We start from the raw sequence: 273,924 nt of genomic DNA on the forward strand, positions 1-273,924 counted from the left end.
GTGAGCTCAGCTGATGGAGCTGGGATTTGGGCACAGCCATGCAGGGGTGGCTGCGGGCCGGGTTCCTGCTTCTCCTGGGCTTTCCCTCACCGGAGCACGAGGCTGGGCAGGAGAGCCTGCCGAGCTGTGGGCTCCTGCCGGTGCTTCCTCCGTGGGCTGTGCACCCGGAGCAGGATCAGGAGCCCCCAACTCCAAGGCAGATGCAGCCAAACCGGCTCTAGCTGCCGGCAGAAACACAAAGCTGAGATCGCAGCAGGATGTGACTCCACGGTGCCGGCAGCGGCGTTTCCTCGCCTCCGTACAGGGAGCCCCAAATCTCCCGGCAGCCACGAGATGGAGGGATTGTCACACAAAACCAGTTACTCCCTGCAGCCGGGCTGCTCGGCTGGCCCCAGGAAGGTGCTGCCTGGGCTGGACCCCGTCCTGGGCCGACAGTGAGCCGAGGTTGGGCCCCGGAACGTGGGAAGACTGGTGTCTTGCCCTGGTTGCTCCTGGCAGATGCAAGAGGACTGCTCCCTGTCACCCCGCTACCTCCCAGGCTCCCACAAGAGGGTTTTTGATGTGTTCTAGTATTTTTCCAGAGGCTGAACACACTTAACACCATAATTCCCTGGTTTTTCCTATCCCCCTTTCCAAATAAAGGGGAAACATTTGCTCTTTTCCAGCCCTGTGACGTCTGCCATCCTCAGCAGGTTCCCTGGGACATCACCACTGCACTGAGGTCCCCTCCGGGGGCCCAGGTCCCAGCTGCCCCGGGGTGCACAGGGTGGCCCATGCTGTGCTTGTCCTTTCCCTGTCCTCTCTACTTTCCCACCACCGGGCAAGGGGTTTTGAGGTGTCCTGGCCCCCCCTCCCAGTCCCCTCTGGGCTCCCATTGCCTCCCTGTGCGGTGCAGACCCTCCTCCACCTCCCCAGCCCGTACCAGCACATCACTATTCAAGTCACGCAACGTCCATCGCATGTCCCGGGTGTGCCAATTAAGTCACAGCTCTAATTACGCACTTAGGCTCGCCAGTCATTCCTCTTCCCTCTCACATCACCAGACGGACACCTGGGACCCCGCCAGTCATCCACCTCCTCGCACCCAGTCCCTGTCCTGTCCCACCTCACCTTGACTATGCTGGGCCGGGCTCTGGCAGGAGCCGAGCATTGAGACCACGTCACCATGACACGGAAAACTGTCCCTAAATCAGCGCTGTGGGGTAGGGCCATTGCCAGGGACCCTTTTTGGCCCGGGCTGCCTCCCGTGCAGCCCATGAGGGAAATGGATGCGGTGTGCGGAGATGCTCTGGGTGTCCCCCAAGAGGGACTGTCCCAGCCCTGGAGTCCCCAGGGGATGACGGTGGGACAGACCGATGTCGGCAGATCCGGGGGACCCTGTCCTGCTGCTCCCCAGGAGACCCTGGCCCCCAGAGCCGCGGTCATGCCCCGGGAGCAGCTTGGTCACCCCCAACCATCACCTGCACCTCCCTGCGGCACCCCAAGCCCTTGGGGTGAAGGTGCCCTGCACCCCATCGCAGAGTTCAACCCGCAGTGCATCACCTGCATGGCCACTCATCGGGAACCGCTCTGGGGGCCTCTGCCCGCCCCCCCCCCCAGACCCCAGGAGCTCCTGCCTGGCTGTGGATACCCACGGGGGGATGCTGGGTGTCAGGGGGACACTGTGCTCTGGGGTGATTCTGCGTGTTGGAGGGGACACTGCAGGGGTCACGCACGAAAGGGAGCAGGGCTGCAGGGGGGGCTGGGGGAGAGCTACACAGGGTGCTGCATGGGGAGCCGGGTGCCGGGGGGTGCCAGGGTGCAGTGCTGGGCAGAGATGGGTGCTGCAGGGTGCAGTGGGTGGTGTCGGGGTGCTGTCGGGGTGCAGGGTGCCAGGTCCCCAGGGTGCTGCGGGGTGCAGGGGCTGCTGGGTGCCAGGCTGGCAGGGTGCTGTGGGGTGCAGGGGGTGATGTTGGGGTGCTGGGTGCCAGGCTGGCAGGGTGCTGTGCGGTGCAGGGGATGGTGTTGGGGTGCAAGGTGCCAGTCCCCCAGGGTGCCGTGGGGTACAGTGGGTGCCGTTGGGGTGCTGTCGGGGTGCGCGGTGCTGTCGGGGTGCAGGGTGCCAGGCTGGCAGGGTGCAGGGGGTGCAGTGGGTGGTGTTGGGGTGCAGGGGGTGCTGGGTGTCAGGCTGGCAGGGTACAGGGGGTGCAGTGGGTGCTGTCGGGGTGCAGGGTGCCGGTCCCCCAGGGTGCAGGGGGTGCAGGGGGGGCTGTCGGGGTGCTGTCGGGGTGCAGGGTGCCGGTCCCCCAGGGTGCAGGGGGTGCAGTGGGTGCTGTCGGGGTGCAGGGTGCCGGTCCCCCAGGGTGCAGGCGGTGCAGTGGGTGCTGTCGGGGTGCAGGGTGCCAGTCCCCCAGGGTGCAGGCGGTGCAGTGGGTGCTGTCGGGGTGCTGTCGGGGTGCTGTCGGGGTGCAGGGTGCCGGTCCCCCAGGGTGCAGGGGTGCAGTGGGTGCTGTCGGGGTGCAGGGTGCCGGTCCCCCAGGGTGCAGGGGGGGCAGTGGGTGCTGTCAGGGTGCAGGGTGCTGGTCCCCCAGGGTGCAGGGGGTGCAGTGGGTGCTGTTGGGGTGCAGGGTGCCGGTCCCCCAGGGTGCAGGGGGTGCAGTGGGGGCTGTCGGGGTGCTGTCGGGGTGCAGGGTGCCGGTCCCCCAGGGTGCAGGGGGTGCAGTGGGTGCTGTCGGGGTGCTGTCGGGGTGCAGGGTGCCGGTCCCTCGGGGTGCAGGGTGCCGGTCCCCCAGGGTGCAGGGGGGTGCAGTGGGTGCTGTCGGGGTGCAGGGTGCCGGTCCCCCAGGGTGCAGGGGTGCAGTGGGTGCTGTCGGGGTGCAGGGTGCCGGTCCCCCAGGGTGCAGGGGGTGCAGTGGGTGCTGTCGGGGTGCAGGGTGCCGGTCCCCCAGGGTGCAGGGGATGCAGTGGGTGCTGTCGGGGTGCAGGGTGCCGGTCCCCCAGGGTGCAGGGGGTGCAGTGGGTGCTGTCGGGGTGCTGTCGGGGTGCTGTTGGGGTGCAGGGTGCCGGTCCCCCAGGGTGCAGGGGGTGCAGTCAGGGTGTTGTCGGGGTGCAAGGTGCCGGTCCCCCAGGGTGCAGGGGATGCAGTGGGTGCTGTCGGGGTGCAGGGTGCCGGTCCCCCAGGGTGCAGGGGGTGCAGTGGGTGCTGTCGGGGTGCAGGGTGCCGGTCCCCCAGGGTGCAGGGGGTGCAGTGGGTGCTGTCGGGGTGCAGGGTGCCGGTCCCCCAGGGTGCAGGGGGTGCCGTCGGGGTGCAGGGTGCCGGTCCCCCAGGGTGCAGGAGGTGCCGCCCGCAGACCGGCGCTGCCGAAGGTCGCTGCTGCCACCTGCCGACACCCCGCGGCGGGCCCGGCCCGGCGCAGACCGGGGGGGGGGGACCGCAGCCGGGACCTCCCCCATCCCCATCTCTCCGTGCCCCCCCGCGAGGGGACCCCCTCCCCACCCCGGCCCCACGCCCAGACGCGTCCCGCGGGGTCCTGCCGCAAGGGGCTGGGGGCCCGGCGGGGATGTCCCCCCCCCAGCTCGGAGCACCCCCCCGGCTCGGTGCCCCCAGCCAGCCCCCTCCCGGGCCCGCTGTCCTGGCTGTTGCTGCCCCCCCGCCGCCCCACCGGGTCCCCGTGGCTCCTCGGTCACCCCACGAGACGGGGGAGATGCCACGAGAGGGAGCCCGGGACCCGCGTGTGGCGATGGCACTGGTGGCACTGGTGACAGTGGCGGTGGCGTTTAACCCCTCCGGCCCGGGGTGACAAAGGGTCAAGGCTGGGTCCGGACCCCTCTGGGCACCCTCCCCCTCGCCCCAGTGCCAGACACCCCCCCCCCAGTCTCACCCATGCCCACCTCAACGAGGCGGTGACCTCCCTGGGACGGCGGTGTCACCTCCGCAGCCCTCGAGGCCCATGGTGGGACACAGCCGGGATGAGCTGCAGCCCCCCCAGCCAGCCCTGGGCACATCCAGCAGCCCCCAAACCCGGGACGAGCTGGGGCAGACCCCGGCCGTGGGTTGTCCCCGCCACGGCTCGCAGAGCTCCGCAACCCTCCGGACACGGTGACAAACTGTGTCCGTGGCGGGGAAGTCCCTCGGGGTTTTGTACTTCTGCCAGGGAAGGTGGCACAGAAAATTGGGCACCAAGATGCCCACAGCACGCTGTCCTCCCCTCAACTCTGCTGCAGCCCCCCCCCCGTGGCCATTTATAGAGCTGGGGACCCGCTTGTGCCCAAACTGCCCCAAAACGCATCCCAGCTCCGTGTCACGGCACTGCTGACCACACGTGTCCAGGTGCCAACACGCGTGTGCCCCACGGGGACCGGGCTACGTGTCCCCAGGAGCCCCGACCTTGGCTGTCTGGACAAGGCGAGCTGTACGTGCTTCGGGGAGGCAGCGTGGGCATCACAGGGACGTGGGGACGCAGGATGGAGCCACTCCGTTATGAAACGTGCCTGCAGCCCCGCGGTGCTCAGTCAAGATTTAGCGAGCGAGCGGCTCCTGATCCAGATGAGATCGGGCATCACAAAGGGTTTTGTATTCCAGGAAGCCTATTAGAGATTTAAATTATACAAATGGGCTTTTTACCAAAGATCCTTATTATCTGGGCATTTGCTTTTAATCCCCAGCTAGTCCCGCAGCCCCTGCCCCGCGCCCCCACCGCAGCTCCGCTTACCTTCACCGTGTCCTCCGTGGGGCCGTGCATGCCGTGGGGCTGGGGACAAGCTCTGGGGTCAGTGTGGGCCCATGGGGAGGGGGTCTGCAGGGTGTTGGGGAGACCCTGGTTGGGTTTGTTGGTGCAGCCGGGGGCTGAGCCCCTCTTGCTTTGCCCTCTCCCCTCCCAGCTCGTCCCAGTACCCCAGCAGGGATGGTGCCTGTTTGTCTGCACTAACCTTCCTTAGGGCACAGTCCCAGGGCACCCACAGCCGCCCTGGCCATGCCTGGGCTCCTCCTGTGCCCCCCCCAGCTGCATGGGTGCACATAAGGATGCTCCCATGGGCACTTGGGGCCAGTGAGGCTGAGGGGGGGGGGGGGCGATGCTGGAACCCAAATCACCAAAACCCCCGAGTGTGCCGCCGTGGTGTGCCGAGCCCTGGGCACCATCGAGCCCCGTTGGCTTTGGGGATGGCAGCCGGGGCAACGGCAGAGCTGACACCAACACACGCTGCCCTGCGTGCACACGTGTGTGTGCAGAGCCATACGCCCCTGTGCTGGGACACAGGGACACGGTGATGTCCCCCCCCCCGGGGTGTGTGTGTGTGGGGTCTCCCCTGCAACCCCATCCCACCCTGCCCTGCTGCAGCGAAGCCGGAGGCGGCGGGGGGGGGGGGGGGGCAGGAGTTTCACGGCTGCTATGACAACGCAGGAAATTCCCACAGAAATCCCTGCGAGGAGGAGAAGAAGGAGAAGAAGGAGGAGGTGGAAGAGGAAGGGGAATCTCCCAGCGAGGGCATCGCCAACACCCCACATCTCTCCTCGCCGGCGGTGGGGAAGGCATCACAGCGGCACCCGCGGCCATTTCAGCATCCTCCTGGCAGCACCTCTGCTGCGGGCTCGGCTCGGCCACAAGGCTGGGGCCAGTGGAAGCCAGCCCCGAGCCAGCCCTGCTCCCTGCCCTGGCTGTTCTTGGACCCCGGCACCCCCAGGACATGGTCCTGCTTCCCATGGTGTGGCTGACTCCCCCAAATCAGTGGGTGGGAGCATGGAGCTGGTGTGGCCGGTGCCGCTGCAAGGAGCAAGGGGTGATGGAGGGGGCTGCGAGCTGACAAAACACAAGGCTTTGGGGTGGAGGGTGAGGGACCCCGAGGGGGTGGGCTGGGGGTCATTTGCCCCAAGCCCAGGGACCCTGTAAATCACTTAGTGTTTGATGGCAGAGTGTGGCCCTGCCTGTGCCCCCCACACCCCGTATTATCCTCTCGCTCCCTCCTGCAATCCATTCCAGCGCGGGGGATTAGGTGGGTTTAGGGCCGGGTTTGAGTCAGAAATGGGATGCTTTCAAATCAGCCTGCGTCAGTTGTGCCCTCTGTCACTCATGCGGAGGGGGATTAAAATAGATATGAAGATTATCGGAGGGGAAATGGCACCCCCACCTTGAGGGCCCGACTTTCCCCCCCCAGCCTCAGCACTGCTGCATGTGGGGGCATCACCCAGCGCAGGGGCTGCCTGGCTCAGACCCCCCCGGGATACCTTCAGCCCCAAGGGCACAAATTTCTCCTTTTTCCTTGCCTTTCTGCTCACACCGAGGCCCCAGTTCCAATCCCCATCCCATACAGCTCTCCAAACATCTTTCTTACATGGGATGGGGGGGAGACATCACCTCAGCAGCTCTCATCACCAGCTCCCTTGTTTCCAGCCCAATCCCATTCCCAAAACACCCCTCAGGCTCAATGCCGGTCCTGCATGAGATCCTTGCCCGGATCCCACGGAGGGCTCCCGGCCCCAGAGAGCCACCGGCCCCTCGGCAGGGCTGGGGTGCGGACATGGCTGCTGCAACGTGGAGGGTGAGAAGGAATTGATGGGGAGACGGCAGCACCGAGGAGATGGCTCAGCACCGAAATGTGCAGGTGAAGGGCAGGAAGGAGCTTGTGCTGGTCTTTGGTCCTCCAGAGTCCTCCAGCAACAGGCAGGGACATGGTACCATCGCGAGGCTATTAAAAAGGGGGAAAAAAAACACAATGAGACCAATATTGCCTTTATTATTAATAACTGCTTGTTCCTGCAGGTCCTCACGGGCCAGCACTGCTGCCTGGGCTGGGTCTCCTCGCCGGCCCAGCAGTGGTTCAGGCAAGCGCTGCTCATCGGTGTTTCAAAACATGCCTGTGGATTTCGGCCGCTTTATCAGGGCTGGTCCCCGTCTCTTGCCCCGCTTCAGGTTGGTGTTTTAGGCCTGGAGGTGCCAGGTCTCTCTCGATGGGCCCCTGCAGCCCCTCAGCCTCGCTGATCTCAGTGCCCAGCAGATTTTGGGGTGAATTAGCCCCAGCCTGGGTCTCTCCTTCCCCCCAGCTCCCTGTTCCGCAGCAGCCACCCCAGCCCCTTCCCCGTTCCCCCCAGACCAGGGATGGGGCTGTGGGTTTAATCACTTTATGCATGTTTATTTGTGTGATTTGGAGGAGAGTGCGTGCCTCTTCCTCCCATCTGCCCCTGCCATCTGCTCCCCACGGTATTGCTGAACAATCCCGGGCTTTGCAAATGGATGGAGCTGGTGCAGGAATGCAGGAAAACCTGCCGGGAAAAGCACCTCCTTATAGCGAGCATCTGTCTCCACTGGAGCCTTTTCCCGGTGCTCAGAGCGGCTACTGAAAGCTGCTTTGCTCCAGCCCCTGGAATGACCAAGGATGCTGTGATGCTACACTGCATCAGCCCCCGGCTGCGTGCTGGGGACGCTCAAACCCAAAATGTCCCCCTTCTAGCCCCAAAACACCTGGCTTGGCACCTTCTTGGGCCAGCGGGAAGGTGATGGCTAAGCCTGTGCCCGGGAGCTGGGGGTGCCCATGGGGTGGCAAATGGGGTGGAGAGACTGGTCCCCGGTTTGGTGCATGCACAGGGAGGGGACCTTGTGGTTCCCCATCCCACCCACCCTCCCAGCAGCCTGGGGCAGGATGGCACCCTAAGGAAGGGACAAGTGACATTTTTAGCAGAGCCCTTGAAGACACGACCAGGGGACACGTCGCAGCGTGGGGTGTCTGCCTGGGTCTGCAGGCAGCTCGGGACCCCAGCTTCTGTGTCTGGTGTGCCAATGCAGTAATGCTGGCATGCTCCCAGTGCCCCCACTGCTCCCAGTGCCCCAAAACCTCCCAGTGCTCCCAGTGCCCCAAAACCTCCCAGTGCCCCAAAACCTCCCAGTGCTCCCAATGCCCCAAAACCTCCCAGTGCCCCAAAACCTCCCAGAGCTCCCAGTGCCCCAAAACCTCCCAGTGCTCCCTGTGCCCCAAAACCTCCCAGAGCTCCCAGTGCCCCAAAACCTCCCAGTGCTCCCAATGCCCCAAAACCTCCCAGTGCCCCAAAACCTCCCAGTGCTCCCAGTGCTCCAAAACCTCCCAGTGCTCCCAGTGCCCCAAAACCTCCCAGTGCTCCCAGTGCCCCAAAACCTCCCAGAGCTCCCAGTGCCCCAAAACCTCCCAGTGCTCCCAATGCCCCAAAACCTCCCAGTGCCCCAAAACCTCCCAGTGCTCCCAGTGCTCCAAAACCTCCCAGTGCTCCCAGTGCCCCAAAACCTCCCAGTGCTCCCAGTGCCCCAAAACCTCCCAGAGCTCCCAGTGCCCCAAAACCTCCCAGTGCTCCCAATGCCCCAAAACCTCCCAGTGCCCCAAAACCTCCCAGTGCTCCCAGTGCCCCAAAACCTCCCAGTGCTCCCAGTGCCCCAAAACCTCCCAGTGCCCCAAAACCTCCCAGTGCTCCCAGTGCCCCAAAACCTCCCAGTGCCCCCACTGCCCCAAAACCTCCCAGTGCTCCCAGTGCCCCAAAACCTCCCAGTGCCCCAAAACCTCCCAGTGCTCCCAGTGCCCCAAAACCTCCCAGTGCTCCCAATGCCCCAAAACCTCCCAGTGCCCCAAAACCTCCCAGTGCCCCAAAACCTCCCAGTGCTCCCAGTGCCCCAAAACCTCCCAGTGCTCCCAGTGCCCCAAAACCTCCCAGTGCTCCCAATGCCCCAAAACCTCCCAGTGCCCCAAAACCTCCCAGTGCTCCCAGTGCCCCAAAACCTCCCAGTGCTCCCAGTGCCCCAAAACCTCCCAGTGCCCCAAAACCTCCCAGTGCTCCCAGTGCCCCAAAACCTCCCAGTGCCCCCACTGCCCCAAAACCTCCCAGTGCTCCCAGTGCCCCAAAACCTCCCAGTGCCCCCCAAACCTCCCAGTGCTCCCAGACCTGCCCCAACCCTTGCCAGTACAACAGGGGTCTCCCCCCTCGCCCCAGCCCCCGGCTGTGGGGGGGACCGGGGGCTGCACCCCGGGGGGGGTGTGGGGTGGGCGTGCGTGGGGCCCCGGGACGAGCAGGAGATCCCGGTGGGGGCTGCTGTCAGTGCACCCGGTGCCGGTGCCCACCCCCCGGTGCCGGTGCCCCCCCCCCCCCCCCGCAGCCCTCCGCTGCGGCGGGCACGACCGGCGGCCGCTCCCGGGCTGCGTTGGCTGCACAGCGGCGGCGGCTCGTCCCCGGGCAGGTAGGAGGCGACGGGGATGGGAGGACCTGGGGGGGGGGGGGGGGGCACACTGGGAGGCACTGGGGAACCGAGGATACCAGGGCACACGTCCCTCCCCGCCGGCGGCTGCAGAGGTTCCCCCCGCCCCGGCCCCGCCGCGTCTTGCCGGGGGTGTCTTGTTGCCCCCCTTCTGCCCCACAGTATCTTGCTGGGGGGGGGGGGGGTGTTGGTAAACCAACCCCCCCGGAGAGACCTTTGCTTGGGGTGTAGGTCTGGCAAACCCCCTCTCTCTGGGGGTGCCCGGTTTGGGGGGAATCCCCTGTAGCCCCCCCCCTCACCCCGGGAGCATCTTCCCTGGGGGTGTCCAACCACCCTTCTGGAGGTGTCCGCTTTGGGGGGATCCTTGCAAACTCTTCTCGGGGTGCTGAGCCCCCCCCGTGGGCTCCTCTCCCAGCAGCGGGAGCTGCCCCGGGCAGTGGAGAGGGGGCACAGCCCCCCCCCAGGCAGTGGGGCTGGGGGTCATACCAGCCCCGGGGGGTCCCGGCTGGGGACACCTGAGTCGGGGGGAGCATGCAGATCCTCCCCCGGGGCTGCCAGAGTGGGGATGGAGGCGTGGGGAGGGGTGATGGAGAGAGATTGGGGGGGTCCCAGCCCCCCTTGACTGGGGGTTCCAGCTCTACCGGGCTGCTCCTCTTGGGGAGTCCTGTTTGTCCTGCGACCTCAAGGTATAGGGGGGTTGGGGGGTGCTGGGCCCCCTCCCTACTTTGGGTAAGACAGCGGGTGCTCCAGGCACTGAAGCCCCCCATGCACCCGTGAAGCCCCCCCCCCCCCCCCCGACTCCATTCTCTCCTCACGCAGAGCCCATGAGGCAGCCTGGGGTGGGGGCAGTGGGTCAAGGTCCCCCCAGAGCCCCCAGTGTGGGGACCTGGGGTGGGAGGCCAGATTCTGGGCACCCACCCTGACCTCCTCCCGGCCCCTCTGTGCTCCTTGGGCTGACCCCAGCGGGATGTCCTGGGTCCCCCAGGGATGTGGACACCCTGAAGCGAGGAGGGGGCTCCGAGCCGAGACCTGTGGCCCCCAGCTCTCCCCAGGGCTCCAGTACCAGCCAGAACATCAAATATTAACGGAGGCGGTGGAGGAGCTGAAAATAACCCTCCCTCCAAGGGAGCTGACCCAGATCCGGCCAGCCCCAAAGCTGGGCTGGACCCAGACCCCCAGCCAGCACGTTGCGGGGGCCGAATCCAGCCCCTTCTCCTCCTCCAGGCTGCTCTGCCCTCCTGACGCCAGCTAGATATCGCCTATATATTATGCAAATGAACTATAAGGGCTTATTACGCAAACGCAAGGGGGCTGGCGCTGCCTGGCGCTGGGTGGTCCCCGGGGCTGGCCCCGACGGCTCAGAGAAGACAGCGGGGATGGAGGGGGCCGTGTCGGCGTCCACCCGGGTGTCCGGGGGCTGCCAGGGAGCGCTGCCCTGTCCCTCTCCCCTCCTGTAGCCCAGACGGACCCCCCCCCCCCCCGAGCCAGGCCAGCCGCCTGCCCCCCTGCAGCGCTCATCCCCCGGGGGACGGCCAGCAACGTCCCAGCGGCATGGGGAAGCAGAACAGCAAACTGCGCCCTGAGATGCTCCAAGACCTGCGGGAAAACACCGAGTTCTCCGACCTGGAGCTGCAGGGCTGGTACAAGGGTTTCCTGAAGGACTGTCCCTCGGGCATCCTCAACGTGGAGGAGTTCAAGAAGATCTACGCCAACTTCTTCCCCTACGGCGATGCCTCCAAGTTCGCCGAGCACGTCTTCCGCACCTTCGACACCAACGGCGACGGCACCATCGACTTCCGAGAGTTCATCATCGCCCTGAGCGTCACCTCCCGCGGGAAGCTGGAGCAGAAGCTCATGTGGGCCTTCAGCATGTACGACTTGGACGGCAACGGCTACATCAGTCGGGAGGAGATGCTGGAAATTGTGCAGGTACTGGGTTCCCTCGCCCCGCCGTGGCTCCTAGCGTGTGGTCCTGCCTGTCACCCGGGCGTGATGGTGGCCATCCCCTCCCAGAATGCGGACGGGTTGGGGACATGCACCCTGCGTTACCCCCGGTACGGGGTTGACAGTGCCTGGGACGGAGCCTGTTGCTGTCTGCAGAGAGCTGCCCGCTGAGCTCTGCGGCTGCAGGGATCAGTCTACCCTGGGGCATCCCCCGGTCCTTCCCTGTCCTGGGGACATCCCTTTGTCACCCCCCTCCCGGGGCTTTTCCCACTGGCCCCACTCACAGTGCACGCAGCCATCCCCGAGCACCCCGGGGCAGAGGGACGTGTGGTCGGCACACTGACAGGAGATGCTCTCCTCGCCCAGACCCCAGCCCGGTGGATTCGGCATCGGAAGGTGACTCGTGAGGCCGTTGTGGTGGCATCTCGGTGGGCATCTCGTCCCTGCAGGAGCCGTTCCCATCTGCCTCCCGCAGCCGGAATGTTTCCTTGGGGCTGCTGCTTGCACCCACCCCGGCTGTGCTGGGAGCTAAAGCTCCCCATAGCCTGATCGCACGGGGAGGGCGTTAAACGCCAGCCCCATTCTCAGGGCAGCGAAGCCCAAAGCTCTGTCCCCCGTCTCGGGTGGGTGACGGCAGGCACCCACCTTGCACCCACCCTCACCCCCGTCTCCCTCTCCCAGGCCATCTACAAAATGGTTTCCTCTGTGATGAACATGCCTGAAGATGAATCGACTCCAGAGAAAAGAACGGAAAAAATCTTCCGACAGATGGATACTAATAACGACGGTAAATGAGAGGAGATGGAAGGGATTAAGGGAAAGGTCTCATGGCTAAATCCAGGGGTCTTAGAAGGAGCCGCACGCACGCTGATTAAATGGCTCATGTCCGCCGGGGTGGCCGGGGGGAGCCCCGGCAGCCGGAGGGGCTCAGCGTGCTCCCAAAACCCGGGGAGCGGACCCCAAGGGTGTTCATCCCGAGCGGGTGGGTGCCGGGAGGTCTCCGGTCCTGCGTGTGCACCCGGGATGGGGTGCTGGCCGCCGGGCTGAGCCGTGTCCCCCTCCCGCAGGCAAGCTCTCGCTGGAGGAGTTCATCAAAGGTGCCAAGAGCGACCCGTCCATCGTGCGCCTGCTGCAGTGTGACCCCAGCGGCGCCGCTCAGCTCTGAGCCCCACGGACCCCCACAGCCCCCCCCCACAGTCCCCGTGGCCCCACGTCACCCCTTCACCCTGCAGCTGGTCACTGCCTCTATCCCCTGCCCGGCCCCCGCGGTCCCCAGCGCCCGTGCCCCCACGGCCCCTCGTGGGGAGAGAGCTGGAGCCTGGCTGAGGCGCGGGGGGACGGTCCCCATCACTGCGGGGGGGGGTCCTGCACTGGCTCGACTTGGGGAAGGATGGAGGCAGGGTCTGCCCCGAGCGAGGACGGTCCCCCCCCAGCACCGGGGGCTCAGAGCAGGGGGACAACCCAGCCCGGTGGGAAAGGCTGGCGGTGAAGCCACCGCTGCATCTCCAGCAGGCGCGGGGACACGGCCCAGGGGACAAAGACCCGGTGGCTCGGGGGCTCCCCAGCACCCCCCACGCATGCACACACTGCCACGGCCGTGGGGGCCAGGCCAGCCCCTTCCCCACAGCCCCACGGCCGGCGCACGGGTGGTGGGGGGCCGTGGGGAGGGGGATGCGGTTCTGGTCTTTTAATACCTGCAGAATAAAGTTTGTGTCAGTGCAGTCAGTGGTGGGAAAGGGGCCATCGACGCCGAGGGGAAAGTTCCTCCCCGCAGGGTCCGGATCCAGCCCAGTCGCCTTCCTCGCTGCAGCCCCAGGCGACCTGAGGCCATGGGGATGGGCTCACGTGTCTTGGCTGGTGGCGTCCAGGGGACGTGTCTGCCCCATAGCCGGGCTGGGGAGCAGCCAGGTGCCAACGTGGGGCTGTGCGGGTGCTGGGATGGGGCAGGGCTGGCCCGGGCACATCCACGGCATCAGCCCTTGGGTCCTGCTCAGAGCCGGGCAGTTTCCACGCTGTCCAGCCTCAGCAAGCCCAGGCACTGCCCGGGGTCGGGGTTCTCCGCAGGGTCTGCCCGCAAGGAGACCTGCAAGCCAGAGAGACTGCTGAGAGCGGGGCCGGGGGGGCCGAGAGCTTTGGGTCAGCAAGTCCTACCCTTGTCCCAGAGTCCCCAAGCCCAGACGGGTCCATCCCAGTCCTGAATGGGTCAGTGCTGAGCCCAGGGACCAGGCGTCACCTTTCTCCGGTGCGCCCTGCCGCAGCAGCAGCGGAGGCGAAGGAGGTCGAGGGTGAGCAGGAGGCAGCGGATGCCAAAGATGATCTCCATCAAGTCGAGCAGGAGGGAGATAGCCCAGAGGGACAGTGTGGAGCTCTGCGGGGACACAAGCCGTCAGGTCCCCACACATCCTCCCCATCCCCGGTGCAGGCATCCACAGCCCACAACCCACTGGGGACTCACGTAGACACGGGTGGGATCGAAGGGGCACTCGCGTGAGACCGGGGCAAGGGCGACGTCGGCGATGGTGCAGGGGGCCAGCAGTGCCCGGCCCTGGCTGCCCAGCGTCAGCCCGATGGAGACGGCCAGCCCCAGCAGGCAGGACAGGCAGCCCAGGCTGCTGCTGGCACTCAGGGCAAAAACCGCCCATTTCTGCAGGAGGGGAGAGAAAAGACAGCGCGGTGAGCCAGAGAGAGGGGACGTGGCGGCTGTGCGCGCTCTGGAGGATGGCTGCATCCTGCTGGGTGCTGGGCGAGGGGCTGCGGGTGCTTACGAGGGTGGCGGGGGCGAGGCAGCGGGACAGCACGAGGGCAGCTATTCCGCAGGAGATGGTCTGCGAGGAAGCGTGGGGAGGTCAGCGATGCACGGTGCCCGCCCGCCCCGGGGACGTTGGTCCCCCTTCCCTGTTGACATTGCTCCTGAAAGCTCATCCGGCTAATTCAGCATTGCGGTGGGCACTGCTTCGTCTTCCCCAGCCTCCACCCAGTAACAAGTCCCTGTGCATTTAATCCCCCCTGGTTTTGTGCTGGAAAGGCATATTTAGAGCAGGGAAGAGAAGACAGAGCAGCGTCCATCCTGCATCCCACCTCCTGCCTGCTCCGGATCCACACCACATCCATCCCACCCCCTCCTGCATCCCACCTCCTGCATCCCCCCCAGATGCCCCCCACACCCACCGATGTCCCCCCCCGTACCCTCCCACCCTGCACCCCACGGTACCAGCAGCGCGGAGATGACGGAGGCGGCGTTGGCGACGGCGTACTGCAGGGAGATGGCGTCCCGGGGGTCGACCACGAAGCGGAGGACGGTGCCGTGGACGAGGGCGCCGGTGATGAAGTTGAGGTGCCCGATGATGAGGAGGATGAGGCCCGTTTTCATGAGGACCCTTTGGTGGCTGCTGGGATCGAGGTGGCCTGAGACAGAGGGGAGAGGAGGGCTGGGCGAGGAGGCTGCACGCTGCGGGGTGGCCGGCACCGAGCCGTCCCTCCTGCCCTTGCACCACGCTCAGCACAGGCGGGGACATTTGGGGACAGCCCCAGAGGACGAGCCCCGTGCTGCTGGGCGGACAAGGCGGGAGGTGATGTGGTCGCAGCCGCTGGCAGCCCCAGTATGCAAACCACCGCTCCGACCGGCTCTCCTGAGACTGGGACAGTGGTGTGGGACCAGCAGCCATAAGGACAGGAGTTCTTGACGGGGCTGGGAAGGGCTGGGGCTCCCCGGAGGAATGAAGAAGCTCCGGGGAGAGCAGCTGCCCGAAACGACAGCTCCGGCGCTGGCTCTCGGCACCCGGCTCTTCGAGGACTGACGGCGGCAGGGCTGTTCCCCCGTCGGGACCACTCTCCTCACACACTCGCCGTCACCCGGGTGCTCAGCCCAGCTCTGTCCTTGACCCCGTCCGAGCCCCTTGGCTCCCCTCCCTCCCTGCCTCAGTCTCCCCTGCAGGAGGGCAGCGCTGGAGCCGCAGGCAGGGCTGCGGCACCCTCCCATCACAATCACCGCGCCGGACCCGGACTCACCCACTTGACACATCTTCACCGGGCCAGGATCAGACCATCAGATCCCCTCGATGCCCCCCGCCCAGCCCTGCCCTCGGCCCCAAGGTTGGCAGCCGGATCCATCAGGGTCCCCACATGAGCGGGCAGGACCGGGACCGGGACCGGGACCGGGACCAGGCCACCGGAGCCGCTTGCCTGCTGCACCCCACTGCTACTCCAATTCCTGTCTGACCAGCTCTCCAGGACGAACAAAGGGATAACTCCACCTTCGCCTGCCTCCACCAAGGGGAAACACAGCCCTGTCCCCACCCCTGCGCTCCCCTTGCTGCCAAGCCAGCGGCCATGCCGTGGCACGCCGTGCCGTGCCATGCCGTGCCGTGCCATGCCGTGCCGATACGCCACGCCACGCCGCCTCGTCTTCTTCCCCATCCGTCCCCGCCATCTCCGCCTCCCTGACACGCTCGGGTCGCTCCACTCTAAAGCGATGGTGGCAGGTTGGGATCCAGCCAGACGGGTCCGTGGCCACGGGCTGAGGGTCTGGGAAGGAGCAGCCCTTCGGGGTGGGATGCTGCCAGACCACAGGGCAGAGACGAGCACCATCAGGTAATGGGGATCGACCTGCAGAGAGAAGGAAAAGCAGAGGGGTCAGGGCTGGTGCCGACTTCCCAGAAGGTGACTCAGAGAAGCCCGTTTGGTGGCAATCACCCTAAAAAAGTTTCCAGGGAAGTTACTGATAGCAAGAGACTGAGTGAGAGGGGCCGAGGACAAGAGCTTGCCAGGGTGGCTGCAGAAAAAGCAACCCAGCTTTGCTTGTACCAGGGGTGCTTTGGGGAGCCCTCCCTTGCTCACGGGAGATCCTTGCTAAGTGATGCTCTCTGCAAAGCTCGTCGCAGACATAAGGCATCGACAATTTAATTACAGGGACAGCAATGCAGCCCTGGCTCCTGGGACTGGTCTGGGGAAGGGCTTGGTCCAGGCAGAGGCTCAAAGACACTTGTCCCTAATATCCCACCTGAGCCGCCAGCCCAGCCCTCAGCCTCCTCAGAACCCTTAGACCCAGCAGCGCTGGGAATTTGGCTCAGCACAGCGTTAGTCCCCATCCTTCCCCCCTTTTAACCTGTACACAGCCCTGCTACACAGGGAGCAGGGAGAAGAGAGACCTCTCCTTACTACAGCTTCAAGACAAAGCAGGTCCAGCCACTGCAGCCACACATGGCCCATGCACCGGCCCCATGGCTGACACAGACAGAACAAAGCTGTCACACCCCACTTTCTAGAGGCAGAAGAGGAGACGTCCCCATTTTCCCCATGCCTTGGGCTAGGGAAGTGTCTACAAACGCTTGAGCAAAGGGCAAAGGAGCCAGAGGATTTCACAGTACATCTTTGCAAAGGACGAGCTGGATGCGAGTCGAATGACAACCAGAGTCTTTATTCAAATAGTCCCTTAGGATGTTTGCAGACATACAGACACACGTACATATTTACACTCTTACACACCTCACAGAGCTTGAACCAATAAATTAAAACAAAAAGAGGGCGGGGGATTTTTTTTTTTTTTCCTTTTTCTTTTTAGTCACGTAAGAAACAGGAACTCCCAAGGCGAGGCTGGGGAGCCAGCTGGAGAATCACAAACAGAAGCCAACACGGACACAACCCTGCCCCAAAAGATGCAATGACAGCGAGTGTGCTTTTCAGCAGGAGGCCACTTCATACTCTGGCTTCGATGCACTCCAGTTTGACTATTTCATCGAGCCTGCAGCCCTCGGCTTGGGCACAGTGGCTCAGGTGGGCACTTGGGCTCTCGGCACCTCTAGCTTTGGGGGTCTGTGGGCAGGCTGCTGCAGTCTGAGAGTGGGGGGAGTCACATTCGTCCGAGGTAATGTCTGGCACGTCATCCGACTGACTGTCGGAGCTCTCCAGGTCACTCCGTATGCTCTCAGGCTGGGCCAGGGTGATGTCCCAGGTTTTGCTGGCAATGCAGTCCTTTTGCTCACAGCTTTGGTGTTTGCACGTCTGGTCCTGCTCACCATCCTCTTCCTCTTCCTCCTCCTCTTCCTCATTCTCTGCCATTTGGGTGTGGACATGCAGAGAGTCCTCTGTACTGCTGCCGCTGGCCAGCTGGTAGTGACTTGGTTTGGCTTCAATGTCCACCTGGATCTCCATGTTATTGCACTCCCTGCAGAAACAAGCACCCTTGCGTTACTGGGTACAGTTACTGGGTTCGACTGGGTCGACACTGGGCACTGCATCGCTGTACCGAGAGGATCTCATTTCCCAAACATGAGCAAGATGCTGCTCATCACCCCACGGCATCTGGGAAACAACAGCACTCGCTGCTCTCCTTGAGTCCTCCAAACAGCAGCCAAGATGATCCCCAGGCTGTAAGCCATGAACTGAACTGGGAAGGCACCAGAGTCCCTGCAAGCTGCCAGGAACAGACCTTGAGGGTCCTGGGCTGCAGATCCCCTCCTCAGCCTCTACACTACACACGGAGGCTGCTCCCAAATTGTGGCCAGTCCTCTGTCTGTGCCAGTAAAAGGATCAATCCACTTGCCAGCTACAGAAGAGCTGACTGGTGCCACTACAGTCATCTCGCCACCCACAGCAGCACCTCGCAGAGCACGGATTTTTGCAGGACACCCACTACCAACACTCTTCTCACCACTGCACGTCTTCCTACCTGTCCTGGGGGTTGTAGGAGCTGATGATGGAACCAGCCATGGCTCGAGTGCTAGCGTTGTCACTGATAGCCCCCAAGCTGACCGAATCTTTGGGGAAAATCTCCTTCTGGACATCTGCCTGAACTTCCAGCCTGCAGGAAAGAAGAGGATTCCTCAGAAATGCCTTAGATGGTCCCCGAGGGGCACCAAACAATTGCTGTTCATCATGGGAAAGAAAAAGCCCCTCTGTGCTGGTGCGTCTCGGCATGACAGAGTTTAAGCCCAACGGTTCATTTAGTCTCACTTTTGGCTCCATTTAGGTAAACCCATTCTGTTTTCCGTGACGAAGGTAAAGTTGTGTTTGTATCAATGACTCACACAATTCCTGTGAAGAACCGATTTCCACAGATCTAGTACACAGTCACAATTATATCCTGGCTGCTGTATCAACACATGTCTCCAATTACCCAGCAAACTGATTCACAGGCAAGTTTAGAGGAAAACTGTGGTGTAACCTCCTGACTTGGAAAGCGGTGACCCTGCTTGCTATAGGCCAGTGGAGAATAGGAAGCATCAAAGCCTCTAGGCTGGGATAAGAGGACTGGAAGATCTTTAAACAGGCCAGGCACGCATCTCTGCGCTGTCCCCAATTAACCTGAAGCATCAGCTCTGCAGTTTCAAGGAGCTCAGCAGGGACAAAAAACTTATCTTTTGTCCTCCTTGCAAGAACTAGCCTAGCACTGACTCCAGAAGTAGCCTGGTCTGCTGGGACGGGTTATTCTACAATAGACCAAGAAGTAAAAATACTAGGACACGGCTCCCAGGTTAAAAGAAGGACCACCCACAGTCCTGGAGAACTCCCCAAAAGAAGCCTACTCAACCAACACGGGCCTTGGGAGCCTCTACCCTTTTCCTGCTGTGCCCATCAGTTCAGTTACCTGCTGTACTTCCCCTTGCCTCCCGAGAGGACACCTCCACTCAGGGTGCCGCCTGAGAGGGCGGCGAAGCTGGCCGTCTCGCTGTAGTTGCCCTGCATCACGCTGAGCCCATCGGTGGGGCTGCCGCTGGTGCTCAGCACACTGGTCAACCCCTCAATGCTGCTTTCGCCAATGCTGGGGTTCTTCAGGGCTCGCCAGGCATCAGCCACTGCGGGGAAGAAGAGCACAGGAATCGGAATCAGCAAGGGAAGCGTTTGGCTGCGACGGTGCTGGCAGAGCCGGGGGTCAGACAGCAGGCAGCATGCGTCTCATCTCAGACTGCCTCCCTGCCTTGTCCAGGGCAAGGAAGAGCTGAGATTCTTCTTCGAGAGCTACACAGCTGACCACCAGAAGACTGAAGCAAATAACTGCTTCTAGCCAAACCCAGGTAAAGACTGATACTCAGATTCGGGAAATGCTAAGACCCCCTACCATTTCATTACAAGAGGCGATGACAGGGTCCTGCTTCACCCCCTTCCCTTCACCAGTTATCACCGTACCTGTGATTGGTCCATCATCTTCATCAAACTCAATTTTCACACCCTTTCCATTGGCGGTGCTAACTCCACAGCCACCGCCTCGGCACAGCGAGATCGGCACAACACCATAGACGTAAGCCAGCATGATAGGGACGCCAATACCTGGAGGGCAGGATGCGCTGAGTTAAGAGGAGTTTAAGACTGAGCTGCGTTGGGCAGACAGAAAGGACTCTTTGGGGTAGGGACTCTTTCAGTTGTGTTTACGCTGCTTTTAAAGGTCCTAGTTCGCAACTTTGCAGATAAGACAGTGGAGGAGCCCTTCGTTTGTGCTGCTGCAGTGCAGAGTGAGGGAACCCCAAGAGCACAGACGGCCTCGGCTGAACCCCCAAAACATCAGCCACCAAACCAGTCTATGGGTAAGAGACAGCTCTGCGTGTCGAGGGGCTCCACTATGGGCTGTGGCACAGGCAACTGGTGCCCCAGACAAGCCCCATGCTGGCTCCAGGCCGACTCAAGCACATGAGGACATGCAGCCTGGATGCAAAACAGAGGGATGTGCCCAGAAGAGCACGCAGAGCGGTCCGCAGACTGCCCTTTGGCCACCCCCATCTCACAGGGCTGGGCTACCCACTTGTCTCGGTGACTACCGGCCCACCAGGAGGGAGAGGGACTGTGCCCGCTTACCAACACTGACAGCAGCGATGACTGGAGAGGCAATGACAGACAAGGTGACCCCACCAGTAATGGCCAAGTTCCTCTTGTGCTTAGAGGTTTTCTTTCCCTCATACCTGCTGTGGATCTGACGGAAAGAGAAGAACCAGGTGAGAACAGAGCCTGGCCATGAGCAAATACCAGCAAAAGACATTAATAAACTTGTGATTTTACAGCCTTGTCAGCTGCATTGGTCCTTAAAGAACCTCATCTTGACCACAGATCTCCTCACAGATCAGATCTAGCAGGTGGGTCTGTGTTTAAGAAAAAGCAGCAGCTACAAGTACGGTGCTGACATGCCTTTTCTTCCCTCTCAACACCTCTTTATCAGCACAGACACACAACAGTATCACACAGTTTGGGGCAGCAGGTCAGCATCAAAACACACGAGTGACTTATGCAAGCCAAAGTGTGATGCTCAGGGTCCAGCCACTGTCCCATAGAGCCCATCATCACAGGATGTGTTAAAAAGGGACCAGGTTTTTCCTTGGGTGCTCCTGATTCAAGGCAGAGGCACAAGAGCAATGCAAAATGCATCTGAGAGGACTTCAGCCTGAAGGGCTATCAGCCACCACCCTCCCTCTCCCCACATGAAGCCCAAAAGATAAGACAAGGTTTAGAAAAGACAACTAAATTTTGGTTCTATGAAAAGATCCACCCTTCATATCAACACTAAATTTCTGGTCAGATGCCTTAAGTACAGAGAATGGCCCAAAAGCCCCAGATCCCTCAGCTCCAACCTTGTACTCTCCACACTTACCTTCCTCCCGACATACACAGGGATGCCAATGACCATAGCAGGAATGGCAATGCCAGCAATGAGGGAAATGCCTACAGGAGCACCGATCAATGTGCCCAGCTGCCAGAGAATCTTCTTTTTACGACTCCATGGCTTTTTGCCCCAGAATGTACAGCCAGAGGGGCTTAATGGAAGGAAAAAAAAAAAAAATTACATTAACACCACAGCAATTCCTATGTGTTCCTGAGAAGCCCAAGTTCAACTTCTGCACGAACCCAAAACCCAAAACTTAGGAAGCGGATAGACAACACAAAAAAGGTTTCCCTCTTTCTCCCCATCAAGATTAATTTGCTCATCGAGGTGATTATCACACTACCGGGACTATGTTTAAGATCCAGTATGCTAAGAGCTCTCAAATGCAACTGTATCAGGAGGAGCTTTTCTTGGTGGGGATGAGCATCCTCCTGCTGTAACGTAGGGAGAAAGTTCAGATCTTTGGGTCAGAAAGAAGAAAATTTTACTGACTGATTGGAGAGGCAGGAGGATGAAAGGCCAACACGCGGTACGAATTCCTCCAACCAGCCTCAGAGAGGCACGTGCTACCCCACCGGCAGGAACCCAGGCGTGCTGCTCCCCTTTCTCACCTGAGGTAATGCAGATCCGAGATCTCCTTCATACACAGCCAGCAGAACTCGCAGCCACACACGGCACAGGTCATATGGTTACAGCTCCCATCATTCATCTTGATGATGTAAGCGCTGCAACGTGGACATGGCTTGATGTCATCAGCTACGGGGAGGAAGCACGGGATTGAGTTGGACACTCTGTGCTGCAAGTATGAAGAATCAACGAGGGGGTTCTCGTTATGGATTGAAACCCTTGTTTTCTGTGCGGGCAGAACACCTTTGCTAATCACAGATAAAGCGGGGATGGTTGTGTCTTTAGTTTATCTTCAGAGTGAGAAGATAATATCGGTGAGACAGATCCCACCAAAGCCATTTGCCTGGACAGCAGGGACTGCAAACAACAGTCGCTTCAAAAGCTTATTCTAGCCTTGAACAGGATGTATTCCAGAACATGCTTAAACGCTGGGAACAAGTCATACCTGCCCTGCGCTAGCCAAGGCAACAGCGTAAGAACAAACCATTACTAAATTGCTCCACTGAGGTGACTCATGGGCCAAGAACGACAGTACAATTGGGAGAACAAGGCATCAGAGAAACTCCAAACCTGGCCTTCAAAAGTAGCCAGAAGGGGGAATGGGGTCTGCAGCTGCACACGGGAGTCCGGTGCAGAGGCTGTCCAGTCCCCAGTTTGTTGCTGGCAGAGCAGGATAAGGGTCCTTCATCTCTTCCTTAATTCAAGTGTCATCTGATCGCAGTTATGCAATGGCTGCGCAGTGGTTCAGGGCTTTGCTGGCAGCCTCCGCAACGCTCGACAATATGAAATCCAGCTGCTGAGACCAGCTCGCACCTTATTAATCACTGTATTGAATTCAGCAAGAACAGGGTGGGGAAAAACCACTGTCTCAAGAACCTCCCTTTCAGTGGCTGAGTGCTAAGCTCTTCCTGGCAGGGATCTCCTTTAAAAGGAAGAAAAAAACTCAGAAACTATTTTTTGCTTGCTGGCTTGTACCACAGGCTGTGGTAGTATCTATGCTGTCCATTATCAGGGCCCTCTAACTGGGGCATGTTGAACCTTGACATACCACTAAGCCACCTCTGAACCACCCACGGCAGCTCCATTCTAAGTAAGCGTATTAACATTTAAACTCCTGACATAGAAGGAAAAGCAGGGTGTTTTGTTTGGGGGTAGGGTGAGACTTTATGAAATGGCTTTACTGCCCACTTCCAGAGTCAATGCAGTTATTTTTAATGAACACTAACTCAGGAGACACAGCAGCTCCTACCAGGCAGCATAGGAGTCTGTGGGTTGGCATTTTTTTTTCTGTACCCAACATTACTAACACCTAACAGTGCATGGAGCAAGGCTCCCCACACTCAACTAGGCACGAACGCTACGCTTTACTACCGCAGCGGGCAAATTTGAAGCTGCAAGGGTAAAAAGTGCGTATTTGTTCAGGGTTTAGATCAGCAAGAAGCGAGAACATCCAAGATCAAAAGAGCCACAAGCCTAGCTGGGGTGGATGAGGGGAGCTGCCGTGACGCGGAAGGACCAAAAGCACATCGTCACCTACTGCTCTGTTTTGCATTCTTGGAGGAGCCCACCAGACTTGTTCTAACACGCATGAGAAGGGGAAATGACTCGGAGTTTCACAGCGGTTCTCACCCGCGGCTGCCGGAGACCCTCAGCTGTGCCACGCAGCAGCGTTCCCCGCAGGGCACTAACACCCCCCCGCTTTGCCGGGAAGGGGGTTTTTGCGCACAGGTGGCTCTTTCTCAGCTTCACAGGCATAACTGCAGCACCGAGTAACCAAAAAACATGTGAATCCATACCCGGCCCGGATTCCTGTCCGTAACTGAGGCCTGACGTGTGCTTGGTCCGTACTCGGAGCGTCTGTGCCCTTTGCTGGCGGGCCATGTCGCAGGTTTGGTTGGGATGCCATATCTGTTTGCAGTGATAGCAGAACTCCGTCTGGCAGCCGTCCCTCTCGCAGGTCAGCTTGGGGCAGCTGGCACAGCCGTAGGCAATAACCGCGTAACTGGAGAACGAAGACACCGGGTGAATTAGTAAAAGACAAAGTTATCAAGCGACAGTCCAGCGATCCTTTTAATTCAGCCTGCCCAGGGCGGCACAGAAGGCTGTCGCTGCCTGAGCTGCTCTGCTCGAAGCAGCTGGTTGAGGAGCTGCTGCAGCGAGCTCGCAGGCTACGCCGAGCGACGCGTGCTTTTACCCCCGCAGCCTGCAGCAGCGTCGCCCTGCGGGGCGGGTCAGCCGGCGCAGACAGTCAGCCCACCTCTCCCATCTCATTTCTTTCATCTTATTTCTGACCACTGTCCGTACAGCAGCCTGCACGCTAGACAAATTCCTGCTTTCTCCAGTCCTGTGAATTGCGCTGCAGGGCCTGAAATTACCTAGTGCTAATTGGGTTACTTGGGGCAGATACCTTTTATATAGACAGCTTACAGTATTGAATTCTCTGCTCAATAACTGCGGGCAGCTCTCACTGTCAATTCACACAGACCAGATTTGTCTTGCCCAGTGTGCCTGGCTAACAGCTTGCTGTTTCTGCCGATTCAGGCTCCTACGACAGGCTCACGCTGCTCTTTCCAGGCACCTGTGGCTAAACTCACATACCCCAGTTCCTTAGCACAGGCATACGGTGGATGCTATAGGGCCCGGAGCAGTCTAGGAAAGCTGAGGTTGGCCTGGGCACTTCTATCAACTGGATGATTCTAAAAAAGTGGAACAACAGGGGTTTGCACGTATAGCTATCTCAAGAAGCAAGCTCTTGTCGATCTCCACAGAATTTCCTTTTTTAAAGAGCAGTGAAGTACAACGCTCTGCCTCCGGAATAAGCCAACACTTGAGTAAAACCAACTGAATGTGCGAGAGAGGGAGGCCAGGTTCAAGCAGCTCACTTCTTCTGATAGTAGTGTGACGCTTCCAGAAGGAAGCGTGCTGTCTACACAAAAGCCTAAGCGGCATCACCAAACACCGCCATAGGAAAGCTGACTTACAGTCGTCTAGGATGAGGCAGTTTCCACTGGCAGAGGCTGAACTGAGCAATTCCAGAAGCGCCTTCCAGTTCTGCGACACCAGTGTGGCAAAGGGTATTTTTTGTGGTTCATCCTCAGTATTTTTGTTAGCGGTCAGAGGAAAATAACTCCTATTTAAGGTTTTATATTTAGAGCTTGTGTAGCTCAAGTTGTATTGCCTCTTCTCAGAAGCAGCAGCGTGAGAACCACTGAATGTGTCACACCACAATGATTCATATCCCGTGGGAGTTTGAGCAACTTCATCCTGCCAGGCTACGACATAATCACCAAAGAAACAACATCTCTGCGCCGAATGCAGGGCCGGGAGGCACGACTACAGGGTCTCCACGTGCATCAACAGCTGAGCACTTCTGCACGTGAAGCCAATATTCGAGGAGAGACAGGATACAGATGGCCTGGGGGTTTGGGAGGGACAAACTTGACCCACATCGACTCCTACGCATCTTGTCTAGGGAAGATCCCGCTAAGCATCCTTACCCTGCCACTACGATACAGCCAAAGACCTACCCCCAGCAAAAAAAAAAAAAAAAACAAAACCCAAAAAACTTCATCTGACCAGCTGTGTTATGACACACTGCTATACCAAATCATAACAGTGGGCTAGGAAAGCTCAGTGTCATATATTAAGCAACCCCATGCTCCAAATTAACCCCTCATTCAAAATGTAGGGTTTTTCGAAACACTCAAGCAAATCCTATGAGAAATTAAAGTCGCCACCATTTATATTTTATTCTTAAAGCTGAAATGACAAATATCGTGAACACGCCCACAGCTGCGGGGAAACAAACTACATGGCTGTCTATTAGGGAAAGAAATAACACATCTCTGAATTCAAGGTCAACTAGAAAAAGGCAGTTGAAGCGATGTGCCTAGGATTAGCCACAGCAGGAGCTGGACGGCCAATACATGCCCCCTCTTCACCTGACCTCATACATATCGCTGCGTTAAACAGCTGCTTCCAGGCTCAACCCTAGCAGATGAAAAGGGGAAATCTGACTTTTCCCCATGCAGCAACAACAGCGAGTGTCTTCCTGAGACCCCAGGAACCGCACATCTCCGCTTCCACCCCACTCCTTGGATGGCCACGAGTTGCCTCCATCCCTCCTCCTGCTGTTCCACGGGAGTCAGAGCCTCACCAGTTGCCTCCAGCCTCATTCACGGAGCTCAGCCTACACAGCTCCATTTCTTTAAAGGTTCTGTTATTCTCCCAAGCTTCTATGAGAGATGCAGTGTGACGAACACTAGACAGCGATGCCACCTGATTGTAGCAAGGGGGAAAAGAAAAAAAAAAGAAAAAGCTGCAAACATAGAAAATGATTTGTATTGCGATTGATGGCGCATCAATTGACCAGCGTTTCCATGGCAACATGCACCGGTGTTGTGTTGGTCCTCCTCCTCCTCCTCCTTCCTGGCAGCACAGCCAGGCTCTTTCATTTACGAAAGACTGCGGTACGCGTGGAAGGCAGAGGATGCTGCGTGCCACACGCCCAGCGTTTTGTCCGCCATCGCGCAGCAGCCCCTCGCTGCCGTCACCTTGGCGGCGGGTGACACCCAGTGCGGAGCATCGCCGTGCCCCCAGCCCGACGCTCCCGCTCTGGCTCGGTACACCGGCACTACTACGGTGGGAAAGCCCGCTGTAAATAATTCATACCCTGGCTTTACATAAGCACAGCGACACAAGCTCGCTGGGAAGAATGAATAGGGTGATTAATTCCCCTCCCTGCCGGAGGGCTGATTCCAACAGCCTTTGTTCGAGTGCTACTCTGAGACACACTAGCAGCACCGGTCCACGAGAGCCGCCTGGTCTCCAACAGCCCCCCGGGTCGCTTCTCGTTTCTGCTGGGCAGCTCAGAGGAGGATGCCCATGCACGTCGCCTGGCTCGCTCTGCTCACTGGCTAACCAGGGAGGAGGCTTTCGCTCACACGGAGAGCTGTGCGTAACACCAGTCTGCCCAAACCTCCCCAAAGCAACGGTCGGATCAGACTCACGCTGGGTTACTGTCAAAGAGGCAACGCCCTCCAGGCCGTGCTGGGGCCCGCTCCTTCCAACCAGACAGCCTGGGTGACTTACGTTGCATTTACACCTTATCCTGAGCACGGATAAATATCACAGCAGCCAAAGAGCCGAGATTTGGTAAGCAGGAACTGGATTTTCTCTGGCTGGTTAACTAACAGCAGGGGCATTCCCTCTGGTACCGCTCTGTGGGCAGCATAACCTGCTCCATCTCCCTATTCTTATCCCCAGCGCTACTGAAATATCAAGATCTAGCACTCGATTTTGCTTCAGAAAGGAGCAAAGTTGTTGTTCGCTATTAACGTCACCCTCTGAAGAAACAAGCCCTTATATACAGATGCTCAGAGGCTGTGAAATAGGTAACCTGAACCAGGTTAACCGATTTGCATAGGAAGGCTATTACAATGCTCTGATTAAATCTTCACAACCCTCCCACCACACTTTCCATTCTACTAGGTCAGACTTTCCTTTCATGTTCTTCCTACCCAGAACTGCAATCCAAGCTGAGTTCTAGGTAAACTTCGCAACACTTCTCTAAGTTTCCTGAACAAAGCTCTTTTCCAGGCAGCTTTGGCTAACGTTCAAATAGAAACCTAACAGAGTTCATTTAAAGGAAAGGAGAACAGAAAATGAAAGCAACACGCAGATAACTACAAAGTCATCAAGCCTGGCTGCGCTGACTTCTGGACAGACAGACATTTCCTCACTTAGGCAATGGACAGTGAGTCAACATCACTCCTCTGTGCCATGCATTTGCATCCTCACCGGGAAAAAGTGACCATTTACGGTTCCTTCTTCCCCACCGTGGAAGCTGCCGAGTGTCCCCATGCACCGTCCCCACAGCTCGCAGTGATACACACGCCCGGGAAACTCCACGCTTCCCATTTGTGCGGAAAAAAGCTTTCTTTTGAATTAGGGAAACAATGGCTCAGCTAAAACCCCCTTCAAGTCCTATCACTCGTACCCGATTTGTCTGTATTTCCACAATCCCCAAGGTCAAATCCTGGTGCTCTAGCGAGGCAGCAGGGACAGCTGGAGCAGCATTTTGGTACCCAAGGCCCACCAACTCTCCTGAAGGGACTGCTGACAAGCAAGCAAAGAACACCTGCAACGAGGGCTCTTCATGGGGCTCGGTAGGACCAGAAGCGTGTATCAGCAGCAGCACCCCACTGGGGGTGAGCCCCCCCTCCCTGTGCTGTCCTGGGACCCAGGTGAGGACAGACAGCACCCCAGCAGGACAGCGGCTGGGATACCATCCCCAGGACCTGCTGTGGATGAGGACCATCCCACTGGGACAGTGGATCCAGGACCACCCCAGGAGGGATGCCATCCCCAGCTGTCCCAGGATCTGCTGGGGACAAGCAGCACCCTGCAGGAACAGTGGGTCCCACCTCACCCAGCTGTCCCAGGACCAGCTGGGGACAAGCAGCACCCTATGGGAACAGTGGGACCCAGCTGTCCCAGGACCAGCTGGGGATGAGCAGCACCCCAGCAGAGTGGGGGTCTCCCTTCCCTGAGCCAGCCAGGACGGACGGATGGGGCAGCACCCTATGGGGACGGGGGGGGGGTCCCGCCTCCCCTGAGCTATCCCAGGACAGACAGATGGGGCAGCACCCTATGGGGACAGGCGGTACCCCCCCTTCCCTGAGCTGTCCCAGGACGGACAGATGGGGCAGCACCCTATGGGGACAGGCAGTACCCCCCCTTCCCTGAGCTGTCCCAGGACGGACAGATGGGGCAGCACCCTATGGGGACAGCACCCTATGGGGACAGGCGGTACCCCCCCTTCCCTGAGCTGTCCCAGGACGGACGGATGGGGCAGCACCCTACAGGGACAGTGGGTCCCCCCCCCCTCCCCAGGCTGTCCCAGGACGGACAGGGCAGCACCGCACCGGTTCACCGCGTGTCCCCCCCCCCCGCCCCCGGCACTCACCCGCAGTCGGGGGCCGGGCACCAGCGGCAGTCGGGGTCGGCGGCGAGGCAGCGTCGCAGCATGAACTCCTCGTACTTGGCGACGAGGTGCGGGGAGTCGCGGAGGAGGCGGCGGATGTCGGCGGGGTTGAGGCGCTCGCTGCATTCGGGGCAGCAGATGTTGACGCGGGACTCGGTGATCTCGATGCGCAGGTATTGCCGCAGGCAGGCCCCGCACGACCGGTGCGGGCACGACAGCAACCGCGGGGCGTTCTCCGCCGGCTGCCGCACCAGGCACAGCGGGCACTCCAACTCTTCTTCGCCGCCGCTCTCCGGGACCGCCGGCGCTTCCTCGGGGGGCGGCGGCGGGGGAGGAGGCGGCGGCGGGGGCGGCGGCGGCGGGGGGGGGCGGCGGGGCGGCGGGAGGCGGCGGCGGGGCGGCGGGAGGCGGTTCGGCCTTGGCGCGGCGGCGGCCGCCCGCGGCGGAGGCGGCGGCGGCGGAGAAGACGCTCTGGAAGGAAAGACGGCGGCGGCGACCGGGCTTCGGGCACTTGGCGGCGGCCGAGTGGATAGAGGAAGAACGCGGCGACTCGGAATCCCGCTCGGAGCCCATGGCTACCGGGGCGGTAGTTGCCAATCGACGGTGTCCGTCCGGGCGAGGGTCGGTTGCAAGGGGACGAAGGGGGCTCCGGGTACCGCGTCCCTCACCGGGCGCTGCCTCCGCCGGGCTGCAACGATCGGCGGCCCCGGAGCCGAGTGAGTGCGGCACCGCGCCCGCCCCGCCCCGCCCACTGCGCACGCGCCCCGCCCCGCCCCGCCCCGCCCCTCTCGTCAGCGGGCGCTGGCGCCGCCATTTTGGTTGCGGGCAGAGCCCCCTCAGGGCAGCAGTGCCCCGGGTGGTTTCAGGCTTTTCCTCCCCGCCTCCCCTCAGAATCCCGCCCTCGGCGATGACAGGGCCGCGGGGCTTGCCTGGAGCATCGCTGCCCGCCCCGGGGTGGGCCACCGCGGGCCTCACCCAGCCGGGGGCTTCCCCCCTCCCGTCCCAGGCCTGGGGCTAACGGTGGGTTGTGAAGGAGCCTGGGGGCGAGTGGCAGGCTGTCACCCCCGAGGCAGTTTGCTTTTTAACGTGTCTCTTGTTGGAGGGGAGGGTCTGTAACCGCAGGAGTCCCCTCTAAATGAATTCATCCCGCTGGGGCATCTCGCCCCTGGCTGCGTGGCCCCCCTTTGTAATATTTGTGAAGAGTCGTGTGGAGATTTACTCACCCGGGAACTCTTCCCCGAGTGCAGGGTTTAGCCTCGTTCATACGGAGGCATTGAAACTACAACCCACGTTCTTAACTGCAGTCATGCAGAAATTTAAAAGCCTCCCGTTTCCTTCTAGGGTTCCCCCGTGCCCACGGGGGTCTGCCAACCCCGTCTCCCGTTCAAAGGCAGATAAGCTAATGGGAAGGACGCTGTCTCTTATTATGCAGGGGAGGCGAAGCAGAAAGATCTGCTGTGTATGTGAAGTGCACCTTAAATCGGCAACAGGAGGGGCTGCTTTCCCGGTCGACTGTCAGCTTCTGACTGGACAGACTGTAGTTATACATGTGACAAGACAAGTGTGGCTTCATCACTGAATTCCAGCTATCACCATTCCTGAAATAATTTCTCTCAGCAAAGCCTATTTGCAGAGTTATTACCAGGCTCCTTCCCAGCTACGGAGGGCCCCGTTCGGTGCCTCCAGAATGGAGAACACGGTTTAGCAAACTGAACGCAGGCTGACAGTCGAAAGCACCTGGGTTTCGGTGCTCACGCTGCCTGACTTGCTGTAGGCAAAGACCCTGTGCCTGTCTGTACAGCAGAGATAATGATGACGCTTCCCCATTTGATGGACGGATGAATGAAGGCACAGAGGGAGTAAATCATCTGTCTAAGAGCACACAAATGAAGCTTCCTCCTCCCCTAATACCCTTCAGCTCTCCTGTTACCTTCCCTATGCTTTTCTTCATTAATTCTGTGCCTGCCATACACCCTCACTTAGTGCTTTTATCCCAAGATGCCTGCTGCACCCAAGTCCTTCCCTAGAGCTTATGATCCCCAGACATTTGTCAGCTCTCCCTCACCTCTGCTGCGCTCCTGCATTCCAGCCACAATACACATGGCTTTGGCCCAGCTGGAAGTTTTGGACCACACTTAGGATTGGCCTTGAGAGTATTAAATTCCCGCCTGGGATCAAGAACCCTGTTATTAGCAAGCTAGTTTAGCAAGGGAGCCAAACAGTTCTGCTCCAAGAGAGGCAGGGATGCTACAAGGGCGTCTGTGGAGCTCGTTGCCCCCGAGCAGTGCGAGTTGCTGCGCTCCAGTCCCTGGCAGGTCATGGGCAGGCATGAAGGTGCTTAGCATATCTCTGACACTTGTGATGTGGAGCTCCTGGAGTGAAAGGATCCCCTCCCCATTTCACTGACAGGAAAGGAAGGCCAGAGAAAGAAAGGAGAGGTGTTGTACTGGTGTAAAACAAGATTATATTGAAATTAGCTATTCCTGTCTGAGACGAGCCAGGTATGAGGCATCTTTAAATGGCTGTCGCTACCCATCTGCAGCAGAGACTGTCTTGGTTTGATGATTTCACTAGAAAAATCACACTCCTGACTGAAATAGAGAAACCTGAGCAGGGCTTGTGTGTGGGACGGATCTCCCAGACAGCGCTCTGACAGCTCAGCCCTACGTCCTTTGCAGCGCAAGAGCACAGACTGTAACTAATTGTGGGAAGGTTTCATCTCAAAAGCTAATGTGAGACAGGCCTGAATTACCAGTAGTGCAGACACAAACAGAGAGACAGAGAGCAAAACCATCTGGAGTCCCTGGGAAAGGCATCAGCTCACAATGTGCTGATGGGGCAGAAATGACTCTTCATTCCCTTATATGAGGAATCATGATACAAACAGGGCTGGGGGAGGCCAGGGTAAATCCGAGGGGCTCATGCTGACTTCAGAGCCATCTTGCCTGCTCCCCAGCTGTGCAGTCTTTCTATGTTTGAGGGAATTCAGTGCTTTTATGGAGCTCAGAGATACAGGCTCCTAACTGTCCTGATCCTGCCATGTTCCAGACATACCATCTACTTGAAAACAAGTTCTCCATGGCTGAGGTGTTTCTCAGTGGCGAGTTTCCATAGCCCTTGCCAGGAGCAGAGGCTCCTGCTCAGCATGTTCCTGACTAGTGAGCAGTTTGAACTCAGTAGTTTGTTTTGATTCAAACTGAAAAAAAAACACCCAACCAGGCTGGGGCTAGGAAGGAGAGGGCACGGAAGCTGGCTGCCACGCAGGGGAGGAAAGAGGCTGATTGGAAAGTCACCGGATTGGGAGTGAGATCAGATCAGCCACTCCCTGGGGCTGCAGGGAAACCATCACCAGTCTGACCGTTTAACTGAGGGATATTTGAAAAGATAAACAAAAACAAACAAAAAAAAAAGAAAGGGGGGAATTCAAACACTTCAGTGAACCACTCCGCAAATCCCAGCTCTGATAGGCAAATTCGCTCTTGCTTACGCTGGCAGAAAGCTGGAAGACTGCTGACTTCCGACCCCGCTGCTTAAATCAGGGCAGGATTTGGCACAGGCAACTTTTAAAGCCGCCTGAAAATGCTGTATCTCTGAGGAAGGCTTCCAGCAGCAGTGTGGGGCATGCTTTGTCCAGGCACCAGTTGGAGCCAACCCGCGCTACCCAGTGCCGTTCCCAGCCTGGACGGAGCAGCTGGGGAGGCCAGGCTGGGCTGAATTTGCTTTTGGGAGGCACATGGCACATGGCCACTTTCCAGAGAAATACCCCGGCCACCCACACCCCAAAAACCCCCTGCAAAGCAGAGTGACAGCTCTGTCACTGTCTTCAAGAAGGAAGAGCCTCTGGTGATGTAATGAAAACTCCCCTTTGTAATTCAGAGAGTGAAAGCAGAGGCTGGCTGCCGGGAAGGGATTGCGAAACTCTGTGCTCAGACTGGGAGTATTTGCATGGAGGGACTGGGGTGCGCCATGCACGGGGATATTGCTGCGGTGGGGTGCTGGCAGGCAGGCACACCAGCTTTGGTTTGCCACCAATAAAATAGAAACTCCAGCTCCTACCACGTTCTCTTTGCCTGCCCCCCCTTTCCTGGTTACCCAGATATCACAGCTATGGTAAATAACTGCCTGTTGCTCTCCTCCCTGGCCCACAGGACACAGGGGATGTTGAAACAGCTATTTCGGGACATACAAAAATTCAATCAGCCTGAAACCTCCAGGTTATTCTGGCACCGAGGTGTGAACCCCTCCCTGGAACAGTCTGTTTTCTCTAGAAGTACATAGGTCTCCTCAGGGTTTCTCCCTCTTTACCCAGGCAGGGATGGGCAGTTATTCATGGGTCACAGGCTGTGTTTCAGAGCAGATGGAGTCTAGAGGAAATCCAGCTCATGTTGCTGCTTTCTGAAATAGCCACAGACACAATGAAATGGGGGAAGGAGGCGAACAGCTTTAGACCAGGAATTCTTCCTTGTTGCCAGACAGGGGCACTCTGGAATGACTCAGCTCCGGTCTTGCTGGGCCGGTTGAGACCTCTGGACCTGCCCGGGTGGGACAGCCAGGGCTGTTAAAGGGATCCAGGTGCATCAGGATTCACCAGTGCCAAAATGCAGATGACAATTTCAAGGGTCTGTCTCCTGAGGACCCACCACAGAGCACAGCCAGGTATGTGCTGTGACACCTTGCAGACAAACCCGAGAGGTTGCTGTAGTCACAGCATCTAGATGAAGGTGAGAGGGACAGACAGACCCGAGTAGCACAAAGGTAGTTTTAAACATCTCAGAGGTGCAGTGGGGGGTCTCGTCCCAGCTCCCTGTCCTGAAGAGTCATGCCAGGAGCATGTGGAGCTTCCTTAATTCCTCCTCTCAGGGCCTCAGCTCCCCTGTGTGCAGAGAAGGGATGGCAGTCTTGGTCTGTCAGAGGGGTTCAGTGAAGCTTAACCCTGAGAGCTTTGAGATCTGTGGTGAGGAATGCTTTGCATTCACAAGGTAACAGCTGTGATTTCAAGAACTGAAGCTCATTGGGGTCATTTTCTGCCAGGGCCCTGGGGAAACACTGGTTTGTAATGACATGCACTCTGATGGTTTCTCAGATGGAGATGTTATTAACGGCTGTTTATGTCTCTCCAGAGAAGACACCAATGGCTGGGGAGGACCCTCCCCAGTGTGCAAATCTGCACACACTTTCTGGGTTGATCTAGTTAGTTCATGTTCTGTTTGTCTCTCGTGGTCCCCTGAGATGTGTTCAGCGAAGGAGGAGATGATTCTGCTTGACTCCCTTTTTCTCTGATGGACTTAACAAGAATTGACATTCTTTTAAATGAAGAACAAAAGGCAGGAGATGGGACCCCTGGGATCAGAAATTCAAGGCTCTTCCAAGAAGATTGTTCTGGTTTACTCTGCGGTTGCACCTCCTTTCCCCTCCATCTCCCCATCCCACTCTGCTCCCTCCTAACACCCACGTGCACAGCAGAGCAATCTTCCACTCCCTGCTGTGACTTTCTGGGGAAGATGCTGTCATGTGAAATCCTGGAAGAGAGTTACCACATGGAGCTCTCTGAAAGCATTGCGTGTCCCTTGCAGAACAGGCCTGCAGACAGAGGAACGCTGCGCTCCCCTCCTCGAAATCCTGAATGCGCTTATGGATGGAGGTGGGGGGAGTGGGGAATCATCTTGTAAGCTTGGGAGCTGCCCACACACATGGCAAGTCTTGTCAGCAGCTGATAAAAGAGGTGGGAGGTGGGGAGATTTTGAGGGGGAAGAACTTGGAGGCTCGCGTGCCCACACAGCTCACCATCCTGTCTTCTCCAGGGCTCAGCCATGGGCTTGGCCCCGTTGCTGACACACGTGCATTGAAAGGAGACCCCGAACAGGGACGTGGAGATCACTACCGTCTACTTCAGCAATGACGTAAAGGTAGGGAGTGTTAAGCAATTACTTCTAATAGTAATCTGACATGCTTTCCCCTCTACAAAAGAAGCATTTCCTTTTGTAATAAAAGCACAGGCTGTTCTGATTTCTTTATACACCTGCTGTCCTGCACACTCACTGTACAGCTTTGGGGATAGAAGTAACAATGATCCCCACTCTCGATTCACTCTTACTGGTGACCTGCTATCCTTAATGATAGGGGATTTGTAACTGAGAAGGTTTAGCACAGTAGGGTGCTGCCATCAGGAAAGTGCTGGTCTGATCCCTACAGTACAAGGAAGCAGCCAGACTTCCCTCCTCACCCAAGTTGTTAAACAGACAATTATGTGTTTGGTGTTGGCATAAACACAGGCAAATTAGTCACTGGAGAAAACCCCAGTGCCTGTGGCAGCTGGTTATGGCTAGAAAAAGGTGGGGGGTGACAAACACCTCTGATAGCAGCAGGCAGCTGCCTGTCTGGGGCACACTGTACCGGGGTGGCAGTGGCTGGGCACTCAGTGGGGAGAGCAAGGTGCCACCAGCAAGAGGCACGGAGATGGCATGACATGGCAGGAACCTAGCACTGACTCTGGAGGCTCTCCTCTCTCCTTACTCCCTGATGGCAGCTTTTTTTCAGGGTGCTCAGCATCTTGCAGGATGTGAGCAAACCTGGCCGCAGCAGAGGCAGCAAGGATCAAGGTGAAATCTTCAGGAGGATCATTCACAGAGGACTGAGGAAGGGTTTGTTCTGCCCTCAAGAGAGCAGATGCAGAGAAGTTAGAGCACTGGCACGGGGCTTGATTTCTGCAAGGAGAACAGAGTGAGGCACTGGCCTGGTTTCCGGGAAAGGAGAACAGTGTGTCACAGAGAAGGCATTGAAAAGACCTGAGGCTTCTGCCTCAGCTTTCTCTCTCACTCCTGCAGACACGTGTGTGCTTGGGAGTTCAAAAGGTTGAACTGGAGGCTGTCCTGCAGCTGGTGCAGGACAGGAAGCTGTGGGCTTCTCCTGCAGAGACGTTGTTGGTGCATAGACCACAAATGGTGTCCCTGTCTCTGCTGGAGATCCCTGCATGGCTCAGCATCTTTCTCCCTACAGCGCTGACTTTTGCAGTGGGACTGTGGAAACCGGAGCTGGAGGGGAAGGCTTTGTAGAAGGCACTAGAGCCTAGACACCCAAAGAGACACTGGCAGCCCTTCAGCAGCATCTCAAAACCTCACAGCATCTCTGACATCCTTTCCAGCTGGTGCATCCTACAAACACAGGTAGGGCTGGGCACACCACACGTTTCCTCCACCCAACCCACCCATTTCCTATTTTCTGCAGACATGAAAACTAGTGAGTTAATCCTACAGGCCATAAACTAAGCTGTATTAGCAGACACCATCTGTCCTTTTTCATTTGCTGATGCACGACCTATTTTGCTGTGTAGTGGAGCAGGCACTGCAGTTTCGGGGCTTGCATGTTGCAGTGTCCCTGTTGCCAGGGTATAATCCACTGCTCACAGTGACCTGCTAATGGGAGAAGGCTCCAGTGAACTGAGCACCAGGGGGACCTGCTGTCATGGGCAGGTGGTGACTGAAGCCTGTCCCTACGGCTGCTTGGCCTCAAAGGAGGTTTGAGCCCCAGTCCCACAAAGCACCACTTAATACCTGGGAAGAGAAAGGTCTCCGCAGAACTTCCAAAGACAAGAGCATGACTGCCCTCAGCAGGGCCTCTCCTTATCTGGAGCCCCTTCAGCAATGGCCATGGGAAGGTCACTGTGCAATAACACCCTCTTAGAGCCGCCACCCAACCTTCACAGCCCTTCATTGGAGCTGGGGACAGTAAAAGCAAAATAAGAAAAGTGAAAGGGACTGTGTTCGTCTTGGCAGGGGAAGAGACACATCCACACTCCCTCACTTGCCAGGAGGTCACAGAGAGACCTGAACATCTCAGGTCTCTTCAGCACCATCTGGGAGAATATTAGCATGGGGCTCAAACCCTGCCGTCTGCTCCTGAGGACACAGATGTGGTACTTCTTTCTGCTGAGTAACAACTCTGCACTTCTTTGTCTTGGAAGCAAAGTTTCCAAAACACATACCACCTTGGCACCTCCAGAAGTGCCATAACATAACACAGAGATCATTCTCATACTGAAGTGGGGTTCATGGGAACAGGCCATGTGGTGTGCTCAGCACTCTGGCCATGCTGCTCTGGCCTGGGGTAATTCCTGTGCTTTACAGAAACTGAGCAACGGCAATCACAACAGGACAAGGAAAGACGGGAAGAGAATTCTTTCTCTATCCCTCTAAGGGGATCTGGTCATGTCTTGGAGCAGTCTGGTGACCCTTGTCTGGGTACAGAAGTACAGACGTTATTAAAGGTCATAAAACCATCAGGATATTTCCAAGCCAGTTATCATATTTGACTTAACCAACTCTCAAAGCAATTCCAAAGGTTAGCACCTTGCTGCATGAAGCCGCATTTCCTCCTGAATTTACCAACTTTTTATTTAACTCAGTGCTGGTGGCAGAAATTTTCCCTGACCTCTGAGATAAAGAGCAAGGAAATTCTGTCGTTGTGTGCTGTTAGGAGTCAGGGAGGGAACTGAGCGCAGGGGGGTTGGTGCTAACACACTCATCTGTTACTCAGAACCAGGGTGGTCACTGACCTCTGTCTGGGGTCCCAAAATCAGCCAGGGAGTTTTCAGATTCCTGCCTCACCGCACAATGAAAGTGGAAGAGAGAGTGGAAGGAGTTATTCAGACTGACCTTGGCATTAGCCAGACAACTTCTTTCTGAATTAGCTCAGTTGCACCATTTGGGCTTTCTGAGGAACTCTCAACCTGCTGGGTAGGATGTGGCCTGAATCCACCCACCTCTGTGCCATCAGTGTCCTCTGGGTAGCCAACGCTGGCTGCTACAAGGACAGTGCAAGTAAGCTGGCCTGGAGTCATTTCCCTTTCCTGCTAGTTCTGCTCTTTTCTCTTAGAAACTGGCTTAAGCTCGGAAATCCGGGTTTTCTTACCCTGCTGCAACTGTAATCGGTGGTAACTTCTGCACAGTCTCGTTGCCTACAGAGATGCTTGACCCCTCCGCAAATCTTGCTAAGCTTTGGATAACCACAGCTTCCAGTAGCAATAAGCCCTGCTGTTTCCTTCCTGTCTTTGCTAAGCTTTGCCCAGTGTTCCCTTGTCCATGCTGTGGACACTCACTTGGCCTCTGCCTCAGATTTGACAAGAAATTATGACTTTCCTGCAAGATGCCGTGATGTCCCTACCGCTCTCCTGCAAGGTGTGATCTCCATCCTGCACTGTGGGGAGAGGGGACGGTAGCTGGTGTCAGGATCTCTGTGCTAGGAACGAGGTTTACTTGCAGACTGACAGCTTGGGGTATAAATCCCTATGGCAGGACTGGGCCCAGCGTTTCTTATTTCTTTCATTGTGCTTTGGGGAAGAGAAATGGCTCAAGAATTTTATTGATCTGAGGCCAAGGAACAAACATCCCCCCTTCACAGGCCACAGCCACGGGCCTCTCCTGTGCGCCATGTGAGGAACCGGAGCAGGGAAGGGCAGTGCTTTGCCAAGACTAGAACGTACCCAAATCTGCGACTACTGTCAGGAGGTGGGAAGAGGAAGAAACAGCCCATGCGGTCAGCCCTGGAAAGGGCAGTTCCTGCCGAGAACTGGCTGGGGGACATTCCCATTTTCATAACCAGCAACAGCTGTCAAAAGGGGAAAGAAGAGTGATTCTGGATCCTGCCAGCAGCACCTCCCGTCTGCAGCCAGGACAGGACAGCAGCAGAGTGCTCCCAGCACAGCCCTCTGGCCCCGCAGCAAGGAAAACGTGTGTCATTTTCCAGAGGGCTGAGCCAGCACTAACCAGGTGGGAAACGTATGAGTCTCTCACTTTGAAAATCAGCTTGATCAGGGTTCCCTTGTCTCAGATGAGATCTTTCCCCAGCCTGACGCTTGGTTGCCAAGCCCCTGCCTTCAGCCTGGTTCAGTCTAGGGCTGCTCCCCCAGTGCTCTGTTCTCTCTGCAGCAGAACAAGGTGGGCAAGGGGAGAGGGGAGCTGTGCGTCCTTCATTCCTGGGCCAGCATGGAAAGGTAAACAGGGTTTGTTCTGCCAGGGTTTGCCGCTGACCCACCCCTGCCTTCCCCCAGTTTGCTGCCATGACCATAAGCCCATTCTCTCTAACTTCTCCTCAAGCAGAGCCCACCTTTACCGCAGCCAGGAAATTCCTCTTCTTCCTCCCTCCTCTCCCTCACCTCTTCACCACCATGAGAAACCCCCTTCCCTCTCTGGGGCTGATGCCATCTGTGGGTTGCCTTAGCCAGTGTTTGAGCAAATGAGCCCCTGTGCTGTCTGAGGAGGCTGGACTGTGCGCAGCAGAAAAGTGAGTAGGAGGTTTCTGGGATGATCAGCGTGCACTGAGACCTCAAATGCTTCTCTGAAATCAGGCCCTGCTGTTGCTCCATAGCATCCTTCTAACAGGGAGGCAGCAATGACCGTCTCTCATCTGCCCAGCCCTGCCCTGTCTGATCCAGGCTGCCATCCCAGTTCCCCTGAGCACCAGGAAAAGTCCAGTGCCTGCCACTGAAACAGCAGTAGCTGCCAAGTGCCTCCCAGCTGTCTCCGAGTTATAGGCTCCCTCCCCAGCGTAAGCCCTGCAGTGTCTCAGGGGGCAACTGTTGGCAATAACAGCCCTATTTAAACAAAGCAGAGACGGCCTGACTTCACATGGCCTCCCTCTGCCTTTCCCTGCCCCCCTGCCGTCATGGATATTTGGGGAAAAGCCTCTCAAGGCAGCGCTGACTCCTGCACCTCCCACTGTACGTGCAGCTCAGCCACAGCAACATGCTGGGGTTCACGTAGCTCTGGGTCCTGCTCCAGCTATTCCCACCCACTTTCTGTGGATCTCCTGCAGGATTCACAGCCCAGCACCCAGGGGTGCTGCCCATCCCCGAACACGTAAGAACAGTGCTCTCAGCATGGGACGAGCACCAAAATTGCAGCTGGAGAACCTGGCAGCAGACATGGAGCAGAGCCCTGTCCCTGGGCTGAGGACCAAGAATGCCTCTTTCCCATCCGACAAGCCAAGGCTTTGAGCCCTGCCAAACCCCAGTGTTTGTTCCTGCATTTGGCAAGCAAGAGATGGCAACAAAAGCATGTGCGAGGCAGAAAGAGGAGTTCCAGTGAAGGAGGGAAGTGGGTTTCTCTTGGGTCTCTGTGACCTTTTCTGGTTTGGAAATACCAGAGATGTGCAGAGATGCTAACAATGCACAGCGAGGGTGTTTCAACTGCCCCAGCAGCAGAACAAACCCTGTGGCCTCCTTCAGTCAGAGGAAACTGGAGCCCAGAGCCACAGCCCAGCCTTTGGCTGCTGGGATGGAACCAGTGGAAATCCAGCTCCAGGGAGTCGGTGCCTTCGCCTGTTTGCAAGGAAGATTTATTTGCAGCTATGGAGCCTTACTATGGGCACCTTGTCTTCCAGCCCTGGTTCTCTGGGATACAGGTCCTGCTGTGCGATGGGAACAGTTTTTCTTCTACTGACAGCAGCTGAGCCAAGTTCTCCTGGAGCCCGTGGACTGGGAGTTGTATCAGCAATGCCCTTGGCCATGAGGATCCCATTGATTCTGTCCTCACCACTGTCCTTAGAGAAGCAAGCACAGAGGATGAGCTGTTGGGGCAGAGCCAAGAGAGGGGCTGAGACCGAAGAGAGTCAAACGGCTCCAGCAATTCCTCCATGTGCTTCCAGACCTTCTTGCTTAACCTCAGAGAGAAAAAGCAACGCTGGCAGGAGGAAAGAAAAGGAGCGGGGTTCTGCACAGGTAGGTCAGGAATGCACCTCGATCCCCTCAGAGCTGAGAGTTAAGACCAGGTTTATAGCTAAGATGGAAATGCTGATTTGGCCAAAGGGTTAATACTTCCGTTGGGAACCAGAGAACTATTGATTACTCAAGTAACCTCAGCTATTAAACAAATGGCTACTTCAGCAGAAGGGAATTTCAGCCTGGGTTTAGGGAGAGGATAGAGAGGACTCCAGGCAGTAGTGGGAACACACCAACCCGCTCTCCTTGACTCAGCTGCTGTGCTGCCTGCCCTGCCTGCTCTCAAGGGTACCAGATAAGGAGTGAAAACAAACACAAAGTAGGCGCCTGTGAGTGCTCCTGCAAAAGGAACTGGAAAACATTCACTGCAGTGGACTCATGGCCAAGACAGACTGTGGAATAGGAAGGACTAAAATGTCTCAGAGGAGCTGGCTCAGCTCCCAGGGCCCTCTCTGGATGCTGGCACAAGGGCAGCTCCTCCCAGTGCCCCAAGGCTCTGCAGAGGCTTGCAGGTCCACAAGCCCTCTTTTCCTGGGAGGGTGTGTGTGGCAGCCTGGGTACCAACACCCAGCAGAGCACAAGTTCCCATTTATTGTATTTGTATATTATTGTATATCTAGCAGTGATTGCCTATGGCAGGGACCAAACGCACAGGTAATATAGCACGGCAGTGGAACAGGATTGCATGAAGGCACTAGGAGCATGTCAGAGACTCAGCTGATGTGCAGATGCCAGGCTGTGTAATATTCACATGATCATCCCTTTTGCAGTGTAGGCAAGCTGTAGGGGGCATAGCAAGGAGAGCCAGCTGAGCGGTGGAGAAGGTCAAGGACTAGGAGGGTTGACTTGACCTTTCTGCTTGTGGGAGGTCCTGGTGCCATTCCCCCACTAAAGTTTGAATCACCTTGAAAAAATCAAGTTGAAACATGACTTAGAAGCAGTCATAGCTGCGTTAGCTGCTGGACATGCAGAACTGCAACCTCAGGGACTGAAACTGCAGAAAAGCAGCATTAACTCCTCCCTGCACCCTTCCCAAACTGCTCCTGGGAGCCTGATTCAGGCCGTACCCAGCAAGGTCTCATTTGGGAGCACCTGGCCCCATCCAGAACTGGCTCCCTCCCACCACAGCTGCCCTGTGCAGCACTGAGGGCTGGCACAGGGAGCTGCTAGCAGGTCCTCTCCTCCCCTGCCCACCCACATCAGAGGCCTGAAACGCAGCTGGCCACACAGCCACCTGGGTGACAACACCACAGCTTGCTCCTAAAAGCCTCCAAGCGTGGAGCCTCCGACCCATTGCTCCCACAGAAGTCCCACACAGCAGCACAAGCTGTTGCTGTTCGCAGAGTTACCATGAAATAAGCAGCAGTATGGCCACCCTGGGCCACTCCCAAATGCTCCCTATAGACCCAGCATCTGTGCCTTCATAGGGGAGGATCGTGCATCTCACAGCAATAGCCTTCCCTAATTAAAGCATATTTATGCTCCTTATTGCAGTTCTGCTTTCTCATGTACTCTCAAGCGTTCCTGGCTGCATCTCTCCCTGGCCCCACTGCTGCCCCCAGCCCTTTAAATGACGTGTGAAACATGGGAAACGGGTGAACGTTATTTCAACAAAATGGTTGTGACAGGAGCATTGGCCTCTCCCTGTTCTTGGATTTCAGACAAGGTTTCTTCAGCCCTACTGAGTTTCTGCTTTGTGCCTCTTCCATCTCCACCCCAGTACTGGTTTCTGACACCCACAGGGGTGACCAGCAATGGACTTCTGACCCCAGATGTACTTTTCTCAGTCAGATACACATTGAGGATCCTGACAGGCAAAAGTCAAGTTAGCACAGATTGAGCAGGGGCTAATGAATTCACTTTATAGTTTGCTAACATGCTGCAGGGCACTGCTGCCCAGCCTGCACGTAGGTGTAGAGTCCATACGCTCCCCTGCCGTGGAATTGGAGCTGTAAAGCCACCAGCTTTTTCAAGCGTTAGAGAATGAGCCCAGCTTTTGGATTAGGAAGAGATGAGGTTCACCCCAAGGCCATGGGCCAGCACAGTGCATAGGTACTGCTGGGATGCCGCAGGGCACAGAGGTGACCGTCACCCCTTGTTCTCTCCGCTAGCAGATCAGATCCCGTTATGCAACTGTTATGCTAAAAGACCATACGACATCCAGAGCAGTTTCAAGGACTTTGTTATTTTGCCTTCCAGGTCTGCAGATCCCCAGGATCCACATCCAGAGAGCTCCCGGCAATAATTGTGCACCTGGCTGCCTTCCCCAGAACTATTGCTTTCTGCACAGGCAGGGTAAGCATTGAGGCTGCTGGAGATGTGCAGTTTAGGATTCCCACCCCAAACGCATGCTGCTGGGCTCAGTCCCAGTGCACCAGCTCTGCTTACAGCCTCCTATTAGCTAGATGCAACTTAGGGGACTGGGTCTCCAAACTTCTGATTCATTTCATCAATGATTCGTGCTCTAATCCCAAGAGAGAACTCTGGTCCCCATCTCCAGAGAGGGACCAGGGCTGGTCCCCAGTCCCTTTAGCCCATCCTGGAGGTGCAGGTACTCCTGGCTCTTCCCAGCACAGTGTCAGTAACACACTGGTATCCTGGGGGGATGCATTTGCAGCTTCTGCACCAGCCAGCCAGGCTCTGACCCAGTGTCGCTGTCCAAGAACCAAGCCCTGCTGTGTGCCAGGCTCTTAGGGCATTGTATAATATTACTGCTGCCCAAGAGCCATCCCACATCAGCACGTTAGCCAGAAAGATGCCAAGGCACGCTGTGATCCCGCAGTCGCTCCTGGAGCCCACCCTGACCCGCTGCCCCCCCACACACACCCCGAGCATCTCTTACCTCTCCCCGGAGCCCACTCCCGATGCAGCTCTCTTCCCTCCGCAGTCTCCCTGGCTCTCCCTTTCCCACTCCCCTTCCCTCTGCGCCACCTCCCCGGCGTGATGTCAGCGCAGCCCTGCCTCCGCAGCCTCCCCATCACACCCCTCCACGGCCACGCACAGCCGCCCATCGCACCCCATCGCTGCTTCCCTTCCCAACGGTTGCCACAGCGACAGGAGGGGGAATCCCATCCTCTGGTCCTCCGCCTCCCAGGCCCTCGCTTGGTATCACCCACTGCAGCTCATCCTAAAGAGCCTGGAGACCACGGGAAGGACAAGGTGACAACAGGGAACGGCGGCAGGCAAAGGCCAGCGATGGCCTTGGGGGAAGCCGTGGCTCAACATACCTGGAAGGGAAGGGAGAGCAGAGGCAGTCACGGGAAGCAGGCTCAGACAAACCAGGCACTCACCTTCTCCGCAGCAGTTACCACCCCTGTCCCCAGCGCTCTTCCCACCTTTCCACCCCCTCCATTCATTGCTCTCAGCCAGTTCTTTGTTCCTCAGCCCCACGTGCTCTTTCTGTTTCAGGGCTGCGCCCATGTGTACCCTGAATTGTACGAGCTCTCTACAGACGAGGGATTTGTGTTACTCGCCCACAGCAGGCAATCTTTGCAGTGACTTCTCCTCACTCCCAGGTCAAGGTCAGAGATCAGGTGTCGATCAGAAACTTAAGACCAGCTCCAAACCAGACCATCAGGAGTCGGTGGACTCATTATTACTAACCGCAAATCCACAGTGAAAGGTTTCTCTGCAATCTCTTTCGCAGATGGTTTCATCAGGAAGGGAGAAGGGCAGATCCTGTATTTTTAGGACTGCAGCACATTTTTAATGGAAAGAGATGGCCCAGGGCTTTTCAGCCCTCCCCCCGCATCCAAGATGCTATTTCTTTTCAGCAGAAATACTGCTGCATTAGAGAACAGGTCACTTCCTCTATCAGTGAGAATTCAGTGTCCTATTTGATGCTGGTCCTTGTGCTATAAATAGGAATTTTCCCCTTTTATAGTTGCTGAATAATTGTGTGTATGAAATATGAACACAGTTTTCAGAAGAGTGCCTGATAAGCAGCTTGCTGGAGTGAAATCGTTGAACAGAAGGAATTTACAGCACCTGCAGAGCATCGCATGCTGTGGAAAACATTCAAGGTCAATATGACAGAGACAGGTCACAGAACAGATCCAACTACTGAGGATACAGGCTTGAGCTAAACAGCCTCCCCACAGCAGCCTTTCCCACAGCACCCCAACAATTCATTTCACGCTCCACACTTAAGTAAGGATCAAACGGAAGAAGCCCAGCTCAGAGGAGCCAAGGCTTCTCCATCCCACGTACTAGAAAGCCAGGAGGAGCAAGCAGAACAAGTTTTTAAAACAACAGCAGGCAAGTAGTACAGGACACAATCCTAAACAACGAGGAAGAGCATAGTTTAACATCCATCATCAAAAGAAAGAAGGGAAGAACACCGCAAATGCCAGAGCGGCACAAGCTTGCCTTCAAAAGAACGAGAATGCTCATCGGAGGTACAGAGAGGTAATAAAAACACCAGAGCACAGAGAGACTGAATGGCAGAGGAGCAAGAAAGCCCAATTATGCTGAAGAAACCAATAATTTCTGGAGGAAATGGGCGTATGCAGCCTGACCCTTTCTGATGCTGGTCCAAAGTGCCTAAACCAAAGCCCTGACCACAAGCAGGGCTGCAAGGGTGGTACCAAAGGCATTGCGGAAAAACAATGACCCTCCATCAGTACATCTAGAACAGCCTTCCTCTGAGGCACCTCAGAGCACCAGGGTCAGGGTCCCTGTGGAGGCAGGATAAAGGGAGGCCAGGAAACGCTCTCATTCCCTGTGTTAGAGCAGATTTTGCCCTCTGTATTTAGGGAGAGGCACTGGCAGAGGGGGAGGGAGGGATGCAACAAGGTATGAAAGGCAAAAAGCAAATGAGCAGAAACAGAAGACACAGTATGTGGCTTCCAGTTGCTGCAGGAGGAGAAAAGGAAATAACATCATCTCCTCCACATACTGGTGATGCAAAGGGAGGAAAAAGGCTAAGAATTACATCAGTTAAAAATACCTGAAAGGAACTCTGGCCAGAAAGGGTCAGGATACGCAAGGGCTCAGTGCTTTCAGCGTCACGCATGAAGAAACAGGAGAAAACCAGCAAAAGACACCATTGCTATGGTGATATAAAGCATTGGAACACACTCAGTAAGGAAGAGAGATAAAAAGAATTACAAGCCACATTTTCAACTGCACAGAACATCATCCTTGAGATAGGATCAGGCCCGAGGATCCACCCAGCTCAATTGTTAGTCGGCTATGCTGTCATCTGCCTCCTCATCTTCCACGCTGTCTGCAGGTCAAAGAGGACACAGCAACAGATATAAAATGTAAAGGGGTTATTTTATTATTGATTCAGAGGTTAGACAAGGCACCATTTGGTCTAAAAAGAAATGCAAAAAAACCAATTAAGTGTTATTTTTGCAGTCAATTAAGAAAGTCTTTTTTGCATTTCTTCAGCATTGTGTGAATTCCAGCTTGGTCAAGATCACAGAAAAGCCACCCCATTGCCAAGTAAGGCAGGCTTGGACTAGAGCCGCAGCCCCTTTGTTCAGCAGCAGAGAAACCTTGAGAAGTCTCTATGCCGGGGTTTAGGAATGCAGCAGAACAAGAAAAACAAAACTTCCAGGAAAAGACCATGGTATCTTTTTTTCCTTTCCATTTCAGAAATGATGAGTCATTTGTTCATTTTGGTCCTCGCTGACAGGAAGCAACTTTAGAAAAATCACAGCAAACCTTGCAGTGGCCTCAGAGCACTAACAGCCCATGAGACAAGCCCTGAAAGTCCTAGAGAAGCCTGCAATGACATCTAGCCCTACCCTCCTAACAGGTCAAGGACCTGCATCTGATCACTGGCAGAGATGTTTCACTCTGTACAATTGTTTTGCCTCCCCAAACAGTGATTTCTAAGGAGAAGGCCATCTCCTCTTCACAATGATTCTGCTGAATAAGAAATCCAAACAAAACCCAACCAAATCAGCACCCAAGCCCCTTGTCTACCACCTCCTTTTTCCCCCTCCCATCAGTCATAACCCCCTCCCAGCAGCCCTCCCTGCCTCCCCTGCGCCCAGGGGAGGGCTGCAATGGGTGATGTAGCAGAGTGTGCAGCGTTTGGTGGTGTCTCATCTGGTTCACGGAGTCACTCAGCTGGAATAAATGGGAACAAAAAAAAAAAATAGGTTTAGGGAAAAAAACCCAGAATTAATCATGGTTTATGGCAGAAAAAGGCTGGCAAGCTGGATGCAAAGTGAGCACAAAGGGGAAAAGGAACGGAGAGTGGAAGAACACATTGTTCTTGCTGTGGAGTAAAATCTTGACCAAATCCAGGAGCACCAGCTGGCCGGGAACCCTTCCTGCCATTATGACAGTGTGTAGGGGGCTAGAGCTCTCTCTCTGACTCTCTCAAGATGCCAAGATAAAAGCTGCTTCCACTCAGAATTTCTTTACAGTCACTGAGATGCTGGGGCAGCTCTAACACACACTTTCCTCTCCACTACCCCGGAGTGCGGCAGTCCTATGCTAAATGCTATCCTGACCTCCCAGCATGCCGATGCCACGCGCCAGGGCTGCCCTTTCACAGGAAAGCCAGAAACGATCGACAAGGCAACAGCCATCTGGGGGATCTCAGGGGACTGCAGGCTGCTGACGAAACCAGCACCGTTTACTTTCAAAACCTCTGTCCCTGCAGTCACATGCTTTCAAGAGCAACAAGTCAACTGCTTTCAGTTCCTGGTGTTGTTTCCAGTTTGCTGGAAGGGAAGAGGCTGTTTCCCTGGAAAAGATGTATGAGGACAGAAAGCAATTTTCAGACAAAAGAAAAATTAAGAAAAAGAGCAAGGGATTCCTAAGGATTAGGCATCTGCTCTGGACACACAGCCCACAGCAGCTCAGTGCACAGGAGAGAGAGGCCATCTCCTTGAAAGAGGAGGGTACTCAGTAACACTGAATCAGTAAACATACATGGAAGGCCAAAGGACAAAGTTTAATCTGGGCCAATCTGCATTTACAGCGGGGTCCTCTAGGAAGGGCTGGAATCCCACATGGGCAAAGGTCATTACCAGCCTTGCAGGGCCACCATATACCAGCGTGATGGCCCCGAGAAGCTGGGTCACTAACCACACCACACATGGTGTCCTCAAATGGACAGCCTGATGGAGCTGTTTGATTTGCTCAAGAAACGAGTACATTTCCATGATCTCATAACGAAGGTCATTGGCTCAAGGGCACATGAAGCCAGTGCTTAATAACACTGTCTCTCAGGCCTTGAAAAATCACTTGATTTGCAGTAAGGCTTTATTTAGACTTTGGGATCAGGAGCTCAACACATCTTCAACTCCTTGGCCAAAGCCAAGGCAAGAGTGAAGAGATGAAACCCAAGTCCTTTTCTTGTCCTCAAGACATCCCAACTTGCTATGCACAGCGCCTGTCAGACTCTGACCAGAGACTTCATGTTGTCAAAAAAAAAAAAAACCAAACCAAAAAACCAACACAAAAAGTATCTCACTAATATATTTGCTATATTGGGGCCCACAAATGAGGAGAGGCTGAAAACCCCCAGCTCTCACCCACCCTCTTTCTGCCCCACAAGCATCATCAGAATGGGAGGAAGACAGGTCGTGCTCTCAGGTAACCTGCCATCCCACAGAGAATAAAACACATACAATGAGAACAAGTTCTCACCCAGCCCCGAGCAGCAGCAGGCTGCACTCATGCGCACAGCCAAGCTGTCCCTCCCATGGCTGCTCCCCCAGCTGACACACAGCCCTTCACATGCTTCCCATGAGGAACCCCGCATTTCATGTCCTGCAGCGGATAGACAGCATCACCTATGGCACCCTGTGAAGGTCCTTCCCCCCTGATCTCTAACCTTCTGCTAGTCCCCTGTGGAGCAGCCAGGAGGAGCTGAAAGTACAGCTCCTTCCAAAGAGCTACAGCTCTAGAATGAAACAAAAGCCTTTTGACTCAAAGGGATGCAAACCCCATCTCTGGCAGCAATCAGCTGGTGCTCGGGCTCGCTGCGACCTCTAGGGACCAAATCTCCAACATCCGCAAACAGACTGACGTTCACATATACTGAGATACAGACCGTTAACAACTTGTTTAATAGAGAATTAGCACAGCCCTGCCTTGGGCTGAACCGCCTTGTCCCCTCCTCTTCTACTCTGCTTAGCTCTTCACCCTCCCTGGCCCCAGAGAGACAGAGACAGAGATGGAGAGACAGAGAGAGAGAGAAAAGGGAGAGCTCTGTCCTGGGACAGAACCCTAAATGAACATAACCAGGTCTTTACATGTTGCTCTCGAGAAGGCTGCCAGGATGCTAGCAAACACCACGTCGGGAGACTGGGAGGCATCCACCGCCGTATGGATCCCTCGCTTGCTGTAGTAGGAGACCAGGGGAGAGGTCTGTGTGTGATAGGCCTTCAGGCGGGTTTTCAAGGCTGTTTCGTTATCATCCGAACGGCGGATCAGGGGCTCTCCAGTGACCTGGGAGAAGCAAGGGGACAGTCTCCAGCTAGCTGCAGCCTGGCACGCTCCCCCCTTCTCTCCACAGCTATGGCAACCCCTGCTCCCCTCCTCCAAGACAAGCTACGATGCACAGCTGCAGAGGCGATCCCCAGGTCCGCAGGGGAGAGCGGGGCGAACCCAAGGCAGCCGAAACAAGTCCCAGAGCAGTCACTGAAGAGAGAAGGATTCAACATTGTAGTCTTTCCCCCACACACCACTCTGCTTGCTAAAAGGAGCCCAAGGAGTCTTGCGAGCAGACACCAGCTACAGTTGCTTCCCAGGAGGGAAAACAGTCACAACCCACCGCAACTTCAGCTATGGACAGAGTCCAACAAGTTCTGAGGCTGGCAGAGCCCAAGCCAGCTCTACAGAATGGCCATGCCCTTCACTCATCCCTCCAGGCCTCGCTCCCCGCAGTGCTGTCGGCTCAGGCTGCCCAGGCAGTTCCCCACGCTCCCCAGAAAGCCAGGAGAAAAGGTATGAGAGAAAGAAAGAAATGAGTTTTTCCAGGGATGCTGCAAAGCATCAGCTAAACCCAAAGCAACGTAAGCTGCGGCCTTGGGAGCTCACATACATCATCCTTCATGTGCTCTTTTGGGGGTCTGAACTCCTCGTGATAAGAGCGGCCGCTCGCTGGGTGAATCAGCCTAAGACAGAAAGCAAGTGTCAGCAAAGTAGCCAGGTGCCAGGACAAGGTTTCCTAAACTTGTCACTCATCAGCACAGAAACATCCGCAATAGCAACCCGATTAGCCTCTCTCTATTAAGAAAAATCTCTTCTAGCTATTTCTGTACCAAGGGCCTCTTTAGGCACTCGAAAAAATAGCAGCTGTGCTAGGAGATGGAGAAGGGATTTTTACTTTATGCTTTACTGGGGAAGGGGGCTAGCTCCTGGAGGTGTGAGGGTGATACAATGCAAGAGCAAACAGTGGGAGACATCTGCGTGCCTGCATGGCCACAACTGACCCTGGACAGGACATTCAGCAGTGCCCGAAAACGTATGCAACGTCTTGTGTTAAGGAGCAGTAATAGCTCCAGAGAAGCAAGAGCACAAAGACATTAGCTGTCGGACACCGGGCTTAAAGGCTGAGCTGGGTCACCAAGGACACTGATTCATATCAGCAACCCCTATTTATAGGGCAATGAAGGGGCTCTGTTCAAGGCTGGCCCAGGCACAGGAGAGCGGGCGAGGGATCAGGGCAGGAAAGCTCAAACAGAGCAGAAATCTAATACAGACCAGCACCGCAGCTAGCCCTAAACACTGTGAGAATGACACAAGGATCCAAAATTAGGATGCTCTCCCCTAACCTAGGAAACCCCATCCCATGCACCGAGCGTTTGGGAGAAAAGGTTTACCGTCCAGTGATTCTCCGGATGAGCAAGGAGTCGGGGATGCTGAACTCAATGACGGAGTCCAGCTTCTCTCTCCTCTTCTCTAGCAGCTCATCCAGCTGCAACAGAAAACACCCAGCTCAGAGGGGCAGAGGTACAGCCAAGGGAACCCTGTCTCCAGGGAAGGAGGAGATGCCAGAGCAGTCCCCAAACAGGAGCTCACGTACCATTTCGGCCTGCTTCACCGTGCGTGGGAAGCCGTCCAGGAGGAAGCCATTCTTGCAGGGAGGGGAGTCAAGGTTGTTCTCAATCAGCTCCACCACCATCTCATCACTCACCTGCAGAGAAGAGAGATGGGTGCATGGTCAGGAGGGACACCCTGATTTTACACAGCTGCCTGCAGAGCTGCTGTACTCACGCCAGTGCCCAGGCTGCATCAGACCCTTTTTACAGCCGTTCCTGGTCCCACAGGCAGCAGCCACAGCACAGGGCACTGCTCTTAACAGGGTGAAAGCTGCGTGTTCAGACCTGCCCACATCAGGGAAGCACTCCCTGCCATGGGTGTCAACACTAAGACGTGGCTAACGAGACATTTCATGCCAGGGACACTCCAGCCCGTGCAGGGACTTGGGCCAGCGCTGTAACCTCACTGTTACAAAGGTTGCTGTATTTCAAGGGAGACCATCAGCTTGAAGACAAACTCCCTAGATTATTTTTTTTAAATCAATTCACAATACGAAATATCAACATAACCTTTATTTCCTGTTACTTTGTACCTTCAGCCACACATCCCCCCTTATTAGGCAGGCCTGGCCAGGAAGGGCAAAGCAGGTGAGTTGCTCATTGACTCTCATAAACCTTGTGGGAAGGTAAATGCCCAGTCGTTGCTGACAAGCTCTGACCTTGCTGGATAGTTTTTCTCATATCATGATCTCAGCATACTGCTGGGATTAGTGCCTTTTCTACACTGCAGCATTTGCAAAGTACTAACAGATGCTGCAGCCCCAACAAAGGCTGTTTATTCAAGAGTAGCTCTCCTCAGCAGCGCTGTTTTCTTCAGCGAACACAGCTGGGACCCAGCAGGACTGGGGACCTGACTGTGACAGCATACAAACAAGATCCCTGGAGCGGGAAGCATACGGGCAGGGGGCTGTTTGGGCAAAGCAACAAGTCACTTCTGTGCTTGCCTGATTACCCCTTTCAGAGAAAGAGGTCCTGCTTCGTCATTGAGCATAAAAACCCCTCCTGAACGCTGCTGTGCTCCCAGCTGAGTTATCGCAGAGCCAGAGTATGCTTCTAGGATATACCTGCAGAGCAGCTGGGTGCTGCCTGCCACACACACACACACACGTGGCAGATACCACCAGCCTTGCCAGATAACGTCCCTATCTTTCATAACCAGCTGGGATATTGCAGGCTCGGTGTTGCAATGCAAGCTTTGAGCGAAAGCTGGAGATAAGCCACGTCGCTCTTCCCACCTGGGGCCTGCAGATTCTCTGTGGGGTGTTAGGAGCCCACGACAGCCAGCAGCAATGCCCAAGATCTGCCCCATACCGTTTACCTTTGGGGCGAGTTGCTGTCATTTGCTGTTCCTCAAGTTTCCCCCAGATATTTCAGTCATTTTGGCAAGATAATTAGACCCTCAGAAAATAAATGTGTCAGAGATCCTAACTCTTGCCTCTTGGGGATCCAAAGTGTCTCTCACAGCATTACACAGCACTCACTGTAACTACCACGGCAACACCCCTAAGTCTGTTTTCACTTTACAGTTACAGGCAAATGGCATTTATGCAAGAGCTGGGATGCAGATGAACCCTCCGAACAAAGTCTTCCACCCCAGAGGAGTCCAGGCATCATGTGAAGAGAGACATGAGCCGCAAAGCATGGCTGTAACATCCTGCAGCTCCAAGGATAAATGTTCACCTCAAACTGTTCAGGAGCCACAAAACATCCAGACTGTACCCCCTGAGCGTAAAAGCACCGTGGCAGAAAGAACCAATGCAGGGACGCAGGCTGCTGGTAAGCAAGGAACAATTTAGAAGAGGAAGGATGGTTTTACAGGATGTTTCTCCTGCAGGATAATGAGAAAGAAAACCCCCACCCCACCCCTGCCTTCACCCTGCAATCTACCTTCCTCCACTAATTGGGTTTTGTCACTGAGGCTTCTAATTACAAGGTGGATTTTGACTGCTCTCATTCCAGGTGCTGCCAGACCATCTCCCCTCCCAGAACGCCTCCCCACTACCCACCAGTTTCCCCGAATCCATCGTCTCTTTGAGCCGCTTGCCCAGCTCGGACCCCGAGGCCACCATGGCCCGCAGCATGTCCCCGGTTGCCAGGTGGCAGACGCAGTAGGTCTCGGCCAACTTCGGAGCCTGCGGGAGAGGACAGACGTGAGGTGAGTTTACCGTGAGGGTTTCGGAGCCAGGACCTCGGGGGCTGAGGCCCAACCGGGGTTTGGACAGCCACCCCCCCACCCGGTGGGACCTTGTCCCCACTCGCAACAACGGGACGGGTCTGCGACCGGCCAGCACGTGGCAGGGCCCGGCACGCAGCCCTGAAGGCCGGGTGCTCCGGGAACGGGGCCAGGACACCGGAACCCCCGCGGCCGGCCCTAGGGAGGAGGACCGGGACGAAGTGCCCCGGCGCCCGGGTCCCTACGGGCGGTGGGTCCGTATGCCGGAGCCCCCGGGGAAGGGGAAGCCCGGGCCCCCTCCGGAACGGGGGCAGGCCGCACGCCCCAGTCCCTGGCCGGGGGAAGGGAGGCCGGACACCCGCGTCCCTCCGGGCTGGGGCTCAGACGCCGGGCCCGGGGGGTGAGGAAAGCCGGACGGCCCGGTCCCACCGGCCGCTCAGCCGGGAGACGACCCGGAACGCCCGCGCCCCTGCTGGGAAGACGCACCGCGTTGCACCCCGGTATCCCCTCACCTGCGTGCCCTTGCCGGCACCGGGCGGTCCCAGCAGGACGGCGCGGATGCCCTGCCGGAGCCCCGGGCCCGGGGCCTGCCCGCCGCCGCCGCCCCCCGCCTGCGCGCTCGGAGCCATGGCCGCCGCCGACTGCGCGCCCGCCCCGCCCGGCGGCCAATGGGCGGTGACGCCGGGGCCGCGCTGCTAGGGGGCGGGGTTTCGCGGGGAGCGGGCGGGGTTTCGCGGGGTGCGGGCGGGGTTTCGCGGGGAGCGGGCGGGGCTTCGCGGGGAGCGGGCGGGGTTACTCAGGTAGAGGGTGGGGTTTCGCAGGGAGCAGGCGGGGTTTCGCGGGGAGGGCGTGGTTACTCAGGTGGTGGGCGGGGTTTCGCGGGGAGCGGGCGGGGTTTCGCAGGTAGTGGGCGGAGTTAGGCGGCACTGCGTGGGTTGAAGCGCGCCCTGCGTGGGCCGCCGGCCTCTGCGTGGGATGGGTTCACCACGCTGCACTGCGTGGGCTGTGCATCACGGCACTGCTCGGCACACCCAGAAGCGAGTGGCACTGTGGTGCTCTGCACCACGCTGCTGAGATCTGGCTCGTCTCTGCCCTCCGGCCGCTGTGGTGCTCTCCGCATGGCTCCCCCAACCCTGCACGGCACAGTCCGGGGCTGGGTGCTGGGCCAGAGCACTGGGAAAACAGGCCAGGATCTCACAGGAGACAAGAGCTCCCTTCGCCCTGGTTGCCAGGAGTATCCATGGCAAAGCCATGACCACAGTGTTGAATACAGGAACCCAGGATAAGTCGGTCCCTCTCTTTTCCTCTCCCCTCCATGCACAGAACGTTGTCTCCTCAGCAACAACAGAGAGGGAATTGCAAATTAACAAGATGAAGAAAAAAATCCCCTGCTCAGCCTGTGGTGTTTGTGGGATGGAGCAGTGGAACCGTTTCCAAGTGCACAAATGCAGGCAAAGACAGGACTGATCGACCAGACAGGGCATCTGCACGTACGGCAGAGCTGGATCTGCTGCCAGGGAACCCACCAAAACTGGCAGCAGCACAACAAGGGCAGAATCAGTCCCTGACGTCTTCCCAACTACCTCCTCCAGCCAATGTCCCAGCCAAACAGGCACCGCTCAGCCTTTAATCTGCAGGAAGCCTCGTTTCCCTGGCAGCAGTATTTCAGAGGTATTTTTGGCACTCTTCTCCCCAAGGGTCCCTGCGCACGCGATGCACGCGCAGCCACGAGCGCCCTCGCACCAGGGCCGGGCTGCAGGCAGGCTCACAGCGCTCTGCACCATCAAGCTGGGAATGAGCTGCCGGCACGGCAGGGACTCGGTGAGAACCCAGGGTGTCTGCTGGGAGCAGCCCCAGTCCTGGGACAGGGTGGGTGAGGAGGGGGTGCCTTCCTCCAAAGGGATGAAGGATGCTCGGAGGCAGCTCAGCCAATGGGGTGGCTGGGTTTGGTTGCCATGGCTACTGTTGTGAGGCAGAGCAGGGGGGGGGGGGTGCTGGGATACAAGGGGTGCAGAGCCCCCCCCCCCCCCCGCAGGGTTACCTGGTCCAGGGGCTCGGGGCAGGCAGGGAACCGGGGCAGGACGAACAGCCGCCGCTGGGGCCAGTTCATTCTCTTGGGAGACCCATGGGCATAATCTGTTTAAATGCTTTCTAAGGTAATGGGGTGGAGGGGATGGCGTGGGGCTGCCGGGGAAGCTGGTTTGCCTGGCACGGTGAGGAGGGGGCTGGTGAGGGATGCCTGCGGATGCTGAGTTTTGGGAATGGTGGGTGGAGGGCATCCTGCCATCGGTGCCCCTCTCCCTCGCTAACCCCTTGCACTGCTTCTCCCCAGAGACCTCAGACCCCCAACAACAGCTACGCCTCGGGGTGCTGCGGGAGCTCGGTGTTCCTCGGGGGGCCCCCCTGGCAGCACGCCTAGTCACCCGGGAGGGAGGCGTTGGACCTTGGTAAGGAGGGGATGTCCACGGTGGGGGCATGTTTGCCCAGGGCTGACGGGAATGACCCACTTAATTGCTCATCGTTTCTGTGCCCAACCAGCGTGGGCTGGGTGCTGGTTAGTGATGTCTTTGGGGAGTGACGGGTAAGGCTGGAGGAGTTGCTCTCCTTTCTCAAGTATGAAGCTCTAAGAGCTCCAAACCCCATTTTTTCTCCCCATTCCCCATCTCTGGAGTTCGCTGGTGGTGCTTGCTCAATGCATTACAACACCCTTCTGCTCCGGGGTCAGCGTGGTCTTTCTCCTAGTGCCCATCCGAAATGTCGTAAGTAGGTCTCTGCAGAGGAGGAGGTGGTGTGCAGCTCTGAGAAATGAAACCTCTGTCTCCCACTCACTTCAAATCAGAGAGACCATGTTCCTGTAAGAGCCCTGGAGCTGGACCTGGATTATTGGAGTGGAAATGTTTCCTGCAAGCTTGTGCTAGGTCATCAGCTCCCTGGGTTATGGGATGGACTGGGTCCAGGGGAGGAGATTGTTAAAGCTAAGTGTGCGAGCTTAAAGCTAAAGCTCCGCCAAGTGTGTGAGCCAGGAAACACCATGCAGCTTAACTTGTCCCCTTGTTTCACACACTGTGTCATGGGAGAGACGTGAAACTGGAACCACAGCACGGATCCAGACCATCCTCAGGTCAGCCGGTGTCAGTGAGTGGCCTGTGCTGTGCTCTTTAAAGATGCTTCCCTTTTCGTGGGGCTTGTGTGCCTGCGAAGGTGGGTCCTTGAGACTTCAGCTATTTGCAAACCATGAGGGAACTTCACCCCATGCAACGTACAGCAGATCTGGCTACATGCCGGAGCGTGAAGGGACACATTCTGGCATATATAGGCCACCTTCTTTGCAGTGAAGTTGGCTTTATTGTTAACTGTGTTGGTGCCTGAACTGCTGCTGAAGAAGACAGGGCTGCTGTGTGCCAAAAGAAAGCTCTGAGCTGCAGAGAAATGTGTCTCCTCCCCTTGGAGAAGATGCTTTAACCCACAGTAGGGCTCTCAGCAGAGGCGCTGGTTTGGAGAGCAGCAGGGAGCTCTAGCCAGGGCAGCACTGCCATGTACGGCCCATGGGAGGGATGGGGTGCAGGCTGGGTGATGCACACTGGCGGAGCTTCTAGAGCCCTGCTTCTAATATTCCCTTTCTTTTTCCAGTCTGTTGCGTACTTAGAAGCTACACCCTACTCGAGGAGGCTTTAAACTAGCGTTATCACACCTTGACCATGAATGGGTACTTGAAGGAATCCAATTTCATGATGGTGGAGGAGGGCTTCACCACCAGAGACCTCCTGGAGAACCTCCTCGTGGAGCTGGGCCAGGTGGTAAGGGCTGGCGGCTCTGCTGCTCCCCGGCAGCCAGCACCCCCTTGGCAGAGGCGGTCGTGGGGAGGCAACTACTGCTCATTCCGACTTTCTCCTAGAGCGACCAGCAAGCCTTCTTCGTGGCAGACCTTGGGGACATTGTGAAGAAACACCTGCGTTTCCTGAAGGCCTTGCCCCGTGTGAAACCCTACTTCCCGGTTAAGTGCAACGGCAGTGAAGGGGTGATTCGGCTGCTGGCTGAGCTGGGGGCAGGCTTTGCCTGTACCAACAAGGTAGGGTCGTGGAAGGACAGCTCGGGGTGAGCATCCTTTGGGTGTTTGTGGGAGAGTGGCGGAGCTCACCCGCTTTTCCTAAGTTTCCACTCATTAGATGGCATTTAGAGGGGCAGGAGTCTCCCCCTGCTGTCAAAACCCTCCTGACACAGCCCAGAAATCCCTGTCCTCTCTGTCTGGTGACTCAGGCTTGTTCCCCTTGACCGACATTCCTGTCTCTGGAACTGGTGTCCTGGCTGGCAGGCTTGGCTGGTGGCAAGGCACATTCCTGGGGTGCCACTGACACAGCCGTCCAATTCTTGGTGGCTTTAAGGCTGAGCCTAAAGCTCCCGCTCCCTCCTGCTTGTCATTTGCAATAGCCAGATTTCCAGGGAGGAACTGAAGTTAAGCCACTTACTTGTACGTAATTAAATAGGACGCGTTACTGGGAGGAGAAAGTGCAAAGAGTCATGACAGCTCAGACCAGCACTGCAGCTGTCACCCGCACTGGAGCTCACCGGGGACACATGCACCAAACCCATGCCTGCTAAACCCACTTGTTTTCTCTCCTCCTGGTCTCATGCCGCTTGTAAACATCTTGCCGCAACCTGCCCCTGCCAGGACAAAGTCCACTGTGATTCCTTTGAGCTCTTGCGGATTTTCCGTGGAAAAGCCCAGGCTGCAATGCTGGCGGTTTGCCCTCCGCAATGCTGCAAGCTGGCCGAGGCCCAGGGCTGATCGCGGCCAGGCATGGGCAGCGCTGGTCCCGAGGACCTGCGTACATGCATGCTGTGTCCCTGCAGGCAGAGATTGCATGCGTGCAAAGCATCGGGGTCCCGGCTGACAAGATCTTCTACAGCAGCCCCTGCAAGCAGGTTGCCCATATCAAATACGCAGCCAGCCATGGTGTGCAGCTGATGACCTTCGACAATGAGGTGGAGCTGAGCAAGGTGGCCAGGAGCCACCCTCATGCCAGGTAGGTGTCTGGCAGCATCGTTGGAGTGGGGGGCTGGAGTAGGAGCTGGGGAGATGGCTCAGAGGTGACAGAGGGCCTGAAGACCCCTCAACACAGTGTGGCTTTGCTCTGCAGGCTGTTGTTGGGTATTACTGCTGACTCCAGCCCCTCTGCCCATTCGAGCATGATGTTTGGGACCACGCTCAAGTCCTGCCGGCACCTGCTAGAGACAGCGAAGGAGAAGGCTGTGGAGGTTGTTGGCATCAGGTACAGCACATGTTCCTTCTTTCATAGGGGTGCTCAGCCCATGTTGGAGGGGACTGTGGGAAGCTCTGACTTGCCAGAACAACACGGCGGTCCACGGAGTCACCGGCTGCTCTGGCTGGGAGCGAGGTGGAGGCTGGACCTGGGGAGGTTGACCCATGTTGGGACTAATTTGGGGCAGATTTGGCCCTCAGAAAGGATCTGGGGGCCTCTGAGGGACTGGCCAGGCAGTCTGGCTTGGGATGGTGTGTGGGAAACACAGAGCTGCCCCCAGTGAGTGATAATGCCGGTGCTGTGTCCCCTCGCTGCTCTCTGGGGACGGGCGAGCCCTGCTGAAACAGGGACTGTGCCCTCAGCTTTCATCTTGGAAGCCGCGGTCTGGAGCCCCAGACCTTTGCTCAGTCTGTGGCTGTGGCACAGCTGGCCTTTGAGATTGGCACAGAGCTAGGCTACCAGATGCACCTCCTGGACATCGGAGGAGGATTCCCTGGCACCGAGGACACCAGAACCCGGTTCGAAGAGGTACGCAGCTCCCGATGCCTGCACTTAGCAGGCAGAGAGCGAGGCTGGAGGGTCTCCCCGGGCCTGACTCCCTGCAGAGGGGCTGAGCTAACCGAGGGGGAACATCTTCTTCCCATCCAGATCGCTGCCGTGATAAACTCTGCCTTGGACTTGTATTTCCCAGACGGCTGCGGGGTGGAGATCGTTGCAACACCCGGCCGATACTACATCACCTCCGCCTTCACCTTCGCTGCCAGCATCACTGCCAGGGAAGAGGTTCCCGCGGAGCAGCCTGGCTCCGATGGTATGTGGGATGGTGGAATGGGCCCCCCTGTGTTCCCGACCCCCACCTTGAGCCCTCTCCTTCCTCCCCTCCAGAGGAAGAGTCTGGCAGCAAGAAGAGCCTCGTGTATCACCTCAGTGACGGCATCTACAGCACCTTCAGCTGCCTCCTGTTTGACAGCCCCTGCCCCAGACCTCAGCTGCACAAGGTGAGGGTCTGGCCCGGCTCGAGGAGAGCCCGGCGGGTCCCTCACGCTGTGTCGCATTGCCTCAGCCGACCCCGCTCTCCCTTGCATCGTGGCTGGCCCCAGGCTCCATGCCAGAGGAGAGCAGAGGCCATGGGGAGGAGGTTGTGGTGATGTACCAGCAGAGCTGTAGACAGTCCCTGAGCTCCCAGGGTCGGATCTTCAGGGCAGGTGGAGACGAGACAGATCGCTGTGACACTGGGGCATCCTCATCCCCTGCGGCTGCCCCATCTCTCCCCCGCAGAGACCCTGCCCAGACCACCCCTCGCACAGCAGCAGCCTCCGGGGTCCCCCAGAAGACGCAGAGGACCACATTGCCGACGGCCTGGAACTGCCCGAGCTGCAGGTCGGGGACTGGCTGATTTTTGAAGACATGGGTGCCTACACCATCGCAACCTCGTCCCTGCTTGGGGGGTGTCCCCAGCCACAGATCACCTACGCCATGTCCCGCGTGGCCTGGTAAGAGACAGTCCTGTGTGAGCAGGGCTGAATCCCCTGGGAGATGCTGTCTTTCCTTCCACCTGGGCTCTTTGCCCAAAGAAGACAATCAAATCTGAGTCCCAGAACCTGAAGATTCAGGGTAAAAACCTGGTCTCAGAGGCAAAACTGGTATTATTTTTTTAAACATTGACAGACTTGAGCCAGTTTTTCACTGGGGAAGCCACAGGCAGCTCATTTCTGGCTGTGCAGACGGGGCCGTTGCTCTGGGGGATGTGAGACCCCCTAAGCTCCCCCTTCCTACAGCATTTCATGAGGGCCTGCTCCCCCTTGCTCCCCCTCGGGTGTCTCTCCCTTGCAGGAAAGCCGTCCAGTTCTTCCAGGGAAAGCCACCGCAAACAGAAGACGACCGCGAAAGCGTCTGCGCCCCGCTGTCCTGCGGCTGGGAGATGGCGGAGACGCTCTGCGTCACCCCGGTCTTCACTCCGGCCAGCATCATCTGAGCAGCACCGGTACCGGGGAAGGGGATGAAGGTCTCATGGCGGCCGGGTCGCGGCAGCACCTCCCGCCCTGCCTGCCGCTGGCATCACCCCGCTTGGCTCTCACGGGGGATCCGCGGCGAGGACTTTGAAGTATACGCCATAAATCCCGTTCCTCCCGCTCGTGCGGTGTTGTGTGCCTGCTAAAGGGGTGGGTGGATGGCGCCGAGCAGGTTTGGGTTCGTTTTTTAAGAGTTATGGTAATAAAACGGTTGTCCGGTGCGGCTCGGGGTTTTGTGTGAGGAAGCCCACGGCTCTTCCTCCCCGCCCTGCGCCGGAGGCAGCAGAGAATCAGTCTGCAATAAGCAGTTAGCTGCGTAACGAGGCTTTGCTCGTTAGGGAAGGTAGGGCCGTTCCTCCCAACCTTGGACACTGTTCAGGCATCCGGGAGGGACCCCTGGATTTTTGAGGGTGGGGGGAGGTATGAAAATAGGGGGGTGGGTTCCAGGATGTGGGTATTACTGGGGGGAAGACCCAGACCTGGTGGCATCCCCCCGGTCCCCCAGCTCTCGTCAGCCCTAACGAAGCCCCCTGCCCCTGGGATGTGTGTGCGGGGGTCCCGCACAGGTACAGCACTGCGGCGGGGGGGAGGTGGGAACCGGGAGCCCATAAAAGCCAAAGAATGGGGACACCGCGAGACCCTGAAAGCCAGGGACTGGGGGAACTGGGGGAACTGGGGGGGTACTGGGAGGACCCTGAAGCATGGAGGTGGGGTGAACTGGGAGCAATGGGCCACTGGAGGGATACTGGGGGACACTGGGGCACTGGGGGGGCGTTGGTCGGGGGAGCACTGGGAGGACACTGGGAGTACTGGGGGAGCCTCGGCGGCTGCCGCAGCGGCCGGCAGGGGGCGCTGGGGCGCGGCGGGCGGCCTCCTCTTCCGGCCCGCCAGGGGGCGCTGCAGCGGGGAAGGCCGCTCGTGCCGCTCGTCTCGCTGGCTCGGCCGAAGCCGCCAAGCCGTAAAGCGCGACGTGGTTGTCGCGGCTGCGCTTACGGTTGACGGCGGGCGGCGTCGTGAAAGGCCCGTGAAGGACGACGGTGGCGGCGGTTGCGGGTCCGTGAGGGTCGGCCGGTGTTCGCATCGCGACAGCGTCCTTTGTCGCGACAAGGGCGGAGCCATGCCGTTCTGGGACCTGCAGCGGCAGCTGGGTATCGATGTAGACCGGTGGCTGTTGCGGCAGAGCATGCCGCAGCCCTACGGCAAGGCCGGGGCCTGTCACGCCTTCGAGCGGGAGTGGGTGGAATGCGGACACGGCCTGGGCCAGACCCGCGCCCGCCGCGAGTGTCAGCTCGAGTACGAGGACTTCATGGAGTGCATGCACCGCACCAAGCTGGTGAGCGTCGCCGGGCCGGGGTTGGGGAGCAGGAGGCTCTGGAGGGTCCAGGCCAAGCTGGGGGGGGGGAGCACTGGGGCACCAGGGCCGGGCTGGGAACGCTTGAGGTGCTGGGTCAGGCTGGGGAGAGGGTGGTGAGCGTGCAGGCTAAGCTCTTGAGGAGGTTTGGGGGTTCTGGCGCAGGCTGGGGAGGGGGATTGGGGTGGGGAGCGCTGCCCAGGGGTGTTCCTGCTCATCGGACACCCTGCCTTGGTGGTGCCTGGAGCCATCGGGCACTACCTCCCGGCTGGCAGCGGGCAGGCAGCGTGCCTTAGCCAGTGCGAGCAGGGGGTCTGGCCCTGCAGCAGCCCCTTTCCCAAGGGATGGTGTGGGCTGTGGTAGCAGCAGGGCTCTGTCCTCACAGTCCCTTCCTCCCTGCCTGCGTGGCTCTCCTCTTCTCCAGCAGCAGCTACAATCAGTCCTCAGCTGCAGTAGCAATGGGAGAAGATACTGCTGGGTCAGCTGTGGGTTGAAAACCCAATTATCATTAGTAATAGAATGTGTTGCAACAGCCTGAAAGCCCAAAAGTCTTTGGCAGGAGGCTCAAACCCGTGTGAGGAGCCCCAAGGGCAGGGTTAGTGTGGGTTCCACGTGCACGCGGCTTCTGGGAGCCTGCCGGGACCTGTGCTAGGGACCGCACAAGTGCTTCCCTGACTGCTGCGACCCTGTTGCGTGTCTGCCCCGACCCTCTCGTGTGCGCTTTGCCAGGCTGTGCGGCTGAGAACCATCCTCGAGCAGAGGAACAAGATGATCAAGGAAGGGAAGTACACGATGCCCGACTACCACAAGGGCAAAGAGGAGCCGCGGCCTTGATTCGTGGGGGATGGGGCCGTCGGTCACCTGTAGAGCCGTTGACGTGGAACTCCTCTGGGAAGAAAACCTGCGGCACAACTGGGTCACGCTGTAGTGGTGGGGTGGGGTCTGCGTGGGGGCCCTGCCCCTGCTGAAGGGGAATGACACCACATTGGGCATCGCTTGGACTAGTAAATGTCTCCTTCGGAACAGCGTTTGGCTCTGTCTTGTCTTTTTTTCCTTGAGTAAAGCACGGCTTGAGGGTGTTTCTCTGTAGCAGTGCTGCCAGGGGAGCTTTTGAGACACCCTAAAACAGCTCAGTGGTGCTGGGGACATGGCCCTGAGGAGGTCAAATGCTCCTGGAGCCAGAGGGAGCTGGTGCCACGGGCTGTCGTGAGTTCTCCCTTTGTGCTTGCAGCCCATTCCTCCTCCTGACCTGTGGGCAGGCCTCCCAGGCAGCAATTGCTGCTGGAAATGAGAGGAATAACCTGAAAGAGTTAAAAAAACCCAAAACCAAACCTGTCCAAGCTTGTCCTGCAAAATTTCATCTTAATTTACAGCCAGCATATGGGACTGGTGCATGTTGGGCTGTTCCCAGTTGCTCTCCAGCTGGTGGTAGCGGTGTATGAGGTGAAAACCTGGTTAAAACAACTTGTTTCCGCCTGGATTCAGAGCGGTAGTGGATGGATTCGGTTTCTCTCCTGCTCTTTCAGCGTGTTGGAGGCAGATCTCCTCGCTGGGGGCTTTGCTTCAAAATCCCATGTGTCAGCGGGATCCATTGAGCGCCGTGGCGGGTGCTGGGCCCTGCTGACGGCAGCTGGCGGGCAGCTCTGGCACGGCCGGGGCGGTTTGTCCCTCCGTGCTGTGTCCTGGCAGCGGGACCTGCCTGCGCAGCTGGTGTTCCTCCCTTCCCAAGGCGGGTATTTCCCCCTGTTCCCTCCAAATCCAGCACGGTTTTGTAACGGCATTAAATCAGGTGAGTACCTGGAAGTAGAGAGGGGACAGATATGTGCTTTAATCCACGTTTTTAATACTGGTGATTGTGGGTTTAATGCTTAATCTTTGGTGCAGGTGGAGTCTACAAGTTTCCTGATCCTCGCAAATCCCCATACTGGGATGATAAACGCTGACCCGAGCGTGGTGTAACCTCCGGCAGGCAGAGACGGCCGGTGCGTCTCACCGAGCTGCGCCGAGGGGCTGCGCGGGGTTGTCACTCCTGCTCGCAGATGCAGATCTCTAACTCCTGCCCTGCCGATGCCTTTGTCTGTGGATCATCAGGGCTTTGGATGCCCACCTCTGCATTTGTCTCCAGCTGAGAAGAGATGTCCTCTCTCGAGGGCTGAAGGTGGCCATGGCAGACCGCCTCTTCAAACACCTTGTGAATGAGTAACCGGGTGGGGGAGAACGGCTGGTTTGATGAGCGGTCTGTGTTTAGATAGTGCGTGCTGAAATTTGAGGGTTTGAAGTTGAAGTATCGCCTGACGTGGACTATGACGGGAGCAAAAAACCCAAACTCTCGTGGCTGGGACCCAAAGAGAGGGAGCCGCTGCCGCTTTGAGCTTCCGAGGGCCCACGCCCCGTGGTGGGTGCACAGATCCTTCCTGGGGATGAGAAGAGGCTTGCAGAGCCCTGACTCCACACAGACCCTGGAAATGCTGCACCCTCAGAGACGGGGGATCACAGCTGGGTACTGTGTTTTTGGGGCTCTCTGCCCTCTCCCTGTGCCATCCCGGGGTGCCAGGGGCAGGGACCCGAACCACGAGAGTTTCATTATTTACACATGGTTGAACCAAAGTGCACTGACAGAAACACTTCCCCGGGTTTCGGCCCAGTTCCACGCGGGCTGTGGCAGCAACGGTCCCACAAGTGCTGTCCCCGCTGGGGTTTGGCCTTTTTGGGATTTCTGCTGCTCCTTGTTGAGCTCCTCTCCCACAGCTCCCTCCGAACTGGGCTTCCTGAGCGCTGCTGGGAGGTTTCTCCCTTCCCTCAGGCCCAAATGGGTTCCCTGCGCTCAGGCTGAATCACGGCTGCAGTCATCCCGGCATGTGGGATAGAGCCACGGTTCTCCCTGGCAGGGGCAGGTGCTGGGAGATGGCAGCATCAGGGAGCCCCAAAATTTGGGTCTGGATCTGATGAGGCCCCGGGCTGCTGGAGATGGGGGGGCTGCTCTCCTTGCATGTAATGGGCTGATAATCCTCAGGGATTTTGTTTGGCTTTTTAAAATATGAAAACTGTTTGGTGGTGATTAGTTTCAGGAGAGGAAAACTTACGTAACGATGCCGACGCTCAGGTGGATTACAGCGTTTCAGCTGTAAAAGCAGGCGAGGGGGAGCTCCCCAGGCAGCAGTGGAGGGAAACGCCAGAAAGATGCGAGAGCAGTGTGAAAAAATGGGCAGAAATGTGAATGGTTTCAGGTGAAAACGCCCTGGGAGGCTCCCGGCATGAGGGCTGTGGGCTCTGCGGGGTGGGGGGCTGCCAGAGCTGCCAGCCACCAGCCGTCAGAACTAATAAACGATGAACGGAGAGGGAAAACTGCGGCTGGGGATAGAAATCGAACGGTGCCACATGAGCCATTGGCCGCGGAGTATTTATCTGCGGCAGAGAGCTGTCCGGGGAGGCTTTGGGGAGAAGGAGAGGGGCTGGGGCTGCGCAGGTGGGGGACGCGGGGACCAACGTCGCACCTCCAGAAAGCACCGAGCGGGGTTGAGCTGTGCCAGGGTGGCAATTGCTCGTTATAGATGACTATTAATTACCCTCCCCTTTCCTGAAGAGGCGTTATGCACCACGGAGGCGGCTTTGGAGAGGCAGCAGGTTCCCAGGGCCGGCAGTCGGCCCCACAAACGACTCTTCTGGTGGCAACTCGACTGCGACAGTCGTTAACTCGGCGGCGTTGCAAACCCCTCACGAGCAGGCTGCGAAGGCTGGCAGCACCCAGAGCCGAGCAGCAGCATGAGCTGGCGCGCTCCTGGGAATTGCTGGTTTGCAAAAAAAAAAAAAAAAAAGGCTGTGAAAGGAAAGGGTTGCTTTTCCAGGGAGAGGGGGGAAAAAAAAAAAGGGCTCAGCAAAAAGCCCAGCAACTTGCTTGTGTCAAGAGTGACTCATCTCATCAAGCTGTCCAGATGTCGGAGGAAATATTGAAATGTATCTAAACGCTCCTGCCTCCCGAGAGCCTCTTTAGATCCATCCAAAATCTAATTGTTCTGGCGATAGATGTTAACACAGCCAAGGGCAAGTGGTGAATAGCAGGGACTGGGAGGAGCGGATCTGTTTGTCATAGTTAAAAGCTCTGTTAGAAATTTTGGCCAATAAAGCAAATAACCAAAGGCCTGATGAAAACAATCGAATTCATGGAGAGATTAAAAAAACCACCTCCCAGCTCTGGCGGGAGGAGACCGTGGCTGAGGGTCTGGCTAAGCGGCAGCGATCGAAAATGGGTCCGATCATCCCGACCGAGTTCCTCCAGGCAAAAGGGATTTGGAGCATCCTCAGCTTCTGAATGCAGCTCACCACGCAGCCCTGCACAAGATTCACTTCCAGTGTGTAGTAGATCCAAATTTATATTTCACTGTTTGCTTTTTTGTCATTTTTTTGGCACGGGGCGAAGCCACATCCCGGCTGGGTGGGAGGCACCGAGGCTGGGATGGGGTGGGATGTCTCCACGGGGCACAAGCCAGCGAGAGCAGCGCTCGCATCACTCACCGGCTGCTTTCCCAGTGGTTTCCCTCCCCTCAGCTCCCCCATTCCCATTTTCCTATAACCCTCAGCCGCCTGGGAGCGGGAGCTGGGGTCCAGGGAGCGGGTGAGCCCCCACCTCCTGCAGCTCCCGCAGCCCCGGATGTGCCAGGAGCCTCCAGCAGCATCTGCAGCTCCTCTCTGCCTCGGAGAGGGGGAATAAACAGCTCTCGGGAGATGAATAATTTATCAAAAGTCAAGGGAAAAGGCAGGTTTTCATCTGCGGGCTTGGGCGAAGGTTTTAATGAGGGAGAGGGGACAGATCCCGGGGCAGAGCCACGTGCTGACTGATTTGCACCGGCGCAGCCGCGACTTGGGAGATGTCTCCCTGCACCCCCGCGGATGCCGAGCGGGACCCCAAGGTCTCGGCACACTCCTCGGGTGGGCGTCCGCAGGGCCCCGGCAGGGAGGGGGGGTCCCCATGGTCCTGCTGTACAGCGCAGGAATGGGGAGATGAAATGATTTAGAGAGGACCCCTCCGCCTCCCCAATTCCTCCTGAAATAACGATTCCCCGTCCCCGTGTAGGCAAAACAACGCACGATCTTAACCCAGATTCGTAGCAGAAATAATCCAGCGCCGCCGGGCGCTGTGAGGGATTTCTGGAAAGGCGTTTCGGGTGTGAAATCCGCACAGGCTGGAACAGGCACCATCTCCCGACCGCCCTCGTTCCTCTGGGGTTCAACACGGCTCGAATCGGCCGGGTTTGCTCTTGAGGGCACCGCGACGGAGGAGGCCAGAGCCCGGTCGGCGGCACCGAGCACGGGGTGACGAAGGGACACGTCACCTTGCAGCCAGCGCCGGAGCGTTCAGCTCCCCACAGCCGGCTGCGCGCTGAACCGTGTGTTTCGTGCCCCGAGGGCGAGCGGTGCCCGGCTGCAATGGTTGGGAGCAAGGGTAGTCGGGGGCATGGTGCCCATCGCCCCGGTGTGTGCCGGAGGCCGGGGGGGGCCACAGGCAGGCTCGCGGGGCCGTCAACCGGGGGGGCCTCCACTCAGCGCAAACATGTGGCTGAGCCGCCCAACCTGTCCGGGAGCTTTGGGAACGGCACGAGCCGCGTCTGGCTCTTCGGGCACTTTCCTCCTCCCAATGTGTCTGAGGCCACTGGCTCCGGCGGGACGAGCCCTCCCTGCTCCCCGGCTCTCGCAGATTTTGGGGTCCCTTGTGGTGCCGGGACCCACAGCCCCCACTCGAGCACAGTGGCTGCATTTATCCATCGGTGTCTGGTACGGACCCAACCACCCGCTCAAGGGGTGCGAGACCCGCACAGGGGGAAGGAAGAGAAAGCGGTGCTGGGGTGGTGAAGCTGGTGCTGGTCCATGAGGACACCATTTTCCAGTATACCCTTTACTCTGCCCGCAGTGCCTCAGCACCAGTCCAACCCGGCTGCAATGTCGTCGGGGGTCCCGGGGAGCTTGTGCCCTCGTTACCAGCCGGTGCTCGTGTCTGCGAGGCCTCGGCCGCCGCATCTGTGGGCTCGATACGTCCCACCGGTGCCTCCGCACCCGGGCGGGTTTCGGCCGAGTGCTTCCTCCCGCGCTGTTCTCCCCATCCCTGGATCCGACCAGGCAGGGCTGCAGGGCAACACGTGCCCTTTTACAGCCACGTCCCAAATGTCCAAGAGCAGAGCGTCACCACACCCCGTGCCGTGTCCTCCACTGTGTCCCACCCCCTCGCTGGAGGTATTTGGGGAAACAGCCGCCGGGAAGCAGAAGGACGCGTTGGGATGAGATCTGAAAACCGGTGGGGGCGAGATGCCCGCGGGGCAGCCGGCCGCGCCGAGACCCCGGGGGAACCGGGGCGACGGGCTTGGCCCGGCCGCGTACGCCGAAGCCGTGGGAGCGACCGTCCTGGCCCGGGGCCGTGGCGCGACGTCGCTGCTCGCCGGATCGCGCCTTCGGTGCGAGGCAGCTGGATCTGCCGTCAGCCGGAGCGGTTTATCCTGCTTCATTCCTGCCAAGCGGCTGGGGCTGTCCTGCAGCTCAGCCACCCCTTCGGGCTGCTGCTGGTGTTCCTGCCTCCGCCACGGCTGTTGCCGGTACTGACTCGGCTGGAGCTGGGATGCCTCGCTGCCCCGCAGGTGAGGCTCTGGGCAGCACACGGTTTTCCCAGCGCAACTCTCCGGCCCTTTCCACGCCTGGCCCTGCTCACGTCCCCGGCTCGCGTATGTCCCCCCGTGCTCCCGCCACGGCTGCTGGCCCCAATCGATGGGTGCTCTAATTACCCTGAGCCTGGGGGGGGGGGGGGGGGAATCCGGAGGATGGGGTGGAAGGGGGGTGCTGAGAGGGGAAGGGGGTGCCCTGGGGGGGGGGCTTTGCGGAGTGTGGGGAGCTGCTGGGTGGTTTGGGGTGACCCCCTGTGCAATGGGGGTGCAGGGTGGGTTAGGGGAAGGCGACAGGCGTCGGGGTGCCCCGGGGAGCGCGGGCAGGTTGGGGGGTGCAGGGTGGGGTGGGGGGAAGCCCCGGGGGGGGGCGGTTTGGGGGTGCCCGGGGCGGAGGGTGCCGGGTTGACCCGGCGCAGGGGCGGGCACCGGGGCCGGTCCCCGGAGCTGTGCGGGGCGGGAGGCGGCCGGGACCCCCCCCCCCCGCCTCCGCCGCTCCGCCGCTCCGTGCCGCCCCGGTGGGCAGGGCCGGGCCGGGCCGGGGGAGGCGCCGCGGCGGCGGGAGCGCACGGCGGGGCCGGGAACGGCCGTACCGGGAGCGGCCGTACCGGGAGCGCACGGCGGGGCCGGGAACGGGACCGGGAGCGGGAGCGGGAACGTCGCGTCCTGCCCACGCCGAGCACCCCGGGACCGGGACCGGAGAACCACCGGAGGGGGGGGGGTGAGCGGGGCCGGGGCTGCGGGCAGGGGGAGGGGGTGTGTACCGGGCAAAGACCGGGGAAAGGGCGGCGGATGGAGCGGGGAAGGGCAGGAGATGGGGATGGAGAGGGAAAGGGCGGCGGATGGCGATGGGGATGGAGCGGGAAAAGGCGGGGGGGGGGGGGGGCGGCCGCCGCCGGGGCTGGGCTGGGGCTGCGGGCACCGGAGGATACCGACCGGGGCGGGGAAGGACCCGGGGGGGGGGGCCCCGGTCCGGCCCCGTGTGCCCCCGCAAAGCCGTTCCCGCACCCCGCTGCCTCCCGCACCTGCTGCACCCCCCGCCCGCACCGCCGAGCCGGGCTCCGGCCCCCGCAGCCCCCGGTCCTGCCTCTTCCCGGGCACCCAGGGCCCCCCCCCCGGCACCCACCCGCAGCCCCCCCAAGCCCCACACCCGCGGGTCCCCCCAAAAAACCAGGGCGAGGGCTGAGCCCCTCGGTACAGGCGTCGGGGCTGCGGAGCGGGGGGGAGATGTGATTTTGGGCCTCGATTCATTTTTTGCAGCTTTTCAATGGGGGGGGGGGGGGGGTGAATGACTCATGGAATCCTTTCTCCCTTTCTTTCGATGTTTTTTTGGGTCTCTTTGTTCCTGTTTTGCTGATTAAATGATGATAATAAGGAAAGGCTCCGCGCGATGGAGGCGGCTCCTCTGCCGCGGCACATCGGTTGTAGGAGTCTCAGTCATTTCATGTGCATTTTTCCTGGTCGAGCTAGAGGACACAATGAGAATTATTTTAAATATGTCTCATGCAAGGTGCTTATTTGCCCAGCGTGTGTGCGCGGCACAGCTCGCTCCCTGTGTGCTACAGAAAGCCCTACCATTTTCCCCTGCCACGATTAATAGGATTTTTAAAGCTGTTGCCACTCTAAGAGGGGAAAAACTGGTGGTACAAAGGGCAGCGCCGATCTGATGGCTTCTTCTTGTACCGAGCACAAAGAAATCAAACCCAAAAGGTTGGACTTCGCTTTGTGGGAGTGAGCTGGTGCCAGGGATGCCTGCGTGAGCTTTGCTGGCAGAGGGGCGGCTGTGCCACCGTCCCCGTCCCCGGGAGTCCCAGCCATCAGACCAACAAGGGGGAAACTGAGGCAGCGTTTAGGCGCTCCAGGAGGGCTGATTCACCTGCCCAAGAGGGTGCTCGGGCACAGGCGCGAGGGCAGAGACGTCCGTGGCAGGACAGTCCCTTCTCCATCACCCCCAGCACCCGTGACAGGGAGGGTTCCGCGGCCGGTGGCCCAGCGTCACGCGCTGTTTGCTCCTTCTGCAGGCTGCTGCCCGCGGGGACGTCCTGCCCGCCCTCCTGCCCGTGCCGTGGGCCATGTCGTCCTCCGACGAGGAGACCCTCAGTGAGCGGTCATGCCGGAGCGAGCGGTCGTGCCGAAGCGAGCGCTCCTACCGCAGCGAGCGCTCGGGCAGCCTCTCCCCCTGTCCCCCCGGGGACACCTTGCCCTGGAATTTACCCCTCCACGAGCAGAGGAAGCGAAAGAGCCAGGACTCGGTGCTGGACCCGGCCGAGAGGGCTGTCGTCAGGGTCGCAGGTAAGGCAGCGCCCTGTTGCGTGGTGGGTCCCCCCGGGGACGGGCAGACGGGGGGCCCCGAGCTCCCCCCGCAGTGGCCGAGATGGTTTCGGGGTCATCTCCGTACCTCGCTGCTCCCCAGGGAGACTGGGGACGGGTGGGATGGGGAGGGGAGGGATGGATGTGGCCTTTGGTGGCTGAGGACCAGGGTGGTGGTTCGGCTCCGCGATGGCTTTGTCCTGTCCGGGCAGGGCCTTGCCCTGGGTTGTTCATACCCTCAGCACGTTGGGGTTAAGGGATGACTGGGCACCTCCAACGCTTGGGTTGGGTGACATTAAAATGCCTAATTAAGGACTAAAGGCCTCCTTGGTGGAACAATGCCCTTGGCCAGACTCCGGGGAGGAATTTGCCCTGAGAGGTTTGTGATTCCCGCCCAGCTGATGGAGCTGGGGTGGCTCCTTCGCCGTGGTTGTGCCCATCGGCAGCCCCATCGCTGTGGTCCTTGGGATGTCCCGGCATCCCTGCGCTGCTGCGTCGTGGAGGGGACACTGCCCCATGCGTCCCCTCGCCTGCAGTGCCACCGCGATACCCGCCGGCTGCTGTCACACCCCGGGGGGAAGAGACAGGGATGGGAAGGAGAAACAAAGACAGGGAGAGACCCACCGTGGCTGACGGCTCCTTCTCCAAGCGCTGGTTGATGGGGCTGCTGGGGATCCCACTCCGGGGTCGCCGGGGAGGGAGGATGGAGGAGCTTTGCTTGCTGGGGATCCCACTCCGGGGTCGCCGGGGAGGGAGGATGGAGGAGCTTTGCTTAAGCCCTCGGTGCCAGAGTTAAGATTTGCTTCTTCACCCAGGACGAACGGCTGTCGGGGGCTTTGATCTGCGGCTGCTGGGGTCTGGCCCCTTCTCCCCACATCCCGGGGGCCTTTGATCTGCTCCTGCCAGAGCAAACGGGGATTCGGGGCTGTGCCAAGGGGTCCCTGCCGAGCCCTGGCTGGGCTGTTCCCGGCTGCCGCCCCAAGGGAACCCCAGGGCCTGGCTTTCATCTCACTGGTGGAGGCGTGCACTAAGGGCGGCGAGATCCCCAGGCGCCCGCTCTGCCCTGCCAGCCCCTGCCAGCCCCCAGCTGATGGGCAAACCAGCCCCAGCGCTGGGCTCTGCGCCTGAGGCTCCCTGAGCGCTGTGGGGACTCAGACTGGGAGCACTGGGAGCGGGGAGACAGTGGCAGATCCCACCCGGGGCAGGAGCGGCAGCGGGATGCTGGCTGCCTGCCCTGGCCGCCCCGCGCCGGCACGGTGGGGTGCGTGTGGCTTTGGCCGTGCCGTGGTGCCGCTCGGGCGAGTTGTGCCATCCTGGCTCGCGGGCGTCTTGGGGCAGGAAGAACCAGTTGATTCAAATGATGGTTTTCGAAAACGCGCTGTCTGGGGCTGGGGGAAGCAAATGCGCAGGGTGCGGCCGGCTCTGCCCCAAACACCAGCACCGTCGAGGCTGGGAGATTGCCGGGCTACCGGGGCCCCACCATACCCATCACCGCTCATGGACCGGCTCTGCCCCAAAAGCCCCATCCTGCTGGGCGCTGAGTACCCTCCCACGCCCCGGGGCCGGACCCTGCTGAGGCACAGCCATTTCCCCAGCTGCGTTTCTCCCCGCCTGCCCGGGATGCCGAGCGCTTGTCGTCACGCTGGCTAGATCCAGCCCATGATTAAAGGCAGGGGGATGTCACAAAATCCGGTCTCATGCAGATTCCCCATTAAAAATAACTCGCGAGGTGCAGCTAGACAGTGCTGAGCTGGGAAGAAAGAGTTTGGAGACAGTTTTGTGTCACCAGGTTTGAAAATGAGCTGAAATATTGATTCAGATCCTTGCATTATTCAGTGGGACTGTCTGCAGTGTGCCGGCCATCCCGGTGCCTGTCCTCACCACGGGGCTCGGGGACTGGGGACAGTGGGTGGTGGGATGTGCCCGGGGGGGGCTGGCACCTCTCGGTGTGCCTGGGGAGGGGGATGCGGCTCGGCTCCCTGGAACCCCTGGGAAGAAGCACCAGGGAGCCAAGCCCAGCGGCAGGGATGGAGCCTGGGCATCGTGTGGGGCTGGGGAGCCCGTGCAGGAGTTTTAGCACCTTGGTGGTTTTGGGGGACACACATGGATCTGGGGAGCTCTTCCTCCTCGCTGTCCATGGGGTCCGATGATCTCTGCATCCCTTCTGGCCATTAGAGCTAAGGAAAGGAGGACGCGGCCATGCCCAGGGAGGGGACACACCAGCGAGGACTTTGCTGGACGTGCCGGTGCCCCGGCGTGGGGGGCTGGGACACGCTGCTCCCCCCCATCCCGGGCTGTCTGTGCCTGCACCTTCGATACCTCCGGTGCTGGGCTGGGTCCCCAGGCAGCCTCTGGAACCATTCCCTGCTTTGCTGGCATCCCCCTGGAAGGCGGTGGCACGGGGGAAGCAGAGTGGGCTCAGAGTCCGGTCCTTGGCCGTGCATCGCTCTGCCTCGCTCCAGCAGCTTGGCAGAGGGTGAGGGTTGTGGCTCGGGACGGGGGGGGGGACGGACTTGCTTTTGGAAGAAAAGGTTCTTTCATCCTAAACCTGTTTGCACTTGATCCTGCCAGGGGTCACGGTCTGCTGGTGGGGTGCTGGGGTGATGCTGGTGGGGTGCTGGGGTGATGCTGGGGCGCGAGGGGCTGGGGGGGGACAAGGATGAGAGGGGTGAGCGAGCAACAGAGGCAGCGGGCAGGGGTGATGGGAGAGGCGTCGCGGGGGCTTTCCAAGGGCTGCGCTCGGTCTGTTTGAAAAGGCTCCTGGGAGTCCTTTGTCACTCGGGAGCGTCACCCCAGCCGCTGGCAGAGGCAGCCTTGGCTGAGCGGAGGGCGATGTGCTTCATCCTCGGGGACGTGGGAACAAACCTCCTTCTTCCCCGCTGCCTTGGGAGCAGCAAACCCGCCCGCTCGTAGGGACGGGGCAGGTTTCGAGCAGCCCAAAGAGGAACGAATAAGTGCCAGCTGGCCGGCGTGGAATTCCCCTTTTCCCGGGAACGCATTTTTTGGGTCGGACGGATGTTGCGAGCGCAGGCACCTCTGCGGGGCGGCTTCGCGGGCAGAGCCGGAGGAGCCGCGGCCGTGCCCGGCGGGATGCTGACGGCTGCCCTGCCTCGGCACCACCGGGCACAAAGGCAGCCCGGCCACGAGGCCGGCGCGGTCACCCGGATTTAAGCCTTCCTCCCCGTGGACGCACTGCCGGGGATGCAGCCGGGCACCGGAGCTCGGTGCGACGTTAATTACTTTTCCTAATTAAGGCACCGTGGTGAAGGGGAGATGCCTCCCAAACCGGGGCGAGGGGGATGATTTGTGTAAACCCCCCCCCCCCGAGGCCGAAGGCTGTGGGATGAGGAGGAGGATGAGGATGATGGCGGTTGTCACCAGTGGCCCCTCACCATCCCCCGGAGGGATACGGGGTGCAGCCCCCCCCCCCCCACCCTGGGGTGCTGCTGGGAGGGAGGTTTTGGGGGGGGTCCCTGGGGTGATGGTGGGGAGCCACACCAGTGGGATGGGGCTTTTCTCGTTGCCGTGGTTACCCAGCTGGCGGAGCCTGGCCCTCCGGTTGCCATGGGAACGGCGCAGCCAGGGTGAAAAAGCAACATCTTGTGGTGGCCAAAAAAGGCCGGGATTTGCCCCAGAAGGTGGGGGGGGGCCAGGACTGCCTTGGGGGGGGGGGGGGGGGGCTGGATCCGGCCTTGGGTCTTGGTGAGGGGGTGCTCTGTGGGCTAAGGGGGGGGGGCGTTGTTGGGGGGGGACTGGGGTGTCCCCTGGCTTGGGGACAGCCACCCAGTGTCCCCATAATGGTTGTTTCTTGGGGGGGGGTGTCACGCTGCTGTGTCCAGAATCACCAGGAGGGCTGGGGTTTGGGGGGGCTGAGGGGGGTTTCTGGTGGATGTGGGGGTGCCAGGCAGGTTTGGCTCTGCACCCCAGCCCCAGTTCCCCATGGGGTTTGTCCCTGGCCCCACCGTGTCCCTCTGCGGGGTCTTCCCACCCCCTCCAAAGCCCCCCCAGGTGACGCTGAGGGCCCCCCACTCCACCCCAGCCCCCCCAAACGATGCCTGGCTCGCTCTGCTTATCCCCTGCACCCCATTCCCGTCCTGGCCAGAGGCCGCGGGGATGGGACCTGCGGCACCCGCTGGCAGTGGGGACAGACCCCGACCTGGGAGACCCCGAGGTGGGAGCCTGACACCCCCCCAGTAACACCCCAGGGCATAAATCCCTGAAGGGTGGGGCAGGAGCGGGACCCCCATCCTGGTGGGCAGCGGGGCTGGGGGCAGCTGAGATGTTCCCCTTCTTGGGTGCGCTGGGATGCACTGGGATGCGCTGGGATGCAGTCCTCTGGGCACAGTGGAAAGCGGTGCTTTGGTTGAGCAGAGTGCACTGGGAAGTAATGTCCTTGTTGCACGGATGCACTGGGCTGCAGCGCTGCGGGCTCACTGGGCTGTGGTGCTCTGGGCTCACTGGGATGCACTGGGATGCAGTGCTATGGGCTCACTGGGATGCAGTGCTCTGGGCGCACTGGGATGCATTGGGCTGTGGTGCTCCAGGCTCATTGGGATGCACTGGGATGAGGTGTTCTGGGTTCATTGGGATGCGGTGGTCTGGGCTCACTGGGATGCACTGGGCTGTGGTGCTCTAGGCTCAGTGGGATGCACTGGGATTGGTGCTCTGGGTGCACTAGGACGCACTGGGTTGCAGTGCTCCAGGCTCACTGGGCTGCAGCAATCTGAGCTCACTGGGATGCACTGGGATCAGTGCTCTGAGCGCACTGAGGTGCACTGGGCTGTGGTCCTCTGGGCTCACTGGGATGCACTGGGATGCAGCGCTCTGGGTGCATTGGGATGCAGTGCTCTGGGATGCACTGGGTTGCAGTGCTCCGCACACACTGGGCTGCAGCACTCCGGGCTCATTAGAATGCACTGGGCTGCAGTGCTCCAGGTGCAGTGGAGTGCACTGGGATGCAGCGCTCCGGGCTCACTGGGATGCACTGGGCTGCGTCACCCTGGGCTCACTGGGGTGCACTGGGCTGTGTCGCCCTGGGCTCAGTGGGGTGCACTGAGCTGCATCGCTCTGGGCTCACTGGGGTGCACTGGGATGCAGCGCTCCAGGCTCACTGGGATGCACTGGGCTGTGTCACTCTGGGCTCAGTGGGGTGCACTGGGCTGCGTCGCCCTGGGCTCACTGGGGTGCACTGGGCTGCAGTGCTCTGGGCTCACTGGGGTGCACTGGGCTGCGTTGCTCTGGGCTCACTGGGGTGCACTGGGCTGCGTCGCCCTGGGCTCACTGGGATGCACTGGGACGCAGCGCTCCGGGCTCACTGGGGTGCACTGGGCTGCGTCGCCCTGGGCTCACTGGGGTGCACTGGGCTGCCCTGGGGGGCACCGCTCGCCACTGGGGAGCTCCGGGCGGCAGCGCTGTCACCTCCCGGGGCGGGGCCCCCGCTGGCCCCGCCCTCCCCCGCCGCGGGGCTGCCCCGCGCCGCCGCCAGGGGTCGCGGCGGGGCCGGGGCGGGTGTCAGGGGGCGGGGCCGGATTCAGCGGCGGGGGGCGGAGCGGCCCTTAAGGGGCGGGGCCCAGGGGGCGTGCCGGCCGGTGGTGGGCGGGGCCGCCGGTCGGGCGGCGGCGCGGGCGGAAGCGGTCTCGGCGCAGACCGGCCTTGGCCGCCGCGCCGGCAGCTGCACCGGGGGCCGCCGGCACAAAGGGCCGCCATGGCCGGGTACGTCCCGGGGCTGCTCCCGGCTAACCGGAGCCAGGAGAAGGAGTTCGTCCAGGCCTACGAGGACGTGCTGGAGCGCTATAAAGGTACCGGAGGTCGGCGGGGCCCGGTGTGGGGCCTGGAGCTCGGCGGGGCCGCCCCGCGGAGCGGAGGAGGAGGAGGGGGGGGGCCGGTTGTTGAGCCGGAGCGGTCCCTGTGCCCGCGGCCGGAGCGCTGGAGGCGGAATGGTTGGGGTGAGCATCGCCGCGGGAGCTCGGCGTCCCTGCGTGGGGTGCCCGCGGGCTAAATGTCCCCTGCGTGGGGTGCCAGGGGTCCGAGTGTCCCCGGTGTCCCCTGCGTGGGGTGTCCGAGGGGAGAGTGTCCCCGGCGTCCCCTGCGTGGGGGTGCCCGGGGTCCGAGTGTCCCCATATCTGAACTGCGTGGGGTGCCCGGCGTCCCTGGTGTCCCCTGCGTGGGGTGCCTGGCGGCTCAGCATCCCTGCGTGGGGTGCCCGGGGTCCCTGGTGTCCCCTGCGTGGGGTGCCCGGGGTCCCTGGTGTCCCCTGCGTGGGGTGCCCGGCAGCTCAGCATCCCTGCGTGGGGTCCCTGGTGTCCCCTGCGTGGGGTTCCTCGGGTCCCTGTGTCCCCTGCATGGGATGCCCTGCATCCCAGCACCCCACCTTGCTACGCAGAGCACCACGACATCCATCGTCCCTGTGCCTGTACGCTGGGGTGCCATAAGGTACGTGGGGACCCACCGTCCCCCATCCCTGCCCCGGTGTTCCCGTAGCCCCCCACAGGGCCGGGCTCCCTCTCCCCGAGCCGCAGCTGGGCAGGGACGAAGGGCCGACGCGCTCCCCAGACCGTCGTGTCGGCGGTTGTGCCGGTGTCGGTACCGGCAGTGAGTGTGCAGTTTTGATGTCAGTGGCTCGTCTCCCGGAGTTGCGTGCATTTCCATTCTTATTATTATTATTTTATTTTTTTTCTTCTTGCTGCAGAGATAGACTTGTCTTGGAGCCCAGATTTCAGCCCCACAGGGCTCCTAGCGCTCTGTTTTGTAAGTTTAGCAGCCAAGGCTCTTTAAAATGCGGATGGCCGAGTCGAGAGGAGCCAGGCGCTCGCGGCGCCCGTTTCCTTTTCCTTTCTGCCTGCAGAGAAAGGGGAATAATGGATTCCTCGGCTCCCCGATTCAGGGGGTGCCACTCAAACCTCCCAGAGGTGGGAGAAACGTGCAGCCTTGCTCCGCTTTCACAGGGAACGGGGAATAAAAGCCTCTTCGGGCGCCTTGGAAAGGCGCTGGATAACGTGACTCGGGCTCATCCAAGTACTTGACAAACTTTTATTAATAAAAAGCCCCTTTGATGTAGTTGGGTTCAGCGTGGAGACGCGGAGGAAACGGTGCGGCGGGTGCCAGCGGCTGGCATGGAAAGAGCTGTCGTTTGCATTGGTTTTGCTTTGTTCCAAAAAAGAAATTGAAATTACAGTGCCTGTCCATGCTGGTCCAGCTGGAGCACCGCCGGCCAGCGGTGCCGGGCTGGGCTCTCCCTTGCCCGCCCCATGCCCTGGCTGTTGGTGCCTTCGTTGAGCATCTGGGTTCCCCCAGAAAGGAGGACTTTTTAGGTAATATCTACACCGGGTTATGGTAGAAAGCTGGTAGCTGCTTGGAAATACCCTGCTGGGTGTTGTTTGATCTTGTTTGTGGTGCCTGTTTGGTGTAGGGGAAATGACTGTTTATACTGAATAAAAGCTTTCCTTTGCTTTCGACCCTTTCCCAGCTCCCCACCCCTCCCAGGACATCCCACCCGTGCTGTGAGAGCTGGTGGGAGCCTCCAGTTCGGGTCCCTGGGCTCCAAGCTGGTGGACGTGTTGTCTCTTCCCTGCTTTCCTCCATTGCAGCTCCTGTAAACGGTTTGGTTTTTCCTGTCCAGAACAAGTTTTCCACTGGCTTGTCCCCTCCCCCTCTTAATCCTGCAAAAATGGAGAGTTTTCACCGAAATGTGACTGCTGGGGACCAAGCCGCCTGGGGAGACCCACAGCATTGGTGTTTGGCTCATGGTGGCCACCCGATACCTGCCGCAACCGGGACCTGGCACTGCTGGCACCGGCTCGCACCGTCGGAGGGCAAGGAGGACGCTTGGCGCTGCTGAAGCCAGGAGCCGTGGGGAGATTGCAAATGCCTCCCTGCATTTCTATGAGACAGCTCCACTCTATTTCTAATAGAAAATAGCCTTAAAAAAAAAAAAAAAAATCAATCTGAGCAGCGGGGCCTCTGCCGTCGAGCAAGCTGGGGCAGGTCTGGAGGCAGGGAGGTCAGCAACACGGGAAAGGTCCCGGAGCCGGCGCAGTGAGCTGCGAATCCTGCCTTTCTCTGACGAGCAGGGGTTAACCAGCTGGCAGATCCCCGTGATTTCTTTCTTTACAAAAACACCCACCTTAGGCAGAGGAGAGCTGCCTGCGCGGAGGGGCTGGGGTGCCGGGTAGGTGTGCTGCATCACTGCGGTGCCGGTGCTCGCCGGGGTGCTCCTGCTCCCAGGCGTGCTGGGGGAGGAGGTTTGCATCAGTGCCGCGAGCTGGCGTGGGTGCTGCGGGGGCACCCGTCCCTGCTGCCGGCGGACCCGATACTGGGTGCTGCGTGATGCTTGCAACCCGGTCCCGACGGCGTTGGTTGAGCAGGGGGATGGGGCTCAAGGGGAGGATTTGGGGGAGCGTAGGCTCGTGTTGCCACCTCACAGTGCTTGGAGCGTGGCGGAGCTGCTCTGATCGTGGCTTCCTTCGGCTGCCGGCATCTTCGAGGGGGGCACAGTGCCCTCCGAGCTGTGCTGTCCCAAACAGCGCCTGGCACCTGCAGCTGGAAGGTCTCCAGCGCCAAGAACTTCACCAGTCTGGCCCAGTTGAAAGCCGGCAGGCCAGTTTCCCAGGGCCGCTCCGGGGAGGCATGGCGCGGGGCGGCTTCCAGCCCCTCTTGCCTCATCGCTGGATCGCGGTGCCGCGGCACATGCCGGGACGCGCAGCGCTGCTGCCACGGGTGCCGGTGGGGATGACGGCAGCAGCGTGGGGCGTGACGGTGGAGTTTTTGGGGACCCCTGAGGATGCTGCCACCATGGCAGAGCCACCAGTCGGAGGGGTCTGGGCAGGAAGGGAAGCCCTGGTTTGTCCTCCCGTGGGTGCAGGGCACGCTGAGTGGGGCTCAGCGTCTGAGGGCTGCTCTCCATTCCCACGGTGTATACCTCCCATCGTGTTTTGGGGGGTGCTGACACTCGCTGTCCCCTCGGGAAAGCAGGAGCTGGCAGGTGGCTCTGTGCTGCGGCAGACCCCGGCAGCGCAAGGGTGCAGGCAGCGCTGCTGGACTCCGCTCAGAGCACAGGTCACGCTTTCCCTGTTCAGAGCACTGTAAACATTAACTAATCAATCTTGGTGAGATCCTTTCTTTTTGTTAATTAACTCTTTTTTGGGGTTGGGGGTAGAAACATGGAGCTGTAGTGTCTGAGAAGCTTTTTCCCACCCCCGGTGCCGTCTCTGCCTGCTCCGTGGTGGCCAGCATGTGGTCTGGCTTGTTTGGACTGGGACAGCGTGGGATGGCTTATCACCTTGTTTGAGTAACCTGGCTCCTGTTAGGGAGGGGACAACCTTCCCAGCGACTGGAGGAGACCCCGGGGTGGGCAGAAGAGGTGTGGGACCCTTGTATAAATGAACCAGAGTTCATTCCCTCTTGGGACTGGAGCCTTCCTGGTGGTGGATGGCAGTCCTGGCCATGCCCATCTCTGAAGAAGCTTCCTTTTTCCACTTGTGTCTTGTCTTCTGCTGTAAAAAATGCAACTACAGGTGTCTGGACACCAATGCTGGGGTCTTGGAGCTTGAAGGTGCCCAGTTCCTTGAGCCGAGCAGCTCTGCCAGCCTGGCAGCATGCGGCTGCCTTTTGATGCAGGGCCGCTGCTGCTGGGATTTTATCTGGCAAGGATAAACGTCTTTCCTAGGCGGTGCTGAGCAGGCTGCACGGGGCCTCTGTGGTCTTCAAGAGTGCTGACGGGGCCGGCGGCGTGGTGGTGACTCCTCGCTGGGGGAGAGGAAGCCCTTCTTCCTCTTCATCACCCGGGAGGAGGGGTGACCGAGCGCTGCCGTCGGAGTGGAGAGTCCCTGGCTCGGGGAAGCTGGGCTGGGAGCCATCGGGCTTTCCATCATCAGGCCGGTTAACGCTGATTTTTTGGGATGCGTGTGGGAGTCGCTGGCTTCCCTGGTACAGGAGAGGGGACCAGAGACCAAGGGGGTCTCATGAAGGCGGCAGGAGCCTTGGGCTGCCACCGGGGATGGCCGGACCCGGGTGTCCAAGGTGGAGCCTGAGCGCATAGTGGAAGGTGCTGTTTGTTTTGGCCAACAGGGAAATGAAGTTGGTGTTTTTTCAGGTGAGATGATCCACCCCGCCTCGCCCGGCCAGCTTTCTGCTGCCTTCGCGGTGGAGTCATCACCATCCCAAGAGCCCGACGGTGCCTCCCGGGCTGGGCTCGCCTCGCTGAGAGGCGCGTGCCTCCCCCCCCCCGCACCCCGCCGGCATCCCCGGTCACAAAATCGTCGGCGGAAGCGATTGCAATTGCCGTCGTCATCCTGGTGCCCCGCTAGTGAACCAGGACCGTGGCTGAGCCCTGCTCTCGGGTCCTGGGGCTGTCGGCTGCTTCTCCTCATTTCCATGGGCTTCTGGTCCAGAGAGAAAATTCCCGGGGGAGGCTGGGGTGCTGGGTGCCCGTGCGAGGTGGCCACATCCACGGTACCTTCCTGGCACGGGCGCTAGGACGCGGCGTGACTCTCACCGGTGTACGGTGCCATGCCGGCAGCGAGCGCCGGGAAGCTTTGATCTTGTTTCAGCGGCCAGCTCTCCGCCGAGCCGAGCGTTTGGAAAGGGCTCGGGCTGTTCCCTTGCTCCTCTTCTCAGCACTAACTGCACGCATTCCCGTCGGAGCCTTTTCCTTCCCGGCTCATGCTTCGGGGCGAGACCGGAGTCTTTGACCTCTGTCTGCTGGTTTCTGGCCAACCTCCTTTCCAGGCTTGTCTTGCTTGTGTCAGCTAAGTTTAGACTGCTCTGGACATACCGTCGCTGGTGCCCGTGGCGAGAAACCTCCCAGAGGGAAGTAGAAAAAGAGGTTTTATTTAAATTTAAAGTGTCTTAACGCTGTTGTTTGAATACCAGGGTGGTAAGTCCCTTTAAGTGCACCTAAAACATAATCCCAGGCTGTGGAAGCAGCAGAGGATTTCAGTTTCCAGTTTCTCCTGTCTTGGTGTGGGGAGAAGCTGCATCGGAGCTTGAGGCGGGTGTGAAGAAGCTGCTCTGTGCTGGGGCTGCCTGGATAAAGCCCTTTTTTTTTTTTTTATTTTTTTTTTATTTTTTGCTCCACCTCTCCTGCCCAGAGGGGCCGGGAGCCCTTCCCCAGGCCGTGGGCTCAGTCCATCTGCCGTGGCCGAGCTGGTTCCTGCACGGGGCAGTGTTTCGCTGCCGACTGGAGCACGAGGGCTGGGACAGGCGTGGGGCAGCGGGGAGAATGCGCTGAGCCGGGAAGCAGCGCGGTTCATCCCATGGCTCTGCTTGGCCAGGGAAGCTCTGGAAGGAAGGTTTGTTTTTTTTTTTTTTTGGGGTGAGCTGATCCCACCCGAGGATCAGCCACAGACAGCGGCGTCGGGTGGGTGCTTGGGAGCAGAGCTGGCAACCGGGGTGGGATTTGTGACTGCTCAGCCTTCGGCATCGCAGCAGCTCTAGTTCGAGGGGGGTCACCGGGGCGGTGTTGGTTTGAATCCATCGCCTCTTTGGGAAAGAGCACAAACGCATTCTCATTAATATTCCCTGGGGATGGTTTCCATGAGCAGCCTCTGATGTGCGCCCGTGATGGGGAGCGTGGGCAGGGCTGGCTGCTGCCTGGTGCAGGCTCTGCTCACCCCGGGGGGCACAGGGGCTGCGGGGGACGATGTGTCCTTTGGGGCTGCGCTCGTCGGGGTGGGACCACTCTCCTTGAGCACAAATCCAGCCCTTCCCTGCTCTTCTCTGCAGCTCAGCTATACCCAGGGCTTCCCTCGGGAAGCTCTGTGCTGTGGACGCATCCTGGCAATGCCAGCTGAGTTTTCCAGGGCAGATGAGGCAATCGCTGCCTGCAGGGCGAGGTGGTGCAGCGGTGGGTGTGATGGCACACCTGGGATGGGGATGGCAGCCCTAATTTCTGGGGCTGGCGGTGGCCGTCACCCACGACGTGCCTCCCTACCTGGCATGGTGGTGCGGAGCCAGCCTTTGCGGGTCCGTGGGCAGGACCTACAAACCGGCTCCTCTCCGCACCCCAACTGGTTGCTCACGTCTTTCCCATCCCATCGGAGTCTGCAGGCGGGGTGGGAACCAGCAGAGCCGCTGCTGGGTGGCGGTGGGAGAGCAGGGGTGGAGGCAGGGTGCCGGCACGGGGAAGAGAGCAGATTTTTGGCAGCTTTTGCCTGCTCCCTGCAGCTTCTGGCCCTGCCGGCAGCATGGTCCCCTGCCTGGGCAGCCCCTCTCCTGCATCCCAAGCGGCCAGGCTTGTAGCATCCCTGCTGGATGCTGACCTCGAGCTTCCCCTTCTCCTTCCAGACGCTCTTTCTCAAGGCTTGCTGGAAGCTCCAGATTTAACATCTCAGCGCTGCCCTTGTTGGGGGGGCTGGGCTCGCTGCCGGGGTTTGGGGGTGTTCAAACAGCCTCCAGCTCAGAGAGGGAAACCACCAAGGAGGTCCCCTGCACGGCAGGATTTGCATAGCATGGAGGATGCTTGTGTTATAAACCGGGAAGTTTCATTTCCGAGCTCATGTTGTGGGTTTTTGTGCATTTGGATAGATCCAGCTTGGCTTGGAGGCTGGGGAGGGGGATCCTGCAGCATCAGCTTCCCAAGGAGGAGATGTGTGTTGGGGCTGGGAGGCTGGGTGATCAGATTTGGTGTATGTCTGGCTGCGGACATGGTAAAATGAGTCCTCGGATGTGATCTGAGATAATGTGCCCTGCCTCCGGGTCTGATAAGCCCAGTGATTCCTGGAAGGGGGGGAAGTGGGGAGGGCTGTTGGGCAAGATGGTTTGGGAGATTTTGGGCAAGAAGCGGGATGCTGATCCCAGCAGGAGGGCTGGCAGGATGGACTGGGGCTCACTCTGACTGTGTGGGAGCAGGCTCTGAGGGTGCCGATGGGAGCCTTGATCCGTCGATACCGGCAGCGGTGAGACGAGTCGGTCTGCAACGAGCATCTTGTGTTTGTGCCTGGTCCCTGCAGCTGCAGCCTTGCAGCACTGGGAGTGCCCCTCTGTCACCTCCCCGTTTATCAGCAACCTGGACCGGTGAGTTCTGGGTGGCTGGCTGGGCGCTGCGAGGCCACAATAACGTTTTTTATTGTTTCCCTGCGCATGACATACTGCATTTCCATTTTTCATTTCCTGTTGGACCCTGTTTCCTTCCGCTGAGTCCAAGCCGGCCGGCGCGGGCTGCGGGGCCGGCACTGTGCCCGTGCTGCTTGCAGCAGCTGCCTGCTCTCCCTGCCCTCCTCTGCTCGGACTGACTATTTTTTACCGATGCTAGGGAAGCTTTGCCAGTCTCCCACAGGTGATGATGCTGCGTTTCGCACCTCTGCAGCATCCGCGCGGGTCTTCTTCTCTCCCAGCCCCTGCTCTTGCCCACCTTGAGCTCTGCTGGGACCCCTGTCCCCTTCCTCGAGCTCTGCCGGGACCCCTGCCTGGGTTGAGGACAGAGTCCTGGCACGGTTAGGGCCAGAGCCAGCTCTGCCCTGTCCTGCTCCCATCCTGCTCCCAAGCCCTTGCTCTGCCCTTGCTGCCTCCCAGCCGGCTGCCCCAGTCCTGCGCAGCCACGGAGCTGCGCCTCGGTCCCGGTGGGATGTCTGTGCTGACTTCTGGTCGTGTCAAATAAGGGTCTAGCTTCTGTCTTGGTTTTTATTAATCGCTGTTCAGGTCCATGGTGGCCTTTCAGAAGTGCTTTTGCCAGCAGCTTATTTTTCCCTGCAGGAAACTGTATACAAGGGCTCCCGTGGCAGTGAGATTCGCGTTGACCTTGGGCAGTTTTGCTACAAGAGCCGTCCTGGTAAAACTATCCAGTGGGAGCGACTCCTTTCCGTGTGGAGCAGGGCCAGGCCGTCTCCCTAGCCCAGCAGTCCCGTACTGCACACGCTGCCGGCAGCTGCCCCGCCAGCTAATTAACACGAATTAGCAGCCCCTGCACCACCTCACTGGTTCAAGCACCATTCAGTTGATAGGAGGACCGTTACGAGTGATGCTGGGGACAGCTGGCGTGGCCGTCACCGTGTCCCTGCTGGGCGCTCGCTCGGCGTGGCGATGCTGCAGCCGTGCCGGCTAAGCTCTCCTAAAATAAATGCATCCCGCACCCCAGGCTTGCTCCCACGGATCTCTGCCCTGGTTCTGCCGATGTCCTTGGCACAGCGAGAAAGGTTTCTGCCCCGCTGCTGGCGATGGTGGGCAGCGTTGTCCCCCCATCATTCTGCCACTCATGTGCACGTTGGGGAGCAAACCCCCCCGCCGTGGGGCACTGCCCCAGGGTGAAGGCGGTGGGGACAGCCATGGCGCAGGAGGTTTTATTGCAGGCGGCTCTAGACGCTGCCTGTGGAGATATTTCATCCTCGCCAGCTGTTTGGGATGCTTTTCGTTCTTGCTGCGGAGGGCAGTTGCCGGACTGGGAGATGCTGGGATTCCTCAGCCGGCCGGTTGCGTGGTGGCCGTCCCGGGAGCTGGGGGCCCCCCCCCCACCCCGGCCCCGGTGTGCTGATCGAGCCAGCTGGAGCGATCCTCCCAGCTCTGGGAATTCCTGGCGTTCCCGGCGGCGCGGAGAGGGAGCCGGGATGCTTGTGGATGGGGTCTGGTGGCGTCAGACCTGCTTTCCCCTTAACCCCCTCGGGACAGGAGGAGGGAAGCACCCTTCTCCCCATTGCCATAGGGTTTGGGGGGGCCCGGTGGGTGTCGGGCTGCCTTCCCACACCACTGACCTGCTTTGGTGTTACATGGCGCATTAGGGAGCGGGGCAGGAGGCTTGCTGTGTCCGGTGGCTGTCCTGGCGGTGCCTGGTCTCTCCCCTTTGCTGGGAAGGGGAGGATGGAGATAAATAAAACAGGGATGCTGGCACCGCTGCCCACTCCCCCGCTCTGGGCTCTGCTCTCCGTGCCTGCGTGGGAGTGATGGAGGGGAAGGAGATGGTGTTCCCCGTGCCCCCTCCATGGGGCTGTTCCTCGCTTCTTTCTCACAGCCCCTTTGTCAGCAAGAAACAGGGGTTGGGGGTTTTTCCCCCCTTTTTTTTTCTTTTCTTTTTTTCTTTAGAGGAAAATTCCATTGTGCTATTTTTAGTGGCGACAACTTGGCTTCTCGCAACAACTTTATTCTGCTCCCGGCTCCGCCGGCAGGCGCAGGGGGATGTCTGTGGGAGCAGATGCCCCGCGATGCCGAGGCTGCAGCCGGGCTGCGGTGTGCTGGCCGGCGAGGGCTCCCACCGTCTGCATCCGACCAGGCGCCTCCGGCCCTGCACGTCGATCCTCGGCGGAGGCTGGCACAGCCGGGCTGTTCCACGTGGCCGCTCACCGGCGATCCGATCGACTCCATCTCGCCGGGATGAACGGATGCCCGCACCAGCTGCCGTGGACCCGTGCGTCCCCCCGGGGCTCGGGCAGCTTCTTTTGATGGCAGCGGGTCCTCTGGGTGTCACCTCCATCCCACCCGAGCCCGGCGGTGGGTACGAGTGGTGCGGAGGGTCCCGGTGTAAATTGGAGCGCGGGGGGGCTGCAGCGGGGGGGGGGGGGGCACCTCACCACCTGCCCCTGTTTTCCCCCTCGGAGCTCCCGGAGTGATTTTTGGCTCCCCGGTTCCCAGGCAGACAGCTGTCGGGGGCATAAGCGGCAACTGGCCCGTGGGGTTTGCTCTGCTCGTGAAGGAAAGTGATATCCCCAGTGCACGTCTGTGCCCGGAGAGGTGTCCGTCTGTCCGCAGAGCTGCGGAGGAGCGGGGGCCCCGTGCCCCCCGTCCCAGGGTCGCTTGGATGAGCAGACCGGTTTTATTAATGTTTTTGCGGATAACGCGGGGCGCTGCCATGGGATGCTGTTTGCTTTGGGGACGGGTGGATCTGCTCCCCCAGCGCGCGATGAAGGAGCCGGGGATTCGTGTGCCGGTACCCGTGGACAAAGGGAATCTTTGCCCTGCCGAGATGTGGGGAGCTGCCACCCCTGGTTTCTGCGGGAGAGTGATTTGGCTCCTGCAGCACATCCTTGCTCTGGTTTCTCTCTTCTCCCTCTGGCAAAGCTGGGTGTGCCAGGACGGCTCTGCCGGGAGGTGCCGGCTGTGCCGAAGCCTAGGCGGGCAGATCCTGCACCGTGCGGTGGGTCTTGCTCAATCTGCTGGGATCTTTCTGGAGAGGCATTGGGGTGATAAAGGGAAAGCGTGATCTGCCTCCATGACAAGCACATTTCAACACCGCTGCTGATATTATTATTATTATTTATTTGATTTGACAGAAGTCCTGGGACGTGCCCGGTGGACACCCGTCCTGCCGAAGGGCAGCAATGAGCAGGGTGGGCGTTCGGATCCCCTCGGATCATGCTGGGCTGGTTCCTGCTGCCAGAAATGCCTTTAAAACCAGTAAATCTCCTTTTCGGCTCTGAAAGCGCCTTGCTGCCGGTGTGGGGTGAGCACGTGGTGAGCACTGGGGGCAAAGGCAGGAGGGATCAGACCCCCACCTGCTCCTGGGTCTCACCTGGCCCTTTTTTCCATCACTTTATGGCACTTTTCTGGTGGCTTCTCCCAGGCTGGAGGCCTGCTGTCAGAGTCACCAGGGTGGCTTTTCCCATGAGGACAGGGACCCTGCGCTCTGCCCACTGACTGCGTTTTCCCCATCTTCTGCCTGCCAGTCTTAAAGCCTGTGGGGTTTTTTTTCCTTCCCCTCCCAATTCCCTCGAACGTGCTCCTTGCTGGAAATATCCCCAGGACATACAATCCCTGAAACCTCCGGCGTGGAGCTGGGGAGGGGTGAGGGATGCCGGGAGCCCTGATGGTGCGGGGCACTTAGCTGTTAGCGCTGGGCTCATTTGCACAAAAGGGGGGTGGCCTCGTCCATGGGAGGTTTTAATGTGCTTCATCAAATAAGGAAACGCGAGGGCTGTGCCGCAGCCGGACTCGCTGGTGGTCAAAGGGCGACGGCGGCGAGGCCGGTGGGGCTGCTGAGCCGGTGACGGCGGCTGGGGCTCGCAGGCGCCCTGATGCTGCCCAGCTGAGGAGCGCGGTGGGCTCGGCTAGAAAATGAACTCGGAGAAGTACAAGAAGTTCCTGGACGGACTTGGCACCCTGAAAGGTATTTTTTTTTTTTTTCTACCCTCCGCGGTGTGGACGTGCAGCATGGAGAGAAGCTGAGCCGCTCCGGCATCGCCTCCTCCGAGGGCTCCAGCAGAGTCCGACCATCTGCCATCGATCGCCGATTGAGGCAAATCGAGTACCCCTGGGACATCGAGGAGTCGCTGGCTTCCCATGGAGGCAGGCGGGAGGGGTGGTGCTTTCCATGGCTCCGCTTCACTTCCCTCTTTTGTCTTTTATTTGGATTTCAAGCGGTGCGTCTGGGCACAAAGCGAGCGCTGGGGCAGCAGCTAACCCAGCCCCATAAGTAACGCAGGGAGGCAGGGGAAGCTGATTTGCTAATAACAACTGGAAAAGAAGTTGAGCTCAAAATCCTGCCAAAGGGAGAGGAGCTGGTTGCTGCTCCCATGGATCAGGGGCCGATCTGGCTTCGGTGAGGGTGTTTTCGCCTGTGTGGGTCCCACCAGCCGTGGGTGCACGGTGGCACCTGGGTGCAGATCGGTGCTTTCCCCCCCTCCCCGGCTCCTTCTTTCCAAAACTCTTTCCCAATACTCTGCCCTCTCCCACCTCGCAGGCTGTCCCTGGAGAGCCAGCTGCGACATCCGATCGTGCTGGGCTGGCCCCTGGCAGGTGGCTGGAGGCCGGCGGCCGTTGTCCTCGCTGCAGCAGGCAGCGAGCCCGGGCTACGGGCACCAGGGCAGCGGGAGAGCAGCTCGGTTTACCTGGCTACAGCAGGAGGGGATGCTTTCCTTGCTTTTTTCCCCCCTCTTTCTTTATTTTTTTTTTTTTTTTCCCTCCCTGCTGTCAGAGGAGCTTTTTGCTCTGGGACTCCTACCCAGCCTCATCCTGCTGCAGCCAGCTATTGGGATTTCCTTCCTAGAAGGAAGGCAGAGAGGAAGGCAGAAGGGACCCGGGATGCCATTGCCTGTCATCTAATAAGTCTTATTGACTCGCCCCTTTTTATGGCGCTGCCTCAGCACGGCTGGGCTTCACCAGCTGATACCACTGTATAACAAAGGTGAATCAATTCGGTGTTTAATTTCGCAGGGAGCCAAGGGAGTTGTCACCCGGTGGGCTGGCAGCCTCCCCACCCTCCCGTGCCGCTGCTGGGGCTGACGCAAAGGGTTAATCCCGCAGCTCTGTGGCTGACAGCTGCCCTGAGTTATCGTGTCCGGGAGTAATATAATTCACTTTCTTATGCTGGCGCGGTGTCCATCATAAATTTTTCCTGAGCCTCGCTGCAGCTGGCACTGGGAATCAATGTAAAAGGAGCCCGGAGTTGCCGTGTGCCGGCTGGGTGTGCCGTGCTGCGCCGGGGATGGTGGCCGGCTCCGTCCCGTGGCCGTGCTTGTCCCCCCATCTGCAACCCCTCAGCAGCTGGAGCACAAATGGGTACTGGGCTTGGGTACCAGTGACCCCACTCTGCGTTTTGGGGCCACTGCTAAGGCACCCGTGCTTGTGCAGGAGGTTCTGGGCCCCGTCTCCAGCTGCAGCTTGGCAAATTCCCCTCCTGCCTGCGAGAACGAGGTGCGAGGAGCCAAGATGACATTATTAATAGCGTTTACAAGGTGACTGGTTGCAGGAGCTGATCTGGCAGCCTTCCCTCCTCCAGGTGCTGCCCAGAGCCCTGTCGGGAACGCTGGCTGCCTGCGCTGGCTCCTGCATCCCGGCTCGTGGCACTTTCTCTCTCCGTTCTTGTAAGCCTGTAACGGGAATGCGAAAACAAGTGTGGCAAGTCCCCAAGAAGCCAAATCTGCAGGTTTTGTTCTGTTTTGCTGCCTCTAGCCTGAGTGATGCTGACTCGCTGGCTGTCACCAGCCCTGTTTACCGCAGCCCTTTGTGGCTTTAATTCAGAAAGTGGTGCAGGCAGGGAGACGGAGGAGGAAACCGTGTCGTGGGCAGGGGAGGCAGGGAAGAGGCAGAGGATGCTCGGGGGAGGCAAGATGGCTCTTTGAGCCAGCACAACCGCCCTTTTTGCACTGCTGGGATGCTTCCCTGTGCATCCAAGTGCAGAAGGGGTGCCCACCTTTGCAGGCGGTTATGGTTAGCTCTGCCATGCCCACTGGCACGGAGACAGCTGTGCCATGCATCTCGCGGTTGCGGTTTGGCATTTGCCGTGTATCTAAGTGTGCTCTTCAGCGCTGAAAGCAGCCCCAGCCAGCCTGCCCTTTTGCTGCGGGGCTGGACAAAGCTGGAGGAAAAGAAGGTTTTATTGCTGGAGAGGTTTCTTTTCCCTTCTCCCCCCTCATCTCTATTCATCTCCCCAGGGAGGTGGAGACAGCAGCGGATATTGGAGCTGGGAGCATTTCATATGTAAATGTCCGTGTGTGTAAGTCCAGGCCCCTGACCCCCGGCGTGGTGCCAGCATCCATCCCTGTCAGCCCTGCCGGGTCCGGGCGAAGGGCTTGGAGAGCATCCCTGTGCCCGCCTGGCTGGAATGGGGCTGGGAGGCCCTGTCGGATCCCCTCGCTCCGTGCTGGGGACAAAGGATGCTGTTCTGGGACGGAGCCTGCCCCAACAACCGCTGCCCCACTGGGTTTGGGGTCACCCAGCCTTTCCACACAGTCGCCTTCTCGGGTTTCCCGGGTCAGCGGTCGTCACAGCCCCGAGGTGACGAGAGCCTTGGACTTGGGTCAGGAAACCCATTTGGTTACAAATTTATTGCTGGGTTAATTTTACCGGCGGCAGGAGGATGGCTGGCTTCACTTTGAGGAGTTTGTTGTTTACCTGGCAGCCAGATAAAATCCAGCATCTTCTCGTCCTTCTCCCGTGCACACTGGCTAATCTCCTGGCTTCATCTGACCTTGTCGCTGCCACGTGTTTTCCCCAGGGGAACAGGGCTCAGATTTTCCCCGTGGCCAGGCAGCCATGAGTCGGTCCGTGCTTGTTCCTACCACCTCTGCATCACGCGTGTGCCCGGCTCTGCTGAGTTTCTGCTATTAAAAAAAGAGGGTTTTTTAGGTGTAACATGCTGACCGTGCTGCCGGAGGGATGCGGGGGATCGGAGCAGGAGGCAGGAGCAGCATCATGCCCTGGCACATTCCTCGGGGCTGGTGCCGGAGCGGTGCCACAGCTCATCCCTGCGCACCGCTGTCGCCGTTTGCTTTCGTCCCATCGTGGGATGGCTTCCCCGAGGAGCAGCCCGGGCCGGGGCCGCCCAAGGTGGCCGGGTGCGATAAGAGATCCAGGGCTACCATCTGCCTCGGCCAGTGCGGGCGGAGGCCCCGGTGGGTTTCGGTTCCTCCGGCGTGCGGCTCTCCCAGCCCTGTCTCCCCGTGACGGGCGGGAGGACACGGCCAGTTGCTCCCTGGGCAGGGTGGGCACATTTCTTCTGGCACGGTCACCCTATGAGGGTGTCCCCTGGGGAGCACAGCCGGACGGGGGGATTTGGGGGCTGTGTCCTAACTGAGGATCCCCGGCGATTTACAGCTCTCCCACCACAGCTTCAAGGTGCCAGAGAGGGTTTTTGCTCCAGAAAGGTCCAGCTCAGCCCTCCTAAGAGCATCTGATGGGCTTGGGCCAGGCTGGTGGGATCCAGCAGATCTGGTGCTGCGCTGGTGCTTGAATGAAGCAGGCTGGGCAATGTTAGCAACTGGATTATTTCATTTGGTTTCTAATGGGGATTAAGTTTCTCTGCGGGAGAGCGGGTCTCTAGGGAACAGAGGTTTCAGGCTCCTGCCTTCCCCTGTTTTGGTTTAGTACTTTGTTTTGGTTTTTTTTTAATCCCAAATTCCTCTCTGCTGTTGCACGCCAAGGCTGGCCCGGCCAGGAGCCGGTGGCAGCAGCCGGGGATGAAGCATCGCTTCAGAGCACAGCGCAGCCACGAGTAAAGCCCCGGCTGAATCCACGGGTGTGATCTCCGGGAGCGTTCACGCTCCGGGCAAGCGAGCGTGGAAGGACCAGGGCCACATCCAGATCCCGGGCGGGCGCAGGGTGCCGTGGGGAGGGAGCTCTGGGTGCCCTGCTCCCCAGCCCTGGCTTCCTCGGCACGCCGGGACCCTGCGTCTTCGGTCGAAGGGTGCTGGGGCTGGCTGGCGGAGCAAGCTGCCACCCCTTCGCCCGCCTCCCGCGCGGCGCTAATCAGGTTTCACACTGCTTAGTTTGGGACATCTAATGAGATCAGGGCTCAAGGTTGCCTGCCTGCCCTCCATTTGCAGAGGAAAATGAGAGAATCAGCTGCTTCCTTCTCTTCGACCTCCATTTCTAAGACGGGGCTTTGCACATCTCCTGTCCCGAGGAGGCTGGGGGGGTTTGTGGGTCCCCCCAGCCGTCCTCGTGTTTGCAGCACGGTGAGGCCAGTCAAACCCTGGGCTGCTTCGTGGGACACAACTGGGGGGTTGAAGGCAGCAAAAAGAAGGGACACGGCTTCCTACCAGCAGCATGGACCGCACGCTTGGGCCGCGAGCTCCCCTCGCCTTCTCTCTCGCCGTTTTGCATCGCTGTTGGCAGGGAGCGGGGTGGGGGGGTCCGGACGGAGCCGGGGCAGCCCAGACGGAGCCGGGGCAGCCCGGTCGGGGAGAGCCCGACACCCCCGCGCGCGTCGCGAGTTGCTGCGTGGAGCTTGTGCAAACACAGCGCCCAAGCGTGCTCCAGACAAAGCGTAGCCAGTTCCCACTAGCCTAACGTTTTCCTATTTCTCCCGCTGCCAAGCAGCCTTTGGTTGGCGTTGGAATAACAAGCCTCTTTGCGGAGACACCGGGCCTTTTGTTAGCTGGTAGAAAAGGAGTTTTGATGCCGGCGATCCCTCCGCCTTCCCCCCCACCCCCCCGGCTTTCCTGCTCCCTAAGCCGCTGCTGTGGGAAGGGCGAAGCTTGGCCTCGAGCGGCCGATGACGATCCCACCGCCGTGGCTCCGACCCGGCTCCCCGCGGTCCTCGGCTGTGCTGGGGTGCAGCTGCGCACCCCAGCCGTCCGCGCTGCCGCGGGGTCTGGGTCTTCTGAGAGGGGCTGGGGCCCGCGACTTCGTTTGGGTGATTTTTCTAGGAGTCGGGGTATTATTGACCGGTGCTCAACTCCTGCGCAGGCGGCGGAAGCGGGTGCAGGATGCGACCAGGGCTTGGGCTGCTCTCCGGCACGGGGCTCTGCTGCTCGCCTCTGCCAGGGCTTCCATCAAATCATGTGGTGGGCCTTTTTTGGTGTGTTTTGTTTTGGTATTTTTGCACGGCTTTCTTTCCGCTGAGGTGCCGCCGGGGCGTGCTGGGAATTACGGAGCGGGAGTTTACCCAGCCGTGGAGACAGCGGCTCTGTGGAGGTGTTGTGCGGCGTTGTCCCCGTGGCCGGAGGGGCAGGGAGGGACCTGGAGATGGCATCGCCTTCCTCCTCCTCCCTCAGCCTGGGAAAGATGCCACCTCACCGTGTCAGCACAGGCCCCTGGGAAAGCGTGCAGACGTGTGTGTCGTCTTGCACGTGGGCGTGCGAGCAAGCTTTTCTCCCTGCTCAGAGCCGGGATGATGTTGCTCACTCCCAAAAAGCCGGAGTGTTTTCTGCTGGGAGACCTTTCCTGTTCCTCCCCCTGTGCGTCTTCATTCTCCTCACCTCCAGCACCAGCTTCACCTCCTCCCTCTTACCCGGCAGCTCCCTGCGCATCCAGAGCTGCCCTCGCCGCTTGGCCGTCTGCCTCCTGACGTGCAGTTTTTATCCGTGCCTCGGTACCCAGCCGCTGCCTGTCCCCGTCCCCTGCCCTTTCCTTGCAAGGCGATGCCACCGAGTCAATGCCAGCTCAGTGGGGTTCAGCGCTTTCCCGGATCATGGCATCATTTAATGAGCAAGCGCGGTACGGCTCCCTGCCAGCGTCCTCGGAGGGGTGACAAACCAGGGGAAGCTTCTGAGAAGTGGGAAGCGATGAAATAATGCCTGAACCGCTGCATCAGCAAAAACCCAACGGCCTCAGCAGTCATCTGGGGAGGCAGGCGGGCAGATTGATGGAGGTTTTTAACACCGGGAAAGAAGCGGTGAGATCACGCTCACCACCTCTTCAGCGTGACGTGCTTGCTTTCGGGCCAAGAGGGAGGGTTCAAAAGCCCGGGCAGTGTCGGAAAGGGTCTGAATGAGACGTGTCTAGGATGGCATTGCACGCACGTGGCTTGGCAAAGCTGCTGGCTGGGCGCGAGGATCTGCTGGGGTCCGTGCTGTGGGAGAGGGGGGGGTCTCGGGTCACTTTGGGGGACGCGTGGAGGCGTGGGCACCCTGCCTGCGCTGGGGGCAGCAGGACCGGCAGTGCTGACGGCTATGGGTGCCCCTGGGAAAGGTGCTGAACCTGGAGCACCAAAAAGCAAGGCCCACCAAGGAAAGGAGGCTGGAGCCCCGTGCCGCTGCCCTGGGAATGCCGGCTGTTCTTCCCGCAGGAGCTGCGGGGAGGCTGGGCGAACCTCCCCACTGGTGCTGTGAAGGGAAACGGTCTCCTTTTGGGTTATTTCAGAGATTCTTGAGGCCCTGGGTCCTCCTGTTGGCACCGTCCATCCCATCTGAGTCAGTTCCCTCGGACGGCCCCAGTTGGGATGTCACATTCCCGTAGACCTCGTAACTGCTGGTGTGCTGGGGGATTTCCACTCCTGCCTGGGAGCAAGAGTTAATGCTGAGCCGAGCTGCTGGGGAATGATTAAGCCGTGAGCAGGTGGTAGTCCAGCTCAGCTGTTTGCTTTGCACAATGAAAACTGGCAGGAATGATGTTTGCTTCCAGCCTTTCCTCAAACTGTCTTATCTCTGCCCTCTGCCTCCATCTCCCAGCAGCAAGGTGATCCTCGGGGTCCTGTCCCACGTCCCCCCGCCGCCCCGAAGCATCACCGGCTGCAGGGCAGTGGCTCTGCTGTGAGAAGGGAAGTTGTCTTTTTTTTTTTTTTTTTTTTTTTTTAAGATATAATTCTTATTTTGGTGCTCAGACGTCTGCTGGAAAGGAGAACGTTTCCGTTCTTATCATCAGCGCTTCCTTTCCCTGGTTCCTCGGAGTTCAGATTTTACTGCTGATGGTGACGGGGGGGGTCCGAGGCTCCCCCGTGCAGCCCCCTTCCCTCTTCCCTTGCTTTGCCACATCCAGCTGACCTTTGGCAGCACGGGCAGCTCCTCTGCCGCGAGATTTGCAGTTAAATATTCACTTGTGCTGCCCTCTCGGTGCAGATGCTGGTCTGGGGAGGGGGCTGGTGCAGAACAGCCCCCAAACCCTGGGCTGGATGGGGCTGCCCTGGTTGTTACCAGTAAGCCCAGCTTGAGTTCCCTGTACAAGCACGAAGTGTGATGACGGGGCACTCGGAGCCTCAGCCTTTGCACAGACACTTCTCCTGGGCCAAAGGCCCTGCTTGCACAAAAACCTGGTGTTTGAGAGGTGGTTTCTTTCAGGGCCACAAGGAGCGTTGCTGACTGGGAGGTTTCATAGTCCCAGTTTTTTCAGACCTTTTACAACCCTGGAGTTTAGCGGTGATGCCAAGGGACCGGCGTGGGACCCTGCAGACTTGTCCCCGATCCCTCCCGGTGGGGCAGCGGCCACTCCGGGATGATGGAAGCCAGAAGGAAATGTTGGACGCAGGGAATGCGCCCGCTCTGCCAGGAGCCGGAGGCGTGCGGGCAGGGCCCGGCGTCGGAGCCCGCTGCATGGCAAGGGGATCGGCGGCTCTGCCTGCACACGCATGGGCGGGTGATTCACCGGCAGCAGAAGAGGTTTTTTAGTCGAAGCGGAGGAGCTCGTCCTGCGGGGATGCGCCGGGCAGTGCTGGGAGCCGCGGACCTGCCTCGTTCCACCTTGTTTTTAATAGCCCGGATCACAAGAAACGTCATCTTTGTTCTTGCTTTTCTTTCCCATGGCTCCTGGCGCCGCGGGCAGGGTGGAGCGAGCCCCCGCGCCCCGGCAGGGCCCTGCCTGTGCTTGCCGGCAAAAGGGGGTGCGCCGGCACGTGTGGATGCACTCAGCAGCCGGGGATGCGTCTTGCTGAGCTGTCTGTCCGTCCGCGGCAGCGTTTGCTGCTCTTTGTAAGGAGGGTGCAATGCCACGGGTTTAGCCAGGCTCTGGAAGAAGCGTCCTGAGGTTTTGGAGGGGGGGAAAAGCCGTGGTCCAGCGGGAAATGTCAACCTTGGCTCAACGCCGGTGCAGGGCGTGCGTTTGGTTCCCTGGCTCAGGGTTAGGGGTGCAGTGGCTTTGCTCAAGCACTAGCCCCCCCACGGAGGCCAGAGCCAAGCCGGGCTCCTCGCCGCGCTCTGGAGCGGGACCTGCCCTTGGGGAGCAGCGGGTGATGCGTGTCTGCGACTTACCTGGGCATCCCTGATCTAAAACCCAGAGTCTCCTTCCCCTCCTCGGCAATTCTCAGCCGCTGCCGTAAGCGACTGAGATTTGCCCTCAAAGCTCCCAGAAAGGAGGAAAAAACAACAGAAAGGGGAAAGCGTCGCAGAGGAAGGGCGGCAGGAAACCCGTCTCCTGTACTGCGGTCATGAGTTTGTGTGTGCTCAGCACTGCTGCTGGACGGGCCCTTTATCCCGCTGTGGGGAGCGGGGTGTCCCCTGCCCAGGGTGGGGTGACCCTGCTCCCCATTTGGGGCAGAGAAGCCCCTCTGTAAAACCCCACAGGGTCCCCCAGTGCGCTCACAGCCGCTTCCACATCCACTGGTGCCTGCTGCAGGCAAGGGGGGAGGCTTCGGTGGGCTTAGCTGGGGGGCACTGGCAACCACCCCGGTCTGCCCTGGGGCACAAGGGGGGTCCAGGCAGAGCCCTGGAGAGATGCTTCACCCAGGTACGGTGCTGCCGGGTGCCAGCTCTGGCCGCCATCCCCAAGCACCATCCGGCGATGCCCGCTCCGGCGTTTCGACAGTGCCACCTGGCTGCCACCTCCCGGGGCTGGGACACATGTCCCTGGCCGGAGCCCTTGGGGCCACCTCGGCTGTCTCCTGGGAGGCCACAGCACCCAGAGGACGGAGAAGCATCCCCGCGGCATCGCCCACCCCGATGCCGGGGTGCCTCCGTACCCCGAGCGGTGCCAGGGAAGCACGGGCTGTGTCCGGCTCCCGTTTGCCGCTGCCCGGCAGCTTCCCAAGTCATATAAGGAGATGCCGGAGCCGGCAGCCGCCGTGTCGGCTGAGCATTACTCACCGGGGAGGATCGGCCCTGGACACGAAACACTTGGCCGGAGCCGGGGGTGACTCAGCTCTGGGCGAGAGGCAGAGCTGGAGCTGGGGGGGGGGGACGGGACCGGGGCAGCCCGTGTCCCCAGAGCCATCTCATGGGGTACCCTAAAACCCAGGCAGGGTGCTGAAGCGGGTGCGGGGGCAGCGATGGGGGTAACACTGTTTTGGGTGACGCACAGGGCTGCAAAATGCTGCGCGGGGCACCCCGTGAAATAGGGGGGGGTGCGCTGCAAGGTGGGGGACCCCCCCCTGCAGCACGGCCTCTCCGCTCCCCAAATTCTTGCGCAGGCGGGAGACGCGTGTCCTCTCCCCACCCCTTTCCCTTCCGGGCCGAGGCGACGTTCGAAGCTGAAAAAGCTGCCTTGCAAGGAACTAAAATGAGTTGTTTGTGTTTCGGGTGCGCGGGGTGGTTTCCACGGCACGGGGAGGGGGGGAAGGAAGGCAGCCTCATGCTACGGCTGAGCGGGGGGGCCGCCGGTTGCATCCGGGGCTGGGCGGCCCCCAGAGCCCCGGCGGGTCACCCCAAAACCCACCGTCGGTTCCTTGAGCCCCGGGTCTGCCGCCGGCCGGGCTTGCAGCCGTTATCGGCTTCCTGCAGCGGCAAGAGGCGGCCGGGTTGGCTTGTGCCGAGCAGGCGGCGGCAAGGGGAGCGTGGAAGGGAAAGGGGGGGGACAGCGTTAAACTGAGTGGGATGAAGCGGGGGACCACCGATGTCCCTGGGGTGTCCTGGTGCAGGGGAGGGATGTATTTATATATATAAATATTTGTTATTTATATATATGTTTATATATAGATAAAAATATATATTTATATATGATTATATATATTTAAAGAGTTTCTTTTGCCCCGAAGGCTTGTCTGGCTGGAGCAGCTGGCAGTGCTCAGTGCATTTTATCAGCCCCTCTGTGTATACAGCACTGGGAAGCACAGGCTGTGCCCTTCCCCATGGGCACAGCCAGAGCGAGGGGATGGGGAAAACCAGCTCCTGCTTCCCGGAACCTTTTCCACTGGCACGTCCCAGCCCCATCATCCGCAGCCGTCTGCCTTGTAGGATGCTATTTGCCCCGCTCGGGGTGGACCACGGGCCCGTTTACGGTGGCCTCGCGCCTGCCGGCGGGTCGTTCCTCCTGCAGCGCTTCCCCTGCCTTAACAGAAAGCAGATTGCTTTAGATGAAAACTATGCCGGGATATTTTTCATCCGGGCAGGGCTGAAGCTCTGGAAAATATATTGCAACAGCTCTGAGCCCTGGGGTAATTCTCTGTATTTTCTATCACCCGTCTCATTAGGCTGAACGGTGTTAGGAGGTTGCGGGTGGTGCAGGTCCCCCGTGGAGCGGTGCAACATTTGGGTCTAATCGGGTTTTGCTCAGTATGGTTTTCTTGGTGGGCCTGGCCAGCTTGTGGCTGTTGGGTTTGGGGAGCTGCTATGGGGTTATAAATATAATTTAAGTCTCTGCTTGCATCTGGGTGACACCCTGGACCTCCTGCGGTTTCACCATTCCATGCTGCGGAGCCGGTGCTGCCGGATCGCGGCCGGTCCGGCACTGGCCACACGCAAACCTGGGCTCCTGGCTCTCAGCAAAGCCTGAGCTGGGCTGAGGTTTCGCAGGTCCCGGTGTGCCGTCCTCGCCTTAACGGCTTTCCCCTTTCCCGTCGAGCGCCGGCAGCAGAACAACCCTCTCTTGTCTGAGCCCCTCTGGGAAGGTAAAGGCAAAAAAAAGAGCATTTAATTCCGTACAACTTTCTATCGAAGAGCAAATTTCTTCCCCCAGGAGCTGGTGGGGGGACTCAGCACGTGATGGGCTCTGAAAGCAAAACAGGCTTTGTAAGGAGCCTCTCCGCCCGGTTTGCTTGTGGTTGCAACGGCAAACGGGCCAGGGGACGTAAGACCGTGCCGCAGCAGGGCTTGCCGCTCTCGGTTTCCCCGTGCCGTTTCTGTACCTCCGCTCCCAGAAACGGTTCCGAAAAGAAGCGAAACTCTCACAGTAACGCCTAGCACGGTGCTAACCGTTAGTAAATGGGGTCGGGCTGCAAAGTCTCACTGTGTGCGACGCGATGCTGGTGGCGAGCGGGGCACCCGGCTGCAGGAACGGCCGGGACGTGGATGAACCTTTGCTTTTTGCCTTAGAGCATCTTTTGTGGGTATTTCCCCACGGGCTCTGGGGGTGTCCCGGCAATTCAAACATTTATCTCTGGGCATCTAGGGAGGGCGAGGGAAACGCGCTTGGGGTGGCTGACTCCCAGAAGCCCAAATTTGGTTGCCTTCGCTTTTGCCCCTCCGGCCGGGAAAGCAGACTGGTTGGTGCTGGGTCCAGCCCGGGGTACCGAGCCCCCGGCAGGCAGCTGCCTGCTGCCATTCGAATGCTACCGAAGCGCTGCCCGCATCTCCCAGCTGCCCCCCACCTCGATCCCGGCTGCCCTCGGTGTGTCGGCATTGCCGGGCAGTCTGTGGGCAGGGGACACCGGGCTGCCGACTGTCACCCGCTGGGGGGGGGGCCGAGGTTTCGTGCCGCTCCCAAGCCCCCCATGAGGAGCGGGGTGTTGCCTCGATGCCGACGCAGCAGCTGCTCCCACCGATTCCCCCCTTGCCGGAGCCACGGCCGACCTTCCAGCGGGGCTGGGAATGGAAATTGAGGAGATGACGTCTCTCCCCCCCGGAGCGGGGGGGGGGGACGGGGACGAAGTTTGGCCGTGCGAACGCCAAGGAAAGATGTTTGAGCCGGCCTGACGCTCGCTTTGTCCCTCTACCCGCCCCCTTCCCGAGCTCCCAAATCTCCCTGGCCCCGTCCCGACGACGCTGGCTGTCCCCAAACCCTGCCAGCTCCGGGGACGTCCCAGGGGCGCAGCCAGCTGGAGGCAGAGGCGCAGGCAGGAAGTTTCGGAAGTTTCTGCAGGCAGCGGCTTGGCCCCCCCCCGGCGATGCTGGGCTCCAGCAGCAGCGGCAGCTTTGGGAGAAAGAAATTTGGAGCCGGGCTCAGGATAGCGGGCCAGGAGTAGGAGACGATGCCTCTTTCGGAGAGCTCCTATCTGCCGCCCGCCGCCTTTGTCCTGAGCCACGTCCTGGGCATCGCCGGCGTCCTGTACTGGAGGAGCCGGAGCAGAGAAGGTAGGGGTGGCCCCCGCGGTGGGGGGAGAGGCACTAAGATGGCCGGCGTGCTGCCGGCAAGGGTCACGGCTTCTTTTCCCTCCCCAAGAGCCGTGGCGGCGGCACGGGCAGGGACGGACGTGGCTGGCGGGGAGGAGGGAGGAAGACGCGGCGGTGGGGATCCTGCCGGTGGCCCTGGTCCCCGTGGCGGGGTGGGGGGCAGAGGTTTGGGTGCCTAAATTTGGTCTCGCCACCCGTTCCTGGCAGGCGTCGGAGGGGGGGTGGGAGCGGCTGGGATGGGGGGTGTCTCACTGGAGACGAGGCTGCTTTTTGTCTCGGCGCAAGCCCGCCGACACGTGGCTGGTTGTTCTGCCTCCCGGCTCCTGCCCCGGCACGGGCGGGCGTCCCTCCCACCCCTCACCGTGACAGCAGCGTCTGCGTTAGACACCGACACCGGCAAGACACGGCCCCGGGAGCTCCTCCTGGCGCTGGCACCGGCTCGCTGAGCAGCTGGGGCTGACCCTGCCTCAGTTTCCCAAAATAGGGTTTGCACATGACCACTGCCTGAGGAGGGCGAGGATTCTTTACAGGGATGTGCGATAGCTCCGGGCCCCGGACGAGGACTCAATAACTCCTTCTCTGTCCCAACCTCTTCCTCCTGGGATTTGTTTGTTTTGATTCCTCCCTCTTTTTTTCCAGCAGGGCTTGTTCTCGCCTGTGCCTCTGCATGGGGCCTTTTCCCCGCGTCCGTGACCAATTCCCCCTTTTCTTCCACTTTTTCTGTGCAAAGGAGCGGGACCACAGAGCCTGGGCAGCACTCAGGGACTTTTCCCCAAATATTGCTTTGGGATACACTTCTTTCTTTCTCCCTCAAAACTACTGGGAGAGAGATACCGAGACTGAGTTGCACAAATGCGCCGCTGCGCAGAAATGCACCCTGTTACCCACTAAACCCAGCCTTGCTGCAATTCCTCCTGTTGACCCGCCGTCCCTCGTCCACTTAATTATTATCTCGGTGTCCGGGCAGCGTTGTGCAGCGACGTGCTTGGCTCCATCTAGGGACCTCCTGGCCGCTTCCCAACGTGACTGTCTCCTCCGAGCTCCTTGCCCCCGTACCGCGCCGACTCGCTGTTTCACCCTACAGAAATCCATCCCTTTTGGAAAAAAATCCTGGTACAAGTGTTGCAAGCAGCAAGTATATTCAATATCTGTTTTTTCTTCATCACTCCTTTCCAGTAAAGTTCAGGTAATATCCACCCCACAGGTGCAGCATCCTGGAAGATGAGGGTCATCTTGCAGCAGGTTTTGTTGCCCTGCGATGCTCGCCCAGCTCTGCCGAGCATCTGCCTGGGTCTCCTTTGCATCACCACTTCTCAGGTGTCTCCCTCTTTAAATATCCGAGTGCTGGATAGTTTTCCATCACAGGTATCTTTTGTACATTCTTCCAGGCTGAATCAGGCACCGTTTCCTCTCCCTGTTTCAAAAGGCTCTGTAAATCCTGCCTGGTCGGCTCTGTTGTCATGATGGATTATGTCAGCCCACAAGTTGGCAGCCAGCACATTTTAAATACCTCGTGCTCCTGAGCCAGACAGGTTTTTTGCATATCCCCCATCTTAAAAGTACCACGTTAAAAAAAAAAAACAAAACTGCATTCCCATTCTTTGCTTGCCTTGAAGGAGTACAAAGTGAAAGCGATGGGTTTCAATGCTTTAAAAATTTGTTTCTAAGCATTTATACGTAACAAAACCCTCCTTCACCCCAAGGCTGGCTCTTGCTGTTTAATGCACAGAACTACTTTCACGCCGAGCGTGGGCTCGGAGATATCCCCAAGATCTCTGCGAGCTCGTCCAGCGCAGGACCCCATCCGACATCTCCCGTATTCCTTCGGCTTTACCAGGAATTAATGAGCAGGAGCAGAAAGCTTGGGAGCCAATTCCAGGCTGAAGGAGCTGGTGGGGGACACTGAACCCCCCCCGGCTGCCCCCAGGCTCCCTCCCAAGGATGGCAAAGGGCCACCCTGGGGGAGCATCGGAGAGCCCGGTCCCAGTCCCGGGCGCTGGCGGGACTGGGACCGGGCTCTTGCAGCAGCAGCCGGAGGCAGGAGAAGGTGAACGGTGATGGAGTCTGACAGCGAGCGAGGCCAGCAATGATGGAGGAGAGATCCTGGGGGGGGGAGCGGCAGCTCCCAGCCGGGCGTGTTGGGAGCTGCTGGGGACAGGCAGGCTGCCAGGACAGAGGCTGCTGCAGGCAAACGGAGCGGGGGGGAAAATGTCTGTGCAGGGTGTTGTGGTGGTGGTGGGAGGGTGTCTGGCACCCGGCGCCTGTGGGAGCCCTCCCCGTGATGATGGCCGGTGCCTGGGGGCCCCAGGGTCCGGCCAGACGGGGAGTGGGAGTTTTTCTTCCCACGCTCAGCTGATGCCCCGGGTTTTGGGGTGCTGGAAACCAGCTGTGGGGCAGGATGGTTTTCGCCATTCCCTCTCGCTAGCTGGGTTCACCTGGGGGACTGACAGCAGTGGGAGAACCTCAAAACCCACCTTCCCCTTGTGCAACCGTCTCTGCTCCTTGGTCCCTGCTGCTTCTGGCCGCTCTGCGGAGGATACGTGCTGCCGGAGCGGAGAGCACACGGTGCCCTGGTGCCTTTGGGATCCCTGTTTCTGGGAATGCGGTGGGCTGTGCTCTGATGTGCCGTGGTGGGAGAGGAGGTGGGGAGGGAATTAAACAGCATGTGTGGTCCTGCAGAAGTTTGGGCCTGAGATGGGGGCAGCTGAACCCTGCTCCTTGCTTGCACTGGGGAGCAGCTGGGGCAGGTCTTGGAGCATTCCTGGTCCCTGCGGCCCAGGGCTGGGCTCTGCCTGGGCAGGGATGGAGACGGGGATGGCACGGCTGTGGCTCAGCTGGCCTCAGGCTGGGTTCTTGCCTGGCTCGTCCAGGTTTTCATTTCTGCGAGCCTGACCTGTCTTGGGAAAGCAGCAACATGAAAGCACTTTGCAGCTGGAAGCATCCGAGCGGCTCCAATAGCATCGGCAGCGCTGGTGTCGAATGGTTGTGTGGCACGCAGGCATTGTTCAGTTAAGGAGCGTGTTTTTCACTGGTGCTGCTGGCAGCAGGGTCTCCGTTTGCCGACGATGTTCCCTGCGTCACTGCCACCAGCCTTTGTTCCGTGTCCTGTGTGCGAGAGGACCCGAAGCTCCGCAGTCGGCCTCTCCTGCCCTCGCCTGCCACTGGTTTGTCTTCGGAGCGGTGCAGATTTCCTCTAGGCACTGTAACCTTCCCTCTGGCCGTGCCCTGCCTGCCTGCTTCCCCGGGCCATCTCCTCTGTTTGCTGTCCCTGGTTCTCAGTGGCTGGGGCCACTGCACCCCTGCTAGAACAGGGGAGAGGACAAGCATGGGGGGGTTGCAACAAGTTGCTTATCAGGGTGACTCTGGAAAAGATTAGCCAGGGAGAGATAAGCTTGCAATGCCTTAATATTGTTAGTAAGCAGTAACCGGGCATTATTATTAGCTCAGATGATAGCGCGGGTGCAGGGTGGGGAGGTGTAATCTGGTTAGAGCCCAGGAGCCACCCAAACGTGGTGAGATGGGGCAAAAAAAAAAGGAGGAAAAAACCTTATTTCTGCAGGAGATGGGAAGAGGGAGAGCATGCCAAGGAGCCGCTGGCCTGCGGGCACCCCCCCCGGATCCGGTGCCTTTCTGCAGACTTTCCATGTGGGACTCGGTGACGTGCCCCCGTCCCCGCGTGCTCCCTGCCGATGCTCGGGGACGTGTTCCCATCTTCCCCCGGCAGCAGCCCGGCTCCTCTCGCCCTCCCGGCCGGAGCAGCAGGGCTCCTGCCGGCAGAAGGTCTGCAGAGGGATTATATTTAGAAGAAAAGGAAGAGAGGTGGTGATAAGGAGGCCCCCGTGTTATCTCCCCGCGTGCCGAGCGGGGTTGCAGCAGGGTCCTGGCTCCGGCACTTCGGACCCGGGAAACGATTTGGGAAGAAGCTGCGGGCGAGCAGGCGGGAGCAGGGAGAACAGCCCAGCATTGTCCCTCCCGTCCCCAGTGCAATTAACTGGAAAACAAGACGAGGAAAAACAAGCCAAGAGCCTGCCAGCGGGGCAGTGCCCAGCTCTGCGGGGTGAACCTGCGTCCGCACCCCCAGCCCGCCGGCTCGCTGCTGCCAGGAGCTGCCCCGCGCTCCCCGCCGCACTCTTCACCGACTCATGCTCGCTTGCGGAAGGGAGCAGCTCTCCCCTTCTTCACCGGCAGCTTTCTGAGCAGCTTTGCCGGCCATCGGGACGGCGAGGATTTTGCTGGCGCAGAGCTGCCGCGCCGGCGGCACCCTCGGCTGGGAGCGCCGGGAGAAGCGTGAGGAGCGCGGGAAAGGCGGGTGAAGCAGCCGTCGGTGTCGCGGAGGGGTTTGCGGTGATGTCCCGGAGGAGGAACGGCTGGTGCCCGTGCCGGGGGCAGCGGGTATAAGGAAGTGGCGCGGTGGGAGGAGCTGCGGCCGAGAAGTCACCCACCGGCACCCATTGGGGCCAAGGTCGGCGAGCCGGGCGATACCGCCAGAAGACCCTTCCCCAGGAGCCGGGAGGCAGCCGCCGCTTTGCTGGGACCCAGCGCTCCCCCATCGCGGGCTCGGGCGATGGAGAGGCGGCATCCCTCCGGGGAGAAGAGGCGGCTGAGCGCCTGCCTGGTGTGCCGGATGTGCTGCATCGGTTGGTACCCGCCGCCCTCTCCTTCCCCGCCGGTGCCGCGCTGCAGCCGGGGGACGGCTCGGGCTTTATCCACCCCAAATTAACGCCGGGGTTGGGAAGGGATCCAGCGTCGCGGCTTCGGGGGAGTTGGGTGCGGGAAAGGTCCTTAAAAGCACATGGGGGTGACGCGGCTTCCTATTGCAGGCGGCGGCCGGCGGTACCGGGCGGCAGCTCCGTGACTCGGCCGCGTCGTCTCGGGAGGACGTGCCGAGGCCAGAGTCTGGCGGGGTGGGGAGCGAGGGCGGCCGTAGTTCAACCGGCGGATGGTTTTTGGCACCTGGTTGCGTGCCTTGGCTGGGGGACGGAGCAGGACGCAGGGGAGGTGACGTGCCGGCGGTGCGCCGCGTGTTTTACCGCCGTGCTTTCGGATGGGGGAAGCCGTAGGATGGATGTTAGATCGTGCTTTCAAATCTGCGTGGATTGAGATGGGGGGGGGGGGGGGTCCTGAGGGTCCCCGGGGCTATAGCTGCCCGGCCAGTGCAGGGACCCCCGCAGTGATCCCCCACCCCAAGAAGGGGGGACGTGGGGCCATCCGGGCAGGACACGCAGCGTGGCTGGGGAGCCCAGGCTGAAACATGCTGGTTTTCTCCCTTTTCTTGATTTTTGGCTTAAAACCAAAGCAAGGGGTGCTTCTGCCTGGTGGACCACGATGTCAAAGGGATGGCTTGGGGTGGCGGGGCTCGTCTTTCCCACTCTATCCCAGGGATCCTCTGAGCTGGACGGGGCAGCGCTCGGGGGTCTGGGGTCGCGTGCCGTGAGTTGGTACCGAGGCACTCTCTTTCCTCCGAGATGATGTTGTTAAAACCAGGCGATCCTGTCTGGCGCAGGGCTGGCTGCCGAGGTTGCCCTGAGCCTTCCTCGCTGTTCAGGCGTGGGGAAATGGGGGCTGAGCGGGACCCTCCTGCACCTCGTGGGACCCTCCAGCGGTGTGGCCGCATCTCACGCCTTGCTTGCCTTTGTTTTTCACGTGATATTATTTTTTGCACCGAGAACGGGCAGGACAAAGCCTGCCGACAGCTCCCCCATCCCACGTTGCTGCTTGGAATCGCCAAAAACCTCCAGTCCCGTCACCCTGTGGGGCTGGCGGCCACCCCTGCTGCTCCCCGGGAACTGGGACCCACTGGGGATGGGACCCGCATCATCACCCTGTCCCACTGGCATTCGGAGCTCCCAGCGCCTGGCCAGGGCTCCCGCGGCTGAGCTGCGGGACGGAAATAAACATTAAATCCTGACAATCCAATGAACCAAAAATACAGCGACAGAATAAGCTGCTAATTGTACACGCTGCTAGTGCCCGGCAGAGGCCTGGTACGGGACATCTGTGGGGTTTATATAATGCGTTAAAGCCTTCCGGGAGCGGGCAGGGTGGGGGGACACCCTTGTAAAGCTGGGGGGCTTAGGCAAACCCCACCTCCCTCCCTGCACTGCCTCCAGGGAGGATGAGGAGGCATGGGGGTCCTGGCTGGGGGGGGGACACGTTTGTAGGGTTCAGTTGCCACTGCCAGCTGCAGCTATACCCATCCCAATCATCCACGCTGCTTTTATTCGAATAACACTGTTCTCCCCCCGAGAAAGCAGTATATTTTGTCGTAGCTGTGCGGATGCTCCTACCTCTCTGCCCGAGCGAGACCTCGGAGCCGCGTGAATGGCCCCGTCCCACACTAACCCGTGAATAAGCAGCCTCTGTTCCCCTGCGCGGGCACAGGAGCCGTCCGGCGGTCCTGGCACCGGCGGCGATTCCTCTGTCTGTTCCCCTCATTTCAAAGTCATTTGAGTTTCTGCATGAGAAACACTGACCGAGAGCTGCCTTTGTCTTCTTTTGACAGATGAACGGGACAGAGTCCAAAAGAAAACCTTCACTAAATGGGTCAATAAACACTTGATGAAGGTAAGAGTCACGTATTTTATTATAAAGCCAGTTAAATGACTGCCTGTCTGTCTGTTCTGGCTCAGGGCTGGCAGATAAATGCCTTTTTAAATTTTTTTTTTAATTTTTTTTTTTTGTCTGGGAGTTTTCGCATTGGATTTGAGTGTTCATACGTGTCTGTACTCAGAGCAGAGACAGTTGCAGTGGAAATGTGCCGGTGCCTTTGGAGGGCACTGTAACATCACCACGCAGCCCTTTTTATTCTGTTTGCCTCCTGAGCACCGGGGTCCTTGCTTTAACACGAGGCTTGGGCATCCTCCCGCTGACGAAGGAGGGGATCCTGGCGTGGGGCTGCTCCCCCCTCACACCCCCCTTGCCAGGGCAAAGGGGCTTTTTTGTCTTTCAAAGGATGCTCCTCTGTGGAGAGGAGCCCCAAAGTGTGCAAAGGGAGATGCTTGCAGCTGTAGGTAGCTAAGCAGGATTAACATCACCCCACAAGGTGCCTCCTGCTTTTCTTGATTAATGTCAGGTGTTTTTTAACTAATTCTCCATTTGCAAAAAAAAAAAAAAAAAGAAGAATAAAAAGTCATTTGGGCATTAGGCGTTACAGCTGTGTTTTCCTGCCAGCTTTGCAAACTTCTGTGTCAAGCTTTTGGCTACTTTCTAGATCTTACAAAGGAGGGAAAAAAGAAAAATCTTGAGACTACCTGCTTGAGGCTGCTGTGGGAAACCATCTGGGGATTCCCAGCTGAGTAAAACCCCAGGACAAGGTCTGGGTGTCTGGGGAAGAGCAGGTACAGAGGCTGCATGCAGTCAGCCAGCTCTTGCCCTGTAGAAATGTCCTGTGCTCTCAGATGGAAGCTAGGTGCCGTGTTTTGGGAGACGCTGTAAGTCAGCGTAAGCAATTAAACCACCGCTTCAGGACTGAGCTACCCTTTCTGCGGAGGTCTGCATGCAATTGTACAGGATTGCCTCAAGTACGGATGGTTTAATAGTTTGATTTCGTGCGTAAAATTGGCAGCGGCTTCTGCCAGGTCATTTGGGAAATGGAAAGCTGCTTTCCTTAGTGATAATTCTGGAATAAACATTTTAAATGGACGCGGCTTGGAGGGAGACGTCTGCTTGCAGATGCCACTGCCTTCCTGCTGCGCTCTTGCAAACAGCGGGAGAGCGCAGGGGGGCGAGCGAATCTGATGGCTTTTCCTCCCCGGCTCTCTGCAGGTGCGCAAGCACATCAATGACCTCTACGAAGACTTGCGAGATGGCCACAACCTCATCTCCCTCCTGGAGGTGCTGTCAGGAGTGAAGCTGGTAAGTCCCCAGGGCTGGGTCGCGATGCTGCTGCTCCCCCACCCCGATTCCCCCCTCCGTCCTCCCCCCCGCTCCCTGCCGCACCCAGCCATCAGCTGTCATTTCTTATGCCACAGTTTTGTTTTCAAATGTCTGTCGTTGTTTCTTTTATTATTATTACTATTATCATTTGTTGTTGTTAGTATTATTATTTTATTTATTTTCACTCAAACCCGTGTTGCCCAGGCTGGTCTCTTGGATACCACCAAAACATGTGATTAAAGCCGCTGGCTTATGGTGCCCTGAGTGGAGCCCTCTTTTTGTGAAGGCTTACACACCTTCATCTTCTACATTTGGCTCCATATTTAAAATAACGGATAATAGTGGCTTAGACTAAAACTGTTTCTGTGACAGCGTGCCCAGCAGTTTAGCTCAGATTTGACACTCCTGCCCCGTGCTCAGCTCCTACATGAGCTGGATATCTAGCAGTCGGTGGCGTGCAAACCTTTTCCTGCATCTTGAGCATCGTAGAGTCCCCGTCCTTCCTGCTCCTCCTCCTCCTCCTTCTCAGACTGACACATTCACTCAGCTCTGGGAAGATCCCGATTGCTGCAACAGGGTAGCACAGCAGGAATTATTTTAGTTTTCCCCTAAAATAGGATCTGGGCAAAGATCTCCTAACTCCCTCTGTTACCCTCCAGAGATGCCAAATCAGTTTTTGTGGGGGCTGAAAAATTGGATCGAGCTACTTGTGATCCAGACAGCTTCCTTCTCTTTGCTTCGGCTCTCAGAGCCGAAGGGGAAATTTCTGTGCTCGAGCCCAGGGTGTGCCGGAGATCCAGCTGCCTTCATCCCTGCTCTTTTGTTTTCCCTTTTACCTGGGTGTTGCATTTTGGTTTCCATTCTGTCTCCCTGTTGTGTCACCCTCCCATTGCCGCTGTCCCTCCCGTCCTCGTTAGCAAATAGAGCCGCCAGCTCAGAGGAGCCTTCGCCTGGTGAGAGCGCCGGCCTGGTGCCGTGCAAGCAGTGAAGAGCGTGAGGAGGAAGATGATGATGATGAAGAAGTAGGTTGAGTCTGCCCCGGCCGCAGCGTATCCCTGGCGGACACTGGAGTGCCGTCAGATAGTCCAGTGCAGCCCAGCATCGCTGGGGGCTCCGACCTTCCCCTCTCTTTGGTTTCAGCTGGGGTTTTTGATAAAACCCACCCAACTTGCCCAGGGTGGTCACCCCGAGCGAGGGTCTGCGGAGGGGAAGCTGTAAGAGCGGAGAGGCACTCGATGCCGCCGTCCTCGTTACCGGGCTGCGTTCACGTTAACTGGATTATCTGCGCGTGCATTGCAGTGTCGGCCTGCAGTCAGGGCACGCCACCCACCTGGTGTGACAGCATGTGTCCCCCCCACGGGGCGGGAGGGGACAGGGACGGGGTCCTGCACGCTGCTCCCAGCCGGGTCCCCACTTGCTCGACCCTCGGGGGGGCCGCTGTGACGGCTGCTCACCTCGCACTGCATGGACAGGCTCCGGGCACAGGCACCTTCTCGGGGGGGCTGGTGCCACCCTGGGGTCCGGGACGCGAGCAGCAACCCCGTGCATGTGAGCGGAGGTGGGAGCGAGCACAGCCCGGCCCCAGCCGAGGGTTACCCTGGAGGGGCCAGACCCCAAAACCTTGCTCAGGTGTAAGAGAAGGTGTGTTTTCCAGTCCCCTCGCTCTTGTGCGCAGTGTCACTTCCCACCTGGAGCAGCGCAGAAGGAGCTGGGGCTGTAGCATCTTCCCACTGGGCTCCGGTCCCCTGCAGCCCTGGAGATGTTCCCCTTGCAGGGACAGCTCTTCGCCTTCAGGCTGGGGAAGGAGGGTGACCCAGAGGACTTGGGGTGTCCTGGCAGTTCAGAGCATCCTGGTGACACCTCGTATTGAGGCTGAGATCAGGATTTGGGCATCGATCCTCCCGCTCCTGCCGATTCAAAGCAGACCCAGCATCCCACATCCTTCTCCTGGCCGCAGCTCAGCCGCCGGGTACCTCGGAAAAATCCCTTGCCTGCAGCAGCGGCGATGAGCACAGCCCAGGGCATCTCATTTCTTCCCTCCCCAAGGGTTCAGAGACGATACCCGGAGCAGCAGCCCCTGCCCGCGTGCGGGAGGAGCCGAGCCGGGTCTGCAGGGGCTGATGCTGAGGTCGGGGTTTCTCTGCCATCAGTGGGGACCCGCGGCCGGTCCCTGCCTGGGATCTCGGAGGCTGAGCTGGTCCTGCCTGCTGCCGGCAGCCACGCAGTGATGGGCTCAGAGCCTGGACGCAGACCCTCGGGGGTCTCAGAGGAGGTCGAGTTCTCAGGGTCTTCCCACCTCCGTGCCCCACCGTGGCCTTTTTGCCCTCTTTCAGCAGGATCGTGCGTAGCAATGACTTTGTTTGCCTCCAGAGCAAGAAGATAGAGCAGGGTGTGTGGAGTGCACGGGGGCTCATACCAGCACGCTGAGTGCGGGGGGCTGCCGCAGGCGGCTCTCGGGGGCATGCGGGGGGAGGCTGTGCATGCGGGGTGCTGCCGTCCCGGCCCCACGAGCCTGACCCGAAACTGTCGTCTCTCTCTTGCAGCCGCGTGAGAAGGGGCGGATGCGTTTCCACCGGCTGCAGAACGTGCAGATAGCCCTGGATTTCCTGAAGCAGCGACAGGTAAGGGCTAATTTAGGCTCATCCGGAAGCAGAGCTGGGTGATTTGCGGTTCTTTCTCCTGGCCGGGGCTCGGGAAGGGTGTCGAGAAGCAGTGTCAGCCTGTGCTGGGGTGTGCCCATCCCCGCAGTGCCGGTGCTGGTTAAGGATGGCTGTCAGGGGACTTTCCCCTGTAGGCGTTGTGCGCTTTCAGAACCACCCATGTGGCGCAAAAACTAGTATCAAAACGCGGGACCAGACTCCAGTTCTAGGAAGGGGTTTGCAAACGTCACAGACGGTCACTTCTGCGCCCCGAAAGCCTCACCGGGGGCTCCCTGGCGGCAGATCCCGGCAGTGGGGATGGATGGCTGTGGCACATCTGTACCTTCCCGCCAGCTTTGGGGGAGATGTGGGAGCTGGATTCTGCCCAGCCCCACGCAGCCACGGCCTCGGCGCTGGCACAGCCGGATGCCTCTTTGTGCAGCATCACCCCTCTGGATGGTAGCACGGGTATATCGTCCTCCCCGTGCCGCCCCTGGGCAGCGTCGCCCTTCGGCTTTCAGAGGGCAGGTTCCCTCCGCCGGGCTTTTGGGAGGTGCTGGCCTGGCAGTGCCTGTGCAGCTGGCAGAGACCAGGCATCCTCCGCACCCCTGGGCAGATCCCGCCCGGAACAGTGGGATGCATCCCGAGACTTGTTGGCTCTGAAACCCCTGCAGCCCTGGGGCCGGGTGTCCTGTTCCGCCTGTTGGGTCAGGTCTCCCCACCGTGATGCTCCCTAGATATGCCGAGATGATGATAAATTGTACCAGTTCATGCTGAAGCAGAGACTTTTCTCTCTCTCTGCTGGCCTGAGGGCACTGAATAAATTTAAGCACGTGCCCCACTCCAGGGAGGGTGAGCTGCTTCCAGCCCCTCCCTCCTCCTCCTCCCCAGCCCCTTGATAGAGACATTTTGCCAGGGGCTCTTGGGAGCTTGTTTCTCTACTTGGATGAAACAGCTTTTTCCTTTGAAGTGTAATGGCCTGGTGGCAGCGGCTTTGCTGGGATGTCTTACCCCAGACGCTCCTGCTAGAGACTGATCGTGGGGTCCCGTTGAGTGTTGGGGAGCGGGGAGTCTCCCCTGGAGACCCCGCTGGGGGAGAAGAGCCCAAAACCCATGGCAGCTCCCGGGAAGGCAGCTGCAAGGAGAGCAGGAGCAGCAGCCAGGCAGTACCGCTCCGGTTTGGATCTGCTGGAAGCGCCGAGGCTGGTGCTGCAGGCATCTCCGCACGGTTCGGGGACTGCACATGCATTTAAACCACCCTTAGAGCAAAGCAGCTGGGAGGGAGCAGCTCTGGGACTGCGTGGGGCCGGAGTCTGCCAGGACAGGGGCTTTCGGTGGGTGCTGGGGAAGGACCCTCAGCGAGGACAATGCCGGCGTTTTTGCCTTTGTTAGGGCTGATTGATGAGCAGCTTGGTTCTGAACCCAGGAGGGAGTTAACAGAGCTCGGCCATCCTTTTTTAACCATGCTCTGTGGTCTGTAGCTATTAAATTATGCACTAGTGCTCGGGGCTTCGGGGACGAGGCGCTTCTCCGTGTGAGCTGAAATAAAGCCATTAAGTGCTGGGAAAGCACTTCTAGATGGAGAGTGCTAGAGATGTCAAAAATCTGTCCTTCCCCGCCTTCCCGAGCTGGGGCACGGGGTGGCCTCACTGCCTCTTTTGGGAAACGCTAGGTGTTGCGTGTCCGCTCCTCGCCGGAGTGCTTGGGATGGCCCTGGGGACAGCATGGTCGGGGGACATGTCCCCCTGCTCTCTGTGGGTGAGGCCGATGGGGAATTTTGACCCCGTTGCTTCTCTTTCAGGTGAAACTGGTGAACATTCGCAACGATGACATTACAGACGGCAACCCCAAGCTCACCCTGGGGCTCATATGGACGATCATCCTCCACTTCCAGGTAGGTCCTTGCTGAAGGATGCGGGGCGGACGGCGGGAGCGCGTTGTCTCCTTGGGGCGCTGGCATCCGTCTCTCCGCATGTTTCATGGCGATGCTGGCACGCGGATCGGTCCGGAGGATCAACACGCGTTGCAGTGTCATGGAGACCGGTGTCGGAGAATAGCAACACCCTTTTCTCATCGTTTACATAATGAAATCATTAATGATGGGTTGTGTGCGGTGGCCTCCCGGTTGGCACCAGTGTTGTTGGCGGTAGCTGTTTGCTCAGCTGAAGTCTTTGGAGGAGAAGAACAAATTCGGAGGGGGCCGAGGGGGGACAGGCTGAGCTCCCACCCACACGGGGCTGTTATCCTGAGGCGCTCCCAGCCCTTTGGGTGGTCGGTGCAGCCACGGGATCTTTTGTTGGGATGGAAAATGTCAGCTGCGTGACAGTGGTTCAGGACAGTGATGGGAGAAGCTCTCTGACCCAGCTGGCGTGCTGGGGAACGCACTTAGGACCGTCTCCAGCAATCGTGTGCTATAGATGTTCTTGCAAAACAGGGTCTCGGATCTTTAATAGCCTCAAATTATCCAATTGTAGCTTTGATGCCCTCTGGGGGACGACGCGTGGTCCTTAATGCCACCAGTGCAGTTGGCATGTGGGGCTTGCTGAGCAGTGCTACTGTCAGCAGCTCGTTAGCGATGTGGCATTAGCTCTGGGGCCGTCTCTGCTGTGGGACCGAGCCTGTGGGAGCTGCCATATCCCGGCTCCCTGCCATATCCCGGCTCCCTGCCATATCCCGGCTCCCTGCCGTATCCCCGCTGGCATCTTCCAGACGAGACTGGCGCTGGCTTTGAGACCTCGTAAGGAAGATTTTCATTTTTGGAGGATGAGTGGGCAGCGCCCTGGGGAGAGGCTTTTGAGGAGGACCGTGGGGATAAATAGGGTGGAAGGCTGCTTGCTGACGAGGCGCTCTGCCTTGTGTTTTCGCCTTGGGAAGCAGCCGGGGTCGAGCAGGGTCTGGATGCTGATGAGTCACCGTCATCTCCGGTGAGGCCCTGGCTGGTGGCATCCTGTCCCCGTTGTCCTCCGGGTCGCCCTGCCCTGGTGCATCCTCTGCTGCAGGAGACCAAGGAGGGGAGATCAGGGGGTCCTGGGTCCCCTCCGTGCCCAGCTGGGAGGGGACGCTGCCATCCTGCTGGGGGGGGGACAGTGTGGGTGACAAGGGACCCCCAGGGGAGCTGGGCTGGTGCCGGCGAGCCTGCATGTCCTCTCCCTGCCTGCGCTAACGGGATTTTTTCTGGGGTTGTAGCTCCATTGTGAACCTCTTAATCTCCTGTGTCCCAGTGCCGCTGCCTGGAGGCAGGCGGCTGGGAAAGCCCCGGGGAGAGGTTTGGGGTGGGCTGGTGCCGGTGCGGAGCCCAGGCACTGCCAGCTCTGCAGGGAGCTGGAGTGATGAAGCCACGGGGGCTGCTCCCTGTGCCCTGGGAGCTCTTGGGGTCACCGGGTCCCTTAGTCATCTCCTGGGTTGCTCCTCGTTGAGTGTTTCTCCCTTTCCAGCTCTGCTTGCTGGGGCTGAGTTCAGTCCCCCCATCTTTATGCCCCCCGCTCCCCATTTTCTGTCTCACCCCTGCTTTCGGGGTGTGTTTCCCTGCTCTGGTCCCTCTGAGCTGGCAAGCAGAGTTGGGATGCTGCGTGCTCCTCGAACCCCCGCCCTTGGTGGCATTCGGGGCAGGAGGGAGGCAGGACGTGGGGCCGACCGGGATGGGGAGCATCGGAGCTGCCATAGCCTGTTGGGACCCCACAACTGCGGCTCCCCGAAGCGATGCCGGGTCCCCAGGGTACCTTGGGCTGCCCCGCCGTGCCCCGAGCTGGGTGACCCTAGCAGGAGGGCGGGCACGTGAGCTGGTCTCTTGGGGCTCTCGGCATTAAAAATTAAGGAGTAAACCTCCCGAATTGGAGAGAAACACCCCTGTGGGAGCCGGCGCAGCGTGTCCGCGTCTCCGTTGGCGTGCATGCAGAGCCGCTCTGACTCCTCCCTGCTTTTTTTTTTTCCCCCATTTCTCTCCCACCCCTTCCTTTATGCTACCTTTGCCAACCTTCCCTGGGTTTTGTGTTTTTTATCCCCCTCTTCCCCACCCTCTCCCACCCCCCTCCCCGCTCCGCTGCCTGATTCCTGCTCCCTGTTTGTGTTGGCGAGGGCCGTGCTCCAATTACCTCATATTTGGAGAGAAGGACGCCGCAGCCAATCCCTGCTCCCTCTGCTTTTAGGTCAAGTGATTTCTGAACTGCAGTGAGATGCTTTGAATTTGTCTTCTCACAGCGCCCAGGCTGTAAGATGGCTGTCTGGAGCGGCGGCGGCGGCGGCAGGGCTGGCGGGAGGGAGCGGCGGCAAGGGGCAGTCCGTGGCACGGTGTACGGCGTGCGTTTGATCCGATGAAGCCCGGCTTGGGATTTATTCGGGAGCCGGCGACTCGCTTAGCTGCGTTACTGCCGGCACTGAGGAGGAGGAGGAGGAGGAGATGGGGAATTCTCTGGGCTGCGTTAAAGAGCCGAAGGAAAAAGCTGTGGGAAAGCCACCCCTGTCTCCCAAGAAAAGGGTCCGCTTTAAACGGAGGCGGAGGGGGAAGAGGAGAGCGATGCCGGAGGCAGCCCCGCAGGAGGAGCCCCCGGCCCTGGAGGTGGCTGAGGATGAGGAGGCGACGAAGTCAAAGGCAGCCCCCCGGCAGGAGGGAGGAGAGGAGCCCGCCGGGACCTGGCACCACGGCGGGGACCCCAACCCGGCGGCCCTACACCCCGGGCTCATCGTGCAGGTGAAGGAGCGGTTTCAGGGGGAGGTGCAGAAAGCTCGCCTGGTGCTGGAGCCGCCACGGCCGGGTGCAGCGGGGGCTTCCCCGGAGGAAGGCACCACCGTCATCGCCCGGTTGCTGGAGAACCCGGCCGAGAAGGACTGCGAGAAGGCAGTGAGCCGGCTGGTCGAGCTGCAGAGGAGCGGTGCGGGCAGCCGCCGGGCCGTGCTGCTGCCCCTGCGCGGGGGGATCGATGGCCGCGTTGACGGACTCCTGTCCCCGGCGAGCACGGTGTCCGGCGAGGAGCCAGCGAAGAGCCGGGAGTCGGGGACCGGCAGTGCCCTGGATGCCTGGGGGAAAGGAGGCAGCCGCAATCCCGTCTCCGGCGCCGCGTGGACCTGCTCCTCCGCAGCAGAGCCAGGCACCGTTTCGGAGCTGTCTACGCCGTCCCCCATGGTGGATCAGCTAGAAAACCCCAGCGTGGGGAGAACCTCAGGGTTGCCGTTGTTTCGGGCCGGGGAGGGAGACGGGCATGGACTGCCGGCCTCCCGCAGCCTGTCCTCCTTCAGCGGGCGCAGCGGCGGGGTGGCCCGGAGCTCCTCGGGGTACGGCAGCGACCCGGCGCGCCAGCCGGCCAAGGGCGCTGGAGCCGGTGGGACCACGGCGTCTCCCTCTGAAGGTGGCCGCAGGCTCGCTGCGGAGGGCCGGGCTTGGAGGGGGAGCTCAGGGAAAGCCGGAGGAATGGTCAGTGTCTGCGTGTACTCTCGCCCCCTTTTCGGAGCGGGGTGGGGGGGACCTGGTTCAGTGGACCCCAGATCCTGGTGGCCCCCGGGGACGGTCACCTCGGTGAGGTGCAACCTCGTGCTGAGCGTGGGTGGGAGGGCTCTGGCGCAGAAAGCTCCCGAAGCCTTTTCCCCTCTGAGCATCTCCACCGGGAAAGCGTCCCCGGGGGACCGACCCGTCCTGCCCCTCGCTCCTGGCACAGGCAGCCAGAGAGCAGCTCCCACCGGAGCCGGCGGGTGCGGCCGGCGGTCACACCGGCTCTCGGTGCCGTTGCGTTCGCCGCCGTTGCGTTCGCCGCTGGCAGCGCGCTTGCTGTTGTCGGTGGCACTCGTGCCCTCGGGGCTGCTGGGTCGGGTGCGAGTTTTGGGGTGTCCCCTCCCTGCTGCCCGCGCTCAGCTCTCAGGCGGGCGGCGGCGGGTGAACGTGGAGGTGCGGGAGCTCTGCCTGCTCCGAGGGGGCTCCGAGAGGAAGAGGAGGGGATGATGCTGTGTTTTGGAGCCCGTTGTTGCTGTTTGGAGGTCGCTCTTCGGGGGTGACAGGGCGGGCTGAAGGTGCTCTTGCGTTTGGCCGAGCTCTGCACGCCTCAGGACAAGCGTGTGGTTGGAGGGGCAGGAGAGGGGCTGTGGCCCCCAATACTTTTGCCAGGTTGGGACCAGTGTCGCAGCCACCATCCAGCCTTCAGCGTCCTGACACCGGTTGCTTGATGTGCGAGGCTGATGTCGGAAAGGTTTGGAAGGGGCTGGCCCCGGGTCCCGTGAGTTTTCACTCTCTCTTCTCACTGGTGCCTCCCTAAATCTTTGTCCTGACACAGACATGCGAAGAAAGGAGGGTGGAGCTGGTGCCGCATCCTGCACCTCCGTAAGCGCATCTCTAGGAGGGTCTCCTGCAAGCATGCCCTTGGGGAAAGGCCCAACGGTTGGAGAACCCCAGTTCTGTGTGAATTATTAAAAATAAAGGATTTGTCTGAGCTGGGTGCCACAAGGAGCTCCCCGATGGGCAGCGGTGCTGGAGAGCCCAGGTGGGGCACAGCCTGTGGGTGGGTTCACAGAAGGTATCATTCCGCTCTTAATTAAGAGCTGCCAGGTAATCAGTAAGGGGGTGCTGGGCAGGTGGTGGTTTGTGGGTCCTTCCCTGCAGGCGTGGAGGGTCCCATCCCGCTGCTCACCCCGTGCATCGCCCTATCCATCCTGGCTCTGCCGCCGGGTCCCAGCATCCCTAAGGAAACCGGGCCCCGGGGCTGGAGGAGTTAAAGGCAGCGCCGGCGGTGTGGCAGCGGCTGACAAAGAGCAGTTTTGTGTGTGATGAGCGTATCAGGCTCGGGAGAGGGAGGTGAGCCGCAGCATACCAATTACACCGTCGCTCGCCGTGCTGTGCCTCGGCAGCATCCAGCGTCCTCCTTGCCGGTGGGAGAGGCGGCTAATCCTGCAGGTCCCTGCCTCCTGCCTGCACAGGGATCTCTGGCAGCTGGGACCTGTGCGATGCCAGCACCCAACCGGGTGTGGTTTTGGGGGGAATAAAGCAACTGGGTGTTTTCAGGATGGAGGGGGCTCGGTGGGGCGGTGGGTAGGGCTGGGTCCTGGCACACCTTCTCCCTGCAGTGCCGGGAGGAGGAATCTAGCGAGCAAACAGCCCGCGTTGCCTTTCCACAGGCGCCCCGGAAAATACGAGCAGCTCGCATCCTCCCCTTTGTCTGCCCCTTAATTAAGGGGAGGTAATTGTACTAATTGGGGAGCTGGGGGGGGGGGGGATGGGTGAGGAGGAAGCTGTGCCAATCAGAAATATGCTGGCATGCGGAGACACGTGCGTTTTGTCACGTGCAAGTCTGGGATTCGCAGCCAGTCCTGTGCGTCTGTCTAAGATGAGTCTGTGACTGTCGGTCTCTTTTGTTGGGGAAGTGGGTCACGGCACCCCTGGTACCTGCCTTTCCAGGCACGGCAAGGCAGAGGGGGGATGCGACAGCCTCCTCCCCATCCTTCCCTCCTCCCCATCCTTCTCTTTCTCTCGGGATGGAGCCGGTGGCCCTGCTCCAAGCGGCTCTGCTGGCTGGAGCTCGGGGAGAGACCTTTGCCCCATGCGTCCTCTCAAACAGCACCTCCAAGCGCTATTTCCAGCTTCTTAAGTTGGTATTTTTTTACAGCGTGATGCTCGAGGGGGAGCATCCCCTGCCATGCCAGTAGCCCCCTGCGAGGGATGGCGTCCCCCAAGGGCTCTCCCTCGCCGCCCAGCCACGGGTGCTGCTGGATGGGGCCGACCGTTCCTGCATGGCCCTGGGTGTCCGAGGGTGCTGGGGCTCCTCGCGGTGGGTGCTGGGCAGGAGCAGTCCGCGGAGCGGGTTTGTAAAGGAGGGCCCGCAAGTATTGCTGTTGGCACGGCGTGTTTTGGGCTGAGAAGAGACCTGCCAGGGCATTGCGTTCCCGGCGAGGTGTGCCCCGAGCCCTGGCTGGGGGGGACGGTGCCGGTGTAACTGATCTCCGGTGTGTTCGGAGCACGTATGGCAGCAGCCGCTCCGGAGAGCAGAGCCTGGGCGGAGGAGCGGCTCCGGGGAGCTCGGCGGTGGTAGGGAGCCAGGGTCCGGCGGTGGCGGCTCCTGTGCCGGCAGGGCCGGGCTGGGCTGCCCGCGTTGACCAAGCAATGCCTCGTGCCCCTGTGAAATGGGGTTGCCAAATGGCTGTGCCTCCCTCGCCTGCCCGGATCTCCGGTCTGCCCAAACCGTGCCACCCCTCGGCACCCCGGTGCTGTCCTGCAGGTCCAGTGGTCTATTCCCATGTCCGTTGGCTGTGGGGTCTCTCGGGCAAGTTCGTAGAAACTGGACGTGCCTGGCGGTCATTCCTCCTCCCGCATCACCCCGTGGCTGTGCCGCTTCTTTACAGATCTCCGACATCTACATCAGCGGGGAGTCAGGGGATATGTCGGCCAAGGAGAAGCTGCTTCTGTGGACACAGAAGGTGACGGCGGGTTACATCGGGGTGAAGTGCACCAACTTCTCGTCATGCTGGAGCGATGGGAAGATGTTCAACGCGCTCATCCACAGATACAGGTAGGCAGGAAGGTGCGGCGGAGAGCATTGTCTGGGTGGGAGGAAGGGCTGTGGGGACCTCCTGGGGGTCCCTGCCCACCGCTGCGGTTGGTGATGGTCCGGAGTGCTTGGAGATGTAGGTGAGGCTCGCAGGGAGCAATGTCACTTTTACCTGGAAATCATCTCTTCTGCTAGGTAGCTGGGGGGTGGATGCTTGGAAAGAGCAACAAATAGATCGTGTTGCAAGGAAAAACATCTTGAATGAGGTTGGGGAGAGAGGCAAAAAAGAAAAGCTTTTAAACCGGGAGTGCTGCAGCATTTTATGTGTTAGCGCTGCCCTTTCTGCTCTCTGTGAATAGCAGCACTTTCATCCGCGCTTTCATCCAAGGATCTCTGAGCTCTCCAGAGCAGCAATTAAACCTCTCCCAGTTCCTTGAGAGACAGCACAGCCCCACACACCTTCCGCCTGCTCAGTGTAGGCAGTGAGTCAGGGCTGGGGCCAGCAGGACCGGCTTCTGCCCTGGCTGCTTGGTCAAGGGGACTTGGCATGGCCTTGAGAGACCGCAGGAGAATAGCAAAGGCCCTGTGAGAAAGCATCTCCCGGTAGCTGGAAATAGCACTGCCCTCCTGCGCTGCTCTGTGCTCGCTCGTGGCCGGGAGGAGCGGTCAGGGTTTAGCTGGGAAGGACTTGCAAGGCTGCTGCGGGCAGGAGCGGGCAGGAGATGGGGTGCGCGGTGGGCAGCAGACTCGTGGTCCACAGAGACTGGGATTTTCCTGGCTCCGCTGCGCTCGTTTGCGGTTCGTTTGTGCTCTGCAGTTTGCCGGTGGCGGTCTGTTCCCAGCACAGGGCTGGCAGCACCCATGCCTGCTGCTTCCCCTCTGCTCTGCTGCGGACAAAAGGCTCTGCCCGCATCCTCCGGAGAGGTGTAAACACCCCGCTTTGGGGCTGTTTCATTGCACCTCTTCCCAGGGAGGGCTTGCAGTCCCAGCCCGGCACGCTGCGTACAGAGCGGGTGCTGGAAAGGGCAGGTCCCAGAGCAGCATAAGAGGTTTTGCTTGACAGCCTGAACATCCCCTTCCCAAAAGGGATGAGGTGGGGAGGTGCTGCAGCCCGGGTCCCCTCAGAGAGCCACCAGCCTGGGACAGGAGCTCAGATGAGCCCTCGGGAACCACCTGGGGCTGCGGTGCCCGTCCGGGATGCTCTGCCCCTGGGCACCTTGCGCTGTTTGGCAATGTCACGACTTTGGTGTACGTCTTGCAGGCCAGATCTGGTGGACATGGAGAGGGTGCAGATCCAGAGTAACCGGGAGAACCTGGAGCAGGCCTTCGAGATCGCCGAGCGGCTGGGGGTCACGCGGCTGCTGGATGCCGAAGGTGGGTGGCTGAGGGAAGCGGCTGGTGCGGGGAGATGCCAACCTCTCTGCCCGCTCCCGTTCCTCATTGCCTTTCTGCTTCTCCCTTGCCAGACGTGGACGTCCCCTCTCCGGATGAGAAATCCGTGATAACTTACGTGTCTTCAATCTACGATGCCTTTCCCAAAGTCCCCGAGGGAGGAGAAGGGATCAGTGCTATTGTAAGCATCACTGCGGGCTGAGAGGTTGGGACAGAGATTTGGGAGGCAGCTGGGAAGGGTTTGGAGGTTCCCTGTCCACTCTAGCAGATGGCTGATGGGTGGAAGAGACTCGGGGGGAGGAAGGAACTTCCCCATTAGCGTGTCTGCCCTGTGAACCGCCGGTGTGCCTGTAGGGCCGTGGCGTTCTCCAGGCTCTGCAGGTTCTGCCATGGGTTTTGAGCTCATGGGAAAGCTGAACTGGCTTCCAGGGAGCAGCTTGCAAGGAGGATCCTCCTCCTCCTCCTCCTCCTCCTTCTTCCTGTACCTGGGATGGCATCACAGCAGGGAGGCACAAGCGAACGATCCGCCCCGTAGCTGTGTCCTCGGTTCCCTCCGTGCTCTGCTCGGCAGGGCTGGGCTCTGCCTCTCCCCCGCGGAGACCTGCCTGCCGGCAGTGCTCTGCAAGGGTGCTCTCGCCCTGCAGGAGGTGGATTCGAGGTGGCTGGAGTACCAGAGCCGCGTGGAGTCCCTCATCTCGTGGATCAAGCAGCACACGATACTCATGTCAGATAAATCCTTCCCCCAGAACCCTGTAGAGCTAAAGGTAGGTCCTGGACAAGGTCCCTCCGCAGTGTCCCATGTGCTCGGTGCCGAGAGCTGGGTGGTGGCGTTCCCCAGGGTGGTTTCTGATGAGCCTTTCTCATCCCAGGCACTTTATAACCAGTACATACACTTCAAAGAAACTGAAATCCCAGCGAAAGAGCAGGAAAAAGGAAGGATAGAGGAGCTCTACAAACTGTTAGAGGTAAGTACCATCGTGGCTACCCAGAGGCTTGTAGGTGGGAGTGTTGTGCTTTTAGCAAGACTAAAGTGTGCTCAGTTCGGGTTTATTTTGGAACAGAGAAGTGGAAATAACCCTCAGGGTAAATGATGTAGCAAGCGGCACGCTGCAGGAGCAGAGGCAGAGCTGTTGCCTTATAGCCCCACTTTCCTTGCTGTAGTCTCTCTCTAGCCAGCTCGAGGAGGAGGTAAGGAATGCCGTTCTCTTGATGTTTTCCTCAGGTATGGATTGAATTCGGACGCATCAAGTTGCCCCAGGGCTACCACCCCAATGACGTGGAGGAGGAGTGGGGCAAGCTCATCATAGAGATGCTGGAGCGCGAGAAGCTCCTGCGGCCAGCGGTGGAGAGGTCGGTGCTCTGCCCGTGGCAGGCAGAGTCCCCTGCGGGGATGTTCCCGGCTCCCCTGGCTGGAGGGACATCCCAAAGCCTGCCTCTCTCATTCTCTTTCCCTCTGTCATCGCAGGCTGGAATTGCTGCTACAAATCGCTAACAAAATCCAGAATGGTGCTCTGAGCTGTGAAGAAAAACTCACTCTCGCAAAGAACACGCTGCAAGCGGTGAGTGGGGGGTGTTATTTTCCTCCTGCTAATTTTTTATTTATTTATTTTGTTTTCCTGCCTCTTCTTTTATGTCCATCTCTTCCTCTCTCTTCTGCGTGGGTTGGTGGGTTCCCCTGGACAGCTTTCCTTTCTCTTCTGACATTGAGCCTATCTCAGAGGGGCCGTAGGGGCGGTGGTGGATACCTGGTGATCTATGGCACGAGGACCTTGGGGACAGGGGGGCAGGGGAACAGCCTGGCTGTGCAGCAGGCTGCCTTGGGGGATGCAGCTAGTGAGGCTGGACGTCTGCAGAGGTGCTGGCTTAGAGGAGAACTGCAGTTCTGGGAAAGCTTGTTGTATAATGAGGCTTAAAACCCTAAAAATCTGTTTTATTTGTCTAAAAGACTGGCAGAAAGACTCAGTTGCAGACTTGTAGCTACCTGGGTAGGGAGTAGATTTCTGAAGACAGGTGTCTTGTTCTGGGAGAAAGAGATGTAAGGGCTGGGAGCTAAAAATGGTTACACCCAAGCAAGAAATGAGATGCACGTTTAAGTGACCGTCCATGGGACTAACCACGGGAGCCCATCACTAGAAGCTTTCAGTTCGTCTGCAGGAGCTTTTCTAAAGGGGATGTCCTGGGTGTGGTGTAAGTGATGAACTCGTGTTCTTCCGCTCAAGTCAAGCTTGTGGATCAAAGGGTCTTTTTGGTCTCAAAGTTGATGCTGGGCTGCTATCGTGTTCTATGTGCCTGGGCTGAGGGGACCCAGCCCTCAGCCTCCTCTCTCTCGGTGCAGGATGCTGCTCACCTGGAGTCAGGCCAGCCGGTGCAGTACGAATCCGACGTGGTCGTGTATCTGCAGGAGTGTGAAGGGCTCATCCGCCAGCTACAGGTGGATGTGCAGATCCTTCGGGATGAGAATTACTACCAGCTGGAGGAGCTGGTGTTCAGGTGAGAGGGGCCATGTCCGAGATGGTCTGTGGATGGAGAAACGTGGTCAGGGGCTGATGCATGGGGCTCCTCTACCCTGTTGTGGGGAAGGAGGGAGAGTGCCTGCATCTTCTCACCCGCGCCTTGCTTGCTCCTCCAGGATCATGCGGCTGCAAGACGAGCTGGTGACGCTGAGGCTGGAATGCACTAACCTGTACAGAAAAGGCCACTTCTCCACCCTGGAGCTGGTGCCCTCTTCCATGCTGAGCACGATGCACTTGAAGGGCGAGTCCCTGACGAAAGGGCTGCACACCTCCTCTGCCTCCTGGTTTCGGAAGCCCATGACCAGGACAGAGCTGGTGGCCATCTCCTCTTCTGAAGATGAAGGCAGCCTCCGGTTTGTGTACGAGCTGCTGGCCTGGGTGGAGGAAATGCAGGTGAGTGCTGGTTCTCTGGGCCAAATTACCTGCCTCCGCTCACACTGATGTGGAAAGGTAGGAAGCTGGCCTGGGCTTTTTCCTGCCTTTATCTGTCAATAATTGCTTTGATGGTTCAAAGTTTCTGGAGAGCACCGACACTTTTGTCTTGAGTTGGGTTTTCTCTCTTGTGATCCTGCTGATCAGTGGGATCAGAAGATCCTTTCAAAGCTGGAAGCAAATCTGTACTGATGCAGTCAGTCCTTTGGTCTTATGTGGGTGTGAAGCTTGTGTAGGCTGTCCCAGAAATAATTCAGTGTTGGAGAGCTGGCTTAGGACCTTCTACCAGGACTGGCATGGTGTTTGTTCCATCTTGAGTGACCTAGGAGGTTTACTTGCCCTCGTGTCCTTTTGAGATATGCTCCTGCAGATGAGGAGTGCTGACTTGGACCTCTTGGCCTGTTTCAGATGAGACTGGAGCGGGCAGAGTGGGGGACAGACCTGCCAAGCGTGGAAACCCAGCTGGAGACCCAGCGGCACGTCCACAGCAGCGTGGAGGACCTGGGCTCCAGTGTAAAGGAGGCCAGGATGTACGAGGTACGGCGGCACGGGCTGGGTGACACTTTATGGCACGTGTGCGGGAAGTCGAGGGCATCGGGATCGGCTCTTGTGGGTAAAGGTGCCTGGGGCAGAGGTGTTTATTAAGGACGGAGCTTCTGAATTGATGCTGGGCTGGTGCAAGAGGCTGCTGCCCTAAGCATCCTCTGCCCCTCCTCTTGCTCACACAAAGCTGGGGAGAAAGATTTGGAGATGGAGTTTCAAGTGATGCTGTCCTGTGTCAGGTAACAGGAGCATTTTTCCTCCTTCAGGGTAAAATGTCTCAGAACTTCCGCGCTAGCTACACAGAGACGCTTGGCAAGCTGGAGACGCAGTACTGCAAGCTGATGGTGAGTGGGCTTCTAGCACTGCCCGGGGAGCGCGGGGTCCATCCCTGCCACCCTGCTCCGGAGCATCCCTGCTCTGCCACTGGGGAGGGGGGAAGAAACTGGTCGCCTTCAGAGCAGGGAAGAGGAATCACGCTTCCTTGTGTCCAGGAAACCTCGACCTTCCGACTAAGACACCTCCAGAGCTTGCATGGGTTTGTGTCTCGGGCCACTGCTGAGCTGATTTGGCTGAACGAGAAGGAGGAGGAGGAACTGGCCTACGACTGGAGTGACAATAACCCTAACATTGCAGCCAAGAAAAACTACTTCTTGGTGAGTGACCCCGGGGCAGGGCTGGTGGGATGGGTGCTCTCTTGGTTGTGCTGCTGCTGCTTTTGATCTGATGTGGGACCTTCTGCTACCAACACACCTGAAGTCCCTGGAGGTTTCATGCTCCTTCCCAAGTCACTGAGCTTGTAGCTCATGAGTGCAGCTGATGAAAGAGCTCTCCCTAGAGCAGAAAGTGCAAAAAAGTGTTCAATTGAGTTTCCATTGAAAAAGCATCAAAAGATGTCTTTTTGGCACTATTTGGAACTAAAAGCATCTTTAACTAGCAGGGGAAAAAAAAAAAGTCTGAGCTAAAGAGGAAAATTGATTCCTCTTTAAAGCAGTATAAATAAATTGCTGTCTTTCCACAATCACACTGTCTGGAACTGAAGAGGTGACCGGGCAGGTTTCCAGTATCTGTGTTACATCTGCCCTGTGTGTTTGGTGCACAGGAGGCATCCTGGTGGGAGCTGGCTGTGGTGCTTCCCATAAGCCATGCTGGTTTCTCTGAGATCTGCTGGTATTTTGTGCAGCGCTCCCATACTGCATGTTGTATTAGTTGGACACGTGCTCCGAGTGAGGCTGCTCCCCATAGCCGAGATTTGGACTTTGCTTGTGTTCTTCATGCAGGAGCTGACGACAGAGCTGGAAGAGAAGCAGGACATCTTCCGCTCCCTCCAAGACACAGCCGAGCTGCTGTCCCTGGAGAACCACCCAGCCAAGCAAACCGTAGAGGTGAGCAGGCTGGGTGAGGAGCCCCGAGAATCGGCTGGCAGCAAATCTTCTCTCCTGGGATTGGGAAACTTGCTGTCCCACCCCATGGTGCCTTTATGGGCAGCCAGGGCTGATAGTGTTTTATGGTGGCAGAAGAACATCAGTGCAGTGATAGAACTGTTTTACTGGGGAGTGCAATGAGAAGCTTCGAGGCCATTCCCAAATAATCCCCACCTCAAATTAAGACACACAGAGACACTTGTACAGAGCATGAGCCTTTCCTGCAGCGAGGCGATGCAGAGAACGGTCTCGGCTCCCTTGGAGTTATCCAGGCTTGCAGAAAAACAGTGATGGTGAGGCAAAGGGCTGCGGGGACATGTTTCTCCCTGGTGTTTCTCTCTGGGGCGGGAGAAAGCAAACCTGTGCCTGCCGCAGCCCCCGACGTCACTGGTCCAGGGTCTGCCATCTCCTGCTCTTCGTGCCTGTGCCCATACCCTCCTGGCTGCAGCCAGTTCTTCCCTGTTTATGTATCCGCCGGCTATAGCTGTGTCCTTCCTGTGACCCTTCTGGCTGGTAAATGCTCATTATTCATCGCCGTTTGGTGTGTGTGTTTCTCAGGCCTACAGCGCTGCCGTGCAGACTCAGTGGCAGTGGATTAAGCAGCTCTGCCTGTGCGTGGAACAGCACGTGAAGGAGAACGCTGCCTATTTCCAGGTACTTGGGAGGGGCAGCCCAAATTTCCCTGGTCGCCATCCGTGGTATCCCGCTGCATGAGTTTCATATGCTGCTCCTTCCTTTTGGGGAGAGGGAAGGAGGGATTTGTGGTGCTCACGGGGGCTGCTTTCTCCTGAATCATCTCTTTCTCCTTACCTGCTCCCTGGGGATGTCTCGCTAGGGTAAAAGAGATCAAATTCCATGTAGTTCTGGCCATCCATGTGGGATGCTCACTGCCCTTGCAGCCCTAAGGCCAGAATAGTGTCAGGAGCTGCTGGTTGATGTTGGGGTGGTCCCTTACCTGCAGTGTGCTGCTGACTGCTCGATGGACTTGTGCACATTTCTGTGACCCTCTTCGCCTTTGCAGTTCTTCAGCGATGCCCGGGAGTCAGAGACCTACCTGCGTAACCTGCAGGACTCCATCAAAAGGAAGTATTCTTGTGACCATAACACGAGCCTGACGCGGCTGGAGGACCTGCTGCAGGACTCCATGGTGGGTTCTTGGACATCCCCACCATCCTGCGTGGGCGATGGGTGGCCTTCTTGCTCCGGTCCAGCAGCATTGCTTGGGGTACCTCTTGCTTCCCAGGGAAAACTGGGCTCATTTTATTCCCATAGTGATGCAGTTTTATGTAACATGGTTTGTTTCCCCATCTCGGTCAATGTTGTGCTTTTTGTTGGAGCTGCTGCATGTGTTTGTACGTGGCCATGGGGTGCAGGCTGTGTGCCACCCCAGCTGCACCGCTGCGTGGATGTAACGCTGCCGACGGTAGCCAGATCTCGGTCATTATAATAGCCGATGGGTCGCTTTTGTTTAGAGGCACCATCCAGCGTCTTTCTGTATCCTCGGGGTGAAGAGCAGGCAGCGTGTGCTGTCTGTGAAAACTCATAGCTTGACGTGAGCTGGTTTTTCCCCATCGGTGCCCATCATGCCATCCTGGTCTGCACGGAGCCAGTCGTGTTCTGCTGACGGAGTTGTCGCACAGAGCCCGTAGGATGCTCCTGTTTCTGCTTTGAGCTGGTGCTTGCTAGGAGCACAGTGGGATGCGGAGACAACGCCTGTGCTTTATCCAGACCAAATCCCATATTAATCCATCGCGCTGTGCCGGTGGGGGGAGAGCCAGGGCAGCCCGGCTGTGCGCGGGGACGGGGCTCAGCAGCGCTGATCTCCGAGCACGTGGCCTGGCTTAGCTGTGGCGTAGCAGAGAGTAGACGACGGGCAATCACACTGTGATCTTCTTGTCCGAATTGACCGGAAAAAAACCAACCTAAAAGTAAAACCCAAGGAGCAAAGCATCAGATGGTGTTCGAAACCAGGGACGGGGGAGGATTTGGGCTGTAGGTTAACCGCTGAGCCGCTGGTGGAAGTGCCAGGAGGTGACATTTGAGCATGTGGAGGCAGGCGGCTGCTTTGTCTTTGCTCTTAGTGCACACCACTGATCTCCAGTGTGTCCCCAGTGAAGCTGGGATGCCGTTACTGGGTGTTCGTGATGGGTGTATCAGCTGGGCTAGGGCTCACCGTCTTCTCTGCTGGAGGCCTGGGGGCTCCCGTCCTCTCTGTCATGGTCTCGGGGTTGTCCTGGTCTGTCCTCCAGTGCTACCAGGACACAGAGCAGCCGGTCTGGCTCCTGGGGTCCGTATTTGCGAGCCCTGCAACGCCAGGGATCCGGCAGGTGCCATCTGGGGTGGGAGAGGCTTGTCCGGGCAGCCGGAGAGTGGCCACGATCTCAGGACTGGGGCAGCTGCCCTGAGCTCAGCTATATTACTCTTTCTTACCTAATAAGTTAAAGTTGTATTTCTTCCAATCATGCTCCCTGGGACAGGCACAGGTAGTTTATTTAATCATTTATTCTTTTCTTTTTCTTTTTTTTTTACCATTAAATTATCCTCCACTGTTGTTAGCACACTAACCAACCCCGAGAGTACCAAGCATGAGGGAGAACATTTTTCTGGGATCCTTTTTAAACTTTTGCAGCCAGAATGGGCTGAGCTGCCACTAATCACGTGAGCTGCCAGTGTCGTGATCCGCACACGTCTCCATTGGTGCCAGAGGCTGTTCCAGGGGAGCTTTGCCACCAGTCCCCCGGGTTGTCCCATCATCAAACCCAGCAGGGACTTGTGGGAATCAATTACACAGCATCTTCTTCCAACCAGCAAATTTCTACTCAAACCCAGAGACCTGTGCGATCACTCCACCACTAGCCCCTTCTCCTGAGATGTTTTATCTGCATAATTCATCGTATCCCCATTCCAGCCATTGGTTTAAACATGCCTTCATCCTTTGCTTTAGAAAAGGGAGCATGCTTCTGTGGTCTCTCCTCCAGACAACTAAGCGTCCCCGGCTTTGGGCTGGAGCTTGTCCTGCTCTTGGCCCTTTACACCTCCTGGGACTTTAATTGTGGTGTACTCCGTGTTCTCGTTTTTTCCCTTTTGAAAGAAAATGTTTTCTTGTCCTAGCAGCAAAAGTGCCAGAGGTGTGCATGCAGCTTTGCAGGGCAGTGGGAGTAGTAGTGGAGAGGTCCCATCCCAACTTGAAGTCCGTCCTCCCTTCCACCCCATCTCCTGACCCTTCTTCCCAACCTGTTAGGGCAGCAGGATCCTCCTGATGTGTTTGTTCAGCCCTTCTGGTCCCAGTGTAGCTCCTGCGGGCCAGCGTTAGGGTGGGGGGTGCCAAGATGCCTGGGAGAGACCTCCTCTCCCCTGCCTCGAGCAACCCGTCCTTCATCCTTCTTTCTGCCAGGACGAGAAGGAGCAGCTCATTCAGTCGAAAAGCTCCGTCGCCAGCCTGGTGGGACGGTCCAAAACCATCGTTCAGCTCCGGCCCAGGAACCCGGAGCACCTTGTGAAGAGCACGATCCCCATCAAGGCTGTTTGTGACTATCGGCAGATCGAGGTGAGGGCTGGAAGGCTGTCGGCTTGACTTTGAAAGGGAAGGCAGGGATGAGGCAGGGGAGCAATGCCCATGATGGTTTAGGATGAGCTCCGTGGTGTCTGTCAATGGAAAGCAGGAACAGAGTGGGAAGAGAGAATGAGGGAAATAGCATGGCTGTTTTTCCTGGAGGAGATTTCCATGTCTCACATTTATTCTGGGCAGGAGCTAAAGTCCTTTTCCCCAAGGATGATGGGCTTCATCAGCCTCAGCCAAATAAGCACGTGGGTGGTAGCCAGCTTTGTTTAACTTCCTTGTCCCTTCCTCTCCAGACATGAGTGTGCTGCACTGCTTGGCACTATACCAGGCTTTTTCTTGATTTTAAAAATAATTAAAAAAAAAAATAAATATATATTTACGGAAGCTGGCTCGCCCCCAGGAGGGAAGCTGGCAGCAAGGGCAGGCATGTGCAGCCCTGCTGCTGGTTTCTGATGGGCCGGGTGGTGTTGGTGCCGTCGCAGATCACCATCTGCAGGAATGACGAGTGTGTGCTGGAGGACAATTCCCAGAGGACCAAGTGGAAGGTGATCAGCCCCACGGGGAACGAGGCCATGGTGCCGTCTGTCTGCTTCCTGATCCCCCCACCCAACAAAGAGGCCATCGAGATGGCCAACAGGTAACTTACTGGTCTCTGCTGCAGGGTGTCCCAGAGGTGCAATGGCACGGAGATGGGGAGCGGGTTGGTGGCATGGGAGGGGACAGATCTGGGGTGGGAATGGGAGAGGAGCTGGGGTGGAGGAACAGGAGTAGGTGGCACAGATGATTCGGGGTGAGGGAAGGAATCCCCCATGGTTATACCGCTGCGAACTCTATCACAGCAACTGCTGTAGTAGCTTGCGAAAGAGAAAATGATGATTTGGGAGGAGGGATCCTTCCAGGGATCTCTGGCACTGAACAGCAGGAGCATCACTCGCTGGTGGATTAACAGGGTCAGGGCTGAGCGTGCTGGGGAGATCCGGGGCTGATGGATCTGCTCCTTCCCCTTGCAGGGTAGAACAGTTGTACCAGAAAGTGATGGCTCTTTGGCACCAGCTCCACATGAACACAAAGAGCCTCATCTCCTGGAACTACCTGAGGAAGGACATCGCTCTGGTGCAAAGCTTCAGCATGGAAAAGGTACGGTAGGAACTCCTCTGCCTGGCTCCGGGGCTGCGTTGCTCACTGTCCAGGCTTCTACATGTGGCTGAGGAGAAAGGGAAGACCAGAGACTGCGAGGTTGGGGAATTCAAGGGTCTTTGCACTTTGAGCAGCGGGAAAACCTGAGCTTGGGGGTTCTGTGCAAAACGATTGCAGTTTTTCGCAATAAAAAGAGCATCAGCACTTTGCTGCGGAACTGTAATAAGCATAAGAGATCGTGGTCGTAGCGTTTCATTAGGGAGTGAGCAAGGCTGGAGGGAGGCATGAGGCTGATACGGAGGAGCTTGCCTTTTCTCCTCTAAAGAGAAAATACTCACTTGGCAAACGAAGGTGATTAAGCTGGGAAGGGTGGCTTCAGGTGATGTGTAGGAAGTTGTTCCCGGCGGTTAGATGTGCTGCTTTTGCACTTGCAGCTCAGATCCTTAGCGCAAGGCGAGTGCCAGCAAGCCATGAAGAGCCTCCAGGCGCACTACGAGGACTTCCTGCAGGACAGCCGGGACTCGGAGCTCTTCTCGGTGTCGGACCGGCTGCGCCTGGAGGAGGAAGTGGAATCTTCCAAGGAACACATCCGGCAGCTGCTGGAGTCCATGGAGAACGGTGAGCTTCAAAGGGATGATGGATTAACCAGGAGCTGTGGGGACTCATAAACAAAGGACTTATGGGATGGTTTCATTTTCTTTTTTTTTTTCTGAGCTAGCTAGTTGATGGTGTGAGCAGCTGCTCTCCTTATTTCTCCATCCATTCAAGTGTTTGGCCTTGTTCCTGCAGAGAGGGCTTGGCTTTGCAGCTTCAGCTTAACTGTTGAGTCCTCTTACCCTAATATTGTTGGAGATGGGTTTAGTCATTAGGATGCATTCTGAGCAAGGAGTTTTTCCTGCATTTAATCTTGAAGAAAATATATGCGGCAGTGACACGTGTGACACAGCAGCACTGTGAGTCCCACCAAGACTGAGGACTCTGGCTTTGTCATGCCAGGTGCCCTATGGCTGGACTTATTCTCAGCTGCGTTTGAACAAGATTATTTGATTAAGTTGTTTTCCGTCCGAGCAGAGACCCTGGTGCCTCGGTGTCAGCATGATGCTGCACTTGGCTCCGGGGCTTCCGGCAGGTCCCATTTGGGGCAGATGCCAGCTGGGGTTGTTTGAGCTCCTGTTTTGGTTTGTCTGTGACTCGCAGAAGACAAGGATGAGACCGTTGCCAGGACATACCTCTCCGAGCTCAAGAATATCCGTCTGCGCCTGGAGGAGTGTGAGCAGAGGCTAGTGAGCCGAATCCAGTCCCCGAGCAGCGCCCGAGCAGATGGTGACACTATCCAGGAAAACACTATCCGCATTGCAGAGCAGGAGGTCGGTCCTGCTGCTGTGAGAAGTGGAAGGGAGGGAGGTGATGGCTGCTGGTCTTCAGCATGTGCCAAAAATAGCTTTAGCTTCTCTGGGGTGAATGTGTGGGCGGTGGGTGCATGACTGCGCAGGGTTGAAGGGGATCCTGCCACACAGAAGGTAGCAGGAAACCTCTCCAGGTGGGCTCCCTGCTTCATTTCATACCATCTCCTTTGCCAAGGGCTATTCTGCTTTTTCTCTGCCTGCTTGGGCTTTCCTTTCATGTTCTTTCCCTTCCTCCCATAGCGCATGCAGGAGGATCTGCAACGGCTGCAATCGGACCTGCGGTTTGTTTCTGAGAGATGCTACAGCTTCCTCGACAAGGCGCCCGCGGGGTCCAGCACGCCCCACTTGCGTTCTGAACTTGACTTAGTGGTGAACAAGATGGACCAGATGTATGGGCTATCTTCCATCTACCTGGACAAGTGAGTCACGATGTGCCTCTGCTCCCAAATACTGTTTTGAATCTGCCCAATTCTGCTAAAGACCTTTCTTCTGGCCCTCTAACGCACCTTGCACTGGACCATAACTGAGCTCTCCCTCTGCAGCATATGGTGCAAACAGCCTCGTCATCAAGAGGATCTCTGCCAAATTTTGGATGTCACTGTGCTGTCTCTGTTTGATTTGCCAGGTTGAAGACGGTTGATGTTATTATTCGTAACACCCAAGGAGCAGAATCTCTGGTCAAAGGCTATGAGGTTAAGCTGAGCCAAGAGGAGGCAGTCCCCGCCGACCTGGCAGCTATTCAGTCCCACAGAACGGCGTTACAGGTTGGTGCTGTTCATTTCCCAAGGTGGGCTTGCAGAAACTGGCCAACGCTTTGGTGTTTGTCAAGCAGGGTCCTTCCCTTTCTCTGCTGAATTTGTACTGTATGCCATTTTTCTTGCCTCGACATAGTTGCCGGGAGGATTTTGTGCTGCTTATGTGATACCTCATTGCTTTGTAAAGGTAAAGGAGCTGCTATGGCTTGTGCTCTCTCTTCTTGTAGGGCACATTCTGGCACATGTGAACATTTTGGCAGCTCCATGTGCTGTTGCTGTAGGACAGGGCCTGAACCAATCTGACTTGCTCCAAGCTGAGAACATGGTCCCCTCTGTTTTGCATCTCCTATAATCAGCCAGTTCTTTGCAGGTTAAGGAGAGTGGGAAGATAAACCCCTTCTCAGGCTTGTCAGCTCCCGGCAGGAGGGCATCTCTGACTTAATGTGCCATTTGCTTTCCACGACGTTGAACCGGTGCTGTCTCTTGCTGGTTTTGCAGCAATGGCTCGGGGAAGTGAAGGACAAGAGCTCCGTCTTCTCCATGTTGGAGGAGGAGATGGCAAAGGCGAAGGCAGTGGGAGAGCAGCTGTACCGGCTGAGACAAGAGCGCAGCATCGACCTTGAGCGCTATCAGGAGAAGGGAAGCCAGCTGTGGGATCGCTGGCAGCGAGTCTGCACCCAAATTGAGACCCGGTGAGAAACCTCCTGCCTGCTTTCGCGGATTTACTTTCATGCTTCAACTGAGAGCTTGGGTCAGGCTTGATAGCAGGGACATTTTTCCAGATGGGATTCCCACTGGTGGCTGGGATATCCCTATAGCCTACAGTGGCGTTTCGCCCTCCTCTGATTTGTCTTGGTTCATCTCTCAGCCACGCGGAGCTGGAGAGCATCCAGGAGGTGCTGAGTGATTACCGGCAGTGCCACAGTGCCCTAATCCAGTGGATTGAGGAGATCACGGTCCAGCAGGAGCTGATGAAGCCTGGGCAGGCAGAGGACAGCCGGGTGCTGTCGGAGCAGCTGAGCCAGCAAACGGTAAGGCAGGATCTTGTCATGTCTCGATAGCGCATGCACTGCAGTGACCGTGTCACTTCTTTTCTTTTACTAAAATCTTTTCATCTGTGAGCTTGAAAATATGAAATGCAGCGGGGAAGAGGCTGCAAGCCTGAGCTGGGTGTCTCAGAAGTGGAGAAACTGCTTAGCTTGAGGTGGAGATGAGGTCTTGCGTAAAAAAATGGAAGAGTGTAAAGACTTTACCCAGAAGGGGAGGGATGCGGACTGAAATTCAGTTCACCTCCCATGATAGCTGTCCAGACAACCATTTTTTCTTTGAATTTTATTGAAGGCTTTGGCTGCAGAAATCGAGAAAAATCAAGCCAAACTGGACCAGTGTCAGAAATTCTCCCAGCAATATTCAGCTGCCGTCAAGGTATGGGTCCCCTCCTGCACCTAGATAAGGCTGGCTGGGCAGAAACAGCCCCAGCACAGTCCGCCTCTCGCATGCTCCATGACTCTTCACCCCTGGTTGCGTTTGCAGGACTATGAGTTGCAGCTCATGACGTACAGGGCGTTTGTCGAGTCGCAGCAGAAGTCTCCCATGAAACGCCGGCGCATGCTCTCGTCCTCGGACGCCATCACGCAGGAGGTAGGAGCCCAGCCGCCCGCCCGACCTTGCGAGGGAGAAATTGGGGGGGGGTTCTTCGACGCCAAGCAAACCCCCGAGCAGCCTCTGTGAAATAGGCTCCTTTCTGCTGAACTCTCTTGTATACATAAAGTTTCCACCCTCGCTGTTTTTTCCAATAGCCAGAGAGGATGGCTTAGTGCTCTAAGCACCAGGTATGAAATACCTAGACTCCTGGGAACCCCTGGGTCAAATCCAGCGGGGTCGGCTCAGCCCTTCAGCCTTGCGAGGTAAATAACCAGAGCGCCATGCAGCATTACTGTGTGTGGATCTTTGGGATGAGACCTTTAGGGACCTGAGGTCCTGTCTGCTCCATGTGGATATTAAAGATCCCAGTAGCCCTCTTGTAAGAGTTGAGCATCTGCCCCAGTGTCCGTGACCGGAGTCTCCCCTTCGCTCCAGTGTTGTGCAGCATGCCGTGTGTGGCCACAACCCTCCCTGTCAGACTTGCTGCATTTCATTGATGCCGTACCGGGTCTGCAAGGTGCCTGGGGGGCTTCCCAAGCGAGAGATGGTGCATCCGTGTCATGTACTATAAAGTACGTCGCTTTGGATCCGCCGGTCCTGACTGATGCATCCCATTTCCCCCTCTCTCCCTTTGCAGTTCATGGATTTGCGGACTCGCTATACAGCTCTGGTGACGTTAACCACGCAGCACGTGAAGTACATCAGCGATGCTCTCCGGCGGCTGGAGGAGGAGGAGGTAAGGGTGTTGTACAGAACTGAACTTTATTAAAAATGTGCAGGCTCATTTCCTAGCACCCCCGAGGTTGCTGCTCCATGTTGAGGTTACATCTCGGGCACTGCTCCTGAGACCCTCTCTGCCTTTGGAAACCTGGGACCCCTTTGACATGGTTATCTTCCTCCCTCCTCTGTTTGCAGAAAGTAGTGGAAGAGGAGAAGCAAGAGCATGTGGACAAGGTAAAGGAACTCCTGGGCTGGGCCCTGAGCTTGAAGCAGAGTGTGCAAGGCAGGACAGCTGCTGCTGGGAGCAGAGAGCTGGGTGACATCGAGAAATCCATCTCGGAGCAGCAGGTAAACTGGGGGCAACCATCAGACAGTTTAACTTCTGCTCTTTTTCCACAGCTGAATTAAGCTTCTTTGTTTCTCCCCCCCCCCCCCCCCCCCCCCCCCCCCCAGGCCTTGAACGAGGAGCTGGCTGCGAAGAAGGAGCAGGTCTCTGAGGCCATCAAAACTTCACAAATCTTCCTGGCAAAACACAGCCACAAGTGAGTGTGGCCTGAGGAGGGGACAGGCAGGGAGAGAAGTGGGGCGAGATGACAAACCTTAGAGCTGGTGCTGGTGGAGTTGTGTCCCTGGGGTCCGGTGCCCAACTCCCGTTAAAAACAGTGATGAGCTGCACGTGACAGTTGTCTTCTTTCTTATCTGCAACAAGAGCTATGAAATATGCAACCCATTTATGCTGTTGGGACAATATTAATCCCCTTTAGCAGTGATCCAGCCCTGCATATTTGGGGATTTGATCGTTACGATGCAGGTCAGCCTTTGCTGAGCACAATTGCCCTTGCTGGTTTTAGCTGAGCTGGGTAAAGAGTAGGGCAGTAGGAAGAGGGGACTTGTGGTGAGTTTGGCCTTTTCCTTCACCAGAAGAACATGTTAATTCTGCAGAGTGGGGGCCGGTTTGTGCAGTTTCCCTGAGAGATTTCCCCTTCCCCTTGCAGGCTTTCCCATCCGGAGAAGGAACAGATTTCTGCTCAGATCAGTGCCCTCAAGGAGACCTACCAGGCGCTCTGCAGTGACTCCACGGAGCAGCTCCAGCAGCTCCAGAGCCAGCTCGCTCAGGAGACGGAGCACAAGGTACTGGTCCCCGCTCGGTCCCGTGGCTGCATGGACACGGGGCACTCCTCAGGGTGTGAAAAAGGTTTTGCTTGGTTGCGTGTCTCATGGCCACCAGCCACTCGTTGCTGCAGCCCGTCAACTTTCTTACTTGCACATAATTGCCCTCCCTTCTCTTCTGTCCATCCGTCACCCGAAGCATCCAGGCTGGGGTGGTCTCCGGATGCCAAGCAGGAGCTGTTTACCTGCTGCCTTCCAGGTCAATGGGAGAGTTGCCTTTTGCAAAGGTTTTCCTCAGAGCTCTGCCCTGTGCACAAGGGATGGCTTGTTCATGCTTGGTGGGCAAGGATGTAGATGGACCTCTGTCCTGGAAACGGTCCCCTTAGCAAATCTGTGTCCTCTGAGGAATGCCCTCTCAGTGCTTTAACCGCAGAGGGCCCCTTCTCACAGGCTGCCTGCGTGCAGGAGACGCAAGAAGGTGGGTTTCTGCAGAAGGGCATTTGCCCGTGCCATCTTGTGTATGTCAGGGCCTGGCGAGAGGTTTGTCTCAGCTGTGGCTGAATGAAGTCGCTCTCCCCAGCGGAAGGCGACTGCATCGTCCAGGCCCTCAGCTGACCCGGGAGACCTTCACGACCCGTAGCTGGACCCATTCCCTGTTCACATCCACCAGCGCTCCTGTCAGTCCCCATCCTTGTTTCGCTGGGTAGGGAGGGCTGAAAGCGCATCCTTATTGCCTCCGTTATGAGCTGTCTTCGGTCATTCACAGATATACGTGTACGTGTTATATAAGTGTATATACATGTGTCGATGGATATATTTGTGTGTTTGCTTGCTGGCTCCCTGTACTCTGAAGCAACGGCCTGCTCAGATCTGGACGCGTGACGCAGGTTTTGGCTGTTGGGTCCGTGAGTGAAGCCCTGTTCGAGCCGCTCACGGGAAGAGGGCGACAGGGCTGCTTGTTTGAAATCTGCCTGTCCAGCTTTCACCTAAACACATAGTGTTTCTCTCCAAATTGGACTTTATAGCACATTTCAGGTGTCTTAGTGCAGTAAACGCTTTCTATTGCAAGCCCTTTAGCCCTCGTGCTGGCAGCAGAAAGCTAACGGTGAGCAAACCAACTCGTTAGTCGCCGCTAAGCCATCACGACTTTGATGCTTCTGCTGCTGCTGCCAGGAGAGCAGCTGAAAGCAGCCTGCCCATGGAAAGGATGCTTTTTCCTTTCCCTTTTCCTCCCTCCCAGGCAGGAAAATGACTTTTCAGCAAAAGCCTTCTCCAGGGCTTGCTGGGCTGTTTTTGTACAGCATGAGCATGCTTTGGGGCTCAGGCTAGAACAGTTTTCACTCACGCTCTCGACAAAGCCCAGGAAACAAAACGAGAGATGGCAGTGGGGCTTCACCGTAGATCCCCGTCTACGAGATGATCTCTGTGGCTCTTGTGCGGTGCAGTTGCTTCACTGTAGAGGGAGCATGAGGAACTCTTAACATTTGCTTGCTGGAAACATCCAACTGTCAGAGAGAAGTTATAAAAGACAAAAATGCAAAGCAGAACGCGCTAAATTGAGCATGATGTGTCCCTGTACAGTTTGTGTTTCATGTCAACTGTTTTTAAGATTAACTGACATCCTTGCTTACAAGTTTAACTAACCCTCCGGGATTTACACAAACAAAACACACAAAGTGAAAGAGGACGACCTGTGTGTGGGGTTCTTTTTGCAAACAAAACAGTCGCATGCTGGACGCTAACACCAAGCTTTACACTGTGTGTGATACGGCTGAACTGCTCCATAAGGCTCTGTCTTTAACTGCTCAAGGCACACCCTGCAACTCGGGTAAGTAAAAGCCTTTTACACCCCTCCCTCCAATCTCCTTTTTTATCTTTCTCTTTTTCCCCCCCCTCCTCTTCTCTGTCTTTCCATGACTTGTTCATCTCCAAACGTGCATGTCAGAGTCTGGCAATGATGGTGGAGAGCTTAGGTTTTTCCAGCCGGCTCACTGTGTCTCCACAGCAGAAGGCAGTGGGGGGGATCTGCAAACCAGCGTGGTGGAGGCTGCATCCTCTGCTGTGCCATAACTGAGCTGTGCCGCAGCTACAAACACCCCCAGCCACCTGTGCTGTTAGACTCACTCATAAAAAAAAAAATCAGAGCGTGTTGGGGGTGCAAAAGGAATTCATTCCACAATCCCAATTCCCTCCACCACATCCCCACAAAAATCTTTTAGTGCTTGGGCCAACCTTATACCCAACCAGTGGGACTGGGAGAAACCCAAACGTCCAAAGAGCCGTTACTCTTTATCATCTTAATTATTACCCTCCCTGTGGGGATGCCAGCAAGAAGAGAAAAGCCCCTCCAGAAACACCAAAGTAGATGGCCTGTTCCCAGTCTGTCACTGTTTCCATACTGGGACCTCCAACTTCTTACATTTCTCCCCTTGCCCTGTCTGAAAAGCATGGCTACCTCGAGGTGCTGGAGCTGGGCAGAGCGGGTGCCGGTGGTCGTGCTCGGGGAGCTGCCCTGCATGCAGCGCTCCTGCCCTAATGCATGGCCGGTCTGCGTGGCTGGGGAGCTGCTCCATGGCACGGGGGTCTGTGGTGCTCTCCGTTTGTCCTGGCGTTTGAGATCTGCTTGGGGAAGGGCAGGATTTAAAGCATGGCAGGAGTCAGTGTGGAAGCTGCGCTGGAGAGATTCCTAGATACTCTGAAGTGAACATCTTTGGGTTTTTTTCTCCTCTGTGATTACACAGTGGGATTTGCGTTGTCTTTACTTTTGAAAACTGGAGTTATTGAACGGCTTTGGTGTGCTTGTTGGTCTCCTTCCCTCTCTTTCTCCATGGAGCATTAGGAGCACTTCTGGGTTTTGCTGCTTGCTGCTTTGCTACGTTACTGTTGGTGGATGTTGGAAGCATCTCAGTGCTGCCCTGGGTGATGGACTAGATGAGCATTAAAACTTGCTGGGAACATGCAAGCTAGCAAATGCACCAATTTGCGTGCTGTAATGCCTTTGGAGTTGCATTTCAAACACTTTGGGACTCACTTTCTAGCCTGTGTAGGGTTTTTGAACTTTTTTTTTGGAAACTGAGACCTCCCTGGAACTCATGCAATCTGAGCGCTGGAAATGCTTGAATTTGATTTAATTCTTTTTCCTTCTCTTTCTATTCTAGGGCAGCGAAGCAGTGGCAGGAGTGATCGATCTTGGCACGGTAGAAATATTCCCTGTCTTTGGTGCCATGCAGAGAGGTCTTATAGATCAGGACACTGGCCTCGTCCTCTTGGAGGCCCAGGTTATCACATCTGACTTAGTTGTTCCAGAGACCAATGAGAAACTCTCCTTGAAGAAAGGTCTGGCAAGAAAAATCATCGATCTCAGGACATTCCAGGTGCTGCAGGAGTTGAAGGATGCTCTCCACCAGGTGGAAGAAGTCAGCTGTGAAGGGAGGCAGGTCCTACCTGTCGTTGCTGCGATAGAAGAGGGGAGGATCAGTGAGAGCATCGGGCTAAAGATTCTTGAAGCTGAGCTCGTCACTGGGGGCTTTAAAGTCCATCAGGGCAGAATTAGCATGGAGACAGCAGTGCAAGAAAGGCTCCTTACCCCCCAGCTTTATTCCAGACTTATGTCTCACCTGGAGGGTGGCAAGGATTTGGTTGACCCCAACACTGCTGAGAAAATCAGTCTGCTCGAGCTCATGCACCGATGCATCATCCACCAAGAGACTGGACTGAGGCTGCTCCCAGTCAAGCAGCTGGCGGGTGGGATGGTGAGCTTGAAATCAGGCAGAAAAGTCAGCATCTTCCGTGCTGTGCAGGAAGGGCTGATAGACAGGCAGGTAACGGTCAGGTTGCTGGAAGCCCACCTCTTTGCTGGTGGCATTGTTGACCCCAGGACAGGGCACAGGCTGACTGTGGACGAGGCCGTGAGACATAATTTAATTGACCAGGATTTGGCGTGCACGCTTCTTATCCGGCAGCTTCAGACAGGTGGCATCATCGATACAGTCACGGGAGAGAGACTGACAATTGATGAAGCTGTAAGGAAAGAGTTGGTAGCACCAAGGATTGCATTGGTGGTCCTGGAATCCCTCTGGTCCTTCATGGGGCTCCTGTGGCCAGAGACGGGGGAGATCGTCCCAGTTGCAGATGCTTTAGATCAAGGAATCCTGTCTACAGAGATGGTTTACAAGATTCTCAGCAAGAGGCAACTCATTAAGGCTGTCTTTATACCAGAAACCACTGAGGTGTTGTCCTGGAAGAAAGCAGTTGAACATGGCATCTTGGAGAGAGATGTGGCGAAGAAGCTGAAATCAACAGTCATACCTGATGTCATGGCCAGCGTGCAGCTTGCTGGCTCTCCAAACCGAAGCAGGCACGGCCAGAGCAATTCTGGAAGGAGTCCCACAGGTCACAAAGAGCAAAGTGACCCTCTGCTAAGGAGTGATGACGAAAGGCTGATGTTCCACTTGATGACCCACAGCTACATCAACATCCATGATGGCCAGAAGCTGCTCTTAGTGGACGGAGAGTTGAACAATCTCACTAAAGCCCTCATCCGAACCCAAGAAAATGGATCCTGTGCAGACACGTTGGAAGGCAGTGAAGGCTTTGAGGAGACAAAGGCAGATGCAGCTCTTGAAAGAGAGCCTTGCAATGGCTTGGCTTTGCAGCAGCTTGAGTTTCAATTTGCTCCTTCAAAAGAACAAAGAGAAAAGGTCTTGCCACCCAGAGCTTTGGAGAATGGGGAGGTGGTGATGGGACCTGAAGGCCTCCTATTGGAGGATGCAGAAGATATCCTGCTTGTGGAGGAGCAAGAGCAGATTTATACCAAACAGGCTACCATGAAGAGTGAAGCTGATGCTGAATTTGGAAGAGAGCAAGTAGCTTCTACAAGCAAGGGCAAACATCAGGTAAAATTATCAATGCCAGGATGTCCCGGTGACCTTGGTAGTGGATTCAGAGAAACAGAGGAAATGATGGTTAGGGCAGAAGAAGAGTCCAAGCCTACTACAGTAGATGGAGTGGAAAGTATCGAAGACCAGAAGAGGGCACCGGAGAGTGGGACAGTTGTTGTGAAAAGTGAAATCTGCATCTCGATGGATGTTTCAGAAAGTAGAGAGAGACTGGAAATCGTGGCAGAGAGGCCTGAGGGTGGGGAGAAACCTGAACTAGAGGCAGAGGATGTTAGAGAGATTTATTTGCTAAACGAGGAAACAATTGAGAATGGCGTGCTGGGAGGAGAGGAGGTTGTGCTCCCTAAAACTGGAGAGGCAGAGCAAACAGAGAGGCAAAGTGAAAACATTGAAAGTGTATTGGAAGTACAAGAAGAAGGGGAAGAAGTATTAGATTATGAGAGTGTTGATGAAACTTCCCTGCCAGCTCCTGCAGAGCAGGAAGCGGAGGACACTTTGGAAATGCTGTTGACACAGCTCCAAAGCGGTGGCATAATCCATAAGCAGACAGGGAAGACTCTTCTTCTAAATGAAGCAGTAGCCCATGGAGTGGTGCCCAGCCACACAGCTGTGAAACTAATGGAGAAAATGAAGATGTTCAGTGGTTTCTTTGACTCTCATACATGTGAATCATTAACCACTGAGGACGTCATTGAAGAAGGTCTGATGGATGAGAACCTTCTCCAGAAGGTGCTCGCATCTGACAAAGCAATAAGTGGCGTTCTTGACCCAGGCAATAACTTTGTCTACTCTGTCAAGGATGCCGCTGCAGTTGGCCTTCTGGACAAGGAAACGGCAGCGAGGATCTTGGAAGGGCAAGTGGTTACTGGAGGGATTGTTGACTTGAAACGTGGCAAAAAAATATCGGTCACTTTGGCTTCAAATCTGGGCCTGATAGAGCCAACAAGTCAGAAAGAGCTGGTCAAGCTGGAGAAGGCTTCCAAAGGGAAAGGCACTGATGAGATGACCAGACAGAAGCTCATTAGCCTACAGGCTGAGACCAGTGGAATTGTGGATCCTAAAACCAAGCAGCTTTTGACTGTTGCACAGTCTGTTGAAAAAGGGCTCCTGAAAAAGGAAAAAGCTTTTCAGCTCTTGACCAAGCAGATTGCTGATGGAGGAATCATCCATCACGTGTCTGGAATGAGGCTTTCGGTAAACAATGCAATGAAACATGGTTTGATTGATCAAGATTTATGTAATGAGCTCACGAAAGCTGAAAGCGTGTGCCTGCAGGACTACGTTCATCCAGTTACAAAGGAGAAACTGCCCTTGCCCCAGGCGGTATCGTTAGGGCTCATTAGTCCGGCCTTCCAGAGGAAAGTGCAAGAAATCCAGGCTGGGAGTGGAAGCATTTTTGATCCTGCTTCTGGCCAGAGACTGGCACTCTGTCAAGCGGTAAAGGAGGGCTTGCTGCCCGAGCAGGTTATGGAGAAAGTCCTGTCATCTTCAGAAATGAAAGAAGGAATTGTAGATCCCGAGACCTGCATCATCGTTCCCTACTCGGAGTTCATAAAGAAGTGTAAAATTGACATTGAATCTGGCCAGAGGTATCTGGAGGTCCATCCCTTCAGAGCCGTCAAGGATGAGGTGACGGGGAGCAAGCTTACGTGCGCCGAGGCGGTGAGGCTGGGGAAGGTGGACCCTCTGCCCACTCTGCGGTTGCTGCAGGCTCAGGCAGACAGCGGGGGGGGTCGTGGAGGGGACCGTCAGCAAGAGGCTTTCCCTGAGGGCTGCTGTGGAGCAAGGGCTGCTGGATGAGGAGATGGCCAAACTCATCGCCACCAACCAGATGAGGACCGGGGGAATTGTTGAGGCTAGCAGTGGGAAAAGGTTGAGTTTAAAGGAAGCTGTTGAAAAAGAACTGATTAGCCAAAAATTAGCTGCCAGTCTTCGGGAGGCACAAATATCCGAAGACAAATATGGTTCTGAGGTCTGCAAAGTAGACAAACCCCACCTTTTCCAGGAAAAAATGGAAAAATTATCTCCAAAAGATGAAGATGTCGTCTATACTAGTGCTTCTAAGAAGTCTGAAGGTGCTGAGCACAAAGCTGAATCTGAAGCCGTGAGCTACAATGCGGCTGGAGGTGCAGCCGCTGCCACCGAGAGATTCCCAGTGACGCCGACAGAAGGGAAATCAAAACCTCAAGAAACTTCAGAGGATGGCGTAACACATCAGCCCCAAGGAAAGGTTGAACTGACTCCAGAATACCCCTCAGTATTAGGTACAACATCACTCCCTGAAGAGACAGTGGTAGTGAGGGCTATGGAAAGAGGGATCGCAAAAAGCAGCTCCCAGTTGAGAGCAGCTTGGGGGAAGGAATCGTGGAGAGAAGAAGTAGATCAAGGGACAGAGAAAGTGAAGGGATTGGGATTGGAGAAAGAGCAGTTGCTCTTGGACACGGAGGTGCTTCGCAGTGCAGAGGATAGTGAGGAGAGGAGGAGGAGGAGAGGGTTTGTAAGTGCAGAGGGGGTTGTGGCAGGTGAAGAAGGTGAGCAAGGAGAGCGAGCGGGCAGCCTCGATGGGGTAACACCGGCAGCCCCAAGGGAATCTGTTACGGCGGGCCAAGGGAAGGGAGAGGTGGGTCCTACAGAGTCTGGAGAGCCCCCTGAGACTGGCATCCCTATGAAGCCTGCAGGAGATGAGCTTGCAGTTAAAAAAACTGTCAAGCATATCGAAGAAGAAACCCCGAGACTGGGTGCAGAAGGTCCAGTTGATCAAGCAAAAACAAGTGAAACTGAGCTAAAACCTACCCAAAAACAGAAAAGCAAGAAAAAGAAAGCAAAGCAGACTGGTATCCCAGGGGACAGTGCTCAGCTGGAGAAATCTTCTGCAGAAAAGCAGTCCCTTCCTTTTGTGATTTCCAAAGAAATTCCAGGGGAAAAGGAGGAGGAGGAGGACTTTGTCTCAAGCGTGCCAGAACCAAAACATGAAACCACCACCAAGATTACTGCTGGCTTGGCAAGAGACACAGCCAAGCACGGGGGGAGCAGCAGGGATGAAAAAGAAAAGAAAGCAATTTCTGAGAAAGATAAAGAAAACCTTGCTGGGGATCAGGTGTTCCCTGTCCCCCCAGGACAAGGAGAAGCTCAAGAGGTGATGAAAGGTGGGATCAGAAATGGTCACGGTTCCTCAGTAGCGTTGAGCCTGGAGGAGAGGATGACCCAGGAAGACACCAAGGTGGAAACCACCAGTGATGTGTCCATTGCAGCTCCTGCAGCAGATGAACTGCCCGATGAATTAATTATCAGAGAGGAACCCAGAGAAGTTCAGGAAACCTCTGCAGTCCTTGAGCTCGGAGAAAAGGCACGGCAAGAGCAAACAGTGGAGATCAGCACAGGCGAAGGAGGTGCCCCTGTTCCCCCAAAATCCCAAGGAGAAGCACCCCAGGACAGGACCAGGCAGCCGGGTCCTGGCGATCGGGGCTTGCTCTTACCTGTGATAGTGGAGGGGGAGCTGCTGGAAACATCGAGGGAATCCACGAGACCAGCCCAGGTAAATTGATGCTTTTTGCTATTTCGACATTTTTTTAATGAGCTATTTGTGTATGCTTAATGTTAAATCTGTCCAAGGTCCTCAGCACAGAGGACAGCCAGAACAAGAGGAGTGAATGTTTGAGCTTGATGTTGCAGTATCAGCTGCAATGGATTTGGCAAAGGACCCAGTGATGTATGACTGAAAACACTCAAGGCTTAGTTGTGGCTTCTTTTAGCTAGAGCATTGCTTATAAATGACTAATAAGTAGGACGCTTTTTTGGCACTTTTACTGTAACACCAGAGATCTCTTGCCATTTATAAGCTTATGTTGGAAAAAGAGTTGTGTGTTTTATTTTTCCTGTAGTAAATCTTGTAGATAAGGCTGGTGAGTGGAAAGTCCCTGAAATGGAATGTTATTAACAGATTTCTTCTTTGAAAAGAGGAATAACATATAATCCTTTGTTTTCTGTCTGAATCTGAGGTTTTGTTTTACTGTTTGATTCTGTAGATCATGTTCAGCAAGAAGATGTGTCTGGAGCACGATGAGAAGCTGGTATCGTATCTCTCCATGCTCCGAGATATCGAGATGAGAATCAAACGGGTGCAGCCGGCGGAGCAGAATTTGGCAGCCCTGCATGACCTGCTGCAGCAGGTGGAGGTGAGAGAGGCTGGGCCAGGCTTGGCTGGCGTTAGGCAGGACAGAGCTCGTCCCTCCTCTCCCCAGCTTCATGTACAGCCCTTGCACCTCCTCCCTGCTTCTGGGAGCCAGCCAGGGAGGTTAGTCTCAGGTTTAACAGGCATTTGTATGCAAACCCCATCCCTCCCCGCTCTGGCACTGCCTCTGGCTCACCTTCTTCTCCCTGCTTAGACAATAACCTAAGCTTGGCTGAAATGAGTTTTACAGCCTGGAGAAAGACAGGCGAGTGCTGGCAGCTGAGTGGGGCTGGAGGATAGCAATGAATCTTTCTAGCAGATAGATGCAGTGTTTGGAACTGGGTCTCCAAAACCTTTCCTCAGTATTGGCAGCGGGAAGATGAAGTCACTGTATCTTAGACATAACGATGCTGTCTTGCCTCAGGCCCTGGGCGCTGAGCTGCAGGAGCTGAGCTTCTCAGTGAATCAGGAGTTGGACGCCGTGAAGTGGATTGTGGCCAACCCCCCCGAAGAAGTCCCTGAGCAATTACTGAAGGCTTTGGAGAAGGATGCCAAGAACCTCCAGAAGTCTCTGAGCTCTGCGAGTGATGTCCTGGAGTCCCGGCTGCAAAACCTTCGCGGGGCAGCAGAAACCAAAAAGGTAGAGCTGGCAATTGCCTCCGCTGCCTGCTGCCCCCCTAGCATCCCAAAGCTCCTTGCCTGGAGCGCTCTGCTCCTTCTTTAAATGATGCATTTCTGTTTTTAAGGCTAAAATCCTGGCACTTCACGAGACTCTCCAGGGCAAACTCCAGGAGCTACTGAGCTGGGTCTCTGGCACTGCAGAGTCGCTGGACAGCAGCGATTACCACCACGCGACCGATGCGAACAGCTTGAGTCGCTGCCTCCAGCACTACAAGGTAACCATGGCAATGCCCCTAATCCTTCTGGCTGATGAAGTTGCTGTCCTCTGTGCGGAGGAGAAGCTTTTAATCCTGCTTCCCTCCTGGAGCCTTGGTGGGTTTGCCCTTATCCTTTGTTGCAGGAGGAGCAACAATATTGTACTTGCTCCAAAGTCATTAATTTCCACAATATACAAACCATCTGCTTTGGCTGTTTGGGGAACATGCTCAAATGCAGGTGTGTGGTGTGGGCTGACAGACTGGGAGGGATTCCCGTCAGGCTCTGCGATGTTGGAGGAGAGAGCTGCTTCCTCTGTGGGGGCTCTGAGAGCCCCCTCCATCACACCTGCCCCGGTCTCCATCGACTGTACGAGGAGCCCAGGCTTCCCTCCGCATTTATTCATCTTTTAGCGATAGCTCTCAAGGTTTGGTCAGTTCAGCATCTCCTGTTTGCTGGTAACACCTTGGTGTTGAAGTCAGGGGATCGAAGGCTTTGAGAGCTGATGGTGGCACACGAAGTCACCGTGGACTGGACAGGGCTGCTGGCAGCTCCAGGTCTGGGTCGTCTTCAGACCCGAGGGCAGGCCTACCCGCACGGTCCAAGCAACCTCTTGACGAGGTGCTGGAGGCCTGGTGCAGAGGAGCGTTGGAAGATTGCTGCAGTGAGATGCTGTCACCTCGATGCCGAGTGTGCTTTTGGGAGCATTTAGAGTTTCTGGAATATATTGTTCTTTTTTTTGGGTGCACACCGCTGCCAGTCCGTGCGTCTCATCTGAAGCTGGCAGTGCAGGAAAGCTCATTTTGCCTGACAGGTCTTTTCTCTCCCATTCAGGAGCTGAAAGAGCCCCTTGCTGACACCAAGTCTCAGCTCGACGCCACTGCCTTTGACATCCAGTTCCTTATCTCGGAGCACGCCCAGGACTTAACCCCTCAGCAGAGCAGGCAGCTGCTGAGGCTGCTCAATGAGCTGCAGAAGGCTTTTCGGGACCTGTCGGAGCGTGTGACAGCTCAGGTGGAGGTCCTGCAGGTCTGTCTCCAGCAAGTGGAGCAGACGGATCAGGTGAAGGTTGTGAGGCATCTGCTTCCTGGCTGCAGTTTGCTCGCTGAAGCACTTCCCGGCCACAAGAACGTGCGCCGAGACACCTCGTATTTGGGATTTCATATGCATGCCACTCACAGTTTATGACTTCTCATTGCACATCATGAGCTTCCTCTAAAGCCTTTCTTCTTCCTACCACGTAACTCCCAGGCGGAAAGTTGCTTTCCTCCCGAAAGATGGAGCCCTGCCGAGGTGTGGGTAGCACAGGCAGGCAGTCCTCTGCTAGACATCAAGTTGCTTTGGGCTGGGTGGAATAATCCCTGGTCTCTGTAACCCCAGCAGAAAATCCCCGTGCAGAGGGGCCACCACAGACACCTGGCAGTTTTAATGTCTTATTTCCACTGCACAGGTCGGGTATTGCTGTCCCAGAGAAACAGCTGATGATGTATCAAGGCAGCAGGCAGCTGCAAAAGCAAGTCCTCAGGTCTCTGCTGCATTGCTGCAGCACCCATCACTGCATGGATCCTCTTATTCAAGACAGGATTAGTGTGGTTTTTATTAACAATTGCTCCTGTAACTCTTGCCTGTCTTCTCTGGAGTGTGTGTGTGTATATTAACCAGTTTGCTTTGCTTTTTCAGATTCAGTGTGCGCCCATCCTAACCCAGGAAGAACTCGCTTTGCAGCTGAAGAGCTCTTAAGAAGGCTCTTTCAATTTGCTTCTGTTGTTTATCTTATGACTGGGAGAAACAAGCGCAGTGTTTTGCACAAGTTTGTACATCGCCTTGCTGAAATGCCCAGTGAAACTCAAAAACCTTTATCTCCCCTGGGAAAGGGGAACAGAAATGTTGCAGGGACTCTCAGGTCACATCATGCTCAATTGCTCAAACAGGCGCTTCTGTATTGTGCTCTGGCAGCAAAACGGAGGAGCTGGATCAGCTACAGAAACGCTTTCTCTCTCCTGGGCTCCCTCTCCAACCCCAGGATCAAAAAAACAGCCTACCTGGGTTGCGTGGGGCTCCACAGTGGTGCTGCCTGACCTCAGGTTGTTGTTACCTCTCGTTAGATGAGTTTCTGCTGCAGTTTTAATGTTTGTAAGGTTGAATGGAAAAGGCACAGAAACTTCTGGTTGAGCTCTCCCGAGAAAGGAGTGCGTGACCTGGAGCGTGGCTCCACGTGGAGCTGAACGGGCTTCTCAAAGAGCAGACTGAGAGAAACCTGCTCAAAGGGTGCAAAGGTGGAGTGAGCAGCTCCTGCTCGGCAGGGACTCAGCACCTCAGCCCCGTTCCCGCAGCGTGTGAGCCTGAGAGGGAGAGGGAGCACATGGAGAGCTGCAAAAGCCGTTTTCTGTGCTGCATCCTCGTCTTCCGGAGATGCTCCAGCTGTAACCTCTCACCTTGCCTTTCAGCGATGTGCGTGACCAGAGGTGCAGCACCGGTACTAACTGTCCCCTCTCCTCTCCCCTCTGCCCGCAGACCCTGCAGGAGCAGCAGGCAGCCCGGGCGCAGAGCCTGGCCGAGCTGAGCCGCTGGCTGTGCCAGGCAGAGGACACGCTGGCAGAGCAGCAGAGAGCAGCCAGTGAAGGGGACCTGTCCACCTTGCAACAGAGGCAAAGCGATGTTAAGGTCAGTGCTTTAAAAAACGGGGGTCAGCAGAGAGGCTCAGCGCTGCCTCGGGAGCGCACAGAGCCTTACGGCATTGTCTGCCTAGGAGCTGCAGAGGAACATGCACACCCGAGCCGCCTCCTTCGCCAGCGTCCTGAAAAGCACAGAGGAGTTTTTGGAGGAGAACAAGGCAAAGATGGAGCCCGGAGAGCTGGCAGCACTGCAAGAGAAGCTCCAGCATGCCAAAGAGCAGTACCGGTCCCTGCAGGAGAGGACGGAGTTGGCCCAGAAGGAGCTGGAGAGTGCTGTGACTGCTGCAGTGCAGCAGGAGACTGAAAAGGTAACGTGCAAAGAGCTGTAGCCCCTGGGCTCTGCTTGAGGTGGACGGTGAGGTCCAGTTGGTGCAATGAGGTTTATTCGGGGTCCTGGCGGTCATCTGCATGATGCAGGGTAAAGCAATTTGCTGTTCCTTCCTGCCTGTCCCCCAGGCGAGGTGCCCCCCAGGCATTTCTCTCATGAAATGCCTTGAGAGCTGCAGCCACAGATGAGCTGGTTGTGGAGGAAATGGGGGAGTAAAAGGCACCTTGCTCTGCCTTTGGGCTGACCTTTAATGGGAGCGTGAGCATCGGGCACCTCCACGCGCTGGCACTGAAAGCAATGCTCACACCTGCGTGCGAGGAGCTGCAGCCCTTTGGGGTGGGAACTCTGGGTTGTATCAGGGTGAGAAATGCAACGTAGCAGAGAGGCTGAGTTTATTCACAGCTTCTTTGCACCTTACCCACTTCCAGAGAGTCACGAAGTGTTTTGGATGTCTGTGAGTGTCTCAAGCATTTGCTGTGGCTGGAAAACCGTTTGGCGTTTTTCTTCTGTTGATTTTTGTCTCCCTCCCCCATGCAGCAGCTTGCTGAACATGCATAAAACGGGTCATTCTTATCTGGAGCCTTTGTGCTTTCAGGTGAAAGCTGCCAAAGAGCTGGAGGAGAACAGCAATAAGATCGATTCCCTTTTGAACTGGGTGGCATCACTGGAGCAGAAGGGAGGGCTCCTGGAGTACAGACCGCATCCTATCGAGCAAGCGCCAGGGGTGCAAGTGGGGACAGGCACTCAGGACGTCCCCGATGGCCACGTCGTGGGAGCAGACAGCGCTGCCGAGAGCCTGGACGAGCAGTACGAGAGGCTGAAGGTCAGGACCTACACCTCGTCCCTCTCAAAGCTTTCTCTCCGACACGCTGACCCTGCCTCCGGCTGCTGAGGTAGCTGGGAGCAGGACAGGGTGTTAGATGGGTCTGGCCTCTGAAACACGTGTTCAGGGTGATTTTTTCCATATGGGAGTTTTGGGAAGTCCCTGCCTGGCTTCCTGAAGGACATGCACTCTGTGTTGGTGGGTGGGTGCCGTGGCAGGGTGCAATCAGGGTAACGAGAGAAGGTGCCCATCGTGGTCGGAGAAGGGGCTACTCTCCTGTGCGCGGAGCACCTGCCCGCGTCCCAGCCGTGGGGTGCTCCCCCACCTTGTTAGTGCTGTAGGAGGGTGCGGAGGATCAGTCACACGTGTGGCCGCGCTGCACCCGCTGGATGCTGGTGGGCAGAGACCCTCGGTCGCAAGCATCACCTTTGCTCGCTGGCATCTTTCAGGTCCAGCACCAGGAGCTGCTGTCCCAGCAGCAGGACGTCATCCTGGCCACGCAGTCGGCGCAGGCGTTCCTGGACAAGCACGGCCACAGCCTGGCTGGGGAGGAGCGGGACCGACTCCGGAGCCGGCTGGCAGAGCTGAAGGACCAGTATGCGGCTTCCCTCTCGCAATCAGAAACGCAGCTGAAGCAAGTGCAAGTCCTGCGGGACGAGCTGCAGAAGTTCTTGCGGGATCACGGGGAGTTCGAGGCTTGGCTGAAGCAAGCAGAGCAGGATCTGGAGGGGATGTACAAGGGGGACAGCGACCCCACGGCCCTCCGGCAGCTGCTCCTGCGGCAGGGGAGCTTCTCAGAAGACGTGATCTCCCACAAAGGCGACCTGCGGTTTGTTACCATGTCAGGGCAGAAGGTGCTGGATGTGGAGGGAGCTGCTGGGGACGCAGGGTCCCAGCCGCTGATGTCCGGGAGTGTGGTCAAGAGCAGGCTGGAAGATGCAACACAGCGATACACCACGCTACACTCCAAGGTACGGGAAGGGCTTTGCGAGGCTGGGAGTTGAACCCTGGATGCTGTTTTCCTGCTGTGCATGTAGAACAAGCAAGAATGGCAGAGGGATGTTTCTCTTGAGTGTCTCACTGGATTTTTAGAACATACGTAGATTATAGAACAAGGATTGTCTTCTTCAGGGCTTGGGCAGTCTTGGTGTTGGTCTGCATTTGCCTCCTGTAATTCCTTTAACATATATGGCAAGATTGGTTTTTTAACTGTTTTTTTGTTTCTTGATGATTTCTGTGCATTTTCCGCTGGTGCCCAGGTTGCTCTGTGCTCGCGTTCATCCTCCCATTATGTCTTGTTGCTCCTTTGCAGTGCACCAAGCTTGGCTCCCACCTGAACACCTTGCTGGATCACTACCAGCAGTTCCAGGAGGTGGCAGAGTCTCTCAGGACATGGCTGCAGGAGAGCGAAACTGCCGTTGGGAAACTGCTCTCCGAGACGGTTTCTTCAGATCCAGCTGTTCTGCAAAAGCAGCTCGCCAGCGCTAAGGTACGGATGGTGTCCTTGGGTGATCTCCTGGGGCAGAGTTGGAGCCTGTATGGGAATTTGGCTGCTGCTCTGAGCAGCTAGGAGCGGGAAAGAGACTCAACCCGTTCGCTTTTTTAGCTGGTTGAGTGCAAAGATGCACCCGCAGGCTCAGCAGGTCCCGGTGCTGCAGATCAGGTAGAGCCAGACTCTTCTGAGAGGTGCTCAGAGCAATGACAAGGGGCTGCAGTCACAGACTGCCACGGGGGAGATCCCGGTGGGACATGGGGGTTGTTCCTCCCCCATGAGGGTGGCTGGGTGCTGGGACAGCCCAGACCCTCTGATCCAGCTCTGCCTCCAGCATGGGGTTGGACCTTCCAACCTACATTATTATTTTTCTTAATAATTTTGTGATGGAGAGAACAGGATCCCTCAGCAGGGTTTAAATGGAGCCCTGAGCTCCCCGCGGGTGCAGGTCTCTTGCGTGTGACCCACCGCTGATTTTGCCTTGTCTCGTGTCAAAGCAGCAGCTGCAGGGAGACCTTGCTGAGCATCAGGTGCCGGTGGAGAAGCTCCAGAAAGCAGCTCGGTCCTTGCTGGAGGTACAAGGGGAGCCAGCCCCGGACCACGGACACATTCAGGAAACAACAGGTACAGAGCAAAGCAGCTGCCTGTGTTAGCAGGGATGGTTGGGGAGAGTGTGAAAACAAACCAGGGAGGGAGGAAAGATGAAGTCTCCCATTTTTGGAGGAAGCACACAGCAACGCGTCTTCAGGGCTTGTGTTTGCACGTGGGGAGGGCTGTAATCCAGGTTGGCCATTTGTGTTGGGTCCCCTGTCTCGCTGCGGGCTTTGAGGATGGGGATTCGTCATCAGTGAGAGTTTGGCAGGAGCCAAAGGTGATCCTTGCTGCTCTCTGAGCATCAGGCGAGAAGCTCTTTGCCGCTGATTCTCCTTTGCACTGAACTCTGCAGATGCCATCGTGAACCGCTTCCAGAGCCTCTCCCAGCAGATGGCCGAGCGCTCGGACCTGCTGCAGAAATCCATCGCCCAGTCCCAGAGTGTCCAGGAGAGCCTGGAGAGCCTTCTCCAGTCGGTGGCTGAGATTGAGAAGAACCTGGAGAGAGAGCAGCCAGCTGCGCTCTCCTCTGCCTCCATCCAGGACTCGCTTGCCACGAGTGCGGTAAGACTGGTCCCTGAGCTCCCTCGCCTCAGACATGCCTGTCTGCAGGACCTGAACCATGCAGGCAGTTGCTGGGCATTAGCCACAGTATTCTGAAAGCACAAAAAAAAAACCCTAAAAAGGGATACGAGCAGAACCTTTACTTAATTTCTTTAAGCCAGGACACAGACCTGTTGAAAGTCTCCTTTCTTCTTTGCTAACCAGTAGGGCTTGGATATCAGGCACCAGGGAAAGGCAGAGCAGGTTGGGGAGATCAGAAAGGAAAGGAAAACTGGGATAGAAAACTATTCTTGCCCGACCCTGGTCGTCTTGAAGCATGCGCTGCCGTTCCCAAGGGCGGCCCAGCCTCTTCACGCCAGTTCAGTTTTGCTCAAGAGCCTTCCTAAAATGGCATCCCTTTCTGTGTCTGCTTACCACAGAAGCTGAAGCAGGACATCGCGAGGCAGAAGAGCTGCCTGGAAGCCACCCGTGAGATGGTGACGCAGTTCATGGAGGCGGCAGACAGCCCCACGGCCTCTGCCCTGCAGGGCAAGCTGGCAGAGGTGACGGAGCATTTCGGCAGGCTGTGCCAGCAGCAGCAGGAGAGGGAGGATGCGCTGAAGGGCCTCCTGCCGAAGGTCGAGCAGTACGAGCAGCTCTCGGAGAAGTTGCAGCAGTTCACGGAGAGCAGGGCGCGGATGTTGGCATCTGGGAATCAGCCAGACCGGGACATCGCTCACTTCTCCCAGCACATCCAGGTGAGATGCAGGGGGAGAAGACTCCACCCACCTTGGGTTTCTGGGACAGGGCTGTTTTGCAGTGATTTCTTCCTGGGGAAACAGGCCCCGGTTTGCTCCCAGGCTGCCAGGATCCACAGGACCTGTGCTGGCTCGTTGCCTGGGGAAGGGAGCGTGGCTGGAGCGGCTCAGGCTGTTTCCAGCAGTGAGAGAAGGGAATGGCATTTCCCTGGAGCCAGGCTGGTGTTCAGAAAGGATCTCTAGCCAGGTTCTTGGGGGCCAGACCAAATATAGCAAGGTTTTACCAATTAAAGACTCCACAGGGTTAATACAGCAAAATGCCTGAGTGCTGGCTGTAAGCACAGTGCAGGATGTGACAAAGCCCTCGGAGATGCCGTGGATCCTGGTGGTCAGTCATGGCTGTACTGCACAGGATTCTTCCCTCTGGCTTCTTACGAGTGCTCTGCTATGGGAAGTGGTTTGGCCACAGCCTCAGAAATGCTCTAAGCTGGCATAAAACCAGACACTTGTGCTGGGGGCGGGGGGGGTTGATTTGGCTTGGTCTAGGGCCCCCCGTCCCGTTCACTGCGTGGCCTTACACCAGCACTGGGGAAAGTGGGACTCGCTCCTGCAGCTGCTTAAAGTATTTGCTGAGCCGGAGCCGGAGGAGCAGGTGGGACCGAGCCGTGCCCTCCCGTTCAGCACTGGTGCGATTCGTGGCACTGCCCGCAGAAGGTCTCTCCAGCTCACCAGGACGTGGGGCTGTCCGCTTCATTCCCCCTGCCCAAGTCTGCTGGTGGGGGCATGGTCAACATCGCCCTTTGTGTTTTGGCAGGAACTGAATTCGGAGATGAGGCAGCACCAGGAGGACCTGGCTGCCCTGGAGCACCTGGCTGCGGAACTGGGGTCCTGCGGCTTCGCCCCCGGTGCTTCCCAACAGCAGGAGAAGCTGCAGAGCCTGAAGAAAGACTTCCTGCAACTGCAGAAGGTGGCAAAAGAGAGGTGAGTCCCAGGGACCCGGCCACTCACTGGGGAGGTGAGTTTGGAGGTGGCTTGGTGGTCAGAGCAAGACCCCGTGGAGATCTCCTTTCCACGGGGGGGGGCACGAGTGAACTCTTCCTGCCTCCCACACCCGGAGACGTAAGGCAGCTCGCTCCAGCTGACGCTTTAAAAAAAGCCTTGGCTGGGGGCGTTGTGAAAAATTCCTGGTGCTGCAGAAGCCGGCGTTCGTGCCGTTTCCCGGCGTGTGGGCTGCCACAGCTCCATCCCAGAGCATCTTGCTGGAGGGGAAGCGGGGTGCTGGCAGAGGATCGGGAGCCTGCCCCAGGCGTGCTCTGCGGGAGGTGACAGAGCAGAGCAGCCTGTCCCTAGAGTCCCCCTAAAGTGGGGATAAAGGGGAGCTTTAGCAGCAGCTTGAGCTCGAATCGGTCATGGCAGCTTGAGCAGGGTCGGAGCGACAGCTCGCTTGTGTCCCGGGGTGGGGGGGGGGTCACACCTCCCAGGCTGTATCTCCAAACTCCCCGGTGAATACAGGGAAGGTGACGGGGAAAAGCAGATGAATGTCATAATAATCCCCAGTAATTCAGCACCGCGCAGAGAGCTGCCTCCGGCCGTTCCTCCGGGATGGGCTGAATAGATGAGAGCCGTGGCCGGGGAGGAGGGGCGGCACAGCCTGGCCTCCCCCGGGCTGCAGCTGGCTGGGGCGAGACGGCATGAATGAGCCCTGTCTTCCCGAAAGCTTTGCTTCCCCCGGGACAAAGAGCCCGGTGCAGAGCCAGCGCAGGTTGGCGGTGGTGGTCCCGTGGCTGTCGGCTACCGCGGTGGTGCTGGAGTGGCCCCAAAAGTGCCACCGGCTGCAGCTTGCGGGGGGCAGCAGCAGCGAGGGGCGGGCTGCAGCATGCACCCCGCTTTGGCTGGCAATGCACGCGCTGTTCCTAAGCAACATCGAATAATAATAATAAAAAGAAGGGGTCCTAGAGACACAACTGTGCTACATTCAAGCGGGGGTAATTGCAAGGCAAAGCACGAGCTCTGACTCTCCAAAACCTTTTCACTCTCAGAGAAAAGGATGCATCGTCCTGCCAGGAGCAACTGGACGAATTTCGGAAGCTGGTTGGGGCCGTGAGGAAGTGGCTGAGGGAGAGCGAAGGCAAAATGCCGTCTGCTGAGACCTCCCTGGGCACCCAGGAGCTGCACCAGCGCAGGCAGCAGATCCAGGTGGGCAGAGGGAGCTGGAACTGGAGTGGAAAAGTTGGCAGCTGGTGTGGAAATGCTGGAATGTGGAATAAATCCCAGGAAGCAGAGTCCTGGGAGGTGTTTTATTGTCTCGAGAATCCTGCACTCCCCTGTACTTGCTGGTGGGCTGCAGCCCCTGGTGTGTGTGTATCCAGTGGTCCCTGGCTTGTGGAGAAGGAAGCAGTGCAAAGGTCCTCTTGGGCACTGCCTGGTTTCCCTTCCTTCCCCCTGCTTGCTCTGGGCAGGATTTGGGAGTGGGAGACCCAAGCACACTCATTTTCGCTGAGTGTTTCCCCTTGCTAGACGTGGAAGGTGGCCTCCTGTCATCCGAGCCCCCGCTCCTCTCCGGCACCGTGATGCTTTAAATCAGGATATGCCGAGGGTTTGACTCAGAGGCAGAGCAGTGTCTGCTGAGTCACCCGCAGCCCTCGCACCCCGCGGCACACCACCGGGCTCCGGCACGCCACCGGGCTCTGCCAAAAGCTGTGGGGACTGGACTCATGTGAGGCTGCGTTGTGCAGAGAGGAGGGAGGTCCCCAAAATGGTGGGAGAGAGAAAAAGGTTTCCTTCGACAGACCTGCTAGTTAGGGAAGAGCTTTTCACTCTTTGATTCCCACACCCCCCCCCCAACAAAAATAAATGTAAAGACACCCACTTTCCTGGTGCAGTCTGCTTGCCCACGTGCCGGTGCGCCCTTTGCCGGTTCCCTGGGTGCCGTGTCCCGGTGCCACCGAGTCACCGCTGAGGTGACGGGTGAGGAAGGGAGGGCTGCGGCCAGGCAAGTGCGGCTTGCAATCCCAGGCTTTGCTTTTGACCAGGATCTCCTAGAGGAGTGGAAGGGGAAGGGGGCCCAGGTGGAGGAGATCGGCCGCAGGGGGACCCTCCTGGAGAACCTGATCGTGGAGATTACGGCCCCCGACACCCCGTCCAAGGCAGGTGAGTTGCAGCCCGCTCTCCCGAGGATGCTTCCTTCCTCGGCACTCTGCTCTCACCGCTGCATCTTCTCTGAGCCTGCCTCAAGCAAAAAAATGGGGTTATTTCCCCCTTTTAACAAACTTCAGGGGGCCTGTGGTGGTCTGAGTATTGTGGGGCTGAGCCCCGTGGTCGAGTTGCTGGTGCTCGTTGCATTAGTGCATTAGACGAGCGCTCGGAGCCCACCAACTTGCCTTAATTTGCTGTAGCATAACGAGCACTGACTTACCCTGCGTTTGCCGTGAGCCCAGCGTGGGGACACGTACCACGGTTCGGATGGAGATGGGAGCTTCAGGCTGCTGCGGCGTGGGGGTCTGGGCTCTCGGCCCCGCAGGGAGCTCGTGGAGGTGGCTCCTGCTTTCTCTTGGGGATGTGCTTCAGCCTCCTGAGGGCTGGAGTGTTTTAATCAAACTCCGGTATTTGGGTTTCATATCTGGATGAAATTTAAGACTGCAATATTCAGACGTGATTTACTAGTCTCCTTTTTGGCTTCAAGTCTGTGAAGCAATGAGATTATGTCTGGTTCGTTTGGAAACCAACTAAAAGATGTCTTCCAGCTTGTGAGAACAAGTCCCTGGACTCTCATCATTGATGGGCATTTATGGGAATTCGCAGTCTAGATATGTTTGTTAGGGTGAGCAGTTGATGAGCAGTTAAGTGGGAAACCTCCAAGAGAAATGGGGAGAGGCTTGTTGTGGGTGACCAAAGCTGCAGCCCCTTACATCCATGAAAGCTTTAAAATGTGTGGTTAGAAACAGAGAGACTTACCCGGTAATGTTTCTGATGAATCCCCCTTTGGTTGTGAACGTGGCTGTGATATCTGGTGTCCAAGGAAGGGACACTGGCACATCCTGCATGGAGCCTCTTGGCAAGGAGAGCGTGTCTGTGCACCAAGGCGGATTTAAACAGTTTCATCCCATAAGAAAAGGAGAATATGGGGGAGTTAATCTCTTCAAGGGAGTTAATCTCTTCAGGGAAGGCATTCAGCAGTCTCACTTGATGTTATAATTCCCAAAATCATGCTCAGGGTAGCAGCTTTCCGGGCGTGGAGAGATGGCCAATGGTCCCCAGTATTACGGTTCACGCAGGAGCCACGTCCACTCTGGTCTCTGGGTGATGCTGGGAGCGGTGCCCAGCTCCAGACAGCTTCAGCTCTTCTGCTTCTGGTCCAGGGAGGCAGGAGCAGCTCCGGGAAAGCGAGGGGTGCGAGTGTGTTGGGATGGAGGAGAAATAAACGGGACTTCAAATCGAACTAATGCCGATCGTTCGGCACCGAGCCGGCGGGCTCGTCAGCGCCAGGCGGGTGGGCCCGTGGAGACGCCGCGTCTGTGCTTGGTGGCCAGTGTGGTCCGTGTCGTGGAGGGCCGTTCATCGCTTGCTGTCTGCATTCCTAATGCGTCTGTCTTGTCCCTCTGTCTGTCTCCGTCCCCTCTGCCCAGGTGCCGCGCTGCCCGCTCCGGGAGGGTCGGTAGGCAGCGTGAACGGATACCACACGTGCAAAGGTGAGCTCGCTGTCACCGCCGTGCCGGCACGTGCGTGCCGAGGCTGCCTCGCCGTCTCCCTGTCCGTTTTTGTCTGTGCGTTTCCATCCGTGAGAATATAAACCACAACGCGGCACCGTCAGCATCCCATCGCAAGTGGAACGAGCCTGCCCACAGGCTCGCGAATTCCCAGCCGCGCTGCGCGGTAGCCGGAGCCGTGGGACAGGCAGGCGGTGATGGAGGATGTAGGTCAGGCTGAAGGACGGAGAGGGGCAGCTTTCGGGAGTGACGGCACCCTGACACCCCATCAGGTGGTGTTAAGAGCTGATAAATGGGAGATCGTTTTAAGGCCTGCAATTAAATTTATTGGTTCTAAGGGATTATAACGGCATCCAACCCTTCACTTTGAAGAGCAATTTTAATTATTGCCGGTTATCTGCTGTTAGTTCACCGGTTCAACGAGATAATAGGTTCATAAAAATGGCTTTATATTTTGGTGTCAAATTATTTAACACTGCATTAGCAGTGACATTGTGAAAGGGGGGCTCAGCTTGCATCAGTCTCACAAACACGAAGGCATTTGCTTTGTTTGCAAACTGTCAACATGCATACGTGGTGCAACTGGAAGGGCCCCTCTGGCACGAGAGGTGAGGATAATCTGACATTGCTCTGCAGGCAGACGGACGGCAGCACGGCCTCTTGCTCCTCATGCTTGGCCGGCTGTGGCTGCCCGGGGCTAGATTAGTACCCGATAGTCCAGGTTAAGATGGGCAACGCGGGCAGCGGTCCTCATCTCAGGCTGCTTTTTGGAAACAGATCTGACCGAGATCCAGTGCGATGTGTCGGACGTGACCCAGCAGTACCAGGGCCTTGGTGCGGCGCTGCGGGAACGGCAGCAGCAGCTCTCGGCTATGCTGGAGAAGATGCAAGACGTGCAGGAGGAGGCCAGCTCGATGCTGAAGTGGCTGGAGTCGAAGGAACGAACGCTGTCGGAGCTGGACGCCTCCTCCTCGCCCACCAAGACGGAGACGATGAGAGCCCAGGCTGAGCACAACAAGGTAACTTCCAGAGCAAAAAATGGGGATCAGAGCATCTCCTCCCAAAGGATCTTGGAGATGCGCTTTATTGCAGCAGGACTAGAAGGATTAGCAACGAGGATCTGCCCTGGGTTAAAGAAGGGCTTTGCCCAGAAAGGATCACAGACAGGTCCGTGGAGCAGGAGCCCATGCACCGTGCTCGACTTCTTTGCTTTTAGGCATGTTGCTTTCAGGCATTTGGCTCAGGGGAAAGGACCTTATCTGTAGCCCTTGCTGCTGGGTCACTCCAGCTTCTCCTGGAAAGCAATTCCCAGCCTTTCCCTGCTCGTGGAGCCAAGTTAGCTCACGATATTGCTAAAAAAATGAAGTGATTTCATTAAAGAGCAAAGAACAGAAATTGTCCAACTCCAGCTTGTAGCTGCTGCTTCATTCCTACTCGGTGATTTCATTCTTTTGCCCTGTATCTGAAGAAGTTCAAATTATTATTTTCCAGGCATTTCTGGCTGAATTGGAACAAAACTCAGGGAAGATCCAGAAGGTAAAGGAAGAACTTTCTGGCTTGCTGGAGAAATATCCAGATTCTCCAGAAGCAGCGAACTGGAAGAAGATGCAGGAAGACCTGAGTAAGTGCCTGAAGCACTTAGTGAGGCTTCTGTCTTGAAACATCACATTAGAAGCGGTTCAGGATTGCAGGGCGATTCCAAAGTCACAGCAGAACAGAGTTGCTTCTAATTAAAATTCAGTAAATAGCAAACTTACCTCCAAGCTGTCTGGTGTACAAGGTGTTCCTGAGACGAGCACTGTCGTGATTAATGAAATCTCTATGATGGATGTGTATTTTAAAGACTTGCCTCCTTAAATTACTTCTTTAAAAAAAAAAAAAAAAAGAAAGAAAAATAAGGCATTAGGGACATGGGTTGATTATTTTGATTAAAAGCTTCACTGCTTGATATAAAATTCTAGTCATTAGTAAGGCTATCCTAGGTAATCAAATGTTGACTAAACAAGACTGTGTATTTAAAAAGAAGCCCAGAGATTCTCTTCTTTGAAATAGCAGGAACGCTTTTATGGAGTTCTCCATCCAGGAGATATGAATGTGCTGTGTGAGGACTGATACACATGAGAGTATCCTCATTTATCGAGCCAGGGATGTGGGATGGCTCACCTAAGGTCAGACCAGCTCGTGGCAGTAGTGACTAGAGCGCAGAAATCCTGCTTGCAAGGTTTTTTTCCTATGAGCTTCAAGACCACGTAGCCATTAGAAATGGGTAACGGCTTATTAGATGGAGAGTAAATAGAACCACACTAGTTTTATTGAAAAGCTGAGGACGTTTCCCATCGGGGAAGCCATGGGGAGGGTAAAGAACCTTCTCGATGGAGGGGTGGGCTGGCTGGGAGCACGACCGCTGCCAACACAGCCGGTGCTTCAGATTGCAGGTGGGAAAGAGCCAGCCAGGCGACAGCCGAGCGGCAGCAGAAGCTGGAGGAGTCGGTGAACCAGCTGGCCAGCTTCCAGGCTGCCGAAGCCCAGCTGCGCCCTTGGCTGATGGAGAAGGAGCTGATGATGAGCGTGCTGGGACCCCTCTCCATCGACCCGAACATGCTGAACGCGCAGAAGCAGCAGGTCCAGGTGAGCTGGGAGCTGCGTACGCATCTCCACGGTGGGTTCGGGTCAGGGAGGGGAGGGTGTCTCATCCAGTATGTGAGGTGGAAGATTGCACTCTGAGTTATTTGTCTCGCAAGCGCTCTGCCATGCGAGTGTTGGGAGACCTCATGGCTCCTCTCCCGAGTCTTCCAAACCCTGCCGAGCGCAAACTACTGTGAATAACTTGAAACGGGTGCAGTGCTCGAGCTCCCTTCCCCGCACTGGATTGACTCATCAGTGAATCACTTGGCCCCTCTTGGAGAGTGAAATTGCTTTAAACAAGACCTGTGCTGATGCTCTGCAGGACTTGCTAATGCTGCCCCTCCGCCTGGCAGCCTGCCCTTTCCGTACCTCCTGCTTCCAAATCCTAACATGTCCGTAACCGGCCACACCATAAAATAAAATGCCCCAGTTAACATAATTAGACTTCCTTCTCATCTAACTGGTTTATGTTACATTACACAGCAGTAGGACAAATAAGAGAGAGAGCAGAGTACTGGAGTCGCAGACCCCTCCCAGCTTTTTAAGTTGCAAGGTCACAGTAAATTGTGGTCTACCCAGCCCAATCGCCATCCCAGCCCAGGGCTTGTTCCTACTGATTCCGTGGGTTGGATAAAGCCCCTAGAGGTCTGGTTCGTTTTGACTGTGTGTACTCAGAGCTGTCAGTTTTCTGCAAACACTTTCATGTTATTTCTGTTGCAGTTTATGCTGAAGGAATTTGAAGCTCGCAGACAGCAGCATGAGCAGCTCAACCAGGCAGCTCAGAGCATCTTGACTGGCCCTGGAGATGTTTCTCCATCCACTAACCAGGTGCGGGAAGAGCTCCAAGGGGTTAATCAGAAATGGTCCGAGCTAATGGAACGCCTCAATTCCCGCTCCAACCAAATTGACCAAGCCATAGTAAAGAGCACCCAGTACCAGGAGCTCCTCCAGGGCCTCTCCGAGAAGGTGAAGGCGGTTGGGCAGCGCCTGAGCAGCCAGTCTGCCATCAGCACGCAGCCCGATGCCGTGAAACAGCAGCTGGAAGAAACCAGTGAGATCCGCTCGGACCTGGAGCAGCTGGAAGAGGAGATAGCAGAGGCTCAGACCCTCTGTGATGACCTCTCTGTCCTCATCGGGGAGCAGTATCTCAAAGATGAGTTAAGGAAACGTCTGGAGACGGTGGCTCTTCCTCTCAAAGGGCTGGAAGACCTGGCAGGTGAGACAGAGCAGAGAAGTTGCTTAAGAGATGTTGGGATGTCAAACTCCACCCCTGCTTTTTGCCAAAGGGCACTACCGTCACTGGGTTTGTAAGAATAATAGGGGAAGCACCATTTATCATTTTTTAGGGTGCTTCATGGGTGTTTTGTGTGGGACTAAGCACAGGAGAGTTCAAACTCCAGACATACCCGAGCCTGGAGAGTGAGCAGAGGTGTTGAGTCCCACTGATGTGGCTCTTCCAACAAGCTGCCTGGCTTGCAGCAGTGTGGCATGTGCTGTGCTTGGGAAAAAAAATGGTTCCTAAATTCAGAGTGGGGCATGGAGAAGACCCAGTGGCCACCCTGTAATCTTGGGATGCCTCTTCTGGTTTCTAAGAGGTTGCATTTAGAGACTGGTCAGGAGAACTGAGACTACTGTGTTATCATTGCCTGTTACTACTTAAGAAATTTATGAATCAGTGAGCAAAAAGGCTAGTGATGCAATGGAAAACTCCTTCCTGTTAATCAAAACACAGTTGGTGCATCTGAGATGATTTTAAATAATTGCACTTTGCTTATTTGATTTCAGCTTAATTGTCGCGTTCTAATCTTATTTCCATTTCAGCCGACCGGATGAACCGACTGCAGACTGCACTTGCAAGTTCCCAGCAGTTCCAGCATATGTTTGATGAACTCAGGACCTGGCTAGATGACAAACTGTGCCAGCAAGCTCAGAGCCAACCTATTTCTGCTAAACTGGAGAGGCTACAGAGCCAAATTCAAGAACAAGAAGAGTTCCAGAAGAGCCTTAACCAACACAGCGGCTCCTACGAGATGATTGTAGCCGAGGGCGAATCTTTGCTGCTTTCTGTCCAGCCTGGGGAGGAGAAGACCACTCTGCAAAACCAGTTGGTCAGCCTCAAAACACACTGGGAAGAGCTCAGCAAACAGGCTGCTGATAGACACTCTAAGCTCAAGGACTGTTTGCAGAAAGCGCAGAAGTACCAACGGCACACGGAGGACCTCCTGCCTTGGGTGGAGGACTGCAGGGCAAAGATGGCAGAGCTAGAAGTAACTCTGGATCCAGTGCAGCTGGAGGCGACTCTTCTGAGATCGAAGGCTATGCTGAGTGACGTGGAGAAGCGTCGCTCCTTGCTGGAGATGCTGAACAGCGCTGCCGACATCCTGATCGATGCGTCTCAAACCGATGAGGATGACGTTCGGGATGAGAAGGCTGGGATCAATCAGAAGATGGATGCCATCACAGAAGAGCTGCAAGCCAAGACTGGCTCCATTGAAGAAATGTCACAGAGGCTCAAGGAGTTTCAAGAGAGCTTCAAGAACATTGAGAAGAAGCTGGAAGGGGCAAAGCACCAGCTGGAGATCTATGATGCACTAGGGCCGCAAGCCTGCAGCAACAAGAATTTGGAGAAGCTCAGGGCACAGCAGGAGGTGCTGCAGGCCCTGGAGCCACAAGTGGATTATCTGAAAAACTTCACTCAAGGTCTAGTAGAAGATGCCCCGGATGGGTCCGACTGTTCCCAGCTCTTAAGCCAAGCTGAGGTGGCTCAGCAGGACTTCAAAGCTGTGAAGCAGAAAGTAAATGACTGCTGTACGCTCATGGAAAACAAGCTTGAAGGGATCGGCCAATTCAATAACCGGGTCAGGGAGATGTTCTCTCAACTGGCGGATCTCGATGATGAGCTAGACAGCATGGGCCCCATCGGGAGAGATTCTGACAGCCTTCAGTCCCAAGCAGAGGACGTTCGCACATTCCTGGGTAAACTCCACAGGCTGAAGTCTGACATTGAAGCTTCTGAAAGTGAATGTAAGAAGATGCTGGAGGACGAAGGGAGTCCCGATTTATTAGGACTGAAACGTGAATTGGAGACTCTGAATAAACAGTGCAGCAAACTGACGGAGAGAGGCAAGAACCGTCAGGAGCAGGTAGAAACGACACTGTCTCGTGTCGAGGACTTTTACAGCAGGCTGAAGGAGCTGACCCACATGACAACCGCGGCGGAGGAGAACGAGGCGTTGCAGTGGGTGGTGGGAACAGAGGTGGAAACCATCAACCAACAGCTGGCAGACTTCAAAGTAAGTTTTTATGCTGTAACACTTCTTAAGTGGTATTTGGTGTTTGAAGGTCTGTTTAGTGTTGTGGTCTTTTGTGTAGGACCTCTGGTCTTGAAGCTGTCGTGGTTTTGTTGTTTGTTGCTATAACGTCACCGTTTTTGGTGTGGTAAAATATACTTGCTCTGGAGAATATAAGATCAACTGCTGAACTTGATGGTCTGTGGTGGAAAGGTGCAGAAAGATTTTGTGATTGGGAGGAAAAAAACTTTTCCCGGTTCTCGTTGTGATGTGTAATGTTGGTGTGCTAGTACCTCGTGGGCTTGTAGAGGTGGTTCGTATTTAGGTTTTGGGGGAGGGAGAGAAGTTTTTGAGTCCATCTGAACTGTAAGTTGGCATCATCTGAGAGTCGAGTCCAGATCGGATCATCCTGCAGGTCTTTCTACCCGGCCCACCATTCCTGCTTGTTGTTCACTTGATCTGAGCCACATATTGCATCCATTTGGGGGTCTTTGAGTACAAATAAAGGCATAGATAGGCTGTGGGACAAGGGGTACACACAGGGAATAAAACCAAAGCAAAGTTTTTCTGTGGGCTGTTCATGTTTCCAGCGAACAGCTGATGGAGACCTTCAAGGCTCGCATGAAATGCTGAGAGAGGAAAGAGTTGGAGTGTGTTTGATTATTTTTTTTTATACAGTATTATGGTGTTGGGTCATGCTGTTACACTACATTAATTATATTAATACTGCTTAGAAATTCTCTTGCTGTGAAACTTCTATTACTGATGTGCTCGGTAGCTGATGATTGGGCTGATTTACATCTGGCTGCTCGTTTCCTGGTGTTAATGGGGGGTAGGAGGGGGAAACGTTTTTACAGCCATTTACTTTTCATCTCATGGCTAATTGATCCCGTTCCACCACTTAATAGCTCTGTGAAACCTTCACCAGGACAAGGTATTTCTGTTTTGGGGGTTGCCTATCCAAAAAAAGAGCTTGGAAGTGTTACTTGCGGGGCAAACTCAAACTCATCTGATTGCATTGCTGTTAATTCTTGTGTTGGGCAGTGTTTTGCATTGAGCTTATACTGATGGGAGGGATTTAACTTCATCATTAAACGCCACACAGTCGCTTGGAACAAATCTATCCGAAAAGGAGTTTCTAGTCCAGTTTCACTGGACTTTTTCACTTAAAACCAGTGAAACTTGCCTGCAGAGCAAGGGATTATTTGCGGCTGGCGAGCGGGGCTGGCAGGCGCAGCTTAACCCATCGTAGTGCTTGCAAGTGGTCTATATCTCAGTGACCTTGAGGATGACCCTTTAAGACAACGGTGGCCTGGGCTGCATGAGCCGAGGGTGCTCTGGAGGGTGACATGTCCTTACCAGGAGTCATTTGTTGGCCATCGAGGCCATGCGGTGCAGTTGAGGTCTCGGTTCCTGGAAAAATGAAAGTTGCAGCAGTGATGGTAGGGTTTTGCAGTGTAATGGCTGAGAATAAAATGGGGGAGAAGCAAGAAGGGTGGATGGAGCAATCGCGGTTATGCAGCAGCATTCCTCCCATGCACGGTTCATCCAGAGAGCAAGCATTTTTGTGCAAATTGTGAATGTTGCAGAGCAGATCTTTGCAAAGCCTCACCTTACGGTTCTCTCTAAGGGGAAATGCAATCCCAGATACCAATCTGCACGTGGAAGGGCATCACAGCATACGGGCAGGGACCGTCTGTACTTCATACGTGCAGGAGGGAGGGCGATGGAGAATTCTCACTTGGGCTCTGGAGGTAGCGGGGAGCATGGGGGGCTTTTCTCGGTTGCACCAGGCTTTTATTTCTTAACGCCTAAGACAATATCACAACTGTCTCCCTTCTTGGACTGCAAACAAGATGCAGGCACAGTGTGTCCGGGGGGACCAGAGGCAGCTCCTCAGCCGGGCAGTGCTCCCCGGGGCGGCGTGGGGACGATGCAGCTGAGCGCGGGGAGGAGGATGGGGTGGCTGGGGGTCTCCAGGAGCGGTCGCGGTCTGTCTGTCCAGAAGGCTCAAATGCAGGCAGATATTATGTCTTAAGGCATTAATTTTAATGAACATCTGTGTAAATGAGATGCAAATTAGGCATGGCCCCAGGCCTCCAGGCAAGTTGCCAATGCATCCCTGACAAAGGTGGGCACTTCTGGACTCATTGTGTCCAGATTTTAATAAAGAAGATATATTGAAGGCTCTGATGGAGGCCGTGAACAGATGACTCTTGAAACACCTTATACTTGAAGCTTCCCATATATTTTTCTCTTCCTGCCTGCAAACACCCCTCAAACTTGCCCCAGAAGGCCACAACCTACAACAAACCCTTAACTTTTGGAGAACTGCCACCCGTGCATTTCCTCTCTCTCCCCCCCCAGCCCCGTTCCCAGGTCACGGAGGGACTAATCCTGGCTACGGGACGGATGAGCCCTCTCCCGCTGTAAGTGCTCCTCCTGGCCGGGTTTCTCGAAGGCGGGAGGCTGGGAAGCAGCTGTTGGATCTTGCCTGGGGGGAAGCTTTGTTTGCAGGAGGTGTTTCGGTTCAGCGAGCGGATGCGATGGTGGGGATGGCTACACCGAGGGGCTGAGCCCATGCTAGCACCCACGGCCATCGGAAGCCAGGACGGCGATGCAGGGTGGACCTGGCCTTCAGGGGATGGGGGAGAACTAGGTAGGGACTGGTTTGGAGCACCACGTTGTTAGAGGATTGTAAGAAACCCATCTGGAAGAGACTTTAAGGGGTCATCTAGTTTAGCCCCTAGTTTTATGGTGAGATCAAGTGCAGCTGCAAGGCATTTCTGTGGTTTGGAGTCTGTGCTTATATGGACATACTGATGGATCGCTTCAGATACAGCTATGCTGCAGAAGAAATAGCATGGTTTTAGCAAAGGAACCTCATCTTTAACTCCTGGTCTTCAGCATGAGTTTAACCCAAGCGACTGTCTTTCCATTGCTGCCCCTCTGAGGAGACCCTTCTTTGTAAAAAAGGGTACTAAAAGCTGGAAGAATCTTTCTGTGCTGTGGCTCCATGAGCATCATACGGCCGAGTCAGGCTCTTCGGCACGAGGGACAAGTGACAGCCAACAGCAAGAGCTCCTCATAAGAGCTTTCAGGCTGGGGCATTACTTCCCCCTCCACTCTCTCTGCTGTCAGCTTAGGTTTCTCAAAGCTTATGCTAATATTAAATTTTAATGACTGGCATCAAATGAGCCACAGTTGAAATGTTACTAAACATAACAACTATGTTGATTCAGTTTAGCAAATGGCAGAATTCTCTGGGGAAGCGATTCCCCAGGTACGGACGAGAGACGGAGGGTCACGCAGAGACGTAGGGGTTTTCTCCATCGCGTGCTCTCCAGCGTCAGCAACCCCTGAGCTAGAAGACCCCGAGTTACAACCCTTCCTCCCAAAGACTGGGAAACTAATGCTGTACTTTGGATAAAACTTGTGCTGTTCAGTGCAAGTGGCCGATCTTCCTTTACGCTTTCAAGAAGCAGAGGTGAGGTTTGCTAGTTCGGAGCAGTGGTGCCAGAAAGCCCCAGGCACGGGCTCGTCCTATCTGGCCAAAGAGCATCCATCAGCCTGGGCCGCAGAGACCTGATGGAATCAAATTCTTTGGTGTTTTTTGGGAAGACATCTGTGCTGGGGTAGCTTGGCCTCCTGGCTAAGCGAGCTCAAGCCTGGGTTTTGTTTACATTTTTTACAGTGGCTTTTGAACTTGGGTTTCAAAGCCTGGCTGGTACTTAGCGTTGGCAATTCTGAGCTGGGACCCTCTTTGATTCACCATGTTGGTTTTGGATAAACTCTTAACGTTGCCATATTTCACCTGCAAAGCAGAGCGTAACGCCCAGCCCTAGGTCAAAGGCACGAGCAGAGGTTTTTAGGCTTGCTGCAATACAGAGCGATGCCCGGGAGTGGAAGGATGCTGTTGCCTCCCCAGTCGTATCATGCCAGAGTGGTTTTGCTTTGCTGGGGACGCCTTCCTCCACGTGACGAAGACGAGAGCAGGAACGGGGCAGCCTGCCTTCCTTCCGAGTTGTGCTCAACGGCTGGAAGAGATTTCTGCAAGAGTCTGGAGAACTTGACCCAAAACGAAACCCAAGGAAAAGCGTCAAACTTGGAATAACCGAACGGTCGCCGTCGCGTTCAAAACGGCGCAGGTGCGGTTGGCTGAAGGGGAAGATGCGCGGTGACGCCTCTGCGTGCGGCCGGACCTCCATCGACTTGCCGGCCCCCTCCCAATGCCGCGCCGGCAGCCCCCGCCGTCACCGCAGCTGCGCTTTGCCCCACGTCTGCTGGCGGCGTTGGGGCACGGCGGAGGAATGCTGGCGAGCCGGGACCTGCCGCAGCTGGCACACGCCACGCCGCTTATCCAGGATCTCGCCTCCGAGTATTAATTAAACCCCACCCTCGCCTCAGCCAGAGAGGAGGGGGGGATCAGGAGGGGGTCTGCTGCGGGGAGCGAGGGACCGCAGCATCCGACCCTCCAGGGCGACGGCTTTGCCGGGGCAGGTCGTGGGGAGTGGAGGGAAGAGATGAGATTTCGGGCTCCTGCCTCTCCTCCTGCTGTGGATTTTGGGGGAGGTTATTTGAAACCGGAGTTGCTCAATGCAGTGAACTCGGGCACCGCTCCTTCACGCCAATAAAGGTTTTATGTTGGACGATGGAGAGGGGGAGGGAGAATCCCTAGACAGCAATAACTGAAGCCGCACTCCCATTTTATTGTAGAGCAGGTCAGGCCGTCCGGGGTCTGCGGAGCCCTCGTGCCTCCAGCACCCTCTTTGTCTGCTTGAATAAAAAAAAAAAAAAGGAAAGAAATCCCAGGAGGGGTGATGCAGTGAGTGAGTAAAGCCCTAAACAGCATTAGTCATCTTGCCATTCAGATGCCGCTCTGTCTAATCCTGCTCCAGGTCCTCCCTGCTTCACCCTAAGTAAAAGCAGCAATTAGCCGGCACTCGTCGCGAGCCCACGCGCGCTCCTACGCCCTCCCTGCCGCTGCCCCCCTTCGCGGCAGGAGGACGTCGGCTTTCTTCGGCGCTCTATTTATGACTCTCTTAATTCCCCCAACCTTTCAGACGGGGAGCTGACTCAAAGGCGCTATCAGAAATGCTGCCGTTACTAATAACTGCTTGCCTCGTGCCCGGTGTCCCTGGGTTTCTCCCAGGTGTCACTGCCCGAGGCCGCTGCTTTTCAGGAGGGGTGGCCTTGGGGGTACGAGGGAGCTCACGGGCATCGCGTCCCTTGCGTGAGCTGTTGTCGTTGCGTGGGGCCGTCGGTGGCGGGGAGAGACGTGGGATGGGGACTTGGCTGCCCAGCGCCGTGTGGTGTTGAACGGTGGTTATTTTGCAGGAGGATGGAAATGGGTGGTTTCTTCCCAGTTTATCCCATTTACGTTTGCAGAGCGCGCTCCTCGGTGGGCTGGGGACGAGCGCGGTCCCTGATTGCACAAGCGGCGTTTTGTGATCTTCCTTTGTAAGACGCGCGTATGGTGATCTTAAGGGTCTTTTCCAACCCCAGTGATTCTATGATTCTATCTCGGGGACTGCCGGCTCTGCTCCTGCTGTTGCAGAGCTGCTCTTGAGGATGGGCAGAGGAAAACCAGCATCCCATCTCGGGATCGCAGGGCTGAACAGGAGAGCAGGAATAAATCCATATGCTGATGACGCAAGGTATTTAAACCAAAGCTTTTACACTCGAAGCCTTAATTTCTCGAGACGGCACGTTAGCCGCCACTAGCAGGCACGGGTGCTCGCGGGCGATGCCCAAGCACCAAGCCCAGGCCTCCGGGAAGGTTTTTGTGGGAACTCCACTCCCAATCGTATAGCCGAAGACCCCATAGCTGGGGGTGCATCGCCGGTGGGGCCTTGGGAGAGGGGAGGTGGGTTTCTGGGATGGGATGGGGCAGGGAAGGGACACTCTGCCACTTGCTGTGCCCCAGCCTGGCCGAGGGTATTTTTAACCCTTCTGTGCCCCCGGAGGAATGCGTGCGGCTCCCGACAGTCGTCCAGTTGGGAGCAGCTGGGTGGGACTGGGCTGGGAGCAGGGACAGGCTGCACGACGGTGTCTTCTCGTTGAACGCTTTCCAGACCTACTTAAAGTATCTCTGGCTAGTATTTTCAGCATCAGCAACACACGCAAAAATGCCTCCTCTCTGACAGCTGTTAAGCTGCCTTAAAGGCACCATCTCCCCTCGTTGGAGAAGAGGATGATAAATGGGGGGTGATAAGCGCGGGCTGTGACGGGGCTGTCACCGAACCTGGCTGGGGCGAGTGGCCCAAGCGGAGCTGCAAAGCCTTGGTGATGTTTGGTACACTTCTAACCTGGTAATCCGGGAGTGTTGTAAATAAACGTGTTTGCACAAGAGGCACTTGAGCACGAGTGGCCCCTGCAGCCTCCTCGTTCCTTGGAAGTAAATTTTATCGCAAAGGGAAGAACAAATGTGCCCCCGGAGCTCGTCCTCCCTGAAGGGAGCGTTGCCGGTGCGCTTGTTCATCAGCGAGCCGCAGATGGGTTTTGACCTTGACTTGTCAGCGGGCGGGCAGAGAGGCACAGGCACTTCCCCGATCCCGAGCAAGCCGAGAGCAAGAGTGAATTAAGCCAAGAGCTGCTGAGACTGACCAAATCATAGCGAGGTTTTTTTTTTTTTTTTTTTTCCCTTTTCTTGACCGTAAAACAATTAGGCTGTGATCAAATGGTCCCTTTCAGGAGCCGGCTTGGGTCACTTCTCCAAAGCCACCCACTTGCAGATGCTTTGGTGCCCCTGCCAGGTCTCAGCTGAGGGAGACGGCCGTAGGAATGTCCTCTTGCAGGAGCACTCGTTAGCTGGTGGTGGTGACACTTTGCAGTGTTTCCAGGAGATACTAAAAATACCAGCTTTGCATAAGACCGGGAGAGCTGAGGATCTGAGGGAGGAGGAGATGGGAAGCTTTTTGTCCGCAAGGGCTGAGCAGAGGAGGGAGAGGAGCCCGGTCCTGGCGGGATGCGGCCATGGAAGTGGGAGCGCGTGTTGGAGCGAACACAGGACTTTCCCGTCACCCACAGCATCCAGGCGAGTCACCGATCTCCTCCGGGGAAGGGAGTGACTGTGGCCGCTGGGTCTGGAGCAGACGGGGGCTTCTCTGGGGAAGGGCTCGGGCTTGGATTAGTCACCGCAGCGTTTCAAGAACAATTGCCAATTCTTCTGCCGAAGGAGTGGTTTAAAATGTCTCCCATCCAGAGGATTCTGTGGATGATAACGCGCTTACCTCACTTCCTAAAGAGCCTCCAGAGCAGTTTATTAATCACCCCATCCCTCGTCTCTCCCTGCTGTCCCCGATTACTCTGACACTGGGTGAGGAGCAGCTTCTGCAGTTTTCCATTTCCCCGGGACGGGCAGTGGGATGGCAGCACCCTGCCCGTGGGTGCTGGGTCACTGGCAGCATGCAGCAGGATGGCCGGAGAGCCCAGGGTGCTTCACCCACCCTTGTGCAGCACCAGAGCAAAGCCTGGCAGCCACGGAGGGGAATTTGCAGGAAAACTGGGCAGCCGAGGACAAAAATGGGCATTTCAGCAGGTCGTACCTCCCGTGCCCAGCCAAGCTCCCGGCTGCGAGGACCCTGGCACGTGGCTCTACCCTTCGCTCACAGTCCCGGCTCAGGTTGCTGCTGGGCTGTTTCAGGGTGCTCTGTGCACACAGATGGGGTCCCAGGGGAGCCCCAGGCTCCGCAGTGATCGAGCGCTGAATGCCACGGTGTAGGGCTGTGCCTGAGCGCTGCTGTAACACGTGGGCTCCAGGCTTCGTTTGGGAGAATTATTTATACCAACATCTATATTAGCTGCCTTGCAGGGAAAGCGCTACGGTGCAGCTCCTGCACCGTTGGAAAAAGAAAATAAATTTAAAAATGCAGCGCTCACTGCGTCTCTACCTCCAAACTGCAGAACGTTTCTCCAGGAGTTTGGTTTCTAACCTCTTTCTAAAACTTTACCAGTGGAGGTGCAGACCCCCATGGAGCCAACCGAGGTTTCCTCCCACAGCCCTGCGGAGGAGAGTCCCGAATTAACGGGCTACAGGTTGCAAATCGCTGCTTGAAAGGCGCGCTGGCTCCCTGCATCTCGAACAGCCGTAGCCTTTGAAGAGAGGGATTGCGTGGTGGCAGAGGCCTGACATGAAATCGGGTTGAAGTCAGCTGTTAGCCAAGGGGATAAGGGAGCACCCAGCCCGGCACGGTGGGATGGGATTAGCCCGGGTGCTCTTGCCTGGAACAGGCTGGGAGCTCGGGGCTTGCCCACGCGGTGCCGAAACGGCAATCGCAAAGATTTGGCAAAAGGAGCAAGTTTAGGAGGAGAGCAACAGCACTGAAAGGGAGATAAAGAAATCCCTCTGACCTTCTGACAAATGCAGCAAAGGCTTTAAAGAACATGAATCCTCCGGTAAAAAAAAAAACCACAGCAAAACCTAAAAAGCAGTTTCTAAGGCAGATTTTGGTTGTGCGTGATTTGGCTTTGTGCTTTTATTGCAGTGTCTGAGGGAGGCTGAAACCCACCCTGAGTCCCTCCATCGGGCTGGAGGCGCTCGGGGTTTATCCCGTCTGCCTCGTTTGGACATGGCACCGTGTCTCAACCTCGCGGTCCCTCCTGCCACCACCGCCTCGGTGACCCTCGTGGAGTCAGATATGGGGGACACGGTCAGCAGGACGTGTAGGGCCAAAGCTCGTGGTGCAAAGGCCGGAGCTCTCCTGCATTCACTCTCAGCCAGACTGGGCGAGCGGGTGCTACGCTGCCCAGGGCAGGAGGGCACCAAGGTGAAGATTAAAGAAGCTTTGAGGACGAAGGTGGCCCTTGGTTGTACCTTGGGCTCATTAGCGATGTGTTCATCAGAGATCTTGAGCTGTCTCTGGGTTCTCTTGCTCATCACATAACACAGGTCCCTCATTTCCAGCTGCTGAGATGCATTAAAAGAAAGCTAAAAATATATTGGTTTCCAAATACTGCTTTCCCATGTAAACAGTGGCGGCAGCGGCAGGCAGGATGTAATGCAGTCGTAAACAGGGTGACATCACCCCGTGACGGGGAAGGCACGCGTCCCAACGCTCCAGGGCCAGTGGCCATATGAGGAAAGCTTGAAACCTACAGGTCTGGGAGACAAATGGGGATGCTTCTACTTGGAGCAAATCTGGGAAAACCTCTGGGTGGGTTTTAGCTGGGGGGCTTTATCTTTCGCTTCAGGACGCGACCGTCGGATGGCCTGGGGTGGCTTTGGGTCACGAGCGGGTCTGGGCTGGGTGACAGCCCTCGGTAGGGCTGTTTGGTCCTCTCCCCACAGCGAGCTGGCTGCCGGAGCTTGAGCATCCCAGCGCCCGAAAGTGTTGTCTGCAGCCATTTGGCCAAAATGTGCTGGTAACGGGGCAGGTGAGAGGAGGTTTGGTGACTGAACAAAAGCCAGGTGAGGAGTCCTGGTGGTCCGTTCCGCCCACCGCCGCCGTGCCGCAGGGCCAGTGAGCCGCGAAGTGAGCAGACACGCTCTCTTGAGCTCGGGGCTGCAGCTCTGAAGCTCTATCGGCCCTTTATTTCAGTCCTGGCACTTGCTGCTGGCAGGGCTCCGCGTGCTGGAGCCGCTCGGAGACACCCGAAAGGACAAAAATTCAGGCGGGACCTTCGCGTCCTGCCCCATCCTTCCCTCGCACCAACACAAAGCTCGAGCAAAGCCCTGAAGTTGCAATTCCCAGCGCCCTTCGGCTTCTGTCCCCAGCGGTGGGGTGGCCCTTGGTGGCTTAAAGCCATGACTTGGGGAACCTGCAAGAGCTCTGCCCGGGATCTTCAGGCCAGGCACAGCAGGTTTTTAATTGGCTTTAGTACTTGTCGAATATTTCCCTAATGGTTTTAGAGATGGGGGGATGTGTTGGAGGAAGACTTGGCTTGCTTCTGGCACGTGACTCGGTGAGGAAATGGGAAAAGAATTTCTGGCTGTGAAACGGCAGCTCCACGTCGAGATCGTTCCTTCTTCACAGTGGAACAAAAAGCCTCCGCGCCCCAGCCCGGATGCCTGGGATTCCTCGCGGAGGGGCCCCCGGAGCGGTAACGGTCCCGCTTCTGCTCCGCCAGCTCCCGGCCAAGGTGGTAGCGGGGGAGCCGGGGGCGGCTTTGCCGGAGCGCTGGCACGGCACGGCCGCCCTGCCCCTGTTGTTTCAGCTGTGCTGGATTAATAACACGGACCAAGAGCTGGTGTGTCCCCCGCCAAGTATAAAAATCTGGGCTTTGGGACACTCTTGCAGTGTTGGCAGTCGGGGCTGGAGGAGGCTGCGGGGCCAGCCCTGACCGTCCGTCTGTCCGTCCAGGAGGGCTCTGGGGGATGTGGAGGGGACAGCTGCGGGTGGGCAAAGGGGCTCCCGGGGGCTGCTTGGGCTCCCCTCGTGCAGTGTGGGGCTGGGGGGGAGAGGTGTTTGTACACCCCTCCCAGGTCCCTGCTCCCTCGCCACCTCCCGCTCTTTTCTTTGGTCATATTTAATCATGAAAATAAGAAAAGGAGTTTCCAAAGGTTTCCCGGTGTGCAACCAGCCCCGCTGAGCACTTCGGGCCGTTTAACAGGCGTTTCTCCTCCAGAGCCCTGAACCCTCCCCTTCCACAAAACATCCATTCCCGTCTCTCCAAAAGGAAAAAGTCCCTAGGGGAACGCGGTGCTGGATGCTGCATGTGCAGTTGGTGCCGGGGCACTTGCGGACGAAGGGTCCAAGGACTCAGGGACGTGGAAGGTGGGCTCCCACCGCAGCTGTACCACGACCTTGGCCAAGCCCCAATGTTTTCGGAGACAGCAGGCACCTGCAGCGCATCCAAAAAAAATCAGGCTTTTCATCTTTCCCTGGCCGTCAACCTCTCAGCTGTAATACGGCCATGGCTCGCCACGGCCGGCTGGGAAGGTTTCTGGTGAAGCTGTGGCACGGCAAAGTGCAGACCGAGGTCACGGTCTCCCAACGCTGGCATTATTGGGGTGCACGGTACACGCTTTTATATATTAAGCACCTGCCTGGCCTCTTGTATTTTTATCCCGATGCTATAATTCATCCCCGAAGTAGCAGGCCGGGTGGCTGGTGGGGCGGGTTGTTGCCTGGAGATGCGTGGAGGCTGTTTCAAGCCCTCCTGTTTTCTCTCCCAAGTCTGTGACTTCCCTCAGCATCACTTCGCAGCAGTGATTCACACGCCCGGGCTGCCTCCCTCTCAGCCCCACAGCAGCCGCTTTAAATTTTCCCCATCTCTTAAACCCCAAGGGTCGGGGGGTGGTGGTGGGGGGGGAAAGATGGTGATGGGGGGAGTGAGGAGCATGATGCTGACCCAAAACCCGGGCCGTAAAAATTAGATTTTAGGAAAAGGAACCTGCAGCCGGCGAGGCGTGCGGTGGCAAGTTGCGGGTGGGTTTTTGGCAGAGCGGTTGGTAGCGCCGGCGGAGCGATGCGGCTTCGGGGAAGGCAAAAATGGTACTTTGGTGGGGTTTGGGTTTTTTTTTTGGGGGGGGGGGGGGGTGATTTAGTAACTCGGTTCTTTGTGCAGGGGTGGGTGTGAGGGGAAGGGGGCCCCCGGGGTGGGGGCCAGGCCCCCTTCCCAACCGGTTGGGAAGCGCCTTAAAACGCCGTATCGGGGAAAACCACCGGGACCGGGTGCGGACAAAGGGCCGGGGGAGTGCGGGGGCTCGGCGGGGCCGGTGCCGGGGAGGGGGGGGGGGGCGGTTTGAGCCGAAGCCGCCGCCGAGCCAGGGCGTTGCTGCTCTTTGTCGGGGGCTGCCGCCTCCCCCCGAAGGAGGGGCCAGCCCCGGTGGGGCGGGGAAGGGGCCAGCCCCGGGCTGCCACCGGGCGCGGAGACCCCCCCCACACCCCCCCCCCCCCACTCAGGCTCCGGTACCCCCCCCCTTCCCGGGGCCGGGGGGGAGGGGAGGTGGCGGGGGGGGGGGGGGGGGAGAAGAGACCGCGGCACCGGGGGAGGAGGCGGCCCCCGTTGCTCCCGCCCCGCTCCCGCCCCGCGGTGCCGCCTCCCCCCCCCCCCCCCCCCCCCGCCCGCCCTCCGCCGGGGCTGGCAGCGCCGCGGGAGCCCGGTGCTGGCGGCGAGCGACGGTGGCGGCGGCGGCGGGGCCGGGGCGTGCGGCGGCCTGCGCGGTTCGGCCTTTTGTTCCGCCGGCGGGAAGGAGAACGGGCGGCGGCGGAGGAGGAGGAGGAGGAGGAAGAAGAAGAGGAGGAAGGCAGCGGGCCGGGCGCGCCATGCATCCCGCCGCGCCGGCCGGGGGCTGCCCGCGGGGGAGACGCGGACCCCCCCGCCCCCGGCCCGGCCGCTGAGCCGCGCACAAAAGGGGCGAGAAGGGGAAGGGGAGGGCGGCCCCGGTGCGTGGGTGTGGGGGTGTGTGTGGGTGTCCGTCCCGTCCTACCCCCCCCCCCCCACCTCCGTCCTCGCCGCGGGAACCGGCCGCGGGAACCCACCCCCCCCCCTCCCCGCCATGGCCGGGCCGCCCGGCGGCGCGGAGCCGCCGCAGCCCGCCACCGGCTGCCGGGAAAGTTAGTACGAGAGGGGCCGGGAGGAGGAGGAGGAGGAGGAGGAAGAAGAAGCAGCAGCAGCAGCAGCAGGAACCTCCGGCCGCGGCTGCTCCCCGTCCCCCCCGCCGGCTCCCGGCAACTTGGGGGATTTCGTGCCGCTCCGTCCCCTTGCCATTTTTGGATGCGTTTTATAGCCCTTTTTTTTTTTTTTTCCTGGGGAGAAAGAGAAGAAAAAAAAAAAAAAAAAGCGAAGACCCAGCAGCCTTCCTCCTCCTCCACCGCCGCCGCCGCTGCCACCAGAGTCCGCGGTACGCTCCGACCGCCGGGCGGCAACCGGCTGGATTTTGGGGGTTCGGTGGCCCGGAGCGTCGTGGCAAGGTGACGGGAACAACAATGCCATCATGTTTTTGAGGCAGGAAACCTCTGAGTTTGCCCTGAATGAAGAACTTCCTGTGTTTAAACTTGTACGAATATCCGCTGACAAGCTCAGTTCAAATGAAAACACGAGAGTCGGGGGGAGAGGCTAATTCAGACCAGCTGGACTTCCACGGGACTTAGAGCTGGGCAGAAAATGCGAGGAGCCGCTCGCCGCTCGGGCTGCGATACGTGAGCGGCCGGGACAAGCAGTGCCTTTGTTATTAAAGAAGGACGGACGGGATAATTTAAGAGCTTCAAACTCTTCGGCGGTTTCCGTCGCAAACGGCGATTGGGAATATTTTATCGAAGCTGTCGGATTTGGATGTTTTTTGCTGATGGATGGGGTTTTTTTAGGGGGGTCGGGGGGATGAGATGGGTTGTTTCACTGCTCGGGACCGCCGGTCGGGCTGCTGAGCCGGCACGGTGCTGCCGGCGCACCCTCCCGTCCCCGTAGCGTCGCTGCTTTGGGATTAGAGTCTGCCACGGCAGGTTTGGGACCTGCTGGCCGTGTGATGCTTCCTGCGGTGGTGGGCGAAAGGTTGCCGGGGCGGTTTCGTCAGCCGTAAGGACGAGAGCATGGGCAAACCACTGAGCCGGCCAGACTGTTTACGGCAGAACCGCACTTGCCTGGGGAAGGGCGAGGAGGAGGATGGTTATATAGAGGATTGCTACGTGCCCCAGAGGTCAATATACGACACGATGAGAATTAACGAGCAAATCGATCAGGGATCGAAGCTCAATCAGCTTTCCAAGAGCACCCTCGGCAAGGGGGACGGCAGCACCATATCCAGCAATGGGACTCTGGGAGCTGCCAACGTCTTCGAGTCCAGGGCACCAGAAACGAAGAAGTTGGATGAGCGAGTCATCTTTGACGCGCTGAAGCTCAGCAGCGATGTCTCCAAGCCGGCGCCGGCTCCACCGAGGAGACGACCGAACCCCGAGAGGAAGGAGAACGTCAACCGGCGGTCGTGGAAGTCTTTCATGCCACCAAACTTCACCGAATTTGCAGAAAGGATGGGGGCTTCATTGAGCGAGGTGTCAGAAGCGGGCGCCTCCAACCCTTCCCTGCGGGATAAGCGAGAGTCGACCACCATGCTCACCGAGCGCCCGGGCCAGCCCGACCACGGCGAGCCCATGTCCGAGTCTCTCACCTTGGAGCACGTCTCCAAGTCATCCGGCGCGGCGGAGGCTCTGACGGCCAAGCAGTTTGGCGCGGATGGCTACGGCGGTCCCCGGAATGAGCACCAGACCCTGCTGAATGCCGGTGAGGGCCGCGGTCGCGTCGGGGACCTGGCCAGGGCTCGACGGCTCCCCAGTGCCACCTGGCCGCGAGCCAGGAAGAATTTCATCAAGGGAAGCCTCAGCGATGGGCACCAGGAGACCCTGGAGGCCTCCGAGTCGGACTGTACGGTGGAGAACGTCAACCTCTCTCCGTGCCTTAGCGAAGAGCTGCTGGATGCAGGACTGGATATTCTCATCACCTCCAATCTCAGGGAGAAAACAGAGTCTGAGCTGAGATTTGAGGAGGACGAGCGCTGGGTGATGATGGAGGAGTGGGAGGAGGCGACGCTGTCAGAGAGAGGAAAGGCTGCTCTGGTGGCAGAGGAGAAGAGGAGCTGTTGCTTGGCAGATATTTCTGAAGAAAGGGAACAATTTGCTGCTCCGGCGGACGGCTCTGCCCCCAGCCCGGGGACCTCCCGGTGCTGCGCGTCCCCGGGGGGTGCCGGCAGCCGCCTCACCGGCAGCGCGTGCTGTACCGAGGATGCGGCGGTGCAGTGCGAGGCCGAGGACTTTGCTCCGGGTTCAGAGCGCTCAGCCAGCCCTGCGGTCCCCGAGTTGTCCGACACGGACTCCGTGCAGATGTTCCTGGAGCTGGAAGAGCAGTGCCTGAACGAGGACGAGAGCGATGGGGCTGTCCTTGGCCACGTGGAGGTTCAGGTCTCCCCGATGGATTCGGAGGGGCTGGACCCGGATTCAGCCAAACTGGCCGGCGCGGCGGTCGAAGCATGTCAGCGTACGGCCCCTTTGGACGTCAGCGCTTCGGACTCTGCCGTCGTGTCGGATCTGGAGGACTTTGACGTCACCTGCAGCTCGCAGGTGCTGAGCACGCTGGAGCCAGCGACGGAGCCCTTCTCGGAAAGGGACACTTCAGCCGTCACCCCGACGGACTCGGACGGAGGGGCCTCACCCAGCCCCGTGGCCGTGGCAGGGCCGGGCTCCCTCCGGCAGTGCTCCCCAGCACCAGTGGAGGAGGATGCACCTGACCCACTGGTGGACCCGGAGCTCACGGACAGTTGTGCGGTGGCGGTGCTGGTGGCTGGTGGGATGCCATCTCCTGAGACAGGCGCCCGTCCAGCTTCTTCTGGCTTGGAGGGAGCTGGTTTCCCCAGCGCTCTGGTGGGGTGGGCTGAAGATAACCAAGACTTTTTGGTGCCTGATGGTGAAGTATCGCAGCTCCCTGAGGAGACCTGTCCTGGCCGAGTGTCCCCGGCTGGGCTGTCCCCCTGCCAGCCCCCAGCTCCCGACACAGTGGCGGAGGAGCTGGGGTCCCCCCCGCAGCACAGTGAGGCCAGTGGCGAGGGGACGGATCCATTCGGGAGCCATCCCCTTCTGCCTGGAAGGACTGAGCTCACCAACTGGGATGTCTCAGAACTGGTTTCCGAGGGTGAAGCCACAGATTTGGGATCAGAGGGTGAGGGAGCCGAGGGCCAGACTGATCCGGCAGAAAGTGAGGATGCTCATTGTGGTTCTCTGCCGCCTTTCCGTGCCGGCTCTGCATCAGAGCTGGGCTCCGAGGCTCCGACGACATCCCCGGTGCCTGTTGAGGATCTCCCGTGGGAAATGGTTCCCCTGGGCCAGGTTCTGGCTCTGGAAGGGGCTGCCCACGCCGAAGGGTCCCCCGTGGAGGTGGCTGTCACGCACGGGGAGGCACAGGCAGCCATCCTGCAGCCGGGAGACCTGGACTTGCTGTTTGCCTGCGGCTGGGAAGACCAGCCAGCGGCACAGTGCCGTACCGCGGTGCCGGGTGAGGGGCTCCCGCATGCTGCCAGCCCGGCCGCCCCAGAAGAGCTTCCCGGCACGTCACCCACTGTGGGGCAGCCTGCTCCCGATGCCATCCCATGGGATGTTGGGGGGCTTTCTGCTCCAACCGACCCACCAGCACCAGGGGATGTGGCTGTCCCAGAGCCCCAGGTTCGGGAGACACCACCAGCCACTGGGGATCCTACCGTGGATGCTGAGGAACCGTGCATTGAGCGCTTACCTCCAGATGCCACCACCGCTGCCACGTCCTTGGCGGTGGAAGAGCTTCTGGATGCCCCACCACCGTTTGCTGATGTGCCTGTTGCCACTGTGCCACCACAAGCGGCCGACCCGCTTGTCTCCGGTGTCAGGGATCTCGGTGGTACCCCTGCGCCACCGGCAGCGGGGGGGCCGGCGGCGGCCTCGGGGGATACAGACGACTTTGCCGACGTGGTTGTGCCACCCGTCCTGGAGCACCTATCCACTGAAGTGCCAGCTTTGGAGGATGACCCCGGTCCGAGACCGCCCGCAGCGGAGGTGGCAGCTTGGGACGGTGCCTCCGTGCCGCTGGGCACAGAGGGTCCCCCCTTCGCCTTCCCACTCCCCCCGGAGGGACCCCCCGCCCCAGAGCTGCGCGAAATGCCGGGCGCACCCTCCGCCGTGGCACCCACGACCCACGGGGCCGTGCTGGGGGACACCCTCTGTCCCCCCGGCCGTGGGGGTGCCCCTTCCCTGGCACCCAGCGAGGGAGAGGTGCCCGCGGGCACGGAGGGACCCCCCGCCACCGCTCTCATCGCAGAAGGGCCTCCTGCTCTACCAGATGGATTCGTTCCAGATAACGAGGTATTTGTTGCTCAGGCGCTGGCAGGCGGGGTTTCAGGCGCAGAAATCACTTTATTTTGCACTTGAGGGGTGGGTGGGAGGTGGGAGCCCGCTCGGTAACGCGCAGCCACGATCTGCAGGGTTCAGGCTTCAAAACAGCCTTCTCCCTCCTGAGTTCGGCTTGAATTTGGCAGGCAAAAAGTTTGGAGGGGGGGGGGGAATGGTGTGTTTTTATAAGTAGGGGAGGCAAAAGACTATCGCTGCATGATGACCTAAACTATTGTCTTAAACTTTTTGGGCTTATGGAAGTGCATTATGGTCACTCAGACGTAAATCACAGGCTTCAGAAAAACCTTCTCGACGGATCCTGGCGGGGTGGTTCCCATCTCTGAAGCAGAAAATATATCGGAAGAGAGAATCCTGTAAAACAAATTAAGTGCAAATAATTCCTGTCCTGTGCAGTCGCTGCTTTCTGTAGCTTTTTGAGTGAGCAATAAGGTGCTGAGGCTCTGAACGTGCGTGGGAAGGGGCTCAAATTCTCTCTGGCGTTTGGGGATTTGCTTTGCCGTGCTGTGCTCATGGCTTTTGCCTGGAGAGACCTCGGTGGTGGAGTTCCCACAGCCGAGTGCTGATTTACTGCCATCTGGATTAGGAGAAATATCACTAAGGAGACATCAGAAGTTAGTCAGCGCTGAAAATCCCGATTGGGTAGCAATTACTCATCATTTAGGCTGTGCCACCCATTTAAGAAATGCACGTGGAGGGGCTCGGAGAGATGCTTTTATACGGGGGGGTCCATGTAAGCATGAGCTGGGGCGCTCGGCGTGCACCTTAGCGGGGGAAAAAGAGTCGTCGGGTTCTTGGCGTTGTACGTCTGTTGTCTGAAATGCACTGCTTTGGGGTCAGCGTTGCCTTGCTGGTGGGACCCTTATTTTACGTGCAGCATCTCTGATTGTTAACCCCATAAATCTTCCGCTTCCTCAAGCCGTTGGCAGCTCCGGCTCTGCACCGGGGCGATGCCTGGCCGGTTCTTCCCACCATGGGGTCGGGCTCTGCGCTCGGCAGCGGTGGGGTTAAGGACCGCGGCCGCCCGGGAGATGAGGGAAGCAGAAAGCTAGGGGATGCTTTGGGAAGCATTTCTGGAAGCGAGGAGGAGGTGTGGCGGAGCAGATGTCCTTCTGCTCGCCAAGATGTCTGTCCGGCCACTTCGCCCGGGCAGGACACCTCGCTCTACGCCTTCTCCTGCCCAGCAAAGGGTGTACATTAAATATTTGTTTCAAAGCTGAGTCACAGTGAGGTTAATGGACTAAATTGCTGGAATCTTTTTATGAGCGAAGAAAAACAAGTGTGTTGGACATGCTCGCTCCTCAGGCCATTAGCGTGATTATCTTTGTAATGATCCTTGTGCAGCGTCATGCTCTCGGGCTGTACCGATTCATGTGTTGCAGGTACCTGTGGTCTGACGGCTGGGCTTTCTGCGGGGCTCCCTCCCTGCCCGGCTGCTTCGAAGCCCTGGAGTTTGTTTTTGCAGCGTGCAGAGGGCTCAGACCCAGCCTGGCATGCCAGACTTATCAGCCTGGTCCTTTTGTGGGTTTGGCTGCTCCAACAACCAGCTCCATTTATAAACAGTAACAGGAGAAGCATCCGGGGAATCAGTGATTTCATGTCACCATTTATTTCTTATAACCGTGGCATAATTCTCCCTGAGCAAACAGCTCTGGACAATGTCTGCCAGCACACCCTTCGGTTCGTGTCCTGGAGCGATACCTCCCTGCCCTCGAGTTGCTGAGCTCTGACAGGAAGGAATAGCTTTTTCTTTGAAAACGGGGCAAAGAAAGTCAAGGCAGCCCCTCTTACTTGGACAGGGAAATTTTTGTGTGTGTGTTTGGGTTTTTTTTTTTTTGCGTTTGAGGTTTTTTGCCTGCCTTGTGTTCCTTTGGAGGCAAAGCGATCACTGGGTCTGGAGAGCTGTGCCATCCGCGAGTCGCTGCTCTGCTAGGAGAGATTTTGCATCCGAGTGGGAATTTTTTGATGCCGTCAATCTCTATATTCTCGGGCACGTGAGGAGGAGGCACGCTTGAGAAAGCTGGCTGCAATCCCCTCTGCTTTCCAAAAAGAAAATGTTGCAACAGGGCCAAGGGCTCTGATCCTGTCCAGCGCTGGGTGCGGGGTGACCTGTGCTCTCGATGGGCTCATGGTCCAAGGGACCAGAGTAAGCGATGAAGGACTCCGCTCCCTTTTTTGGGGGCTCGTGCTATTCGCTATGGGGAAGCAGCAGGCTTCTCCCTTGGCACCGGGCTGTGCGGCCGCCCCAGCCGTGCCAGAGAGGGACCGTGCACCCGCGGCCGCGTCGGCGGGTGGTTACAGCAGATCCACAGCTCTGATAAAGAGCACTTATCTCCTTCACGGAAGCAGGATTTTCCCTGCTGCCTCTCTTTACAATGGGGAGCTTCATTCGCTCTCCTCCCCCTTCCCTATCAAATCTTTTTTGGTTTAAAAAGCTTTTCCCCACAGGATTCCCAGGCAGGACCATGCCAAATATGCGGTGCGGTAAACGACTAGCACATTAATTGCCTATTGCCTTTGTCTTTCGAAATACAGCTAGTTTCTCGGTGTCTGTAATTTTGTGGTTAACAAAACTCATGTGATGTCAGGTCTCCGTTCTCAATAGCATCACTGTGAGAATTGCTTTGGGTTTTTCCCCAGGAGCATTATTTCCCAATCTGATGGCTGACCAGAGCCGATGCTCTCATTTCTTCCCCGATTTGCTCTCTCCACCTCACTCTGGTGCTTGGAAAAAGGGGATTTACCCATTTAAAAGCAGAGGTGGATGCGTATAGGTCCCGAGCTGTGCTCCACACCAGCGAACGCCTGCGACGTCTGCATTACTGGGTCAACGCAAGGGAGGAGTTTAGACAAGCTTGCACAACTCTAATAAAATCAGTGCAAGCAGCTACTGCATCTTCTATAGAGAGGAGAGCCTGTTGTATCTATTGAATGACGGAGGGGCTGTAAGAGCAGCTCACAGGTTATAAATACCTTTTCTCTCCCACCCTTCCCATCCCCAGCTGTTCCAGAAGGAGCAAGTGGATCCTCTCCAGCTGAAACTACAGCAAGTCAATGGAGTTGGTCAAGGACTCATCCAAAGTGCCGGGAAAAACTGTGATGTCCAAGGGCTGGAGCATGACATGGAAGAAATCAACACCCGCTGGAACACCCTCAACAAGAAGGTGAGAGCGTGGGGAGGTGGCTGTACCTGGTTTCTCTCAGCCCTGTTGGGGTCTGGTAGAAGAAGGGGGTCGTTGACAGGCTGCTGAGGCTCCGGCGTTGATGCATCACCGGCCTGACCGTGCAGTGGGGTTGTGTTTGGGGTGCAGGTGGCCCAAAGAGTTGCTCAGCTGCAAGAGGCCCTGTTGCACTGCGGGAAGTTTCAGGACGCCCTGGAGCCGTTGCTGAGCTGGCTGACGGACACCGAGGAGCTCATCTCCAACCAGAAACCTCCCTCTGCGGAGTACAAGGTGGTGAAAGCCCAGATCCAGGAGCAGAAGGTGAGCAAGTACAGGGTAAGGGTTGGCTTGATGGGAGGGGGAGCTCTGGACAGCCAGGCAATTTTTGGGGGGTCCAGCTGTAACAGATAAGGCGTAGCTGGGATGTCTACAAGCCTGCTTCTTTCATGGTGGCTCTTCTACTGGTTCCCCACGTTCTGATGTAATGAGGGGAAGACTGCAGCAGCAGAAAACAGGCAGCTCGTTTGCCCACACTCGCTATCTCCATCGTCTAAATCACCAGCGTTACTTTCTTGTCCCACTGCCTCTTGAAGTTTGCTGCTGGTTTTGCTGGTCGGCCGTGTTTTTCCAGCCCTAAGTTTTGTTTGTGCTGGTAATTCTGCTGCGTCAGGAGCAAGCTGGCGTTGTAGGTACCAGTTTGGGTATTTGGACAAAAGGAATGAACAAACTGTAAGAACTGACTCGAGGCGTGCCGGTGTTTGCAGAGATAACAGCCCGGGCCGGCGCCTGCCCTTCTGAGCAGGCGGATGAAAGTTCAAGTGTGGTCGTGGTAAAACATTTTAGAAATGAATTCTTACCGAGGCTTGGTCTGACGTATTGAGACTTTGAAGAGGAAATTTATTTAAAGTGAAAGTTAAGAACTTAATCTTCATAAGTTCGGGGGGTTGATGGGGAAGCCTCCGAAAACTTCTCTGGCAAAGAAGTGCTTTGAATCTCTTTCAGAATAGAATATTTCAGTTGGAAGGGACCTACAACGATCATCTAGTCTAACTGCCTGACCACTTCAGGGCTGACCAAAAGTTAAAGCATATTATTACATTATTATTAATTTTTTTTGAACTGGTTTTGATGGCTGTCCTGCTGGGCTGGCTTTGGTCTCAGCCCCGTGCTTACGGTGGTTTTCAGCCACAATTAGAGATTTGCTATCTCTGAGGGCTAGAAGAAGTTCTGCTGATCCAGTCTGGTAACTTTTACCCTCCTTTGTTTCCCTGCTGTTGCTAAAGCTGCTCCAGCGACTCCTGGATGATCGCAAAGCCACCGTTGAGATGATCCAAGCGGAGGGCGGCAGGATCGCGCAGTCGGCCGAGCCCGCGGACCGGGAGAAGATCGTGGGCCAGCTGGAGAGCCTGGAGCGCCGCTGGGCAGGGCTGCTGGGCAGGGCGGCCGGCAGGTGAGGGGGTCTGCGCCGCTGGCCAAAAACACGGGGCCAGCTCGTCCTGCGATTCACGGTGCCCCGGAGCTTGGGGTTACAACACGTGGGGAGCTGGCGGAGATTTCTGTGCGGATACATCCTGGAAACGTGGAAACAGCTGGAAAACATGAGAAATCAAAGCCCGTTTGGGAGCTGAAGTTGATAGCGGTGGTTTACAATGGCAGGGAAGAGTTCAGATTAAATAAATTCCCTGCAGGGGATGGATGTTATTTTTATTCCTCTAAGCATTAACGTTTAGCTTTAGCAGCAACATCCTGTTGACACCTTTCTGCTGCCTGAATCTCATTTGAGTTGCTTGTTACTCCATAAGCCAGTATTTGAGGTTTTGAAGTCACTTCTGAGGGCCAGATTTGACCCTCCCAGTGTTTTAAGTCACTGCCAACTAGATGGACTGTCCATCTAGGACTTGTACTGGTACCGGGCTGTCTTTAAACAGAAGCTCAGCAGCTCTGAAACACCGAGAGCCTGGACACAAGCTGAGCACGTCAGAGGATCTCCAGGATAGTGGTAGGAATGGAATAAAAGCAACACAGCAGGGGAGCCTTTCTGCCACCTTCCCGGGGGGGTAGACTGGACCCTAAAGGCACAGCTGCAGGAAAAAGCTTATTTTGCAGTTTCTCCACATTGATTTTTGTGTTTGCCTTTGCAGCTTGCCTGACACAGTGTCTCACCTTGCTCTGAATAGGGCTGCTTGGGTTCCTTCTTCCTAATACTCGAAGCTGCTTCCATGCCTGGCTCCAAGGGGGAGCTGCTCCTTAGTGTTTTATTCCTTCTTACAGGCAGAAGCAGCTGGAGGACATCTTGGTCCTGGCAAAGCAGTTCCATGAAACCACGGAGCCTGTGTCAGACTGGCTGTCGGTGACGGAAAAGAAACTGGCCAACTCCGAGCCCATCGGTACCCAGACTGCCAAAATCCAGCAGCAGATCAGTCGGCACAAGGTAGGACCCGTGCGTGATCGGGAGCTGCCGATGGAGGTGGTTGCTATTGGGTCCCACTCAGGTGGTTGTTCCTGCCACGGCGAGGGGGTTTTTGGCACGAGCAAGTATTGGAGGAGTTTTCCAGGCTGCTTTATGTACAGAGAAGGCTGCAAACCCTAACCCACCAGTGTGGGTAAATATGAAACTGCTGTCTTCGCACCTCGCAGCGAATGTATCTGGCTCTGGATAGAAAAACCATTCCTGTTGTTGTTGTGTTTCTTTTAAACCTTTTTTATTTCGATGCAGTTTGCCCATTCACGGGTGGGTTTTGTGTCTCCTTCATCCCTTCAGTTGCATTCATTGTTTCTGTTTCCCCATTTATGTTTGGTTTTGGTTTGGTTTTGTCCATTTTTTCACTCATTTTCCTTTCTGTTGTCCATTTTATCCTCCCGGCATTCAGGCTCTAGAGGAAGAGATAGAGAGCCACGCGGCCGACGTCTCTCGGGCGGTCGGTGTCGGGCAGTCCCTCTCCTCCCTGAGCTGTGCCGCCGAGCGGAGGCTGCTGGCAGAGAAGCTAGACTCTCTGCAGACCCGCTACGGCGAGGTCCACGACCGGTGCTGCCGGAAGGCAGCGCTGCTGGATCAGGCGCTGTCTAACGCCAGGCTCTTTGGGGAGGAGGAGGTGGAAGTGCTCAACTGGCTGGCTGAGGTCGAGGACAAGCTCGGCTCGGTATCCGTAAAGGATTACAAACGGGACGTCCTGCAGAAGCAGCATGCCGACCAGCTGGTATTTTCCATTTTCTTCCATGTTTATGTTGTTTATTTCGTTGCATTTATCTGGTTTTATTTTTGTTTCTGGTCTGACTTTAATTTTGCGAAGTTTGTTCCGCTGCTGGTTCTCTTCTAGGCTTGGAGAAGCGTAAAGAGATTTCATGTGTTAAAAACAATAATTGTGGCCCCAAAAATGGGTTTCCTGGGGGGAAAACTTCAAATGATTCATTTGCTTTGTGAACAATGTCTGAGCGAGCTTGGCCACCCCGTGCCTTTAGAAAGCTGGATGCTGTTTCCAAGAATGAGAGCTTGAAAAGCCCAGTGGGTTTTCTGAGCCAGGCTGGCCACCGAGGAAGCCGTCTGCTTCCGCTCCCCGGGGGCCGTGCAAGCTCTTTTCAAGAGTGAGGTTATGTCTAATACAAGGGCAAGTTCTTTGGTAACACGTATCCAATGGGGTGGGATGGGTTTGCTCTAAGATTTGAGCCTTTGGGTCCCAGAAGTCCCAATAACTCCCGTAGCAGGAGAAGGATGACTGGACAAGTATCAGATCTGCTGTCCACCCTTCTCGTGCTCAGTAGGAGCCGTTCGTGCACTCCTTAGAATCTCTGGCTGGCAGGATTCGGGGACCTCCCCGCAGAAGGGTAACCCCAATTGCCTTTCTCTCCAGGCTTTGAATGAGGAAATTGTGAACAGGAAGAAGAACGTGGACCAAGCCATTAGAAACGGGCAAGCTCTTCTGAAGCAAACCACAGGTAACACGAAGATCTGGGCACGCTCTGGCCGATGTGGGGGGTCCGGGAAGCCCCCCGTCCTCCACATCGTCTTCCCTGGGAAGTCCACGCTCTGCAGCGATACGTTGTTCGGGGGAAGGCTGTTCTCCCTTGGGTCTAATTTCCTTTCGGATACTCCCAAAGTAGCTGTTTTGCATCCAGACCTGGATGCCAAGCCATAAGCACTCCAGCTTAGTAAATCCCAAGTACCAACTTCGCAGCTTCGTGAGCGGGTGATTCCCACCAGCGGCGTGGTGATGCTCAGCACTGAGCAGCCCTGCAATGCAAGGGAGGGTTTTCTCATTGCATCCAGCTGCTAAATCACATGGAAAGAGGTTAAAAATACACCCAGCCCTTTCCTAATATTGCTTTCCCATACTGAGCAGTTGTTGCTGTTGCCACGTGGGTGTGAGTTTATGTTTATGAGTGGGAAGAAAGGTCGGGGCAATGCATTTCCTTCAGATGTGGTCTGCTCAGAGCAGATGTACAGACCTCTGTCCTTGTGGGAGCCGTGTAGCAGGAAGAGTGATTACAAAGAATGTGGCTTGCAGTTTCTTGTCCTCTCGGAAATAGCAGTAAAGAGTGAACTGGACCTTTTTTTCTTGGAGCTGTGGCACGTTAGTTGAGAACCGAGTTGTGGTGGCTTTGGGGCTTGTGGCAAAGCCAGGCTTCGCAGCACGCTTCCTTCCTGTTCAGGGAGGAGGTGGACATTACACTGGCTGGTAGAAAATGTCAGCTCGAACAGTACCTTCCCGGCTGTAAAAATAGGCTGCAAAGTTGCACTGATATATAGAAAAGTGAGACTGAAATTAGCTATTTAAAACGGGGGGGGGGAACAGGGCAGGTGGCTGCTTCAACCTTCCTGCAGCCCCCCCAGCCCAGCATCATTTGCCCCTTGCTGCTGTCTCGCAGGGGAGGAGGTGTTGCTGATCCAGGAGAAGCTGGATGGAATTAAGACCCGCTATTCAGACATCACCGCTGCCAGCTCCAAGGCGCTGCGCACGCTGGAGCAGGCTCGGCAGCTGGCCACCAAGTTCCAGTCCACGCACGAGGAGCTCACCGGCTGGATGAGCAAAGTGGAGGACGAGCTGGCTTCCAGTGGGGGACAGTCCCCCGCCGGCGAGCAGATACCCCAGTTCCAGCAGAGGCAAAAGGTGGGGGCTGGCAGAGCAGCACCCAAGGAACGGGGACACGAGGGTGGGAGCCGGTGGGGGTTTGCTCGCTGTTTTGAGAGGCCTGGGAGGAGCTGGAGAGGGATGTCACCTGCAGAGCGCTGAGAAGGACATATGTCCGTGGGTGCCTTCCACAGGAGCTGAAGAAGGAGGTGATGGAGCACAGGCTTGTCCTGGACACGGTGAATGAGGTGAGCCGAGCTCTCTTGGAGCTGGTTCCCTGGCGAGCCCGCGAAGGGCTGGATAAACTCGTGTCGGACACCAACGAGCGCTACAAGCTGGTCAGCGACACCGTCAAGCAGAGGGTGGAAGAAATCGATGCTGCTATTCAGAGGTCTCAACAGGTAATTTAATAACCCCGCCAGAGGCTGACGCCTTTTCTCGGGAGAGTGGGAGCGAGCGGCTTGGCGTCGCTCCAGCCCGCGCAGCGCGATGGCGGCGGGAGGGATAGCAAGCGCAACCCGACAGGAGGGCCAAATCCTGTCGGGAATGCCAAGAAATGAACGGGCCCCACCAGCAGTGTGTGGCAGCAGGGCTGGTTTCTGACCCGTCCCGTCGCGTGTGGTTCGGATAGGATAACTCTGGGGCAGCACCACGTTATCCCCACCTGCGGGCTTTTGCTTGCTTGGGTGACGTAGATGGTGTAAAACCGACGACAGGTGACTTTCAGGCCTGGAAGAATGTCATCCCCTGTTGTGATAGCACAGAGATTTGTTCCAGGCGAACAGTCCTCTCAAAAAAGGCTTGTTCTGCATGGGCTGGAGGCTGTGGAGCGCTGTGAATAACTGCCCTCGCTGGCTTTGAGCGCTGACTCCACGAAGCTGAGCGTGCAGGCAAAATGATTGTGTAAAACAGAGGCGTCCCCTTCCCTGTGGGCAGGGAGGCTGTAGAGAAGGGTGCCTGCCCTGCTGCGCTGAGCGCCTGTGCAGCAGTGATGCTCTGTGCCCCAAAAACCAGCTGCGGGAGCCGCCGGCCGTGGGAGAGCGGCTGCTGCTTCTCTCGGAGGGGAGCTTGGAGTCAGAAACCTGTGTCCACCCCGATGTCCCCTTCTCCTCCTTGCCTCTGCATGCCCGGGCGAGGCGTTTGTCCCCATGCATCCCACTGGGTCCCCCCCGGCATGTCTCCCACCATCCCCAACTGGCCGTGCGCTCCATCCCTGCTGCCCATCACTAACCTGTCCTTTCCCGTGTGCCAGTACGAGCAGGCGGCCGACGCGGAGCTGGCCTGGGTGGCTGAGACCAAGCGAAAGCTGATGGCTCTCGGTCCCATCCGCCTGGAGCAAGACCAGACGACGGCTCAGCTGCAGGTGCAGAAGGTACGTGCGCGCTCGCTGCTGGGGGGGGGACACGGGGTGGGCAGCGAAGGAGGGATGCCGTTTGCATGATGAGCTGGGGCGTGTAGCGCTGAGCCCAGAGCAGGACGAGAGATGCAACGCTTGGCCTTGGTAAGCAGAAGGAAAAAACAAGGGAGAAGCAGGATTTAGAGAAATGAAGTGTTTGGCCTCTAAAGGAAAAAGCCTCCTGTCCGTCTGCGGGAGCCAAAACCTTTGCACGGCCGTTTAGGGCTGAATGGGTGCTTTTGCCTGGACTCCCTCGAGAGAGCAGCTCCTTCCAAAGGCTTTCCCTGTGGCCGCTGGAGCGAGCTCTGTCTGGGTCTTGCAGGTGCTGGCAGCAGGAAAGGTTTAGAGAAATGTATATATTGATTAATGAGGATGCTTTTACATTTGCTTTTTGCTCATTGTTCCTTGCAGTGGGGGACTCCTCGTTTCCCTCCCAGCAGCCAAACGTGGAACAAAGAGACGCTGGGGTTTTTTTATATCTTTGAGATGAGCTCATGCTTAAAAGAACGTGCACTTTAAATAAACGGCCCTTTTCTTCCCTTACCAGCCTCAGCAATCAGGGCAGCATACAGGCTTATTGGATTTTAAAAAAAAAAAAAAAAAAAAAAAAGACATTGTTATAAGGGACGGGGACTGAACCGTTGAGCATTAAGTTAAATTGAGCTCAGCTTGGCTTCCCGCTGTTAATCATGTGGACCTTGGGAACGGCAAAGTTATTGGTAGATGTAGTTCTGGAGAGCATCGTTTTGGGGGGTTAACGTGTTCGCTAATGAATGGATGGTGGAGCTTTTCCTCTGGTAAGGACCCTGGGTGTGGAAGTGGACTGATACCTCATTTCAAGAGCTGTTTTCAGGCCTTTGAAAGAGAGAGGTTGATGTAGATGAGTCATGAGAAAAACATGCAGTAATCTGCATTTTCAGCCAGATTTTCAGTGTGCTGCAGGACACTTGTGCTGAGTTTTGCGTGATCTCTGCGGCGCTGAGTTCTCCTGCCTGCTACAGCTGGCGCAGGCAGGAGGGTCCCGTGGATGAGCTGGGGGAGAGGTTGGGCTCGGCTCTGATTTCTTTCCTTTCTTTGGACGTTTCCTTTCTGCAGGCTTTTTCCATCGACATTATTCGGCACAAAGACTCCATGGATGAACTGTTCAGCCAGCGCAATGAGATCTTTGGGACATGTGGGGAGGAACAAAAAGCTGTTCTCCAGGTGAACCTCCCTCTGCTATTTACTGCGACGGGGGAGACGGAGCGGGGAGAGAGGCGAATTCTCAGCTCTTGCACAGGCTGAAGTAGTTTAAAATTACTCCATCTTTAGTAATTCCCACCAGCGTTAGCAGAAATCTCTTTACATTTATTACTCTCCTTTATTGCATATTTTTATTGCAGTGTTTGTGGATGGGGGGGGACAACAGAGATTTCTGAGGCTGCTTTAATTGGAATTACAGCTTGCACGCGTGGAAGGCCACCAAAGGCACCTCCTGCTCTTCCAGCTCACAGCATGCAGCTGGCGCTTTTCCTGGGCCCTTTTGCATCCCTCGCTAGAACTCTTTTCCCTCTTTTTTTAGGAGAAAACCGAGTCCCTGGTGCAGCAGTACGAAGCCATCAGTCAACTCAACTCGGAGCGCTACGCTCGCTTGGAGCGTGCCCAGGTCCTGGTCAACCAGTTCTGGGAGACCTACGAGGAGCTGAACCCATGGATCGAGGAGACGCAAGCCCTCATCTCCCAGCTGCCCCCTCCGGCCATCGATCACGAGCAGCTCAAACAGCAGCAGGAGGACATGAGGGTAAGAGGACGCAGAGTTTGCGTCTCCTGCGCCATCGGTTCTTCTACCTTAAACAGAGGCGCAGCGCTCGCAGAGGCGAGAGCACCTTTTTTCTAATTTTTTCTGATTTTTTTTTTCCCATTCTCTTCTTTTTGGGGATCCTTCCTATGTAATACAAGTGTGCTGTGAGTGTACCATGTGGAAATCACTAGTTACGTTGGAGCACTTCTTACTAAAATACAGATTGCACCCAAGGGAGCCTGGCTGCCTTCGGATCTCCTGCCTGATTGTGGCAGGGAAAACCGCTTTGTGCTTTTAGGGTAGGGAGCTGCAAAGCGAATTTTCTCAGTGGGGTCCCCCGTGGGGCTGTGGGGAGGGTCAGGAGCCGGCCGTGCCGGGGAAGGACCCGTGCCGGGCAGTGTGCCGGCGCATGCAGAGCCATAGCCATGTTAGGAAGAGCCGAGTGCCATGTGCTTGGCAGATGCTGGGTCAAGAAATCCACGGTGTGAGTTCGCTACCAGATACGATCGCTGCTCTTGGAGCGTTGCATGAAACAAATAGGCAGCGGCTTTCAATAGATTTCTAAACAAATGTATTTTTTTCCCTCTATTCCCTAGCAACTGAGAGAGTCCATTGCTGAACATAAGCCTCATATCGACAAGCTGCTGAAAATCGGACCGCAGCTCAAGGACCTCAACCCCGAGGAAGGGGAGATGGTGCAGAAAAAATACTCGACGGCTGAGGCCATGTATGCCAAAATCAAGGAGGAGGTGTGTCAGCGGGCTCTCGCACTTGACGAAGCCGTCTCGCAGTCCACCCAGGTATGCTGGCATGCAAAGGAGCCGAGTCTTCTTATCGCAGTCTCCTGGGGAAGCCACGTGCTTTGAAATGCAGTTTTATTCTGAGTGTTACAATTGTAAAACCCTTTATAAGGCACAACGTGGTCAGACACCTCCAGGGTAGTTTCCTGCCGCTCGGCGCTGGCTGCGAAAGCGGGGGAAAAGGCGTTTGAATCTTGACATAGTAAATAGGGTAATAAATTTTTACAACCTCAGTAATGATGCTTGTTCAAAGGGGCTGTTTTGGCATCCACCCAAGGTTGGAAGGGCCCAGAGAGCCTCTTGAAAGAGCTTGGAGAGATAAGTTTCATTTCTGATAAGCTGTGTGTGCAGTGAACAGCCATGGGATCCTTTGTATGGGAGAGTTAACGGTTGTCTCCAGGGCCTGGGCATCTCCAGAGAAGGTCGGTGACTGCAGGAGCAGAGGTACGAAAGGAGGGCCAGAGACCGTAGGTGCTAAAGTCCAGAAAGGGGGTGAAGAGTTCCTGCCGCTGAGGGTTTACGACCCCTAGTTATGTTTCATTTCACTCCGTGTTACCGTAGCACAGTTGGTTTTTGTCATGTCTGGGTTTTTATTTTTTTATTCCTGTATTGTGTAGTCACTTCTCTTGGTTTGCACTTGTATTAACTCCGAGTTTTTCCCCCCCACACCTCCCTCCCGTCTCATCTCTCACTCCCATTGTGGAATGTGTTATCTGTGTGTGTTGCTGCCTGTGCCCGTCCTCCCCACATGGTCCCATTTCATTCTTGTGTTGACTGCGCCCCACCATTGCAGATTACAGAGGTAAGCCCCACCACCACAGATGTTCATTTACACTCTTTCTTTGGGCTGATTCTATTTTACACCCGGACTTTTATTTCTGGTCCATGCACAGCTCAGCAAAACGTGCTTAAAAATTAACTCTGGGGGCCTGAAATCATGTTTCTGAGATGGCTTTCGTTGCATTGCCGCCTGGTCTCAGCCGTGGCCAGCTTCTGCTGAGAATGCTTCCTGCAAAGCAGAGGTTTTGCTTTCAGAGCGTTTTACAGATGCACAGAGCTTTCTGCTCTAGCTGGACTTGCCGGTTTGCTCCTGCTTGTTGGCTGAGCCAGCGCGCCCCTGATCAACTTTGCACCGAGAGCCCGTCTCCTCTCTGCTGTTAGAGCTGGCGAACCAACGCTGGTGTCCTGCAGAGACGGACCAGAGCTCTGGCAGCCAGAGTGCAGAGCTGTCCTTCTCACCAGCAGAGATGGTTTGGGATCTTTAAGGCCAAAGTTGACTTTTCTTTAAAGAAAAATAATAGTAAACCCTGCTAGACCCCCCTCACTCTTGGCTTTCTGGTTCCGCTTATGTTGAAGCCCCAGCTCCGTGGCAGCTCGCTCCTCCCCGTGTGCATGCAGCCTTCCACCATCTCCCGCTGACCCTGCCGGGGTGGTTTTCTCGCTGGCGTTGCACCAAGCGGAGATTTCCGTCAGCACCAAACACAGGCGCTTTTCCAGCAGCTTCTTTGCACGGATGCTCAAACCACCGGGCTTGGGTTTTCTTGCCACGCTGCCTGTCCACAAGAAGCGGGACAGTGGTCAAAAATGTGAATTTTGTAGGCTCGAATCTGGTGACAAATCGCTGCTGTGTTTGGTTCACAGTTGCCTGTGCCGGCTCTGTGGGTCTATATGGCTGACGTATGGTTTGAGCTGGTGCAGCCTGGGGCTGTTGGCAGCAGAGGAAAGCAGAGGCAGGTGTGAACAGGAGGCTGCAGGTTTAATTGCTGTTGCAGGCAATGTTTGTCCTCTCCGAGAGGCCGCTGGGTGCAGCGCTAAGGGCTGTTGCACACGCAGGGAGTGATGCAGCGTTGCTTAATCTCATCTCGCCCTGCCCTAATGGACTTGCTCTTCTCCAGTTCCATGATAAGATCGAGCCCATGCTGGAGACGCTGGAGACCCTCTCCTCCCGCCTGCGCATGCCACCCCTCATCCCCGCCGAGGTCGATAAGATCCGGGAGTGCATCAGCGAGAACAAAAATGCCACGGTGGAGCTGGAGAAGCTGCAGCCCTCCTTCGAGGCTCTGAAACGCCGTGGGGAAGAGCTGATCGGCCGATCGCAGGGAGCGGACAAGGACCTGGCAGCAAAAGGTATCTCCGGGTGGATTTAACAGGAGGTGCTGGCTGGGCCGGTAGCAGTGCCCCGCTTCTCCTACCCAAACCGTGGCCCCATCACTGTCGGGGAGGCTTTGATGTCCCAGGGGCGTATTTCAGAGGGTCTCCTGGCCTTAGGAGGAAGGATGAGTCCTCTGCACGCAGTTGTCTGGTGCCTGCTTCCATCTGGAGCAGACAGGGTGGTATCAGCCGGAGGAGAAAGAAGGATTTGTGGCTGCTCAAGCAGAGGTTTCAGCTCAGCTGAGCTGAGCATTCATCCTGAGCTGGTCTCTTGTGGCAACCGTTGGTGGCCCCTGTGAAATGATTTGTTGGTGTCGATTCAGCATCTAATGGAGGGAAGGAACATCCCCAGCACAAAAAGACCTGTCAACACGATTGGCACTAATTGGCACCTTTCTTGGCAGCTCAACAGCCAGCTCATGGACTGAGTGAGCATAGGCTTCACGCTAGAGGTGGCCAGAACAGAGGTTCGTTGGAGGAGAGTGTGTGGGCAAATTTGCCCTGAGCTTGCCTGTGCATAATAAAGGCTTTATTTCTGCAAGCTCGAGCTTCTCATGTCCCTCAGTATGTCTCAGAGTTAATGCTCTGATAGTCCTGGTCATCATTCCCATTTGAATATTCTCTTGGCTGTTTCTAAGTGGGAAGTGTTTGCAAAATGGTTTTGAGTTGTAAAAAGGTTTCCTTCTTCACTGAATGTTTTTGTTCCCTTCCTCAGTAATCCAGGATAAGTTGGATCAGATGGTCTTCTTCTGGGAAGACATCAAAGCTCGGGCAGAGGAACGTGAAATGAAGTTTCTTGATGTCCTGGAGCTTGCAGAGAAGTTCTGGTACGACATGGCAGCCCTCCTGACTACCATCAAAGACACGCAGGACATCGTTCATGACCTGGAGAGCCCAGGCATTGACCCCTCCATCATCAAGCAGCAGGTGGAAGCGGCAGAGGTGAGGACCGTGGGACTGTACCTCTGTCTGGAGCTTGTCTGCACCCAGCTTGTAAGCTAAACTGGGACAGATCTTAGATATGAGCATGGCCAGAGGTGGTTGTAAAACAGTTCTGTAGGCAGTCAGTCGGATTATGAAATGTTACTTCCATTGCAATTTGGAACTGCAAGGAAAAAAACAGAAGTGTATTTCACATATCCCTCACCACCACCACCACCACCCCCTGTTCCAGACAAGGAAATGATGCTTAAATCACTTTATCTGCTGCTGTTTTGGGAAGCTTATCGAGCGTGCGGTCAGAGTTGTGTGCCCACTTGTTTTGAGTGATGTGGAAGTTTGCGCAGTTCTGCTCCCAGTCTGAGTCGAAGGCATCTGAGTACTGTCTAGCGTGGGAAGTGTATATTTAGATTTTGGTTAGACCAGAGATAAGCGTAAAGCTGGATGGGCTTGGATTTGTATGTTGTTGGTTGTTTCAAATAAGTGGTGAAATCCACTTCAGGTGGATTTGACTTGACTTGGACCTTGGGGAGCAGGGATGTTTCTTTATGCTCTGCTAAGTTTGTTCTTGCTGTTTGCCTTTTATAACCATTCTGACTTTGGTTTGCAACTCTGAAGTCTCAAAACCTAATTCCTATATTGACAAAATACTCCTGTAAACAGTACATCTCTTGTAAACAACATCTTCAGCCAGGCAGTTCAGGCACACGTCAAGCTAAATAGAGATGTTCTTATTTTAGTTCCCCCAACCCCTGCGCACAGCAGCATTGCTTCCAGAGGTGGGAGCAGACCAGATTGGTGGTGGTGATGCTGGTGAGCCAGACAGCCGTCTGCTCGCTGTGTAACCTGGTCCCGGGGTCTGGTGTCGGCCAGGGTGCAGGACACCAGAGCAGGACAGACTCTCCATGCTTTAGCCCTCCTGTTCATGGGGCAAATTTGGAAGAGTGTTTAATAAAAAAAACATTTTTCTTTTGTCGCTGTGTTATATGCAGACTATTAAAGAGGAGACGGACGGCTTGCACGAAGAGCTGGAGTTCATCCGTCTCCTTGGAACCGATTTAATTTTTGCCTGTGGCGAAACTGAGAAACCAGAAGTGAAAAAGAGCATTGATGAGGTAGGAAAACCAGCAGCCTCTCCTTCAGGTAAAATCAGGTAGGAGCAAGTGGGAGCTCCGGTAGAAGAGCCTAATGAATTTTGTGGACAATCTTGTGTTCCGCAGATGAACAACGCGTGGGAGAATCTAAACAAAACGTGGAAGGAGAGGCTTGAAAAGCTTGAAGAAGCCATGCAGTCGGCTGTGCAATACCAAGATACGCTTCAAGTAAGAGGCAGGGCTGTTTGTGTGGAGTGGGTAGACCTTGGGAACGCCACTGCGAATACTCTCCCTGGGGTTGTACTGGGATTTGCACTAATGTAAAGCAGAAAACATCTCTTGGGCGAGCATTTGCAGCCTCTGATAGAGCCTGGGCTCAACAACCAGCTCCAAGGAAGAGCAGATATTTGATTGCATTTGTCTTCCCAAATCTGTTTTCATTTCTGCATGAAGCAGCAGGATGAGCCTGGCTGCCGTCAGGTCCTTGAGCTGGAAGCAGGAGAGGGAAGGAAAAAGCTTGTAAAAGCGAGTGCTGGCCAAGCAGGCATCTCTGCCCCAAAAGACAAGTTTCGTGGTTGCAGGGTGATGGAGGCACCAGCCCCGTTTCCCCGACCAGCTGCGGGAGGAGCACGCTTTGCCATTCCCTTTGCTAACGATGTCTACGCTCCTTTCAGGCCATGTTTGACTGGCTGGATAACGCCGTGATCAAACTCTGCAACATGTCTCCTGTCGGCACTGACCTCAACACGGTTAAGGAGCAAATGAATGAGATGAAGGTACGCGGGCGGAGTGGGACCAGACCTCCGGTGCTTGCTTTGCATCGCAGAGCTCATGCTCCAGTGATTCATTTTGTTCTGGTTTTTGTCCTGCTTGTTTTGGCAGGAGTTTAAAATGGAGGTTTACCAGCAGCAGATTGAGATGGAAAAGCTTAATCACCAAGGTGAACTGATGCTAAAAAAAGCTACAGATGAGACAGACAGAGACATCATAAAGGAACCACTGACAGAGCTGAAACATCTCTGGGAGAATTTGGGCGAGAAAATTGCTCACAGACAGGTAGAGAGAAGATCTGGGCTTTCGCAAGTGCGGGGTTGAAACTCGCTGGGATGCTCCCCCTCCTTCCTGACTTAAACTTTCCTTTACCTTCCCTGTCCTTGCCCAGCATAAGTTAGAAGCCGCTCTCCTGGCACTCGGCCAGTTCCAGCACGCGTTGGCGGAGCTGATGGCCTGGCTGACCCACACCGAGGAGCTGCTTGACGCGCAAAAACCCATCAATGGAGACCCAAAAGTCATCGAGGTTGAACTTGCAAAGCACCATGTGAGTACTCCCACTCTAGGTCCATTTTTAGTCTATTCCTGTTGCAGGATTTTATTTCTCATGAAGGGTTTGAGTTGGTTTGTGTCCATGAGAGCATGCAGGAATTAACAGGGGGTTTTAGAAAGGTGTCCAACATTTGCCCAACACATCTCGTGTAGGTGCTGAAGAACGACGTCCTGGCCCACCAAGCGACCGTGGAGACGGTGAACAAAGCGGGCAACGAGCTGCTGGAGTCGAGCGCAGGGGACGATGCGAGCAGCCTGCGAAACCGCCTGGAGAAGCTGAACTCGTGCTGGGAGTCGGTGCTGCAGAAGACGGAGGAGAGGGAGCAGCAGTTGCAGTCCACGCTCCAGCAGGTCGGGGACACGCATCGGGGGTATCCCTCTGTGCAGTGGATTGCTGCTGAGGGTCTGCTTGCCCCTTTGCTTTGGGGGGAAATGAAGGGGGAAAGAGTTAGAAAGACGCTGGGATTTTTTTTATGCAAGTTTTTCATCTAACTCTTAGTCCTGGACTGGTTCGGTGCCTGCCCAGAAGCATGGCATGGCCCAGGCACACCCACATGGTTGAGGATATACCATGTATACCCCTTCTTAATGTGCTGGTGCATCCAGCTCTGCCTCTTTATCTGGTTTTGAAGCAAACACAGCGTTAACCCTGGCGCAAGATCAATGGTGGCTGATGTCATCTGATCTGTGGCCGATAATATGTTCCCGAACAGGCCCAGGGTTTCCATGGTGAGATTGAAGACTTCCTCCTGTGGCTAACGAGGATGGAGAGCCAATTGTCGGCATCAAAACCCACAGGAGGTCTGCCAGAAACTGCCCGGGAACAACTCAATGCCCACATGGTAATTTCTTAGGAGAGATTTTTAATGCTTTTAATTCAGCAAGCTCCTGTCTGTCAAATATCAGCATCAAAACTTCTCCCTTCCGTATCAAATGGGAAGAAGAGTGCTTCTCTGGTCTCTTCTTACGGAGAATTTTGTACTTGATGCCTGGGACAAGCATCACGATGCTTTGACCACCTTTCTCTGCTCAAAGTGACACACTGCTGTCACTTTGGTGCCTGCCCTGAACCTAATTTTCTCGTCGCCCCGAGTCGCAGCAAGCCGCGGTCCCTCTCCGAGCTCTTTGTCTAACGCTTCGGTGACGCCTCCCTTGCAGGAGCTGTATGGCCAGCTCAAAGCCAAAGAAGACGTCTACAGTCAGCTGCTGGCCAAGGGGCGGCTGATGCTGCTGAACCGTGACGACTCTGGTTCTGGCTCAAAGACGGAGCAGAGCGTAGCGCTGCTGGAGCAGAAGTGGTGTCTGGTCAGCACCAAGATGGAGGAGAGAAAGGTAGTGTTGGCGGAGAGATGCCGTCCACGCTTGCCCCATGAGCCGGTCTGACAGCAGTTGCTCCCTGCTTTCCCAGGAGGGATGGAGCTGGTCAGGGCTGGAGAGGAGGGCTCAGGGTTATTTTTATTTTTTTTTAGAAAACCTCTCTCTTGGTTGTGCACATTGAGTTTGTCTTTCAGGTGGTGCTGTCTGAGCATCAAGCTGTTACTGGTTTTTCTACATAGTCATCAGAGTTGGTTAAATCAGACAGAAAATGAGAGTAAAATTGCGTTTTAGTTTAATGTAGAGGGGAGGTGGGAAGAAACCTCCCGCGGCTCTGAAAGGCAGGCTTTGTTGGACCTCTACAAGACAGCAGGCCAAATCCTTCTCCAAGCTGACTCCATCCTAGGCTTTTGGCCGGTGATGAGATAAAACAAGGGACGCGGTGGCCTCAGCCCAGAATAAATTTGCGGTGCTGCAGCTGTTGCCATCGAAATATCCACCTCATTTACCGAGCCGCTCTCCCCATGGTGATCCCTTTCTCAGGAAGCTGAGGGTGACGCAGCTGCTTGTGTGCCGATGAAGGTCTCCCCTTTCAGGGGCGATTCTTGTTTTGAAAGAAAGCGGTGGCTTTCACTGAAACCCCCTCCCCTTGGTAAACATGTCGCGTTCCCGGGCCGAGGCGATGAGGTTCCTGTGAGAGGGATGTTTCGGCAGGGACACAAAGGCTGCCTCTGTCTGCGAAACTCCAGATCGTGAGCTCTCACCCTCCGTGTTGTGTTTTTTTTTCCCCCCGCCTCCTTTTCTCCCTCCCCGCTGCGGCAGGCAAAGCTGGAGGAGGCGCTGGCCCTGGCCACGGACTTCCAGAACTCCCTCCAGGACTTCATCAACTGGCTCACACTGGCCGAGCAGAGCTTGAACATCGCACCCCCAGCCAGCCTTATCCTCAACGCCGTGCTGGCCCAGATCGACGAGCACAAGGTACCGGTGCTGCGAGCACCCAACGGCTCCCCGAGATGGGGATGGAGGGAGCAAGGGTAGCTCCTCATCTCCCCTGCACCCACGGGCTGCTCGCGGGCACGTCCAGCTCCCCTTACAGACAGGAGGACGTCTTTGCCTTTCGCAGGTGTTCGCCAACGAGGTAAACGCTCATCGGGATCGGATCATCGAGCTGGATCAAACCGGGAACCAGCTGAAGTTTCTCAGTCAAAAGCAGGACGTGGTGTTGATCAAGAACCTGCTGGTGAGCGTCCAGTCCCGCTGGGAGAAAGTCGTCCAGCGCTCGGTGGAGCGGGGACGGGCTCTCGATGATGCCAGGAAGCGAGCCAAGCAGGTAAGAAATGTGGGAAGGGTGCGACAGACCCCGGGGTATGGCTGGCCTTGGAGGGCAGGAGGACCCGAGACCAGAAAGGGACTGAGGACACAGCCAATGTTAAGTTTTGAACTTGGTCCTGTTTCTTTGCAGTTCCACGAAGCTTGGAAGAAACTGATTGATTGGCTGGAGGATGCAGAGAATCACCTGGACTCAGAGCTGGAGATATCCAATGATCCCGACAAAATCAAGCTCCAGCTCTCCAAACACAAGGTAGAGCTTTGCCAAAGCAAGATGGGTTGTGGACGCTGGTTGGAAGGGTGCTTCATCACGAGGGGGAGCAGGGCAACATCTCCTCTGCCGTCAGGACAGGGGAAAGGCATGTCCATGCCTACCACTGCCATGGAAAACGTTCAGCTGGGGATCTTCACGAGCACCCTGTATCTTCAGAGAGCCAAGGCCAGGCTTTCTGAAGCAGTTTTGTTTTCTCTCCGGTTCCCAGGAGTTCCAGAAGACACTGGGGGGGAAGCAGCCCGTCTACGACACCACTATCAGGACAGGCAGAGCCCTCAAAGAAAAAGCCTTGCTTCCAGATGACACTCAGAAGCTGGACAATTTACTGGGAGAAGTCCGGGATAAGTGGGACACAGTGTGCGGCAAATCTGTGGAAAGGTAAGTCCAGCCCCAGTGTTGGACCAACAGCGCTCGTTTGCCAAGGACTCTTATCAAAGGGGAGGTGATTTCATGGGGTGGGTGGAGGAGGTCACTGGGACATGTTAAAAGGAGGTGAGTTTGTTTGTGGAAGTTCACGAGGATGTTTGTTTTTCAGGCAGCACAAGCTGGAAGAAGCCCTCTTGTTCTCTGGCCAGTTCATGGATGCGCTGCAGGCCTTGGTAGACTGGCTCTACAAGGTGGAACCCCAGTTAGCTGAAGACCAGCCTGTCCACGGTGACCTGGATCTGGTCATGAACCTGATGGATGCTCACAAGGTGAAAGCGCCTTTTCCAGCCCTTCCCTGAGATACGTGTGGGGCTTGTCTTCCCCAAGAGCCAAAGAACAGAGGAGCCAGAGTTGGTGCCTTGCTGCAGAGCTGCGTATCTCGCTGCTTTGCTTTACTACGGTGGACAAGGAGGGCAAAAACCGGGGCGAACAAGTGGGAAGAAACTTTTGTGTTACTGGGAAGGCTACAGGAGCTGGAGCTTTGTTCTTCCCAGATGCTATCAGTCAGATCTGTTGAGAGTTTAGTCTTGTAAAGATGGCTGATTTTATAGTCCTCTATAAACTTTGGTCTTGGCAGTTCTCTCCAGTGTGTCTTGGAGACTGGCGCTTCTGGGTTTGGATTAGGTCATACGTTGAAATCCCTGGACAGGGCTTGGGCGTCCGTTCAAGGCAGCTGCTGCGTTGCAGCCTGAGCAGGGGCTAGAGCTTGCCTGCTCCAGGTCACGACTGCTTCTGCCAGGGTGCAAAGCTGGGGCTCCTGCCCATGTGTACCTACACCGAAACGTGCTCAGGAGCTGCCTGCGCTGCCCACCTCCCTGCCTGCCTGCCCTCCCGTCGCACCGGGTTGTGGTGGATCCCTAATGTGGGTGCAAAACCCATGTTCCAACTATTTCAGATGTGCCCCCCTGGTTTTTTGGTTTTTTTTTTCCCCTGACGTGAAATAACCCGCTGGGACTGACTAGCCCTGCTCGGCTTCTGCCCTCTCTCCTTCCAGGTCTTCCAGAAAGAGCTGGGGAAGCGCACGGGGACAGTCCAGGTGCTCAAGCGCTCCGGCCGGGAGCTCATCGAGAACAGCCGGGATGACACGACCTGGGTGAAGGTGCAGCTGCAGGAGCTGAGCAACCGGTGGGACACGGTGTGCAAGCTGTCCGTGTCCAAACAAACCCGCCTCGAACAGGCCTTGAAGCAGGTGAGCAGAAGGCTACGGGTGGAAACGGTCTCAGAGAACTTTGCCAGGCTCCAGGTTTGTGCCGGGAAGTCAACACAAACCTCCGAGAAGAGGTTTTTGCCCAGTGACTGATCTCCTGGCTGAGCAGGACACCCCAGCCCTGCAGCAGTTACCAGTGACAGCAGCAAAGCAGTGGGTTGGTAGCAGTTATTTACTTATTCTTTTCCCCAAAGAAGAGCTGATAAAGGCTGATTTGAAAAGGGAGCATGAAAAGATCTCGCCGATGTGCACAGCAGGAATAGAGCTGTGATCAGACTGTCCAGGCTGGTGTTTGCTAATGTCCAGTGCAAGAGAGAGACCTAGATTGAAGCTAAGGGGAAAAAAAAAAAAAAGGTCAAAGTCTCTTAAATAGTTTTTATGTCAAGTAGGCAATTTACAGAATAAACAACCCAGGTGCCAAGTTGGTTAGAAGACAGGTAGTTGTGCTGTTTCTAAAAACATTTAGTTCTTCAGTGCAGATGATGCCGAGGGGAGGGAGGTGTCTGGCCACTGCGGGACCCGTCTGCTGGTGCTACACAAACCCAGGCCAACAGAAAGGGCTTTTTTTTCCCCCCTTTCTTAATTTGTTTTTAGAGTCCCTTTCAGCCCTTTGTCTCTCCAGCTGTCAGCAGTGAATGGAGCAGCCCATTTCGGGAGGAGGATGGCTAACGCCTATGCTTTTGTCGCCGTAGGCAGAGGAGTTCAGGACGGCCGTGCACATGCTGCTGGAGTGGCTCTCGGAGGCAGAGCAGTCCCTGCGCTTTCGGGGAGCGCTTCCCGACGACGCCGAGGCGTTGCAGTCCCTCATTGACGCGCACAAGGTAGCGGGGAGCTCTGAAACGCAACCCGAGCAAAATTTATGGGGGAGACTGTTGCAAAATAATTCATGTGGGCCTTTCAGGAGTTCATGAAGAAAGTGGAGGAGAAGAGAGTGGATGTGAACGCGGCGGTGGGCATGGGGGAGGTCATCCTGGCCGCCTGCCATCCCGACTGCATCACCACGATCAAGCACTGGATCACCATCATCCGAGCCAGGTTCGAGGAGGTGAGTCCCACCAGGCTTTGTTCCAGGCTGACGGCGAGAGGCGGTGGTGGACGCCCCACCAAGGATGGCCGTGTGGTGTCGGTTCCTGCCCCGGGTTTCCCCGTGCCGGGCTGACGGTCGTCTCTGCGTTTCCAACAGGTTCTCACGTGGGCGAAGCAGCACCAGCAGAGACTGGAGTCTGCGCTTTCCGAGCTGGTGGCGAATGCAGAGCTTCTGGAAGAGCTCCTGGCTTGGATCCAGTGGGCTGAGACAACCCTGATCCAGCGGGACCAGGAGCCCATGCCACAAAATATTGATCAGGTCAAAGCCCTCATCTCCGAACACCAGGTGAGCCCAGTGCCGAACACGGCGGGCGCTCGGGAGGGGGGCGGAGGGGCTGTTCCTGCCCCTCCATGGAGGAGCCATGGACTTCTCTTGGAAGTCCCTATTAAAACAGCGTGTGACCCAACCGGAGCTGTCACCTGGGAGCAAAGCGAAGCCAACCCAGGCGATGAACTCGGAACGTTTGCAGATCCAAGCCAGTGCTGCGCAATAGCTTGACCACGAGCCCCCGTCGCCGGCGCTTAACGCTCCCATCTCCTCTGTGGGCTTGGCAAGTCCCAGCGAGGATCTGGAGCAACAGGAGACCGAAAACATCTCGAAACTGCAAAGGTTTTCTTGTCCCTTCTGTATTTTGACAGTCCTTTATGGAGGAGATGACGCGGAAACAGCCAGATGTGGACCGGGTCACGAAGACATACAAGAGGAAAGCTACTGAGCCCCCCCACGGGCCTTTCATCGAGAAGTCCCGCAGCAACAGTATGTGTCTGCTTGATACGCAGCTTTGGGTGAAATGTGCTACGATGGGAGGAAATGAGACGCATAGGAAACTAATTAACTTTGATTATCAATTAACAAGGCATCCTGCATTGACAGCCACCAGGAAGGCAGTTGAAACTTGTCAGGAGGCAAAAATCCAGGTGGCATTTGCCGAAACACCCGTGTTGGGGTGTGCTGCGCCTGGGGAAGCTTGTGCTGTCACTGCTCTTCTCTTTCTGTCAGTAGTTGCTTTGTGATGAGATTGTGAGGTCTTTTTTTATGTTGTTTCTTGAAGCTAGAGTCCAATGTGAATTCCCAAGTGCAAAGGGAGCGCAGGGAGGGGTTTGGTGTAGAACCGTCCATCGCCCCGTCCTACCTGGGAACACTGCATCCCTTCAGAGAGCAGCCAGCAAGGCTGTGGGAGGTTTTCTATTTGAAAAATAAAATGTATTTCATTGCTGCTCTTTCCTGGACTGCTTGGACTTGCTGAACCCATCACCACCACCTCAAACAATTCCTTTTCTCCCTTTTTCCAGGAAAATCCTTGAGTCAGGCCACCCCCCCCAGCATGCCCATTATCTCCCAGTCGGAAACAAAGAACCCCCGGATAAACCAGCTCTCGGCCCGCTGGCAGCAGGTCTGGCTGCTGGCGCTGGAGCGGCAGCGGAAACTCAACGATGCCCTGGACAGACTGGAGGAGGTAACGGCCGCCGGCTGCTCTGGGCAGGGTGGGTGGGAGCGGCGCTGGGGTTTGCTTGCCGGAGAGGTGTGAGAAGCATTTTAAATTAGTGCTGCCTCTTGAATTGCCCAGCTCTTGCAGACGGTTGCTGCTGCTTTTCTGAAAACGCCAAAAGAAAAAGGAAATAATAATTCCTGAAATATTAAGGCTGAAAACTACCTTCTGTAATTAACTGCACATTAATGAACTGCTTTGTGCCCCTGCAGTCGGTATCTGTAGAGGTAATGATGACAGCCAGGCCTGCTTTACTCCTAGTAATTAGTTTAACAATTACTGTCTATATCTTTTCCAAACATCTAATGTAATTTTTGTTTTTATTTATGCTTAACAAAGCAGCTATGCCCAGAAGTGAGTGTTTTTGTTTTTCGTTGCTTTTGCTGTAGGTCAGTTCAGTTTATACGTATTAATGTTTTTTCTTTGTTGCTTTTAACTCCAAGAATGTTTAGAGGGAAAAAAAAAAAAAAAGCGCTAAAAATTGTTGCATTACCTTGCTGTGAGCTGCTTGAGCTGGTGGGGTCATGGGAGTCCTTTCGGGGCGGGGGGATAAAAAGGGTGTTAGTTTAAATTGGAGGGTGAGTGGCTCGTCTGAGGCTGGTGGCAGAGCCGCAGGGCCAGGGTTTGCAGAGCTGAGATGTGCCCCAGCCGCTGTCTTACCTGGAAGACGAGCAAGAAATCCCTTCTCAGCTGCTTAGAGGGAAAGGGAGAGGGAAGATGCGTGCCCAAAACGATGCCAGCAATGGGTATTCCTCCCGGGCAGAGCCTGGCGAATCGTTAGGCGAAATCCCAAGCGAGGAAGCATCCCCAAATACCCGACCGGAGACGGGGGGTGTGTGTGTGTGTCTGTGTGCAAGTAGCTGATATCTCTGCGTATGTGTACGTATACCAGCGTGGGGGATGCTGCATCCCGTGTCGATGGTTCCGTGATGCGCAGTCCACGTGGTGGCTGTCGGCTACGCTGTGTGTCCTTCTGTTCTGGAAAGTCGATTTGAGTGGCCCCCTCATTAATGGGGGTCATCTGGATAAACCCAGATAAACCTTCCCAGGAGGGTGGGCAGTGAGCGTTAGCGCCAGGAGCTCGGGCATGGCCTCACCTGAAGGCTGGTGTTTTAGGGTGCTGTAGGGTGCTGCTCCTTTGGGGATTTCCCCCACTGACTCTCACGGGTTTCCTTCCAGTTGAAGGAGTTTGCCAACTTTGACTTCGATGTCTGGCGGAAGAAGTATATGCGCTGGATGAACCACAAGAAATCCCGCGTCATGGACTTCTTCCGGCGCATCGACAAAGACCAAGATGGGAAGATCACCCGGCAGGAGTTTATTGACGGCATCCTGGCCTCTAGTAAGTCCCTGCCTGCCTGAAACCAGCTCGGAGAATGGCCACCTCGGTCCGACAAGGTTGTCTCTGCTCAAGGACCGAGATGCAGACCATGCCCCGACATCCCCGGCTCTGATGAGTGAGGTCCCTGCATCGGTTGCTCATTTCTCTCTCCTTCCAGAATTCCCCACCACGAAGCTGGAGATGACCGCGGTGGCCGACATCTTTGACCGTGACGGTGACGGCTACATTGATTACTATGAGTTTGTGGCTGCTCTCCATCCCAACAAGGATGCCTACCGCCCCACCACTGATGCCGACAAGATCGAAGATGAGGTAAAGCACCAAAAGAGATGGGTGCTCGGGGGTGTTGGGGTGGTTCAGGCTGGGGGTTGGCAGTGGGAAAGGCAAAAAGGAGGAAAAGAAAAAAAGGATTGTGGTGGTACCGAGCCAAAATAATTGGCTGGTACTGACAGTACCTACCATGTTTTTGAAGGAAAGGCTCCCGAGGGCTGTGTGTTATCCAAGCAGTGCCTTGTGTTGGGGAAAACTCCCAAAATCCTGGTCCCTTACCTCTCTTGTTGGTGATGGCAGGTCACCAGGCAAGTGGCCCAGTGCAAGTGTGCCAAGAGATTTCAAGTGGAGCAGATCGGCGAGAACAAATACCGGGTAAGGCAGAGGGGGCCGAACGCTGCCCCGGCGGCACAAATCCTGCTCCCTCTTCCCACTGGGGCGGGCAGGGGAGGGGGGGAATCACCGAGGGGGTGCCCAGCCTGGCGCAAGGGGGAACCCCCCTGGGCTCCCCGGGGCGAGACGGAGACCTCGTCCTCCGGCACGCCGGCTCCTGGCGGAGGTGGCTGGGCCGTGTTTGCCCAGCGCTGTCCTCGGCCCCAGGGCGTTCCCCAAATCGGGAGAGCATAAAAGTGGCCCTGTTCTGGGACGGCCAGCCCGCCGGCCCCGTGAAACGCTGCATTCACTCCACCGGCAGCCGCCCTTGAAGTTTTCCTCGTGGATGAGTGTACCTTAACGCCTGTGTTTTTCTTAGCTCGCTCCCGAAGAAGGGAGAATAATTTCCTTAAAGAATCTCTTTGTAACGAGCTCGCTGTTTATGTTTCAAATCGTTCACCGAGGTGAACTGGTGAAACGAGCTGGCAGCAGAGCTGCCTGCTGGTTTTGGGGGCTGATGCTCCGGCCGGGAGGAGCTGAGCCGCAGTGCTCGCCCCCCCTTCCCCGGCTGCACCGGTCCCAGGCTCCCCGAGCTTCTACCTTACACCCAAACAGCATAAACCCCACAGATTTCTAACTACCTGCAGTTAACAGTTTTCATGATTATTGCACTGTTAATCCCATAAATGTTTTTCTTGTTTTTCTTTCCCCTCCTCTTCCTCTTGACTTTCCTTCCCTCTCACCCCCCCCCCCCCCCCCATCCCCTCTGCCTCCACAACTCCTCTCCCTCCGTAGTTCTTCCTCGGCAATCAGGTACAGTTTGCCTTGTGATGCTGTCTCTCACCTCTTTTTTTTTTTTTTTTTTTTTTTTTTTTCCTTTTTTTTTTTTTTTTTAACAAACGTAGCTTTGTGTGTCCATGATGCTGCTCTGTCCTTTGTTGCTGTGGGAGGATGTGATCTGTGAGCACTGCTCAGCAGAGCCTGGTACAGAGGAGTGCCCTGAGCTGGGAGGGCCACCCGAAAAAAAAGACTACATTGGGCAGAAAAAGGGGAAAAATTCGATGGAAAAAGCAGGATTTGACCAAAATGGAGATCTTTTTTTCTCTCCGTGGCTCCTTTCTTGGATACGTTGGGGATGTTGATGGTAACTGGTGGCAAATCACAGCACCCTGCTGTGGGCAGCACTGAGATACAGACGGGCTCATGCCCGGGACTGCCCTCCTTTGGGGAGCAGCCAGTCCACATGAAATCACAGGGGTACAACTACCTGTAGGAGGGCTGTACCAGGCTCTGGGTGGGCTTGGATCGCAATCACCGTGGAATGAGAATGCTGAGTCCACCCCTTTAATCCCATAGGTAACGATAACTAAACCCTCATCCCCACTACACCCGCTGAGTAACTCCTAACTGGAGCGAGGCTCACAAAACCTGCATGTATCCCCATTACTGTCATGACCCGAGATGATCGGGTGCAGTGTGCGTGAGTGCTGGCTGGTTTTGGGGGGGCAGAGCTCTTTTTTTAATGGGACTGGAGCATCACGTGCCATTACGATGTGCCCACTGCCCCTACTTGAACAGAAAAGCATGTTTTTCATGTGGAATGATGGTGCCCTACCAAAAACATGCCAAAAAAGAAACAAACTTGGATGTTGGAAGTGGATGGATCCAGGAGAGCTCTGGCTTTAATTTAGATAGTGATTACAGAAACGTTTTCAACAGCAACTGAAAAATAGTGTAAATGCGGCAGTGGAGATGAGAATTGACTTGTCCCTGGTTTTCCCTGGTGCAGAACTAGCTTTTGAAGGACACCTTAGGTAGAGCCCAGAGAGAGGGAAGGCAGCTCCTCTGCCCTTCTCCCCGCCCGCGGGCACCATGGCCGTGCCGAGCGCGGCTGCGGCAGCTCTTTCACCACCGTGCTGGGGCGAGCACCTTTTGGTAGGACCCCAAGCAGGGAGACCCACCAGTGCACGGTCCAGGGTCCCATGTCCCTGCGGGAAGGAGAGCCGGAGATGCTGTTGCCTCCTGCCCCCCTGCCTGGCGCGACCCATCTCAGTGTGGCTTTGCACTCTCTTGTTTTCATTTAATCTCTTGGGTTTTGTGTTCTTATCCACCCAGGGAAAATGTTGCTGCTTTTATTTTTTTTTTTTTTTTTTTTTTTTTTTTTTTTTAAATCGTTCTGAAGATGGTCTTGCTTTCAAAGGCTGGTTCCTCTGTCTTCTCATCACAGCAGGTGCTCTGTAGACCTGGATGTGGAGCTGCTACACGTGAGCCAGGCTCCCGGTGTCCTGCACCGGCTCTGCCGCTTGCCCGATGCAGAGGGCAACCAGGAGCCTGGGCTTCACTGTCCAGGAGATTTAGGGAGCTTTGAAAAACAGACACATGCTTCTGATTCAGGGCGCACTTGTTTGACATTGCAGGTGTTTAAAATCACTAATGAACATTGCAATCACTAATCAACATTGCTGCGGGATTCCTGCCTGGATTCCCATCACTCTGCACTCACCAAAACATCCTCACTGGGCGATCTCTGTGGTGGGGGCTTTCTGGCTGGTGGGGGTCAAGTCTGAGGCTCAGTGAAATCCTTGGACTTCAGACTTGACGATAAGAGGTTTCTCGCTCAGCGGTGACGCAGCACTGCTTGCCTTGCTGATTCACTGGCACTCAGTGATCTGAATCGGCCGGCTCTTTTCCACATGGGCTGCACCAGGAGGGTCATTGCATTGCCAGCCTCTATTTCCTTCACAATAAAAGGAAAAACTACAATTTGGGCTGAGAAAACCCATCCAAAGACCAAATTCCAAAACCTCATTTGCTACTCTAAAAAATTCTTTCTTTCTAGCTTTAAAACTAAAGGATTTGGATAGTTGCATCATCTTAAAACCACACAGCAGAAAAACTCCTGTAAATTGGTACTGGCCTGCACTTATTCCAGAAGAACCTATCTGGAGAAACCTTAAAAGTATTCAATAGCTCAATAAAAGCATTTGGTGCAGCCTGCTGCAGGAAGGAGCCGAGTGTCCCTTGTCGTGTCCCCCTTGTCTGAACTGTTTCTTGGCTCCGCAGTTCGGCGATTCCCAGCAGCTGCGGCTGGTCCGTATCCTGCGGAGCACAGTCATGGTTCGCGTCGGTGGAGGATGGATGGCCCTGGATGAATTTTTAGTGAAGAATGATCCTTGCAGAGGTAAGGCAATTCCTGGGTTTTATACAACTGGCGTCTTCTCACCCAGTAAGGGGAGTTTGAGAACTTGTCTGCTGTGACTGTGAATGACCAGGTGGGTCTGGGTTATCCAAATAACAGGCGGGAACTGGAGAAAACAGATCCAAAGCAAACCACAGAACTTAAAATCACAAGATTTGGCAATACTGCAGCAAATCTCACAAGTGTTTAGCCAGGTGTCCTGGGAGAAGAAGAGGGAAGCGTTGTGTTTCTTAATTTTAAGACCCCAGCAAGCAGAGCTGCATTGCCATGCTGGGGGTCTCGGCTTCCCTTTGAAGCGGTCGGTGCGTACTTGTGACTCTGTGGGTGATGGAGTAAGCTTTGCAAAGGTGATCTGAAAGAATTCAAAAGGTTCAAAGCCAGGAGAGGGTAAAATCCTGGTCGGAGACACTCTGGGGAGAAGATGCTCCAGCTCAGGATCCATGAACCCATGGCACTGCAGCACTGGGCTGTGGCCACAGGGCACTGATGGTCCAGGCTCATCCTAGTGAATAAGGAGACATTTCTCTTGTGCCTTTGAACTACTTGATTTCTCTCTGATGTATTTCTAATACAAGTATTTTCAGTTCGTTTGTTGTCTTTAGAGCAGCAGCATAAGGAACTACTTTGGAAACCCTGAGCTGTGCAGGACCATGCACCTTAAATAGCTGTTTGCAGCGAGAGCTGCTGATGGTGCTGGGTCTTCTTTTAATGCCTTAAAATAAAGTTTCTTCCCCCAGCTCTGCCTGTGAGGGTGGAAACGTGGCCCTTCTTTTTTCTGGATTGCCACATGCAAGATTTGAGTTGTAAAAGGGGGCTGTATTTAGACATCATTGTCCGTGGGTCTGTTCAGGGCTGCGTCGGATTTCTTTGGCGGATTTTGAGCACTGCATCCTGCTGTAAGTGTGTTGATAAGCGTCACCTTGCACAAGTGTGTCCCAGAGATTGATCAGCCTGGCAGTGAAACAAAAAAGACGTTTCAATTCAGCATTAATGCAGGAAAATTCAAGTACAAGGAGCTCCTGGATGAAGTGAGCTTAAGGAAGATACAGCAGTACATTAGAAAGGAAGAACCAGCTAGATCTTGGGTTTTTAGGGCTGAGCAGTGTTTGCTGGAGCTCATTTGGTGGGACATGTTTGGAAGGGATAGTTGGGATAATGCAGCCCAGGTTCATGTACCGTGGGTACGGAGAACCGGGGTCACCTCCTTTCCAAAACCTTCAGTCTTGAGGTTTTTTTGTGGTCAGAGCTGTTGGGCTGGAAGCGATGCTCTGCTGCGACCGGCCGAGAGCCTTGACCCAGGGACAGAGAAGGATTAGCAAGGGGGCTGGCCAGGAATGAAGCGCATCAAGGCTGCGTATTTTGGAGAGCTTAGGTCTGTACTCCATATGTCCTTGTCTCACTGGGGTCTTTGAGATGTTAATTGCTTCGGATATGTCTTCTTCAAGCTGCTGCCTGACCATTCCTTGCTCCTGCTGTCCGACGGCTGTTGCTGAAAGCAGCATGATTTACAGCGTATACCGCTTGCTTCGGGGAACCTTCAGGGTTTTCCTGCTCCTCCAGCCTCCCCCGTTCATGCTTTGCAGCAGATGTTTTACAGTGCTGACACTGAGGTTATTTCCATCCCTTGGTTATCTCAGCGTGGTGCTTCCCTTTTGCAGTTGCTTTCTTGGCTTTCTGGTCCATAATGCATTGACTCTAAAATTGCTCCCACGTCCTATAAGGCTCGGTGCATGCCCTTGCTCTCTGTTCAAACACCATGAGCATGAAATACGTTGGCACATGTCAGCTGGCCCAGGAGCTGAAGTCTGTACAGATTTTCTCCCTGCTTGGTTGCCCCTTGCTTGTCGAAAGCCAACCCTCCAGCTCTTTGGGGCGTTTGGATGAAAGTTTTAAAGTTGGCTTTTAAGGGGTAGTGGTCAGTTCTCTCTCATCTCTCCCCCAAAACTGGTGAAGAGCTGCCCAGAGCTGTGAGAGAGCAGAATCTCAACCCTTCAAAGCTGCTCTTACTATTTTTAAGCCACATTAAAGATGACATTGGCCACTGTTGTAACATGGTGTGTTTAAAGGCCATCGGGATGCTTTCACCAAGACATGAGAGAATAATAGAGCATCCAATATGAATTCATGCGCTTCGAGCAGCTTTTAATTGGCTAATTTCTCAGAGAGCTGATCTGTGGCAGGAGGTGGTTAGGGCAGAGCAAAAGAGCCGGGACGGTCTCGCTGCCGTCCGATCGCCCTCGGAGATGGGCTTGGGGAGACGTCGCAAGGACACACGCTCCGACCCCCGGAGCCTCCTGAGCCCCGGTAATGATGTTGCGTTCCCGCGAACCTCAGGTCTCCTCTTCTTTGTCCCCTTCCAGCCCGAGGACGGACCAACCTTGAACTCCGAGAGAAATTCATCTTGCCAGAGGGGGCTTCCCAGGGAATGACACCGTTCCGATCGCGAGGCCGAAGATCAAAACCATCCTCCCGAGCAGCCTCCCCGACGCGATCCAGTTCCAGTGCCAGCCAGAGCAACCACAGCTGCGCTTCCATGCCATCCTCTCCTGCAACTCCGGCCAGCGGAGCCAAGGTGGGGTTCACGCGTGAAGCCTTCCTCTTGCTTCTCCTTTAGAAACCGGTGGCCTCCAAACCCGTCCCAGTGAGATGAGGAGGTGTAGGGAGGAGGAGGAGGAGGAAGGTTGGGGCTTGGGACCTTGGTGGTTACCGTGGTCTGTAGAGGATGCTTGTGGTGTGTGCGGGAAGAACCCTGCTGTCCACGTGGGATGGGTGGGCTGGGATGGTGCAGGACAGGTTTTCAGCCCAAACTGGGCGCTCGTGGCTCCACAGGAGGGTCCCCGGCGCTCGCCGTGCAGCCGAAGGCTCCTGGTCCCCGAGGCAGGGCAGTGGGAGTGGAGTGTCCGGCCGGCACGCAGGAAGAAGCCATCGCCCATCGTCTCTCCTTTCCCACCACATTGTTCGCCCATGCATGTTTTATTCCATCGTCTGTTTGGGTTTTTTCCCTTTATTTTAATTTATATATTTCCTGTTTGGTTCTCGTTTCATTTTAGTGCCATTTTCCCCATTCCAGATATTTTTCCATTTCTTTTTTTTTTTTTTTTTTTTTCACTCACTTCCACCTCTCCCCCCCCTCCTTGGATTTTCCATTTCACAGACTCCACATCACTTCTCTCGATGTTATGACAAACCCTGGTTGATAAACAGTAAAGCGGGCACCCCCCTGAGGGGATTCGATTATTCCGACTTCCAGCTCTCGAGCGCCGAGGTAGAGTATGGTCTCGCAGCCCTGAGGACCTGCTGACAGGCCGGAGTGCCGCTGGCACGGAGAAGTCCTGCTCCCCTGCCTGTTTTAACGCTTTCCTTGTGGTAGAGCAGCGCTTGTTAGCACCGCTAACGCTCCGACTGTTAGCGTTTTTCATGGGTTTCTAACTCGGATTAAATAAAACATCAACCTTAGAATAAAGCACGATGGCTTGCAATTCACATTTACCCGCTTTCAAACCAAGAGAGCGACCTTTATCCTCTTGTGCTTTAGAGAAAAAAAAAAAAAAAAGAAATTTTCCAAGCTTTAATAGCTTTTAAGCACTGAAAAGCGGCCGTGTTTTGGCTTTCAAAAAATTGAAATGCGGCAGCCGAGTTGAGACCTGAAAATCAGCTACAGCGCATGCACAATAACCACATTGCCTTCATTTTTATGAAGCGCTTGTATTTATCACCGTGTTGAAGCACGTATGGTGTGTCCGGCACTGTCACCAGCTTGATGCTCCCAGGAGGATGAATTCGGGCTGAGACTTTGATCTCCCTAAAGTTTCAGCCTCCTCGCGGACTTTCCTGACCTTGTGAACCTGTGATGAGAAATACCAGGTAGATCTCAGTGATGCACTGAGTGGTGGTGTGCGCTGGCAAGATAACCGTGTCTTGCTCGGCAGCGCTTTCACGCAGAAAAGGAATTATTTTAAATCATCAGAAGGTCAGGAGCACTTCCCCAATTGCCCTAAATTGCCTGCTTGCTGCTGTTAACATATTTATAAAATAGGATCAAGGACGAGAATCGAAATCTCTGATGATGAAAATGGTACCTTCGCAATCACGTGTTAATGGATTTTAATTCCCGCGGCGCCCGAAGGGGAGCCTGCTTCTCGGCTGCCCCTCTCCCACCGCCCTCTCCCCCACTGCAGCTCCAGTTTCATGACATTTTTGGGAAACTTAGAAATCTTGAAATCACAAAATCGCAGGGGATGGAGGGAAACCTCTCCAGCCGTTGCTTTAAAGCTCGTTGGGAGATGCTCTCTGATTTTAACGTACATCTATCCGGGGATGCAGCTGGGCTGGAGCCGTCCCCTGCAGCACGGCGGTGCCCCCCCGCACGCCCTGGGGTGGACGGGGGACACCACGGGCAGTCGCTTTTCTGCAGCGCTGCCCCAATCCCAGAGCTTTGGTTGATGTATAGAAACTGGAGCTGCCTTTTCCAGCTGGATCCAGGTGCCCTCGTCCCGACGGCACCTTCCCCTTCGCTTTCTTCCGCAGCGGCGGGAGCAGAGCTGCCTGTTGTGCTGCTTTCCCCTTCCCCAGCCTTTCCATCTGCGTTTGCAACATCTTAAAGGTCAGGAAAAGCACCGTTTCAGGATGCGACCGAAGCTGGTTTGCTGCGTCCCTGTTCGTCGTTCTTCAAATTTGTCTGCCCTTGGGTGCATGGACCTGCCCAGGGCACCGGCACCAGGGCAACATCCCTCCACCTCGCAGAATCACGCTGCACTGATGCCTCCCTACAACGGGACGCGTTTCTCAAGACACTGCATTTTATTTGACCTTCCAAGATGGTCCTGAGCTGCTTAGGCCCTAAAATACCTATTTTTGCAAGATTTCACGTTCTCTTTGCGGAGCGTTTGAGCCCAGGTGATGCCGTCCTCCTCCAGATGGATAGCAGATTTGCTTTTATCTTTTTTTCCAACAAATAGCTGCGCATCAGCCTGCAGCGCACAAACTGCCGTTGCCCTCCAAATTTTCAGGATCCAGGCTTTTTTCTTTTTTATTAACCGCTGCTGAAACGACAGCTTGTGTTCTCCTTGACCATTAAGATGGGTGTTCCTTCAATGTCAAAATCTTTTTGCCGAAGTACTGATCTCGGACGGGATCTTGGCCCGTTACGGCCCAGGTGACACCTAAAAGATGCTCTGTGTGTGCTTCCTCCCAAGGTGACCCCCTCCGCGGGCAGCAAGCTGAAGCGACCCACCTTCCACTCCAGCCGAACCTCCCTGGCTGGGGACACCAGTAACAGCTCCTCACCGGTCTCTACAGGTGCCAAAACCAGTCGGGCAGGTAAGTTCGGCGCAAAGACCGAAAAACTCCTGCCGCCGCTGTTCCTACTCGGTTGCTTAAATTGGCAGAGAAAATATTAAATATTTAGGGAGCCCGCAGTGAGTTGGGGAAGCCGATGCCCACCGCTGTGTCCCTGCCTGGGAGAGATGCTGCAGCGATGTCTCACTGCGAGGGCTTGCTGCTGCTTCTTTGTTAAAAGTTTGGGAACGAATCGGTCCTGATGCTGAAGCCCCCGTTTTAGGGGTGCTGGGCGGGTGGTTGAAAGCAGCCGCAGCCATGCTGGGGATTTGGGTGCAGGTCGGTCTGGGGATGGGGAAGAAACCTCCTCTTCTTCCTCCTCCTCCTCCTCCTCCTCTGCCTGCTCACAGCTCTCTCGGCTCCCCTTGCAGATCCCAAAAAAACAGCCAGTCGTCCCACCAGCCGTGCCGGGAGCCGCACGGGGAGCCGGGCCAGCAGCCGGCGGGGAAGCGACGCCTCCGATTTTGACCTGCTGGAAACGCAGTCGGCGTGCTCGGACACTTCGGAGAGCAGCGTGGCCGGCGGGCAGGGCGGCTCGCGCCGGGGGATGGCCAAACCCTCCAAAATCCCAACCATGTCCAAGAAAACAACCACTGCCACCCCAAAAACTCCAGGCCCTAAAAGATAATACTGTACCCACACCCTCCTGAAAGAAAGAAAACCCAACCTGTGTCCAGTTTTTAACCCTGCTACGTACATTGGATGTATATTTATTCTAAATGGGAGAAACTATATTGTTAAAAGTGTAAAAGAAAGTTGTGTTATGAAGCTGCCTTATTTGGGTTTTTTTTTTTTTCCTTTTTTGTAAGTTACTATTTTCATGTGAATATTTATGTAGATAAAAATTGCCTCTCGGTGACCCCTGTTCAGAGAGGGGCCTGGAAAACTGAAATGTGGGAGAGAAAGAAAAAAAAAAAGAAAAAGAAAAAGAAAAAAAAAAAAAGGAAGCAAAAAAAGGGTCAAGATGTGAAAGTGTAAAGAAAAACTAAAATATAAATAGGATTTCTGCGCGGTGCAGGGTGTGAACCTGCTTTATCTTTTAGGATTGTTTCCTAAATGCATCTTTATAAACTTAACTTGCTGTCTCAGCAAGGTAAATTATATTTAAAAACGAAGACCTGAATCCTACAGTGTTCAAGGAACTCTCTTTTTGTAAATCACAGATACCTCAACCAGAGAAACATGAGGTGAGGGGACTTTGGGGCTTATGTTTCCATTTTTTTAAAGCTATGTGGTTTTACCTGAAGAAAGCGGAGTTTGACTTAATAAAATTTGCACACACTACAGCAAAGGTCATGACAATTGCTGTCTTGAAAATACTGTCCCGACAACTTCGTTTTTAAAGAACAAACAGATGGTGATGGGTTTGGGGAGGGGGTTCACGCTGAAGCTGGCCAGAGGAGAGCACGCTGGTAAGATTGCAGGTCTGGATCACTCAGATACATCCCTTAGCGGTGGTGGGTCCTACAAATTAGAGGATTCTTCTGGATCGATGGCCTAAGAGATCAACCCGAGGTGTTCCTTACAGAATCGCTATTTATCTGCATCTCTTTTTACTATTTATTATTTAACTGGTCATTCCACTTCCAACCAGGCTGAGATTGATGTGACCTCTGCTCCTAGAAGAAATCTGGACTTACACGCACAGTTGCTTGTCCTTGAAATGAGTCTCACCAGCACACTTGCTACAAGTCCTGTCTCGCTTTTGTACGCTACTTTTTCTTTGTAATAAAATCAGACTGACCAAGTGACCAGGAGACGGGCCGGGGGAGAGGGCTCTCCGGAGCTCCTGTATTTATTAAATATTGTTCCTCTCTGGCTCTGACCGTGTTGCTGTGTGATTCTCTCAATTGGTTTAAATTGAGGCAAAACTGAAGCTCTACCAATGAATTGTTTAAAAACCAGACACATTTTTGTATTAAAATTGCTTGCAGTAATAAACAATCTTGCCTCCTACTTTATTCCGCAGTGTTAAGATTTTTAAGTACGAGAGCTGGAGCTGTTTATCCCGTGCGGGGAGGCAACGGCTGTGCCAGCCACGGGGCGTCTGCACACAGATTTCCTTGGAGAAGGGAGCAGGGAACTGCCAGCCCCAAAATTAAAAGGCCCGGGTGGGTGGGTGCCTGCTGGCGAGGGTGTTCGGTGGTGTGGGTGCCCGCCGGTGGGGATGCCGACCGATGAGGGTACCTGTTGGAGTTGGGTGTTTGCCAGGGAGAGCGCCTGGTGAGGTGCGTGCGTGTGTGGTGGGGTTGGGTGTTGGTGAGGTGGGTGCTCGGTGAGGTCAGTGTCCGTGGGGGTGGGTGCACAGGGTGAGTACCCATTGTGGGGGGGGCTACCCATGGGGATGGGTGCTGCTGAAGTGGGTGCCTGTGAGGGTGGATGCACAGGTTGAGTGCCCATGGGTTTGGGTGGCCGTGGGAGTGGATGCCCACACCTCTCGTTGCCCACAGGGGTGAGTGTCCGTAGGGGTGGGTGTTCATGGATTTGGGTGCCTATGGGGGTTAGCACCCACAGGGGTGGTTGCCCACGGGTTTTGGTGTCAATGAGGGTGGGTGCCCCATGGGTTTGGGTGGGTATGGGAGTGAATGCCCGTGGATTTGGGTGTCCATGGGGGTGAGCGTCCCTAGGGGTGGTTGCCCATGGATGTGGGTGTTCACGGGTTTGGGTGTCCATGTGGGTGAGCGTCCATAGGGGTGGATGCCCATGGGTTTGGTTGCCCACGATGGTGAGCATCCCTAGGGCTGGGTGCCCATGGGTGTGGGTGTTCACAGGTTTGGGTGCCCGTGAGGGTGAGCATCTGTAGGACTGGGTGCCCATGAGGGTGAGCATCCCTAGGGCTGGGTGCCCTTGGGTTTGGGTGCCCACGCGGGTGAGCATCCCTAGGGCTGGGTGCCCACAGGTTTGGGTGCCCACAAGGGTGAGCACCCCTTGGGCTGGGTGTCCATGGGTTTGGGTGTTCACAGGTTTGGGTGCCCGTAAGGGTGAGCATCTGTAGGACTGGGTGCCCATGAGGGTGAGCATCCCGGGGGCTGGGTGCCCATGGTTTTGGGTGCCCATGTGGGTGAGCATCCCTTGGGCTGTGTGCTCACGGGTTTGGGTGCCCACAAGGGTGACCATCCCTCGGGCTGGGTGTTCACAGGTTTGGGTGCCCACAAGGGCAACCATCCCTCAGGCTGGGTGCTCACGGATTTGGGTGCCCACACAGGTGAGCATCCCTAGGGCTGGGTGCCCACGTATTTGGGTGCCCACGGGTTTGGGTGCCCATGAGGGTGAGCATCCCTAGGGATGTGTGCCCATGGGTTTGGGTGCCCACGCGGGTGAGCATCCCTAGGGCTGGGTGCCCACGGTTTTGGGCGCCCACGAGGGTGACCATCCCTCAGGCTGGGTTCTCATGGTTTTGGGTGCCCACGAGGGTGAGCATCCCTAGGGATGTCTGCCCATGGATGTGGGTGCCCACGGGTTTGGGTGCCCAGGAGGGTGAGCATCCCTAGGGATGTGTGCCCATGGGTGTGGGTGCCCACGGGTCACGCGGGTGAGCATCCCTAGGGCTGGGTGCCCACGGTTTTGGGTGCCCACGAGGGCGAGCATCCCTAGGGCTGGGTGCCCACGGCTTTGGGTGCCCACGAGGGTGACCATCCCTGGGGCTGGCTGCCCACAGTTTCTCGTGCCCAGCGATGCACCCCCCATGCCCCGGGGGCCGCCGGACGGGGAGGGCCGGGACATCCCGGAGCCGGGGCCGGGGCGGCGCCGCCGGCGGGACCGTCCCTTTCCCTCACCCCACCGGGGCGGGCCGTACCCGTACCCGTACCCTAACCCGTACCCGTACCCGTGCCCGCACCGCACCGTGCGGGCGGGGGGTGCGGGGAGGGTAGGGGTGGGGGGGTCCGGGGGAGGACAGACCGGGGCGGGCGGCGGTGCCATGGGACCGACCCGACGATCGGGGGGCCCGGCTGTGGGTCGGGGTCCTCTGGGTGCCCTGGCGCTGCTGTGGGCGGCGGCCGTGCTGTGCCAGCTGGGCACCGGCAGCGTCCTCCGCCGCCGCCTTCACGCCGCCGGTTTCCTCCAGCGGCGGCTGAGCGGCGGCGAACGGCGGGACGTGCAACGGGAGATCCTGGCCGTGCTGGGGCTGCCCGGCCGGCCTCGACCGCGGACCCCCGCCGCCTCCCGCTCCCCCGCCGCCGCCGCGCCGCTTTTCATGCTCGATCTTTATCACGCCGTGGCCGGGGAGGAGGAGGAGGAGGAGGAGGAGGAAGAGGAGGAGGAGGAAGAAGAGGCCGCGGTATCCCGGCGGGTGCTTACCGGGCTTAGCACCCAAAGCCCCCCGCCCGGTACCGTCGTCAGCCGCGCCGACACCGTCGTCAGTCTCGTCAATGTGGGTGAGCGGGGGACCGGGGAGCGCGGGGGGGGTTCTAAGGTGGCTTTGGCAGGACCGGGGAGACGGGAGAAAGGGGGGGGGGGGGGGACCGGAGCAAACCGGGGCGTACCGGAGGGACCGGAGCCCGCGGAGGCACGGCGGGGGGGGGTACGGGCAGGATCCAGGCGGCTCGGGAAGGACCGGAGGGACCGGGGAGCACGGACGGACCGGGGGGGACCGGAGCAGAGCAGGGAGCACCGGGGTGGACCGAGGGGGGGGCCACCGGCGAGCAGCCGGGGCGGGCGGGCAGGGGACCGGAGCTGTTGCCCCGACGGCTCCGAGCATCCCTCGGTCCCGGGGCTCTTTCTCAGCGCGTCCCCGTTCGGAAAAGCTTTTTGTGCCCAAAACTGAGCTTAATAACTGCGGGAGAGCGGGTGTGAGGGACACGGTGGCCGTGGGGCTGTACCCTGGGTGCTGGGAGAGGGTCACCGTGGGGCCCGGCAGGCTACGCGCAACCTCGGCGTGAAACGCAGTTCGGCTTGAAAAAGTGGAGAGGGAGAAGGGGAAAGTCTTGCAGCGAGGGTGGGCTGAGGGTTGTGGGCTTGGGACCAAGCGGAGTCACCTCGGTGAGCTTGTCCCCGGGTTGCAATGAACTGGGATGCTTCCCCCCGCCAAAACGCTATCCCCATCGCAACACAGCGGAGGGAGGCTGGAAACCTGGGGCTGAGGGAGGCTTGTCCCGCTTCAGGGAGCTGCGTTGCCCACCCTGCGCTCCCCATTTTGGTGGGCACACGCGAACTGGTTGCAGAGCGAGCAGGGCACGCAGGCGGGACAGCAGCTCTCTCGTGCCAACAGCAGGGTGGACCGAATTACCCGCGGTGGGCCATTGAATCACGGTTCAAAATAAAATCCTCAAGGTTGCTAATTATTGCTGGAATCCCGTCCAGCTGGTTACTGAGCAATGCTGGGCTCCAGCCACCATCCTATTTCCAGGCGGTTGCGTGAGCGGCAGGGAAAGCAGGGCTATTTCCAGCCAGTATCAGCGGGACCACGAGCACTCGGGGTGCGAGGGGTCCCCCCCCATGAGGCCAGGCACTGGGGGGGGCCTAAACCCAGCGGGATGCACAAACCAGCCATTCGGATACGCAGCTTTTCTCTGCCTCTGCTCATTGCTTTAAGGGGTGTTGGGGTGTCCCTGTCCAGGCCAAGCACAAGGCTTTTGGGGAGCATCTGTGCAAAGGCTGGGGGATGAGGTGCGGGGCGGGGGGGGGTTAGTAGGCACGGAGCAGCGTCCTGACCCATGAGCCGCAGATGTGGTCGGTGTCCTGGGCTTGGGAATGCCTTCCCAGCTCATGGCTGGATTTGGCTGCTGCACCGCGGTGTGCCAAAGGGCGTGCAATGGGCAGGTGCCTTCCCGTGGCACCACCAGGGACCAGACAAGGGTCCCTTTTCTCCCCTGTACCCCTCCAGGCCCTGCACAGGGTCCCCCCCAGCCAGTGCTCTGAGCATGGGGAGAAACCCTCTCTGGGGACACCAGGCAGGGAGGGGACGTGCACCCTCAGGAGGAGGTACGGGTGAGGGAGAGCCATGGAGGTGTCTCCCAAGTCCTCTCCATCCATTCTTACATCCCCTGTACCACGTGTGGGTGTAAAGAGGTCCGGGATGTCCCTGGGACAGACCCTGCAGCTCCGGGTGGTGGTCAGGGGAGCCCACAGGCACAGGCACCCAGCACCCAGCTCCCATCTAGAGCCCTTGGGGCTGTGGGGGCTCAGCATCCCAGGGAAGCTGAGACCAAGGGAGGCAGATACTGGGGCACCAAATCCCAGCTCCCCTCAGCACTCAACACACAAGCAGCAAAAAGTGCTTTAAAATGGCCAGGTTTGATGACAACCAGGGTGGGATGTTCAGGGGGGGCTGGGGAGCCGCCCGGGAGGTGTCGGTGCTGGCGCAGGGGTGCTGGCACCGCTCCCCTTCCCAGTGCTCCTGGAGCATCTGGGAGAGTAGGGAACAGAGTTCCAGCCTTCAATTTGAATGGCTTTGATTTCTGCGGCTTCGTCAGCCCCTTCATGTTAATTAAATAAATTTTTGTGGGAGAAGGCTAGCTTTCATTTACATGCATAATTTGCTGCACAATTACCCTGATGGGGCATGCAAATGGGGTAAGTCGGTGCTCCATTGGGCACTTGGACCTCTTTGCTCCCAGCCAGCCCGCGTAGCCCTGTGTGAGCCGGGCCGGAGCACGGCTCCCAACGGCACACCTTTTTCCTGGGAAGGGGAAATGACAAACCTCCCCGGTGCACAAACACGTCCCGGTTTGGGCGGGCAGAGCACCCTGCCTGCCTGCTGGCCTGGGCAGGCGGTGGGGCCGGGGACAGCGAGGGCCTCCAGGCGCTGGGCGGCCAACCAGGCACCTTCGGTTGGGTTTGGTGATGATGGATCCACCCGTCCCGTCCTGCTCGCTGCCTCTTGGCGTGAAGATAAAACACTTCATATAAGCCTGACCCATGCTATTTCTGTGCCCTAACTGAAGGAGTCAGGTGGGTTGTATTTTTAAGCCTGGGGTAAGGATGGGCTTTGAGATTTCTTCTCGGCCAGGGCTGAGCCACCGGCTGTGAGTCACGGTTACGCGCAGGGTATAATCACGGAGCAGAGAGGTTTGTAACGGGAAGGCGAGGAGGAGGCTCGCAGCGCGCCCGAGCCCCCCGTGACCGCCCATCGGCACCACAACACACACGTCCTCCCTTTCCCTTCCCGGCGTCCGCCGCCATCCTGGGATGTGGCCGGCCTCCCCCCGCGGCCGATGCGGATGAAGCGGTGGGATAGCTCTGCCCGTGGCCGGACATCTTTCTGGCAAAGCCTGGCTTCACCGGGTGTGCTTCCTGGGAAGAGCTGGGAGAGGAAGGCAGGGCACCTTTGCAAAAATAGCCGCAGTGCTCCGGGCGCTGCAAGGAGCCATTAGCGTGGGGTGGGAGCTCACGGCAACCTCTTTAATTTAGCCAGGGAGTTGGGGTGTGCTGCTCCGCTCCCCGCGCTGGCAGAGCATCGCCCGCTGCCGGCCTCGGTGCCCAGGCAGGTGCTCGCCTTTGCGCCCACATAATTAGCAGCAAAATCCAACTGCTGTCAGCAGCAGGGTCAGGATTTTCCCACTCCTGAGCTCATGTCGCAGCCGTTTGTACCTCCTCCTCTGGGCATCCGCAGCGGCTCGGCCAGAAAACCCGGCACTGCCAAGGGACGTGCGGCAGCATTTTCCAGCAGTGCGGGATGAGCCCGTGCAGAGGTGTCGGTGCTCTGTACGCACCCGCTGTGCATGTTTTAAATGGGGAAAGCTTTGCAAATAGAATCCTCTGGGGTCCCCCTGTGACACCATGGTCTCAGCCGGCTGTTTGTGGGGCTGGGGGAGCGCGGGGGGGGGATGCAAGCGGGGGCCAAGGCTGCCTCGCAGCCAGGCCGGGGGTGCCCAGTGCTGAGCCCCATGTCCTGCGGCTCCCGATGTTCATCTCGGGAGGATGGAGGAAGCGCTCGTGAGACAAAGTGGGAGCCTGGCAGAGGCTCAGCTGCATTTCACAGCACTTGGGATAACTCTTAAATCTCTCCCCGCTTTGGAAAACCTCCGGAGCTTATTTTTTTCCTGCTTGCAAGTGAAGGATAGCATCTTCCTTGCATCTCCTTTAAACCTATTTTAGGATTCAGAGCACTTGATGTGGTTGAATATCCTGGCATTTCCTTTTAATTTGGTGTCTGAAATATGATCATGGGGACCATTGGGAGCAGACAGGACCAGTAATTATGACTGATGCGCAGTTTATAGAAACAGAGAAAGTTTGCAGTGAAAAAAAGTGTAGCTAAAAATAACCTGGGGAGCAGGACGAAGGGCAGGCGGCCCCGGCACCCCATCTCTGGGAAGAGAACGGGAGCACGCAGGGGCTGGGGGACACAGAGGGGCTCAGCCCAGCTGGAGCTGGGCATCCCTGGCCAGGGGTTGCATGGCCCCATTTTTTTTTTATTAATTTTTTTGGGGTGGTGGGAGCACACAGCATAATCATGGCATTCAGCTTTGGGGAAAGACGCAGCAGCTCTTAAGGGGAAGACGGTAAATGCCAAAGGAGGGGGCAAAGAGAGCAAAGAGCTTGGGGTAGGTTTTTTTAGTGTGTCTCATCTGCAATCCGGATAATCCGCCCACAGATAATTGAGGGTTGGCAGTGTGGCTGAGTCAACCCGCCCCGAATCAATAGCAGGTTCCCAGGCGCGACGGGCTCCTGGCCGGCCGGGGAGGGCCCATCTCCCATGCACACACACCCCCCCCCAGCACCAGCAGCATTTTAGCACCCACTTTTCCACCTGGGCAAAGGGCGCTGGGTGCTTTCAGGATGCGACGCGCGCTCGCCCGCTGCAGGGTCGTAATTTTGCAGCCATTTATAATTTTGCTAGAAAACATGGAGATATTAAACCTCCTCCAACCTGCCGATGGTCAGCCCGGGTTGCTGTTTGCTAAACGCCGTGCAGCCGGTCCCATCCCCGTCGCCCTCCTCTGCGGTGCTATCCCCATGTCAGCACAGGAGAGGATGCTTCGCCCTTGGTCCTGCCCTTTCAAGGGGGTTCCCTCTTCAGCTCCACGAAATGAAGGAGAAAGCAGGGATTCCTCTTTTAGTCTCTCATCCCAAATACTAGGCAGCTTGCTATTAAGTCCTGCTCATTTGGTTCATCAAGGTGCACACCTAATTGGGGTCTCCTTTAGTGTTTCTCGTCCCTGGCCAGGGCTTTCCCTCCCCGCCAGCTCACCTCCCTCTGCCTTCAGCTCTGATCTCCTCCATCACCTCCGCAGCATACGGATGCAAAGATTTCGTAACAAACTGCTGCTTTAGCAAAGGTTTTCACCCTTCTCCAAGGCTGAAAAATCACCCCAGGGACTTTTTTGTGTTGCTAGGTCCCTGTAAGCTCCTCAGCTCTGCCATAAAATTCCTCCTGCCTTTCCCCGGAGAAAAGTCCACCCACAGCATCGCTTTGCCGAAGACACTCGGCCCGTGCTGGTTTCTGAGCCGGTATTTAATCTGGTTGGGTCTCGCCTGATGCCAGGGAGAAAAGGGGTGACCCATGAAATATCCAGGTGACCAAAAATACCCGAAGAGACACCGCTCTGTACCTGGGTGTCCCCCGGACTGACCGCAGGACCTCCCGCTGGGGGTTTATGAGTGAAAAAACAAAACAGGAGGTGATTCCTCTGGTTGTGTTTTGGGGGGATTTAAGGATTTTGCAAGAGCCGTCAGGCATCCGCGGCTTCAGCAGCATCTTTAATGGCCCGGGAGCATTAAACCATCAGCGATGCATTGGTGGAAGAAAAAGAAAAGCAGAAAAGAGCCTGAGGGGCTGCAGTGGGGTCGGGGGGCTGGTGTCCCCCACCACCGAGGGGGTGCAGGGGCCGGATCCGGCTCCTCGCAGCATCCTCCTGCCCGCAGCTGGCCGCCGGCCGGGCAGCCTCCCCGCGGGAGCAGGAAGCGTTCTCCGCATCCGCCCCTGCCCGCCTGGCCCTGGGCTTTTTTTATAACATAACTTGTGGTGAGCCCAGGAGCTTGAGGGAATGTGGGGTTTTAAAAAAAAAAAAAAAAAAAAAAGAAAGAAAAAAGGGAAAAAAAAGAAGGAGAAAAAAAAAAAAAAGACCTGTGAATGCATAATTAAAATCTCAGTGTTCGGAGAGATGCGCCACGCTGCTCCCCACTAATAAATGGAGATAGCAACTTTATGGTGTATTAAATTTGGAATGTTTTTCACCCCTGGAATCGGCTAAAAATTGCATTTAAAACATGCGTTTTTATTTATTTAATTATTTGTTTGTTTTATTTTTAAAAGTAAGGGCCAGGTCAGATTTGTTACGTTGCTTTTGTGCCTGAAGCAGGAGGAACTTTAATCACTTTAATTATATTCAGTCATAGCAGCTTGGAATATTTTTAAAGAACAATTTGAAGAAAATAATTACATATTAGAGAAACTGTGTGGGGCTGCATTACCGTAAAGAAAGACGGTGGTTTTTTCTTTATGGACGTCAAAAAAAAAAAAAAATCACCAGATTTTTCCTTTCCCAACATGCACTAGACTTCTGCAGAAAGTAGGTATTTTCAGTAAAAAGCAAGATTTTATTTTTACAGAGCAGTGACCCGACAATTCCCCCCTCCTTAGTTTTGCGTAGGCTGCAAATCTTTACATTCCATCAGCCTGAAGCTTGTAGGTGAGGGAACCTGTGATGCTCAGCGATGGCCCCAGCAAGCCCCAGGCTGTCCAGATTTTGTCCCCTGAGCACCTGCTACCAGAAAAGCTTGCAAAACCCCCAATTCCTGCTCCAGACGGTCTTGCTGACCTCCAAAACTCGGGGGTTTGGGTGGGTTTTTCACCCTTTGGGGAAGTGCAAAGAGCTGCAGCCCCTAAACCACAGGACTAGGGGCAGCTTTTCAGTGCTCCCACCATAGCCAAGCCTTTGTGCTTTTTATTTTATTTTTTTTTTAAATTAATAATGAAGACAGACAGCTGGGAGGCTGGTGAGTTTACAGCAAAATAAAGTCGGGGGGCTATGTGCAAAAATAAAGGGCAGTTGCATCAAGATTAAAACTCTCAGGAGAGGAGAGATGGGAATATGCAGCAGCCAAGAGCTCAGTGGGGTGAGGCGCCCGGCGCCAGCGGGGTTTGTCCCCAAATCAGAGGCAAATCATGTCGGTGGGACTCGGTGGGGGGGCTGCAGGCTCTGATCAGCCCGTCGGGGTGGCCGGTGGTGCAGCAAGGGCCACCGCAGCCCAGCACGACCCTCCCTGACCCTTTTGCTCTGCAGTGGAACAGGACCGGGACATCTTCTCCCCGAAGCCGTACTGGAAGGAGTTCAGATTTGACCTGACCCAGGTGCCCACGGGCGAGTCGGTGACAGCCGCCGAGTTTCGCATCTACAAGGCGCGGGGTGTCACCCGCCACGCCAACAACACCCTCCACGTCAGCATCTACGAGATCGCTGCCAAGCACTCCAACAGGTGAGGGCAACAGGGATGGGGATGAGGATGAGGATGGAGACAGGGATGAGGATGAGGATGGAGACAGGGATGGGGATGAGGATGCAGCTGGGGATGGCGATGAAGTTGGGGATGGCGATGGCGATGAATTTGGGGATGGCGATGAAGTTGGGGATGGCGATGAAGTTGGGGATGGCGATGGCAATGAAGTTGGGGATGGCCATGAAGTTGGGGATGGGAATGGTGATGAAGTTGAGGATGGGGATGAAGTTGGGGATGGCGATGAAGTTGGGGATGGGGCCCCCCACAAGCACCAGCCCCAGAACTTTCCCTTCCCACCACCATAGAAACGCCGAGGGAAGCAGCACCACCGCGGCCGGCTGTTCCCACGCTTTCCCACTGGGCAATGCCACACCCCAGCTTTTCGGCCAGGGCTGGGAGGATGCTTTTCCCAGGGCAGCTGCCACCACCATGTCCGGCACAGCCGGAGGCACCGGGAGCCACGGTCCTGACCTGGCCGTGCCAGGACCTGTATGGACACAGGCACCGAGGAGTCATTTCTGTGAATTATCGCTCGTGCTGGTGCCCTTTGGGTACTGTTACTCACGGGCTCTTTTTTCCCCCCATTTCTACAGGGAGTCTGACCTGTTCCTGCTGGATGTCCAGGACCTGCGTGCCGGGACCGAAGGCTGGCTGGTGTTTGACGTCACGGCCGCCAGCAACCACTGGTTAGTGGATCAGAAATACAACCTGGGGCTGCGACTCTACGTAGAGACAGATGATGGTAAGCCTGCCTAACCTACCTACAGCATTTGGGGCCAAATCCCCATGAACTGCACGTAGCCAAGGCACTTCAGGACGTGGTTTAGCGGGCATGGTTGATGGTTGGACTCGATGATCTTGAAGGTCTTTTCCAACCTAAACAATTCTATAACCAGAGTCCTCTCATCTCCCCTGTTGGTGCCACAGCAGGTGGTGGTGGGGTTTGTCTCCTCACTGCAATTTTAAATTTCCAGCTGTGATGGAGAACCCATGGGCGCCAGAAGTCGGCTGGGTTTGCAGGCAAGAAGCCTCCTAAAGGCATTCATGCTAATGGGGTTCCTGGTGTGGACTGTAATAACTCCATTAGCACTTAATGAACTCCTTACCTGGAGGGATCCTCGTGTGTTTGTGTGTGTGCATGTGCTGGAGGATTAACCCTCTTCTCACCACGGGATCTAATCTGCTTCAAAGAAGCATCTCCGCTCCCATGGAGGGGGGGATGACAAATGCCCCATCCATCCCCTTCCCTCCCAGCACGCCGAGCTTTCCTCCCCAGTGGTGAAGGGGAAAATTGGTCGCTTGGGTCTCACTTGGTTTTAAACCTTGAATTGCTCTGCGTGACCATCGCACGGTGGCAGCCGTGCAGGGCGATGCCGTACCACCTCTGTAAGCTGCCCATCATACACCCACCTGGGGGGGCAAAAGCAGAGTGGGAGCCCTGGGTTGGGGGGGGGGGGGTCCAGCCGCTGGGGATGCTGAAACCGCAGCTCTCCACTGCAAATTTCCTGTATTTTTTTTCTCCTTGCTATAACCAAATGAGTTCATTCTGAGAGCAAACCGGTGCGTGGTCCCATCCCTGCAGGGCACAGCGTTGACCCGGGCTCAGCAGGTCTGCTGGGGCGCCGGGGTCCCCGCTCCAAGCAGCCCTTCATGGTGACATTTTTCCGGGCGAGTCCCAGCCCCGCGCGTGTTACGCGGGCGGCCAAGCCCCCGAGGAGGCGGCAGCCCAAGAAGACGAACGACCTCCCGCATCCAAACAAGCTGCCGGGAATTTTTGGTAAGAGCTTTGCAGGGCGAGAAGCGGTCCCAATGGAAAACACCGGGCTCTGCTGCTGCCCTGATCGAGGGACATTCTGTTAGTAGCTTGCCCTGTCAGAAATCCCAATTTTGGCCCCAAGGGAAGCAGAACAAAGAGCTCTGAGTTTTTAGGATTGGGGTTGTTTGCAGTTCAGGAGGTGCAGTGGGTCTGGGGCAATGGTGTTTTGTGGGGTTTTCACCCTACCTGAACATTGGACTTTTTGCATCACTGCCTTTGGCTTTGAAGCCACCCTGGGAGGGCATCACCCCGGGAGGGTGTCACGGCCCCGGGAGAGTGTCACGGCCCCGGGAAGCTGTTCAGGCCAGCGGGGAGCGGGAAGCCCCGGCTCTCACAAACCCACTTAGCTTGGGAAACCCTTGAGGCCAACGGCTCTGGGAGCGGAGCTGGGATTTAGCCCTTCCCAGGCTGAATCCCCACGTCCCAGTGCTGGAGCAATAAATTTCAGGCCGCTCTGAAGCTTCTTTTCCTTTTGTGCAACAATGGAGGCTCCTCTTTTTTTGTTCTTTTGGACTAACCCCGATCATACGGGCTCTTCAATCCCACCCTTGAGTGGAGATGGCTGGGGAGGAGTGGGATGCTGGCACCGCGGGGCTGACGCTGCCTGTCCCCTTCTCCCACAGACGATGTCCATGCCACGGATGGGCGGCAGGTCTGCCGGCGCCACGAGCTCTATGTCAGCTTTCAGGACCTCGGTTGGCTGGTACTTATCTACTGGGAGAAATGAATGCAAAAAAAAAAAAAAAAAAAAAAAAAAAATCCATCATTATGCCCCCTTCCAGGCTCCCTTCCAGCCCGGCTTCTCCTGCCCATAAAGCAATCTGTAAGCAGTGCGGGCAGCCGGGAGCTGCCGCAAGCCCCATCCCGGGAGCTGAGAAGGCAAACATGAACTGCCACAACCCCAAACCCCACTGGTGACCCTGAACAACTCATGGCTGAGACCGAAAAAAAAATCAAAATAAACCCTTGCTGCTGGCACGGCTGCCCAGGGAGGAGCCGGCTGGGTTGTTTTTGCAGGTGGGGAATAGATGAAGGGGTGCAGAAGGGTGAAGTCCATGGCGTAATCCCTTTTTTTTTTTTGCAGGACTGGGTGATCGCCCCGCAGGGGTACTCAGCCTACTACTGCGAGGGGGAATGTGCCTTCCCCCTGGACTCCTGCATGAATGCCACCAACCACGCCATCCTGCAGTCCTTGGTCAGCGCAACCCGCAATGGCAGCCCCGGGGGGGGGACGCTGGGGACCCTGGGGGGAGCGGTCAGACCTCGGCGGGTCCTGATGGAGAAGTGGATTTGGGGCTGGGCACGCTCGCATTTGAGAGTGTTTAGGTCGGAGGGTGCAGTTTAGCTCCAGCTCCCGATAAAGCATCAGCGGGTGCGTGCACATCTGGATGGGCGCTCCCCTGCCAGCCGGTGGGGAAGGGCATCGGGTCACCCATGCATCCTCCTCGCCAGCCGTGCACGAGGGTTTCATCCAAGGCCCCACGAAGCGCCGCTGTGGCTCAGCACCCAAACGTTGGGCTCAGCATATTCCAAGCAGGAAGGCTTTAATGCCCCGTTTTTCCCAAACCCACCCCACATCCCAGCCGCCGGTGCTTTAATTTCTGGAATTTCCTGCCCTGTGAGTGTTTGATTTCCCAATGGCAGAGTCACACCGGCTCCGGTGTTCGCGGTTAATTACAGGGAGCGCCGAGTCCTTGGCCGAGCCTTTGAAGGTGTCGCCTGGTGGGGTTTAATTTTTCCATTAACGAACCTGCCAGAGGCCCCTTCCAGGGCTGGGCACGATCCTGGCAGCGGCGGGGAGGGGTCCCCTTGCCCCCCTACACCCACCCATCACCCCTAAACCCAATGCCCTTCCCGAAACGGAGCCGTTTGGGCAGGATGTGAATCACCTGGCGCCCGGATCCGGCCCTTCTGGGAAGCGCCGGGGCAAACGTGGCCGGGGAGCCGTGCCAGCCCCGGCCTGTGCTGCAAATAGCAGGGTTTGACAGCAAAAACACCGGACTTCCGAACTGGGAGAGCTCGGCTGCCCCTGCAATAAATTAATCGCATATGTCGGGTAAAGCCAGCAAGGGTTGCGTGCGTCCAGCAGCCTGTGAGCCTCCCAGCTTACGCTGTATAGCAAATTACTGGGATAACGTGCGTCCTGAGCAGGGGATGACTGAGCCGAAGGAGAGTCGTGTTGAGAGATGTGTTGTGTTCTTAAGATTTTAGTGCAATATGTTAAATTTGGGGCAGCGCTGAGCACAGAAGGAGGATCTCTATTTGCAACAGCACCCAGCACCCCCCACCCCCACAGGAGTGAGACCTGCGCTGCCCTGATTTTTTTTTTTTTTTTTTTTTAGCCATTTGCCTATTTACAGTGAGAAAAGGGCCCAGAAATCTCAAATTAATGAAGGGGCTGCCTTGCCTGCACAGTGCCACAAGCCCCGCTCCAATATAAACTGCAGCAAGGACTGCCCAGAGTTTAGAATAAATATTTTTGCAAAAAGCTGGAAATAATCTCCTCATTCACCCAGGCATTTTGCAGTTAAGAGCTGGTTTGATGCTTTTGCTTCTGCCTGGAGCCGCGTTTGCCGGCGCTCACAGGCTTCATCCATCCCCCAGGTCCACCTGATGAAGCCCGAGGCCGTGCCCAAGGCGTGCTGTGCCCCCACGAAGCTCAGTGCCACCTCCGTCCTCTACTACGACAGCAACAACAACGTCATCCTCAAGAAACACCGCAACATGGTGGTGAAATCCTGCGGCTGCCACTGACGGTCCGGTCCCATCCCCGTCCCCATCCCTGAACGTCCCAGCCCGGCCCCGCCAGAGCAATGTGACACTGGGTTTCTGCTGCATGGGTGGAAGAGGAGTTTCATGGGCTGCATCATAGCAAAGTCCATTAATAATAATAAATAATAAAAATAAATCCCTCCCACCCCTTCCTAGAAGTGGATGTAAATAATATAAAACTTTTATTCTCTGACCGCACTTAATGAGACACATACATATATACATATATATATATATAGGGAAGAGAGGATTTGTGGCTGGTTACGTGTCTGTTTTGTTCGTGGCTGATGTGTTTTCCCCTCGCGCTGCTGGCTCACAGGCTGCTGCACTCTCTGGTGGAGGCAGTTTGGGCTGAAGGGCAATTAGGACACGGGAGGCGGCATCTGAGTTGCTCTGGGATTGAGCTGTTTCTAGCCATGTATGTCTAACTAACGCACCTCTACCCAGCGCTTTTAATTCCCTTAATGAAAACACCGTCAGCCAATTAAGTAGCTGGCTGACTAACCCACTCCTGTTTACTCAAAGTTCACAAAACTCAGCCAGTTGGAAAAAAAAAAAAAAAATCCATATTGAGCTACGACACTGTTATAAAATAAACACCTAGTTTGGAAAGTAAACACGTAGTTTCTCTTGCTCTTTGTTTTTTAATAAATGTCACAGCACAGCAGTGCTCTGTTCGGCGGACAGGATTTCGCAACGAAAAAATACTTGGGGTCGGCTATAATTGTACCTATTTGCTTGAAAACGAGCCCTGCGAACTGTTGTGATGTTGTGAGTTTTAGGTCAGGCTGCGTCTCCCTGGCCGGGAGGGCGGCTGCGCTCACCAGTGGATGCTTCCCATGGGCTCACAACGGGGCTGCGGCCGCACCAGCCCCAGGCAGCTTCCCTGGGCTATTTGCACAATTAAGTTACTTATTTGCTATGATTTTAAAAGGAAAGGGCCTGGCCTGTTCCTCAGCTCAGGTGCCTGGGGAACCTTGCGTCACTAAACAAATAACGAACCTGGCTTAGCCAAATGCAAAGGAAAAAACCCCAATAAACCCACCAAAATAAGAAAGATCTCCCTGCCAATGCGCGGCTTCCTGAGAAAAGGTCTCGCTTCTTTGGAAAGATTTTATCTCCTGACTAATTCCATATGAAATCCAGCTCAGGATGCAATTATGGCTCTGTGCGACGTGGTGCGTTCAACAGAGAGAAAGCCCAGGGCTTCCATCGACTCCCCTGTCGAGCGAGGGCTCTCCCTGGTTCTGGTGTTGCTGAAGGTGTCTGCAAGGACTGTCTTCAAAAATTTGAGATATAAATGATAAAAAGAAGTGAGCAAGGAAGGGAAATGCTGGGTTGGTTTCTGTGTTTGTCAGGAGTCACATCTGAGTGCCCGTGTCTCATCTTGTCCCAGTTGTAGGGCAATGCATGACCCCCAAACGGCATGGAAAACCAGCAAGCGCATAAAGGCAACCTGGTGTTTATTATGGAAAAGCAACACCCCTGATATCTGTGAGCAGCTGGGCTGGCAAAAATCGAAAATCCCCAATTGCACAAGCTCTTAAACACATCCCCTACACCTCAGCCCCACATACCTGACCCTCCTCTCTGCCCTGGCAGCCCCATCCCTCCTGCCAACACCTGCGCAAGCTCAAAACCACAAATCCCTTCCTCCCCACAATCACACATTCCCAGAAGTACCCAGTGCCATAATTTCATAGAAAACCCCAAATCAATCACTTTCCACCGATGTGGTTACCTTTGTGGTGCACGGCCAGAGCTACCCACTGATGGGAACTATAAATGTACGTGGCTATCCCACTCTGCAAACCAGAGTTTGGAAATTAAACCCCTTCCTACAGCCTCATCACTTTTTTTTTTTCCTTCTTCATCACCCAAAAGGCTTCTTCATTTCCTGGTGCTTCTTGTCCAGATCTTGTTCTCCCACTTACACATCCCAGTAAATGCCCTCCTTCTCGGATGGAGATGGAGTTGGATCGGGCTGGCTTCCCAGCAGGACGGCCGCCAGCCAGAGACCTACCTCCCTCTGCTGATGGGAAAGGACACTACAGAGCAAGGGACATGCCAAAAACTCCTCCACGAGATCCTGCTGTGGAAAAAGCATGAGAGATTCGGCTCTGCTCTTCTTGCCCTGGCAAGCTTCCCCTGGAGCCAGGATTTAGGCACTGGATGTGAGAAGATGAGGGCAAATGCAAAAAAAAAACAACAAAAAAAGCATCTTTGCTCAAAAGCAAAGACCATCCTCACATGGTGAGAATTCAACAGCCAGGGGTAGGTCCTCAGTATTTTTAAAACTAGGTTTTATTTTTACCAAACATAAAGTCTTTCTGGAACACAGCAGCAGAACCAGCCCTGCCCTGCTCGGGGCAGCACAGGTTGGCGCAGGCTGAGAAGCGATTTATACTCAGGTGGGTCAGTCCCCCCGCAGCGCTGTCCGCAGGCACATTCACACCAAGCTTTGCAAGGGAATTTCGAGAGAAGCCGCGGGAGCTTGGGCACTGCCGGGGGGTCGCGGGGCTCTCCCACCCCAGCTGGTTCCCCGGCCCCTCCTGGCCAGGCTCACCCGATCCAGCCCTTTCCAAGAGCTGAGCTCACGGGCACTCCCCGCAGTCTGAGATAATCACCTTCTGCTTCGGTTTCCCGTCTTTGGTGCCCTGAGCCTTTGAGAAAAAGAGCAGTAGGAATTAAAGGCATGAAGTCCAAGGGCAGGAAGGTCGGCTCTGCCCCGACCGCCCTGCTGCTGGGCACCTACCTCGATCTGCCGCACCACGTCCATGCCCTCCGTCACCTCCCCGAACACCACGTGCTTCCCATCTAGCCAGTCTGTTTTATCGCAAGTGATGAAGAACTGGGAGCCGTTGGTGTTTGGGCCAGAGTTTGCCATCGATAACAGCCCTGTGATCAAAAAGTGCAGTGTTACGGCTGGGGAAGGAGCAATGAGCTCCAGCATGTGATTTTGACCCAAACCCATTCCCATGCCCTGCAAAACACTGCCAGTTTTAGGAGAGCCTCTGAATATTAAACTCCACAGAAACAACTGGAAACCAATTATGTCAAGAGAGAAACACTTGCAAGCATGAAAGATAGAAAGGGGTAAAGATTGCTCATCTATTTTTAGTTGCAGTAATAGAAAAGCTGTTTGTAGGAAGATAAACCTGCTTGCTTTTTGCTGCTTTTCATAGTCACGCTGTGACATTCCTCCTTTAAAATCAAACAGGAAAGCAGCTTTGAAATTCTTTCTCCATTATGTAATACTGGAAATAAACACTCCGTGGATGGAAAGCAAACGATCCATCTCTGCTTGCTCAATGCCAGCGATATGCAACAGTCTGACACTGCAGAAGCATTTGGCCAACGTAGATTATCATTCAGGGCTGCTACTATCAACGCAATCTAGGTGAAAACAGCCCAAGTGTGGCCCCTAGATGATGTTGAGCCATCTTGCTCTCCAGTCCCTGCCTGGGGAGACGGGTCTACCTGGCCCCGTGTGTTTGAGAATGAAGTTTTCATCATCAAACTTCTTCCCATAGATGGATTTGCCTCCGGTGCCATTGTGGTTGGTGAAGTCGCCGGCCTGGCACATGAACTGGGGGATGATGCGGTGGAAGCTGCTCCCTTTGAAGCCGAAGCCTTTCTCGTGGGTGCAGAGGCAGCGGAAATTCTCTGTTTAGGGGCAAGGGGGAGAGAGGTGAGAGCTGCGTCGCAGCTGGAAGCCACCACCCTGGGGAGACTGACCCTCTCCTCACCTACGGTCATGGGCACCACATCTGAGCGGAGGAGGATCTGCAGCCGCCCCGCAGGTTTGTTTCCGATCTTGATGTCCATGTAAACCTGAGGGTTGACACGGGATTTCTTGGCAGGAGGCTCACCCTGGGCAGGAAAAGAAAAAAGCAAGTTGAGATGACATTCCTCTGCTCTGCCTCCAGAGATGGCTGGCCCCGTGCTCTGTCAGCCTTCGGAACAGCAAGGATGCAGACGGCTCTGGTTGTTTTTCCTACCTCCTGCACCTCTGCTTTGGGGGCCTCTGTTCCTCCTTCCTCTGTGTTCTCCTCCAAAGTTTTCCCCGAAAACTTCTTCAGCCAGTCGTCGTCCGACCAGACTGCGATGGCAAAATTAAGGGTCAGAGCACAGGAACCAAACCAAAGGGCCACGCGTGAGCATGCACGTGGCAGTACAGGTCAGGGCACTGCGCAGTGCTGCCAGCAGGATCGCACCCGAGACATGGGAGCACTCGGCTGGCAGCAGCCTACCCCAAAAGACACGGCGTGTGGGGAAATAAGGGACAAAGTCATCTCTTCTTCCTCCCAGAGGTGCCACACATCACTGAGTACGGAAAACTCAGCCTGTTCACTGCAACTACCCCCATGCAGGGCAACTGCTCGGCATGGCCTTGGCCCCATCCACTTTTACAGATGTGGCCAGATGTGTGGGTAATTTTGCCTGGCATGTGTGTTTGTGTGTGCTGTGCCCTCTGTCAGAGGGCACGAAGGCAATCAGAAGTGCAGCTAAGAGCGTTTCCAAGGAATTGGGGAATATTTTTGGTTATTGGGATGCTGTTGAGATCCTCGAGATCCCGAAATGGGAGGCAGAGCCTCTAAAGGTCTCTCCCTCAGCGTCTGGGAAAGCAGAAAGGCAGATGCACGAAGCTCTGAACATCCACGGGGATGTTCCCCCCTCTCAGGCACCAACTCACCAGGCCTGGATGATCCTTCTTTAATTCGCATTGGTTTGGCCAAGTTCACACGAATTGTCCTGCCGAAGAGCTCAGACTCGTTCTGCAGAGGAAAAAAAGCAGAACAAAGCCCACCAAAAGGTAAAAAATCACTGTGCCCCCCAAAATCCCTGCAGAGGTCAGGGGAAAACAGAGATCGCTTTCTCCACGTAGCCCACGCCACACAGAGCCTCGCTCCATGCTACTGGGAAGATGGCACAGCCACGCATCTCCACGGGCAAGTGGGAACAGGGTCCGTACCATGTTGTCAATAGCTGCCGCTGCATCCTGCCAAAAAAGCAAAAGAAAAATCATTATTATTGTTTCTTCTCTCTCTACCTTTAAAAACAAGGCTCAGCATACACGTGCCCCAGCATTTTGTTGCAAAAAAGATGGCCAAAGGACTGTTTTCCTAAATCTCATCTAGCCCAGGGCTGTAAAATCTGATGGATCTTGCAGGAGCTGTATCTGAAGCAGCGTCTGGGGTTCATCTTCCCACAACCAATCCATTTTACATATGGTGCTTTATCACTTACACCAATATTTGGGAGAGGAGAAGAGAGATCTCCTGTATGAAGCCCAGGAGAGATTATAAGCAGGTAAGTATAGGACAGCCCGTGCTCCCCACAAAGCCAAGAACCCCCCACACCGCTGCTGAGCTCCAGGGACAGCAGGGGAGCAGTGCAGGCTGGCAGTGGCCATGCTTCAGCCCAGATGAAAATGGGAAAAGCGGGAACTTGGGAAAAGCCCAAAAGAAAACGTGAAAAGCGGCAGAACAGCAGCTCCAGTTGCTAGAGAGCGATCCGAGGCTGTGGCCGGTAACCCCCGCCTGCTTCCATCAACTGCAACACTGCTGTCTCCGAGGAGAAGAGGATCCAGCCCCAAAACATCAGGGGAGGACGAGGAGGGCCCGAGCGCCTCAAGTTATTTGCCCCTTTCTCACCTCTGCCAGCTCAAATTCAATGAAGGCGAATCCCCGGTGCTTTTCTGCAGAGAGGGAAGCAAGTGGTCACGGCCAGCAAAGACACACCGGTCCCACGGTGACCCAGCAACCTTCGGGTCCCGTCCCGTCCCTCCACCCCACCCGGGAGAGCTCGCTCCCCACCGAGGGCACGCTCCGACGGCAGACAGCGTCTCCCGGCAGCTCCCGGTCCCGGCCCCCCCCGGGCCCACGCACCCGTCTCGTAGTCCAGCGGGATCTGGATGTCGGTGATGTCCCCGAAGGGGATGAAGGCGGCGTGAAGCACCTTCTCGTCCACCTCCTCCGCCAGCCCGCCTGCGGGCCGGATCAGCCGTTACCGCCGGCGGACCCCGGCCCCGCTCGGGGGAAACCCCCGGCCCCGGCACTCACCTACGTACAACACCCGCTTGGTGGCCGCCATCTTAGCGCCCGGCCCGCCCCGGAACAGCGCGGCGGCTCCGACCGCCCCCACCGACCGCCCTTCCGCGGGGCTGGGCTGGGCTGGGCTGCGCTCCGCCGGGGCCGGGGCCGGGGCCGGGGCCGGGGCCGGGGCCGGGGCCGGGGCCGGGGCCGGGGCCGGGGCCGGGGCCGGGGCCGGGGCCGGGGCCGGGGCCACACGGGCGTCGGGCCGCTCTGGAAACAGGCACAAGGTGCTGCAAGGGCGCTGGGCTCCCCGCGCGGCTTTTTTTTCAAGGGGGATTCTTGCTTATTTGAGTGCCAAGGGAAAAAAAAAAAAAAAGAAAAAAAAAAAAAAAAAAAAAAAAGGACAGACGGGCAAAGTAGCGTTTACAGTCAGAAATGCTTTCTGCTTTCCCGGGACGCTCCAGCCACCAGCTTCTAGTCTTTTCCGAACACAAATTAAGCCTCAGTTCCGCTATGGAGCAGGCCTGTACCCCTCTTCACAACTGTTAGCAGTTGTGAATAATACCCATTTCTGATCATCTGACAGCAAGCTCAAATTCTTTAGCAAAGCAGCCAGCAACTGGAGCCACTGGATGAAAACCTAAGAACCCTCATCATTCTTCACCATTACGAGTTGTGACATCTGACCACAGCGGCTCCATAAGAAGTACTGAAGACATCAATTCCAGACAACCCACAGAAAAGTGGATCATCAGAAGCAAGAGACATTCAAAGAATCAAAAACCTTACTCAGGGTAAACAAGGTGTGTTAGCTAGCTGTAGTCTTTCAGAATTACTGCACTTTTTAGCCCCCAAAATAGTTTACAAAGCATTCAACCCCACTGTCAAAATGCAGCCACCTTTAGAGTATAAAATAGCAACACAACCATGAAGGAAAACATAGACATACCCACAAAGAACAGCAAAAGCTTCTCTCCAGCAGATGATGAACAGGGAGCCAAACCCCTTCCACACTTCACTTGAAAAAATACCTCCCAAACCCACATCACCACTTACAGTCATCACCCATTCAGACACTAACCAAACCCAACATAAGTGGCTTGTGGCGTAATTTTAACACAGCAGCTTCAAAACAGTGATTGTCCAAAATTAACAGGTAGAATAACTCAATTAAATCAATTTTAATGTATCAATCATATGACAACTGCCCATCAGTTTAATTTTACTAAGCCATATCACATTTTCTTATCAAAGAGAAAAGGCGACAAACACAGTGAAAGTTTATTCCTTTATTGATAAATGCTTTCCAGACTTTCCAAACTGGATTGTTCAGTTAAAACCAAAACCACAAAATACTTTCAACCTAAAATCCTCAATGTCCTCCTTAGAAGACACAAAGGGGAGCTCTGTTCTGACCACAAAGGAAAAGCTTGCAAGCCCAATTCTGGTTTTGGAAATCTAGAGCTTCAGTCAGCTTTTTAAATAAGATCTTAAAGATTAATTTACAAAATGCAATTTAACTATGTGATATGATGCATGGCATTGAGATCTGCAGGACAGTAAAGAATCTTCAAACATCTCGAGCTGATGTCTATGAAGGGACTATTTGGCTTCTTCGCATCCTAGAGGAAAAGAGGAAGACAGACAAGTTACAGCACACCTTGCTCCAGGCTGGTGAACTTCCCAGCATTACAAGCCATAAGGACTCCAATATAATTTGCAAGGTACAGAGAAGCTGTTAGCAGTTGTGAATAATACCCATTTCTGATCATCTGACAGCAAGCTCAAATTCTTTAGCAAAGAAGCCAGCGACTGGAGCCACTGGATGAAAACCTAAGAACCCTCATCATTCTTCACCATTACGAGTTGTGACATCTGACCACAGCAGCTTCACAAGAAGTACTGAAGACATCAATTCCAGACAACCCGCAGAAAAAGTGGATCATCAGAAGCAAGAGACATTCAAAGAATCAAAAACCTTACTCAGAAGTTGAACAAGAGCCAGCTCCAAAACACAGGAGGCAGCATTTGCTTGGAGAGACCCATGCAGTGAAATGACATTCCTGACACCAGCACTTTAACATATACTGTAGGCAGGCGATTGTCAGGATAAGGAATGGGTATTAACAGCCTATTTAGCCTCAAAGTCACTAGGGCATCTTGTGTCTCTCATTTTATTTCCCAGATTAGCAGTTTCACAAGACTCATCTCAATACATTATTCCTTCCTTGACATGTCAACTGCTAGGAACACTTCAGGGACTTGTGCACCATCTTTCTGGTGCTTAATTAAAGTAAGATTTCTGCAGAATATTTGTAAAGCTTTTACAATAAGGATTCCGTTGGAAGAAACTACCTTAGGGGGCTTTGTTTGTTTGTTTTGTTTTTTTAAAGAGTAGACTGAAATCAGACAAGTGCTGCGCAGGCCTACGGGGGCCTCCAGGCTGGCTGCATTCACTAACAATCACGCTTTATTTACTCTGATTCTGGAAGCTTTTAACTGAAGCTAAGGACCAAGACACTCACCAGTCTTCCTGGTTTAAGAGGTAGCAGCAACCACGCCCACCTTCTGGGCAGCTTCTTTCTTGGCTTGGTGAGCCTGCAACACCGCAACAGCCTCCTCCACCTCGGGGAGACAAGTTACCTAGTGAGACCTGCTCTCTTGACCAAAGCCTCCCACAATCCACCCCATCTAAAGGAACAAGCCAGTTTACCTTTGACCGGAGGGACTCAGGAGACTCGAGCATGTGCAGCAGCTCTGAGTTGTCAATCTCTAGCAGCATTCCTGTGATCTTCCCTGCAAGGCTGGGGTGCATAGCTTGAATCAGAGGGAACAAACGTTCCCCTGGGGGGGGGGGGGAAAAAAAAAAAAAAAAAGGAGTTCACATAGCTGAGTTTCAATTAAAAAGTCATCTTTGAAACCTGAGGGGATTTCCAAAGTAAAATGCAGTCTGTAAGGACTGGAATTTCACTTACCCAGCATCTGTTTCTGCTCCTGGGGAGGGGCAGCAGCCAGCATGGAGGCCGTTAGTGGTTCCTGTCCCTGCACATGTACTGCAGGCTGAGGTGCCTATATAGAAGGGCAGACATGAGGGTTCTGAAATAGATACTAGGCTGATTGCTTCATGTTTAGAGACAATAATAAGATATTCCCTCCTTCCAAAACACAACCTTTGTCAAGCCTACAGGAGACTTAAGTTTCAGAAAAGGACAGATAAGGTGCCCTTAGTTCACAAACATGCTCCCTCCAAGTCCTGAACTCAAAAGCCTAAAATGTCACACACGGGCACTGTAAATATCTTACAAAAACTGGATCAAACATTGTGAGACAAATATTGCAATTGAGAAAGAGCAACATCCACGCCTGCTTTTTTTACAACATAGAGGTTTGTGGGAGAAGCAAACTGTGCTTTCAGTGATACCCTAGTGAGGATATGGCAAAGAGGTGAGAGAATGAATGGTTGCAAAACGGGCAAGCAAAGAACCAAAAAAAGATCCTAACAGCAAATCTGGGTAAAAAATGGCTTGCAAGTACAAGACAGATAAACCAACCAGGTTGCCCCGGCAAAGGTAAAACTGCCAGGTTTTTAAATTCCAAATTATGATGCCTGTCTGGGTTATAAAAGTAGCTTGAAGTTTCTGTAAAAACACTTCAGTTGCATGTAAAACCTGTTGGACTGCAGTAAGTGCAGGGACTTCACAGCCCAGACCCTTGTGTTACCTGCAAAGGCTGTACAGCTGGGTGTGGGCTGCGGACACTTGAGGCATATTTATAAGGAGGAACCGCTCTGGGAGCAGGGGCAGCTACAGGCGGACGAGGAGCTAAATTCTGTGCTGCGGTGCCAACGCCTGCAAAAGAAGAGAACAGAATTACAAACACCTGTAGCAACGTGGAAGCAAGTTGGGATGTCTGATATTAACAGCTGAATTCAAACTATACTCTGCACAGCAATACTTCTTTAGAAACTGGTCTCCAAAATGCAACTGGCTACTTCAGGAAGGGGCTATTCTCCCTAAAACTAAACCATGGATTCCACATCTTGCATTCAAGGTATTTTCTAGCTATTCACTGGCATAAAGTGAATTTGGATGCTCTACTCTGAGAACAATATCCATAACCTACACAGCCTTTTTATTTTTTTTTTGTGAGTGGTAGATGTTGCAGAGGTGTAGAGATGAGTTCCAAACCAGTGGAAACCCATCTGGATTTCCACTGCTGTGCTGTAGCACCAACTGTCCCCAGACCCGCACTGCACAGCAAGGAATAGGAAAGATTCAGGTGCTGTCTCTGCCCCTTGCTCCAGGTGGCCTTTGGTTATCCGTATCTGACAACCATCTTTGGAAGTAAGAAGTCAAGTCTCAATAGCATCCTCCTCCCTCACAGACAAGGGGAAGAGCCTGGGAGGCAGACACCTTACCAACTCGCTGGGCAGCGGCAGGGAGGCCACGAGAGGCCGGAGCATTGCCGGCAGGGGCCAGATGGCGCAGTGCTGGCCGTGGTCCAGACTGGCGCATGGCATTTGGCATTCCCTGGAAGCCTAATGGAAGAAATGAGGGGAAATCCTCAAAACAGAACCGACTGGCAAGTCAGGACAGTCAGCTACAGGAAGCAGGTTGGGGTTGTGCATGGAAAGGAAAGCATGCATTGTTCTTGTTGGAAAGTAGAGCCAAAAGGGTCATACAACCAAAATGTTGTCTCTAGCATGCCCACCTTGAGGTCTTCCCCCTTGCTGCCAGCGTGGGTTGGGTCTCATCTGCGTCATCTGATTGGGTGCATAGTAAGTGGGTCTGCTCTGAGCCTGCAGAAAGATCAGACAAGCTCAGAGGCAACATCTAAGTGAGTAACAAACATTGTTTACAACATGTTTTGGCAGTTGTTGCCAGGACTCAACACTCAATTCGCATTAAGAGAACAGGCAGCCGGGAAGTCACAGAATTAACTCCACTGACTGCACCCCTCATTAGGAGTTATTTGCTTATAGGCATAAGAAAGGCTCAAGGAGATTACTACAGCTGAGCCATCAAAGCTCCAAGACAGGTTAAAAAAACAACACCAGCTCAGCTCACCTGGGGCACAGCAGGCATGAAATATCCCCCAGCAGCAGGCTGGAACTGATTAATGATTGTGTTGGCAGGCAAGGCTCTCATCCCAGCAATGCGCTGCATATACTGATTAGTTAGATGGGCCTTTCGCTCCTCTTTCCTTTGTGCAAGTGCAACATACAACGGCTTTGAGCCCACAATTCGCCCATTCATCTCTGTCACAGCTTTCGTAGCTTCCTCTGGAGAGGAAAAGCAGACAAAGCCAAACCCTTTGCTCCGTCCATCTTCCAGCATCACCTGCAGTAAAGATCAATTGCTAGTGGAGTACCAGTAAAAGAACTTAGCCTAAGAATCCATATTTTTTCAATGTCAGATTTCAGGCAGGTAGGACATAACTGTTGCAGAGGTGTAGAGACAGGTACTTGGTGAATGAGAAGTCACCTGTCTGGATTTACTCTGCTTTTCTGTAAGCACCATGTGTCCCCAGGCCCACACTGCACAGTAAGGAATGGGAAAGATTTGGTGCAGCCTCTAAACACATATAGGGAAATGTCATTTCATGCTTATTGGCAGTCACCTCAAACAAGCATGTTTGCCACTTCCTGCCTCCCTCTTTTCATGAGGGAACGAAACAAGTAAGTTTTCAGTAAAATCCCACCGAGACCCAAAGAAATCTGTGTATTTACTAGTCCAGATGTTCTCAGGACCACAATGACCAGGGATATAAGAACTGCTCTTCAATCCCATGTCAATAAAAGTTCCTTCTTCAGGCTTTAAAATCCAAATACTCCCAAACCCCACAATACCTTGGCACTCGTTATTGACCCAAAAGGTGAGAACTCCTTCCTCAGTTTTTCATCATCTATAGTGTCATCTAGGTTTTTAATGTATAGGTTAACACCCTAGAAGGGAGAGAACAATAAGACATTCATAACAAAGAAAATCTTGAGCACCTCGACTGTTAGCATCCGTCTGCCAGAGCTGTAACGTGTCTGAAAACTCTTAATTTAGCATAATGTTCCTTTCATACCACCCAAAGCTGAAGGCGATAAATATTGCAAAGGCGTAGAGACAAGTCCCACTGTGGTGAAAGGGAGCTTGTCTGGATTTCCTCTGCTTTCCTGTGGCATTGCATGTCTCCAGTCAGCACTATATCGCAAGGAGTGGGAAAGATTCAGATGTCATCTGACGTGACCCAGTTTTGCCATAAATTAGAAAGACAACAGTATAGGGTTATGCTGTCTCTTACCATCCTTCTAGGTATCCCCATCCGAAAATAAAGGAGCCTGCGTGACTGTTTTCTTATGTCCTCCTAAACATTTCATTGCCAAGACTATGCGCCCTGATGCCCCCTTTGCCCCCAAATATCAAGGAGTCACCTTTACATTTTAACTCCCAGGATATCTTATTGGACAATGACGGATTACTTTGTCAACTCCTTTCAAGTCTGCCAATAGACTGAAAACAGTGCTTAAATTCATTAAAGGAATAGACTATTCACCTGGTACCGGCTGAGTCTCTCTTGTTTTAGCTGTTCAAACTTCCGTTTCAGCTCTGCCTGGCGCTCGACCTTCTTCTGTGCTCGGCCTACAAATACCATTTTCCCATTGATATCCTTTCCATTCATTTCTTCTACTGCCTGGACAGAGGGTTCAAGAGGAAACTGTCAACTGCTGAAGCGAGACAGCACCTGATCCTGTTAAGAACAGGACTGTTCAAAGCTCACATTGTACCCCTGCCTGTTAGCCAATAAACCAAGGTTGCTGCATTACCTTTGCGCCACTTCCGTGTAACAATGGCTAACTAAAGACAAACTGAAGTTATCAGGAGAGACCATGCTGACACCACCACTCTAAGTGCTGGACAAACAGCAACTTGTGAATTTATCCCCACCCCTTCTTGCAAACAAGGCCAAATTTTAACTAGCATACTACTTAGAGAAGACCATTTCTAAGCAATGTTCTCACTCCAGATATCTTCCTCCTCCTTAAGCCCTGCATTGTAGTATTTCTTCAGCAATTAACATTCTTGATTATACCACTGCATTTTGTGTGGATCTAGTAATTTGGAGAAATGCCAAGTTACCCTTGAACATCAAACTAGTGAGGTGCAAAAGGTTTCCACGTTCACACATCTAGAAAAGGTTATGCCTGAGGCAGAATTTTCTCTCATTTTAGTAATAGGCTCCTATGATAAACCAAGTAAGTTTTTCTTCTCCGAAGATACCCAAGCAGCATAAAAATTGGTCATACCTTGTTAGCATCTTCATGCTTTTCAAAGCTTACAAAGCCAAAGCCTTTGGATTTTCCGGTGGGGTCTGTCATCACTTTAACACTCAGAGTTTTACCTGTTACCAAAGCACAGGGTTAGTAAAATATCATAAAACTATTTCAAGACTATTAAACTCCATATAATAGTCCCAGCTCTCTCTCTCACCTGCTGGTCAGTCTCTGCCTCCTGTCCAACATTTGGCACAACTACTACCCACACCTCAACTCTTTGTATTCCTCAGCCTCAAAGTGACCCAGGTAAACTGTTAAACTACCATGGGTCATGAAATTCACAGCCTCATTACAAGTGTTTCTGTATTTACCATATTTGCTGAAGAGCTCCTTTAGTCTTTCATCATCCATGTCATCCCCAAAGTTTTTAATATAAACATTGGTGAATTCCTTTGCCTTGGCTCCCAACTCAGCCTCCCGCTCTTTACGAGACTTGAATCTCCCAACAAATCTGTAAGAAAGAAGGAAAATCCCCATGAGCAGCTCGTTTTCAAGAGTGGAAAAACATGTGTGACTTGCAGCAAGGCAAAAAATGAGTGTGTAGTAGAAGCTGGGAATGGGGACAAGAAAGGGTGACAGCAGAACAGAAGGACAAACAGGCCACAGACCAACCAGAAAAATCACCTGTCCTATGGTCGGCCAAAGATGCCCACCCAGCTCTGCAGTGGAGAGAGTATTGGCCACAGAAACCCACCCCAGCCCACTAGCAAAGAGGTAGCAAATCAAGGCTTGGTTAGGGAAACCCACCAGCCCTGTAATGGAGGGGTAGCAGGCCATGGCTTGGGCAGGGTCACTCACCAGCCCTGTAGTGGAGAGGTAGCAGGCCAAGGCTTGGGCCAGGAGAACCAGTGCCTTGTGTGTCCCTGTTAATACCGAGATGCATCACGGTTCATGCGATCGTTGCTGCTTCTGGCTGTGACACTCACACTTTGCGGTCGTTTAGCAGCATGCCGTTCATCTTCTCGATGGCTCTATCTGCAGCATCCTGGGTCTCAAAGTGCACAAATGCGTAGCCCTTAGAGCCATTCTCATCACACACCACCTAGATATGGGAAAGGAAAACAAAATGTCAGCTCTCAACATGTTTTCTCCTCTGTCACGCTCAGACACAAGGCCAGCACAAGAAAATAGGCTACTGCCAAGGGTCTACACTAGGAAGACATTATCTGTGTTTCAGACTTGCGCACTTCATGACCAAATCTGACGTAACTTCAGCAATCCCTGACCTTTTGGTCAACTCTGCCTTTTAGAGACTTCACTCCTCACTTGGTGAAAGGTGGCCCTTTCGCTTCCTACGTTGGACATGTCTGATCATGTCACTGCTATAACAGAATTGGACAAAGTAACCACATCTCACCTTGCAGGACAAAATATTCCCAAACGCTGAGAATGTGTCATAAAGTGCCTTGTTATCAATGGATTTGTCCAGGTTCTTAATGAAGACATTCCCAACCCCTGACTTCCTCAAGGAGGGGTCCCTCTGAGACCACATGATGCGAATGGGTTTTCCTTTGATCACATCAAAATTCATGGTATCTAGAGCACGCTCAGCTGCAAGAGAAGTCAAGAACAGATTTCTGTGGTTTGTTAAAGAATAAAGGTTTCCATCATGTGGGTGATCGTTTTCTCTGAATTTTACTCAGCTCATGGAGACATTTGGGGTAATATCATGGGCAACCAATTCCAATGACTTTTTAACTTAATGTTTCAAGGGACCTCTTTGCAGCACAGTCACTAGACAGGTTTAGGCATATAATAGGTTTGATAGACTATTTTAAATTTACATTATACTGATGTTTTAACCACCACAGCAAAATGAATCTCAAAACTCCTGGAGTTTATTAGTTATATTCTTAATTATTATAAAGATAAATTGCTCCACCCAAAGAAGGAAAGGAAATACAGGAAACCCTGGGGAAAAAAAGGGAAGTAACAAAAGTGACTGTTTGGCTTGTTTGCTTTTCATGAAGCTCACATCTACCCGCACTTATTTCTATTAAGAGAAAAGGATCATCTCCCTATCAGGTCAGGGGGAAAGAGCACGAACACATGGCTGGCTGGGAAGAAGACATGAGTCAGCCTCTGTAACTTACGTGGCCAAAAAATGATTCCCAAGTTGCTCAATCTAAAGATGACAGCAAGAGTGGACAAAACTCTGGAAAAAAGTCCGTATACCCAATCTGATTAACAGGGAATTGTTTATCTAAACTCTAAAACCCCAGCACTGTCATTCTAACCTACACTGAACCCCCCCCTCCATGATTCTATTTCTGCTACCTACTGGTATATTAAAAGGATCATTACGTACACACATTAGGATCTTGTTCATAAAATTGAGATGCTTGGGACTCTTCTGTGCCAGAAAACACTCCCAGCATGGAGCGAACAGAGGAAAAAAAAAAAGACTGTTAATTCCCAGCATGAAGCAGGGAAAGAGGGGGATAGACAGGCATTAAAATCAAGGAATATTAACAGGGCAGAACCCACGTTTTCCAAATCTGTTTGGCTCAGTTCTTCCAGGCCACCTTCATCCAGTGATACTTGCTGAGTAGATTTCAGGAGCAGCAAATTCAAGGAAAATGCCAATTTGAACACCTTCTTTCACGTGACTTTGCTACCACAGCCAGAGTAACTACTTGGCATTTCACGGAAATATCTCTAGGGTCTCCAGTGGGACATTGCCTACAAAAGTCTCCTGCACTCCCTACCCCAAAGTCAGCTTCAACTACTGCTTCAAGTTTCTCAGAATTTTTCATGTGCTTTGAAATGTTTTGTGGTGGTGTTGCTTTTTAAATTGAAGTGGTGCCATCACTATTTTCCCCAGTCCTTCACACATACACCCAGCTGGGAAACAAGCTCTGCTGGACTTCTTTCCTGAAGTAGTCAGGCTTGCAAAAAGGAAAAAAATAAAAAAATTTGAGGAGGAAAGTTATACTTGCTAGGACTCTGCTAGCTCTGTTTAGTCAAAGGTGTTAAATGCAATTAACTGCCATGCTAAAATGATTCCTCAGCTGCTACTCTGAATCAATGCAACTGAGGTTCTTCCTGCAGTCCATTCCTAGTAGGCACTTCAGCAGGCGACTTGGTCCAGCTTGTCAAATTTGGCAGTGTTTATTAATAGCAGGGAAAGGTCCTCCAGAAGCATGTGTTGGCAAGGACACAAACTAGTTGTATATACCATTTGCAGCAGAAACAGGGCTCCTGCTGAAAGGTGACAACCAGATGAAGCAGTGGCATGCAACCAGAGGGAACTGCGAGACACTCCACAGCGGCTACTAAGGTATAGACTAGTTATGAACTTACTCCCAGTTCTTTCAAGCTTCCTAAGCATATACTTAAGCAGATACTATTGCACTGCTCTTTCAATAGCTTGCTAGTATTCCACTCCATTTATACTCTGCTTGAAATTCACTGAGACACTTCTTGTGAGCAGTGGTACAAGAAAGCCCTAGATGGATTCTCTGATTTGAGGAAGGTCTGCCATACCCACAGGTGGAAACACAATCACATTACACCAGGACCTAAGAAAACTTGTAAAGGATCAGTATGAGTTATGTGAATGACTCAGACTAAGCACATCTGATTCATTTCCTTCATCTGAGCAAACACCTTCTCATTTTCTGCTATTTAAGCCACAAAGCTTCAGCCATTTCAGTTCCTGTATCTGTTTCTCTCCCACTGGTTCCTGTCATCCTTCCAGCAGACTCAACTGCAACTCATATATAACATTATACACACTCTTAACCTCTTTCAGGCTTCCTTTTCATTCCTCTTCCATAGCCTTCTGGATAGAGAAAGCATATGAACACTCCCTGCAGCTTGCCTTAGGCCTCAAAGTAATTAATCTCCCCTACAGGCTCCCTGATGCAGAGCTAACACAATGCTGGAATTAGCAGCTGTGGTTGAGCAGCATAAAGACAGATAACCACATGCACACACCAAGATTCACCCATGAGAAACTCTGCACAAGGAGTTTTATTCTGCAAAGATGGCTGCTCTGAAAACCTCTGGACTCTCGCTTACATCACTAAGCAAAAAAGACCCAACAACAAAAGCACATAGCACAAATTTAACCACTTATTTTTTTAAAAAAGAGAGGCTGCATACAGAAAAGACTTAAATCCCTTAATTGCTGAAGCTAGAACAAAATGCTGTTGGCAATAAGCATAGGTAAGTAACCGCTCTTCCCTTTTAACTACACACCTGCATTTATGTTACACAAGTCTTCTTACATTGTCTTCTCTTCTTTAAGGAAGAGACAAAAAGTTTATCTATACTTTTCTACACCTTTCTTCAGCAACGCTTATCTAACCCAGCTCTGGGTTCCTTCTTGGCTTGGGAAGTGTTCTGTTCCCTCTGTACTTCCAGAACAGCTTATCCCTAGAGCCATATTAAAGTTTCTCTGCTTCATTACCTGAGTTGTCACATCATGACTGTTATCAGTGTAATGAAACCCTGGAATGCAATTAAACTGCATGAGGAACACATGAAAAAAGAAATTCAGCTTTTCTTTCAAATGAAACAAGTTTGTTTTCTTTCCCCCCTTCACAGTCAAAAGGAATAAATATTAACGACCACAGCTGAGCCTGAACTAGCCAGAACTTTCAAGTGTTTCCTTAATCTGCCTATCACAGTATGACAGATTCAGTATTCAGCATTCACTGGTTACTACACCAAAGAACTGCAATCAAAAACAGCAGAGCTTATTTCCACTAAAAATAACCTCTGCAGCAGACTACCAGTTAGACAATGCATGTCCAGAAAGTAACCCCTTCCAGGGTCAAGCATCACTCCATTAGCTAACAAAAAATGTAAAGAAAAATGCAAGCTTTGAATCAACTTGGACACAGGAACTCTGGAAGTACAGAGCATGTTCAGGATGTGACAATGAGCGCCTGGTGGCCCCACGTAGTGGGGAAGAGTTCTGGCTACTTGACTTGCTCTGTGGACTTTCTCTAGCCATAAGGACAGAGTCCTACTTACCACACAGAAAAGTTAAAACATTTTCTTCAGATTTACAAAGCACTCATCCTTCCACAAAAGGTGCCAGGGAAATGCAAACTATCATGTATCAACTTCTTTAATACCTGCTACCACTTCAAGCATACCAACAATGTGTCCACAAGAACCTCCCTAAAAGTTTTCAGAGCACAAAGCTTCCTGATTAAGTGGTATTTTGTAGCATCTACTATCACCCATAAATCAAAACAGATTCCTACAGTGCTACAGAACACCCCCCATCTTTTCACAGATTAGTAAAATGAAGTCCAAATGCATTTCTGATTATGCATTCCTGGAAGAAAATACAGATCCCTCCTTCTCTCAGAAAGCCCTCATGCAGGCAGTACTGTGTACTGCCACCTTGAAAACAATCCCAATTTCTGCATTTGACAATAAAAATTATATTCTTCATATTCAGGTCTTTGTTTCAGAGAGACTGCAACACACCACCAATGGGCTCACCTTTTATCTGTTTATGTTTTGCTGCATTACATTTCGTACAGCAGCTGTTTTTACTTATGCAAAGTAACACACACTGCAGTTTGCCAGACAGAAGAAATTAGTAGCATTTCAGAAGAGATCTCTTCACAAGGGCAGGAGGAATTTGAGTATTTCTCCTTCCCAATATTAACTCAATGATTAGGTTTAAATCACTTGACCTTCTAAGATCTACCAGTAACAAGACACCACTTACTTTGTCGAAGTGTCACTTGAAGTACCGGGACTTCCTAAAATGTCTGCTGCCTCACCAGGAGCCCAGAATGATGCAACCTCCCTCTAAATTCCTGCCTATTTATCACCATAAAAGATTACCTTGAAATATATTGGAAGGCCACCGGCCTTCGTATCTGTATAAGGAGCAGAACTTTTCTGCTAAAGCAAGCACATGTGACTAGCCACTCTTCCCTTTTAACATCATAACTACACTTCTTATACAGGTCTTCTCTACTTTAAGAGAACTTTATCTCTAGTCTTTTGCACCCCACCTCCCCAACATTTATCTAATCTGAGCTCTGAGTTCCTTCTTGGCTTTATTTCTGCTGCTTGTTTTTATTTCTCTTATCCTGCAAGTAAATGAGATCATAGCCTAGACAAAGGCAGGTAAGCCTGGGTGACTGTACCCTTGCTTGTACAGCACATGAACATACCAAGGTGGTTTTATAAGAGGGAGTCAAGCACAGACAGGGTCATCAGGAGAGGACCACATACACAGGCTCTCAGGCTCTTCCCTTCTCACTGAGAAATTTTAAAACAAATACATTGCTTAGCCTGCATAAAAAGCACTTCTGAGAGTTCCAAGAACGAGAAATTATGTACTGGGGTGCAAGCCAGCTTTTTATCAGCCTGGCAAGAGAAAGGATCAGAAGTGCTCAATCAGATCAGTCCACATCCCAAGGAATGGACGAGCAGAAGGTACTCTGACCTGGGAGAGAATGGAAGCTAGGATGGCACATAGTCACAAGGGACTACGTAAAATCCAAACATTCCAGCCAAGAGCTCAATCCCAGAAGCTCTGCTAGCTTGCAGGAATACAATTTTGTAGTAACGTTTCTGTTTTCTACATAACAAATACTTTGATCCAAAGTCAATATATTACCCTGTGCAGCAAACAGACCCCACTCTGCTGTCTGTAAAAATGTAAAGCAGAATAACCTACTACAGGCTAAAGGAAAGTTTAAATGCTGCTGAAGTCTGTGCTGTCGTGAATTGATTCTGAATTCACTGGAAAAGTTTGCTCTCATCTGTCATTTGGATGTCTCTATCACATATAGATACTGCTAAATCCCAGCACAGAGCAATAAACTTGCACCAGTCAAGCAAAGGCTCTGAAAACTAGGGCAGAATACACTGACCCATTTTTCTTCCAGAAAAGACATGTTCCAAAATGACCTCCTCTGTCCTATCTTTCACATGCTACTGCTGCTTCAGCTCTGGAATACCTACTTGAGCAGGAACTAAATCAAAGTATGAAAAAAAGTCTGGCAAGAGCAAATCAATGTGGCTTCTGCATGTGAGACAACCTGGTTTCTCGTGCATTGAGCAACACATCTTCTTTCCCATTAATGCAAGAATACCACTTCCCAGACTGGAAAACCCATTCAGCTGCTTGCACAAACACTGCAACCTGCAGTCCACCAGATCTCCCAAATATGAAATTGGAGGGGGTGGGCTGCTAGAGGCTCAGCCAAACTGAACATTCAACCTGGGCTGACTACTCTCAACTTTTTCTGCCAGGACTGACTGCACAAAGACCCACACAAATAGCCCAAACCTACACGAGAACCACGGGGAACACAGTGGAGATTATTCTCTTAATGCGAGGAACAAACGCAAGCCTCCAAAGTTTAATATTAGTAAGAGAGAAAGAGGTCTCTCTATCAGAGATGTTACCACGATGTGCATTTGCAGAGTATTTTGTAGCCACTAAGCAGTAAAAAATATTCCAGCTTCAGTCACTAGCAAGTGATTACTTACCCTGTAACTAACATTTTGGTGGACAGCCACATGGCAATACACGCCAACAGCAGTGTGGATTAGTGGGGAAAAAAGTGAATAAAAGTGAAGGAAAAAAGCCATAGATGTGGTTGCATAGGTCACTTACCATCTGCTGGCTGCTGGAAGTTGACATAGGCATACCCGAGGGACCGACGGGTGATCATATCCCTGCAGACCCGAATGGAGAGAACAGGCCCAGCGGGGCTGAACTTCTCGTAGAGCATGGCCTCGGTGACATCGGGGTGCAGGTCACCCACGTACAGCGATGCCATCGGGTAACTGCTGGCTGCCGTGTTCATCTTCCACCCAGCACGCGCTCCCACCGAGAACTAAGAGGGCTTTATTCTTGGGGTTTCTTTAAGTCAAGCTTTACGTAAATATTTAAACTGGGGGGAAACTCAAAATCTTATTTAAAAGCCTCACTAAGCAGGGGCCTGCAGAAACAGCTTGGGAGAGAGGGGGGGCTGGCAGGAGGCCCGTGACCGGGGACGGCTGCTCCGCCACGCCAGGCCCCGGGACAGAGAGCAGCTGAGGGGGGAGGAGAGGCCTGGGAAATCAGAAAAAAACAAAGTTAAGCCTCCAGGAGAGCGGGGCTCGGATCTGAAGCCAAAATTCATACACTGGCTCCTGAGCGTTTCTCCCGTCAGCGCTGGGGCAAAACCCTCCTCGATCTCCCTACAACCACGTCCCTTATTTTGCTTTAAGAGTCTAATTTAGCCCCAGTTCTCCAGAGCAGAGGCCGTTTGATTTTCTGAGGTAAAAAAAAAAAAAAAAAATAGGAAAAATAATCCTCTCTGTAGTATATATTTATACGAACCTTTCTACTGAAATTAAACCTTCTCTGCTAGGTTTATATTTTTTAGATATAGATATATACACGTAAAATAGATCGGCTCTAGCGGGGCAATAAATAACACGCGGCGGCGGTTGAGCGCCGAGAGGGGCGGCCGGGCTGACAGGAAGGGAGCGGGCCGGAGCCGCGCTCGCCCGGCGCCCCCGCGCTTTCCCGTGCCCTCCCTGCCCTGCGGTCCCGGCCGGGCGGCGAGGGGGCCCGAACCGACTCAGCGGAGAGGGCGAGCGGAGAGGCGGGCGGCGGGCGGCGGGCCCCACATAGAAGAGCACGGCGCGGAGCGGGCCGCCGTGCCGCGGAGAGGAGGCGGCGAGGCCCGGCGGGGAGCGACCCCCGGCGCCCGACGCGTTCACCGCCGCCCGCTGCAGCGACCCCAGCGGGGGGGAGGACCGCCCGCCCGGCCGGCCTGAGGCGAGGGGAAGGCGGGGCGGGGCCAGCCCCGGCTGAGGGGGCTCGCGGTTCTCCCGCCCGCCATTTTGGGGGCCGCCGGTCGACGACCCTCATCGGGGACATGGCGGCCCGCGGCCCCTCAGGGTTGTCCTGCCGTCGCCCTGGCTCCGGCTTCCTCACATGCCCCAGGACAGGCTGGGCCTCCATTTTTTTCCGAGCTGCTCCCAGGGCCGGGAATCCCCAGTGCGCCGGGGGGTTCTGGCCCCTCACGATGAACGCGTGCCACACTGCCAGGCGCTCACTGCCCCTCGCTGCTCCTCAGCGAGACCTGGTTTTCCTCCACAACATCCACCCCTCGCCTCCCAGGCAGGTCTACCTCCCCCAAGCCAGCAACCAACCCCATAAAGAAGCGCAACAGCTTCCTAATCCTTCAAATCTGTGTGGTTGCCATGAGAAGTGGCACCCGGGTGGCATTTGGAGGACGTCTGTGCAGTCTCTCGGCTCAGTCCACGTACCGATCCCGTGGCAGCTCGACTGACACCAGAGTCTTGTCCCCGCGCAAGGATGGCGGGCCAGATTTAGGGCAAAATGGTCCTCTGCGGGCAGCTGGCAGGGACAAACACCCGCAGCAACACCCCCCAGAAGGGTGTTCTTGGGCTTGTTTTCCATCCCATCCCCATCCTCTGCATGCGGATGTCTCGTGGGGCAGCTCAGTCCTGCCACAAAACATGAGGGGCCCAGGGGCTGGGATCGGGGCAAGGAGCAGGACGAGCGGAGGAATGCACCAGGAGAGTGAAAAATTCCTCTGGGATAATTTTTTCTCGCTGCTCCAAGCTATTGTTTTGGAGGTGTCGCTGCCGGTGAGATGAGGAGCGGCCGTAGCTGGAGCCGTTCCCACAGCCTCCTCCTCTCCAGAGCATAATTTTTCCTCAAATAAGTGCGAGTTCCTGCAGCAGCCCCGGCACTGTGCCAGCTCACATCATGGGACGCCCTGGAGCAGGACCAAGGGTCCTCAACGTCTCTCCGTGGAAGCGAGCTGTCAGTCCCTCTTCCCAGGGTGAGGGTTGAACAACTCCGAATGCAGAAGAAAGCTGCTGGAACAAGAGAAGGATTCACCCCCCTCCACTGTCCCACAGCTTCATGCTCACGAGATTCAGCTCCGGGGAGACCCGTAATTATCTATTTCCAGCATCTTCAGCAGACCGTGAGGACACAGCAGCGCAGGATTCAGTGATTCATCAGTGACCTTCAGGCACCATGGATGTCCTGTTAAGGGGGACTAAGTCTACAGAGGCTGGTAGCTGGTCTGCTGTGACTTTTCAGTTCTACTTTACATTGCCTTTAATTTGCTTTAAAAGTGGAATATGATGTTATCATAAAAAAGGGATATGATACCTATCCCTTCATTACAGTGGAATAGTCGAGAGTAGCAGAATAAAAGGTAACAATAGCAAAGTAAGTTGTAATATTTTGCAATATTTTCAGCCCAGGTTATTTTCTAAAGACACAAATCATCTTCCTCCTGAGCTCATCATCTTCCTCCCAACAGCCGGTGGTGCTGGGAGGCAGCACTGGTACACACTGGTGGGATTGCGCCCAACGCCTGCTGCTGTTTCGCAGCTCAGTCCTCTGCAGCCCGGCATCTCCTCAGCTGGGAAACCACGGTCTGAGACAAGCGTCTTGCTGTGGAAGGAGTTCGGCATGGCTCCCACTCTAACAGCTAAAGTCAAAACACAGCAGAGCTCGAAGAACATGTTTCCACATAAAACGCCCTTTGGCTGCAAGCAGCCGCTGTGGCTACACTGAGAATGGCTTTTATTTGAAACATACTTATTGACATTTCCCTTCCCTCCCAGGGGACACCATGCAGACAACTACAGTCCTGTGTCATCCTTGGTCCTTTTCACTGCTGACACGAACTGACGGGCTGGGGGTACCCTCTGCCCACAGGGGCCCAAAACTGCCCCAGGGACCCCACTGCTCTTGGTACCCTCAACACACGAGTGCAGCTGCTCCTGATGACCACCGGTGCCCAAGATCCTCCCAGTTCACCTTCTCAAGACCTTCAGCAGTGCCTGGAGCAAAGGTTACATCTTTTAATGTCTTCATCTCGCCAGTCCATTCCCATCGATGACGCTAGTGTGAGACCTGTCACCCCGAGACCTCCCAGGCTGCTCTGCTACCGTGTGTCTGAGTGGTATCTCAGTCGCTGATGGTCATCATAAAAGATCATCCATTTTTCAACACGGATGGCAAGTTTTCAACCAAATGCTGAGCTTAGTTTAGGATTTCTCTTCCTTAGCTTTGGGATTTTACCAGCAGAGGGCAGGCCGGGATTGCACTGCACGTGGAAAAACGCAAAAGTGCGGGAGGGAGAGCATTTCACCCAGGGCAAGCAACGGCAGGACTGAGATAAGGAACATTTTTCATGCAGGGGAATTTGGGAGAGCAGGACTCGCTCACTGCTAGAGCACCTGCTGCATAGCAAATCTCCCGCAACCTGGAAGTGCCCTTGTCCCCTCCAAGTAGCAGGCAAAAGCTCGTTCATCAGGACCCTGTTTTATTCCAGCCTCGCCGCTGTCGGAGCTGGAGCGGTGTTTAACACCGCTGTATGCCACCGAGCAACCCCAGCCGGACTGCGCCGAATGCAGCCCACGCGTTCCCATAGGCCTCTTCATTATGATTTTTGCCTGAAGAACAAGGATGAAGAGAGTGTGCGGAGAGTCCGGGGATTTCCCCTACAGGGGTAGATCAAAAGTTGCCAGGATGTGTTAGAGGAGACGTTTAGGCTAAAGAAAACCCTGGGAAAAAAATGAAGCTCCAGTCCCGGGCTACTGCTCTAATCACCATGTTGCTGTGGGGAGAAAACCCCACGGGCCTGAACCGATGCCCTCCCACCCGCTCCAGCTCCTGTTTGATCAGCAGAGATCAGGAAGTGGTTTTTTTTTCACTGTCTCTGTTTTGTTTTACCACTGTAGCCCGCGGGGCTGGTTTGTATGCCTGCCTCCCACAGAGGGTAATTTGGTTCCTCTCTCTGGCCGAGGCCACACCAGAGCACTGAGCTCCCACCGCCGCCTCCAGCCGGGTCGGGGCAGCCCAGGCACCAGCGGGATGACCCGTCATCAATAGCCCTATTATTGCTCTTGAAGTTTCTCTCTGCTTCCAGACGGATGCTGCATTACTCCATCACAGCTGCAGTTGCTCCCTTCCAGCAATTCCCAACACAGCACTTAAGGCAGGGATTTATGGGCGGTTTTGAAAGGCGTTTTGGAGCGAGAAGGAGTTATGGGAAAGGAAGTCGAATTCCCACCATTCCCCAGAAAATTCTCCCAGCATCTTTCACGAGAAGGATCATTTACTGGTCCTTTCCTCAAAACAGAGACAAGCTCTCAGCTGTGGCTCTTTGTTTAGTCCAAAGCATTTCCCGACAGCAAGATGCAGCAGGGGTTATTCTGGTCCTGCTTGCAAAGGGTCAGGAGACCAAGGCGAGCCCTTGGCGTCTGGCTGCAAGGCTCTGCTGGACCTGATTTGTTCCCTGACATTTTTGTGGATGCTGGTAGCTAAATGAAATTATTTGTTCTCAAGCCACGGATTATTGCCAGTCTCAGGGCAAGCACTGCTGACTATCCGGCTAATTTTGACTCACATAGTGGTTTGCAAAGTAAAAAGTCATGGCACCAGAGTTACCAAGAGCAGCAGCTATAAAACAACCAGGAGGGATGTTACCTTACAAGCTACATCTCACCTTTTTTGAAGCTTTTCAGGAACAAAAGCTCACCTGCTGCAAAACTAACAGTCATCCAAGCAGGCTGGATTAGCAGAATAGATTCACATCAACACTACATTTCACAACCAGGACAGGGGTTTGAAAGACTTTATTTGACACCTTTGCTGGATGTCACAGCTCGTGAATCTAACAGCTCTGCACAGTGTGAAGTGAGGCTGGGCTATTTGCTGTGAGCTCTAGCATGCCGACCAGCCGCAGGAACAACCGGGGTCCTCAGGGACCTCCTCTGACTTTATTAAAAGGGAATATGTTGTTCCTGGCTGATTCTGGCACTTCAGGACAAGGGTGAAGAGAAGTAGTGGAAGCATTTCTGTGTGTTAAGTGTGACGACTTTCATCAAAACAACTGGGAGGGACTCACTTTCAAAACAATAGCAGATACATACATTGACATGCACATGGCAGGTACAATCTGTAGGACCACAAACACCAGCTCATCCACACAGTCTAACCGGCTGTGTGTTTGACCTGAGGCATGGGGAGAGGCTCTCCCATTCAAGAGAGATCTTCTCCCTCTTTTTTACCTTTGTTTGCACTGACCTTTCCCTGCTTTTCTCTCTTTTCATGTCACAGTGCTGTAGAGGTGGGCAAGACTCCTTGGGGTGGGCATGCAACTAGGTCCAGGCTATTCTGCACGTGTATCCCAGCAAGTCAAGGCACAGATGCAGGGAGTGAGGGCTGTTCAGACGAGGAGGAGCACTGGGAGACCCTGCCCTGGCCACCATGGGAGTTAGAGACGTGCCACAGGAGCAGGGTGGCTTGAGAGCTTCAAGCTTCTGTTCCTTTCTGCCCAAAGAAGAGAGGAGGGGAGGACAGCTGGAGGAGCAGAAGCATATCTGCTGCGTCAGTTATCTAGGGGCATGCAGGCCAAGTCAGAAAAAGCTCTCAGTAATCAGGACAAGTGCAGACCCAGAGCTTGCCGAGGTCTGCTGTGAAACCTTAGTGGGTTTTGGTCCCGGCCCAGGGAGAGGGATGAGCAATGTGAGACCAAAACATGGTGCTGAAGAAAGAAAACAGAGACATTTGGGAGGAGAGGGTGAGGGATGCAGAGCTAAGAGAGAATGAAGGAGGCACTTCAAATGCAGGCTGGTCTGACCCATTCCCCCCCTTTGCAGTCACAGCTGTTCAGCAGGGGATGGAGGAGAGATGGCTCCCGGCAGGGAGACTGGCAGAGGGAAATGCCTTTTCTTCTCGCTTTGGCCGTCAGAGCCTTCCCCTCCGTGACAGACGTCCCTTTGAAATCCCCTGTCTTGCCTCATCTCGCCTCTTCACACCTCAGTGCGGAGCAAGGGCTGCAGAAGCCTCCCTCCACCCAGGCAGCCTGGCCAGCTGCTCCTGCACGGTTTGTGCGGGGACCCAGCACAGGCCCTGCAGACACGGCGGTATTTCAGCTCGGCTGTGGGAACGAGCTCTGTTAAGCTGTTGCCTCACTCCACCTTAAGGGCACGTAAGTGGGAAAAGCTGGTAATGCAGCAAGGAAAGCATGGGGATTAGCAGGCAGGCAGTTTGCTAGGGGAGCTGGGGGGGGCCCTAGCCGCCTTGCTGGGTGCCAGCAATGCTGGGGAGGGGGCTGAGCTGAGTCTGTCCCACCACACCAAAATTAGGTGCTGCAGCTGGGGGACACATCACAAGGAATCAGCATGAGCAAGTCTCTGGCAGCTCTTGAGTCCCCAAGGAAATAAGAGAGTATTTCAAGGCTGGCTGTTTTCCAAAGGAGAGCAACACTGGGCTCTGCAGAGGGATTTGCTGGAGAAGGAACAGGGTTGAGATCTGCGTGTGCCCCCTCCCTCGTAGCCGGAAGGATCTGGAGTACAGCCGCGTGCAGACAAGTGCATCGAATTGGATGTGATTTACGTTTGCAGGCATCACGAGGGAGAGGACTTGTGATGGTGAGGCAAAGAAAGCGGTGTGAGGAAGGAGGGAAGAGTAAAGAGAATTTTCTTTATGGATCCTTGGCTTCTGCAAAGCAGGAAAGATGCCTTTTCAGCTGAGTTTGTTCTTAGGCCTGTGGGCAATGACTGCTGAAGAATTCCTGTCTCCGAAGGGGAGGGGAGGGTCAGAAAGCCCCGATTTCAGTAGCCCAGGAGCGGCAGATCCTGGATGTCCCAACCCTGATCCCGGGTCCCTGCGCGGCAGCGCCCAAGGCAGGAGGTGCTGTGTAAGCCGGTGGAATGGGGATGCCGGCAGAGGCTGGTGAGAAGAGGAACGTCGCGATTTGGCTGCTCTTGGATGAGCCCTCTCTCAATATGCCCGCTGGCGATGGCATCCTGGGCACGGCTGCTATGGCCGTGGATGAGCCCGCGCCTCGGGCCCTGCGGCTGGAAGAGGCCATCCTGCTGGCCAGGAAGCTTCGGCGGGATGGCAGCATGTCGCTGGGGACACGGCGAAGCGGGGCTGGCCTCACAGCAGGGCTTGGGTAAGCCAAGGAAGATGCAGTCAAAACAACTGGAGCGGGAGCAGCCTCCCTCCTGGGGATTTGCACGGGGCCAGCAGCACTGTGGAGGAAGGACCACGGCCACGTCTGGATGGGCAGGAGAGAAGTGGCTACAGGCGAAGGCTCCATTTCTGCCACGTAATTATTCAGGTGGGAGAGGAGTCGCAGACGGATGGGGTCGGCAGTGTTTTGGCCCTCGAGGATGCCCAGGTACCTGACAACTTCGGTGAGACATTCACGGAAGCCGATACTCCTGTAATCCACGGCCAGAGCTCGAGCATCTAAGAAGCCTGTAGGGAAAGGACACGGGTGGCAGTAAGTCCATGCAGAGCCCAGGAATGTGCTTTGATTTCACTACCCTCTCTAATGCACTGTGTATTTCACTTGAGGCACTTTGCTGCCGTGTGATATTACTGAAGCAGATAGCCAAGTGGGTGTCCGAAAGGACTGGACGTTTGCGTGCATGAGAATAGCATCTGCGGTTATCTCATCGGGATAAAACTGCCAGGGTCATGAAGCCTCTTACTCCAGCATGTGAGATGAGTAAGAGGTTTCATTAACTGTGCTCGGGAAGGAAAAATTTTTTCCTGTTGGACTCTATCAGTTTTCGCTGCTGGAGACATGACTGTGGGCTAGGTGGGCACTGGGTCCCTCGTTGCAAATGGACCATCCCTGGTCTTGCAGAACAGCGGAACACTGTGTCTCCTTGATCCACAGCACCATTTTCCTCTGCCTGGGTCCCAATCTTTATACTTGACTTAAACAGATGTCCAGCTGAAGGACACAGGACAGTGGCAGAACCAAAACCACTGGACCAAGAAAGCTCAAAGCCAGCTCAACACAGAAATCAACAAGATAAAATGCAACCAATGGCTGATTTTTAGGCTTCTGCTCCCTACTTGCAGCTTCATGAGACGATAAGCAATAAAGCAGAGAATGTCACAGCACAGTGAAGCGCTGGACCACTTTGCTTGACAGGGTCTCTCGTGACAATACAGCCCTTTGTTGCAGTGCAGTCAAACTGAATATCTAAACAAATGTTCCAGACCAAGTTACAGCTCTGAACCAAAGCCTGGATGCCAGCAATGTCCCCAGCAAGCCAAAAATGGGTGGTAAGCAAGCCAGAGGCTTCTTTACTGGAGCTGTGATCTCCATCCTGTTAACTGGAACAGGACAGAGGGTCTGTACTGAGGTCTCAGTACAAATAAGACCTTTGTTGAATTTTGCACAGGCCTCCCTCTCTCTTCTTATAACAACCAAGAGACACAAAAAAAAGAACAGAAAGGGAAAAAAGCCTTGTTTATTTGCAGAGTCCCCATGCAGAATTCAGCCTCTGCAGGCAATGTATCCCAGGGAGGAGGTAAAGAGTTTAATATCGTTTTTCTGGAAGCAGGCTTCATTTCTGAGCAGGACTAAGCACGTCTCTGGCTGGACAGCTTTTAGCAGGGTGCTGTCCCTGCAGGTCTGTGGGACTTGCCATCCCACATACCGCAGTCTGCCAAATGGATGCATGGGATGCTGACCCATATGAAAAACAACAGGGCAGGAAATGTCCATCTGCCCTCCCTCAAAAAATATTTCCCTTGGGAAGCAGGCAGGGCAGCATTCGTTTTGGTGCTGGCTGGTGTTAGCAAGGCACACCAGCATCAAGATATTGCTTGCTGCTGAGGCTGATGGGGAATTTTCCTTCCAGGTTTTCAGCTTCACCTCACCCGTATGCTTCTAAAAACAGTTCTTACCTGTACCTCCAGTGGCGTGAAGCATTTTTAAGTGATCTACTGTCATTTGTAGAATTTCTGCCTTCTCCAGCTTGGAAGACCCCTGTATGTTGTGAGCAGGAAAAAAGAGCAATTCATCATTTTTTGGTCTAGGCTTTTGTGCCTCTCAGGGGCTGTGTTTTGCCCAATGACCTCCTTCCTGAAACCCTCCTGAAGCGCAGGAGGGCTCAGATTGGAGCAGGGCATCCAGCCAGAGCATTGGCTCTGGTTTTTACATCAAGTGAGTAGAAAAAGGAGCTCCTTTCCCAAGATGCCCCGATGCAAATTGAAAATCCCCATTTCTGTGCATCTTCATATCTGCAAAACACTTTCTGGACTGAATTTATCCTCCCTAGGGCTCCTGAATATTTGTTAATATTGTTTTACCACCCAGTTTCACCACCTACTTACTCCCTGAAGTGATGATGATAAGAAAGACATAGCATTGCTCCAGACTTTCTCATTCTGAAACACAGCCCGCACGGGAGGATGGGTGGAAATCATGGACACACACACCTGCTTCTCAAAGGCAGTGGGCACCAGGCGCCGCAGTTCGGAGAGGCTGCTGTTGATACGGTCACGGCGCCGCTTCTCAATGATCTGTGGGAGATTTCCAAGTGGAGAGAAGAAACCATGGTCATTTACAGCCACAGCTCGTGGGTCTAAAGCCCTCATTAACAGCTATGGCAGGTTGAGAGAGGCGCTTTGAACAGGGCCATGTAAGTAAATGCTTTGGGTGCAAAAGCTGAGCAAAGAAATATTAACTGACTGGTGTGATAACCCCAGGTGAAATTGCTCTCCTCCACCCCTATCCCCACCCCTTTCTGCCAGATTTGAGGCCAAACCTCTGCAAAAAATCTCCAGTTGGCTGTGGGGAGAGCTCTGCAGGAGATGGAGCAGGGAACAGTGTAAAGTCAATTTTGCACTGCGTCCCCACAGTAAGGATGTGCCAACAGCACCCCACTGCACACAGGGGATGTCACGGGGAGCCCTGGCACACAGCTGGAACCAGCCAAACCCCCCAGGGAGACACAGCACAGCCACCCCCATACATAATGCCAACACCCCCAACATAAATGAGACTCACCCCTCTCCTCTTCTTCCTGGCTTGTATCTGAGATGTCGTAGTGGGAGACACAGACCTGGAAACATGGCTGGAAAGGAAGAAGAGGGAATAATTTCTTGCACTAGCTGGAGAGAAACTTCCATTGCACATATGCTTTACACACGTTTGCCATCTGCAGTTCCCCCCCCTCCAAATAACATCTTCTGTGGTTCCCATCTCATTTTTACCCACAACACAGAGCTCAGGAATTGGGGATGGGTAACCAAGCAGAGACTCAAATCCCATTCTCTCCCCTCCAAGAGCTTCCCACCAGCCTGGGACAGATTTCTGCACCAAACTGTCCATCCGCTACCAGGCACACATCTCCTTCAATCTCAGCCCGTGCTGGTATCTCCACAGGGCTGGAAAAGCAGTGATCCGAGCTCTGGAGTCATGGCCTTTTTTTCTCCATGTGTGAACCTCCCGGCTCTCGTGTCTGAGCCTGCCCTGTCTGCAGGGCTTTGCATCTCAGCGCTGCGATAGCACGAACGTGTATCTGAGCTCCCACCCAGGGCGGCAGCAAAGGGCTGGTTGCTCCTCAGGGTGAGGCTAACGGCAGCGTTGATGTGGTTTCTGAGGGCTTCCTGCAGAGTCGCTTCACAAACCACAATTTTTGGGGTGGGCCACGATATTCTGAATGCATGGATACCCCTGAACCAGACAAAGAGGGGCCAGGACCTGGGCAGGGGGAACACCCAGCAGGAGGTGACAGAGCAGAGACTGCGCCTGCTGGCCGACAACCCCAAGGACCAGCTCTGCTCGAGGGACAAGGGACATGGGGGGACAGGCTATGGAAAACGGCCCCACAAACCATCCAGTGCCTGGTGGGCACGGGTGAGGCTAAAACCACCAAAGGTCAGCACTAGACATGCACAGGGAGGCAAAGTTCAATCCTTAGGTCCCCACGGAGGTGAAGTCTCCATAATGATGGATAACCAGGCGTGGGAAACTTCTTGGAGCAAAACCCCTCCACTTGGAGGGGAGGCCGGCCAGGCGACCTTCCACCTCCCCCAAGCAGGGTTTCTCCCTCTGGAAGTGGGACTGGCTTAGGGCTGTTTCTGCGCCTTACGAAACTCGGTGCAGGGATGTTAACATGCAGGCGAGACGGCAGTCTGCAATCCTGGCCAGCACAGCGCTCCGGAGGGACTCGGAGACCGCGTAAGACATACAAATCTGGAAAGGGGCATTTGGGTTCACCCTGTCAAATCAAAATATTTTTCAGTTTGACGAAGCGTTTTAATAGCAGTCTATTAAAGATGTTTCTGCAGAGACAGTACTGTCTGCACATCAAGCCAAAAACTAGACCAAACTCAGCCCATTAAAAATACATTTTGTTAGGCCCAAGTGAGGTGCTTTCAGAAGTGGTTTTACACAATCAGACGAAATAACACGTTCTACTACTGACTGCTCCGCTCATCTCCATACAGGTACCCTATTTGAATGTCTGCTGGGTGGGCTTTCTCTGGGCATAGGTGCTGGCTGGCTTCGCAAGTACGAACATGCATTGCCAGTATACATAAATGCACATACAGTGAGCACGTATGGTGTGAAAATGGGCTCTGTGCGGACGCTGGGGTGTTATATGTGCAGTGGGCAGGTACTGAATTCGCCTAGCAGCGCAGGAATGCAGAGTACGCACTCAAGGAGTCTATAACAGTGAATTTTGAAACTCTTTGCAGAGCTGTCCGAACGTGTTGCTCTTTGTGAACTACAGTTCCAGATGTGGATATAAAGACACAGCTTACTGCAAAATATGTTTAAAAAAATGTGTTTGACTGATTTGAATCACATAAAAGATACCGTAACTATATTCTCTGATGATTAAAATTTCTGCATTGCTCTTTGCTCGACTTTATCATTTACAGCATAACTTTGGCTGTTCATTCAAAGCAAAAAGCAAAAAAACCCACCCCAAAACCAAGCAGTATCTTGCACTTTTGCAGTGACCCCGGAGTCTAAACCTGTTACACGCACTGAACCAAGCCTCACACCCGGAGTGACTCATCCCCACTCTACAGGGAAACTGGTTTGCCCAAACCACTCAACTGATGGGTAATGGGCTGGGAACCCCGGCCAGACTGCCTGGCTGCCTCCCTCTGCCCTAATCTTTCCACCTCACTCCCCACCTGGAAGTGTTTCATTTTGCCCAATCCGCCAGCGTCCCATGTAGGACCCCATTACTTGGGATGTAAACTCTGTCAGGGCAGGAACAGCTCTTTTGGCCATGTGTTTGCGTGACACGAGCAACAATATACTTCTATACAAATACCACCAGATCACAACGCGCTGCCTGGTTCTACAACTGGCTTGAGAAGACGTATTAGCAGCACCAGAGAGAGATCAAAAATTCATTGTTACTGTTTACTGAAATAAAACATTATGAAAATTCCTCTATTTCATCCATCAGGGTACTAGAGACTCAGTGTGTTGCACTGGTGTAAAGAAGTGGGATATATTTCATGTGCAGCAGGAAGGTAGATTAAATACTGATGCACTTGGAAACCACGTAAGGGGTGAGTGAATTTGTGCAGGACATTACGTGTCGGACATGCCCAACTCTACTGTGACCATATCAGTGAGAAGCAGACTCATTAGTTTAGTCCCATGAGGACCCGAGCTTGGCACCAGACAGGGCGACTTCTCTGCTCAGGATACCAAGTGGCAAAAGGGAATGAATTCATCTGGGGCCTCGCTGGACGCAGAGGGAGGGGGACACTTGGCTACTGAAACGAGAGTTCAAAAGCAGCTGATTTTCGGACGAGAACAAATAACAGAGCCCTTCCTTCATCCCCAGCACCGTCTGCACGCTCAGAGCCCGGGCATGCCCGCGAATGGCTGACACAGCATGGGAACCCGGGCTGCGAGTGGTGGCTGGGGATGCCCTCTGCCAGCAGAGCCACAGCCCAGGGGAGTGCGGCGAAGCCTGAGGACATTGCCTGGGGAACCACGCAGAGGTCCTGTCCTCAGTATTTACTCACTATTTCACCAAGCAGCAAAGCCCCAGAGCCAAAACTGCAGCTCAGCAGTGATGGGATGGAGCCTGCGAACTGCGATACTCAAAGTGCACGCGTAAAGCAGGGCACCCTTTGCTGGCCAGACTGCACGGGCTCCCTCTTTAATAAAGATCAAAGCCCCAGCTGGTGCATTAGAAATGCATCAGCAGAGCAGAAGCGTTTCTCATGCAAAACCTCCTCGTTTCTTCCACGTTCCCTGGAGCCCTTGGATCGCTGGGACTGCAGCGGCATCCGGGCAGCTGATGGGTGCCTTTGCTCTGGGGGGGACACGACTGCCCCATCTCGGGGTGCAGAGACCTGCGAGCAACCGGGCTCCCGCTAACGAAGATCAGAGCTGCCCTTCTCTGGCAGAGAAGGCAATTGCTCTGGCTTGAATAAGGCATTTTCTTGAATGCAATCAGCTCGTAACACAGCTTTAATACTTGTATCGCGACTTGGGTTTCCTTGCCGGGTCAGTCCTAACGCCAGCATCAGTCCACGCTTGCACGCTGGAGTGATCCAGCCTGCCCCCCGCCCGTCCTTGCCCAGGGCAGGACCGGCCCAGCCCGAAGGCGTTAAGCGAGGTGCCAGGCGACTCCCGGCGAGTCCGTGGCTGAGCCCGGTGCCCTCCCGCGCCGTGTCCCGGCAAGCGCCGAACTCGGCCGCCCCGAGAAGCTCGCAGGGAGCCGCTGCAAGCTCCGGGGCAGAGCAAGCGCCGTGCCCGGTACCGGCGAACTCCCTCTCCGGCCCGGGTTCCCCCGCAGGATGCCGAGCTGCCCGGCAGCAGAGACCCCAAAACCCGACTTCGTCCCACCGCCCTGAGCCCCGGGAAGGAGCTGCCGCCGGCGGCGCGTCCTCACCTGTACTCCTCCTCCCGGCCCACGTCGATGGTGCCGTCCGACTCCGTGTCGGACGAGCTCTCCTCGCACAACCGCTTCATCCTCGCAGGCGGCACCGGGCGGCCGCGTCCCCGCGGGGCTCTAGGGGGTGAAGCCGGTGGACTCGGCGAGGCTGCCCCACGCGTGGCCCCGGAGGCCACCGCCGTCCTTCCCCGCCGTCCTCGGGGAAGTGCCGTCCCTCCCCGGGCTGCGCGGAGGAGCTGGCCCCAGTGCGTGCCTGCCTCGCACGGCTCCTCCCCTGCCCGCACTCTGCCTTTCACACCCCCGGCTTCTCCCTCGCTCTCCTCCCAGCACGTCCCCAACCTCCCTGGTTAATGGGTTAATGAGACATCTCCCGGGAGTGACGGATTACGCGGCCGCGCCGGCGCTCCCAGGTTCCCAGGCCCCCCCCCCCCCGCCGCCTCCTCTACCCCCTCCGCCTCCTCCCGCTCGCTGGTCGAAATCCCAAGTCTTCCTGTAAAAGGAACAGTCTGTGTGAACCGTCTCATGTCCCCCCCCCTCCTGCCCACGGCCCCCCTTCCACCCGCTGCACATTGGCCTCAGCCCCAGTTTAAAGGGACCAGTGACCTCACTGGCAACAGAAAACCGTGGGAAAGAGATGGGACTGATAAAGCCTTGAGTTGTTTCAGGGAAAAATCAACATCCAGCCCCACACGCACACACATGTCTGCCCGGCTCTGCGCAGCGCAGGCACTTTTGGAGACTTATGATTCAGATGGAAACCAGCTTATTCGAAGCGCGGTGCTGTTTGAGGATGCCGCTCAAAGGGCCCTCGCCTGGGATTAATCAGCGGCCACGGCCGAGGGCCGGGACGGCAGCGGTGGCACCGTCTTCGGAGGCGTTGGGATGGGTTCGGCACCCCGGCACCGTGCCGCGGTGGTCCCGTCAGGAGCTCGGCCCCCTGCCACGCTCCCACAGCCTTGGAGCGTCTTCAAGTGCCAGCTCACAGCACTGCCAGGGCATTTGAGACCTACCCTGTAAAACAAACCAACCAAAGCCCAACTTTAGGTTTTATGGCACTAGCATGAATTGCTGTTTTCTTGTCTCATTCTGTAATGCTGGAAACTTTGACCTGCAGCCCAGTATCTAGAGAGCATCTTGCTTTCCCTGAGCTTGCGGGAAGGAGGTAGGAGTCTGTTTTTCAGAGCCCTGCGCTGCTAAAATCCCCCAAGGCAGCAAAAAACGTGTGTGTGTGGGAGAGAGAGAGAGGGGAGGAGGGAGAGAGCTGAAGAGGAGGTTCGCAGTACAAAAATAATGCCTTTTATTTTGAAAAAAATAATCAGCTCTGAGATCTGGCAACACGTGGGTTTCCCAAAGCCTTTTGCAAAGACCGTGGCGGCGATAACAGCCCGTCGCCGCTCGGGCCAGCCAAGCCACCCCGCCACCCGTCTCCCGTGCGAGGAGGTGCCCGGACACGTGGTCGGGTGCTCCCTATCTGCCTCAGCCATCTCTGCCAGCTCACCCGCACTGCACCCGCCAACCCCGAGACATCTGCAATCCCCCAGCACCTTGCAAGCAGCTCCCGTAAAAGCCAAATGCCAGCTACCGCCTGCCCGTCACCCACGCCTGCCCCAGCCCAGCACACAGAGGCAGAGTGAGGCACGGCCCCCATGACCATTTTTTGAGACTGAACCTCATCATCCTCCCTCCCAAACTAAAACAACACAGACCTGAACCAGCCAACCTGCACTGGAGTGGAAAGCTGACGTCTCAGAAGTGTTTGTAAACCCCCCAAAATGAGAATAAAACATTTGCCTTAGGTTATAGCACTTTGTTTCTATAATTTTGATGTTTTGTTTTAATTTTCACTATAAAAAGTGGTCAAGAAACTGAGCTGTTATTAGCTTACATTTCAAAATGAAAAGTTACTTTGAACCAGAAGAATTAGAAATGTGTTATTTTAGCAATTTTGAGACCCACTCCTCCTCCCATTCCAGAGTGATTTCAGTTAAAAATACATACATCTCCAAACTAAACTTCCCATAAACATGTGTTTTTGAGAGATTAATACTCTTTCCACTGATAAAATCATTTAAATGGGATCCAGAGATTGGTTATTTCAAGCTCTTGCTCATATCACAATGAGCCTGAACCAAGCGGAGCCCAGACCTGCCACGGAGGAACACTTTTCTTCTCCATTAGAAAGGAATTCACTGTCCAGACTCCATCTTTTCTGGGCCTTGTCTAAGCATCATTATCTGGGTTCAATTGAAGTGTAATTGGCAACATGTTTTTCTAGGATTACACTTCATTATGAACAGAGCAGGGGCCCCGAAACCCACTTCTCCTGTAATCGGATCCGTTTTCCAGCCTGTGCTCCTGGAGAGTTGTTTATAATCGCCCCCGAGCGAGCCCTGGGGGATTGGGAGGGCCATCTGAACCACCCCAGGATTAGCTACGTCGGGGAGCAGCCAAAGCAGAGACGGTGCTGAGACCCCTCACAGGTCGGTTCAATGGAGACGACAGGGAAGGATTAAAAGCGTTTAGCTGCATGCGAGGGAAGCCAGGTTTCAGTAAGCATCGCCCATGTCTCACGGGAGAGAGCGGGCAGACCTACCTCACTGCGGACAAGGGGTGATGCTAGGGGAGACGGGGTCTAAGTGCAGCAATGGGATTTCTGCTGCCTGCTTGCCTCTCACTGAGTGTCCGTGCAAGCTATTCCCACGGTACACTATCTTGTGATGGCAAAGACCAGCCCCAAGCGCAGAGCCACAAACAGTGGGTGACCAACATCTGCCCAGAGCTGATCTGCTCTTCCCCAGAGAGCTACAGGCTTTGCCACAGCCAAGTCAGGGAATTGTTAGAGGAAATCTCTCCCCAAGCCCTGCATTATCAACCCTGGCCCAGCATTCAGGGCTGTTTCCCCTCCTACAATGTCTCTGGGAGCTCAGCAAGCACTGCTGCAGTGCCTTTCCCCATCCCTGAGACCCCTGTGAGACCCTCTGGGACTCTGGAGGCTGGTGAGAGCCGTCCCCCGCTATGGCTGGCTGTGCCTCTATGTGGTGGGAGCCGTTTCCAGAGGATGGGTGTCACGAGGACAGGGCTAAGCCATCCATCACACCCAGCACTAATTGGCTACCCTGCTTTGGAGGCCAAGGAATAAGTGAGCTGCAAAGATTGATGTCCCTTCTCTGCAGCAGGAAAAACTCTCCGGGCCAGGGCTGAGCGTGGATCCCTGCCAGGGACCTGGGATTGCCCAGGTTTGCCTGTGCCAGCCCGCTCCTGGGGGTGAAGGGCTCCAGACCAAGGTTCCCTGGGGGGGGGTGACAGTCAGCCCAGCCACCAACCCCCCCCTTCAGTGCTGGGACCACAGCCGCTTGCTCCCCTCCCTCCTGCTCAGCTCTGGGAAATGTCCCCGGAGAGCGGCCAGCTGTGAAAAGCTGCAGCAGCTGGAATGTGGGAGGGAGGGCAATGCTTCTGGAAAGCCAGAGGCAGTGAGGAGCAGGACATATCTGTTACCTCCCCGTGAACTGACACCTCCGATTTAACCCCGTGCATGCCTGGAATGCCCTGTCCGCACGTCTTCAGTCAACATCACCTTCTAACCTCAGGTCCCACCACTGGCTGCCAGATCCACAGCTGTAATTTCAAAAGCAGAGGCCTCGCAGGGATGCTGGATGGGATTCCTGGCTGCAACACTGTGGACAGGCTGTCTTGTTCTGTGGCTAAAGAGAGGGATTCATCACAGACAGGAGAATCATGCAGGGCTTTCGGGAGGTGATCTGGGATGAAAGCATGTAGGTACGAATACGATATCACCTCTGTGTTTTGTGAGATCTGGAGCGTGGCCAGGAGAGGATTGTTTGCCGTGGCTCTGCTCCAAGCCAGAGGCACTACAATTGTTAACTCCCCCCCACTTCCCCGGCCCACGCAATTCAGAGCCGGCCCAGCCGACTGCTAGGGGCAGTCCAGGGGAGGGAAAAACAACATTTTCCCACAAACCTGTGGCCTCACCCTTCCCCAGGCAGGGACAGGGCAGATCCTGTATCTGCTCGGGGCCTGACTGAAACTCGGTGCTACCCTCACCACCCTGGCACAGCTGTCTGTGTCCTCACGCCTATTGCCCCGCGGCGGGTCTGCGCCCAGCTCTGCCGCCGCAGCCAGGAATGTGGCTCGGCTTGGACAGCCGTGCAAACCCCGTGGGATGGGGCACCATGAGGCTGCACCTCCCGAGCCCATGGCTGGGACACCTCAGCGCTGCTGCTGTCTCTGCAAGAGCTTCTGCCTCGTAAGACGGTGCTTGTCCCCCTGAGCCCATACCCGGGGCAAGGCTGGGACCCGCAGCCGCGAATGCCAGGCATAAGACTGCTCTGTCACTGCGTCCCCAGGTCGGTGGGGCTGGAGGACAGCCAGGGACAGGATTGCCTTCCTGCTCCGGAATCGGCAGTGCATCCCGACAGTGTCAGACGACGCCAGCGTTTCAGGACTGAATGCCCTTGATATGCCTCAGTTTCCCCACCCATAATGATGCTAACGCACTGGGCACTCACTTTACAGAGAAGCAGCAATGAGTGGTAATTAATATTGCACCAGCCCTGCTGACAGCTGGGGTTACTGGCTCATCCAGAAGCCCAAACCGAGGTCAGGGCTCCCCTGTGGCTACACAGAGAGGGCCCAGAAACTTACTGTCGGTGGACACAGGTCTGCTCCTCTCTCACGTTTCAGATCTGGAGAGGGCAATGCGGACAAGGCGAGCTGCAGTGGTGCAGGATGGTCTCCATGAACGCTGCAGCCCTCCACGCTGCGGTGGGTTCCTTGGCTCTTGGCTGTCAGGGCAGGCTGAGCTGACTCGAGGTGCCAGTCCCGCTCCTGTCTCTGGGTGCTGGAAGGACACGGGTGGCCTTAAGGCTGAACCCGTGCTAAAGCAACAAGAGGAGCCAGGGATGGGAAAACCCAACCGCTGGTGAAGCGAGGCCCTGGCCTTCCCCTGGGGCCAGTCCCCAGGGCTCCGGGGAACACAATGCCTTTGTTTGCAACTTGGCCTGCACAAGGAGCCCTTCCCTCGCTCAGCCCCAAAACACCAACCCTTCAAAAGGCCTGTTCTCCCCCTCCCCTTCCCCCAGCAATGCTAATGTGCCAGGCCTCTTCTCATGAACCCTGGGAGAGATCAGGCTGGTAGACAGTTTCACCACTTGTTAAATGTGTGTTTAGCGATCTTGTGAGTAGACAAGAACAAATACAAACAAGCCGGGCTGGAGAGCCCCTGCCCCTCCGCCCTGCCTGGAACGCACCAGCCCCAAAGCCTTTCTTCTCTAACCACTTCAAACTTTCATTTCTTCTGAAGCCACAACAAGGCACACTTTGTAAAGCAAATGAGTAAACAGCAACTTTCAGCTTAAAAGGAAAACAAGGGGGAGGGACTGTTTTTAATTACTGGATTTTAAAAAGGGCTTTATTCGGTTAATTGCTTTCTGTTGTAAAATGTTCTTCTGCACACAGCCCTGGTTCTAGCTGCATTGCTGCTGGCCAGATGGCATTGCAGAGGTAATGACAGCATGTGCGTTCACTGCTTGGGTACACAAGTGCCTTTAACATTCACAGACATCCCCCCCCGCCCCGAGCCCTCCCAGCCTCATGGAAATGACACGAGGCACCAAGTTTTGCTCAGACATGACCAGTGGTTTGGCATGTCCAACTCGCATCACTTCCAAAGGACCGGAGGAAGAGCAATCGGCACGCACTGAAAAGCCTCTGCAGCATTTCAAGTTGAGTTCCCAAAAGGGCTAATTGCTGTTGATTGTCTTGGCTGCAGCGTTTTACCTTCCTAGTCTGGGGTAATAACCGATGTTCGTGCGAGGTGCTGTGCTCAGCTCGGTCCTACCCGATGGGGCGCCTGTCTTCTCCAACAGGGGAGAGTGACAGTGCTGCGAAGTCTGGCACAGCAGCCAGCGTGCGTGTAGGCATGTGAACATATACGTGTGCATGTGGCTTGGTGCAGCAATGTGAAACGGATTCCAACTGTATCCCTGATGATCACATCCAGCTTGGAGGATACCCCGAGACCCTGCGGAGATGGAAGGATTAAAAATAGAGAGCCAACTAAGAGGTGCACAAAAGGACCTTTAGCAGAAATGCCACCGGCGCAGAGCTGTGAAGATGTCGCTGTGCTGGGGACAGATGGCACGGGGAAGGGACAGGGAGAGGAGGCAGCAGGAGACTCTTCTCCAATTGGATCATCCTCAGGAGGGGAAGAGTGAGGAAAGGAAATGGAGCAGGAATGGCCTTGGGGTCCCGGCACATGGAGCTGCCAGGGAGCCTCTGAAAGCCCCGTGGTTCCCCACTGCAGCCTGGGTGCTGCGGGGGTTTCCACGAGGCCTCAGTGAGCAGGTGCCTCATGGGTGGCTCAGAGTCAGCACAGGGAAAGATGGAGGCAGGCTTGTTACCAGACATGAAGCTCACAGGAGTGCGCGTTCTGTTCTCCCTTGCCAGCCCCAGAAAATACCATGAGGGAGCGTGCACATGTGTGGGGAAGTAGGGACAAGGAGGCTCCCAGTCCTCATTCAATAGGGACGGGGATCATCCCCTGCCCCTCCACACACCGGCCAGTGTCTGCTGGCTCAGTCAAGACAAGCTTCAAGCACAGAGGAGGGGAAGTGCACGTCCAAAGGGCTTCCAAAGCCGCCAACCCTCAGCCACAAGAGGCCCCAGGGTCAGGGATCGTGCAGAGTTCAGGGCAGAGGCTGAACCTGCAGTGATGGGGCTGGCCTGGGGGGAAGCCACTGTGCTGACATCCCCTCCAGCACTGCAAGCTCGTGGCTTTCCCTCCTTGCGTGGCTGCTCCCCACTTAGTGTCCCCCCCAACCCACGCTGGTGCTTTCCCTGCGGCTGCTTTGAACGGGCAGGCAACCTCCTTTCCAAAAACAAACACAGGAGAGAACATCGGCTGCAGTGGAGGAGAGGAGGGGAAGCATCCAGCCTTACCTAGAGGCTCTTCAGAGCAGCCCTGGCAGCCGGGCCGCACAGGGAGCCTGCCGTGCCCGCGGCAGCAGGCAGCTTTCCTGCCGAGGAGAGCTTTTCCTGCACCCGCCGCGGCGGGTGGGTCTGTTCCTGCCAGCAGCCAGCAGCTGGTGATGAATGCTCACTTTCTCTAATTGAATAGCAGGAAGTTAAATCTTGTTTCTTTGCCTTTCAGGCTGTCAGCTGGAACAATTGCCCACCTGTGGCACCACCCCGGGGATATACATAAGGAACAAAACACAATGCTGCCAGAGAAATGGACTGCATTCCCAGAAGATACTGTATGCCATATTGTGCGCCCACACAAGAGAGAGGTATCTGTGCTGTGGTGGGCACACAGGCAGACCTGCGTGTTTCCAGGCAGCCGCGCAGGCAGGGTGGTGTGGGAACGGGTTGCAGGGCGATGGGAGTGAACGCGCAGGGGGCACGCACGGAGCACAGCCGTGGCACACAGGGAGGCATGTGCGCGAGCAGAACGCTGCCGCGAGGAGTGGCAAGCGTGTGTGCACGGGCTCATGCGAGCGTGTACAGCTATGCAAGTACTCTTGGGTGACACATACCACCACGAGATTTAAGTGCCAGGCGCTTTGCAGCAGCTGGGGTGGCCGGTACTCCTGTCCAGCACGCTGGGTTTGTCCTGCGGCTGCTCTGCATCTCCAGCGCCCTGCACAGGCAGGTGCAGAGACAAGCGTGTGCTGGTGGCTGCCCTGCGTGCTCGCTTGCCTGCTTGCTTTCCCATTTCACCAAGCGCTCCGCCAGACAGGCTGCAAAGCCGAGAGCTCCTTCCTGGAGCTGTGCCTTCTTTCCCTGCCACCCAACATGCTTCCCTGCCACCTCCGGCACTCACATCATCATTTCACAGCCGGGCCCAGCGCTCCTGCAGGGATGCTCCCAAGGCAGCAGCCATCACAGCTGGGCTGAATCTGACAGTTACGCACAGCTGGAAGAAGCCCAGATGAGGACAAGGCCGGAGGAAGTCCGCTGTGAGCGGCGCGGACCCTCCGTGCGTGGCCGGGAGAGGGGGAAACGCGGTTGGGAGGGCAGTGGGAGACACCGACACACACGCACGCACACAGGCCAACATTGTTGCCGCGAGAGGAAATTATTAATTTGCTGGGAATAAAGTCGGCAGCGAGTCAAAAACCCATCCTCCTGAAGCGCCGGAGAAAAGCCTCCCACCCTCCCCCTCGCGCCCTCCCTGCGAGCAGCCCTGTCGCCTTTGTACTGAGAGACAGGCCCGACACAAGGGCGTCTGTCTGGGCACCACGTCCCCATGCCGGGATGAAACACGGCCCC

The 273,924-nt window shown here is 56.0% G+C and overlaps 11 protein-coding genes, 2 long non-coding RNA genes and 3 other non-coding genes across 18 annotated transcripts; 7 read left to right on the plus strand and 9 right to left on the minus strand.

The window, feature by feature from the left end:
• The first annotated feature begins 5,402 nt into the window (after positions 1–5,402).
• Positions 5,403–6,822, plus strand: LOC115351525. The gene is made up of 2 exons (XR_003926837.1): positions 5,403–6,579; positions 6,738–6,822. It is a non-coding gene; the product is annotated as an uncharacterized LOC115351525 (long non-coding RNA).
• A 2,221-nt stretch (positions 6,823–9,043) lies between these two features.
• On the plus strand, positions 9,044–12,853 carry HPCA (hippocalcin). Its single transcript, XM_030038267.2, has 4 exons — positions 9,044–9,170; positions 10,646–11,117; positions 11,814–11,919; positions 12,200–12,853. The coding sequence occupies exons 2-4, from the start codon at positions 10,740–10,742 to the stop codon at positions 12,295–12,297; spliced, it is 582 nt and encodes a 193-aa protein (XP_029894127.1). The 5' UTR covers positions 9,044–9,170; positions 10,646–10,739; the 3' UTR covers positions 12,298–12,853.
• TMEM54 (transmembrane protein 54) lies at positions 12,846–43,327 on the minus strand. Its single transcript, XM_030038266.2, has 7 exons — positions 42,886–43,327; positions 15,141–15,737; positions 14,344–14,537; positions 13,898–13,957; positions 13,588–13,776; positions 13,366–13,500; positions 12,846–13,215 (listed from the first exon to the last, which is right to left on the minus strand). Exons 2-7 carry the CDS (start codon positions 15,151–15,153, stop codon positions 13,123–13,125), a joined length of 684 nt encoding a protein of 227 aa, XP_029894126.1. The 5' UTR covers positions 15,154–15,737; positions 42,886–43,327; the 3' UTR covers positions 12,846–13,122.
• RNF19B (ring finger protein 19B) lies at positions 16,528–29,018 on the minus strand. Its single transcript, XM_030038217.1, is given in 10 exon segments — positions 16,528–17,295; positions 17,800–17,931; positions 18,718–18,925; positions 19,257–19,397; positions 19,920–20,034; positions 20,707–20,869; positions 21,330–21,474; positions 23,142–23,347; positions 28,313–28,614; positions 28,616–29,018. Coding segments are annotated over 10 exon segments (2,169 nt in total). The 5' UTR covers positions 28,904–29,018; the 3' UTR covers positions 16,528–16,826.
• On the plus strand, positions 33,684–43,535 carry LOC121233875. The gene is made up of 3 exons (XR_005934166.1): positions 33,684–34,236; positions 42,243–42,338; positions 43,452–43,535. It is a non-coding gene; the product is annotated as an uncharacterized LOC121233875 (long non-coding RNA).
• Positions 43,536–43,891: 356 nt separating this feature from the next.
• On the minus strand, positions 43,892–52,876 carry AK2 (adenylate kinase 2). 2 transcript variants are annotated; one of them, XM_030038261.2, is made up of 7 exons: positions 52,742–52,876; positions 52,063–52,188; positions 50,041–50,151; positions 49,838–49,932; positions 49,057–49,129; positions 48,266–48,461; positions 43,892–45,270 (listed from the first exon to the last, which is right to left on the minus strand). In XM_030038261.2, exons 1-7 carry the CDS (start codon positions 52,856–52,858, stop codon positions 45,227–45,229), a joined length of 762 nt encoding a protein of 253 aa, XP_029894121.1. In that variant the 5' UTR covers positions 52,859–52,876; the 3' UTR covers positions 43,892–45,226. The 2 variants fall into 2 exon arrangements, with proteins under 2 accessions (XP_029894121.1, XP_029894122.1); XM_030038262.2 differs by lacking the exon at positions 43,892–45,270 and adding an exon at positions 45,302–46,124 and having other exon boundaries at positions 52,742–52,875.
• On the plus strand, positions 52,024–59,624 carry AZIN2 (antizyme inhibitor 2). Its single transcript, XM_030038245.2, has 12 exons — positions 52,024–52,211; positions 53,553–54,050; positions 54,562–54,676; positions 55,860–56,026; positions 56,125–56,298; positions 57,081–57,253; positions 57,368–57,499; positions 57,853–58,018; positions 58,139–58,301; positions 58,376–58,488; positions 58,769–58,983; positions 59,324–59,624. Exons 4-12 carry the CDS (start codon positions 55,928–55,930, stop codon positions 59,463–59,465), a joined length of 1,377 nt encoding a protein of 458 aa, XP_029894105.1. The 5' UTR covers positions 52,024–52,211; positions 53,553–54,050; positions 54,562–54,676; positions 55,860–55,927; the 3' UTR covers positions 59,466–59,624.
• An 868-nt stretch (positions 59,625–60,492) lies between these two features.
• On the plus strand, positions 60,493–61,876 carry NDUFS5 (NADH:ubiquinone oxidoreductase subunit S5). The gene is made up of 2 exons (XM_030038274.2): positions 60,493–60,835; positions 61,583–61,876. Exons 1-2 carry the CDS (start codon positions 60,620–60,622, stop codon positions 61,685–61,687), a joined length of 321 nt encoding a protein of 106 aa, XP_029894134.1. The 5' UTR covers positions 60,493–60,619; the 3' UTR covers positions 61,688–61,876.
• A 7,678-nt stretch (positions 61,877–69,554) lies between these two features.
• MACF1 (microtubule actin crosslinking factor 1) lies at positions 69,555–216,589 on the plus strand. Its single transcript, XM_030038275.1, is given in 100 exon segments — positions 69,555–69,789; positions 105,583–105,644; positions 106,845–106,934; positions 109,499–109,576; positions 111,396–111,488; positions 117,911–118,077; positions 119,318–119,430; positions 119,523–119,629; positions 120,093–120,212; positions 120,318–120,413; positions 120,671–120,798; positions 120,914–121,007; positions 121,784–121,938; positions 122,078–122,354; positions 122,802–122,930; positions 123,203–123,280; positions 123,428–123,589; positions 124,214–124,318; positions 124,916–125,011; positions 125,379–125,504; positions 127,752–127,904; positions 128,402–128,556; positions 128,930–129,056; positions 129,491–129,674; positions 130,254–130,423; positions 130,703–130,881; positions 131,088–131,226; positions 131,716–131,909; positions 132,086–132,248; positions 132,559–132,642; positions 132,751–132,858; positions 133,499–133,597; positions 133,777–133,929; positions 134,035–134,123; positions 134,577–134,712; positions 137,850–141,314; positions 141,316–143,124; positions 143,615–143,764; positions 144,185–144,400; positions 144,507–144,656; positions 145,471–145,704; positions 147,151–147,300; positions 147,386–147,619; positions 148,235–148,462; positions 148,912–149,433; positions 149,775–149,951; positions 150,452–150,578; positions 150,901–151,109; positions 151,529–151,846; positions 152,661–152,827; positions 153,886–154,042; positions 154,879–154,996; positions 156,472–156,534; positions 157,330–157,571; positions 158,044–158,173; positions 158,981–159,180; positions 159,898–160,393; positions 160,999–162,470; positions 182,275–182,436; positions 182,584–182,754; positions 183,717–183,883; positions 184,705–184,864; positions 185,304–185,630; positions 186,282–186,366; positions 187,297–187,538; positions 187,694–187,900; positions 188,752–188,871; positions 189,991–190,098; positions 190,457–190,675; positions 191,272–191,475; positions 193,371–193,602; positions 194,342–194,568; positions 195,558–195,680; positions 195,786–195,887; positions 196,334–196,435; positions 196,542–196,715; positions 196,822–196,977; positions 197,136–197,333; positions 197,696–197,824; positions 198,141–198,314; positions 199,119–199,274; positions 199,420–199,626; positions 199,759–199,878; positions 200,108–200,277; positions 200,435–200,594; positions 201,320–201,514; positions 202,225–202,353; positions 202,434–202,577; positions 202,716–202,904; positions 203,258–203,375; positions 203,912–204,075; positions 205,288–205,450; positions 205,608–205,762; positions 206,021–206,095; positions 206,888–206,905; positions 209,156–209,273; positions 211,652–211,863; positions 212,446–212,556; positions 214,487–214,610; positions 215,000–216,589. Coding segments are annotated over 100 exon segments (22,437 nt in total). The 5' UTR covers positions 69,555–69,569; the 3' UTR covers positions 215,257–216,589.
• Positions 216,590–218,532: 1,943 nt separating this feature from the next.
• LOC115351503 (bone morphogenetic protein 8B-like) lies at positions 218,533–231,215 on the plus strand. Its single transcript, XM_030038246.1, has 7 exons — positions 218,533–219,004; positions 225,797–225,989; positions 226,604–226,752; positions 227,593–227,787; positions 228,450–228,529; positions 228,911–229,021; positions 230,431–231,215. Exons 1-7 carry the CDS (start codon positions 218,548–218,550, stop codon positions 230,578–230,580), a joined length of 1,335 nt encoding a protein of 444 aa, XP_029894106.1. The 5' UTR covers positions 218,533–218,547; the 3' UTR covers positions 230,581–231,215.
• A 1,669-nt stretch (positions 231,216–232,884) lies between these two features.
• On the minus strand, positions 232,885–236,743 carry PPIE (peptidylprolyl isomerase E). Its single transcript, XM_030038258.2, has 10 exons — positions 236,664–236,743; positions 236,490–236,588; positions 236,256–236,299; positions 235,574–235,600; positions 235,295–235,376; positions 234,600–234,700; positions 234,348–234,471; positions 234,079–234,264; positions 233,354–233,496; positions 232,885–233,261 (listed from the first exon to the last, which is right to left on the minus strand). Exons 1-10 carry the CDS (start codon positions 236,692–236,694, stop codon positions 233,193–233,195), a joined length of 906 nt encoding a protein of 301 aa, XP_029894118.1. The 5' UTR covers positions 236,695–236,743; the 3' UTR covers positions 232,885–233,192.
• A 1,167-nt stretch (positions 236,744–237,910) lies between these two features.
• PABPC4 (poly(A) binding protein cytoplasmic 4) lies at positions 237,911–252,551 on the minus strand. 2 transcript variants are annotated; one of them, XM_030038229.2, is made up of 15 exons: positions 251,564–252,550; positions 245,318–245,511; positions 244,887–245,002; positions 244,272–244,411; positions 243,931–244,025; positions 243,180–243,317; positions 242,485–242,580; positions 241,703–241,975; positions 241,347–241,434; positions 241,054–241,173; positions 240,357–240,484; positions 239,612–239,705; positions 239,350–239,480; positions 239,162–239,261; positions 237,911–238,258 (listed from the first exon to the last, which is right to left on the minus strand). In XM_030038229.2, exons 1-14 carry the CDS (start codon positions 251,754–251,756, stop codon positions 239,175–239,177), a joined length of 1,893 nt encoding a protein of 630 aa, XP_029894089.1. In that variant the 5' UTR covers positions 251,757–252,550; the 3' UTR covers positions 237,911–238,258; positions 239,162–239,174. The 2 variants fall into 2 exon arrangements, with proteins under 2 accessions (XP_029894089.1, XP_040985078.1); XM_041129144.1 differs by lacking the exon at positions 241,054–241,173 and having other exon boundaries at positions 251,564–252,551.
• LOC115352247 lies at positions 240,790–240,918 on the minus strand. Its single transcript, XR_003927048.1, has one exon. It is a non-coding gene; the product is annotated as a small nucleolar RNA SNORA55 (small nucleolar RNA).
• Positions 242,072–242,204, minus strand: LOC115352249. The gene has a single exon (XR_003927050.1). It is a non-coding gene; the product is annotated as a small nucleolar RNA SNORA55 (small nucleolar RNA).
• On the minus strand, positions 242,729–242,860 carry LOC115352250. The gene has a single exon (XR_003927051.1). It is a non-coding gene; the product is annotated as a small nucleolar RNA SNORA55 (small nucleolar RNA).
• Positions 252,552–256,557: 4,006 nt separating the features above from the next.
• Positions 256,558–266,022, minus strand: HEYL (hes related family bHLH transcription factor with YRPW motif like). Its single transcript, XM_030038253.2, has 5 exons — positions 265,633–266,022; positions 261,762–261,828; positions 261,191–261,274; positions 260,657–260,738; positions 256,558–259,207 (listed from the first exon to the last, which is right to left on the minus strand). Exons 1-5 carry the CDS (start codon positions 265,710–265,712, stop codon positions 258,540–258,542), a joined length of 981 nt encoding a protein of 326 aa, XP_029894113.1. The 5' UTR covers positions 265,713–266,022; the 3' UTR covers positions 256,558–258,539.
• Between the last annotated feature and the right edge of the window lie 7,902 nt (positions 266,023–273,924).

The sequence above is a fragment of the Aquila chrysaetos genome, chromosome 16 (genome assembly GCF_900496995.4).
Source record: "Aquila chrysaetos chrysaetos chromosome 16, bAquChr1.4, whole genome shotgun sequence".
Lineage (NCBI taxonomy): Eukaryota > Metazoa > Chordata > Aves > Accipitriformes > Accipitridae > Aquila > Aquila chrysaetos.

What these genes read in the sequence shown, in the direction of transcription:
- AZIN2 (XM_030038245.2), top strand. Translation starts at nt 55,928, where the DNA reads ATGAATGGGTACTTGAAGGAATCCAATTTCATGATGGTGGAGGAGGGC. An exon ending in GCTTTGCCTGTACCAACAAG is followed by an intron (nt 56,299 to 57,080) that starts GTAGGGTCGTGG and finishes GTGTCCCTGCAG; the next exon opens with GCAGAGATTGCATGCGTGCA. An exon ending in GGAGCAGCCTGGCTCCGATG is followed by an intron (nt 58,302 to 58,375) that starts GTATGTGGGATG and finishes CCTCCCCTCCAG; the next exon opens with AGGAAGAGTCTGGCAGCAAG.
- LOC115351503 (XM_030038246.1), top strand. Translation starts at nt 218,548, where the DNA reads ATGGGACCGACCCGACGATCGGGGGGCCCGGCTGTGGGTCGGGGTCCT. An exon ending in CTACGTAGAGACAGATGATG is followed by an intron (nt 226,753 to 227,592) that starts GTAAGCCTGCCT and finishes CCATCCCTGCAG; the next exon opens with GGCACAGCGTTGACCCGGGC. An exon ending in ACGCCATCCTGCAGTCCTTG is followed by an intron (nt 229,022 to 230,430) that starts GTCAGCGCAACC and finishes TCCATCCCCCAG; the next exon opens with GTCCACCTGATGAAGCCCGA.
- PPIE (XM_030038258.2), bottom strand. Translation starts at nt 236,694, where the DNA reads ATGGCGGCCACCAAGCGGGTGTTGTACGTAG. An exon ending in TCTCAAACACACGGGGCCAG is followed by an intron (nt 233,497 to 234,078) that starts GTAGACCCGTCT and finishes TTTTGATCACAG; the next exon opens with GGCTGTTATCGATGGCAAAC. An exon ending in ACGTGGTGCGGCAGATCGAG is followed by an intron (nt 233,262 to 233,353) that starts GTAGGTGCCCAG and finishes TTTTTCTCAAAG; the next exon opens with GCTCAGGGCACCAAAGACGG.
- TMEM54 (XM_030038266.2), bottom strand. An exon ending in TCGATCCCACCCGTGTCTAC is followed by an intron (nt 13,501 to 13,587) that starts GTGAGTCCCCAG and finishes GTGTCCCCGCAG; the next exon opens with AGCTCCACACTGTCCCTCTG. An exon ending in GCAGGGCGCACCGGAGAAAG is followed by an intron (nt 13,216 to 13,365) that starts GTGACGCCTGGT and finishes TCTGGCTTGCAG; the next exon opens with GTCTCCTTGCGGGCAGACCC.
- HEYL (XM_030038253.2), bottom strand. Translation starts at nt 265,712, where the DNA reads ATGAAGCGGTTGTGCGAGGAGAGCTCGTCCGACACGGAGTCGGACGGC. An exon ending in CCACTGCCTTTGAGAAGCAG is followed by an intron (nt 260,739 to 261,190) that starts GTGTGTGTGTCC and finishes CACAACATACAG; the next exon opens with GGGTCTTCCAAGCTGGAGAA. An exon ending in TCACGCCACTGGAGGTACAG is followed by an intron (nt 259,208 to 260,656) that starts GTAAGAACTGTT and finishes CTTTCCCTACAG; the next exon opens with GCTTCTTAGATGCTCGAGCT.
- NDUFS5 (XM_030038274.2), top strand. Translation starts at nt 60,620, where the DNA reads ATGCCGTTCTGGGACCTGCAGCGGCAGCTGGGTATCGATGTAGACCGG. An exon ending in GCATGCACCGCACCAAGCTG is followed by an intron (nt 60,836 to 61,582) that starts GTGAGCGTCGCC and finishes GCGCTTTGCCAG; the next exon opens with GCTGTGCGGCTGAGAACCAT.
- HPCA (XM_030038267.2), top strand. Translation starts at nt 10,740, where the DNA reads ATGGGGAAGCAGAACAGCAAACTGCGCCCTGAGATGCTCCAAGACCTG. An exon ending in AGATGCTGGAAATTGTGCAG is followed by an intron (nt 11,118 to 11,813) that starts GTACTGGGTTCC and finishes TCCCTCTCCCAG; the next exon opens with GCCATCTACAAAATGGTTTC. An exon ending in GATGGATACTAATAACGACG is followed by an intron (nt 11,920 to 12,199) that starts GTAAATGAGAGG and finishes CCCCTCCCGCAG; the next exon opens with GCAAGCTCTCGCTGGAGGAG.
- PABPC4 (XM_030038229.2), bottom strand. Translation starts at nt 251,756, where the DNA reads ATGAACACGGCAGCCAGCAGTTACCCGATGGCATCGCTGTACGTGGGT. An exon ending in CTTCCAGCAGCCAGCAGATG is followed by an intron (nt 245,512 to 251,563) that starts GTAAGTGACCTA and finishes CTTCTCTTGCAG; the next exon opens with CTGAGCGTGCTCTAGATACC. An exon ending in AGCATGAAGATGCTAACAAG is followed by an intron (nt 243,318 to 243,930) that starts GTATGACCAATT and finishes CCCTCTGTCCAG; the next exon opens with GCAGTAGAAGAAATGAATGG.
- AK2 (XM_030038261.2), bottom strand. Translation starts at nt 52,858, where the DNA reads ATGGCTCCGAGCGCGCAGGCGGGGGGCGGCGGCGGCGGGCAGGCCCCG. An exon ending in CGGTGAAGCAGGCCGAAATG is followed by an intron (nt 49,933 to 50,040) that starts GTACGTGAGCTC and finishes TTTCTGTTGCAG; the next exon opens with CTGGATGAGCTGCTAGAGAA. An exon ending in AAGAGCACATGAAGGATGAT is followed by an intron (nt 48,462 to 49,056) that starts GTATGTGAGCTC and finishes TGCTTCTCCCAG; the next exon opens with GTCACTGGAGAGCCCCTGAT.